The 208900-nt window shown below is 39.7% G+C and overlaps 5 protein-coding genes across 29 annotated transcripts; 3 read left to right on the plus strand and 2 right to left on the minus strand.

Moving 5' to 3' along the window:
- Nucleotides 1–27043: 27043 nt before the first annotated feature.
- On the plus strand, nucleotides 27044–45855 carry SH3BP2 (SH3 domain binding protein 2). 3 transcript variants are annotated; one of them, XM_061376029.1, is made up of 14 exons: nucleotides 27165–27303; nucleotides 29064–29257; nucleotides 32711–32850; nucleotides 33872–33974; nucleotides 36353–36470; nucleotides 37063–37133; nucleotides 37542–37630; nucleotides 39091–39156; nucleotides 39685–40267; nucleotides 41835–41943; nucleotides 42295–42350; nucleotides 42754–42835; nucleotides 43088–43147; nucleotides 43622–45855. In XM_061376029.1, the coding sequence occupies exons 3-14, from the start codon at nucleotides 32715–32717 to the stop codon at nucleotides 43757–43759; spliced, it is 1611 nt and encodes a 536-aa protein (XP_061232013.1). In that variant the 5' UTR covers nucleotides 27165–27303; nucleotides 29064–29257; nucleotides 32711–32714; the 3' UTR covers nucleotides 43760–45855. The 3 variants fall into 3 exon arrangements, with proteins under 3 accessions (XP_061232012.1, XP_061232013.1, XP_061232015.1); XM_061376028.1 differs by lacking the exon at nucleotides 29064–29257 and having other exon boundaries at nucleotides 27044–27303; XM_061376031.1 differs by lacking the exons at nucleotides 27165–27303; nucleotides 29064–29257; nucleotides 32711–32850 and adding an exon at nucleotides 33378–33692.
- Nucleotides 45856–52762: 6907 nt separating this feature from the next.
- Nucleotides 52763–113542, plus strand: ADD1 (adducin 1). Of its 18 annotated transcripts, XM_061376045.1 has the most exons (19): nucleotides 52763–52866; nucleotides 82314–82526; nucleotides 83040–83202; nucleotides 84314–84465; nucleotides 87022–87102; nucleotides 88663–88812; nucleotides 89718–89861; nucleotides 89980–90078; nucleotides 90458–90634; nucleotides 92815–93159; nucleotides 96105–96206; nucleotides 97974–98063; nucleotides 98165–98182; nucleotides 98906–98998; nucleotides 104571–104727; nucleotides 105747–105914; nucleotides 106617–106712; nucleotides 107458–107491; nucleotides 111328–111468. In XM_061376045.1, coding segments are annotated over exons 2-19 (2265 nt in total). In that variant the 5' UTR covers nucleotides 52763–52866; nucleotides 82314–82331; the 3' UTR covers nucleotides 111329–111468. The 18 variants fall into 18 exon arrangements, with proteins under 18 accessions (XP_061232029.1, XP_061232017.1, XP_061232021.1 ...); XM_061376033.1 differs by lacking the exon at nucleotides 107458–107491 and having other exon boundaries at nucleotides 111328–113542; XM_061376037.1 differs by lacking the exon at nucleotides 107458–107491 and having other exon boundaries at nucleotides 92815–93066; nucleotides 111328–113542.
- Nucleotides 113543–113915: 373 nt separating this feature from the next.
- On the minus strand, nucleotides 113916–138160 carry MFSD10 (major facilitator superfamily domain containing 10). Of its 4 annotated transcripts, XM_061376054.1 has the most exons (14): nucleotides 138052–138157; nucleotides 137708–137750; nucleotides 135514–135703; nucleotides 134140–134236; nucleotides 132113–132216; nucleotides 131009–131167; nucleotides 129032–129220; nucleotides 123031–123139; nucleotides 121910–122021; nucleotides 120478–120586; nucleotides 118457–118547; nucleotides 116648–116695; nucleotides 115154–115243; nucleotides 113916–114634 (listed from the first exon to the last, which is right to left on the minus strand). In XM_061376054.1, exons 3-14 carry the CDS (start codon nucleotides 135682–135684, stop codon nucleotides 114528–114530), a joined length of 1386 nt encoding a protein of 461 aa, XP_061232038.1. In that variant the 5' UTR covers nucleotides 135685–135703; nucleotides 137708–137750; nucleotides 138052–138157; the 3' UTR covers nucleotides 113916–114527. The 4 variants fall into 4 exon arrangements, 3 of the variants coding, with proteins under 3 accessions (XP_061232038.1, XP_061232037.1, XP_061232039.1); XM_061376053.1 differs by lacking the exon at nucleotides 137708–137750 and having other exon boundaries at nucleotides 138052–138160; XM_061376055.1 differs by lacking the exons at nucleotides 137708–137750; nucleotides 138052–138157 and adding an exon at nucleotides 137381–137549.
- A 2611-nt stretch (nucleotides 138161–140771) lies between these two features.
- Nucleotides 140772–168088, minus strand: NOP14 (NOP14 nucleolar protein). The gene is made up of 18 exons (XM_061376032.1): nucleotides 167577–168088; nucleotides 165402–165536; nucleotides 164543–164684; nucleotides 163821–163966; nucleotides 163277–163414; nucleotides 161630–161752; nucleotides 160332–160463; nucleotides 158995–159286; nucleotides 157622–157752; nucleotides 157297–157382; nucleotides 155507–155642; nucleotides 153059–153160; nucleotides 151616–151769; nucleotides 148431–148590; nucleotides 147453–147600; nucleotides 143608–143726; nucleotides 142865–143020; nucleotides 140772–142529 (listed from the first exon to the last, which is right to left on the minus strand). Exons 1-18 carry the CDS (start codon nucleotides 167772–167774, stop codon nucleotides 142430–142432), a joined length of 2598 nt encoding a protein of 865 aa, XP_061232016.1. The 5' UTR covers nucleotides 167775–168088; the 3' UTR covers nucleotides 140772–142429.
- Nucleotides 168089–168334: 246 nt separating this feature from the next.
- GRK4 (G protein-coupled receptor kinase 4) lies at nucleotides 168335–205362 on the plus strand. 3 transcript variants are annotated; one of them, XM_061376019.1, is made up of 17 exons: nucleotides 168336–168634; nucleotides 178881–178967; nucleotides 179621–179733; nucleotides 182688–182765; nucleotides 183872–183972; nucleotides 185341–185433; nucleotides 186703–186766; nucleotides 187533–187673; nucleotides 190058–190248; nucleotides 194869–194906; nucleotides 197371–197460; nucleotides 198013–198221; nucleotides 198877–198942; nucleotides 199084–199221; nucleotides 200022–200159; nucleotides 201409–201531; nucleotides 203058–205362. In XM_061376019.1, the coding sequence occupies exons 1-17, from the start codon at nucleotides 168583–168585 to the stop codon at nucleotides 203109–203111; spliced, it is 1776 nt and encodes a 591-aa protein (XP_061232003.1). In that variant the 5' UTR covers nucleotides 168336–168582; the 3' UTR covers nucleotides 203112–205362. The 3 variants fall into 3 exon arrangements, 2 of the variants coding, with proteins under 2 accessions (XP_061232003.1, XP_061232004.1); XR_009728867.1 differs by lacking the exon at nucleotides 203058–205362 and having other exon boundaries at nucleotides 168335–168634; nucleotides 199084–199229; XM_061376020.1 differs by lacking the exon at nucleotides 198877–198942 and having other exon boundaries at nucleotides 168337–168634.
- The last annotated feature ends 3538 nt before the right edge of the window (nucleotides 205363–208900 follow it).

Genomic DNA, 208900 nt, shown 5'->3' on the forward strand with positions numbered 1-208900 from the left:
GCCATCATAAAAAAGCATTAGTTATGTGACTAGTAATTTCCTGCTGGAAACTTCACAACCATTAAGCTTTATCACTTTGACAAGATGAAAATAATCTTACTCACTAGCATCAGACTGGAATTGTTCTGATGATTTCCGTTACCATGCAGTTTGCTGTAAGACATTGGAAAGAGTAGGAGGAGATCACAGCATGGTGCACTCAAATCACGAATCATAGCAGCATGTTATTTGGGATCCTGTACCCCTGCAGCTATGGCTAGATTTCATTTACTCAGTTTGAGAAATGAAAAAAAAGAGGACTTTATCTGGAGATAAGTTTAACTGTTGGTATAAATTTGGTGTTTACTGTCATTCTTATTTATGTGCTCATTGTGAAACTGGTTACTGCATTTTGGACTGTAAAGAAATTTGCCTTTGGAAATATGATAGAAGCTGATGCTTCTCCTCTGTCTTATCAGAACACATGTTAGCAGATGAGGCCATGTGGGAAAAGTTTATGTTTTCTGCCCATATGAGCAGGAGAGTTAAGGAAAATGCATTCTTTTAGTCTCAGTAAGGCCTTCACTTAATAAGTACAATCATGCAGGCTGAAAATCCCAGCTATTCAGAGTGTGGTGATTCCCTCTGAAGACCAGGTAGGTCGCAGATTACTTTCTTGGAATTTTTATGAATCCCTATTTTTTAAGTACTTTTCATGTTCTTTCTAGACGTTTCATACAACTGCAAAACATGTTAGTCAAATGGACATCCCTGCGTCTCCCATGACAGAAATCAGTAATGTAGACGCCAAACAAATTATAGCTTCTTCAACACAGAGACACTAAAAACCAGACAGAAGATATTGTTGTTTTCTGTAGAGAGGAATGATACTATTTGATTGCAAATGCAGTGCAACAAAACAGAAAGGGAATGATCTGTGTTGCCAGCAGCAGTAATGACTCTAGACAGATCACTTTCCTCTCATCCTGTGCATCAGCAAGTCTGTAATACTGAAGACAAGGAGGGATGTACTAGCTGTCAGCCAAACATGCTGCAGAAGTATTAGTGAGTGTATTTCCTTAAAGCTTCAGCTGGAAGGCATGACAGGAATAGGCAAAATGCCTTTGTGAAGCCTTGCTTTTTCTGGCATGCTTCCTCCATCCATAATGAATTGTTCTGTCTCTGCAGGGATACAGTTGAGCCCTGGAATAGGTTATATAACAAATTAATTTCAGTATTTGTCAGCATTAAGAAACAACAATGAAAAAAAGCCAAAAGAGAGGGTTTATTTTTACCAAAAGCTTGGTAAGAGTCTTATAAACACAACAGAGAATGTCACTAATGAAAATGTTTGCTCTTTTTTGGATTTCTTTCTCTTTTAAAATATTTTTTCATGTTTCTCTAGCACTTCTAACTAACAAAGAAAAGTATCCTCTATGCACCTAAGCATATTGTCACTTTAATATGTGCCTTTTGGGAGAACAATTGGAATTCTTGTAACTCTTGGAGCAAATGTTATTATTTATGAGTACTGCACTGTTACTGCCAGGCCTCCACTAGGGCCCCTTGTGATAGCGTCTCTGGAGCCGGACTCATGTTTTCAGTCTGCATTCCCAAGTTGGGATAACAACTGAAAGAAACAGCAGCAAGCAAAATCAATACTGGCCATGATTCTGGGGTAGAAAAATAGACTGGGAAATACCTGAGCATATTTAAAGCATTAGGTGTGCTGCATATTTAAATAAGTAACCCAGTCCTGAATCTCATAGTCGGAAATCTTGCAAGTATAGAATCAAAGAATGGTTGGGGTTGGAAAGGACCTGAAGTGTCACAGTACCAGCTTTTAACCTGGCACTTCTATATTTCTGTAGTTATACAGTTCTCTGATGCTTTTCAAGCAGAATACAAGTACCTGAAATTCGACACAAATGCTTTCTCTTTTCATGTTTTAGCACATGTTTATAGGGTAATTGATAGAATTGCAAATAAGCAAAACAAAAACCCAAGCAACCTTCCCACCTCGTTGCTACCCCCACTCTGGGTTTGCATTTTGGATGGTGCTCAGTTTGGTGCAGGCAGCTTACACTGGGCTCTTTACAACTTCTGTGCCACATGACTGCATTAAAGGCAAGGAATGAAACTTCTGCACAGCAGCTGGCACTCAGAGTGTGTAGCAAGCCACCACAAATGGGAAACCAGGTATAACCAGAAATTCTGCAAGAAACACTGATCAGCAAAGGTAAATCATATCTCGAGGACAGGAAATGAGACTTGACGAAAGTCAAGCAAAGTCAGATGTGTGAAGATAATTACACAAAATAGACCAAGGGTTTGCAGGCATTCAAAAGGAGAAAGATAACAAGAAAAGAAGCAGGGCCACAGTGCAGCAAGGGCCAGTGTCTTTCTCAGAATTCAGGGTGAGCTGGCTAATGAAATCACAGATACATATTTTCGTACCTCTGTCAGGCTGGGAATCTAGTCCAGCTAAAAATCACACACTGTTTTTTATAATGAGGCTTATGCAAATTCTGGATGTAAGAAGAATGGAGATGAAAGCAGCATCACAGCTATAGTCCCTTCGATCTAATGTTACATGCAAATCTGAAGAAAAAAAAAATTAAGGATGTAGAGGTAAATGCCTCAAAACGGAGGGGGTTTTCCCAAAGTAGACCATGCCAGACTAGTCTGACCATTCTCTTTGATAAGAGCATGGATTTTTTTTTATGTGGGGGTATTGTTATATTTGCTGTTAAAATGAAGTTGGGATGTTTCCTCACTACAGAAGATGGTTGCAATTCAGAGTAACTGGATGGTCTCAATAACTAGAATAATACAAGTTCAATAGCAGATAATACAGTTGTGAGGTCGAAAAAGCTTTAGATACAAGTAACAAGTACACCAGTCTGAGACAACAGAGAAAGAGCAAGCTCATAAATAACTACGATTTTCTGACATTACACAAGTGTGATCCTAAAAGACAGTGGGCACAGCTGGAACACTGCGCAATTTAAGTCACACAGAAAGCTTAGCTCATACAACAAAGGCAACAAAGCTGGTGAAGGGTCTGGAGAATAAATCTTATGAGGAACAGCTGAGGGAACTGGGGCTGTTTAGTCTGGAGAAGAGAAGGTTCGGGGGGACCTTATCACTCTCTACAACTGCTTGAAAGGATGTTGTAGTGATGTTGCGTAGGTCTCTTCTCCCAAGTAACAAGCAATAGGACAAGAGGAAATGGCCTCAAGCTGTGCCAGGGGAGGTTTAGATTGGATATTAGGAAAAATGTCTTCATATGTCTTTTCCATGAAAAGGAAAACTCAGCTCAGGAGAGTGTGGAGAATGGCCTGTTACCCTGTGACATGTTTTGTATACAGGCTTCTCAGTTTAGCCTTCAGTCTGGGTGGGGGGAGCATTTTCCTTCCTAAGGACCACATATGCCTTTCCAACACGCTGGGCAGACCACACGCTAACATGCTCTGCTATCCAGTAATAACACACATGCTCATTTTAATCATGGGCTGTACCCTGCAAAATGAAGTCACAGGGCATATTCAGCCAACAAACTGAAGGTTCCCCCACCTGCTTCAGCTTTGTGCTGTCAATGCACTAATCTGTCTTCTCTGGAGACTGAAAGTTCTGGGTTTAGTCAGGCAGGAAAATAAATGCTGTAATTTCCAGCAGCAAAGTCAGGATGTTCTGACCCAGAACTCACACTGAAGTCAGTGGAAGAGCTACATACAAACAGCTTTCCTGCCTGCAGTCTTCATATGAGACTTAAATGTGCTACACTGCTTTCCCTGGCAGTCTTTGGGCAACAGAAAGTTAAGGCCAGGGCAAAGGCTGCTGCTGGCTGCAACTGAGAGACATGCCGTGGGAAAGTTTAAGAAACTCCATTTTCCTTAGGCTCTGCCAGCACAATTATTCCCTTGCACTCAGAAACGATCCTTTTCTTTACCTAAAGTCTCCTCCAAATCCAATAGGAGGAATTAACAGTGCTGTATTTATGTTGTAAATCAATCCAAGATCACTAAATTCCATTCCAAACTAGCTTTTGCTAGTCTATTGTACTTAAAACACAGAGCTTCATTTCACAGACCAGCCACTCTCACCACTGTATTCAGAAAAGGGATTGTCTTTACTGTTTCATACCATGAGTTTCTGTGCATGAAAAAGAAAAATACTCATAAATGACACTCAAAGGAAATATCACACCCCCTTGTTTTCTGACCACAGAAATGACTCTGATACCATTGTAAAGGTTAAAGGCTTTAAAAGTAAAATTTTATTCAAATAAATCTACAAAATTAAGCAAAGATCAATGATTTAGGAATATTGCTTTATTAAGTGGTCTGTTTTTCAGTTACATTTTTGCTTCAAAGGTAAATGGAGTTAAAACTGACCACTTTGTATCTCTCATAGCAGTGCTCTCACAGTAGTAATACCACTTGGTGTATCATTTTTACAAGACAAAAAAATGCATTCTGAGTTGCTGAGAATTTTTAAATGGGTTTTGAATTGATTTTTTTTCATATTTTGCTTCTGAATATTTTTTAATTAATTTCAATTTTTAAATTTTCTGTTCATCTTATTAAAAAAAGGAAAAAACACAAACTTTTTTACTTAGAAAAATGTGGCAATAAGCAGCAAATGGAGAAACAAACAAATGTGAGAATGAAGAGAGCTTCATGTCATAAAATTAAAAGTCACCTTTTACACCACTTTAAAATACCTTTCCAACCACATAACATCTCTTGGTGGTACAGGTAAGCTTCAGAGTAACAAGTCTAACTACCATATGGGGAAAAACCTGGTTAAAATGAGAGGTGAGTGTAGAGACAACCCAGTGTCTCTGGTGCAGCCAGCCTGGCTGGTGGGGCCCTGGGCTAACTCCGCAGTGGTAACAGCAGCAGGGTGTTGATTGAGGCACCCTGGCTACTCCATGGAGAACCAGCCTGTGTCCACATGAGGTGGCTGTAACTTACTGCTGTGCCTGCCCCACAGCACTGCCACACAGTCCAGCCAGACCTTTAGCAGTGCCTGCACCTACTTCCCAATGGACATAGGACACTCACAAATGATCTTCACTGTTTGCAGGTAGCATAGAAGATCAGGTTGGAAAGGGACTTCAAGCATCATCTGGTCTAACCTTTCTTGACAAAGCATGACCTAGACTAGATGTCCCAGCACCCTGTCCCAGTGTCTCCCAGGCTGGGACCTGTGACAGACAGATAACACCCGAACCTACCAAGTCATGGGGGATATTCAGGCTGGATGTCAGGAAAAACTTCTTTACACTGAGAGTGGTAAAACACTGGCACAGGTGGCCCAGAGGGGTAGTGGATGCCCCATCCCTGGAGACTTTCTAGGCCAGGCTGGATGTGGTTCTGGGCAACCTGATCTGGTTGAAGATGTCCCTGCTCACTGCAGAGGATTTGGACTAAATGACCTTTAACGGTTCCTTCCAACCCAAACTATTCTATGATTCTGTGTCCTCCAGGGCTGCAACTTTCACCCCTTCATTGACAGACCAGAGACAGCAGCTGCCTCCAACAGGGCTCAAAAGGACCTGGGGATGCTGACTGATGGCTGCTGAACATGAGCAGCTTGTGCCCAGGTAGCCAAGAAGGCCAACAGCATCCTGGCCTGTATCAGCAATGATGTGGCCAGCAGGGCAAGGCAGTGATCATCCCCCTGTACTGGGCACTGGTGGGGCTGCAGCTTGAATCCTGTGTTGAGTTCTGGGCCCCTCACTACAAGAGAGACATTGAGGTGCTGGAGTGGATCTAGAGGAGGGCAATGGAGCTGGTGAAGGATCTGTAGCACAAATGTGATGAGGAACGGCTGAAGGACCTGGGCAGGTTTAGTCTGGAGAAGGCTCAGAGGGGACCTTACAGCTTTCTACAACTGCCTGACAGGAGGTTGTAGTGAGGTGGGGTCAGTCTCTTCTCCCAGATAAGGACTGATAGGACAAGAGGTAACAGCCTCAAGCTGCTCCAGGGAAGGTTTAGATTGGATATTAAGCAAAATGTCTTCACTGAGAGGAGGCTCAAGCAGTGGAACAGGCTGCTCAAGGCAGTGGTGGAATCTCCGTCCCTGCAAGTGTTCACAAACCGTGTAGATGAGGCCCTCAGTGACATGGGTTAGTGGTGGTCTCGGCAGTCCTGGGGTAATTGTTGGACTTGATCTGAAAGTATTTTCCAGCCTAGTTGAGTCTATGATTCATGGGCCTGCCCAGAGTGCTGCACAGGCAGCACTGTGCCGAGCGGTGGTACAGCTTCCAAGCCTTACCCGGCCGGGCCCGGCCGCCCTTTGGGCTCCAGCAGCCGCTGCTCCGGCAGCCGCTGATCCGGCACGGCCTCGTACGGCCCAGCCCACTCCGCTCTCCCCGGCGGCCTCCTCCCCACGGTACCCCGAGCGCAACAGCGCTGCCTCGACGGCCGCCGGCTCCCACCGCCGTCGGCAGGCAGGGCGGGTGAGGGAGGAGGGCCCGACCCGTCCCGGCAGGTGAAGGAAGGGGCGGGCACTGGGCGCGGTGACCGCTGCGGGGCCGGGCTGAGGAGCGGGGATGGGCGGTCGGCGTGGTGGCTGCCGCCCTCGGAGCTGAGCCGAGCCGCTCCGCGACTGAGGTAAGCGTCTCCTCATGGTGTTCCCGCTCCCCCCCGCAGCCATCGCTCTTCCTCACACCGCCCCTCGCACCGGTCGTGCGGTGCCGGGAAGGGCCTCTCTCACGTCCGCACCCCTCTCTTCGTTTCCCCCTCCCGCCGCCTCAGCGCGGTGCCGCCGGGAAGCTCCTGGGGTGAGGCCCCGGGGAGCCTGGAGAAGCGCCGTGAATTGTCCCCGGCAGCATGGGGACAGGGACGGGATAGGGGCCGTCCGGCTCCCCTCGGCAGCACTCCTTCCCCGGCGTCGGTCAGCGTCCATCGGCTGCCGCGTGTCTCTGGGAGCACAGGTAGCCCTTGCTGCGGCTTCGTACCCGCTGCTGTGAGGAAAACGGCGGGAAGACACCTCGCGTTTCTCCGTCCCATGTGTTGACAGCTTCATCTCGGTGCCGCAGGTGGGACGCAGTCAGTTTGGCAGTGTGAGCCCGGCCGTGGGAGAAGGAAAGGCTCTTCAGGGGGAAAAGAAGTGTAGGTGCTTTTCTTCAAAGGGGACAAGATGAAAGGGCTGTGCTGTTTGCACATTTATGCGTGGTTGCTGCTTTGGTGTTGAGTTGTGAGCGTCACGAGTAATTTCCTAGCACGTTTCCAGTGGTAAGTATATGTTGAAGGGTGAGGCAAGACTTTTTAATGGTGAAGTGCAGAGTACAGATGCGTTTTTGACAGCATTTTCTTTAGTGTTACCATCTTGTTCAAGCTCCTTCAGTTCTGGGAGGCTGCTCATATTTACTTGGGCACACTGTCATTTCTGTGTAGGTTTGAAGTTCCTGTTCATCTGCAGGTGTAGCCTCTGTGCAAGCTATGTACTCTGCTTCTTGTGTCAGCAGAGAGCAAGGACACCACATATGCTTATGGGTCTTGTCAGCTTTTAGCCCGTAAGTAACCAGTGCAAATTGGTAGAAACTGAACTAGATCTTTAAGATCCCTTCCAACTCAAACCATTCAATGATTCTATGATACTGCTATCCAAAATGAATTGAGAAGGTGGATAAATGTTTCCCCTCCCACCATTCTGTCTGGTAAGACCTCTTTCCTTGGGTCTTGATGAATGGTAGCAAAGAACAGGTCAGTAGTGGGACTGAACCAGCCTTGTACCTTGTTTATCTTCATTGTTACAGTGAAGTAATGCTGCTGAGTGGATGTCAAAGAGCCTCTCCTGCTGGTGTATGCACTCTCTCTGGCCAGTGCACAGACAGAACTTCAGTTTCCTGTATGAACTTAGTTACACTAAACTGGTGTATTTCCTACTGTGAAAAGCAGATTTCCACTTTCACTCTGCTTTTGGTCTTAGGGGTTATGTAACAAATTCAGATCTAAATGATTATACACCACTCCTGTTTATTTTTAGTTGTATTTATATAGGAAACATAGAGCTGGAGTCTGCAGTTTATTTCACTTATGTACATCTTTCATGCTACAGCCAGAAGTAGAATTAACTTGCTGTTTTTCTTTTAGGCTTAACAAGTTTCTTTCCCTTCCTGTTACTGTGTTTTGGAGCCATCTTGCTGTTGCAGTAGAACTGATGAATAGATACCCCTTGCCAATATTCCATTGTTGAGAAGTCAGTTCTGGGTCAGCTTAGTGGTGGGTTAAATTCTGTTTCCTGTTTGTAATTGTTTTGGTTTTAAGTCTCCCAGCTCTCCATGAACTTCTCCGCAAAGCATGACAAACTTCATGCTACAACATCCAGGAAACAAAGAGCTTTTTTTAAAGTTATAAATGATGGAGATGAAGAGATGCCAGTTCTGGCAAAGGTTACAGTTTTCAAACCAGTAAGAATGAATGCAGCAAGATAAATTCCTGCAGGCATCTCAGGCAGAGATGTCTAAGTGAGAATTCCTGTGTTTGAGGCCAGTGTGACCATTTGACTATGAATCTGTAAGCTCCACAGAAAGATGAACCCCTTGTACTTCTGAGACCAGACTTCCAATCTAAATTTATTGTTAGAAATCTCATCTTACAGCCCCCCCCCAAAAAAAAAAAACAAACAAACACAACAACAGGAGGTGTATGTGAAAAGTCTTCTTCTTCAGTTTCTTACTTAGGTGGACATGGAGCAGTCTCCTTTCTATAAAACTGACCAAGGCAGCCACTTTGATAATGAATACTGAGTAGAAGTGGAAATGCTTTAGGAACTGTTAACTTACTCTTTACAACACTGAAACACAAATATGGATGACCAAAAGGCATGTACATAATGTCATTTTACCTGCAGGAAAAGTACTTTTGACACTCAAACCCCAGCGGCTACATTATTTGCTCTTTGTTAGTACATTTATTGCTCTGCTTTACAATACCATAATGTTGCAGTAATAGAAGGATACGTGTTTTAACTTGACATTGACTTGGAGTTGGTGCATCTTCCAGTCTGGTTGGCAGGAGATGTTAGACAATGGGTAACTTATGCTTTCATCAGATTATCCAGCAGTTTCATAAGTTGTTTGGAATGTGCAGCCTTGCAGTATTGTGTCAATTAATAGTTGCTGGCTTAAGCCCCAATTTTGAAAGTACTTGCAGATGTAAGTAACCCTATTATTTGTAAAACTGTTAGTTTGTATTACTGGAGGATTAGGATCTTGGCTTACTGCTTCTATCAAACCTTGCAGGAAAGTTCATACAAGCTAAGACTCTCAGCAGAATTGATGGATAGCGCTGTAAACAATGGTGAGGACTCATAACAGTTACTAGGGGACCTCCAGAGCAAAACTGATTTTGTTTAGATTAGAAAGTATTGGTTGATACAATGATTCTTTCACAATGCATTTTTGTTTTCTGATGGGGATTTCTGAGGGAGGAGAGAAAATAGCCTCCTATATAGGTACTTCTTTATTGTGTAGCTAAGCATTCTTCTGGCCTTCTTTTAAGAATTTATTCTATGAAGGCAATTCCTGACATTATCACACGCTTTTGAAGCTGTACTATAGTGGAACTAACAGTGTCTGTAAAGGAACTGGGAATCTGGAAATCAGGGGACTTAAGGCAGCCTCAAAGGTAATCTGAGAGTCACAGTGTGTGTCTGTAAAGATAGTACTAAATGGAATGTACTTTTTTTATACTGATATCACATGTATATATGTCGCTGTCTATTCCTCTAATATTTATGAACCATTGCTAACTCCCTTGTCTATTCATCTTATGCTAGAATGTCTAGGCAAGTTACGCTCTTTGCAGTGTGTTGAGGAAATAACTGAAAGTACTGAAGTTTTGATCAATTTAATTATGCTAGGTATTGTTTTAAACTATAAGGATTTATTTATCATGCTATATCTTACAAGCATATGTATCATCAGATTACTTGCTTAACATAGATGACCGGACTAGAGCATATAACCAGAATTCTCAGTACACTGTGCTTTTTAAGACCAATATGCTGTATTCACAGTACTTCTCCAAGACTTGTTTGAAGTTTTTTTTCAATCTCACCTGTTCTCCATAAACTCCTATGTTGAATTTCTTATGTCTTTGTTAAAAACAAAGGCGGTTGAAGAGTCCACATTTCATTTAACACATGCAGGAATCTGAAAACTATTTTTCCTGAGGTAAGGGATGAATTTTAAACAGGGCAATAGTGAGGGGAGAATGCAGAGACACGACTTTCTGTGGAAGCAAACCTAGATTATGTTCTCTGCCTATCCCAGCATACCAGCATAACTGAAATTATTTTTTTGCTTCATGCCAGTTCATTTCCAGTAATGACCAATTTCTTATCTCTTCCAAGGTACTGTTATTGCAGTAGTTACACATATCTGAATATCTTTGGCAGGAAGATACTTAGAGGTGATGTACAGTGCAGAGAAGGAATTAGTCATCTAGAAATCAGACCTTGGCAATACTTACATTTTCAGCTCCTGCAAACTTTGGGTTTAGGAGCAGAGAAGAGAATAGCTGGCATGCCTGTTGTAAGGATTCCTGTCCTGCTGCAGCCACAGGCTGATTTAACCAGACTAATTCAGGGACACCTAATTTGTAGTTCTCTCTATAGTTCTAGCAAATCTTAGTTTCATGGGGAGTGAACATATCATAGAATCACAGAATAGTTTGGATTGGAAGGGGCCTTCAAGGGTCATGTAGTCCAACTACCGTGCAATGAGCAGGAACGTCTTCAACTAGATCAGGTTGCCCAGAACCACATCCATGCTGGCCTTCAATGTCTTCAGGGATGGGGCATCCACCACCTCTCTGGGCCACCTGTGCCAATGTTTTACCACCCTCATTGTAAAGATTTTTTTCCCTGCATACCAGATCAATCTTCTAAAACAGATGTAAACAGCTGAGCTAAATAGCTGGTGTGAAAGAAGCAAATCTTTGGCTAAGTTTGGGAGTAACTGTGTGCTGCTGAATTTTGTTGCCAAATTAATCTTCGTATCTGTGGATGCCCTGACTTAGGGAAATCAGATCTTTGCTTCCTTACAGCCTTACCTTTCTGGAAAGGCCACAGGTAAAACTCCAAGAAGGCTAGGGAGCTCCTATTTTCATCCTCTTCGTGTTTGAGAATTCTCACTGGCAATGGTTAAAGCTTTCTGGAGTCTTATTTACATTAAGTTATAATGTTGACTGACAAACTAGACATCATTAATCATGTATTATCAGGATCACTTCCATCCTAATGCAACAGTAAGTACATTTGAATCATTAGATCTGTTCTGTCTTCCAGGAAATGAATGTGTTTAATTCCCCCCCTTCCCACCTCACTCTTCTAATCTTACTTTGTCAAAGGAACTTCCTAATTAAAACTAACTTTGTATCCTTACACTTTTAAAAGTTAAACTCTTTTCCCATAGTTAAATGCAACTATTGCAACTCATAAAAAGGTGAGATTTTTTTATCATTGTAGACCATTTCCTTGAATGTGTTAGAGTGGGAAGACGAGCTTTAGGTTCTGTTCTTTGTACTATGACTGACTCTTAATTTATGTAAGTGGTGATGCTGTATATTGTAGTTTGCAAGCACTTAGAATCATAGAATAGTTAGGTTTGAAAAGGACCTTAAGATCATCTGGTTCCAACCGCCCTGCCATGGGCAGGGACACCTCACACTAAACCATGCCACCCAAGGCTTCGTCCAGCCTGGCCTTGAACATTACCAGGGATGGAGCATTCACAACCTCCCTGGGCAACCCATTCCAGTGCCTCACCACCCTTACAGTAAAGAATTTCTTCCTTAGGGATGACTCTGATAATTCCTGATAATTCCTAATGGATTTAGGTGCCTGCAGAGGCTTTTACAGCTTGGAGATGGTTTTTACTCTCTCACAGAACATTCAGAAAACTCCATACATGCACATAGATTTGAGATCATGCTACAAAAACTTCAGAGAGAGATTATGGTTGTTGTTGCTTAATGTAGTAGACACTGTAAAAAAACTTCTTTTACATGTACAGTATTATCTCCTCTTGACACGTGTATGCACAAAGGACTTTCAGATTCTGCTGTAAAACATGGTTATGAGAGCGGTAACAGTCTGAGGCCTTCAGGCATAGAGGCGGGTTTTGTTTTTTCTTCTTTCTTTGTCAAAATTGGTATGACAGAAAGAGTGGAAGTGGATCAACTCTTCATCTTACCAATTATTTCAAGCTGTGTTGTGCAGCAATACCACAATATGCGTTTTGCATATATAGAGTAGTACCGCACTGGTGCTCTAATTCAGGCACTGTATTGGTTTCAGTAGAGTTTCAGTGAGTGTAAAAAAAGAAACCCTATGCTGACTAACTAGTGCTTCTAGGCAGTGGCTGCTGATAACTAGAGCAGAGGACAAACAATATGTAGACCAGATATTTACTAAAGGACCCACTTCTTAGCATTGGCTATTAATATTTTATGTTACACTTCATCTCCTGTTTTACAGATTTTTTTTAATTTCCCGTCTTAACACTCACTACGAAGTTCCAGTTAAGTCCCAACTTGCTGTAGAGAAACAATCTGCATTTTGAAGTTTGACTGATATTCCTCATTCTTGCTTCTGGCAGAAAGAAAAGGCTGGGAGTGTCCAGTGGCAGCAGTGTGCATGTCTGGAGCTGTTGCTACCTCGGAGGTCTTTGTCAAGTGTTGGCTAGAGGGAGACACGGAGATGATGGGAAGTGTGCTGCAAGACTTGTCATGAAAGGTGATTTGTGCATAAGACGTGACTAAAAGCAAAAGATTTTTCAGGAGTTTGAAGCATATCCAAATAAACAAGAGGAGAGAGAATAGTAGAATGAAGTAGGAAGATTTAGAATTCTGAGGTGTAGTACTTGTATGGTCAAAACCAACCAAGCAAAGACACTAGGTGATGGAAAAGTAGTCTGCATGGTTGGAGTTTGTCTCTGTTTGGACAAGAATGTGAATTTAGGCTCTGCTTCAGTGACCTGAACTCCATTGTTACTGAGTGTAAATGTACTTTTTCATTGTTCAGGATAGCCAGTGTGGAACTGACAGCTGAACTGCATCTTTTGGTGTTATTCTGCTTTAACAGATAGAAATAAGGTCAGGTCTAGTTTAGTTGGCAGTCTTCCTATTTAAAGAACCATGAACCCATGCTGTGCAATTTAATAATTAATCCTTAAAGAGAAGCAAGACTTAATTCTAAATATTCTCAAATTGGGATTACTTTAACTCCAGCTTAATCTTGTATTAGCTTTGAGTTTTTCATTTAAAGATATGCAAAATAAAACCCAGGAGCCCTTGGAGGAGGGAAATCTTACTGAAAATGTCAGTTTCCACTTTCATGTTCAGTTCTTTTCCAGACAAATAAGCTTCCTGCTCTCCAGGAGAGCTTTACTCTGCAAAGTCAGTCACTTAGATGTCTTTATTTATACAGCACTTCAGGACAACATTTCAGATCCTAAAACAAGTTCTAGTAAGTGTAAAAGTATGTGTCACTCATTTTAATTTTTCAGGTAGTAACTGCTAAGTGACAAAAAAGGAAGAACGGCAGTGGCAGTAGATAGTGTTGTGAATACATTACAGTTGTCTTGTCTGGTGAAATATGGCTTGTAAGACCAGAAAGAAAAGGTGATTTGGTAGGAAGCTTTGTTTCCCTGTTCTATTTTTAACTTCAGCTACTGTAGTGATAGACATTAATCATCATTCTGGAAACAGTAATTTTTATAACTATTTGCATGTTTTCCTATTTAATAAATAGTCTGTTGAGGTGGGGAAAAAACTCATTTTGAGGTTAGAAGTCTCATGAACTCATGAATTTGGGGGGGTTACCCATGTTGAGCCTATAGATGGAGAAACTAGATTTGACCTGTGATTTCTTTTCAGGGTCTGCATGTAAATCTTATTCCAAGTTAAAGTCCCTTTGAGATGGTCCTTCATCTCATGTTTTACTAGCTCTATTACATTATTCTATAAGACTTTCTAAGATTCTGACATGAGTGAGGGACAATCTCTTTATTGGTGTACTTTCAAGACATGTTAAAACTCTTCTATAAAGTAAAAAGTTTTGGCTTACATGCCACATCCTTAAATATTTCACCTCAGTCTACTTAGTTCCCCTTAACTTCAGCAGAAGTTGCTTTTGTGCATCTAAGTGCTGAGGTTGGCATTCAGACCAGAACGTAGTTAACCCTGAGAGCTACTCCCTGCAACCAAGCAGCAGAGGTTTAAATTATTAGTCTCTAATCTTGTGAAACCCCACTGAAAAGGGTAGTTCATTACCTTGATGTTGCTTAACAGTAATTCTATTACAACATGTCACATAATTGTTTGTTTCTCCTAGACCAAGGTAGAACTCTGAAGAGTTCAGTGTATTACAATGGCAAGACAGTTATTTCATCAAGTAGGAGCATCTCTTCACTCAGAACACTGCGATCTTACTGCAGAGAAGCCATAGGTTGCTCCTGAATATTGTTCCTTCATTACAAACTCTTCCAAACCATATACACAAATCTAGTCTACTTTGATCAAGGCTATGGATTAAAGTCAGCTTCTGGTATTTCCTTATCCTAATAAAACTATACAGTTCAGATACATAGGTTTGTGTAAGAAAGGTCACTTTTCTTTTTCATTGTTTCATGTATTTTCCTATATTGCAGGAAGAAATAGCATTTTTTCTACTTTGTCTTGATAATGATGTAGAGAGAAATTTAGTACAAAGAAACCCTACAGGTCCTATTGACAGATGAAAGGCTTATAGTTAGCTAATTCAAAACTGATCTGTAAACCTGACTAATCAAAATGAGGCATTTCAAGCTGTATTTGACCAAAAGAGTAATCTGACTTGCACAACTGCTGAGCATCTGCAGTTGTTAATTGTCTGTAATTTGTCAGGCTTTAGCATTCAAGCTTTCTGCTGTATTTTTTCAGGGTTGGAGTCAGTTACTGAAGTCAGTTAATCGGACTCCACTATCATGCCAGGTGGGAGTACTCCCAAAGTACTATGTAGTCTTGAAGGAGTGGAGTGGCATTTGTGTATGCAGACTTTTGCACGTGTTGTGTGGAGAAATATGCTTTCTGCTGTCAAAGTGGGCATACCGCCTGTAGGAGCATGGGATAATCAATGGGACAATGGGTCCCTGTTGTTTGATGTCTAGGAGAGGGTACTTACCTTTGATATCTAAAGGGAGACTTGCATTAGGACTGAAATAAGTGAATATACTCAACACTAATCAGAAAGGGTTTTCTGAGAAGACAAAATACTCCTTTGAAGAACACTGATGGGGTATATATGAAAGAACTGTGATCCTGGGTTTAAGTGAACCCAAACAAATAATAAGATGATGCATGGTCTGCCCTAAATATATTCCAGTCCCACCATCAGTAAGCTTGTGTGGGTACTCTTACTCATGAGTAAATTAAGCATGGCAGATTGCTGGGATTATGCTACATAAGTGCTTGATGTGTGATTGTGCAGTGGGGGAGGGAGGGAAATTTGGAAGGGAAAGGGGAATATTTTAAATGTCCTTTTCATGTTTAAACTCGGAGAACAGAGTTAGATAGCTGAACTATTCTCCATCCACTTAGAGAAAATTACTGTATTTGTGGGAAGCGGTTATGGGAAGAACTCGTAGTGAAATCCTTTTTTCCCTCCAAGCTCAAAGTGAGTCACTTCCCTCCCCTCCAAAAAAGTGCCCTTATTTCTGTCCCTGGGCAAATAGCATAGCGGTTATAAAGAAGGTTGTAGTTCAGAAAGCCACAGATCTGAGTGCCTGACAAGGCAAATTGAAGCGTTATCAGGAGAATGTGTGAATTTGCTGAGTTTCGCCTCTTTTGCTTTGAGGTGTAGATAACCTTTCTAATAATGATGGAAACAGTGCTGATAAGATGGAATGCCATATTTCCCCATGTACACATTACTAGATGATATCCAAGTGATTAAGTCCAGAAACTATCTGTCACATTGGCACTATGCCTGCTTTGCCTCTGCTGCCAGACTGTTTCTCCACAGTCATGTCATCCTTGCTCCCGCAGTGGGGAGCAGTTGTGTTTCTCCTCCTCCTTGCTGGCTGGCAGCTCTTCTGCTTACAGAGCTGGCTGGTGGTGTGTCTCCTTTATCCTAGAGGAATGAGAGGACTGGTGGGGTAGAAGGATATCTTAGCAGAAGAAGGGTGTCCCAGTGCAGTTCCCCAGCAAAATTGGTTTGGCCGGTGGTGAGGGATTAGTGACAAATCTGTTAATTACTGAAGAGGTACTAACCTCTGATCTAATGGGCTGCAACAATATCATGCTACGTAATAATTAGTTGTTAGTAGGAAGCTCACTGCTGAGCTGTTGAACTCAGAGCTGTCTCTTCTTCCAGAGTTGGTGGTCTCACTCCAAGGAGCGTGGCACTTGATCGGTGGGTTTTGTGTATTGAGAGAAAGCCAAGGGATTTGCAGAAGTATCTATGCTAGGAAATGTGGCAAATGGAAGTCTGTGTTTTACACTCTTCATTTGGCAACTTCATACAATTCCCTTCCTTCCCAGAGTGTTCTCTTCCATTTTAAATAGCAAATTAATTAGATGAGTGCTTCTTGCCTCTGTGCCTGTGCCATTTCTACCTGTCTAGTCAACGTTACTGAGTAACTTGGCAGCCTACACTTTACTCTTTCCCTATAATTTTTGTAGCCCTGAGCAGATGCTCAAACATGCATGGTGTTTTGGTCTGGTAGGATTTTGCTCTAAATGCTCTTGCTGGCCTGTGTCAGTTCAGAAGGTAGGTGGAAGAAAAGCACCAGACACATGAACTGGGAGTTGTGAAGTGTCATTGTTACCTTCTTGTGGAAACAGAAGTTGTGAGAAAGCTCTGTCTCCCACATAGTCTTTACCAGTTGTAGTAGTGGATATTGGCCAATCTTCCTTTCTTTTTTTAGTTTCTTACTGTTGGAGTTTTAGCTTTTTGAGCAGTTCGCAGGTGAAGACCAAGTATAAACTTGGGCCGATACTCAGGCATGAGTCCACATAATAAGCAAATATAAACCTGATGTGTTCCTAATCATCCTGTGCTAGGAAGAAGATAAACTGTATCACTGTTCATTATTTAACCCTAGTGTCCTATTATCTGATGGTTTTATGTTGCGTATTTCAACATCACCTAGAAGAAGAGGGAGCTTGTACTAGAACGAAAAGGATTGAGGACAGTGCTCTGTAGAACAGCCAAAATACCAAAAAAGGATGGTGAGTCTTGGAAAATAAGACCCCCTTGATTATTTTTTTTTTTTAACTGAACAGTTGCAACTCCTACAAAGTGGAATGAAAAAATGATATTAAAAAAAATAATCAAGCTTAAGATTTGAAGGTGTACAGTACATAGCAAGAACTTTCAAGGTCAATCATAATACTTTGTAGTATTCACTCTGCCCTTCCTGACTTAAGGCTTACTTTCTTCATATGCAGTTAAACTGTAACTACTGCAGCCCTTGCACTTGTTATTTCTGGTTGTGCCATGCCAGCTGCTGGTTCTTTGGTAGACTGCACAGGAGAGGAAGTGGCACTGGAGCAACTGACACAACAAAATGATTTTGTTGCTACTTCCCTGTTGCCCATTTAAAAAGAAAAATGAGAAAAGTTTTTACTAACTGTTACTGCACTAACACAATTGTTATTACAATTATAAATGACTTAAAAGGTAGATATGTCATGTCTTATTAGCAATTTGATCTGTTCTTTTTTAATATAGGTCAACTGAAGGTTATTGAATCTGTAAGTTAATGCTTTTGCTACTTCTCTTTTTTTCTTGTGGAGAGAATCCACATGAGATCCTTGAAATGAGGAACAATTACTGCTCTGAGATCTTACTATTTATTCTTGCTTAAATGCAAACAAAAATGGATGTTCTTGTTTGTACAGTTAAAAAAAATTGGCACCATGTTATAGCTGAAGCAATGTAACTGCCATCTGTTCTTCCAAGAAAAACAAAATAGCTGTAAATGCATCAAAATGCTTTTGTTTCTCTGGTATGAGAGGACCTTTGTTGAGGTTCCTTCCAACCTGGTATTCTGTGAATAATCAAACTGCTTCTTGTCATTTTTCTTTATTTAAGTGATTCTTTGGAGCAAAAATCCTGCTTCTCTGTGGTGTATCTCCATTAGTTTATCATATAAGCTGTATGTGCTTTTGTGTTTATAGCAAAATCTTTGTTAACCTGTGATGATGCTAAATTTTTTCAAGTGCGTAATGGGATGGTTTTAGTTTGAAGCACTGGGACTTAAGTTCTGTATCTGCTGGAGATGTACCTGACAGAAATTGAAAATGAACTCCACTATAATGTGGGAAATGTCTTTCATTAAAATAGTGGCTTACTAGTTAATAAACAACTAGAATGCATGAAAGATTGTCTGATATTTTGTGGAAGAGAAGGCTTTTTGAACAGTGTAATGCACTTCTCTTTCTAGTACACTTCTAAAGCTGAGAGTTCTTAAGTGTAAATTTTCAGATGATGCTAAGTGTATCAAGCTGTGTGATTTCAAATGCTATATAAAATGTCACAAATACCATTAAATATTGAAAAGGTGTGCAGAAACAGCACTTACTTGAAGCTCAGCTTCTCTAGACCTTCTGTTTTGTGGTGCCAGTAACACGCAACTGAATCAATGTGCCTGTGGTATGTATGAACTGTCATTTGGCTTGGGTCTGGGCGAACTGTTCTTGTATTTACTATGCAAAGATGTCAGGTTTGATTACTAAGGTTGAAATGAGAGTAATCCCACTGACCCAAATTCCTGAATTTTCTTTGTGCAAGTGAAATCCAGTTTCAGCTATTCATTGTGTACAAGTGACTTGTGTTTAGAATGCCCTAAGGATATCTAGGTATTGTATAGCAGCAAGATAATTAAATATTGCAAAAGCTTCTGCTGGAGTTATATGCTTGTATGAATTCTGTGGAGAACCAAACCTTGGAAATGAAAGAATGCTATACAGACTAATTGGACATAATGCCTGTTATGTGCACAAAACATGAAATCCTGGAAGTCACAAAGAGGAGTGCCCTTCTGTCCAAACCAGTTCATCTCTGTAAAAAGCCTGGCTGCACAGTTTTGAAAGAGCTTTCCAAAGAAACCTAATGAGAAAGGTGCACAAAGGCAATGTATTTTTTGTAGCTCATCTTGCTAAGATGATTAGAAGAGTTGCTGGAGTTTATAACATACACTATTTCTTTAAGAACTGTGTATGTACATATTTTTATATATGTATATGTGTGTGTTTATACTGTGTGTAATAAATAAAAGTAAGTTTTGGAGCTGAAAAGTCAGTGAAGCCAGGACTCAGCCAGATGTTCTGTGGACCAGCTTTCATGTGACCACAAGAATGGAAAGAATAGATAATGCAATCAGATATTTGAGAAGGGATTTGGGAAGAAGCACGTTCTCTAGGGTAGGTTAATAGAATCCCAAGAAGCATTTTCAAATTAAAAGGGGGAGAAGAGGGGAAAATAATCTAACTGGAATGTAGAGTGTATGCAAAAACTTCCAGGCTTCTGCTAGATTCAGGCATTGGCAGGGATAAGTCCTTCTATCTTAATTAAAAAGTTGGTGGAGAGGAAATGGACACATCTTTTAAAGTGAATGTTCCACTTACGAGTCAATTATGAGACAATAGCAATAGCTGTATGGAGCCAGAGCTGAGGATATAGAATCTTCTTCCAGCCTAAGAATTTGCAGCTCGGGGGCTTACTGGTGTAGTTTTGAAGTGCTGGAGACTGAGATTTTGGAATGTGAGATGGCTTTCTGAATTCCCGGTTTCTCAATCAGTGTGTGCTAAGCTAGATGTGTTATAGCACTTTCTTTTGGCTAGTTGGTTTGTTTTTTTCCCCTCCTCTGAAATACTAATGATCGCCACTCTAGAAAGGGTTTGATTTACGTGTGCAGGACCACTAAATCCATTCTCATTATCTTTAGTTTTCTGAGGTCTTTTTCCCAGTGTGAATGAGTTAACCCCTAGAAAGGACTTTCAGGACAGGTCAGAAATGAAGCTGATTTGAGAAGAAGCCTTAAGTGACCTCAAGATCAGATTGAAAATAAGAATCTAGACCTTGTATTTTAGCTCTTTGCATTTAACCTATCGTATTGTCAGGAGGTTGCTACTTTTGTAATAGGACGTGCATTTTTTTGTAGCTATTGTGAAACCTTTCTGTAGACTTAGTTAGCACTATGCCTGTGATATGTTTGATTATGCAAACTGTCATCTGTGTTGTAAAGTGTCATGGTTTAAGCCCAGCTGGATAACTCAGAACCATGCAGCTGCTTGCTCACTCTCTCCCTTCTTCCTCCCCCTGCTCCCGAATGAATGTTGTTGTTCATGTCATATGAAGTACTGCATATGATTGTCTTCTGTACTTGAAAATAGACCTGCATAAACTTACTTTTGAATGCAGCTCAACAGTTTTGGAGGTGTAGGTCAATGTCAGGCTAGTCCTTGCTTTTGGAGTTCATTTAAACAAGATTTAAGGGGGAGTAAATATTTCTTCTTTTGGTTGTATTTGTGAAGCAAGTAGTTAGTTCCATAAATGATAACATAAATTGGCATTGTCCAAACTGGCGTGTAGAAGCAGCTCACTGCATGTGATTATATATTTTTAGGGTTAAGTGATACGAAATTAAGGATACCAGAGAGGGACTCTTCATCAGGGATAGTAGTGATAGGTGACGGGTTTAAACTTCAACAGGGGAAGTTCAGGTTAGATATAAGGGAGAAGTTATTTATTGTGAGGGTATTGAGACACTGGAACAGGTTGCCCAGAGAAGTGGTAAATGCTCCATCCCTGGCAATGTTCAAGGCCAGGTTGGGCAGAGCCTTGGGTGGAATGGTTTGGTGTGAGGTGTCCCTGCCCATGGCAGTGGGGTTGGAACTAGATGATCAGGGATTGAGGTCTTTTCCAACCCAAGCCATTCTATGATTCTATAAATTACTGTTCCCTCTCAAGTCCTCCAAATAAAAATCGATTGCTAACTGATTGTCTTTCTGATATAGCCTTACTGTGTACATTTGTTCTAATTTAAAAATGACCTAAAATCCCAGTTCCATGTGATCTGGTGGTTACAATTAAATTCAGCTTTTGTAGAAAGTAAGCAGGAGCTTGCAGAGATTTTTTTTTCCTAGTGTATGTTTACAAAAAGAAAAAAAGTAGTATTTACCTAAATGATGAAACATATGGTAGTCTTAAATCCTGCTTATTGTAATCCATGCTCCTACCTGTTTCAGTCTTTTGATTTAGTGTTTTGTGTGATTAGAACGGGGAGTGGCAAAATACTTATGCCTTACAACATCCTTTAGAGAAGCTCATACCGTGATTTAAAAGGGAACAGTCACTGGAATCAGAATAAAGAAACCTTGTTTCTGGTACACCTACTTGCTTGCATGAGGTTTTAGAATCATAGCACGGTTAGGGTTGGAAAGGACCTTAAGATCAGCTAGTTCAACCCCCCTGCCATGGGCAGGGACACCTCACACTGACCCATGTCACCCAAGGCTCTGTTCAGCCTGGCCTTGAACACTGCCAGGGATGGAGCATTCACAGCTTCCTTGGGCAACCCATTCCAGTGCCTCACCACCCTCACAGGAAAGAATTTCTTCCTTACATCAAATCTAAACTTCCCCTGTTGAAGTTTGAACCCATTACCCCTTGTCCTATCACTACTACTGTTTTGAGCACAAGGAGCTTCAAAGCTGTTGGAGGTGGGGACTGTTCATTAGCAACACAGCCCAGCTGAGCTTTCTAATTATGGAAGTTGTGCTTGCATGCTCATTAACATAGTTTGAAATTCTGGTTCCTGGTCAGACTTTCTAAGTATGAGAAGAGCAAACTCTGAGATGCTTCACTGCTTCATTACTTAAAAACCAGTACAGTCTACTGTGTTGTACAGCACTAAAGGATAAAGTGAGTCTTTGCGGTTACACTTTGTCTTTAAGCTGTATCATGCAGTCTCATTATAAGCAAAATGAAAATAGAAAAATGTATGTATCGTTTTGTTTTCCAAGGGTCTACCAGAAGCTGAGCTTCCTCTTTGGTGCTGCTGGCTGCAGCTGTTTGCCTCCAGAGGTACATTTCCTTAACTATAGGGTTGCTATATACTGCAGTACACCAGAAGAGGGACACGCAAGCTTGGAGGGCTTACAGATGGCAAGGCCAAATGCTTCCTCTAAACCAGGGCTTGCTGGACTTCTTCACTATGCCATTATAGCTTGTTATTGGGGTCAGCCATAGAGTTTATACATTTGCCCGTTGCATTTTTTTGCTGATAGACATTCAGAAGGACTTTATAAACTTCTTGTGGTTTTGTTGTAATTTAAAATCCTGCTGCAGTGTTGTTTCAAAATGGGTGATTTTCAGTACTCTGTTGGCTTGAATATACACTCACATGAAATACTGTCTTTAACTGGCAATTGTAGTCTTGGTCTTCAATTTTGTTAGTTTTGTACAAGCACAGTGTGCAATGAACCAGTGATGATGTATGTCTTGCCAAAATGCTTTAGTACCAGAAATGGTAGCAAATGGTGAACATAAATGTAGGCCTTGAAGGTGTGGTTTTTATTTGTCTTTTTTTTTTTCCCTTGGACTCTTGATGTTTTTTAAATTAATTTAAGTAAAATTCTAACAAAACAGAACAAAATATTTCTTAACAACAGATTTTAACTTCATATGGTTAGATGTCTGCTGGTTAACTGGACCTTTCAGATATGTTTATGGTCACTAATGGATATTTGACTCCCTTTTGCAAATTTCTAAAAGCCTTTCAGCTTAAATGCTTTAAGGTGTTCTGACATCTAAGCAGAAATTATTTTGTAGTCCAACAGTGCTTCCTAAATTCAGTGATTATTGATGGAATTGTATGCAGTTCATCACAAACTAGCCTAGCAGCAAAATTGTTTCAACAGTAATATCTTGGGATCGAAACTGCTGCCAAGGAAATAAATCACATGTGGAAACTCCCGCTTGAAGTGTCTATGTGTGTTTGGGGAAACTCCCCTTGCAGCTGCCTGCAGCACAAGTGTCAGCAGGAATAGGACTTTTGCAATCCCGTTTGTACTTCTGCTTTAAATAAGTTATGTGATTTATTTAAACTAGGGTCTAGTTTAAATTGTTCTACGAGTACTGATTAAAGATATGTGTTAACAGCTGCATTTACAGTCTTTTATACAGGGACCTTGTATATAGTTATCGGTTCTATGTACTGTCCATCTGGTTTGAATTGTAAATAAGAACAGAAGTCTTGCCTTGGTAACACGCCTTTTGAGTTTATTTGAAAGAAACATGATAATCAGCAAAAACATTTAAGAACTTGCCTTCCATTTTTAGTGTTACTTATGCCAAGTGCTACTGGTACAGTTTGACTGGCATAGACTTGACACCTAGTTATCCTGCTGGGTGAATGCTCCTGTACAGTTTTGAGGGGCCCTTTGATTCCCTTAAACTTAACTTGAGAAGCTGCTCATAATAAAATTTGCAACATATAAAATTGACAACATAGAAAATGATGCTAGATAGCTGTGCTGATTTTAATTCAATCCTTATTTGCATCAGGATAAAGCCTTAGGCTAGCTGATGTAAGAGAATCTGTTAAATTATAATGGTCGTCTATTAAGAGCTTGCAGAAGGTTCTTCTCTTCCAGCTGTACACTCTAATTTGAGGGATTTTTACAAGCTATGCATATACTGCAAATATTTTGTACTTTGGCTTACAGACATTTGAGCAATATATGACATTAACCAGATCCCAAAATCAAAGTCGGTATGTCATCTTCTAGGACTTGTGCCAAGCTGTTGAAGCAATCAAGAGAAGTTACAACTTTGTTTTAAGTTGATAGGCTCTTTCTCTGAAATAAGGCTTACTTATTGCAGGCCAGTGCTGGCTGCCATTTTTGAAGTTCCAAGCCAACAATATGTCCACATAGATGTTCAGAGTTTAAAAGCAGTGGGGTATAAATAGAAACTCAAAAGCTTTTTAACCTGAGTATCTCTCAGTTTTAGATTGCATATGTATTATCAAAGCTTCAGCTACCTTTTAAAATACATATTAGTAAGTAAGTAAAAATATTAAGTCGTAATCAGCTCTTCCTAAGCAAGCTGAATAAGGCCATGATAGTTGAAGTTTAAAGAACAGGAATTTTGGCATTTAGAAAGAGATTTTCAGAACTTCTGGCCTGATTTCTCCCCTTTGTTGCTGATTTTATTTTATTTCTATTTTAATTGTAATTCTGCAGGTCACCCAGCAGAAGTAATTCTGATTTGTGCTTACTTATGTTTTCCCAGGACTGCCTTACCTAGCAGAGGAAGAATTCAGGCAAGTAATGTACTCTTGCTTGTGCAATTGGCAGTTGTGGAGTATACACTTGACAAATATGTCTCAATACAGTGAATTTTTTTCTGCTGTGATCTAGCAATTTAGGACTAAACTAGTTTGGTAGAACTAACAAAGGAGTAAAACTCATCATAACCTGCTCCTGATTCAAGCTTATTAAAGTCAGTAAAACTTGAACAGAATGTGGCCTTTAATGCTTTACTATACTGTAGACTCTTATAGAAGTATATAATGTATGAACTGTCAGGTTATTCTGAGCAGAACTTGACTACTGAGCTGACTGCTTGCTGCAGCTGAAGTGGTTTTCATGCTACCTCATTTTTTTTCTATTGCTCTCTTAGTCTTTCTGCCTCGCCTGTTGCCACAATCTTTTTGTGCTGCTTTTATTTACAGTCCATTCTTGCAGTTTCCTGTAAATTGGTCTGTAAGAGGAAGCTCTCTTGCTGCAGAGACAACTCAACCTTCAGCTAGGCTAGTGAATTTATATTGGCAAGGACAGCATAGTGCTAGAGGTACATTTTATTGCTCTTGCTTTTCCTTTAATTAAGGATAAGTAGGATTGCTTTGGACTGGGAGCAAGAGCTGTTCCTAACAGTGGTAGAGATGGTTGGCTGACTTCCTAGGACAGTGGCCCTGCTGGAATGAAATCCAAATGGTGGTTGCTGATGCTTTGGTTCTTCCTTTTAAGGCTGCGTGAAACCTCATAATGTTAAAGAAATGAAGTAGCTCCTTTTGAGTGAAATTCTCCCATGGCTAGCATGGTGCAAAGCTGCTTCTCCCCACTGATTCTGTGGGGACAAGTGAAGGTTAGTGGTCTGAAAGCCATACACCAGAGTTCCTTGCATGACAGAATTCTGCATTGTGAAGATGGATATATTTAATACTCTTCCACTTCTGGGACAGGCATATCCATAAAGATTTCATCTCTCTTCAGTCTATTCATTTGCAGTTTTGACACACAACCCTTCTGATGAATGTTTGCTCTAGAAAGTTAAGGTGAATTTTCATTCTTCCAAATCTGGGAAACATCTAAAAAATTGTCTTTTTTTTTTTTTTTAAATTCCTTACTGAAACACCACCTTGTGTGTGTGTGTCCATGTGTGAAATAGCTACTGCTTTAGCTCTGTGACTTACCTTGGTAGTGTTGGAAATCACCTGAAAAGCCAAAAGGGGATCCTGGAACTTGAAATGAAAAATCCTGGTTTTCTGAATGCTTAACTGAAGAAAGGGAGAGGTCAGCATCAGGAAGGTTAGAGCGGAAAAGCAGTACTTCAGGAATATGTGATGGATAAATGAGGCAAAAATCAGACTATTGAGGCCAAATAGCGTAGTACTTTAAAATTGTGGAGCTTGGAGGGGAAAACCAAGAGGTGTGTCAGACCAGAAAAGGTCTTCTTCCCAATGTTACATAGACTCAGATACTGTCATTTTGACCATAGCTTTTTTTTTCCTGAGGTACAGATGGCGATGCAATCTTAAAGTATGCTGAGATAGAGTTCTGGGATGGAAGGATTGCTTTAAATCATTGCGGGTTAATGCTTAAAGACTAAATTGGTACCTGATTTTGTAGCAGATAAAGCAAGTGAATTTAATTCACAGACTGCTGAGGTGTAGTCCTCTTTACATCTTTTCTATGTGAAAAATCTGTGAATTAAGCCACTGAGACAACTGGGCATTGATTCTTAGTAAAGAGCATTGGGATTTTGTGTGGATATGATGATCTTTTTAGCTAACAACAGGTGTGTGATATTTAGTTTGTTGCTTCTTCCTATATAGCCTGGCTATGGAAGGAGTGCAAATAGGTGACCTGTGGTGAGGACTGAGATTTGCTTTTCTAGCTGATGCAGCCATGGCTGGTATCTGAAATCACAGTATCACAGTATGTTAGGGATTGGAAGGGTAGTTTACCAAAAAAAGATGTTTTACAGAAACTTCTTCCTTCTATCTTGGAGTACAGATTAGTGTCTGTTTCCTCAAAAATGTCTGTTTCCTCAAAAATATGTGAAGTAAGCTTTACTTGACATAATTATGTATATAGTTTTTGGCCATGATTCTGAAACTTGCTAATTGGTTTTGTCTTACTTGAACTTTCTAGACTGGGGTGCTGTTTAATTCCAGTCAGTGAAACACTTGAATCCTTTTAAGGGCTCCAGATGAAGTGTAAAACAATGGTGTTTATTCACTATTAGTTGGTCCTGTAGAATTGTTATATTGTGAACCGCTTAGGCTCAGGTTTTACTGTCGTTTCTGGTTTGTGTAGCGTCAAATGTACAGGCAAGACTTGCTCTAAAGCACATACATGCTTTCAGAATGCTTATTTTTAACTTCTTGGGTTGCAGAGGAAAGGACAAGGTCCAGCTATGCGGGGGTGAAAACAGAGGTGAAATACTTGTCATAGTTCTGCGGTGCAGTGCAAGTACCTGAAGCACGGGCAGCATTTCTGAGCTGTGCCTCTGGCGGTATGAGGGAGCTGAGCACCCTGTAAGCAAAAGGACTTTCTTTTTCTCCCGTGGGAAAGTAGTGGATTGAAAGATGAGTAGGAAACAAGCGAGCACTGGAAAATCCCCTCTGCTTTCTGGCTCCATGACTGACAGAGGTGGAGGTATGCACAGTTTGATTTACAACCTCTCTGGGAAGCTGGGAAATCTGACAAAGATAGGGCTGCCCACTAACATTAGGGGAAACAGGAAGTTACAAAGGAAACAAGTCATTGCCTAGGCGTCACTTTTGGCCACGGTGCGGTGCAGATGCACAAGCAGTTGGGGCAGGGTTTCTTTTGTGTGTTGAGTGTACAGCAGCTACCACAGTCACTTTCAACCTTACAGTACATGGAAAGGGGAGAAGTGCAGAAATGTTTCTGTCATGCCTGAGAGGGGTCAGAAGTCGTTAATGGCTTTGTCATCACAAAGGAAACAATCGTTCGGTGAAACTGTCAGCAGGAAAAGTATGTGTCGATCAGGCATGGTCACCAGGTTAGTGCATGTTTGTGGCTTGTGTTTCTATCATTTCTCTTTAAGGTAAAGAGTAGACTAAAACTAGGAATAGAATATGGTATCTGGGGGAAAATACTTCTAACTCATGCAGAAAATTCAAGGGTAAAGAATTGAAGGGGGAAGAGATGAAGTGAGTGTTGGTTGAAAATTATTGCCAGGAAAGAAAAGCAAGTTGGTGCAAGTTAGACTGAGTGAACTTACAACAGTGTGTATCAGTCAGGCTTAGGTTTCTGTTCCCTTTGTTCTGTAAGATTTATTTGGCTTTACAGTGTGATTGATTCTTCTGAGAAACTGTTGTGAAAGGGGCTGTTAGAGGCATTAAGAAATGGAATGTTTAACCACAAACGTAGGAGATATGTGAAAGAGCATTTCAGAAATACTGGAGAATGGTTAATAAATGGAAGAGAGACCTGAACATTTAGCAGAAAGCAGTTTTAAGAACAGATGGTAAATATCTAGATAGTTGTATCAGACTACTCCTTTTCGTTCAGAATTGCTGATAGCACATCGGGGAAGCTTTTATTTTACAGTTTTGCTGCATGTAATCTGCCTCATTTTGGCAGATTTCAGGTTTCAGCCTTCTGTGGAGACTGAAACTTAAGTCTGCATTATACAAGGAATACATTCATTTCCTATGTTGCAACTTACTTCTAACATTACATACATGTACTCAGAAGGAAACTAGCATCTTGATTTATGTTTGACTTTCAAATAGAATCTAAGGACTAGAGGCCATGAGATTCATGGAGTTTAAAAAGTTCTCAGACCTAAGTGTCACTTGTTACAAATTCAGATCAGGTCTGATTTCTGTACTGCAGCATTGGAGTCTGTTTTTTAGTTTTTATATCTAGCATGACCAGACTGGGCTCCAAGACAGACTGTAAGTATTGTTATAGCAAGTGAGAACTTCTAATACAACTTTTGGCAGCTGTAGTTTCAGAGATGAGGTTAATGTATTTTTACGCCTGTATACTGCAAGATGTGGAGATGATCACATCTGCCATGTGTTCTGCTGAAGTTAAGCAAGAACTGAGGACTCGTGGCTCTTCCAGCATGTAATCTGAGGTTGAATCGGCTTGTACTTGCTTTAATTGGGCTGAACGCCACTGGCTCTTAAGGCCAAAACCAGTAAGTGTTCTTCTATAATGTAATCCAGATTTCTAATGTGGCAGAGTATTATTTTTACCTGCAGAGGGATATTTAGCCTGTAAAGTTGTGCTCTAGCCTCCAATACAGCTATTCTGTATGTGCTGACTGAGGGGATAGGTTAAATTTACTTTGCATTTGCGTACTACACAGTAACATAAGGCTGCTCTCCATTTAAAGTTTCAGCTTGGTAAGGGTTTTATGATGCAGAAGAAACATCTGCATCTGACTGGCATTATCTAGGTTGCAAAAAGGGTGTAGTTTCTCATTTTTGCATGCTGTTGTGACTTTTATGGTACTCCAAATAAAAACCAGCTCATTGTGATAGTGTTTGAGAAAAGTATACTCGTGATATACTTGGACTGTCTTTCTTGATACATATACTGCAACTGGGTTTGGTTTTTAGTCTGGCAGACCAGTTTATGTATATGAAGTAATTCCAGTAGTAATTGTATAAGCTCTGTATCACTCAAGACAGCTAATTGCACTCTTCTGCCTTTCCAAAAGCACTGTTGAAAGATGAAGAAAATCCTACAAACTGCTGTTCCACCATTTCTCCTACTATGCTCGAAGGCCTATTTTCTCCCTCACAGGCATAGAATTGTCATGGGGATCATCTGAGAAACAGTGATGTGAGGCCTTTCGCTGTCTGCTGCCACCTCTTCTGGTTCAGATGGTTCTGTTCAGTGCTGTTTCAGTGGGGGAGAAAGTTGATTCAAGAGCCACTTATAATGGGTTTTGGGGCTTGATGGAAAACATACTTTAAAAATGCACATCTAGTCCCTTGGTGAGTGGAAAGAAGAATAAAGTGTGTGCTACTACTAGAAGCTTGCCCAAAATAATGCATGGGTAATACCACTTTCTGTTTGTAACAGAGGACCAGTGTCAGAAAGGGCATGGCTTGGCTCTGTCTGCACTTAATGGGTCCTTTCTGTTAACCTCGTTGTTAGCTCCATGGAAGGGGCTCTGCTTATGCACCTGGGGTGAAAACCAGTAGTGAGGTCTTTGGCTTGTGGTGCAAAAATGTAACTGCGTTAGAAACAACTTGGAAATATCTTTCTGTTCTTAATGATCACAGAACCAACAGCCTACAATGACTTCAGTGCTTGCTGTTGTATATACCTAGTAATGCAACATCGATCTGCTCTTCATGTAATGCATTAAAAAAAATATAAAATGAATATTAAGAGTGGAAGGAAGAATTTCAGCAAGCTAAAGGCAACATATAGGCGCTAAGACCAGAAAAATCTTTAAAAGCATCCATTTTTCTTCCTCCAACTCCTACTATAAAGATTCTGGGGTTACACTGTTTTGACAGCTTTCTCTCAGCAGCTTGATGCAAAGTAGTGTCCTTCTGGAGTTGTACTGTCAAGAAAAGAATAAAAATCTGCTTAGGACTAGATTCAAAGTAGCACTTAAATGGATTTTAGAAGCCTACCTCAAACATTTCAGTTCAAAATACTGAAGTCCTCCCTAGCTGTCTGCGATGTGTCTGCAAATGAAAGTGCTTCAGGAACTTAGAGATATGATGGGGAATGCCATAAGCCACAATGAGTTCCAGAAAATAGGCAAAAGAGGCTGTTAATCTGTTGAAAAGCCTCATGTATTAGGTGGGCTTTTTAGCTCATATAATGTGTATTTTGTTGTGTGGAGTTCAGCCATGTGTCCTTCTATTCACTTAGTGGGGATGGGGAAGTTCTCCATTGGTGTCTATTCTCAGGATTGTTTTATAGTGAGTAGTCAAAAATAAGAAATGATTATGAATAGAGGAAGCAGAACCTCATACTCTGCTGTCATTTCCCCTTGGTAGTCATCACACTGTAGAACTGGATTTATTTCCCACCTCTGTCTACTCCTCTGTTTCCATGATTTGAGGGTTTTTATATGTCTGCCTGATATTCTGGCTTTTCAGGAGGAGGAGAAAATGCACCATCCAGGCATGCTTTAGTGAGTAGCCTAACTAGTCTACCCCTGTACAGAAGGCCAACACGACCTAGTCAGATATTTCTGTTCTGTGTATTTACCTAGGGTGGGATACCCTTGTCCCCAGTGTTTGTCACTGGCCTCCCTGAAATCTCAGGTTACTGCTTGTTTTGGATAACCTCACTGAGACATTTAACTCTGCCTCTGCTGGTCTGTATTCAAGCTAAGTATGGAGCACCAAAAGCTAGGTGCTTTCCTTCTTGTTCTTTGTAGTAAACACACAAAGGATTTGAAGACCCATGATGAACTTGAAACTGTTGGATAGCATTGAGACTAATGTTAAAGTTAGTTTAAGAAAACTGACATCAGAGTCTATTTGTCTGAATAAAAAGGTTCCATTTTTTTTACTTAATCTTTTTTCTGAATGTAACTAGAAATGAACTGAAATAACTTAATCATAAATTAATTCCTAATGTTTCAGTGTTGCTAAGCCTGTTCTTAAAAGAAAAAAGTGAGCCCAGGACTTCTCTTTACATTCCTCATTTCAAGGAAGTGACTCTTAGCAGTATTGCAGTGTGGTTTGGTGTCAGCAGCCAGCGGGTTAATACTATTTCCCTCACTTGGATTTTTCTGTGAGGTGTGGGGAAATGATATGAAGGAATTGTATTAACTTTTGTTACTTTTTTTAGTTCTTAAAAGCTTTAAATATCTGTGTGTAGCCCCTTCTTGGACCTGTTAACACAGTGCTGTTGCTAGATATTTCATTGTGAAGGAGAAAGAGGAAGGAACAGCTCAGCTTGGAAAGATCCCAATCATATAATAAGAACAGGGAGGAAATAGCAGAAGGAAGGATGTTGCTGATACAACAAAAGTAACAGCTTTTTGTGAGCAGGAGAGTCCTGGAGGAAAATTGAGAAACCATGCTGCCTTGCAATGTCTGCTGTGAGAACATTTCTAGGGCCTTGGATCTGATCTTCTCTCCTTGTGCTTGTTTTATAACAGAGGGGACTAAAGCCTAATTTTTGTCATTAGGTTTTCTAGGCTGCCCAGAGGATTTAATTGAGTTTAACTTAATTGCTAGGTAATTTCCACCCCTCCCCACTAATGCATTGTGAGCAAAGGGCAAGCCATTAGATCTACATCCTGAGCTGATCCACTGAAAGATCAATTGAATTGCATTTCTGTTTTTCCTAACACCTGTCCAATGGATACATACTCTGCTATTGAAATTAACCCTTCAACAAAACTGCATCCCTTGCTTATTCTTTTCAGTCTGAGTACTTCGAGTTGCCGTATTATGCTGGAGAGAGTAGTGCTCAGATAGGTGTGTTGTACTGCGGGCTCTTGGATTCCTGTACTGAGCTACATTATTAACTTCCAGTACTGTCCCTTTGGGGGAAAGGAAAAGCAAACAAGATCCATTAGACTTCAGTCCTCCACTGAAAGCTCTCCAGTTCTAAACCATCATTCCTTTCTCAGAAAGTAATTAACTGGAACTTCATTAATTTGCCTCTTAACAGCAAAGGTCTCTAACCCTACATGTGAGGATAATGACCCTTTTATGTGTAGGGCAAACTTCCCCTTCAGTTCACACATTATTTCTTTTCTGTATTACACAGTAGGATTTTTAGCCTAGTTCTGTTACTGGTTGAAAAAAGAAAGGGCTCATAGTGATGTATCAGCCAGGAAAAACTGCTACTTAAGAAACAATTTTTTTTTGCATTAATAATTAATGTATAAATTAAATAGAAGCCTGCAGAAATGTGAGATGAAATTCATTTGCACAGGATGCTGTCACACATGACATCCAGTATGAGATGATATGCTAATGCTTTCATTTGGAATAAAACGTGTATATAAGCAGTAAGTACTGTTGGTTACTGCAGTTACTAAAATATGACTACTGATTCCCCTAATCATATAGAATATTATATTTCATACACATGTGGCATAGAACTTTGGAGAATAAACTGATCTTCTTGCTAGTCACCTGTCTGATTAAGTCTCGTGGTGTTATCTGGAGCATTTTAAAACATAAATACTTAAATAGCATTTACCAAGCACTCCTGCATTGTTTCGACAACTGCCAATCACTTTTGAGAGCTGTATAAAAATAAATCGGGACTTTCTGCACCATGGTTTTTTATACATTACAAACTTCCTGGAATCTCTGAGCACCCGTCTGTGCTACATACTTGACTGCTGAACCATGTTAGTGTTTGGAAAACTTGTTTAAGGAAACAAGCTTTGTTCCTCAGTACTCATTTCTTAAAGTAAAATCTAAGTTTAAACTGGTTTTAATTATTCCAAATTGCAGAACGATGGCCTCACAGGAGCAGGTCTGGCCAGTCCCAATGAAGGCAATTGGAGCACAAAACCTTTTGACAATGCCTGGAGGAGTGACCAAATCAGGGTATCTTCATAAAAAAGGAGGCACCCAGCTGCAGATCTTGAAGTGTAAGTTGACTAAACTAAATGTTTTAAATGCTTCCCTTCGTGGCCTTTAGCACATTTCGTGTTAACAGACTATTTAATGAAGCTGATCTTCCACTTCACCTGTACTGGCTTACAGTTTTACTGGAATATATAAATGAAAGACCCATATTGAAAGAATTTCCTTTAATTGTTTTGCAACTGTAAATCTTAGATGATAAATGTTGTGGTTGGTTTACTTGGTTGAATCTGTTTTCAAGTCTTTCCCAAGTAAGATTTTAAAGACACAAACACATTCCTGGGGTATGTATCAATTGCAAATATTCTTTTCTAAAAGAAATTAGTACTCAGCTTTTTTCCAGTTGGTTATTCTGTATTGGAAAAATATCCCCATCTCCTACTGCTGTTGTGAAATAGAAATTTTCTCACTGCCAACATTAGGTTGTGCTTAGAAACAGTAATTGCTTCTGGAATCAGAATCTATTTACATGGAGAAAACTTAAGATTATGAGTTTGTTTATTTATATGCTGTTCATTTGCTATCTCTGTTTATACTTTTATAGTGAAGGACAGAGATTACTGCCTTTGATAAAGGAGAGGAGTGTTACCCATTTAAAAAAAGGGAAAATAAATCATCAGGGAGATACCATCATGAGTTCAGGATGTTCATAAATATGTATTTGTACCCTGTGGCTACCTCCTTCCTTCCACTTTGTTTTAGGTTGCATTGTTGCATTATCTTATTTGTCTAGTAAAGGAGCATAATTGGAGGTCAGACCTTCAGTCTCTTAGGCTTCTTTTGAAGTTATCAGATCAACTGCCTCTGAAATGAGGGAAGCAGATGCTCCTTTTAGTCCTGAAACACTGAGCAGACAGCTTTACCATGCGGCTGATGGTCAACCAGCTGTCACTTAACTAAGTTGTACTGGTTTATGATTAATAAGATGACTAAAATCTTAAATAGTTCTGCCCAAGTTAAGAGGTTCTAGTTAATGTACTGCCTTTGGATTTATATTTTGCTCACTTTCTTTCTTTATCTTTTCAGGGCCATTGAGATTTGTGATTATCCACGAGGGATGTATTTACTATTTTAAGAGCAGCACATCTGCATCTCCACAGGGTGCGTTTTCTTTGAACGGTTACAACAGGTGAGTGCCAAAGAACTTATCTAACACCCAAGCTCCTCTACTTAATGCAGTGGGGACTGTGGTTTTCATTTCCAGTGAAGTTAAACAGAACTACATCTGTTGTTCAGGTTACGCTCTGATCTCGGACTCCAAGAGTTGTATTCCTTTCAAACTATATATGATATGTCCTATGCTTTGCAATTATATAGCCTTCATCTTTTGTAACCTAACCAGTAAGGCCATTTAAAATTGCAACAGTCTTACTCTTGTTACTGACTTAGTGCAGACTTTGTACATGCAGGTAGATGTGGATTCTTTTGGATAAATTACCTTTGTTCTCTAGTGAATTAAGTGATTGTCATATAATAGAAAGGAATCAGAAAAGAATATTTATGCAGCTACTGGTTCAGTAACACCAGTGTCAAAACTGATTTCAACTACAGTAGTGATAAATGAGAGAATGCATGTGCAAAATGTCTGACTCAATTTGTTACATGTTATAAATCTTAATATTTGCTTTTTAAGTTGAAGACAAAAATACATGGCTTTCATGTTATTAGGAGTACCAGAATCTGACTGAGTGCAGCATAGGTACAAGGCCTACTATTAGAAGCCTAACCTAACTTTTTAGGAAATTGCTGTTGTAGCTGATGCTCAGAAAGGACTACTGAGAGTATGTAGAGAATTATCACACTATTGGTCCTAACCACAGCAATTTTTTTGGTATTTTTAAACATGTAAGTGATTCTTTAACTGTATAATGTTCTCAGACTTTTGGAATAAGGAAGTATCTTTATTAGCCTTCTAAGTGGCTGCAACAATGACACATTTTATGGGAATACAGTTGGAAACATTGTAACTAATTAACAATTTAATATTGATTTGTATAAAAAACTTGTGATGTAACTTTGTCATGATTCTAGCTTCTGTAATCACGTTAACATGAAAAATATCATGGAATCTGTAGATGCTAGGAACTGTGTCACTGCTTTTCATATATCTGTATTCTAGCAGTCTTGTAGAGACTTTGTCTGTAATCAGGACCAGATCTTGGTTAGTATTATGCAGAGTCATAAGCATTATTGAGAAATCATTTGAAGTGAAAGAGTTTGTTAGACTGGGTAGTTGCATAAGGCTGTGTGAAAACAAGTTGCTCTAAGGCTTCCGTGGACTTCTATTTTGCAGTTTTCATTTAATAGACTTTATGTGTGAAGAGTGGACATGAGATGAGAATGTGCTGAGTGCACTAATGACTTAAAATGTATAGTGATGCCTATTGCTAGTATCTCTCCCAGCTGTACCAGGGGTGTTTCCCACATTAACATCCTTATGAGCCTTACCTTAGTCAAAAAGCTTAAAGAGTTCCTTTTGTGCCTTTGTTTTTGACTGGGCAGATGCAGAAAATTACATCCTCCAGTTTAAAAGTAGGATTGGGGTTCTAAAAAAGAGGTAATCTCTTAATTTTGCAGCTTCAGGATGCTAATTAGATTTATTCTTTTTTTCCCCCTAAACATTATCTTGAGTAAGTCCCTAACCAAATGTCAAATATCTCTGAGAATCTTATTTTCTATGTTCACAAACCATGTTCCCCAATATTAAGGACTTACGGGAATCCTATATTGCATGAAGAAGTTAAGTTAGAAAAGTTTAGGAACAACAAAGGAAGTCCCAATAATGATTTATAAAAGCTTTAGTTGGGTTCGTCTTTGATTTATGTGCAACAAATCTTAGAAATGTTACTTTCAGACTATATACAGTCTTTGGATTTTGTCTCCTTTATTTGTTCCAAGGCCTTACAGAGAGCATCTACAACTAAATTCATGCATACATAAGGAATTTCCTCATTTGAGACCCCTCTGGGGGAAAAATAATAAGAAACAAACATATCTGATGCAGTTTGTGAAAGAGGTTGAGTTGTGCTTGGTTTAAAACAATAAAAAAGGTCAAGAAAGTGTTTGTAAGGGAAAAGTGGAAAAGTAAATTAACTTTTAGTATTAGTTCTTTATTTTCATGGAAAATGTGTATTTTGATTTTTTTGTCTGTGCCTTTCTGAAATATGGATCACAGGCACCTTAAATACTTCTTATTGTGGTGTGAAGCTTGTGAATTAATACAGTTCATTAAAACTATTGAACAGGTTGAAACATCCGTTTGCAAGTATGGTTGGTAGTTTAATGGGTGCTCTTTGTCCTACCATCGTTCTTGCGTTGTTCTTTCTACCCACTTCAGTGGATCAGTGCTACAAATGCACCTATGGGGAGTTTTAAGGCTTTCTTCTGGGCTTGGGGGTTATTTTTCCTAAGTCAGAACTGGCCTGTAAAACTGCTGTCATAGCTTTATGACTTGCATGGCAGAAATATAGATGAAGGGTTTCATGTATTGGTGGTTCTGTTTCTCAGGGTTATGCGGGCAGTTGAGGAGACGACATCAAGCAATGTGTTTCCTTTCAAGTTAGTTCACATTAGCAAGAAGCACAGGACGTGGTTTTTTTCAGCTTCTTCTGAAGATGAAAGAAAGGTAACTTCTTCTTCAATTTTCCTTGAAGCAGAAAGCAAATCCTGGACTTCTATAAAATCTAAATGAACTGGATACTCAGCTGTCACACAGATTTTTATAGCTGGTTCTTTTGGCTCCTCTGAAAATTTCTGAAGTTTTAACTATTAAGTTAGTGTTAGTTCAGATTGTAATTTAGGGACTGGTTGTGAGTGACATATAGATGGCATGGTTTTCTCCTTATTCGTCATTTTATTTTTAGCCAAGGAACAAATTTTTGTATGTTAAACATTTGATAAAGTGTGAAACCTTTTCAGTGAGATCTCTCACCTGTAGACATACAATGAACAAGCACTTGGCTTTAGAAAGAACAGCTTGAAATTTGCAGACAAAAAGTTTAATATATGTAATATGTTTAATACACATTCTTATAGCACTTTAGATAGAACATTTCACTGGTAAGTCCTCTCAATATAAAGGATTCATAGATGAATCCTATTTCAGTGTAGGTTCTTTACAGAGTTACTCTGTTTTTACAGAGGATGGATACTATAAATCTTTAACAATTTAAAGATGCTTGTATTGAATGTTGGGTTTGGTTTTTATTCTTATTTAGAATTGGATGCTATCCTTGAGGAGAGAAATTGATCACTACCATGAGAAGAAAGACACAGTAACAGAATTCAGGTATAAATCCTTAATCTCTATTTGCTTTTTATCCCTTTTGCTTAGTTCTTGACGGTGGTGCTTTAGGCTTTTTGCACCTACAAGCAATTTACTGTTATACCAAAACAGGTGCAGTAAGGCCCAAGAATGAAAGGCCTTCCTAATACATAGTTTAAGTAGTACCAAGTAGACCAAGTAGAACCAAATCTTTTTACTATGAGAACTTTAAATGTCAGATTTGTGTAAAACACATAAAAACTTTAAAAAGACAGCAGCAACATATCTGGCTGTTAATTGGGAATGAGCAATAGATTGCTTCTGCTTTTCCAGCATTCCTTTGCAGTGTTGCTGTCCTCCTAACAGGCCTGTTTACTGTCCCAGTACCCATAGCACAGTGATGCAGAAGGTACTCTGTCTTTTCTTTTGCAGTGACTCTGGTTCCGATGCAGACAGTTTCTATGGCTCAGTAGAACGTCCCATTGATATCAAGTATTCTCATCATTCAGCAGATAATGAAGGTGATAAATTAAGACACAATAAATAAGATTTACTTGCTTGCTTATTTCGTCTGGATTCTGCAGTAATCCCACAGCTTGAGCAAACTGATCTAATTTGCAACTATAAATTTTTCTTTTTGTAAAATATGTAGTTGTTGTAACTTTAAATCAGAAGCAGTTGTTCTGTGCCATAAACTTAGTAAAAATAAATGGTAACTACAGAAATTCAATCTTTCAAGGAGGTGTCTGACACCCTTTGGCAGTATGGTCTAGTGTAAGGCATCCCTGCCCATGGCAGGGGAGTTGGAACTGGATGACCTTAAAGTCCTTTCCAACCCAAACCATTCTGTGAGTCTATGATTCTTTATTGGGATGATCTTGTTGTCTGTTTAATATGAAACAGAATTCATCCCTGTGGTTTTACAAAGATCTTGCATTAGGCATGGGATGTGCTTCTGTGAAATGCACAGGGAAATGTTCTTTGATGACTTTTAAACTGAGTAACTTTTCAAAGTAGGGCTCTGAATGTCTGATTCTTAGCATAGCCTGTTTTTAATCAAAGTTTGTTACTTGTTCAGTGCTGTAGTCGTTTCATAGTAAGCAGTTTGGGCTGGGTGTGTTTATTTTTTCATCACAAGTGAGGACATTACAGCAAGCCTGTCAGATAAATGTTCACAGCATATTGCAGCTACTGACTTCCTAGTCAAGAAATGTGCTACTACAACCCAGCATAAGAGGCCTCGCCTCCAGGTTCAACATAGTTCCTTTACTAGGCCATATCCCACCTGCCCCTTCAGGTTTCTAAGGGCAGGGTTGACTGGAGCAAGTACTCTCATCTCCTGACAGGAAATTCCTGACTGTTCTTCCTGACTAGGACATAAAGGCAGGAGTGAATCTTTTCAGGAAATCCGGCTCAATTGCTGCAAAGCCGAGGAGAACAGACTCGGCAGCATTTCGTATAGGATTGTGGTTTAGTACTTTGGTGTTTCTGGGAGGGAAAGGTTGTATGCAACGCAGTAGAGTGTTAAGTTAGGCTCCTGTGTTGCAAAATCTAAAAAGTTTCTGGTTTAGGGTTAGGTTTTGGGGATTACTTTTTTTTTCAACTGGATTTGCCAGTGCATCCATGTAGTTGTATCTCTGCAACTAAGTAGAACTGTTCTACTTAGGGAGGGCTATTAACACTAGAAGGTGTCACCAGAAAGTAAATTTTAAGGTGACAGATGAGGAAAATGTAAAATGAAGTCTAGCTCATCACCCACTGTTGTAAGTGATGGCTTTGTCTGAACTGACAAGAACACTTAAGGAAACATCTTTTCTAAGTAGCAAAGAGATGGACCAAAATTCTTCATTATTTTTTTTCCCTCTTAAAAAAAAAAAAAAAAAGAATTGAAAACTATTTGATTATGAAAAAGCAAAAAGTACTCAGTACTCTTTCATGGTTCCAGGGGTACTTAGTCTGATACACTGATTTTTATTTGCAGATTATGACCAGGAGGAAGAGGATGAGTCTTACTTGCAGCCAGATACTTCTGATATAGTAAAAGATGGTATGTGATTCCGTTCATTCCCTTCACAAAAGGCCCCCAGTGAAGGCACTATTCACGTAGAATGCCAGATTATTAATTTGGCTTGGTCTTATATAAAGCATTGCAGGTGGTAAAATAACTGAGGCAATGCACAGGTAATCTTGAGAGGTATTTAGGGTCAAAAGTTCCTAGTAACAGCACAATTACAGGGAGTGTTACATGCCTTAGGGCATGCTTTCTTGCAGGCCTTCTGCCCTGGAAGGTGGTGTGTCTGGCCATCAGTCTGGAGAAGGAGTAATGCTTTTAATATGGTCTGTCTGGTCAAAGTCATCATGACCCATCCCTGAATAGAAATTGCAGGAGTTTACTACATAAAACATTCAGAATTGTGCTGGAAGTTAAATGCTTGTCCAACATTTGGGTACTGTCAGACCAGATGCCAGTGAAATACCTTAAATCACATTGAAAATGAATCTGAAAAGTCTCATTTCTTGACATACTGTATTTCCCCTCAGTGTGTAATGTATTTTGGATGTTTTCTTTATGTAGATATGGTCCTGCCCCCAGCCTACCCGCCTCCACCAGTTCCTCATGTCAGAAAAGCTCCCTACTCAGAGTCAAGGGCAAATTCCTTTCCTCTCAAATCTCCTGTGCCAGTACCACCACCACCTCCAAAAAGAAGCTTACCTGATATCAAACTAGAGGATATCTTAAGCGTGAGAGAATCTCAGTGCCGAGCTGAACCTAATCTAAAGATCCAACCCTCAACTCGAAGGCTCAATGAACAGCTGCCCCCTGTACCTCCTCTACCTCTACTCAAAAAGCCTGTGGCTATCAAAGAACTTTGCTCGTCGCCTCCAGAGCCTGTGCCTTTAGCTCAAGTTCTTGCTACTCCAGAAGGGTGTGAGAAGCTAAAAACCTTAAACCTTTCACCACGAACTCCTCCTCCACTACCAAGCAATAAGCCCAAGCTGTCACAGCTTACTGAAAAACCAGTAGAGCCCAGAGTGTCAAGAGAACACGGTAAACCTGGACTGTTCGTGCCACCAGTGCTCCCAAAGCCACCTGTACCAACCCACCAGCCACCTGCAGTCAAGCCTAGACCTGAGAAGTTTTCATGTCCCCAGTTACAGTAAGTATGAAAACACAATGCACTATTTTTTCCATTGTGCGTTGGGTAACTAGCTGACAGGCTGATTTCTCATGTTCACATTGACATCTGTTTCTCTCCCCTGCTCCATCCGTCTCTTCTTCAGTGTTGTGCTTTTTTGCCCCTATTGCAATGGGCTGAGCTTCTGAATCAGCTCAGAAAGAAACAGGAAACAAACCAAACTTAAAAAAATACACCAAAATGTTGTAGTTCATTTCTTTTCAGGTGTGTCTCTAAAGATTTAATAGCCTTTGATCACAGCTCTTTATGTCAGAGCCTCAATGAACTGCAAAAACAATTTTAGGCTTCTGTGGAGATAGGAAATGTGTTTCATTTCATATTAACATCAGGGAGGTGGAACTAGTTATGGTGGTGAGTCAGATAAAAATATTTTTGTCCACAGGATCATTTAGAAGCTCTGAAGAACAAATAATACATTCTCTAAGAGTACAGGGAAGACACTGATATACTGGAGTGAATCTAGTGGAAGGCCAGACAGATGTTTGGGCTATAGCATAAGATTCATGAGAAGAGGTTGAGAGAACTGGACTGGATGCAACCTTTAGGAAGGCTAGTGGGAGACCACTGCTGTCTAAGACTACTTAATGGGTGGGGATGGAGAAGGCGGAGCAAGACCTCAGAGGTCTGCAAGTGATAGGGTAAGAGGCAACAGGCAGAAGTCACAACCTGAGAAATTACAGTTAGATGTTAGGGAAAGGTTTTCACCATGTGGCTTGTGAAACACCAGAACAGGTTGCTGGTGGGAAGTTGTGACATTTCCATCCTTGGAGATATTCAGAACTTGACTGGACACAGCTTTCTGATCTACCTGATCTAGTTGTACCTGCTTTGTGCAGGAGCTGGAACTAAATGACCTCTAGAGGTCCCTTCCAATTTAATTTGCCTAAATTAATCTGTGAGTAGTGTGTCCAGCTCTGGGCCTCCAAACATAAGAAGGATGTGGACCTGTTAGAGCAAGTCCAGAGGAAGTCATAAAGATGATCAGAGATGGCACACCTTTCCTATGAAGACAGGCTGAGAGAGCTGCGCTTGTTCAGCCTGGAGAAGAGAAGGCTCTGGGGAGACCTTAGAGCAGCTTCCCAGTACCTTTAAGGGTCCTGCAAGAAATCTGGAGAGGGACTTTATACAAGGGTACGTAGGGACAGGACAAGGGGGAATGGCTTTAACCTGACAAAGGGAAGACAGAGATTACATATAAGGAAGAAATCCCCTGTGAGGGTGGTGAGGCACTGGCACAAAGTGCCCAGAGAAGCTATGGCTGGCTTGTCCCTGGCAGTGTTCAAGTCCAGGCTGGATGGGTCCCTGAGCAATCTGCTCTAGTGGAAGGTGTCCCTGCCCATGGCAGGGGGTTGGAAATGGATGAGCTTTAAGGTCCCTTACGAACCAAAACATTCTGTGATTCGGGGGCTAAAATGAAACTTTTTCTTCAGTTCTAATTTTATTATCCCTTCAGTGGTGGGGTTTTTTTTATCTATTTGTTCTGTTTTCCTGAGGAAATGTCCTTCAGTTTTTGTTCTCTTTCTGCCAGGAGATCACCACCAGATGGACAGAGTTTTAGAAGCTTCTCATTTGAAAAACCAGCAGTATCCCCCAAGCCAAAGCAACCTGATGATGATTCTGATGATGACTATGAAAAAGTAAGAGCAAGCAGATGATCTGTTCTCAAAGAGTTTTGGGGTCTTTTTCTTGCTTATGTGCACTTTTGGTAAACTTTTAAATGCATTTTTGGGGGGGAGGAACCCCCAACTTTCTGAAAGCACAGTGCTGTGAGGGGTTTCTTGGGGGGGAGGTTGAGCTTTCAAGAATGCCTTGATAAATTCTTGATTTTAATATAGGATATAAAGGAGGAAGAGGAAGTATAAAGTAAAGATTAAATCACTGTTAACAATTTCAAATGCTGATGGCTATAGCTTGCTTATTTGCATAACGTTAGAATTTTGATTTGTCATTGACTCACATGGGGTTGATTTTCTTCATATTTCTTACAGGTTGGGCTGCCTGCTTCAATATTTCTTAATACCTCTGAATCCTTCGAAGTTGAAAGGTAAAATACGACTTTAAAGTAGTTGCTTAAAAGTTGTGCAATGTACAGATCAGTAGCCCAAAGAGCATGTTGATAGGTACAATTTGTGTTTAAAAACGTAATAAATTCCTTTAATGTAGGAATCAGTGTCATGCGTCATGTGTCAACTGAAAATGCACACAACTTGCAAAGTGATTTTTACTCCATCTGGAGAAGGTTGTTCTGCTGGGGTGCTTGATGGGACAGAAAGCCAGATCTGTACTGCATTGCTGGTTCGGATGCTGGAACAGTGAAATTCTTCCAGCTATGATGTACTATGGGTTACTGCAAGTGAAACAGAGATTTCTTCAGTAAGAATTCTAAGAATCTAAGCATTTTACCTGTCTGATTCAGAACATACTAATATATATAAGTGCTGTTTTAGGACATTTAAAGCTAGTAGCCCACGGGGACAACCACAGAATGGATTGTACTGTATTAGGAACTCATCTACCAAGCCTGGAAAGGTAATTTGCAATTGATAAATCTGTCCCTCAAAACCCTTTTTGATTTATAGATACTGTATATTATATATGATAAAGTACTTAAAAATTCATCTGTGCTCTTTCCTTAAAGCAAGAAACTCTGAGACAATCACTGTCATAACGTCAGTGATTTTAGTTCTTTTAACCTGGATTGTAATTAATTCCTTAATAATACATTAACTTAGAAGAGTTTATTAGCACAGACTGAATATGATGTATTTTTTCTCCTTCAAGGTACTGGTTGTGTGGGATGAATCTGCAGAAAAATTGAGGAACTACAGAATCTTTGAAAAGGTTAGTAGCTTCACTGTGTGGGCATGTGTAATACCTGTGTATACAGGTATGAATTCCATGTATATGTGCATATAAAGTATACATGTGTATAGGTATATATCAGAACTAACAAGTTAAAGTCTAAGCTTCTTCCCATTCCCGAAAGTAAAAATAAGCTGATTTAGAAACACTTGGTCAAAGATGAGAGTTTGAGGACTTGGATCTGGCTTTCTAGTTGCTCTATCAGGCAAAAGACAAACCAGCTGTCAATTTTCACATAGAACTTCAGCTCCAGTCAAATCCTAAAGGAATATTAAAGTCCTGAATTAAATTTGGACTTCTTTGTGTAAGTGACTGGTTTGCAAAGCACTAGCTTGTCTGAAAGAACTTCTTAGTTCCGATGAGGATGTTATGGGCTTTATTAAAACACTGAGTTGGAAAAATGATTGTCAATCATTATGTACATGTGGGTTTTTTTTGTTTGTTTTACACCAGGATTGCAAGTTTTACCTGGATTCAGACATCATGTTTTTGAACATGGGGAGTCTGGTTGAATACTACAGCACTCATGTCTTACCTAGTCATGACAGCCTGATTCTTCGGTGTCCTTATGGTTACTCTAAGCCAAGGTGACATGACTGGCATAATTCACTGACGTTTAGGACAAATACATTCTCTACTGCCCTGGAATGAGATGCGGACTCCTGCCATTGCTGGACATCCCATTGTTTGCACACAGAAACTGAGTCTGTTTCAACCACTTATTCTAAACTGAATTGTACATAACCTCCATTTAATGAACGCTTGGTAAAACCTTACAATCCAGATCAGTGGATTTCATGGTATTTTCTTTTAAAAAGAGCTGAAGCGATTACGCTGTGAAAACTGCCCGTGATACCTACACCTTTTATGAAACTGCTGCTATTAGTAATCTCCTTGGAATGTGGAAGATGGACGTGAACAAAGAAGTGGTCTGAATACAACCCATACAGAAAAGGGAAACTTCTGAAAGTGTATCAGAATTTGCTTGTGACAGGGAATACTAATACTCTGACTTGAAGGTATTACTCCTGAAGTCAGCACTGGTGCTCAACTGAGAAGTTTTGTATTACTTGTATAGTTGACATGTAAATAATGAAGACTTCTGTGCAAATAATTTGATTTACTATAGGTAAAGATGATCAGGAAATGTGGCTATGTTTTTTAAGCCACATCATACATAACCACATAAACCTTCAGATGATAATGTCTGCAGTACTTAGTATCAGTAGGGTACTAGCCAGCTGATAGAGCTGTGGCTTCCCACAAGTTGCTTTGTGACATGCACTTCAGGTGGACTAATACTGATTTGGCTTTCCTGGGAGCCCCACTGCTTAGTTCTCAATTGGAAGAGTAGGTGCCACTTGTTTTAATGGGTATGAGGAAAGAGAAAGGGCTACTTAATCTTAAAGGGGAAGGTAAGGAGTCTTTTGAATACCCCAAATTGTGGTCAGTCTCTTGGGCTCAGGTTGTGAGCCCACTGAATTCTGTGTTGTTCTAGGGCAAACACACTGCCTAGTCTGCTGCTTGTAGATCACCAAGAATTTTTCCATTATTAAAATTGCTCTTTGTAGTTGCATGCAAATAAAATCTGTTTTTAACATACTATCAAGCAATCAGTGATAGGCATTATCAGGGTGCTTGTGATACTCATTCCGTAATATTTCAGGGAGAGGTATCCTAAAACCAAGGGCTTGATATTTATGCCAAAATTACCTTATTTCAAAATTTTAATAAGAAGAATAAATTTATTTTAATGGCCTGTTAAGTAACTTTGATTCAAAGTTGTTATGGCCTCATACTCTAATAATGTTTACAAGACTTGTAATTCTGTCACTCCTAAAGCAGAAGGAATCTTGTTTCCATCAATCTGAATCTGTACCCATAAACTTCACTTTTTCTGTTACCTTTTCACATGTCAGTTTTAGTCTTGTTGCAGTTAGATGGCCACAGCTTTGAAAACATCAACAAAACCATTACAGAATAAGAATTTTCTGTTTATGAAAATAGTAAACCAGGAGTTAATCCTTAAGGGATTTTCCTTAATGAACAGACGCAACATTAGGACCAAACATAGGAATCAAGACAAGAAACTCTGCTTCTGCCTTTTTCAAGTGACACAGACATACACAATATCAGCTTTCTGATCTGTGTCCCTGCTGTAATAGGTTTTATGTGCATAAAGAATATGCAGTACTTAAATGTCAGATTCTGGTGGTAATATTGGATATTTTGTTTCTAATTACTTCTATTTTAAAGAAGAATCCCTGTGGTTCATACCCTCATATGAATCCACTCTGTAAAGAAGGCTCAGCCAGCAAAGCAGTTTAAAACTGGCTTCAGCATATCAATATATGGATATCAAAGCAAGTTCTAGTTTCTTGCAGTATTTACACCTACTGCCTACAGAGTAGATTTTTCTCTGGTAATAACTGACTTCATCACAGTGTTGTGACAGTTACACTATGTCTGGGGCCCTGCTCAGATATTTACTTCTTTTTGGCAATCATATACTTTTAAGATTTTTAAACTGTAAAAATACTTATGTAATCCAATACCTATAAAACATAACACTGAATACCTGTGTAATACGAGATTTGCAAATATGTACATTTTTGTATTAATATCCTATTTTTATATAAATGTATATATTTCTGAAGTGGATAAACTTTCAATGCCAGTTCACCTAATTCTGTGCAGTTGTCTTTAACTTCATGTGGGTGGAGAGGGAGGGCTTATCCTTTTGTAGTTGTGTTGACTACTGCTGGGTTCTTCTGGCTGTGAAGTTACATGAATTAGTCTCCAGCCCCCTCAAGAAGCAAATCTTCGTGTAAGCGACACTATCAGAAATTGAGCATTCTGGTCATTAGACTGTGTGGCTGGGGGTGGAAATGACCTTTTTCCATTTACATCAAGGTTTCTTGAATGCAGGCTTGGGGACTGTAGCAGCCACCTTATCTACGTGCACACAATGCAAGTATAGCCGTAATAAAAGGAGCATCTTGGAGGGACAGAGAAATCTAAGTCTCCAAAGGTGTACTTCAAGAGCTTGCTTGAGGAAAGAGAATCTTCCTGCTCCCCAGCAGCAAATAGGTCTCTTGCTCAGAAAGAACTGTGTAACCTGGTGGGTTTACATTTGCAGGTTAGTACAAGTACAGTAGCCTGACAGCCTGGTAGGTTTACACCTCAGACATCTCCAGAGTTTAAGGTAGGGAGGTATAGATAAGGACATGCTGGGTAATTCCCTCATTCCTCCAGAAACAGGTAGAAGGATTCCAGACAAATCTGCAATTGCTTATGCTCTCTCTTCCAAGTCATCTTGCTCCTGCACACTAGGTCTGTTCTGTGCAGAATTAGATGCAGTTAAATATCTGTTGTTTGTAGAGAGGATGGGCACAGCTTGATCATGTGGCTCATAGTCTGTCTCCTACATCTCTTGCTAATCTGGCTCTCCTCTTTCCTTCCCCACAAATAAGCGTCCTGCATCTACAACCTACTGCAAGGTCTGTAGCTTTAAAACAGTGTGGAGAAGTGTAAAAGCAGTATTTGGTGTGCCAGGAAAATGCAGTTTGTGAGTTTTAACAATACCCAACTTGGTCATCGATCCTAGTTTGGAAAGGCCTCTTAGATCTAAACTCCCAAGAAAGACTGTTACAGGTGATGCTGGGGGTGGTGGTGCTCTCTCAGGAGAAAAATATTAGACTGCTTCTGAAAAGAAAGGTTTTAACAAGGGGCTGTCAATAGGCAGTGTATTGTAACAAGTAAACCCAATCTTTCTACAATAAGGGCACTTTGTGCGAGCAGTGAAGTATTCCCTAACTCAGAACTTCGGGTTTTACAAGAAGGTAAATAAGCAGCTAAAGTATTGGTGGCCTCTGGTGTGCTGGGCTGTGGCACCTTCAAAAGGATGCCAAAGATTTCTGAAGCTGTTATCAGTTATTTTGAATCTGGGGACATCTGCTGGTCAGGTCAGGCTGTTCCACGCAGAGATCCCAGCAACGGGAATACAGGGTGTACCAGTCATCTGGGTAGAAATCAACCTTGCATGACTTTGAATAGAAGCTGGAGATGAAAGCTGAACTTCAGCTGGCAACTTGATGGGCCAGTTCTTTGAAAGGTAAGATGCCTTCTGGCTTGTCTTTCTTATACACATAACAATGTTGTTTAGCAAAATTATTCATTTGAATGTCTTTTAATCTAGATGATAAACAAAATATTTTTATACGACTGCATTTAAATTACTCTTAAAATATACTTTGAGGTAGAATTTACATAGTGGACATTTGAGCACTGCCTAAATTATCCACATGGTGCAGTATTAAAGTTAGTCTGAATATTAAACAGTTAAGTTGGACTCAACATGAAATACTTCTCCTAGCAGCAAATCTCATGATGTTGCAATAGTTTCTGTTACTAAACAGCCAACTCCTGGATGTCAAGAAAGTTATTATCTAGCAATGGGAGTGCCTGTGATAACTGTGATTACAACCCCTTAAAGACAAGAGCTCATAGTACTTTTACTATAAACACTCAGAAAACTAAAGTCCCAAATAACAAATGCTACTAAAACTTTTACATCAGGTAGCATTTGAGCTCATGTTAAAATCAGATGAAGTGTGGGCTTAGGGTATGTAGTAAGCCTCATAGCGTAGCCAACCCCAAAATCTATTCCTTCAGGACTTCAATTCCTGCATGTTAATCACAGGATGGTCTCTGCTACCCCTCACCTGCACCGTCTTCCTTACAGTATTGCCTTACCAGGGAAGTGGGTGACCCAAACTCTTGGGTTCACGACATAGTCTTAATGGGTGCGTAATCATAGAGATCTCAAAAGATTAATTTTTAACATTCTTTTACTCACACCTATCTCTACTGGAGCTGGTTTGCACAGAAACGACAGTAATAATTGCTTGCGGGGTTAGATCTCTATATAATAAAACCAGGGAAAAGCACCAAACTTAATTTTGAGTCACCACTTCTGCCTTTTAACAATCACTCTGCGCCAACTCCCCCTCTGTACAATCCTGGCACAGCTTGTTCTTGCCCTGGGAGGCTGGCGGGCACTTCAGTTCTGACCTTGAAAGCTTTTTGCATGGACTGAGCCTTGTGCTAGTACAGAAGCTGGTGATTTAAAAGATGATCTGGAAGGTCTGCAACAGCCCACAGGAAACAGAAGGGCCTGTTTCACATGAACTTATTAAAGGGTTTGATTCCAGGCTGAAGAAGAAAGATGTGAGGTGTGGCCTCACAAGCTATCTGCTTCAGGCTCCAGTGGTTATTAATTTGCACTGCACTAACATTCATTCTTTGTTTACTTTCTCAGTGAAGTTCCAGCCACAGCCCAACCACGGGAGTACTCCTGAAATGTGCCTTTAAAAATTAAACACAATTTAAAGGAATTCAAAACATGATATTCTAAGATTACAAAGCTTCTCCCAAGATTACTGTTCTCCTGTATATAACAATAATTAAAATATTAAATACTTTAGAATATTTTTCTTACTTTTCTCAGCACTCCTCCTTACTTTGAACTTGCCCAGATATCATTTTTTCTTTTTCCATTCTTTGTTTCTTTCTCCTGGGGCTGTTTTCGGTTCTAAAGTTAGTTCAAAAGTTCTAACTTCCATTAAAAGTACTTTTTCTTCTCCTCTGAAGGATGAGGGTGTCATTAGGGAGCAGCTAAAAATGATTTCAGCAGCTGTCCTGACACTGGAATTGCTACAGAAGCAACTCCCAGAAAACATACATCTTAAAGGTATGTGATGCTCAGGAAGTCATCCATACAGCCATTAAAAGAATCAGCTTTACTTGGAAAAGGATTTTACAAAAGCCAACTGAGACCTCCATAGAGTGTTGTAATGTTAAAACAGAGTTGGCTGCTTGAGTTCCTTTTGGCTGAAGCAATTGTTGCACCTTTGGTTGTGTTTAATTGAACCTGTTATTAACAAGCATGAACCATGAAACTGGATTTACGTTTAATCTCAATTGTGCAGAATAATTTCTCTACGTCCCCCTGAGCATAAAGTCAATATTTGTCAGTCTTAAAGCCAAACAGGCCTCTCAGCTGAACAGTGCATGAAATTTGGCAACATTTAGTGTCAGCCTGTTCCAGCTGTTCTGCCCTTTCCCACCTGCTGCTTCAGTTCTCTTCATTTTTATGTTTTTCACCTCAAATAATCCTCAGATGTGTTTTTGTTTGGTTGTGGAGGGAGATGAAAGCAGATCAGAATACGTTTATTTTTTATCTTCCATGTGGTTGTTCCATCAAATATTTCTTGTGTGTATATATATATACACATATATGTACATTAAAGATTGTTTCCACATACTACTTTCAAATCACACAGTGGCATTGCTTTGTTTAAAGAAACCAGAACTTTGTCCAGGGAGTGCAGTAAAAAGTCTCTGTGAGATGAAAACAGATGATAACAGCTGGGAAGCAAGTCCTGCCTGGTCAACAGACTGTCCATGGCTCTGGCAGGCCAAGAGGGAAAGATCTGTTTTGATCAGGGACTGTAGTGATAGGACAAGGGGTAATGGGTTCAAACTTCAACAGTGGAAGTTCATGTTCAGCTATAAGGAAGAAATTCTTTCCTGTTAAAGTGGTGAGGCACTGGAATGGGTTGCCCAGGAAGGCTGTGAATGCTCCATCCCTGGCAGTGTTCAAGGCCAGGTTGGACAGAGCCTTGGGCGATATGGTCTAGTGTGAGGTGTCCCTGCCCATGGCAGGGGGGTTGGAACTGAATGATCTTAAGGTTCTTCCCAACCCAAACCATTCTGTGATTCTGTGATTCTGTCATTCCTAGTCTGTAGGTAACAAAACTGAGCTGGAGCTGCTTGTGTGGAATGAGTGCACCACATACAAAGGCAAAGATAAATGTCATGCTGCAAGATATGTGACACTGGCCTACTTCTGTGCTTCTCACAGGTAGCTGTAAACAGTTTGGTCACCAAGGAACGCTAAAGCCAGGTAAAGAGGTCACTTGTGTAAAAATAATTGTACAGTCTTATTTTTCTGATACCTAGTAAAACCAAACTAAAACAATGTATAAATAAATACACTGGTATTGACCCTCTTACTTGAGATTGTATGATGTGAGTTGAGCCGAGAGCCTGCTGAGGAAAACAACTTCCCATGGAGCAGTCAGCAAGCTGAACACCTATACTGACCAAACAGCACCACGCTGGTAAGAGCTAACAGACAACTTCTTCATGTCTTAAATAACACACAAGTGCTTTTTCAGATTGTCCTTGATGCCTTGTTTCTGCACACAGTGAACTGCTTTAGTACCTGTCAGGGTGTACATGTCCTCCCCTCTGTTTCTACCCATGTAATCCTGCCTTGGCCTTCACACCAGCCTTACTGTCCCCGTAGCTGGGTAGAGGAAGTCCAGGAACCTGCTCAGGTCAAAAACTGAACAGGCAACATTAACACCATCATGCATCTGCTTCAGTAGTCTTGGGCTGCAGAGTGAGTTGGTAGAGTTGGCTGATCCAGCAGAAAGCCGGCCTCAACCCTTCCTCACCCCTCTGCTTTTCCACCAGGTTAGCCAGGTGAAACAACATCTCTGGCCTCATGGTTGTGGGGTATGATGCCAGATGCAAGGGGAAGGCTGGAGGAACTGTGAGCAGGTCACAGAGTGAGACAGCAGAAACAGCACTTGTCTGCAGCACTCCACTAGAGCGGACAGGTGGGATGATAAAGTGCATCATTTGATCGGCCTAAGCTGCTTGTGACACTGCACCCGGTAGTTACATGAACACTCTAATCCAGCACTGCTAGTGCAAGAAATGACCCTGCAGTCCCCCGGTCCTGGGGCACTGCTGCTGTCCTTAATATCCCCCTCCTTACTGGCACTGCTCATCTTGCAGCCATGCACTGAACTGTAGAAGAGACCCATTCATTTTACAACAAAGCAGCATTTTTTTTATTAATTAGTTTTAACATGGATCCGTTCTCCCATTTACTTTATCAGACAAGAAGAAAGAGATTCATGCTTTGAATCCTATGGCTAGGAAAGAAAGGTAAGTGAGGTGACAAGATGAAGGAGAGTTTTGGCAGGTAGTCACCACCGTGCCAAGGGGAATGCAAGGTGTGAGGCTGGTGGCTGGACCCTGCAGTAGACCCTGTACCTTCTTGAGCAGACTTTGAACAAAGGCAAAAGAATGCTCTCTGGTACATAAACATACCTACTGGGCTTAACAACATTCAACACCAGACAGATGAAGTGACTTTAATGTTTCAGGTCTACTGCAACAGTTCTTACAAAAAAACACCTCAGACATGATCTGCTAATTATTAGTAATTGCACTAACATGTGTCCTGTTGTGGCATGTTTTGCATTAGGCAGATCTATGTCCAGCATTGTTTTTTTTTGTCAGACATGCTATAATGATTGTGTCAGCACTTCACCACCAAAACACCGTTTTTGGTGGTTGAATTTACACACATCTCTATGGCCTATTTTTCCATTCTGAACAGTGAAGAAATGAAGATTAATTGCCAGAGAGTGTGAACTAGGTAAGCAGAGCATGTTTCCTCAGTGGAGGTGGTTGGAGCAGGCTAGATTCCTCCCATATTACAAGGGAGAGATGTTCATGGCTCCTGAAGGTACCCATCACATTTTGCTTGCAGGAGTCTGTTTTTCTACTGAGTGTATGGGTAATTTGGGTGCTAGAGGTAAATATAAAAGAGAAGTTTAGTGATTCTGAAAGCACCAACTCTTCATGTGACCTGAGGCAGACACTATTCAAGTTTCCAAAAAAAAGTGTAAAACAGCAGTATTAAAATGATATAGAAATGATAGTAAAAACATACAGAAGGGGAAAGGTAGCTAATAGGAGAAGTGAACTTTACAGTTGTTGCTTTATTTGCAGTGCCTAACACACTGTGGGGTTATACTACCCACAGAGCTCCTCAAGGGCTTCAGAAGATCTAAGGGAATGATTTATAAAGATCTAATCAGGCCTCCTATATGCATTGTATACAATATATCCGCACACTTCCTGAATCAGGTATACAACTCCTCATTAGACTGGAACTTAATATCCCGAAGATATTCGACTGACTTGGATACCTTCAGTTCTGACAGGTGTCTCTGACCCTCACCAACGCAGTTCGCAACGCTTGACTATCGCTGGGTATCTGCACGTCTGGATCGATCTCGACCGGCTCTGAGCTTCCAACGATTAGATACCGCCACCTCTCTGTGTTAAAGAACGCTTCCTTGGCAACTACTTGATTTCTGCTCCTATCTCTCAGTCTGCTGTAAGATAAACTTCCCGGACGGCTCGCTGCTTCTTTCTGGAGGGATCCGGCTCCACAAGAAGCCCGTATGTCGGGAAGTGTCAGTCGTGCGGGACTATCATGACCCATGAAGCACAGCACCGACCTCCGTGGCCCGCTCCTTCGCCCGCCGCCACCACCGTCCCCCTCACACTCCTCCCACCCACCTGCCTCCACCAATAGCAGAGCCCCTTAGTCGCTGAGCGTACGCCTTCCAATGGCCAGCGCGGTTGTTGGCCTGCAGGCTTGGGAAGCCGCACCCTGTGTGTGGGGGGGGGCCGCTCGGTGGCGACGGTGGGGGAGGAGGAAGAGGAGGGAGCGCGGCGGGGCGGAGCGCAGACAGCGACAGCCTCGGCAGGGGCACCGGGTGCGGCGGCCCCTTTTCCTGCTGCTGCCCTTTCTCTTCTGCCCTCTGGTGAGTGCTCCTGGCGGAGGCGGGAGGCGCAGGAGGGGCGCAGCCGGTAGCGGTCGAGGGGAAGCAGAGGGGCACAGCCATTAACGATCTGCGGGAGGCGGGTGGGTGCAGCCGTGGGTGGCGGGCAGGCTGTGAGGAGAGGCGGGCTCTGCGGAGGGGAGGCGGGGGTGCCGAGGCTGGAACCAGCTTGTTTAGCCCGGGGCGGGGAGGGGAGCGGCGGGGGGTGTCTCTGCCTGGAAAACAACCAGCGCTCGGGTGTGTGTGGGGGGTGTGTGTGGAAAACCCAGCAGCCTGCCGCTCGCACGGTGCCTGCAGTGAGCGGCTGGTAAGGGCGATGTCGGCACTGTGGGGTGGTGGGGGGCACAACGAGGGAGTCCCCAGCTACTGAGCTGGACGGGGCGGCGGGGTCGGAGGGGCAGGTTCCTGTCAGCATTCCCTCAGGGGCTACGGGCCCTGCCGCGGTGAGCGCGGTGCGATGCTCCCACTGCTCCCGCCGCCGCAGGAAGCGGCCGCTCGGCGTTTAAATCTTCATTGCACCCAAGCGGTGCGTCTGCGGGCCTTTGCCCACCGCCCTGCTGCTTCACCTGCCCCTTCCTCTAGGCTGCGAGGTGACGACCTGATTACGGTTAGCGAAATGCGGGCATTAGAGCGTCCAAATAATCGCCCGCAGAGGACGCAGGAATGAAGGAGGCGATGCGGTGCGTTTGTGCGGTGTTACTGATTGGCAGAGTACCAGCAGCAGCGAACGGGCAGCTGTTTTGTTTCTTCTGCTGGAAGGAGTATCTCTGTTTTAGTATTTCCAGTGCCTGCTTTTGGTTCAGAATGTTACCTGTCCTTCCGCACGTAATCCATGCTGCTTTTAAGGTTGATTCTTAATCTACATTGTCTTTAGTTAAAACTAGCAATTAGGAAGGGGGAAAATCCAGTCAAGCTGGAAAAATATACTGAGATAGGGGGCTAGGAATAGCACTGGGTTTGAATCTTTTATGAGATACTGATGTAGCTCAGTGGCATGAGCTTGTTGCTGGTTTTGTTTTATTATCTGCTTTTTGGAAAGTTGCTGTAGGTCATAACGTTATCGTATGCCAAAAGCATTCTGTTTTCTTGCTTAATGATTTATGTCTTATATGGAGCTTTACAAACCGTGTCTCTCTTCAGTTTATGACTTTTCAAACTGCAGCTACTGCTAGATAATTTCTGTATGCTTTGCTGAAAGCTACAGGTATCTTCATGCACACTGGCTGTTTACAGCTCTGGGTTTGTAACGTGACTGGATGTGTTAACAGAATACTTGGGAGTTCTTAACTGCCACAAATCTGTTGTTTTTTTTTTTTTATAGAACAAAAGAATTTGGTTTAAAAATACAAATTATTTCTAAAGTAGGCTTCCATTTTTTCTTATATTTATTTATGTAACAACTCTGTATCTCAGTAAGGAAGTACTCTTTTTAGAGCTGTTGTATAGTAAGTGAGAAAAAAAAAGCAACTATGGACTGGACTTCTGGAGCAGGTGGTAGTGGTAATTTTTTATATTCAGTAAGCAGATTTGATGTGATCATACAAAAGTATTCTTAAGTGAACATAATGATCTGTGTAGTTTGCTTCAATTACAGAGCTTAAACTTGGTGATATTCTTAGGACAGTTTTGAGGCAGCATGTTTTGCCAGTGAGTTCATTAGAGTATAGTTTGCTAATGCTGCAGAATGAAGAAGGTCATTACTGAATCAGTATTTTTCTGTAACAGATCTATTCTAGATGTCTCCAGCAGAAAATGACTCAACTTTTCTTGTTCTTTGAGATTCACTATCAATATTAAAAGTTATTTTTCTTGTATGGAAGTGGATCATTTGATGAGATTATGTGGGCAAACCCATTTGGGCACTGAGACACTTTCACAGGAGTGAGGCTCAAGCTATTTCTGCCCTATTCAAGTCCCAGGTTTTGAAGGGTAGCCTTGCAGTATGAAGTGCTTTTAGTGAAACTCCACAGTCAACGTTCTGGAGGAAAAAGCTGAACTTTGAAGTAGCCAATTTTGTTAATAAATAGAGTGAAATATTACAACCGGAGGTTTCAGACTAGGAGAAGGGTGCTTAGCATGTTGATTGCTACTAAGCATAACAACATATATGTGACAAGTGCTTTCTGACTCCTAGGAGGCCGGACAGTAAAACTTGTACCCACAGCTTTTCTGAGTTGTAGAAATAGTTTGTTTTTTAATTATTTCCAAACTGGAGCAGTGGTGGATAGTGAGTAGTTTGTAAATCCCAAACTGTTGCTATGCCAATGAGCCAGTCCTGCTTTGAGGGAAAATTTCATAGTAACAAAACTTGACCTGTACTTGTATGAAGGAAAGCGTCTCAGAGAAGTGTTGCTTCTGTTGTGGGTGGAGGACACCTGAAGCATGAGAACCTGGAGTAAAAAATAACATTGAATTTCTGATTTTGATGACTTTTAAAGTAGAATTTACTCTTGGACTCTCCTGCATGATAGAGAGCAGTCTGAAATAATTTGTATCAGTAATTCATGCTGTAACTTAATATTAGACACTTTTAGAATGATAGGTGCTTTATATTTAAAAACTGATTGTGAGCAGTGTTTAATTCAACAAATACAATTTTAAACTGATGATTCTTTTGTGCAGGTCATTTGACATCTGCTTAGGAACCTGTCTAAAACTTTTGTGTTAAATTATACATTTCCTATGTTAACACATTCAAAAGTAGGTATTTTTTTAAATAGTAGAAGTTCCTAGATTACCTAAGTTTTGCAATTTTCATTCATATAATTTAATCAGCCTTCTCAGGGGAGTAGGAAAACATTACCTACTCGTGCCACTTATCCAGCATTTCTCTTCAAAAATACTCCTTTTTGGTAGGGCAGAGAACAGTAGCTGTACAAACCTGTTGGTAAAGAAAGATGTAAAGTGTGAATCATGTAAACAAGTGAATTTCCTGAGGAAAGCTTCTTTTCATCAGAGGCAGAAGAGGACATACAGATATTTTGATCTATGATAATTTTCACTTTAATATTACCCTCCTCTCTGGTTACTTTTCTTACTGCTTTAAAGTATTGCATGTACAATGACAGGGTTCTAGAGCAGTATTTTTGAATGTTCAACATAACTTTATGATAACTTGTTACCATCTCATTAACCATCTGTTGTTTATTGAGAATAATCTTTAGTCAAACTGAAACAAATAATTGGTTTCTGCCCTACTTAGTCAGAAGACATTGTTTGCTGTGGTCCTGTCAGGTCAGAAATTTTAGTGGTTAGTCTTTGCAGAAGTTGTAAGGGCAGAGACTCTGGGAAACGCCCTTGTTGGAACTACTCCTTTTCAAATCAGGTGTAGGCTGAGGTGATGTCATTTGTCATGAAGGCTCTGGTTTAACATTCTAACCAGCAGTCATGTGAAGTATTGCTGCTGCTTTGGGGAATTTTGAGCCTAACTGTTCTTCATTTCAAGGGAAATTAAGTTTTAGTATAGGGATGTATGTGAATAATTGGTGCCAGTCAGTCAAGCTGCTGACCAGCATGTATGCTTGCTGCATTTGCTGGGTTGACTCTTTACCTGTTAAGGAGAAACTGAAAATGTTGTCCTTGAAGGTGTAGCCAAACAGGAGTAACAACTTCTGCACCTTCCTAACTTCCTTCTTTTGACCTTGCTGGGTAGATTTCATTTTGATAAATGATCCCTGCCTGCTCTTTTGGATGCAGTTATTATTCAGTGAAAGATAAACCTTGTAACCTCAGATCAGTTGTGTTACTGAGCGGGAAACCAGAAGAGTTTTATGCTATTGCTTATTTGAGTGGCTTTTCTGTAGATGAATTAAAAATCAGCGTGAAAGTACAACTGAATTCAGTTTTAAAACTAGGATATTAAGAGCTACTGTTTGAAACTGAGATCTGGAGTTTGTGTTCTTCACACTAATCAATTATTCCTTTGCATTTTCAGTTGACTAATGTATTGGGCTTTGTATTTTTAAATTATTGAGGTGGTTTGTGTTTTTTTTTAAACCATGTGCTATATATGGTTTTCAGATTTTGACTCATGAAACTGAAAAAATAGGAGTAAAATATTTCAGAGTTCTGAGATTTTCTTGTTCTTCTGTATACCTAATTGAATTGCTGAAAAGGGGTCATGGAAACAACAAGCAGTAAATACAGTTAATCAGTAACTTTTTATGGTATCTGATACTTTCACATCAAATGAGTAGTTAAATGTTGTGGTACTTTTATGCACTGAAGATTGTGAGGGGGAATCAAACTGCTACACTCACATATTTTAGGTTTTTGGTTGAAATCAGTAAACTTGTAAAAGCAACTTTGTCTTAAAACCTGTAATTTTACTTGCAGCCATTGAAAGTTTAGTTTAGGTTTGATTTCATTTTGCATGTGCAAACTTCAAAATCTTGTTGTGGTGCTTTTAATGCTTTTTATCCCTATCTTGTTTTAGATTTAGAATCTTGGGAGGTCTGATAATGCTGTTTCAGCTTTATTATACCTAATATGAGATTAAACCAGGAATTGTTTGGGATAACCTCAACCCATGAAGATTGTCTTCTGTGTTGTTTTGGTGGGAGTTTGTTAGGGGTGTTTTTTGTTTGATTTGTTGTTTCTTGGGGGTTGTGTTGTTGTTATACACTGCTGAGTGTAAAGGTACTGTTTCTGCATTGTAACTGGGGAGGTGAAGGATAAGGTATACTTTTGAGTTTAATCTTTTAACAGATGAAATAATTTCTTTAGGTATCGTCACTACTAAGTATTGCTGAAAATTTATAAAGTATGTATGCATGTGAAACATCCCTTCTTTCTAATCAGCAAATGAAGACATTGCTGCTTATGTGCATTAATAGAGAGATGCAGTATACTTGTGGGGTTTTTTTATCAAAACCAGTATCTTGTCTAACCAAGCCTTGCATAGTAATCTTGCATCAACACAGCTTAAAGTACTCTGAAGTTAAAGGGGCTTCTTTTATTTTTCTCTTCAACTTCTGAACCTGTTAGCTGCATTCAGCTAAATACACCAGGAAAAAGGTGACTTCAAACACATAAAGTTTGTGCCAGTAAAGGGATAATCTGATGGCTAGACTTGTGTCCCCACCAAGAGAAGGGCATGGCACCTGGTTTGTTTTGAGGAGCAGGAGCATCTGTCTGTGTAGCTGTTAGACAGCTACACTGCCAGTCAGTGTATGGGTAGCTCTGGACCAGTTGTCATGTATTTTGCCACTTGCGTGGCCCACCCTGAGTGAACTAGTGCTTAGGTAAAGGTGGGAGCAAGGGTGGGCTCTACAAGATGTAGGGGGAGAAACATGAGGACTTGAGATAAGAAGGGATAAATAGGGAAGCATAGGAGACTTGAGTTGATGGGGAATCATCTTTCATTAGTTCTGACATATTTCTCTAGGTGCTTTCAGTTCCTGAAAAAGTTTTCATGATTTTTAGGTAAACTTCTATACAACTAAAGTGTTGCTTTATTTTTGAATATCACTTCGAGTTTCCATATGACTTGAATAACAGATTCAGTGTAAAGCACAAGATTCTATTTTGATTCCAAAGTCAATTTTCTTTCCTTACTGTGGATATCATTTTTAGGCCAGCTAGTACATATGGTGAGGTGTATCATGTTCCATGACCCTTCCCTCCCTTAAATTTTAAAGTAAAATTCACTATCTGGTGAGTTTTCAAAGGTACTCTGATAATTTTGATAACTTGGAAGCATTTCAAAAGAACTGTATATCTTTTGTGAGTGAATTAAGGATGAAGATATTCAAGGCCAGTTAGGATAGTGTCTTGAGTGACATGGTTTAGTGTGGGGTGTCCCTGTCTGTGGCAGGGGGGGTTGGAAGTAGGTGATCTCAAGGTCCTTTCCAACCCTAACTCTTCTATGATTCTGTCAGGAAAATGGTGTTCATTTTTGTAGATTATTTTTTTTATAAAGTGTCAGTGGCCAGAAGTATAGCAGTAAATATTTTTTGGTTATGTAGAACATTTGCAGTACAGTGTTAAATTGTTTTGGTTTCTCTTAATAGGCAGGAAAAATAGATTAAAAATGATCTTAGATGTTTGCTTAGATCTCAACTGTACAAATGAAATTTAGGGATTTTGGTAAAAAGTTAGTAAATTCTGTAGAGCTTTCTCAAAGTAAGTGGATTGTACATAGTTTGGATGGAGAGGGAGATAAAATACATATGATTAATCTAAGGGAAAGCTATTATGTCTGAAGATGTCTTATTTCTGTGCCTTGGAGTTACAGACGGCCATCCTGTTCTTTTTGATTGCTGCTACTTGCAGCTGACTGTCTACCTATGTGGTTTTCCCACTTTACTTTCAATGTGCTTTAGAACCTGCACTTACCTGGTTACTGCTGAGTTATGTGGATCATTTTAGACTGAGCTTCTTGCCTTTAGCCTGGAAGGAGAGGGTGCTTGTGATTGCAGCATAAGGTAAGAATTTCGACACATGGGACATCCACTTCTGGATCTGGTTAGCCTTTGTTGTTGATCCTAAGGCATTTCCTTTCTTTATTGATTTAAGGACAAGGAAACCCCAGTTAAGATGCCTGTACCCTTGTTCCATAGTTGTGGAGTGATAGTCCTTCCAGTATCCTCCAGTTTTCCATCACTGTAGCAATTTGGGGAGGAGCCAAGAGCAGAGAACACAGGGAACAGTTTGCTGCACAAATTGGAAGAAGGTAGTCTCTTAAACTGTCCTCTGGCCTGCTCAGCCACCAGAAAATAAAGAGTTTTTTGGCAGCTGGTCAGTGAAAGCCAGAAGTGGTGAACAGAAGGCTGGGAAGCATGGTTAAAACCTGAATGTCAGCCAGAAAAGCAGGACTTAGGCAGTCTTGCAAATTATGAGGGCAGCCTTATTAATTGAATGTTCTGGCTGGTGGAAAAGTTGCTGGAGGCTTAGAGTCTTTATGGGTCAATACTTAGCATTGAAGTGGGGAGACACCCCTCCATGCCTCAAGCAAAGCTCACAATGTCAAAATAAACCTTTGTAGCTGCATTTGCCACTTCAGCTGCTTGTTTAATGGGTTTGGGGTACTATCTAATGTGAGAGGGCTAAAGTATTGAAATAGCTGCTCTCCCAGTAGGCTAATATTTTTCTTGCTCTTTTATTCAGTCATTAACATAAGTATAGTATTTCTTGCTTGATACTGGAATAGTGGCCGTTATGCTAATTATTTTTAAGCTTATATTAAAAAAACCCTAGTCTTGTAAGATTACATACGATCTTGGTTACTTAGGGTATCCTGGGTTTATTTTTTCACAGTGTCACGTATTTAAAGAGCTTAAGCGTATTTCTGCATTCTCAGGTTTTCAGGTCATTAAGTCACTACTGTGTTCACGTATGTTGTTGGAATATTTTAGTTTTGTAGTAAGTTAACTATATTTTCAGTAATTCCTTATACCTCCAAGTCAAATGGGGGCAAATTACTGCATATTTTCAGTAGTGTACTTCATGGAGTCACTTAAGAATGAGGCAAATGCCTCTCTTTAGTTGCAGACCTTCAGTCAGGATTAGACACCTTCATAAATAATGCTCTTTGTTATCAGTGAGCAGTTTAAAGACCTGTTGTCATACCAAATACTTAATGGTAGCAGGAAAAGGTGAGGTCATTCAGTCTGAAATTTGGTATTTGCAACTTGTACTACAATTTTGGATTATGCAATTTAATCCTTGATTTGATATGTTAATTGTGGATGAATAGGATAAATTCAGTTCATTTGCCTGAAACTGAAAGCTAAATTTATTCTTTCAAGGATTTAATGATTTGAGAGAGTAATCTGGTAATTTTTCCCTCCCTCGTCGCTGTTGCTATAGTAATCCTAAATCTGAACCTTGTTTCTGTAGACTTTTTTTCCTTTAAGCAAATTCTATAATAGCTGTGCAGTGTGTTCTCAAACCAGAATATTGATAATACAGTTTGTGTGGTTGCCTTTTTTCTTTTTCATTTGGATGTAACATCTGAGGTACAGATGCTGAAATGGAGCAGCCTTAACTTGTCTTCCCTTTCTAGCTCTGGGGAGACCTTGTGGCATTAATCTTTTTAATAGTTTTTTAGGCACGCATCATTTATAGGGAGAAAAAAAAAAAACCAACCAAAAAAAGGCCCAACTCTACAACAAAATAAGACCCAAACCTCTCCCTGAATATCACGAAAAGCTGCTTATAATTGTAACTGAAGAAGTGCACATTCAAATTGCAAAGGCCATATCTCAGTTTAGTATCCAAATTGTCTTGCAATTCCAGTTTTACAGCAATGTTCAGGGCTTATTTGATTAGGTGCTTTCAGCCACTTTTGACATGGCTGAACTTTTGATATGGCAATAGATACAGGTAGTTCTGGCAAGTGTATAAAGTATTTGTTCTTGTACCAAACTTTGATTTTATTTCATGTGCAAGAAAGTAGAGATGAAATATCCAACAACATTAATAGCAAACTGAAGAGGAGCATCAGGAGTAAGTAATCATAAAACCTGAAAAAGACTTGTCTTGCCAGGAAGCATGGAGACAGTGAAGTAAGACTAAAAATAATGTGGATGCAGATGAAAGACTACATGAAAAGTTTGTCTTGATTTTGAGTGAAGACAGTTTTGAGCTGTTATTATCTGCACTGGCAGATAGAGCTTACTGCAGTGAGGTTGTAAAAATGATTTCCATAAGGATAAATTTGAACTTACAGGGTGCATATCAGTGGGACTATGCAGTATTTACTCTAGAATTTTGAAATAGGTAGTTTGTGTAACTAGAGACTTAGATGCAAGAATTGCTATCAAATAGAAAAGCAGAAGGGTATTGGGTAGATGGCAAGCACCAGTGTAGTCACTATAGAAAAGGTATTTGGGGCTAGTTATTGCATCATTAACATGACCTTCATATTCAGGGTTTTGTTTAAATTTAAAAAGAGAAGCTGTTCTATATGGAGGTAAGATGAAAATGGGGTATGAACAACAGAGGAAGACTTCGCTGGAGAAATTTAACATCTTGTTCTGTAAGACACCTGATTTCTTGGAAAGGGTGCATGGTTAGAGCTGACCTCTTTTAACTTAGGAATCATATAATGTGTTATATGATTCCATGTAAAAACTAAAGTGATGTTTCTGTGAAAATTGATTTAGAATGGTCACAGGGTATGTTGAGTATGGATAGAACTGGATGACTAGAAAATGATGTATTGGAAATATGTTAGTAGTGGAATGTGTCAAGGATCAGTTTCAAGAATTAGTATATTCATTAAAAACACTGATGGTTTCCTACTTCTTATGCCAGTCTCAATTTTTCTCATCAGATGTCAAGTATCATCAATACTGAAGTAGTTTTGCAGAGAATGAAGTTGAGACCTTAGGACGTGACCAGTAGAAAAAGGAGTCATATTTAATAGCATTAAAAAAATTAAAATGTTCTTACAACACTTGAGGATGACTAACCTGTCAAAAGTTAGCAACTATGAAAAGTATTGGGGTAACAAAGATACTGTTGTTGCACTACTAGTATTTTCCTTTAAAGAAGTAAAGTGGTATTAACATGTTTCTGGTACTGGTGAAAGCTTATCTGGAATAATGTGTCTAATACCTATCACCTGGCATCAAGTAAGAAAGAGTGTTTGGACTGGAAGAGGGGCAGGGACTGATTCCTGGCATGACAAAGGGAACTGAGAGTTTGTTCTCTAAAGTGAACTCAGAATGTCTTGTTTGATCTGGGAAAACAAAGCATGAAAGAGGTTGTTCTTCATGAGAATGAGTGAAACAACACAGGTGGATAAAAAGAGCTTCTTAAGCTTGAGGTATAAGAACAAATGGGCATAAACTATCCAAGAATAAACCTAGTCTGGAAATTAGAAAAGATGGTTCCTAAGCAACAGAGGCATAGAAGTCTGCAACTGCCTTCCCTTAGGAGTAGTGGAATAAGGCTGTCTTCAAGATAGAGACAGTTAGCTTATATAAGGGGAGGGGGAGGGAATATAATGTAGTTTTCCACAGTACTTTGGGATTTGAACCCCTTAACCCAGAATGGCTGTTTGTTCCCATGATTCCTGTCTTGTTAGTCAAAGATGATGCAGTTACTTTGACCAGATAGTGTCCAGATATCAGTGGGTGCATAGATAGTCTGTTTCTTGGACAAACAGACTAGTTGCATTCTAGGGTATATAAATGGATGTAATAAATGTTAGAGAAGGATGTTAAATACCATTTCATTGTATCTTGTGTAGTGGTGTCCTGGGTTTAGCAGTAGCAGTAATTTTTTCTCTTTCTTGGTAGCTGGTGCAGTGCTGTGTTTTGACTTCTGGGCTGGGAGCAGAGCTGATAATAATGATATTTGGGTTTGGCCAAGGACTTTGCAAAACTCATGCTCTGCCAGGGAGGAGGGGAAGCTGGGAGGAAGCAGAGACAGGACACCTGACCCAAACTGACCAAAGATGTATTCCATACCACAGCATGTCATGCCCAGGAGGTAACGGAGAGTTACGCGGAAGGGCTAAGGGGACTGCAGGGTTGGAGGAGGTATCGGTCCGTGCTTGGTTGGGCTGGGGGGGCGAGTTATCGGTCGCCTGGTGATGAGATCTTGTATTCTCTTCCCTTGTTATTTCCTTTATGATTACTATTATTGGTGGTAGCAGTAGTGATCTGTGTTATACCTTAGTTACTAAACTGTTCTTATCTCAACCTGTGGGAGTTGCATTTCTTTTTGATTCTCCTCTCTGTCCCCCCAGGAGTAGGGGGAGGGCAGGAAGGGGGGGAGTGAGTGAAAAGCTGTCTGGCTGGGTTTAAACCACGACAAGTGGATATGTGTTTTATGTTAAGAAACCCTAAACCATCACAGAATAATTCAGCAGAATTGATAATAAGCCCTTTATTGTTTTCTTCTCATGCTGTCCTGTGTGTTGGAAGGAAGCTGCCCACAACACGTGCACAGCTACTTCATTGTCTTCATATTTCTCTGCAAACTCTCCTTTGAGCTATTTATAAAAAATTACAAGTTGGTGCAAGCTGAAGGGGTGATGTGGTGAAAACGCTGTGTATCAAGTTGCTGCGTATTGCCCTGCTGTTCCTGTATATTGCCGTAAGACTCTTCCATCTAATAAGCTTGGAATGTAATTTTTTGAGGAAGTATTGTGCTTGTGTTTGCAATAATATGTAATAGAAGATTGGTGGTTGACAAAGTAAAGGGTTCTACTGCCTTCTTCGTGACAGAAGGATGCTAACTGGCAAATCAGGGGATTCATGTTGCCCGAGGTTGCATTGTTTTTCTAATTTATTCAATTGTTAGGGCATGTTAAGTCATGATTTAATTCCTGCTGAGGTATTTCAGACACAGGAGGAAAGTTGTAAATGCTCATTTGTGCAATTGTTTCATCTATATCAGTAGCGCATATTACTGGATATGTTTTTTACATGAACAGAAATGGAGGCAGAAATACAGTATCTGCCTTATATTTTCCTGTTCTCTAACTCTGTCTTATTTGTCTGAATGTTCATGGTGAAAGCTTCATTTCTGGAAGGAAGTTCAAGCATGGAAAGTAGTTTGCTTGGGACAGGATAGAAATTTAATGATGTTTGAAAGGTTCCTTCCTGACTGTGCTTAATGTGTGTTATTAACTTCCCTTCAGCTGTTAGCTGAATTTCCTGTTGATTTTAGGTATAAATAATTGCCAAAGCAGTGTCTAGCCCTATGTGTGTGCTTGAACTGGATTTGTTTCCTTTATTCACAAGGTTTTTTTTCCTTTATTCACAATGTTTTCAGAACTAATGTAGAAGACTGAGAGCTAGATCTTACTCTCTTAAATTGCTGTATTCACACGTAATTATTAATATGAATGGTAAGTAATTGCATAGGCAAAACATCAATGACTTAAATGGCACTTTGCTCATGTTTGTTAATGTTAGCTAAGTTACATCCCAAAATGGAATCTTTTGGGGAAAGTGCGTGACAGTTATAATTTTAAAAGCTGATAAATAATAGTTAATACTTTAAAGCTTGAGGAAGTGTTCACTGTTATATGAATATTGACTTAATTGTATTTCATCTGCTTTATTATTTAGACATTCTGTCATGTCACTTACTGTTAAACAGGTGTGAACTAGAGATAGTATCATATAATAAACAAAAAAAAAAATCCAAAGTCTGAAACTGTTTGGCAGTGGTCTCCAGAGAGTGGATGACTGAACAGATGTCATCTGGAAGCTCTTGCCAATGAGCAGAATTATCTTTAGGACTACTAGTTTTTTGGAAGAATGTATTAATGTGCAGCAAGAAAACTACAAGTTGATTAGCTTGACTTTTTGTTCTTAAAGTGTGTTTTTTCAACTGGATTGTATAGGATTTGTCATGGTGACTGAAAAGGTGTCACATTCAAGTAAATAAAGGTGTTGCATTGGATTGAGAGAAATAATAGAAGTAACTACTGAAAAGCTAAGCAGTTTATTTTCTAATTTGCTTGATGAATATGACACTGGAAGCTTAGCAGTTTCCCGCTTCTCGTGGACTAAGTAATTTGCTTAACTGAAAATACAATTCAACACTGGAGAGAAGAAAAATATTTGTGGCTTTATATGTGTGTCTTAGTTTGGGGGGGGGTATTAAATTAATTTATCTGTCAGAGTTTAATCTGAGTATTGCGCAGTTGTCTTAAACTGAAATCATCTTTCATTGTGTGGTCTAGAATAGCATCCCCTGTATGCGTGGCCTGTGCCTAGTTCTTCTGAAGGGGGTGCAGTCAATATTGGAATAATTTATATTTTCAGCAGCATATTCAGATCTGGCATTTTGATTATCTCATATGAGAATAATGTAAACCTTTTGTAATATTTTGTCATGTTAGCTGGTGACACTCTTTTTTCTAAAGTAAATGTTCTTAGGAGTTTGGGGTCGTTTCTTTTTGTGCTGCACTGTGCCTCATAAGCACATCAAATATAAACCGTCTTATGAAGTAAAGATGCATGTTGCCATGCAGTTTGACCATTGGAGGATGAATCAGAAAGATCTTACTTCCCCTACTCCCCCAGAGAACAGCAAGTGTGTATCCTTTCCAAAATGTGTTGGATTAGATTCATTTCCCTGTGAAAAATGCTAAGGAATAGTTGGTAGAGATGGTAGCAGCTGCACAGAACAAGTTTGCAACAACGTAATAAAATCCAGTGACCAGATGATGGGCTGTCCAGGTTTTGTTTCCATTCATTTCTTCCTATTATGAAAGACCTAGAAAATTGGAACAAATTAAATTTTAGATAAATCTTGTATGGGTTACTTAGAGGAGAGTAAGGAAGCTGAGGAAGACACAGAGAAAGGTCAGGGATAAGGTTGGTAAGACTCATAAATAAGAATCATTTGGATGTGGCAGTGAAATACGTTGCTGTTGAGTGTCATTGAGTATTTTCATACACCCGTCTGATTTTTAGTGATGCTCACAGAGGTTCATGAGATGATGGGCAGGGAGGGGGAATTCAAAATATTTCCTGTTTGTTGTTAGCTGATACATCTCTGAAATTCTTTAGTAAGGTCTGGTAGTAATAGGAGGGAAAATCATGGCCAAGTATGAGACAGGAGAGAAAGTTAAGTTTAGAGAATATAGATGAGAAAAAGAAATTGAAGTAGAACATTAAAATGAATTGATCCTGTAAGACCAGAAACAGTTTTAAAAATCTGGGTTACATCACACAGAGGATTTCTGTAGGATTTTTTAAGAATGGGTTTTAAGCATATTATGTGTAAAAAGTCACATTCTCTATTAGGCCATGGGACTTACTGCTTTGAGGTATTGTTACGGTTAAGAATTTAGCTGGGTGCAAGGTAAGGTTACATGTTTTATGGTTGTAATACAAGGAATGTTTAAATGTATGTACATGGTGTAAAGTGTAAATCAATAAATCACTGCAAATGAGTGTGTGTGTGTGTGTTAGACAGCACATTAGCCAAGGTTAACCAGGGTATTTGGAGACTTAAGCCACGGGTTTGATTGAGTTTAGCAGTTTTTGCTCTTGTAGACAAAGTTTTGATGTTTCAAAAAAGATGTTAAATCCAAAGCTACTGATTTCTGGCTCCAAGGTAGCTGAAGTTGAATGGCCTATATTTAATGTTAAAAATGGGGTCATAAATGGCATTTATCATGTGGCCCTACAAACTACAGTTTCGTAGGGTTTCTGTTAGATTCCATGAGCTTTGCATTGGGCACTTTGTTACTGAACAACAAAGTGGGAATTGCTTATGGCCTAATGTGCATTTAAGTGTGTGGACATACTAGATCCTATTAGAATCCCTTCAAGGACAGGAACTTCTGTTGAGCAGATCTGGTTCCAGGTATGTATGGGGGGACTTGTTTACAGGTTACTTCCCTGGTCTGTTATCCACCTCCCAGCATGACCACACAAACAGTTGTGTAAGCTCAGCAATGTGGCCGATACAATGTGGGAATAGCTGTTAAGGAAGAATTTGAAAACAATACTATGCTCTTGAGAAAACATTATATACTACAAAATATGGAAACAGTCTTAAAGAGAAGATGTTTCTGCATATAAAATAATACTGTATTAAAAACAAATACCACAGTACGGCTGTAATGCAAGTGATTATTATTTTCATTTCACACAGCTATTCTGCCTATCTCCTCAGAGAGCTGCTTACCAACTTCTGAGGCTTTGTTGGGATCAGCGGGACTTTGCATGGGTAGAAACTTTGCTGGCATGTATCCGACTGCATGCTGTTTGGGAAGTCACTGGGAAAGCTATGTTTAGAGTTCTGGCTTTCAGTACTGCACACATACCCCTGTGTTTTTCAATTTCTGATGCCAGTAGCCTTTCAGTTAAATTGAAAGAACTGTACTTGCATATTTCAGCAATATAACAGTGGCAGTAGGGTTTGTATTTTATAGTTTGAATTAGGAATGGAAGTACTTTGACAGTGTGGTGTGGGTTATTCAGGATCCTTGTCTGACTTCAGTTGATTTGACACAAATATGTATCCTTGATGTTCACTATTTTTACTTACATTTCTGTTTCTGAACACAGTGGGGAAGGTCTCTGGTTACTCCTAGGCAAACATAAACAGTTGTGCTGAGTTTTTAGAAGTTTTCTGTCTATTGGTAGCGTTGAAAGAGTACCTCTACGGATAGGAGTCCAAGTAAAAATAATAAAGAAAATATGATAGTCAGGGCAGTTGTATTTAAACAAGCAATAGTAAGACAGATATGTAGAAACATTGTGGGTTTTTTACTATTAATCTTCCAATGTATGTTAACTAAATAATCCTTGCCTAAAGATGTTAGTCTTTATGGATGCATAGTGTTCAGTTTAATCTGGAAACATGCGTATGTGCAGAACAGAAGCCTATATGTTTTATACTGGCACTTGAATTCTAAGTGCAGAATGCTCAAAAGCATGATTTCAGTTTTGTTCTTTTGGTTTTAATTATGATTTTGGTATACTTCTGTGAAACACTATAGCTATGCCACCTTTGGATATTTTGGTGTGCACCTCTGTCTTGAATGTTTGGGGCTGAACCTTAAGAGAGGAATTGTGTGCCTGGGACTAGTTCTCTCAAAGCTGTATGTGCCCTAGAATCTTGGGCTGGATGGCTGGAACCAGACTGAGAATGCAAATGCATCCAGCTTGGCCTCTTCAGTGCAAGCAGCCTTTATGAATAAACCCACTTTGTAACAGCAGAGCAGGAGTTGTTCTGTCAATTAACTACATTGTGGCATGTAAGGCCCTACAGCCATTCTAGTACTTGAGCAAGTACCAGGCTTGGGTTAGTCCCTGTCTTCCTGTAACACAGAACCTTTTTGCCATGATTTGTGCACTTCCTGTTGTGTTTTGTGCATTTGCCTTTATTCTGATGGATCTTCAGTTGAATAATGTATCTGTCTGGTGACTAGAATGATCCAAGTTAAGCAATTAAGAAATAGGCCTAGCTGAAACTGAAAGAGTGGCCATGATTCCTGGAATGTTGAAGTCTGGGCTGCTATAGACAATTGTGTTTGAGAGTCTGAAAATAACTCACTAAAATGGCCATCAAACACTGTCTTTGCATGATTTACAGTGACTGGAAAAACAGGACTACTGCATTTATTCCCAGATGTAATTCTGAAACCCTGTAGGGCAAAGTAAACAACATCTTTTTGCCCCTGTCAGGTGGAAACAGTGAGAATCTTCAGCTGGAAGATAAGTCCTGGTTTGCATAATGTTAATTTATACAGCCATATTCAGTTGTGCAGTACTTGCCTGACAAGGGAGACAGCATGATAAGGAAGATGGTTTTCTCCTGGTGTTTCATCTATTACCGTGTGGGTGTGCATGACCCTTGAGGTTTACCCAGAAGTAGGAAACAGAACAGCATAATTTTGGGGTTGGGAGCACATTCACACTCCCCTGGGAAAAAGAAAAACAGAAATGAGCTGCTCTTAAAATAGAGTTCATGGGGGTTTCTTGACATGCTATTTCCTAATATGGAACAAACAACAATCTGATACAGGAAATTAATTCCAGTAACACTTTTATCCATAGATTGTGTCTTTCATGTGTAGATTAAAGTTGTCAAGAGCATTCTGAGAGACAGAAAAGAGAATGCTCTTGGGTTTGTTAACTGTGAAATGGGATGGACTTTTATCTTCATGTTGCTTCTAAGACTGATATGAAACAGTGTTAATATCCTTTGTACAGGGTATGCATTTTAAACACTGTCCAGGAATCTTCAGTGTAGGGTGGATAAAAGAGGTTGTAAACCACTTTGTCTTCCTAAATTTTTCATCTGCCTGAAGGATTTACAAGTGCCTGATTAACCACCATGGAAAGGAGTTTCTGAATTTGAATAAGCCTGTTAGCTGTCTAATTTGGAAATGGAATGATACATATGTGAGGCTCATGTTTCAAAGCTGGTTTTATGTGCAAGTGCAGCATAAAATCTTACATAGAAGGTTTATGTCAAAATTAATACTGAGGCTTGCATCCTCCAAAGACACTTGTTTCCACCTGCATACAGGATTTTGAAATCCCGTCCAATTCTATTGTGTCAAGAGACTAAATTGTTCTCATGATTTATTCAGATTTCCATCCTTCCCTCCTTCCCCCATCGGAAGTGGGAAGTCCTATAGAAGAACTGGGGGTGCCACCTGGAAAAGCCTCGGCTAAATGTGAAAGAGAAATTAATGAAAAATTCAACATCTCTGCTGCATTCATTTGCCTGATTCGAGTCTAATTGAAACCTCCAGTCCTGCACCTCATTTGTGTACTTTGATTCACTCTCTTGGAGCTCAGACTGGTAACACACCCATCAACATTGTTTGTACTGCTTACATATCAAACTTGCTGGTTCCAGCATAATGCCTGCACACTCTCTAATCACTGTAGCAATTTCTGAGTTATTTGGAAATAATCCATTCATCTAGTCATGAATATTCAGGTTAGTTCCATCTCAACAATCTCAACCAACAAGTCTCATAAGAATAGGATATTTTTTTCTTGTGGGACATTTGCTGTAGGATCTCCAAAGTTACAGGTATATTAATCATGAATTTGTCAAGAAACATTAAGTTCACCTTGTGGCTCTGTTGCCAAGTGGTGACGTGCTCTATTACCCAGCCTCTTTGTCCTTCTTTTTGTGATTTTGTAGTCTTACTGTAGTATATAAGGCACATACTGATGCTTTATTCCAGTGTGGAAAGCAAAACTGATATGCTGTTCACTTCTGGTTTGCCTGTGCTTCAGTAAGAATGTCTTGTCTCCAAATCACCACATCAGGATGTGTAAGAGCTTAGGTATGAGCGGTTATTAAGGTTTAATCAGTTCTGGTGAATGAAGAAGTTGTAGTAGAAGATTTTTGTTTTGCGACCCTTTTTGCAGAACTCTTTTATAAATCCCTAAGATCTGTTTACACAGAGGAAAATGTAAAAGTGTAATCTGATAATTCATGAGCTTGATTTTTAGCATTTCAGTTTCTTAGGCCATTTCCTTGATTTAAAAAAAGTCCAAGACTTCTGTGCTTACTTGTTTAACTCCAATAAGTCTAATATCCACATTTAGATATCTTGTGGTTAAAAACTCTATAGAATCTTTTCCTACTCCCTTCTTTAAACATTCCACTTTCAGCCTCTTGATAAACAGTAATTAAAGTTTCTTCTTCAGGTATGGTCTTTTCCATACTGCAGGTGAGATTGAGAAGTGGTACCTTGGTGTTTGTTCATCCATGTTCATAGGCAATTTGGAGGGATTGTGGGCATCCCACCTCTGCGGTTACTGGTCTGTGGGATTCATAGGCTGTGAAGTGTGGAGTTGTCCTTGACAGACTGTCATAATTTCTATGAGTGACTTGAACCCTTGGAATACAGTGCATTTAAACTTGCTCTGACACTGTCAGTGCAATTATATTTGAAACTAAAATGGTTTGATCTCTGAGTTTTGGGTTTTGGTGTATTTTTTAATCTAATCAGTTTCAGGGTTTATCTCAGGAAATCTTTCATTCCAGGGGTAGTACCCAAATGAGAAGGTCAACAGATTTTTCATTCTAGGTTCAAGGGTCTTTTCAGCATTTAACCTAAATTAACTTCAAAAAAGCCCAAACCAAACCCATAAAATGGCTCTCTTTATGCTTGCATAAAGTGAAATTGTAGCTTTAAGAAGTCTAGGGCAGTGTTTCTACTATTTGTGTGTAACTGAAGGGTGAAAGAAAAGGTTCTGTAACTACTTTCACCTCCCTTCTAAATAACTGAATACACAAAACATCTAACATTTTGTGGAAGAGGCTATTTTTGCAGAGTAGTGCAAAGGGTTAAATGACATTGTTCTGTTCATTGCCAGCGCCTTTCAGAAATCTCATGTCTCGCTATTGAAAATAACTGGATCCTGGCCAGAATGGGGCCACTTTGCCTCAGCACTGCTGTGTTTCAGTTGATCCTTTATGCATCATGATATTAATATTTTAGATGGGAATACTTTAAAATTACAGAAATTTCTTGCATTTTTTAAGTATGAGGGAAGTATCTATCCCTGTTCAAAATGGATTTTTAATTCCTCATGTCATTTATAGGAGCATTTGTTATTCAGAGCGTTTTTTGAAAGCATTAGACCTGAGCGGCTTCAACAGTAGTTAACATTATAGATATTTTTAATTTGAAACATAAGATTTTTGGTTTCTTATATCTGTGATAAGTATTGGGTATGTGAGTGGGGCCTCTGGCTTTTTTGGCTATTTCCCCAGGCACTGATTCTGGTAGAAAACCCTCACAAACCTTTTGATAAAGGTGGATTTTTGTGTCTAATTTTAGAATGTACCCTCCCCTTTATTTAAAAGAAGGGTAGCACTGGAGGACTAGAGCCATCAGGAAATATTAGTTATAAAGCCTTATAGGAAAAGTGAAACAATGCTACTATGGTCATATTGCATAGAGAACGGGCTTTGTTCATTCTGCATATTTTGCTGAACCTTGAGATCAAAAGGAAATCTTGAGGAAAGAAGAAAGCTTCTCTTTCTTTGCACCTTTCCTATAGACAACTTGCAAGTCATACTGTGTCCTGCATTCAAATGAGTTCTGGAGTTTTCTGCCTTCCTGTAAAGCGACTTATAAACTCCACAGTTCTCATGCAGCACCACAGGCTTCCCACAGAGCCTGTCTGTGTGCAGTTCCTCTTGACCTGCTCTGTCAGAAGCATCCCCAAGTTTACAGTGGACGGTGGTAAATCGTTGTCCTTGATTGTAGGTCCTGACCTAGTTCTCATTTCTGTCTGAACCCACTGGCGCAACCAGTGCGTGTCTGCCTGAGCTTGCTGTTCTGTGAAGCAGCAGCAGACTCCTCTTGGGTAAGTGCTACCTCTCTATCAGCAAATGGCTTTCCTTCCCGGGGACTGTGTAGAATGTATTGTTTCCTAGGAAAGCCTGACTTCAGATGCATGTATGTGAAAATCCTGGAAATTTCCTCACCTGATTTTATTACACTGGCTAATTAAACATGTAATTCTACTCTAGGTCAGTTTTGGCTCATTCCTTAAGAAATCGATGTGTGCATTTGTGTTTTCCCACAAATCCAGTGTTGGAATTAAGTCTAGCAGCTTTTATAACTTCAGTTCGAGGCCAGTGTTCATTTTTTGGTCAAACATGCTGATCAGTTTGTCTCAAGCTTTCTAAATACTTGTTGGATAAAGCTGGGGCCCTGCCCTTGGGAAGCTGGTGATCTGATTTAACCTGTGCTGTGAGGTCAGAAATCTGTGGATGCTGGCTTATTGGAGTGTTTGCTGGGAGGCTTTGAAAGTGCATGTGGGTTCACAGAAACCTAAAAATAAGCAGAGTTTGGGTTAACCCTCTTTATTTGTATCATACTCATGACCCTGATGGCAAAGTGTACGTTAATTTTCAGTACCGCTGCCACCCTCTGTGAATATTAATAATGGAGAAATATTTGTATTTTATATTGTCTTGGCCTCAGATATGTTCTGCACAATTAGAAGGTGAAAATGAATATTAGTGACTTGACTCATTCTTGTGTAGGGCTAAATGGTGTGTGTGTAGCTGAGTCTGTGATGGAATTTAATGTACCAGTAAAGCAAGCTGGAAAAAAATACTTGTCACCAGTTTTTTCTGTTGACCAGATCTTAGAGCTTTGTCAATAAGGCAAAGAGACACCATCTCTAGTGCAGCCTTTCTTATTTTATGGGCTGTTAATAACTTAGCTTTTGAAAACATCAACCTAAGCAATTCGGTAAGGTACATCCTACCTGGTCTTATGGAAAGTTTGTCCTAATTGCAATTGGGTCTGATCGATGTGACCTGAGCACAGGTTAAGGAGGAAATTTGGTATTGTCTCTGAGTACTGAGGCTGAAGAGTTGGGGTTGGTTGTTTAGCCTGGAGAAGAGAAGGTTCCCAGGGCGCCTTACAGAAGTAGGGCAGAGGGAATGGCTTTAAACTGAAAGAGAGTAGATTTAGATTATGTGTTACTAAGTTCTTCCCTGTGCTGAGGTGCTAGCAGAGGGTGCCTGGAGATGCTCTGGCTGCCTCATCCCTGGCAGTGTTCAAGGCCAGGTTGGACAGGACTTGGAGCAGCCTGATCTGGAGGAAGGTGTCCCTTGGAACTGGATGATCTTTAAGGTCCCTCCCAACCTAAACCATTATGTGATTCTATGGTATGATTCCATTTGTGCCTTCTGTCTGACATTCAGTCTCCAGCTGTCACCAACCTACAGCACAGGAAGGTGCTATTTAAAAAAAAAGTGCTAGAATACTAGAAGTGCTTTGGAAGCTGCAAATAACACGAGCATATTGTCATACTGTGCATATGGAACTTGTTTTTCCCAAAGCATGATGGGCAGGTTCATAGATCGCAGAAGTGGATAGGACTCTGATCTCAGTACAGGCAGTCAAAGGTGTTTTGGAAGTTGGGTTAAAACCCGTGTTTTATAAAGATTTTCAAAGCCAGGTTATTGGCTCAGTATTGTATATATGTAGTTAGGAAACTTCCATCTCCATTCAAGGGCAAATGTGTCGGATATTCACTTCCAGGTGCTAAACTGTCTATACTTCTGTTAGCAGGAGTGAAGGGTCCTGTCACTTCTGTGACCGGTTAACCTTTCTGGTTAACCAAACAGGTTAAACTACTGATCCCTACAAGTTAGTCTCCTGTTCTCTGGATCATTTTTGTAGTCTTTCTTTGAACTCTGATATTTCATATGTGGGGTTTTTTTGTTGGGTTTTTTTTTTTTTTTTAAATACATGTACATGAGAACCAGAAAAAATATTTTACTAGAGTCAAAGTTAGGGAAGGTAACTTTGCTACTTGATAGTCTTTGTTTTATTTTACTGTTAACACTAGATCACTTTGGCACAGCATAGTCTTTTCAATTCCTACAGAGTGATCTATGCCAGCTCTTTAATTCGGTTCCGATCTTGTCTCTTCAGCACTGGGTAATTCTGGCTTCATTTTGTCTCTGGTTATAATCCTTTGCCTTAACTGTGTTAACTTGAGTTTTGTGATATCACACTATTAATTATGCAGTTGTGGTTTTTATTTGAGAAGCTTATTTGAATTGAAACTCAGATTTCAGAAATAAAATTGCAGGCAAATCTTCTGTGGTATTTGGCAGATCTTCATTTGGCATGGTAATCACAAGGACGCATTTTGGGGGCTCCTTTAAGTCTGGGTTCAACATGCAGGTTTCAGTCTCAGTGTTGGACCAACTTCATAAAATAAATTTATCTGAAAGCCATGATACTGCTCTGAACTGTATGCCAAAGCTCATGTTTTTCAGTGAACTGTAGAGTTATTCTAGGAGCTAATAAACACTAAACTAGTGGAAAGGAAAAGTGTCTCCATTGCCATTTCCATCTATGACTGTTGGTACTCCTTTGGTAAGAGGCAGTGAAGAATACATGATGGTTTGCACAGTTCGTACTTCTGCATAGCACATGGGGAAATGGAAAAGACAGTGGTGAAATTCCTGACTTATCATTTGCATGCAACATTGGTGAAGCTCATGGGATTTCAGCAGAAAAGTTTCAGGTGTCTGTGGCTTAAGATACAGATTCCTTGATTTTTCTTTTCCTCCTGGTTTACTGTAGATTATTCTTCCTGTTGTAGATACAGGATCCTTAATTTTCTGTACAGTCAGAGGATGCCAGTTAAGGAAAGACTTATAAATCTGAGAATATGGCCTTAATGAAACAATTTTTTTCTTGGTGAACATTAGTGCTTTAAACAAAGAAAATTGCTGCTTTTCTCTTTGGCAGTTGGAAAGCAGCTTGATATTTTATAAAGTAAAAGGCCTGTAGCAACTGCTGTTTTGACAGTTCTGTTACGTAGATTCTTGCCCTTTATAAATACTTGGAACCTTAGGTCTAATTTAAAGCAGATTTCTAGCTTTATTCTTTGTTCTTAACTGTTTTCAGAGATATTTTTTTTAGATATAAGTATTGGATGTAATAAGAGAACAAATGTTGACGAGCTTCAATACACAAGTAATATTGTGTCCTGAAACCTGATACTAATGTTTGCTCTTGTATAGTTTGAGGTCTCAAGTTTACCCAAATAAATTCTTGCTGGTTCTTCATGTAACCTTGCGATCACTCAGCCCACTGTGAGAGGCCTCTGATTCCAGTGTTTGGAGAAGGTGAAATACGAAATAATTGCTTACGGAGATTGTGCATTTCAAGTAAGGTTTAGGGACTTGGTCTGTTTCCCCCCCTCACCCTCCTTTTTCTTGTTCTCCAGCACAAGTTTGTTTCTTGAAGTACTCTCATAGATCCTAATGCATGATGTTACACAGATAAACTTATTGTTGGATTTCTCTACATCTTTAAGAGTCCAGTATTTAGCTTGCAGCATCTCTGTGAATAAAGATGATGGTGCCTGCAGTCAGTACAAGATAAATAACTGTTCTTGTTCGTGAAATAGTCTCTTCCTCCTCAAAAACAAAGGGCAGAGGAAATTCTGAAGATGCGTGAGCTAGGAACATTTGCTAAAAAAGAATGTAATTGTTCGTGATGTCAAGTACGTTGTCTGGTAAGTAGTACAGTCATGATTTACTTTCTTTGCTCAAAGGCTTCCTAAGATCGTGCCAGCTTTTCCTTTTAAAAGTTCAGTAGGAAACATTTGAAATGGCAGGAACAAATCCCGTGTCAGTGGTGCCAAAATGTCCTCACTGGAAATGATGGAAATTGCAGTGCAAATTATAAATTATTCCTCTATTACAAAGGTATAATATTATTTTTCATGGAGCAAGTTTGTTGATCTAACTGTAAAGTAAAGGAAAATGAGAAGAAATACAGAAAGTACCAGAATATTGAGTGAAGTAGTAACAGTGCAAATTTATAAACAGGTTTGTTTGCCAGATACCGAGTGATAATGAAACCTTATTTTCTACAGACAGATGTTCTCCTTCCTTACCACCTCAGTTTCCATGTGAGCTGTCTTTTCACAGTGGCTGTTACTTCTTGTGTTTCGTGCTGCACCACTCCAGTGCTGCCCAGCCTTTTCCTTCCCTCTTCCTCCCTGCAAGTTATTACAAAACAAACCCAACCTTTAAATGATAGCAGAAATTAATTTATTCCAAGAAACATAGTTATTCACTGTCTTACTTGTTAAACTATCTGTGTGTCAGCTGACTCTCCAGATTGTGTACTGAGGAATGTTAAGCTGTTTAAAAATTGAGATATTTCTGCTTTCTGGATGTGAATGTGAAGTTTTGTGGTATTCATGTTCTAGAATGTTCTTCTTTTGTTTAAACTAACTCTGTAGCACTACTTCCTCTGAGGTGAATCCTGTGATGAAACTCTTGTGTTAGAAGAGGGTGGGGAGGAAGGGGATTTTGAAAGGTTAAAGTAACCTGAAATATTAATACTAATTTCAGAATGTTTTTATAAACAATGCACAGTATCTGTAAATACATTATAAATTTTATAAAGCTAATTTCCTGACACAAAATATATCTCATTAACACCCTGCGTATAGTATATACGTATAGTTGAATACACATACGCCTGTCCCGTGATAAATACGATGTGCTGCGAGTTCGCTTGGTGGCTCTCGTTTGATGTGGTGCTTGATTTAAATTTCTAGTGTTTATATATGCGTACATATTGAAAGGATGGATCTCCAGCTACTATAAGGTGTGATTTGGATTTTATGTAAGATTTACTTGATTTCTGCTCCCCCCCTTCCCCTCTGTCCCCAGTAACAGATGCTGTTCCCTCTGACTGTCTCTGTATTTGAAACCAGCAGATTGTCAGAGAAGGGCTTCTTATGCTCTTGTATTTTCCCGCCACAGCTTTTTCAGTTAAGGGTGTGTCTTTTCCTGACACAGTTGTGTTAGAACAGGCTCTCATGTAAAACTGCTTATCGTGGCAAAAAGTCCTTTGACACCACAGCTTATCTCACTTGGGGGCTGTAGTACACTGCATCGCAAAGGAACTGCCTTTGCTGAGGAGTTGTGGGTGTGAAGACAGTCTTTATTTTTCCCTTTTTTATTGCCTGGGCAGCCTGTTGTGATTTTCAGTGTGACTTTCCAGTTTATAGAACCCTTGGCCATTGTGTGCCTTCAGCTTAAGTGTTTAGATTGCTTTTTTATTTATTGGTATCCGTATTACTGAAGCTCTTTGAGAGTTCCTCATGCCTTACTGCCAAAGGGTTGTCTGGGGAAACTCAGAAATACATTTCAATGGCTTGTGCAAAATGTTGTCAAATATACAAGTTTCTAATTAAAAAATCGATACTTTTTTTTTTTTATGACAGCCATAAAAATAAACAATTACAGTTATGTTAGAACAGTTAATTACTAGACCTTGGGGAGGGATGCCATTAAGTTGTGTATCTGTGAAAGTGAGCTATGAAACGGATATTCAGCCTTAGATATAAAATGATCACTCGATGTTAAACATTGAATTTTCTCCTAAGTCATTGCCACTACATAGCAATGAATCAGTAATAGCTTCCCAGCAGCTGCTTGAATGCCATCTTACACGTGGGTAAAGGAGTAATACAACTTTGGCAAGACACTGTGATCCCATTTTAATGTTGTCTGTGCAGACTGTTAGGGCCCAGCTTCTTTCTAGTGTAAGAAACAGTGAAGAGAAGTAATTATGTATGTGATTCATTCTGAAATAGCTTTTGGTATTCTGAAAGTTAGATGGAATTAGTGCAAATATTTAAATGCAAAATGATGACTGCAGATGTACATATATTCTTATGTAAATGAGACTGCACATACATGTGCTCAAGATGCAACATTACACTTAAATATATCCTAGAAATGGAATGCTTCGGCAGGCAGGAGCAGGCCGTTGTTCTCTGCTGGGGGTGCTAATCTCCAACCTGATGGTTTTCCCATGCTTTACTTTTAAGTAAATACACATGTAAGGCTATGCTCAACAGAATGCAGTGTAAATTCTGAGCTGCTTGAGCTGTTTGGTTTGTGGGTCTGTTTGTCTTTGCTTGAGGACTTGCCTTTGTACTGTTTCTAAGCTCCCTGATTCCTTGTGATAAGCAGAGAATGGTGAAGTTCAGACTTAGATTGGTCTGAGCGTGCTATTATTGTAAGAAGGTAAGCCGTACGTTTGGATCTGCGGACTGTCATCTTTCTTTTTAATAATATTAAGCTTAATATAGCTTAGTGGAGTTCAGGAGAGGGGTTGTGGGAAGTGGTAGTGGGCTCTCAAAGTTGAGATAATGAAATGGCAGATGGTGCAGGCTGGAGAATATGAGAAGGAGGAGAGCATAGAGGGGGTGTTAGGGATCTGAAGGTGCCAAAGGAGGAGTGGCTCGTTTCCTATATATTCACTTGCTTAAATCTATATAGGTCTAATACCTTAAAAGGTTTTCCATGTGGATAAAAGCATTATTTCTTCTCACTATACCCTATATTTATTCCTGGGCAGCAGAGAGCTGGTAATTAAAATAAATTATAGTAATAAAAATGTGTGTATGTGCTTACTTTAAAAGAAAAAAGAGGGGGAAAAAAAATCCAACCATGTCTTTTAAAGCCTAAACTGATTGGTTTAAAATTAAATCCTTTAAGCAGTGCAGAGGTGTCTGTGTGTTTATTTAGCAACTCAGTGGGTGGAAATCACTGAGCATCTAAAACTTGAGTGTCTCAAGTGCTTACATAGGTTTTGGTAGTAGTATCCTCTTCTGCTCTTCTGCTGATTGTGTTGAACTGTCTCAGTTCAGTGATTTGTTCATTCTGAAATAAGAAACCAGTTGAGTTTGAAACGTGTTTTCTAATGTAAGGTTAAAGAGGATGAGATTTGCTATTTCTGCGATCTTGAAGTAGGTATTTTTCTTCACTGCGATGAATTTGTTTAACATAATCTGCATTTCAAAATCCCTCATGTAAACTTGCCTTTTCTGTGTGCGTCTGCATCTGAGGTAGTTTTATCTAATAAATATGTGAGTAAATTCCCAATTAAATTAAAAGGAACAAGCAAGTACAGTTTAAGATGAGTTGCAAAGAAAAATCTAAAATTGTAAGAGTTGAGACAAATACTGGTATTTACTAGTTATAGCATGTAGAAGACTGATCTTAAATGAGCATGTATACAGTCTTTCCTACTGCATAGCAAAGAGTTGTAATGATAGTATCAGCAGACTTTAATGATGTTTACCTTTGCAAAACTGAAGATGGGTAATAAAATCAACTTTTAAATCGGGGCTCTCCTTACATTGTGGACCCCAAATCTAAATGAGCAGTATTGAAATTAGTCTCTTTCATCTTACTGAGACAAGGAGCTGTGTTCTTCCACTTGATTCTGTGTCTGTTCTTCCACCTCCAGAAAAAGACCCATTAGGTTTTCTTGGCTCGTTTTCGTAATAAAGTTGCTAAATGCTGTGAAGCAAGGGGTTTCAACCATGCATGTTTCATGTGTAATGTCAATACAGTTTGCTGAACTAGCAAGCCAGTCAATTAAATATTCCTAGTACAGTTCACTGAAGTACAGTTTGTGTTAGTGACATTTTGTTTAGTCATGTACAGCATGTAAAAGAATAAGAACTTTTCTGAAGAAGCTTTACTTTGATATGTCAGATGATCAGGAATCAGAGGTTTGAGTCTCGAGGTGTTGCAAGGGTGGCTTCATTGTACTGGTTGCTTGCCAGTGGAAGGCTTCAAAAAATCTAAAAAGGATTTTGGAGTGAAAGTTATAGTATTGTGCCCAGAAAACTAGGATAATGTTACACAAAAGGTTCTTGTGAGTGAAAGCACAATGTGTGTATGAGCAATACCAGCCAAACTTTCAGCCTTTCTAGTAGATACATGCAGTTGCTGATTAGAACAAACCGAAAGGAACCCTGGCCAGTGGGTTGCATTTGTGTGTGTCATTTCCAGATTCCAAGCCCCACATGCTAGTGTAGTGATGTGCATGTTGTTGAATGAACCTAAAATAAGTATCTTCGTGAGAACTCTGCCTTAGCTTGCAGAGTCAGTATTTATGAGTTAGTTTCCAGAAATATTTGCAATCTGAGCATGTTTTTGTGGGGCTGTTTCTTCTTACTAATAAACATATGCAATATCCTATTTTCTGTAATGATTTAAATTCTGATGTATACAATATTCTTTTAATTATGTCTGATTTAACTTTTTAAGGAAAAAAAGAAAAACACAAGAAAACAAACAAAATAGTCACTGCCAAAACCCCAAACCAAACCCAGTGAGTTTAAGCCTCATGTCTTGAACATCTCTGTCATTGCCCATATGAAGGTTTGAAGGGCTTCCATGCTTCTGAAAATAAAGCTGTGTAGGTAGCTTAAGGAATTGGAGGTAGTTTAAATGGGAACTCTTGTGTTTATTTATGTGGTAGCATGTATGCATTGATTTTTCCTGTATGTTAGCCTAGTTTTCTAATATTTTTGTTATGGTTTTCTTTTTTTTTTTTTTTTTCTCTTCTGAAGTATTGCTATACCTTTGCACAAACGTGGTTTCTGTGTTTGGGAAGCCAGGCTAATTTTAGATGGACGGGGCCTACAAGGATGCTGGAAAAGGGCTCTTAGTCAGGGACTGTAGCAATAGGACAAGGGGCAGTCAGTTTAAACTTAAACAGGGAAGGTTCAGGTTAGATAGAATAATTTTTTTACTGTGAGGGTGGCGAGACAGTGGAACAGGTTGTCCAAAGAAGGGGTAAATGCTCCATCCCTGGCAATGTTCAAGGCCAGGTTGGGCAGAGCCTTGGGTCAGAGCAATCCCAGCCAAAGCTACAGGTTGGGCAAAGAGATTCAGAGCAGCCCTGAGGAGAAGGACTTGGGGGTGCTGGTCAATGAGGAAATGAATGTGAGCCGGCAGTGTGCTCACAGCCCAGAAAGCCAACTGTATCCTGGGCTGCATCAAAAGGAGCGTGAGCAGCAGGTCTAAGGAGGTGATCCTGCCCCTCTACTCTGCTCTTGTGAGACCTCACTTGGAGTATTGTGTGCAGTTCTGGTGTCCTAAACATGAAAAGGGCATGGAACTGTTGGAACAAGTCCAGAGGAGGGCCATGAGGATGATCAGGGGACTGGAGCACCTCCCGCATGAAGATAGGCTTAGAAAGTTGGGGCTGTTCAGCCTGGAGAAGAGAAGGCTGCGTGGAGACCTCATAGCAGCCTTCCAGCATCTGAAGGGGACCTACAAGGATGCTGGGGAGGGACTCTTCATTAGGGACTGTAGTGATAGAGCAAGGGGAAAACTTAAACAAGGGGAAGTTTAGATTGGATATAAGGAATAAGTTCTTTACTGTACGGGTAGTGAGGCACTGGAATGGGTTGCCCAGGGAAGTTGTGAATGCTCCATCCCTGGTGGTGTTCAAGGCCAGGTTGGACAGAGCCTTGGATGACATGGTTTAGTGTGAGGTGTCCCTGCCCATGGCAGGAGGATTGGAAGTAGATGATCTAAAGGTCCTTTCCAACTGTCACTATTCTGTGAACTGTTATTCTGAAACAAGAAACACAAGTTCTTAATGATTTCCTTGCTTGATTTATTTATTCCTCCTCTCTACCCCCTCTTCATAGGTTCCTTGAAACTGTGCTATGAATGGTGATTCTGGAGTGGGGGTGGTGACTTCACCACCCCCAACAACAGCTCCTCATAAGGAGAGGTATTTTGATCGAGTTGATGAAAATAATCCAGAATATTTGAGAGAGAGGAATATGGCACCTGACCTTCGCCAGGATTTTAACATGATGGAACAGAAGAAGAGAGTCTCCATGATTCTTCAAAGCCCAGTAAGAAAACAATGCTCCGTCTTCAAAGTTACAAATTTATTAATTGTATTTGTAATGTCCCCATGGAATTGGAGAATTTTGTGGTATTTTAGGTCCATTTTTCTGCTTGGCCTTTCTTCTAGAGTATCCTAATTGTCGGCTAATTTTTCCTCACGTTATCTGGTTGAATTTTTTCTTTCTTTTCTGTTTCTACTTTTCCTTTCATGTTTTATGTTCAAGTCAATCGTACATCCTGCTCCTTCTTCCAGAAATCTGTATTAGTAGGTTCAATGAGTTTTGGTGTTACCTGAAGAGGAATTATGGAATTTCCATTCACAAACAAAATAGGTGACTCATGTCACTGGAGCTCCAGAAAGCAGCATTTCCAAGTAACAGTGTGTACCCAGTACTTCTGCCCTGAGCTGTTTTTCAGAAGAGATGTAGGATGTTTCTACCTAAGTGCTGAAGAGAAGCTGCGTATGAAAGGTTGAAGTTATTTGAATTGCTTTATAACATGTAGTGTACTCTTGCTAGGCTTTTTGTGAAGAGCTGGAATCTATGATCCAGGAGCAGTTTAAGAAGGGGAAGAACCCAACAGGTTTACTGGCTTTACAGCAGATTGCAGATTTCATGACAACGCATGTACCGAATGTCTACCCTGCAGCACCACAAGGCGGAATGGCTGCTTTAAACATGAGTGAGTGCACCTTAATTTGGAATAGTTCAATTCTTTTTTGTTTGAAAGGTTTAAAATGAAGACTGTGAATGAAAAGTGCTGTGAAGTTCAAACCCCATCCTGTTCTGCTTACAAGAACATTGCAAACGTGAAATGAGTTGATTAGTTTCTAAATGCCACAGTGTTGTGTAGTGTGATTCATGTGTATAATTTATATCAAAAGCTATTTCAAGTATGTTATCTTAATTGAAAAGTAAGCCTGGTAAGTCAGCACTAATAAAAAAACCTCAAGATTTAAATATATTGCTAATATTTACCACATAGATTGTCTGCAGGAAAATAAAATGCTTATTAGTAGTCTAGTAATAGTGAAAGTCTTTAGAAACTAATTATTTTTGCCATTGAAGTGCTGTTTGCAGCTTTCTCCTGTGAAGTGAGGCTGTAGACAAGAAACATCAGCAAGCAAAACAAAGAAAGAAAACAAAACCCAGAATGTGTGAATGCATGTACACACAGGTTTTGTGTTAAGATAATACAAACCCTTTCTGTGCTCCAAAATAAACCTGTTCAGACTGTAACATGGCCTGGTTCTGCTTTATCACAGTTACTTTTAACCACACTTCTGATTGCACTGTAACTAGAACTATGGTATTTTTAATTATTTACCATAATCCACCTCTCGCTATCTTGTACTTAATTGTGCCTAATTAAATGAATCTGTGTATATCTTTTTAGATGTATAATTCTCCTGTTCAGGAATACTAAATCATGTATCTCAAAGTGGAATATCTGGGGTTACATTTTTCTGTTAACAGTAAAGTTGGATTTAGCAGACAATAGTTAGCTTTAAAGAGAAAAGAAATACTTTGCTAAGGAATGTACTATTACCTTAGCGCTAATTAATACTAAGGAAGGAAACAAATGCCAAGTCTGCCAGAGATAAATGACCTTGTCATTATGTAATAGAAATTGACATTATAGTAGTTAAAGTTTGCTATCCATTTCTTAGCTTAATATGTTGATATAATCTAGTAAGAACAACCACTGTAATAGTGGTGCATGGTTTTAGGTTTTAACTGATGTTGAATGCAACCTCTCCTTGTGCTTCTTTTTTACCCCTTCTCCTTTTCAGGTCTTGGCATGGTGACACCAGTGAATGATCTGAGAGGATCAGATTCCATTGCCTATGAAAAAGGGGAGAAGTTGTTACGATGTAAATTGGCAGCTTTCTACAGATTAGCAGATCTCTTTGGCTGGTCTCAGCTTATTTACAATCATATAACAGTGAGTATTGAATCGACAAATAACTGAACCAATTGTTTTAACCTACAAGAGAATTACTTCCCTCCCCCAGCTGTCATTCTGTCTTTGTGTGGAAGAGAAGCAAAGTGGTATTGAAAGCAGTATAATAGTGTAGAGATTTGTCATTGCATCTTAGGAATAAGAACTGGAACATCTTGGATGTCAGTTACCATAGCCTGAATAGAGTCTTAAGAGAGTGTACATGAAAGTTCTTATGATGAAAGTCCTGAAAGACTCAGTCTTTTAGTATCTTAAATGCTTTGAATAATTTTATGTATAATTCTTCAAGGTCGTGTCTTAGTTTTCTTGCTAAGTACTAAAATACCTTCTTAGTCATTCGGTTGAATTTTATAATTCAAGGTACCAACCTTTTTGAAAAAGAAGCCATAGTATTTCTGAACATGAGTGAACTACTTAGCTTAATGCATTGTGCCAACAATTTTCCTTGTGACTGAGTAATTGCTGGCATCCATAAAAATAATGACAGGGAGGTCAAATCAAGGAGGTTTTATATGCCAGAAGAATGATCAACATGAGTCCCATGAGTAGAGTCCCGTGAGTAAAGTCCCAGCTGTGGTGTGCAAACCAGTCAATTGTTTTCCTAACAGAGCTGAATTGTATTTTTCTACATAGTGGAGATTGTTCTTTATGTATTTTCAGTTCTTCTAGTTGCAGTGTGACTGAAATATGCTAATTTTGTTATTACTGCTTTTTGAGATTTCAAGGTATATTATTTTTGAAGTGGTGAAGCTGATAAATGGTATGGATAGGCTTAGGGTCAAAGCAGATTGTTAGGTTTCTTCAGTAAGAGAACATATCCAGTATAATGGTTCTTGTGAACAACTCTGTGACACCCCCTGATTTTGCGTATGTGGCAGGAGAATTGATTTTGTAAAAGGGGTACTAATGCAGTATAAAGGTTATGGAGCAAGCGGGTGTGAAGATGGCTCTCAGTATGAAGTTCAGCCTTAGGGGTGTTTATGCATTTAGATAAAAAGGCAACTAATGAAAAGCAGCATGCCTGAGGAAGTGGTTACATAAGGGGCATGTGATTGGGATGGAATGCCTCAAGTTTGCTTTCTTTTGGTCTTTCTTCCATATACCCATACATTAATTAGTAATGTAGTAGTAAGGCACTCTTTTGGAATGTGGTGAATGCCTACCACTTCATGCAGAGCAGGAGTCTGACACAAGGTTTTCAGTTTTTTGTGAGTGGGTGCTCTTAATTGCCAGGTGGTTGCGTTCAAGTTAAAAGCTGCCAGTGCACTCTTTATGTTAGAGAAAAATTACAACAGCTTTCTGTAAGGGTCACAAGTCTCTGTGTTAGAGGAGAAAGGAATTGTAAGGATATGAGAGCTATGCCAGTCTGGGCATATCAGGAGAGTTGGACAGAGTAGCTTCTTTTCTGGATCTCTGTCAATCACAGCTGCTGTGTGTGGAATTGTTCAAACTGGTGCAGTCCTGATGCAGAAGCAGAATTGCAGAGCATCAAGAGCTTTCATGTCAAGCACAATAATGTGTAGAGTAAACTTGGGTGCCTCCAGGGTTAGGCAGAATTTGAGATTACAGTTTACATAAGGCACACATCATTCACCAAGTCTTGGTTTGCTTGAGGGCATGAGCTGTTTATTGGATCTAATCCTAAAGCAAGGTGGTTTGTGAGTCTTGCTGCTTGTTTATCTTGCATTTGAGCTTTCCTGTTAACATTTGGGGTATTTTGAGTAATACTTCTTTGTCTTGCATAACTAAGTAAAATATTTTCTGGATCATTTACACTTGCACAGTGGAGAACTACTTTGGTGATCCATGAAAATACGGGTTAACTTTAACTGACTGGTTCAGTTTAAGGCTCTTATGCTATATCATGTTACTAGCTGGTTGTAAAGGAAGCTAGATTTGTACTAGAAGCTTTTGGATGACTTCTTTTGATCAACTTCTTTAGAAATTTTCTTCCTGCAGCAGAAGTATATCAAAATGTGTATGTATTTTATGTTGCAAATAGTAGAAGACATGAGGGAGCATAAAGTAGCTGCATCGGGGGGGAATGAAAAACTCAAATATAATTATAAAAATACTAAAAAAAAAACAACAAACCCCAAACACAAACCCTAGGTAGATTCATAGCAAAATAGGGAGCTCTCTGACATGTGCCATAAAACATTTGAAGCCTTTCAATTCTCCACTGAGAGGCACCTAAACTGGCCTGTACTTTTCATTGTACAGATTGTACACAGATGCATCCTAAGATGTGAATGGTGTGAAGTCAGAATTCTTCTTGTAGTATAAACTCCTGATTGTGTGAATTAAAAGAGCAAAAACGTAAGTGAAGGTCAGGATACGTGATAGAGAGCCAACAAATGTGCTGTACTGCTCACAGTATTATCAGTTAATAGCATACATGAAAGTCACATTGCATATGTTATAGATGTACTTACCCATTCCATGCTCAGGAAGTGAAGGTAACTTGCATGGTTTTGGCCCTTCTTGTATGCTTTAATAAGATACTTTTAGCAACTTTTACTCTTGTTTTATCATTAGGCCAGAGTAAATTCTGAGCAGGAGCACTTCCTCATTGTACCTTTTGGACTCCTTTACAGTGAAGTTACTGCATCCAGTCTGGTAAGCAGTTGCTATTTTTCATAGCTTTGAAATATGAATGACTGAATCTGCTCTCTGTATCTGTCACTGTTGAAATGTTATCTTAGAGAATGTTTTACTCTGTGTTACGTGTTTAGAATAGTTTTATTGAACATGACTGATTCTGGTACAGCTGAGGTCGCTACTTGCACATGTTCACCACCAGGTGTTCTCCAGTTGATGTAGCTGTAAAGAGGAGCCAGGTCATTTGGACTGCTAATCAATCACATCATGCCCTTGAAAGCTGCTGGCTGTTAAAATCAGGCTTGTCAAGGGAAGCAGTGTATGTTTCAGACATAAATGCAAATCAGTTACAATTTCAAGATACTGTGTCAGATGCCTAATTTAGTTACCATCATTTAATGATGTAGCTGAGGGTGTAGGTAAATCATATTTTTTAAATCTAATGATGGCAGTTGAAGACACAGCTCCCTTAACTATTAGCTAGTGGGAGGCATTTTGTGAGTGTTTATCTTCAGTGTAGTCTCCAGTGCTGCTGAAGGCAACTTGAGTTAATGCAATTGACTCTCTTGCACTGAAATGAAACAGGAACTTTTGCACTGTTCTTTCTACCTGGCTACTTTCAGGAAAGTAACGTCTAGCAGAGGGGTCAGGTAAGTGCACGCAGAGTAGTAACATTTTGGACTTGACACCTTAAGGTTCCAGTACTCCCCCTCAGCTATCTGTAAAGTTGGCTCTTTCTTGCATAACTCCACCTTAAACATCTGTAAAATCTTAATTGAAAAAGCTGTAAGCAAAGGAACGGAGAAAACTGAGACCTGCCCTACTACAAAATTTCTAGAAGAGGGTCATGCTGTAGGAGTGTTCTGTGTGTTTTGTCTGGGGGTTTGTGTTTTGTTTTGGTGGGGTTTTTTAAAGGTGTTCTGCTTGCATCTCTCTATCAAGAAATGTAAGTACCTTGAGAATTAAGATTGTGTGAAGATAGTGAAATGCACACACACATACACTACTTACACAGTAGAGAGCATGTTCAACACAGACAACAGCAGCAGGATTTAATAAGAGTGATAAGGCATATGACTTAGCCAGTTGAGCATGCTAACCGGCAGCCTGCTTACATGGCTGTCCCTTTATCACCTCTTTCTCTTAATTTCTGTACTTGTTCTCCCCTTCTTCCCTTCTCCACTCTGAAACTCCATTTTCTCTGATCATGTTCAAAGTCCTGTTATTCCTCTTCAGGTGTCTGCAAAGTTTGCAAGTTTCTCATAAAACTTCACCATAACTCTCTGAAATGCAGCCATTTGTCACAGTGCTGTGTGTAAACTGTCCGCTTCTTGCACCATTGCCTGCTACAGGCAGTGATTCCTTGTGTCATATGCAGTAATTTCTCATGTCCTCTTCAGGCAGCTTGATCTCAAGCTGGGGCCCTGGTCACCTGCCTACAGCCTTATCGTGCACATTTTGACACTTGCTAAAATAAAATACTAAAGGAAAGAAAGGTTTAGAGCTTCAGTGGTAGATGCTGAATTAAATCACTTTGACAGTCATGATTCGTTGATGAAACTAACTTTTCATTCCCAGGTTAAAATCAACATTCAGGGAGATGTAGTTGATCGTGGAAGCACTAACTTGGGAGTAAACCAGGCTGGGTTTACTTTGCACTCTGCAATTTACGCAGCTCGACCCGATGTTAAATGCATCGTTCACATTCATACGCCAGCAGGGGCAGCGGTAAGCACACTTCTGACTTTGTCCTGTTTACCCCCCACCCCTTCCAGCTGGAAAACAGGTTGGTCCCCCTTAATCATAGATTTGTTTCCTTTTTGAAGGGCACAAAGCCTTTAAGTCTGCCTTCAAGGATGTGGTTCTGTTTGAATCAATGAGATCCTCCTTATTTGTTGTTAAATGAGTGGTCAGACAGTAAAGTGCTGTAATTGGAAAATATGTATTTCATATGTATGTGTCCTTTACCACAAAAGACCATATCCTTTGACAGTGAGTTGTAAGATCTTTAGCATGTTTTTTAAAGCACAATTTATCAAGGTTTTCTTAAATATTTGAAGCTTTTAAAATACCTCTCAGTAGAGGAACTAGCTACAAGTCAGTTTTACTTCTGGAATTTTTTGAGAGTCATCTGATGACACTGTTTCAAAGGTCACATTCTGGGGCAACCATTTTAAGGATAAATGATCAGATTATTAAAATTGTGAATAACAGTCTTAAAATGGTCCTTAACTTTACCCTCAATGCTGTGGAATTCCTTGTGTCAAAGTTCTTAACTGAATTTCTTCTTCTGGGAAGGGATGTCGCTGAGTGGAGTGAAAGGAATGGAGGATGAAGTTCATTTTGGTTGAGGTTTTTTTGTGGGTTGATTTAGGGTTTTTCCCTGAGTCTTTCCATCTAGGTGTCATCATGTAAAAGCAGCCATACTGAGTCTGACCCAGGGTCAATGTGACTTCCCTATCCAATCCAAAAGTTGTGAAAAATAGAGCCTTTAGGGGTGGAGTATAAGACCACTATGTATGTGGCTGTACAGACACCTATGTATAATATATAAAACCCTATTTTTAATAGAATTCTTATCATAATTTTTTTCTGTTGCAAGAGATTAAGTTAGTTGTTTTCATGTTTCTCAGGTATCTGCAATGAAGTGTGGTCTCTTGCCAATTTCACCTGAAGCACTTTCTCTAGGGGAAGTAGCTTATCATGACTACCATGGTATTTTAGTGGATGATGAAGAAAAGGTGGTGATTCAGAAAAATTTGGGGCCTAAAAGCAAGGTCAGTATTTACATCTGGAATTAAAGAGAAGTATGTTGGGAGGGGAGATTGTTCTTTCATCAAGAGCAAGGAAGTACTTGCCTTACTGCTCTTAACTTTCTTTGCAATGTCTCTCTAGGTCCTTATTCTCAGAAACCATGGCTTAGTATCAGTTGGAGAGACTGTTGAGGAGGCTTTCTACTATATTCATAATCTAGTGCTTGCCTGTGAGATTCAAGTAAGAATTTTAATATTTCTATAATAATACAGTCTGCTGTATTCACCTTCAGATAGACAAATAGTTGCACTCTTTACCTGGTTAAATTCTTGATCTAAACGAATATGGGGATTTGTAAAACCATTTTATTATGCAAGGACATCCAAAATACTGATTAAACCAGTAACTTTCAAATGCTGTATTGGAAGCATTGATTTGGTATATACTGCCTGTTAAAATGTTTTTGCCTTAAGACATTTTCAAGTTTTATACAAGTGTGTTAATTTATTTAGCTTAAAAATGAAATATATTTATTCTGGCTTTTCTGATGTCAGTTTGGGAGGGATTTTGGTTCTTTTCTCCCCTCAAGAAACCTAAAGCTGACTTTATTGTTTCTAAGGTACGTACCCTGGCCAGTGCAGGTGGACCTGACAATTTAGTGCTTCTAGATCCTGGAAAGTATAAAGCCAAGTCTCGTTCCCCTGAGTCTCCAGCAGGTGAGGGTACTATATCCCATCCAAAATGGCAGATTGGCGAACAGGAGTTTGAAGCGCTTATGCGAATGCTTGATAATCTGGTAAGGCATTTTGGTTTTTTTTCATATGATAATGTTTAAAATATTTTAAAAGCAACAGTAAGGGATATTGGTAAAAAATGGGCTGCCTATAGTTGAGACAGAATGGGCTGCAGGCTGTATAAACTTTCCCCAAAATTAAGAGCCCTCAGAGGAGGAGACAACATGAAAAGCATCACAGAATGCTTCAGATGTCCTTTGTGCAGATAGCAGATTTACTTTTGTATTCATAATCTGGTAGTTATCAATAAGATCAGATGGGATCCTTGTGTGACTTGGCACTTACAAATCAGAGTATTGTGGTGCTTGCTACTCCTTAGTCTGTTTTCTCCCCGCTGTTTCCATCTCCTCCGCAAAATGTGTAAAACAGTGTTAATGTTTCCTCAGGTGCAGGGTCCAGCATGATTTGACTTTGTAAGACTCTGCTAGAACCTAGAAGAGCTCAAAAGACAGACTTCAAATAATTAATGTGTTGGATAGTTAACTACATTAGCTGGTAGATAATTACTCAAGATGCACTTTGACAATTAAAAGATAGAGCAGCAACCAAGATAATGCCTCAAGAAGTGCTTTAATGCATGGAAACTCCGCAAAGAAAACAGTAGTCCACGTACTCAGGGATGAAGTTTCTTTACAACTAGCTTTATTTATAAAGAATTAGAGTGCTTTGGGAGGTAGGTTATTCACACTGTTTTTCTTTGGGCCATGTTGAAAATAGTTTTCTAGTGGAAAAATCTTAGAGAAACTGTTAAATGTTCTTTTTGTATCTTAAATGCTGAGCAAAATGTGGAAGAAGGCGGGGGAAAACATGGCTAGTTTATTAGGGAACGTATAATTCAAAGCAAAATAGAATTCAGAGGAAGTAAGAGAGAAAAACAACATATGTAGAGAAGATGAGGGAGGGGAGACAATATGGACATAAAAGTAGCATATTTGAAGCCTTTATATACAATCTGTCAAATTCTAGATATTTGAGCACAGATGAGATGTCTTTATCTGCCCTACATTTTGTATCATACAGGTGCTTTTTTGTGTTACTGATTTAGAATTGTGAGAAACAAGCAATACATTTGATTGCAGTAAAACCAAAAAAAGTGTAAATGAGTAGCTAGAACATGGTACAAAGAAAGTGGATTTAAATCCAGCTCTGGAGACTTGAATAATTACTTGAGAAGTCAATGAAAAATACCAGGAAACACCGGTGTGCTTCCCCCCCTCCCAAAACTAGCTTCTGAAGAAGTATATACATAGGCAATTACCACAAAGTACATGTACTCCAAATTCAAATTTGGCTTGCCTTCCTGCTGTCTAATCATATGCTATTGTCCATAGGAAGAACTGTCAAAAAGAGGGGCAGGACTGATCATTTAACCAATAAAATGAACACTTTCGTGGAGGTAGTTATGACAAGTGGTCTTCATTGTTTGGGTGTTAGAGTAAAATCTTCCCTGAAGTATAGCTTACAAAACTTTAGTTCAGAAATGTCCTGGGAAAAGAGTTCTGCAGTGCCTAAATTTATGATTATGCTTTCTGTGCTGATGAGATAGAGCACTAAATTAGATTCTCCAGTAACTTGCTGGGGATAGTGAATTGATTAAATGCAGGGTGGGAAGAATTACTTGTTAATTATATAACAGCTATTTGAATATGTACTTTCATCCTGAAGGGAACTGGAATTTTTATGCATCAGGCCCCCATTTTAAAACCCAGGCATTAAGGGGAAGGTAGTTTGATGAGCAGTTATAGGTATCGTATTGTTTCTCTCTTTTTAATCTGTCAAACAGATAATTACACAAGTGGTAATTCTTTTGCCTGAATATGAGAAGAGGCAGCCTCACAGCATTGCTCTTGATGAGATTCTCAAAGACCTCAGTGGCTTTTTCAGGACTACTGTAAATTCTTCATAAAAGTTTGATGCAAAGTTTTTGAAGTTGGGTTTACCAAATATGGTGACTCATTTAAATTAGTGGTTGAGAAGTTCATTAGATTGGAAAGGATGCTAATGCAGCCTCATCATCCACCTTCGATCTGGCTTTATCTGCTGTAACTGGTGAACAGGAGGTAAAGACAAGGCTTTTGTAGAATGGTTTTCACGATTAAGAATATCAATTGAATGAAAATTCAGTTGTCTTTTGAGAAACTTGGAGATGTAGAAAACTAATTCTGCTGGTCTATTTCTTCAGGGTTACAGAACTGGCTATCCATACCGATGCCCTGCTCTGAGAGAGAAGTCTAAAAAGTACAGCGATGTCGAGATACCAGCTAGTGTCACAGGTTACTCCTTTACTAGTGATGGCGAGTCAGGCATTTGCTCCCCCCTCAGACACAGTTTTCAGAAACAACAGCGAGAGAAGACAAGGTGGCTGAACTCTGGCCGAGGGGATGATGCTTCTGAAGAAGGGCAGAATGGCAGCAGTCCCAAGTCGAAGACTAAGGTGTGGACGAACATTACACACGATCACGTGAAACCCTTGCTGCAGTCTCTCTCGTCCGGTGTCTGCGTGCCAAGCTGTATTACCAACTGCTTGGTCTGTGCCTACCTTACTGTTCATAGTTAGATGATGTAGAGCAACTTGGGGTGGCTGGCACTCAGAGGCTTTGGGAAGAAAAAGATCACTCTCCTAATTCTTTTCTCCTTTCTATAAAAAACCTAAATGTGTTTTACTAACCACTTCATTTGGCTTTGATTAGATCTGAGCTGTAAAAATAGTCTCGCTTGTTAATGCTTAAAACTGCTTAAGACTTTGGAGCCTCTAGTTTTTCCTGCTAATGACCACATTGAATCATAGTTTTGACTGAATGGGTTCTGCATTTAAATAATATAACTAAGGACAACTGTTAGGGAACTACTAATTCTGTCTGCATGAAAGCTTTTCAGTTAAAACAAAAATGAAACTAACTATTCAACGTACTCCTGTACAAGTATATATAAAATAAATCAAATGTCTGCCTCTGTTGCATATACCAACTTAACTTGTGAGCCATTTGCAGCCCTCTATGTATGAGAGTAGAATTGGCGTCGAAGTATTTTAGTGTTGTTTTTCTGCTTAAGCAGTTTTTCTTCCCTAGTTTCTCAGCTCCTCTTCCTGTCCTGTTTACTATTCTTTTGTCTACCCTAAAGCCTCTGAGTGTTCACAACCAGCTGCCTTCTGCATGTAGTGTTGCATGTAAGTAGATGGCCATAAATGGAAAGTCTTTCCTAAAGTACCAGCTGGGTGCGGCATGACTAAAGTGCAGCTCAGGCCATCAGCAGGCACTAAGCGATAGATTCTGCAACCGGTGCTTTTCTTTTTGTTTATCAATGCTGCTTTACAGTTAAATTTTGCACTGAGGGATATGCTAATTGACAAGCAAAAGTATCAAATGTTTTCAAATGGACATCAATAGCTGTTGATGTGTAACTGTGGTTTTGATATTTTCTTGGACGTATACGGAGCATCTAAACGGTAGGCAGGTATGTGCACGCATACAAGCTTTTGTAGCAATTGACTTCAAGCTGAACTATAGTAGTTCAGCGTTGGTACTATGTATAGTAATAGTATGGTTACAGATGAGTCTTAAAAAAAGTAAAACTAGTACTCTTGAAAAGAAAAATATATTTTTCCCAGAACACCTCTTATTTACCCCTGCAAATCTCAGAATACACTCAGAGTTCTTTATATTTGGAATACTTCTACAGGATGATTACTCAGGCAATGTGTGTACTAAAATATATAGTGTTGACATGTAGAAAATCCTAAGAAAACAGAGGATCTCTGTCTCTGTGGTATTTTTATGGTGTTCTTTTTGGTTTGAGAAATTAATATATACATATATTGTTTGTACGGTTGACATTTTACTAAACTATAGTTTTGCCTTCAAGCTTAAAGCTATGCATATGTTTGGAGCAGTTTGTGCTTTTCAACCATGGCTCACTAAGTAGGTAGTATTTTATATCTGAAATTATCAGTCAAAGATTGAAGCAAAATTCCTGCTCAGAAACTAGTCTTGTTTAATGATATTCTGAAGCAATAGGAAATTTCATACAGTGTAACAGGTTTGTGTACTTAAACTTTTTAATGCTTGTTATTAACCTGAAGAAAAAGTAGCTTGTTGATGTTGAGGTTGTTTCTCTTATCTGTTTTGACTAAAAACTATCTTTAATAAAAAGCTGGAGTAGTTTTTATCTGAGAAGATAATCATCAGTGAGTATTTCACAGCTCCATGTTCATTCCATTTTTTACTTTACAGTTGCAAAACATTTTAAAATTCTGTTGCTTTTTGAAGTTTGACAGTTTCTGGCTATCTTATTGTTTCTTGAAGTTACTCAGGAAAAACTGCATAGCATTTGCTCTATAAACAGGTTTGCTTTACTGTTCGGTGCATTTTCTATGCAATAGTAATGGGAAATTAGGACACTGCATATAATGAACATATCCAGGTAAAGAGTTAGCTGTGCATTGAATTAAACAGAGTTCCGTACTAAATGCACTGATCAAATAAAGCAACCTTCTATGAAGAACCCATGAAGCGCTTGAAGTTTGTGTTTGGGATATTTTTGTAACCCTTTGAGCTATGAGTTATAAAATATTCGACATCACCAAACTGTTCCTTTAGGTTGCTGTGCTGATACAGCTATTTATCTGTGCAGAAACTAATGCTGGAAACAGAACATTTTGCTGAAGTAGCTTGTTTTAATGCAAAACTTTGGTGATGCCCACTCTTGCTTCACAGTACAGAATCATTCACTAAAACCTGGTTAGTGACATCACATTGCTTTTCATACTTCTGTCATCTTATGCTTTAAGTTCGCTTTGATGTTTGTTGAGTATCAGAGGATTGAATCAATGATCTCTCTGTCCCTCTTGTGCTATTTTGTAAAAACACCCAGTGCAGAAAATGAAAATGGCAGTAAAAGGTTTTTAGAAGTTGTGCCTTAGATGTTGCTGAATTTCTCTTTGGGTAAGGAGTAGTGTCCTTTTTCAAACAAATATGAACTCATTGTGAAATTCCTGATAAAAATGTCCTTAAAAATTATAAGTAATAATATTGGAGTTTTCCTGCTCCTATATTGATAAGTCTCTTTGTAAAGTGAGAAGTAGACAGTTTTCAGAAACAGAGAACACTGCAATTGTCAGTGTGGTAAAGTGCACAGAAAAACAGCTCAAAAACCTTTCAGTCTCCATAACCTCTGAATTGCACATAGCTGCAGTAATTGGATCATTTTGGGTGGAAGTTATTTGCAAGTTAACTGCCTCTCTAGTTCTTGTTACTGGCTTGACTTAGTAGAATAATTCTGATAATCAGAAATGTGTCTGAAGGTACAGTTTCTACCACTGAAGAAGTAGTTTTGGGAGTGAATAGAAGAATTCAATCATTGGTTCAGTTCTCTGCTATGTATAATGCATGATCAACTTGTTCTGTGAATTTGCTGCTCTGAGTGTCTGTAGCCATTACAGCAATTCTGACTGTTCAACTGTTCTTGATGTTACAGTGGACTAAAGAGGATGGACATAGAACTGCCACCTCTGCTGTCCCCAACCTGTTTGTTCCATTGAACACCAATCCAAAGGAGGTCCAAGAAATGAGGAACAAGGTTTGTAATAATGAAATAACTTTTTTTTTCTGTCATCACTAAAATCAAGCTGTGTACTTGTAATGAACTAACTCACTTTGCTTTAGTGAAATTTTGGGGCTCAGTAAAACAGCTCTGACGTTGTCCTGCCTCTTTATAAGGAAACAGTTCCTAAATGTTTTGAAATAATCTTGGAAAAAGATGATACTACTGTCCACTTTATGAAGACTTCCACTGTCTTATGTTTTGTTACTGCCAGACCAGTTGCTGGATACCTCTGAAGCAGCCTGTTCCCTGACATCATAGTTAACATTAGTGACCCTTTTTACTGTTCTCATTTCACCAGTTGAAATTGTGGCCTTGACAAAGAAGTCTATGGATATTTCTCCATATTATATTTTGTTACATTGTAATATTGCTGCAGAAAATTTGGGGCCTTTGGAACTGTGTGTTAATCTTCTTGAAATCAGCTAGCAGTTAATTTTCCAGTTTTTTAATTTCAGGTCTTCTTGTCACCAGCCTACCAACAGGAAAGCATTGAATCTATTGGGTGTTTTAAGCTTTATTTCTTTTTAAGTATAAAATATGCACTGGCATCTTGTTAATACTGAACTTGTTCTGGATCATTTTTCTGCTTCTAACTGATGGCCATATGGAACATGGGAGTTAGCATTATGTCACAGGAAATTCTGTACAAGGGTACCAACAGGAATACTGATTTATTCTAAAATATTTTCTATAAGGTTGACAGAGCTTTTGCTTTTCCTGTTTTGGCACTGTAAAATAATAATTGAAATGAGAAATCAAGTGAAATTGCCAAACAACAGCTTCTTGGTGTTGGAAACACAAACTGTTTTATTAAAACCTTGAATGAAGTGACTGAGAGAAGTAAAACTTTTTACTTCCCTGATGACAAAAGGAGTATTAAACTAGAAACACGTACAGATAATGCAGGATCTTCATACTTTCTGAAATACCAAGTATTAATAATACCTTGTGTTTTCATACTTGCGTGCATGTATTTCTGTATTAATTGAACGTCCTTTTTAGTTGTGAAGTAGAGGTCTTTCCAGTTGCATGCTTTTCTTCATTTATCTGGGAACCAGAATATTTTAGAAATCAACTTTGAGTCAGCTGTTATGAATTCTTTATCACTGTAGGATATCTAATTTCAACAGATAATACCTAGATTTAAAGATCTAGTTTCTGTTCCCATTTTCTGTATGGAAAGAACTGGGAGGTATCCAGGGTGCAACAAAAGCGATGTGTTTGATTACTCCAGAGTTTCAGTTTATGCATTGAAAAGTATTTATATGCCCTTTTATGACTATGGTCTTGACTAGATGCAAAAGTTGAATGTTGTGCAGTGTTTTACAATAAGTTTTACAGGAAGATGATATTCTGGTGCAGTATCAGTGACTAGTGGCTAGTGACAGAAACCTGTAAATGACTGGTCAGGTACAATAAACTTGTATAAATGTGGCCTCTGCACTTCTCAGTTTTCTTCATAAACTGTTACCTGATCTGTAGAGTTTTACTGTGAGACAGTGCTAAAAAGCAAAGGACAATACCTGCTGTGGTACTTAAAGACTAAATTCTGGTGAATGTGAGGAAGCAACTAGGAACTGAAGCACGTGCCTTCAAGTACTTACATACACAGCTTTATTTGCTGGATGGGGCTATAGCAGTCAACACTAGTTGCAGTGTCTTGCCAGGTCCACCCACCAGAGATGTGGTTAACTTTTCTCTGTTGTTCACGTGACTCTATTCTGCTGTTTTCCTTTACAGATCCGAGAGCAAAACTTACAAGATATCAAAACTGCAGGCCCTCAGTCCCAGGTTCTTTCTGGGGTAGTTGTGGACAGAAGTCTTGTACAGGTGAGAGTATAAAATGCCTAAAACTGTTAGCTTAAAGTTAATCCATGGTGTCCTCTGCTTTCACCTAATATATCACTATGAAATTATTCTTTAATTGGCAGAGAGTTTCTGTTTTTAAGGTAAGTCTTAGAGGTAACACCATTGTCTGCGAGAGTGCTCAGGGTGAGAAATTTAAAAGGCTTCAGCCATGTAGTCCAAGCATGCCTGTGGAGGATGCTTCTTGGGTTTTTTTTTGCTGAATGTAATGCATGAAATTCAGAAAGCTTATTTCTATGGATTAGATTCTTGTTCAAACTTGTTGGGCTCTGTGACAACTTTCTGTTTGTTTGTTTTCTGAGTTTATGTATCTCGAAGTACTAAGAATACTGGGCACAGCAGGATCACTATGGGGCAGTAGTGTTGTGTGTTAAGTATGTTTTATCATGCTTCATAATATTTTATTTGAAAAGCAGTTTGGAAAGAGCTATTATACATCAATAAAACTTAAAAACAATGTATCTGGATATACAATATACAAATTGTAGCTCAAAGTAAAGTAAGAATTAGAGCTATACAGTTATACCGTATGGCTGAACGACTTTAAAGCTCTATATATCTGAATGCTTTAACTGCTTCAGATAAGTATTTTCTGATACACTTTAAAAAGTTTGGCAAGTCTCATCATGGCCATAGCATTATTCATGTTGGGTGTCATATTGTGTGCATGTCAATCCATTGTCACTTGCAATTTCATCTGCCAGTTACTGTTTCTTTGCATGTTTTTAGCAAGCATCATAATGGTTTTGGTTGATGTTTTAAAGCCTGGGCTCGGTTTGCTCTGTTTACTCGATTTACTGTTGCAGGATGCTCCCCTCTCAGACTGTACGGAATCTATTGAAGGGCTCGATCTCACAGAGCAGGCCTTTAGCCCCGCTAAATCTCTGTCTGTTAGAAAGGTACTGCCCTGTCATACTGCTCTAAATACTGTTGTTCACCCTTCATTTTACCTCTTCCTTACCCTGACCTTTCCCCTATTAGTTAATGATTTGGCTAGAAAAGAAACAAAAATAGTAGATGGATCTCCAGATTCTGTATATGCAACTATACCAGCAGGTACTTTATCCTGTTAAAGTATCTTTTAAGGATTTTGATCTTTTTCTTTCTCTGTGGAAGCTGGTAAGGAAACAATGTTGAGGTGCTGATTAGGTTTTACATATAGTGGGTGTCATTGCTTGTGCTGTTAGTGTTGAATTACTCTAACCTGAGATCAATTTTGAGTTAATCTCAGCCTGATTACATCAGTGTCATTCCAAAGATACCACGTGTTCAGAGAGTGCCATGCTGACAAATGCTGTCAGCTTTTGATCCTGCATTGCTAGACATCTTGTTTCCTTAAAACTTCCTGCTGTTACCTACAGTATTGCTGAGGAATGCCCTGCACTTAAAGAATTGTTTGGCTTTCAGACATGTAATCATGCTTATGCTTATGTACTACACTTTAGATACAGAATGAATTCAAGAGAGGTGTATATGGTTGGAGTGGGCAGTCCTTTGATGCCAACTAAACAGGAACAGTTTGCACATTGGAAACAAAGTGTCCTTAGCTGTCTTTCTCTCCCAGGTTTTGAAGGAATTTCATAGAGGTGGTCTAACATGGAAACCCAGTGTGCAAATAATCATCACTGTCTCTTCTGCTCCAGTATTTTATCTCAAAGATTTTTAAATCTTGATTTAGGTCATGCCTAACATCTCGTTATCAGACTAATTCAGATATTAGAACCAACCAGCCAAACACACACACTCCCAAACCACAAACAAAAACAACGCAACAAACCAAACAACAAAAGAACCCACCAGAGAAATGTCTTAGAAAGACTATACCAAAGGTCAGTTGTGTATTGTGGAACAAAATAAGTATAAGTGATCTCAGGATACCAACATAAACCTCATGAGACTTTGAATGAAACTTTGAGGAGACCTCTACATCAAGGACTTAAGGGTTTTCATGTACCAGATAATGACAAGTTCTCAGCTGACAAATGCTTTGATGCTTAATTACAGTTAAAGTAAAAAGTTCCATCTGATTGCAGTAATGCTTAAAATACATTGTTTTCAGTTAACATAATGCACACTATTTGGGCTGAAAACAATTCTGTTTGTGTAAAGTATGCATGTAATGCTTTGAGTCTCCTGTGCCTATGGCTGCAGTAGTAAATATTCCATTTTGCCCTGTCACTTGCTTTGTCCATGTTCTGACAAGTTCTGGTCATGTTGCAACACAAGCTCCTTGTGCACCATGTGATTTTATTTGTGTTACAGACTGGGTTAACCAAGCTTCTGCTGCAGTCTTGGCTGAATGAGAGGGGATGTTGGTTATTGCTACTAATGACCATTCTGCAATCTGATTAAAACACACAAAATCACGTGGATTTTCAGGAATTTAAAGTAAAAGGGCACTCACTTGTTTCATGTCTCTTCCTTTGGAATGGAAGTTCTGGGGCTTTGTTCTTCATTAAGAGCCTCTCAGTTCTGCCCCAGAGATGGCACTGTGTTTTAATGGCAACTTCTACATGAATAGTACTTTAAGAACCTTTGGGGTTTTTGGACAAAGGCACTGGATTAATGCCAGATTGTGATAAGAGTGTTGTTGTCTTTAGACAGCTATTATGAACCTAAGGTCTTAAAGAAAACTTGGCATGTATAAGGTGCCAGTTTTGCTCATCTATACCTGAGAACAAGATAAAATGCTTGCATGTTAACTGATGGTCAGGTCATAGCAGTTGTGAAGTTTTCCTCTGAAAGCAAGGCTTGGTGGAGAAGTTGCAAAATGGTGTGATAATCTGAAGTTTCCTGTAGGTTATGTGAGGTCCAAGTTTAGTATGAAAGTCTATTATATATCATTAACTTAAGTGACTTTCTCAGGAGTGAAAATGCATTCTGTTTGTGAATGTTATCTATCCATTATTTTTCACAGTGGAGAAAATACTGTTGATATTCAGGTGCTTATACATGCAATCAAACTTCAGATAGTCAGCAAAATAGTACTAGAATCATCAAAAATAAAGCTGCTATTAGCATAATCTAGTTGAAATCACTAGAACATTAGTGTTTTGCGTGTCATCCTGTGTTGAAACAGAGTGCCAGTCTTTTGTATGGGAACTTATTCCCTCTCTGCAGGCTCTGTAATACTGGAAGCATCTCCAGACCAGTTTTCTTACTTGATTTTTCTGAAGGTTCATAGGAATCTGAGAGGCATGGACAGGTTGATAGCTCTGCAGAGTCCTGTCTATTTTAATGTCATATTGAACAATCTAAAATATGTCTTGTCTCTGTAGTCCTTTATACTCATTTCCTTCTGTCCATTCATTTTGTGTTATATATTTTTATTTGAATTCTTGGAAGGCTGCTCCAGTGCCTATTCTGTGAAGTAGTGCATGTCTACTTCTTTGATTTGTATATGTTTTAGAGTAATCATGTTGCAGATCTTAGTAATATACTACTGTACAATATATTGTCCCCATAGAACCAGTCCCTCTACCCCTAAAGTTTTTGAGAGTGGCCTTTGAACTGCTTCCATATTACTGATACTGAGCAAAATTGAATGTCTTAATCTGGAAAGAGCTTTTAGCAGATCAAAAGTTTGCCTTTCTGGTCTCTTGTGTAATTTTTCTGCCTTTAAGGTCCAAAAAACACAAGTGCTTTTGCTTTGTAATATGTAATCCACTTACTGTTGTTGCCTCTGATCTTTTTCAGTAGTATTTCCCTTGGGTCAAAGATACTCAGCTAGTACAAATACGGTTTGCATTGCCTGTGAGTGTGGTTTTTCTACATCTTTGGGTTTGCTTTGTTGGTTTTGTTTAATTTAGTAAATGCGATAAGCTTGATGTGCTGCTTTTATTCTGAGTATTTAACAAAGATAATTGTAAGGATGAGGACATGTGATGCCAGTGCACTGGTCATCTCTTTGCAAACTCTGTCTTGCTCTTTGTTGTTATTAAATCAATAGGTATTGGGTAAAATCTCATTTCAAGGGAGAATTGTTCTACCCAGTAGACAAGTTAGATTCCTACACATTCCAGGGGTACCAGTGCGCACTGTGTGTCTTGTTCCTCTTTTGGCCTTCATAACCCTAGAAAAGTTTAGAAACTCCACCTGAGTTCAGTGCTTTACAAGACCCTCCTACTTACTGCTGTGTTTCAGTTAAAACTACATGTGTAGTTTGAAGGGCAGGCAGAGATAAAGAGGGAAATAAGAGTTGCAGTGGGCATCAGTTGTCCGCTGTCATTAAAAGCTGGAACCTCTAGTTTTGGGGATGTTTACATTTTCTACAGAATAATTAGGATTTTTATGAAGGTTCTGGTGTCCTCAACATAAAAAAGGACATGGATCTGTTGGAACAAGTCCAGAAGAAGCCACGAAGGTGATCAGGGGACTGCAGCACCTCCCGTGTGAAAACAGGCTGAGAAAGCTGGGGCTGTTCAGCCTGGAGAAGAGAAGGCTGCGTGGAGACCTCATAGCAGCCTTCCAGTATCTGAAGGGGGCATATAGGGATGCTGGGGAGGGACTCTTCATTAGGGACTGTAGGGATAGGACAAGGGGTAATGGGTTAAAACTGAAACAGGAAGTTTAGATTGGCTATAAGGAGGAAGTTCTTTACTGTAAGGGTGGTGAGGCACTGGAATGGGCTGCCCAGGGAAGCTGTGAATGCTCCATCCCTGGTGGTGTTCAAGGCCGGGTTGGACAGAGCCTTGGGTGACATGGTTTAGTGTGAGGTGTCCCTGCCCTTGGCAGGGGGGTTGGAACTTGATGATCTTAAGGTCCTTTCCAACCCTAACTATTCTATGATTCTATTATGGTTTTGTGATTAGTTTTTTTAATACACTGTCCTGTCAGAAAAGCCATGACTATCAAATTGGTGCTTAATGGAAATAGGTAAGAAAAGGCTTTTCACTTTCTACTGACGTTCTCCATCCAAGATGAGCTCCTCTTATTTAATGGATAAATGGAGGTGATGTGTAATTATTTAGAGATATTTCCCTCCTGCAGTTCCTTTGAGGATCTTACAGTGGAGGCATGTTGTTGTGCTGTTTGTTCTTTAGTACTTCTGGCTGGTATTTGCTTCCCAGAGAGCAGCATAGATTCTAACCACAAGCAGTTGTTACCTGCCTGCATTGCTTTAGACCAGATTTCTGGAGGTCTCTCCTGAGGAGCTTTCACTGCTCTTGTCTGTGTTCCATCTGGACATTCGGGTCTGTCGCCTTGCTGATGCTGACAACTTGTCCATAGCAGCTCTTGGCATCCAAAACAGTGCTCTAATTTCACCCTCAGTTTTACAGTGATGATCTCATGCTTGTCCATTGAGTATGGTCATGGAATGGAATGTTTGTTTGTCTCTTTGTTCAGGTGTTGTTTTGAACTTTCTAATGCTTTCTTTTCAACATCAATACAAATAAAATTTGAGTAGGTAGGTGATGTGGGCTAATCAATTCCCCATACTTACTTGGTAGTGGAATTCAAATACCTCTTTTCAACAATAAAGGCAACTCAGGTGTCACAATGACGTGGGGCACAGTTCACACCAGTAATTTCCAAACTAGTGTCAGTAGAGTTATGTATATATCCAATGAAAAATCCAAATGCTTAAACATTTGAAAGTCACTTGAAAGATACAGCAGTAATCCAGGCAAAAATCTTTTGTATCTGAGACAAGGAAAAACCAATGGCTTAAGTCTTAGAGAAGAAAAACTAAAAACCTTAGTATTAGAAAATCTGATGCAGCTGCTTTGGTCCATTGCAACTTACTGTGCTTAGAATTCCTAATGTTTGTATAACTTTTTATCTGGCTTGTAAGACAAATGTTATAGATGTAAATATCTAACTTGTATAAGATGGCAGTTAATGTTTGTTGCTTAAAAATTGCTTGTAATAAACTGTTAATCCTGATGTATGCCGAACACATACAAGATGGCTTTTTACTGTAACATCTGTTAGATGTTACGCAGTAGCTACTAGAAATGGCTTTTCCCGTATTATAAAAACTTAACCAACAAAAAAGCTCTCCTGAAACAAACAAAAAACCCAAACCAACCACAAAAATACCTGTAAGCTGACTCCTGTGAATACACAGGTATTCTGTGCCCGGACTGCCAGGTACTTGGGCCTGGTGTCCCATTTCCTTTGTGTGGAAAAAAGTCATACTTCTGTGACTTGAGACATAATTCAGCTAGGCTGTTGGACTGCTGTTTGATTTACTGCTTAATGGTGGATATTCCCTGGTGGAAACACTGATGTGTCTGTAAGAGTAATTAACAAGACCTGTTTTCTCCTCTATATTAACCTGCTGTCAATTATTATATTTGTTATAAAATCTGTAGTAGTTTTGATTATTTTTATTTAAAAGAAAATAAATGTGGCATTTTTCAGTTCATCTTTTTGTTTTGGTTTTGGTTGCTTTGTAGCCTCTTGTACTTCTCAGAGTTCTGCAAGTTGCTGCTCAATTGCAGATGTATCTTAATTGTCTTTTGTCAGGGAGAACTGGTGACTGCATCAAAGGCAATAATTGAGAAGGAATATCAACCCAAAGTCATAGTGAGCACGACAGGACCAAATCCCTTCAATAAACTCACCGATCGGGAACTGGAAGAGTATCGCAAAGAAGTAGAAAGGAAGCAGAAGGGACCAGAAGGTTGGTTTCTCTGTGTGTGTTTTTTCTGCAATAGACTGAGTTTATTACTAATTGGATGGTGGGTTACCTGCAAAGACCATAGATTAAGTATTCAGCTTCGGAGTGTTTCAGTTTTCCCAGTGTGACTTAAAAATGTAGAGGCATATTGGAGATAGAATGTGCAATCTGAGTGTTAATGGAGTATTCTGTAAAGTGCATCATTCTTCTCTTAAAAATTATCCTAGCAGACAAACTGGGTGTTTAGGATGGCCAGGTAATGCAGTCAAAAAAGTTTTTTGCAGCATTGCAGACTGTTCACTTTGTTTCCCTTGGCACTAGATACAGTCTAGGGTGAGACAGTAGTGTTGCTTTTCAGCAGCAAAACTGGAGTTTTCTACCTCATTGAAAATTGTGGATTTGAGAAATCTGTTGAAAGGGGAAGGTACAGAACCATGTTTGGTGGCTACTTGGAAATGGCACATGTCCCCCAAAACAGACTTTCTAAATTACTGTAGACTTATGGAGATGGTTGTTGCATCTGAAGTGGTTCTCCTGCTTTACTCCTCTATAATGTTAAAGCATGATACTTAGATGCTCATCTGTTGTTAAGTTTTGAATTTGAGCAATGCAGGAACCAGAAGTGTCTTTTCTCTTGCAGTGTGTCCTCCTGGCTTCTGCCTTTTTTTTGATAAGATGATGTAGGAGCCATTGTAGATTGTATGTGTTCAGTTAATCCAGTATTGGACTGTGTTGGGTGGGATATTCTGCTGTTACGCCTGTGTAGCTGGCGTATTATTTATTCTCTCAGTAACGTTGGTACATCCTTCTTAGATAGGATACCAAAATATGGATAGGCTGTGTGCCTGAGACAAACCCCACCTGGGGAGTAGAGCACATTGCTTAGAAACCAAACCATCAGTGAGCAAAATAGATCAGATAAAAGAATCTCTGTGTTTGAAAGGCAGATCAGAAGCCTTTCAAGGAACCAGATACAAAGACTTTACCGGATTGTGACGTATCATCACTGTCTAAATCTTTAGATAACACTCAGTTTGCTGCTGCATGGGTTTCTTGTCAGACCACGCAGCAAGTCATCACACATCTTAACCGAGAAGAGCCAGATGGGCAGAAGTCCTCCCATAAGGAATTTCATACTGCAGTGATCAAAGCATTAAGGTCCAATCCTGTCCTTTTGGCTGAGGCCTCAGGTATTATTAATATGGTACAGTTGTGCTTGCAATCTAAGGAACAACCTCTTTAGCTACACCATTTGGAGATTCTGTCAGTTGACTCTCATCTGTGGGGCTGATTTCACTTTTAATTGTGTAGGTGAACTGTACAGAAAAATGTTGTAACACTTCCTGATACACGGTGTACTCTGTTAATGTTTAAACCTGGAAGTAAGGGGGACCTTCCTTGCTAATTACAAACACAAAACCACTGTGAAATCTGTTTTGAATCACTTAATTACTGCATGTTTCTCTGATTATCCATGCAATCTTCTCTTTGTGGGGGATGCAAATTTGTTTACTCAGAGTCTCAGCAATACAAAGTAAGCAAAAGAGCACTCTCTCGCATAGATCTGAAAGCATTTTCCCCTCCCAGCCCGTTTATCTCTTCCTTGTGGCTTTTCCTCACCAGTTTTCTTCAGAACAGCATGATAAACCAATTCATAAACTATTACATTGTTCATGCCCTTTTGGAAAAACAAAAACCACCACAGAGCACAGCTGTGACTTGAACAGTCCTGTTAATATCAAACTATCACTTATTTTCCTTTTGCTTGCTTTGGTATTATTTCATATCCTGGCAGAATTTTGATGCCGGAAAATGTATTCAGATCTTATGCACATGGAGCACAATGTTTTCTTGAATGCTGAAAGGTTTCCTCTGCCTTTGTACATCTGCAGAACCTTCAGAAGATGGCAGGCCACAGAAAGAGAGAAGTCCCCCTGATCCCACTTCAGCTCGCACTCCTCCCAGCACGCCGATTAAAATAGAGGAAGGTATGTTCTGATCATGTGGGGGCCAGGGAAACCCAGTAACTGCATCACTAGTGACTGACGCATGAAAATATATGAACTAGTAGCTAATAAAGGTAAATTCTGTCTTGTACTTTATACTACCTAAAATATACTCCACTAAACTGTGAGTGTACTGGGAGTTCTGTTTTACAATAATAAAGAAGTGTGCATTAATATAAAGACAAAATTTTCATCTCTTCAGAATTGCCTTGTCATCTCTTGGTGTTTCTCAACTGATTTACCCTTTTGTACATTTTCTGTGAGAAATGGTGGCTCTTAGAAAATGAATAGTGTCTGATGTGAACCAGACACAAATCTGGATGCTTTGGTAAATCACCTTCGCTGATTGCACATTTCTTAAACATTATTGTATTTGGATTACACCTCAGTAAATAATTTTCCAACTCAATTTGACTCTAAATATGATTTGCTCACCTTATGTAGTAGTTTTAACTTAAATGAGAGCAGGGCTGGTAAAGTCCACAGTTTCCTCAAATAAAGGATGAAGTAACAATCTTGAAGAGGTGTAATCTAATTTTTGTCTTGTTTCCTTTACCTTGTGCATTGGACATATCACTTGTCTGTTAGTCTTCCATTCAATACCTCATCTCATCCTGTTTTCGATAAGAATGGTTGCAACCATTCTTTTAACTTAACACAATGGCTGTGATGAATGCATAGATTCTCTACTTGTGCTTTTTTCTTCTTGTGGCTGCGTTACAAACAGGAGATGGATATGCTAAAGAGTACCTGTTACCATAGTAAGTATCATTCCATACTCTGACCTGCTTATGTGCTTTGCTTCACTCTGCATCTTTGTTTACTAAGGGGTTGTTGGTTTTGCTTTTTTTTTTTTCTTAAGCAGGCTCTTTCAGTTGAGACACTGATGTCTTCAGTTGTTGGCTTCATGAAATTCTAGGTAGTTACAGATCTTATGTGAAAATGCACTCCCCCTTCGAGAGACTGGAAGTGACATTATGTGTTTCCATATCTGTATGTCCAGTTCCTCAGCTTAAAAAAGAATAGTCTGAAGTTGTCTTTCAGGTACAGCTGAAACAGGTCTGGGAGTTTCTGCCCCAGCTGTTTGCTGCTGCCTATACAACCTGGTATGGACCTGGTAGTGACATGGAATGAAGTTCCTTATCTGTTCCAGTGCAAAAGTTACCACTGGCATTGACTGAAACTTACCCAGCAGACTTCTGCACTGGATATGGAGCTACTTCAATGTTATATGTGTCAGCTGTAGAGAAATCCCAGTTCCAACAAAGGAATAACAGCAAGAACACGGTGGCAGCAACTTCGACATCTGTTTCAGCTGGCTCTGCAGGGCTACCTCAGATTATACTTTGAAATAATAATTGTGTTTGGCCCCTTCCATTTGTATGTCCTGTTATATCCGAAAGTCAGCGTGTTTGTTGTCGTTACAAAAGTCCAACTACAGCATAGACACCTGTGGTGTTACAAGTAAAGCTGTAAATCCTGAAGAGTCTTTCAGTTTGAGAATCGTGCTCCACAAACTCTTGTAGTTGTGTAAGTTTTTCAGGACAAACATACAAAGCTCATTTTGGAGAGTAACTGGAAGTTCACGCCCATGATGACTTTGGTTGGCAGAAGTTCTGTTGAATGACGGTGGTCTCTGTATAGAGCTGCTTCTCAACCTTTTTACCTCATATTTTCCTCTATTTAAGCATAGCTGAAGTCAGCAAACTGTTCTGTGTTAACTCAGTTGTGGCCTAGTTTGTATGTTTGTCCACATGTTTGTGTTGGAAAAAAACATTAAACCTTTATTCTTCATAAATAATGTGAATTGTAAACACTCACCAGTATTGTTACTTTCCAAACTCTTATGTCACAGTATATAGAAAGCAGGAGCATGGATCTAGGCATGAGTGTTCTAAAAAGCTTCAGAAGTTTTGAGGTACTGCTGAGTTCTTAAACTGTAAACAGGTTCTGCAGCAAGATGCATTCTTAAACCTTCCTAGTTCCATTACTGGAATCCATCAAGTAGAACTAAGATGTCTGCATACTGCATGCTGTCTTTACCAAATGTGGAATTTGTGAATCCACCCAGTTCTGGTAAAATACTGCCCTTAGTGAGCTGGGTAAACAGATGTTTGTTTGATTCCAGCATAATGCTAATCTATTTGGGAAAGCTGATGGTAATTTGACAGACTGGGAAGGATAGCAGTCCTGGATTAAGGAGTTATAAACCCGCTTACATTTATCCAAGGCTTAGGCCAACTGGCAAATGCCTGTAGCTTCCTGTTCTTTCATTTTAAGAATTTATAATCTTTTTTTTTTTTTAACTTTGTTTAAAACTTTCTTTTAAAGTTATTTTAAAAAGCTACTGTGAAACTGTCAGGCAGTATAACATGGTGCCTGCTCTGTAACAATTGGGCCAGCTAATGAACAGAGAAGACTATTTCAGTTGGAAGGGACCAGTAACAGTGATCCAGCCCAACTGCCTGACCATGACAGGGCTGACCAAGAGTTACAGCACATTGTTAAGGGCATTGTCCTAATGGCTCCTAAACTGACAGGCTTGGGGCATCGATCACCTCTCTAGGGAGCCTCCTTCAGGGTTTCACCTGAGGCTGAGAAAGTTGGGGCTTAGGCTGAGAAATCTGGGGCTGTTCAGCCTGGAGAAGAGAAGGCTGCGTGGAGACCTCAGAGCAGCCTTCCAGTATCTGAAGGGGACCTACAAGGATGCTGGGGATGCACTCTTCATTAGGGACTACAGTGATAGGACAAGGAATTAAAACTTGAACAGGGGAAGTTTAGATTGGATATAAGGAGGAAATTCTTTCCTGTTAGGGTGGTGAGGCACTGGAATGGGTTGCCCAGGGAGGTTGTGAATGCTCCATCCCTGGCAGTGTTCAAGACCAGGCTGGACAAAGCCTTGGGTGATATGGTTTAGTGTGAGGTGTCCCTGCCCATGGCAGGGGGGTTGGAACTTGATGATCTTAGGGTCCTTTCCAGCCCTAACTATTCTATGATTCTATGACCACCCTCTCGATAAAGACATGTTCCCTCAAGTCCAGTCTAAATTCCCCTGGCACAGACATCTTGTCCCTGGATCGTAGGGAGAAGACATCAGCAAGGCTTTCAGTTAATTCCTGAAAAGTAAAATGAGATCCCAAAAGAACGAATTGTAGGTGGTGCTTCTTATGGGTCTGTGCATCACAGACTTAGGTTAAACCAGAGTTCAGGGGGCAGTCTGCATTGTACATAATGGCTTTTTCTCTTCTTCCTCTTAAGTCCTGCCTGCATTTTAACTTTTAAACTGCTAACTCGTGCATTCCGAGTGTTTGGCACTGAATACTAGTGTGTGCTGTTGATTTAACCTATTAGAAACTCATGCTGCTCTAGGCAAACTATGTTGGTTTTCTAGCAGGTATTCACAGAACAGAGCCCTCTGAAATATGTCAGAGGATTATCACTCCCATCTGGCAGAAAGAAAAAGAACACTTGTCATTTCCATAGGAAAAATGGGAAAGTATCAACTATTTTTCTGTAAATTCTTATGAAAGCCTTCAGCCTTTTCAAATTAAAATGAACAAGATTTTAAAAGGAGGAAAAAAATAGTTGCCTTTTGTGCCTTACAATGAGCATGGCCTGGATTTTGTTCTGAACTGCTCCTTACGTAACATCAGTGGGGGTATATTTGACACAGCTGACGAGATCCTTCTTGGTTCCAGCGCAGTGACGAGCTTTGCAGGGAACTCTAAAAACTGCAGGTTGTGTTAATGTACCAAGAGGAGCTGTAAACAGAACATCTCTAAAGTGTAGTGGTGAAGGAGGGAAGTGTTACTGTTGAGGGAGCGGTGGTGAAGTTCACCTTTGGACGTGAAGTTTGGACCAGGTTTTTGATGTTCCTTTTACAGGGGTGAGTTTTGCTGTTAGACATCACATACATTAAGAACAAAAGCTGTTATTGCATAACCTGCTGAGCTCATTTAATTTAATAAACCCCATGGATTTAACTTGCAGGTATCCATAATATATACTCATATCTTGCGCACCAAGTGAAGCCTTTGTGATAGGAGATCATATTCTGAAGCAGCAGTTGTTAGATCTCATGGGACAATGTTATAAAGATCCAAGCATTTTGATTACAAATTGGCAAGCCAGCCCCTTAGAAATCAGTGGATTTGATTTGTTTGTATCGATCACTGCAAACCGGTGATTAGTTCTGTTCCACCAAAACCAAAAAGAATTGAGATTTGGAATTTCATGTTGAATTTCCTCAGTGCCAGGAGAGCAGGTTCAGCTCCTGCTTACTGCCCTGAAACCTCCTGTACGTTACACGTAAAAAATGAGAGCTGAAACAGTCGCTTTCTTGCTGGTTTACATCCACAGGATGGAATTTGGCTCTATCTGTTCTGTGGTCAGAAGCGTAAAGACAAAGAGAACATTCAGTATCTTGTTTGTACCTCTGTGCGCAAAGCAAAATGAGCCCAGACCTATTACAAAGGCTTTTCTGCAAAGTAAATCTTAGGTTTTTTTATAGAGCGCGTTCACCATCAACTCACTTCGCTTCTGTGTTCCAGGGACACTCGGGTAAAACTAACTGTGTTGTTGTGTGTCCCTCCACCAGAGAGACAGCAGGACCAGACTTACAAAGATGACAGTGACGCTGCAACTTTCAAGCAAACCCTCCCAGATCTCACCCCTGACGAGCCTTCAGAAGCACTCAGCTTCCCTCCCTTAGGGAAGGAGGAAGGGAGGTGTGAGGAAGATGTGCCCAAAAGCCAAACGGAATCACCTGCAGTGGAAACCAAGGAACCCCAGCCTCAACCTGCTGAAGAGCCAGTGACACCAACCACGGAGGAGGGGCCGGCAGCCGATGCAGGTAGTGATGAATCTCCAGGGAAGTCCCCATCGAAAAAGAAAAAGAAGTTTCGCACTCCTTCCTTCCTGAAGAAGAGCAAAAAGAAGAGTGACTCCTAAAGGCCAAACACACTGCAGAAACACTGTCATTCCCACCTCCATTAACCACTAGAATGTACCAGATCGTACCGAGTGTTTTGTCGTACTTATGTAAATGAATGCAACAGGTAACCCAACCAGCCCCTCGAGTTATGGCTTGATTGTTTGAGGTTGTAACCAGAAACTAATGGCCAAAAAGGTGCTAATCCTGTGTTTTCAGCAGCTACCGCAGATCTGATCCTGAATTTGGAATCAAATGTGAATGACTTCCATGTGGAAGGCATCGAACCGCTATTCTTGATTTAAAGCCTGCGCTGCTTTACAAATGAATAAAGAGATGTTCACAATTACAAATAAACCACACATGGCTTACACCAAGGAGCGTTCTTCTCCCATGTTCTGTTCCAAGTCACAAGTAAGCTTCCTTTTAAGTGCTGACTTCTTGAGCGGATGCTGTTGCAGTGACGCTCTCGAGGGGAGGTGTTCTTGAACTGACATGTGAGTACATGCTCGCAAACCCTGTTTTAGTCAAGCTTTGAGGCTAGTCCATTCCTTCCTCTCTCTCCCCTCTCACCATTGTAACAAAACAAAGGTGTTTTTCACTTTATTTTCTAACTGGCTCGTGAAATCATCTTTGCTGTCCAGGACTGAAATAACCATGGTGTGTTCCGCTCACAGTTGTGCGTTAAGAGCCCAATCCTACTTCCTAGCAAATGCAGTTGAAGGGAAATGTGACTTCTGAGTCTTGCCTCCCTATGGATTGCTCACATGGTGATTAGGCTGTTAGAACAGATTAAAAGTAACTGTACTGGAAGTGTCTGGGAGGTTTCGCAGTGGTGATGTGAAGCCTGGGCTGCTGGTTTGGGCCTTAGCAGAGGGTTTGGGTGCAGGGCTGCTGCACGTAAACCCTGCTTGCAGCCTTCCGTGTGTGTTCTTCCCATGATAACAATGTAAATGCATTACACTGAATAGGTAACCTTGTTTTATATGAATTATTTTCACTTACAAAAACTGGTGTTTCTTTAATATTTTATTTTTGTTGCCAGCGGTGAAGTACAGAAACCCCAAGTAACCTTAAAAGGTGTATTTTCACAGTTTGCTATAAATGTTTGTTTAATATGTAGCATGGTAAAGAAAATCACTTTTTGCCACTGAACTCGCTATTTCCCAGTCACTGCCATGCTTCTGTCTGTCACCCGTCCTAACAGTAGTGCCAGGTGGGGTAGGGAGGGCTGGAACCCGTTGGGTTCCTCATGTCAGTGTTTCTGGTTCAGCAGCAGCAAATGCTGAGAGCCCTGCGAGGAGAGGGCAACGCGCTGACTCACGGCAAGCGGCTGTAGAAAACAGGATGTGGCTGGCACCTCTTAGAACAATAGTAAACGTTGCAGTGGGTAAAATAGCAGCAAACTAATGCCTTACGCTGCTGCGGCAGAGCAGGGGCACGGCTCAGGCTGGGAGATGGAAGGGGAAATGGAGCTTTGGGTGCGGAAAGAGACTTGGAAGAGGGGTCGGTGCCAAAGCAAGGCAGGCGACTGCCCAGGGCCGCAGCGGCTTCACGTGTGCTTGAACCTTGTGTCCCCTCTGCCCACTCTTAAGAGTGCAGTGCTCACCTTGCTGAATCATGTTCTAGCGCAGGGTCCTAATTCAGTGACTAATTGCTGTATGTTTCAGTTCTTTAATGGAGTCCCCCCATTTCTCTCGACCACGTATGCAATGACTCTTTAATTTCTAATTTTGTAGTTTGTTCTTTTAATTCTTTGTATTACAGTATGAAATGTAGTCATGTATGCTATGGTTACACACTTCGGGGTAGAATAAAGTCCTGTATTTTTTTCTCTTGTATCATTAAGTTCTACTCACAAATAAAAGTCTTAAAACCTTCATGTTCTGCTTTCAAACCTTTGTGCAGTTTTGTTGTACATCTGTAGCCTGTCAGGTTTCATTTGTCCCTTTTTCTATCAGTGGTTAATGTGTTGATTAATGATTGCTTTAATGTATTTCTACTGGGTGCAGGGCTCCTTCCCCACTCATCCTGGGGCAGCACCCGGGTGGCCCCAGGGGAGGGAGGGTACCCCAGGAGGTATTCAGCACTGCAGGGAGTTGTGGTCCCCCCAGGGCTTTGCCAGAGTGAGGTGGCTGTAAGGTCATCACTGTGATTCACTGAGCAGAGCAGTGTCTGATGGAAGAGTTTATTTGCAGTGCAAAAGGAACACTGCTGGGTCAGCAGAAACCATCACAGAGAATAAGAAATATAAAACATCTCTCAATTTAATTGTGTATTAAAAACAGTCTCTGTCCGGCTGGGGGAGCCTGCAGCTGCTGCTTGGGTTTGACTGTCATGTTTTAAGGCAGGCGGTCAAGCTGTTACCAGGCCCCCTACACCTTAGGGTGCCAACTGCTGCAGTACCTGGTGCAAGGCCCCTGGGGGACTGTTCTTTGGTAGCCAGGCACAGATCAGTCAGTCCATGGCAGTGGAGGCTGAGGACAGGGAGAGGAGCAGAGCCGAGGACAGTGGGCGCTGCAGCTTCACCCATGCTTGGCAGAGTTGTGGTAGCAGGGGCCGTGCTGCTGCTGTGACAGCCCTGCTTGGCCAATGGGCTCAGTGCTTTACTCCACCGGTCTGGGAGTGTTTGGTGGTGGTGGTTCTTCTATTTGTGAAACCAGCCAAGCTGGCTGGGAGGTCATGAGACACGGAGCTGGGGGGGGGCTGTAGGAGACCTGAAGTCTGTTGTTGCTGCAAGTGGTTATGGAGTAGCCCCTTTCAGAAGATCAAAGTCCTCCTCTTCCTCTTTGAACAGCAGAGTTGGGTGCTGAGAGTCAGGTTGAGGAGTGGTCCTGGGCAGCCAGTGATAGTTCTGTGGTTCCTTCCTACTCCTCCTTCAGCGGCTCTTTTATAGAACCAAGTAAAGCAAAGGGGACGAGGAAGAAAGCACCACAGAGGGTGAAACAAACCTCAGCCCCTGCCAGCCAGTAAACTGCAAAGGAAGCAGATTTACCTTGTTAGTCTCTGCACCTGTGTCAACTGGAGCTGCTGTTTTCCACAGCTTACACTTGGGAGCAAGTTTTCTGTAAAGCCCAGTCATGCTCTCCCTCTTGGAAAGCCGTCCTGCACAGGCACTGTGGGGCAGTGGTTTGGTGAGCCAGAGCGAGCTGGATGCTTGGCACATGGATGCAGCCAGGAAACAGATTCTGGCTTTGCTCACTTAATGTTAGGTCTGAGTTCCAGCTTTGATGTGCTGCACTGCTCCTTCCCCTTACTCTGTCCCTGTAACAGCATGAGGGGGGCCGACCCCCCTCAGGCACAGCCTCCTTTGGCCTTAGCCAGGGCCCCAAGGCACCGTGCATGCCCTGAGTGCTGGGGACTCCTTAATTCATAGGTTACAGATGCTTTAGCGCTGCTTCTGCAAAGACAACGTTATGGGGCTCCCCTTTCCCTTCCCACTCAGCAGTGCTGGGTGTTGGCAGAGGAGGAAGGAGCAGGAGGCCACACTCACCGGTAGCTGACAGGATCGGTCCCAGGGCTCTGGCCAGGGCGCCCAGGCTCCGCAGGATGCCCATCACTCGCCCCTTCTGGCTGGCAGAGCCTGTGCAAGCAGAGAGCGGTTGTTGGGAGGGGGTGCTGCTGGGGCAGGGCACTGCTCTAGTTCTGGAAGCCTTATTCCCTTGGAGTGTTTCCCACACATCTCCCCCTCCTTTCATTCCACACTCACTGCCCAATCTGCATTTACTTCCCCTCCACCAAGATAAACATGGCTGCTTCATGCAAAACCAGCAGGGCTTGTCAAGAGGGCCTGGTCAGGGACATGGAGTGCATTCTCCTTACCATACCCCCCAAAACCAACAAGAAACAATCTTTCCATTGTACCAGGTTTGCTGAGGAGGCACAGGTGTGATTGATATGCACAGAAGCATGGATGCAAGTCAAATTGGAGCAATGCACAAGTGACATCCATGGGCAAAGCCACCTCAGCAAGCACTGCAGTGTTGACAGAGCTAAAGAAAGGATGGTGTCATCTGCACAGCACCACAGCAAGAGCTGCTTTACCAGGTTACATCGCAACCAGCACTGCCAGCCCAGAACAACTCAGAAGGTTCCTGAGAAGGTCTTTTCTAAGGAATTGGGAAGAAATGGTTTTCCTGCAGGCAGGGATGGCTGGGGTTTCTTTGAGAGAACCCAGGCCATTCCCTCTCTCAGTCCTGGTTGTGGCCTTTGCCCATGATATTAATCCCTTGCCTATGCTTCCTCATCTTTTTACTCATAACCAGAAATAAGGTTGCTTCATGTTTCCCCATATCATTGGAATAAGCTGTGTTATGCAGTACAACACATTACAGTGTGGTGCTGACAGCCGCTGACCAGATGGCTGCTGTATGTCAGCTCTGAACCTGTCCACCACGGAGTGCTGCCAGCTGCAGACACAGGTACAGGGCACTTCAGGGTTTCCTATGCTCCCCTGTGGGATGTCCCCGAGTGTCCCAGGGTCAGACTATCCTCTTCCTATCCCTGGCACCCCCACTCATCTCCCCATCCCTGAAGAATGCTCACAGAAGAGGGGCTGAAGGCTGTAGCACCTCCAGTGAGACAAGGTTCTGCCTCCCTTCAACATGGCCCAGTGCCATCAGAGGATGGCCATGGTCATGGATCACTGCTGACGTGAAGTGGGGCAGAGCACAAGCTCTTCTCTAGGCTTCAGCCTCGCTCCTGCCAGGGTGGTTATCGCTTCAGGGTTACACACATACAATGTGGAACAGCAGCTCACTGTAATGCTCAGCATTGCTGCTGTCCTTGTGAATGCATCTGGGTGGAAAGAGGCCCCTTAAACAGCCCAAGCAGCAGCTCCAACACTTGGATCCAAGGTGGACCTAAGCCATTGAGTATTCTTGTTGATGCATCACTAACTTGAGGTCAGTTCTGTACCTCAGCCAAGCCTCCACAAAGGTCACTGAAGTGGCCAAGGGCTGCTGCTCAAAGCAGGAAAGACACTCACCGTAGCCTGACACCACTGCTGACAAACACGGGATAACAATGGCCGCAGCTGGAAAAATCCACAAAAGAGACAGTGAACAGCAGAGCTCAAAACCAGCCCAAGTGACAAACACACAGCCCTAACTCGTTACTACTGCACAGAAATATGCTGAGCTCTGGGGCACTGCACCAACAATGGATCATCGGGTTTAATCCAGTTCAATAACCAAAACACCCTCAAAGCCAACCTGGACAGAGAGCCCGGAGCCATGCGTGCTCGGAGCAGATGGTTCACATCAGTGCCTCTGGCTCTGTGAGCCCACAGGAACGGGGTGGATAGGTCAGATCAGAGCACTGGTAGTTTTCCAAATTACTGTGCTTTTGTCAGGTGGAGCAGGGAAAGGGAACTGCTCCTGTTTCAAATGACAGCGAAGGTGGCTGCTCACAGAATCACAGTCCCCAGTGCGTGTGGCTTTACTGTGCTCACAGGTGGACGAAGCTACGTTCTGTCTTGGAAATGACAGCTGAGTCCAAGAAGAAGAGGTTACAGAATCTTTGGACACAAAAGCCAAGAGCTGTTCATCAGTCACTGCCCTCTTACTGAAATAGGGGCCTTTTCTGCCAAGAAGGAAATGCTTTAAGCATACAAAGCAAAAATCTTTCCTAGGAGGGAAAGGACAGTAGGGGAGCAGGAACCATGGGCATGCTGCCTTAACTGCAAGCACCTTAACTTCTGGGGCAGAGAGAGGAAGAGAGGGAGACAAGAGGCTGCTCCAGAGGCACTTCCATCTGGCTTAAATGGGGAGATGGGGTCTTCTGCCCAGCTACAGAGCCCAGGAAGATGAGGCGCCTAACTTAGAAGCACAACTGGACAAAATGAACACCTCCTCTCATCCTCCTCACTGCTGGGCTTTCAAAACCAAGGTAATCTGTAGATAAGATGTAGATTTTGAAACCTGCCAAATACGCAACTGCCCCTAGATAAGCAAGCTGCTGACGAGATGCACTTTTGTGGTTTACAGTTTGCTCTTAAATCAAGCTGTATCTTGCAAAAGAGAAGCCTTCTACTTTTGCAATTAGTCACATTTGAAACTTCTAGCCTATCTGAAAAGATTTCAGCTATTCCCAATGCTGCTAACTATTATGTTACTATAATGTTAGCAGCACTGGGGATACCTGAAATCTCTTTTCTGATGGGCACTTCAGATGGGGAATCCAACTTCTACTTCCCTCAATAACAGCTGAGATATTGACAGAATATTACTGATGTAAACACTTAAACATCTCTGAAAACACTCCCTGCGTATCAGAAACAAGGTGGAGTTTTGCTCCCTCCCTGAGCCAGCAGCTTGCAGTGCAGGAGAGGGGAGCAGTGCCACGGTGGTCAGGGCAGTGCTGATTCACTCCCACTCTGACCTCCAGCTTCAGAGCACACAGGTCTCCTCAGCCTGCTGCCCACGGAATAACACAGCCACCATGAACACAAAGACACGCTGTCTCCCTTCTTTTCCTGAGCGGAGCTGTTCAGTGATTATTCTGCTTCTAGGTCTGATAAAAGGGGAAGACAACACCCTCAAGAGCTCTCCAGTGAGACAAGAGGACAACAGGAGCACTGGGGATGCATCCAAATATCACCATGGCAACTTCCTGTGATACAAACAGCATCAGGAAAAAAACCCAGACACAGCTTCTCTCCTCTTTTATAAACAGAAACATCAACTTTCTGTCACTCCAGATTTGAAATTCGAAATTCATCCTTTTTAATGGGGTGAATAAATAGAAGAAGAAAACTTGTTTGTGCTTGGCTTTCAGTGTGTTTTGAATAGCTCACCACAAGAGTACAGCAGCAGTCCAGCACCCAGCATGGCCACATTTGCAGCCCATCCAATTAGCAGGAAAGCTGGAATCAGCAATATAATAGCCTGCAAAAAGGAATGAGTCACACAGTCACGTTTAAGCCCTGCTTGTTGAAGCCTAACCCTAGGGCTCCTGCCAGTTCTCTTCCGCTGATGGGACTACACTGAAGTTAGACACAGAAAGCCCTTGCTTCTCAAGTAGGCATTTCAAATTCACCTGGATGGCCACACAAGAGGGTAATTTACTGTGCTGTTGCCTGTCACTGTCCCATGCTTGCAGACCATATGTTGGAGTGCAGTTATGCACCACCGACTTCCCACAACTGAGGGGAAGGTGATTTTTGCAGAGTTCCCTCTCTCATGGACAGAAATCCAGTTTTAACTCTTCAGTTCCTGAGTTAGCACAAGCGATCAAAAGGCTTGTGTGCAACAGGAACACAGCTCCTCTGCTTTTCCTCAGCAGAGCTGATTTTATCTTTAGCTTTCAGAGTCCATGCTGATGCAGGAAGAAAAAAAACTGGGGGCAGGGAATGGCATCTGGAATTCAAACCCTGAAAGAAACATTCTTCATCTCCTCCAAGAGCCTGGACTTCAGCCCCCCTGTGCTGTCTCCCTTACATACAGAGCTTCTGCAGCAAGTTAAGATCTGCTGCGTGTTCACTCCCACCAAACGTCTCGAGCTATGCTAAGGGAGGCCACATGTGATAGGAATTGCCAGAATAACTTCAGCAAAAGGGGGAACTCCCACAAAAGCATCTGAGATCCACAGGAGGAGCACTCCAGGGTCAGTGAATTCCTGCACAGTGCACATGGTGTTTGTAAGGAGCCATCAGACAGGACCAACTGAACTGAGTATGTGGAGGTAACTACACTTCCCAGTGCAGGCAAGAGGAAGGTTTATAAAAATGAGTGGGGCAACCCAGAGTTCGCATGAGCTGCAGTGCAGTGACACGCCGGCAGAGCACAGAGAGGAAGCTGATGCAGGGGATGAACCAGCGCTAACAGAGCAACAGGAGTTTTCATTCCCAGGGAAACACTTCCTCTGGGACACAGTGAGTGCCGTGCCGGCCACTTAAATCTGCCAGAGAACAGGGTGGAGATGGTTTCACCAGCAGAAATAACTTAAGAAAGGCTGAGTCAATTCCCTGGAATGCAGTGCAGTTTGGTGACCTGCTTCACCCTGCCGGTGTTAAAATCACACTGGCCTCAAAATACTGTATAATAAATTGATGGGGGCTTTAACAGTGAAAGCAAACCTATTACCAAGCGCCAACAAAGGTTCAGAGACCTGCTTTGTTGAGTTCCCCGCACAAATGTAAATGACAAGACATATCTACTTGTCCCACAGCTGTATAAGCTGCAGGAAACCGTTCCCTGTCATGCCAGTACAGCAGCAGCAGAATCTCTTTGAAGAAAAAGGCAAGCAAGCCAAGGAAACACACACCTCTGTCAGTGAAACTCTTGTCTGAATATTGGTACGTGCCACTGTAACATGCAATAATGATGATCACAAAGATCTGCCCACCAGTGAAACATACTCTAGGGAAAAAACCTGTCAAGCACAGAGATAGCCAGATTGAAGATGTCCCTGAAAATTATTTGGCAGAAATAGTTAGAGATCAGCTCTGAAGCAGCTTTAGTAGTTTCAATGTCTGCACTGCAAGAGAAATCACTGAAAAAAGCATCTTCACAGCATTTTACCTGCACAGACAGACACTCTGTTCCCATTCCTTACTGCAATTATGTATGAAGAACTCAAAGTTTCAATAGCACTGCAGCTGGTATGGTAAGAAAGGACTGTAATGTTCCAAAGCTTAGTTAAACTGAAGTGCCAAATAACCAGGGGTCTTGAGAAGTCATTTAGCTGGACTACTGAGACAGAAACTTCTTTTGATTTCACAAGTACAGTTACATCCTCCAACTACCCTTTAGACTGAAAAATTAACACATCAGATTTGTGGGGGAAAGAAAGATGCACATTATTAGGTTTTGTTACCCTTTTTACAGCTCTGATTTCATTTCCTGGCTTGATTCGGCGAGCATAGCCTCCCTGGATCACAGCCATTGTTATTCCAATAAAGAAAAACATCTTGCCCTGCTGCATGCTAGAAGGGAGGCAAAAACACAGAGCATGGAGTCACGCACAGAGCATTCCACCCTGGGATTCACAGGTCCAGTGCAGACCCTTTCCCGAACAAGAAAGAGAAAATGCTTTTTGGTGCTTGCATGAGCAGTGCAAAGTTAATATGCTGACATTAGTTTCCATGGCAAGCAGACACCAAGAAGATAAACCTCTGAGGCCTTACACAGGGATGGGACAGCTGCTGGCAAATGCTGCAATCATCTCTAGACTGTTGTGGTGTAGTTTAGTTGTTTCTAGGGTGGCCCACAAAGAGTCAGCACATTCATTACCCTGTGTGCCATGTGCCCAGGACCTGTTTGCTTCCCTAGTAAACATGTTTCTCACACCCATCATCACCACCCATGCAGAGTTGAATTAAGGTCATCGAGGCACCATATGGGCACTGACATGGTGGTGATCATGTATTGCACCAGGAAACTTGCAACATCATTCCTTCTACTCTTAAATATTTCTTCAGATTTCCCTTTCACCTCTCATCTACTAAACTCCAAGTTCTCAGCTCTGTAACAAGCTTGTTTGTCTCACAGCCTGCACTGTTAGCATCGAGTTGTGTATCTCACTACATGGCTATCCTGACCGGACGGTGCAGAAGCTTAATACACTAGAAAACCTTTCCTTGATGGGCACGCATTAGTTAAGCCACAAACTGTAATGAAAAACAGAAAGGGAAAAATGAGACAAACCCCTGAGAATTACTCAAATGGAAGGATATACGTAAGGAATCAAGCTGCAAGATCATGTTCCTGGCTGGAAATCTTCCGATGAGCTGGCAGGAAAAGTATTTCAAGCTGAGCTGCTGTTAGTGGATTCTGTTCTCTTTCTTCTCTAGTGTTTGACTAAAGGAAACCAAACTCTATGATGTAATGACTGTGCACTGTATACAATGCACAACTCTGATGAGCAAATATAATCGCACAGCTATCCCTCCCCGTCATTTGCCTTTTTTGAGCTTCAAGATTTGTCCTCATACTGAAGATCTCTTCTGGGCAAGAAAAGAACAGGTTTCATTATAATCAATGGAACTAACCCAGCTGTACCTATTTCAGAAGTTTCATGTATTGATTTTCTCTGGTCATTAGAAGTTGTGGATTATTTCCTTTCATGGTAAACAGTTTGTATCTTCATAAATTCTTCCCACAAAGCCCAAGTATGACTGAAGCAGTTGTTGCTTTCTGAGTGTTTTTCCTGACCTCAGAAATCCTTTCTTAAAAACAAGATACCTTAAATCCAGATTTTGGAAACTATCCTAGGCAGAACACACATTTATCTTCTAAGTATGCTGTACCTGCTGAACTGGAATCTCTGGTGAGTGAGGAAACTCAGTGTGTACTCCAAGCCGGAAAACAGGAAAAGGTACAGGAAATAAGCCAGACCCAAGATTTTGAGATTCTGAAGATCTAAACAAAGAAACAAACAAGGAAGGGAAAAACACCAAGGGAAAAAATAAAGAGAGATAGAGAAACACAGTGATACTTTTTCAGCCATAGCTTGAGAATATAACAACAACAATAGAGCAACATTTATCAGCTGTACAGGGAACAGTTCTCACCTCAGATGCTCATTTTAAATATCCAAGACAAGACATACCCCAAAATGACTTCTGCTAATTACCTCCCTTCTTCTGAGGGGAAAGAGCCAAAAAGACTAATCTCTCTCTGGTTCACCCTGGTCTCACTCACCCAACCCAGCCCCTCTGCCTCCCACTCCCACTGATACGGGGTATTTATTTGTTCATTATTTTAACCACTGCCTGTATTGCACCTAATACCTTGATGCTGCTCTCAGGATCACACTGGCTAAATCACAGTAGCCATTTTTCTAAGCTAGAAATGGGCTGTGCAAAATTATCTTCCTTATCTTTCTGCCAGTGCAGGGTTTAGCAGGCTTTCTCCAAAGTGGCAAATGTCACTCTATTCCTGATGCAGCAGCAAGGAGGAATGAATGATAAGCTGGTGTACCTGGCAAACACTGATTTATTTTCTTTGGCTTACAAAATTTCATATAGAGAAATGGCCAACTCAAATCCTACATCTCCAGGTCCTGATTTGAGAAATAAAACTCCAGTCTGAAGTTTCCTGGTTTGCAGCTTGAATAAACTCACATCTCCTTTACTCGTGCCTTGATCTTTTTAAACCACTTCACTTACTGCAGCCTACCCCATGCTGCAGCCAGTGCCTGAAGAAAAAGCAAGTTAGAAATCTTCAAAACACTGATCTTCTTTTGGGAATAACATGACCAGTATCCAAGGGAACTTGCAATTCCCTGTTTGTAAGTTAGGAAGGTGGGTTTTAAATGACTGAACAGAGTGCTGCTGCTGAAATGGTTTGAGTAAAGTTTTCACTTAGAAACCACTGCCACATACAAAAAGACATACAATAGAAATAGGCAAAGGCAGGTAACACTCACTCTCCTCTGAAGGGGATTCCTTTCCTCGGGTGACTGCAGAGAACCGAAATAAAGCCAAAGGACTGAGCAAGTCAACTGCTGCCTGAAATCCAGATGTCACAGAAGAGACCTGATTGGAGAAAGAAAGGGATTTATTTAAAAACCTGATGTAATAACTATTGCAAGGAACTGACAGTACCAGTTGAATGTGCTGCTACACCTACACAAATAATCTGAGATGAAACAAGACAAATGGCATTGGGGTTTGATATAATAACAGCCCAGACTTTCTGAACACAGAATTGGCTTCTGCACTGTAACTTGATGGTAGAAGACTGACAGCACCTTTCACTGAAGACACAAAAATTCTTCCCTGGGTTCTTGAAAAGCAGAAGCAGCTCATTCTCTACAGCACTGAAGGTGGCTTTATTTGGTTCACCTACTGCCTCATCCCTCATGTTCAATGAGCATTTACTTGGAAAACACTGGCACATCTGCCTGCAAGCTCATGGGAAGCTGGGGATTTGCTTGTGTGCTGCAACTCTGAGAACCGTATGTGTAGCACATCAAATACTCTGTTTTGGTACTGGCTGTTCTTTTAGACAGCCGGTGACACCTCCTGGGGAAGAAAAGGAAAATGTAATTTTTAAGAGAGAATCTTTAAAGGTATTTTAGAGAGATTTCTACAGAGATTCTACCCAGCTGCATTGTGTGGCTTTCTGAAGAGGGAAGTGTCTTTTGTACCACTTCTGGTCACTGTACTTTGTAAATCTCAACTTCATTCTGCACCTAGTGGCACTCTTCCCTGCTCCTTATCAACACATGCTCAGGAGATGCTTATTCTTTCATCTATAGGGAATTGAACTTTTATATTTTTTATTCTAAGGTATAGAAAATTAAAGAATACACTAAAGAAGAAATAATGCCTAAATTCTAAAGGAATCAAATCCTTTTAAAGCAGGAGAATTCAGACTGTCACTTTACATGACAGCCACAGGAAGAGATAAGACAGCCTCAAGAATAATGAAGAATCACACATAACTTCAAAGCACTTCACAGACTTTATCTGATGAGCTTCTTTCTCTTCCCAGATAAGGAGGGAGTGAGCTACTACCCCTCTGTGACAGAGATTAAAGGTCAAATTATCAGTGGGACTTAATCTCTGGATGACCTGAGGACTCATATGGTCTGGATTTAATTAAGCTGTAAACAAATGAACCTTCCATATAGTATTAACATGACCGCTGTCTTGTTTTGATAGTCAGAGCCTCTGACAGCAAAACTCTGGAGCCTATTTTTCTCACAACAGCAACCAGTTCAATATACTAGACTGGTTTTGTATAAAGCCATAAAGCTGCTCATGTACATAGAACAAACTGCAATATTTATTTCCCTTTCCACTGTATATACTGCAGAGAGTAAACAGACACTCCCAAGAAGAAGTTTCTTCAGGCTTTTAAAAGGTCTGTAAGAGGATTTCCTGAAGCTGGCTTGTAGCAATCCTCAGTTCCTGCATTTGTTGGCATGACGGTGTTTGCACTACAGCACAGGGAATATGAGAGCAAGCAACTCTCTTCAAGCATATTTGCCAGTAACAAAAAACCCTGCAGGTTGTACCTGGTTTAAATTATTACCCACGTCAGACAAGGTGTCAAGCTGCTTTGCACTACAAAGCTGATTTTAGTTTGGCCCAGAGGATCTACACTGCATCACAGATAATGTATATGCTTAAAATTGTGCTTTATAAAAGATATACAGATATATATACACATATTTATTAGATTCTTTAATATATGTGTGTGCATATAAATCTTTTAATTTCTCCTCTATTTGCCCCAGAAGCAGTGATCTGCAAGTGCCTTCATGCACTGATTAATAATGAAAACATTGTCCTAAACCTGACAAAAGCATTTCACCACCCCCAAATAGCAAAGTATACACTGCAGTTTCAGTCCATGTCACCAGCTGTGCTGCATGGAGTTTAGATTCTTTTCAGGTTCAAAATCTGCAACATCTGATTTGTGTTTAATTTCTATGCTTCTGATTTATTACTCAGAAATTGCTCAGTTTTACCTCATGATCACTCCAAATGTCACCTTGAAAGCCAGACATTTCTCAGTGTCTGTTTACTCTGTTTTCTTCTAATGCAGAGAGATTAAGTAATATGCCTTGAAGGCTCAGAGTCAGTCCAAATCAGGATGCAGCCTGCACTTTCCAAGCTGCAGCCTTACTCCTCAGACACTGTTTAGTATGCATAGAGCAAAAGCTTGTTTTTCCATAAGTCTGCTAGTGATGCTCCACAGCCCTACACATAGTTCTTATATCATCAGTTGTAAGACCCTCCCTCCAGCTAGGCAGCCTTGCCCATGACTAGTTTAGCTAAGCATCAACTCTAAAGGTCTTAAAGGGGACAGAATCTACTAGACACCTTTCTATGCCTCCCTTCTCCCAAGCAGGAACTGTTTTAGCCACCTCACATAAGACCAGTGGTTTTGACAGGTGAAAGATATATTCACTGGTTACTCTCAACCTGATAAACTTGTGGGTCAGTTCTAAACCCAAGGGGGAGAAGGATAATGAAAACTCTTCGCTTCATATGAAAACTCATCCTTTTTCCCCTTGTCCTCCTTTCACCTTCCCCTTTCTACAAGTTCACTCCAACATGACTGAATGTGAAATATTTCTTCTCTCCTGTGAAAAGGGGACTGATGATAGAGAAAAAAAGAGTATCATGAGAACACAGCATATTTCAAGGAAACAGATGTCTGATCCCACTGGCACATCCTCCTACCAGTTATTATAATTTCCCCTCTTTTTACAGCTTTGTCCTTCCAACACATCCACTCATATATCTCCTCCAGCTCAGCCATGCCAAGCTCCAGAAAGGCAGCCAACATACCTGCCTTTCCTCTGTCATCCACAGGCCAAGAAAACTGCTCCCCTCCCACTCAAGAGTGGGAGAAATTGCCCAAGAAAAGAGCAAAGTAGCCTAACAAGTAAGTGAAATGACAAATGCCCTACAACATGTAAATCACATGGGGCCACTGAAAGGGGGATGCACAAAAGCACTAACACCAGTAGCAATCACAAGAAGCTCCAGTGCCAGAAACCCCATTGTCTCATCAGCAATCAAACACCCTATGTGTATATTTGTCATGAGTAGGACCTGACCCTGAGAGGCACCTATATGCACTGTGAGAATGAAGACATTAGGCCCACTGTAGGAGAGGATCTGGTTCCAGACCATCTTAAGAACCTGAACATGCACAAGTCCATGGGACCTGATTAAATCCATCCGCTGGTCCTGAAGGAGCTGGCGAATGACGTTGCTAAGCCACTGGCCATCATATTTGAAAAATCATGGCAGTCAGGTAACGTTCCTGATGAGTGGAAAAAGGGAAATATAACCCCCACTTTCAAGAAGGGGAAAATGGATGACCTGGGGAATTACAGACCAGTCTCACCTCTGTGCCTGGCAAAATCTTGGAGCAGATTCTCCTGGAAGGCATGCTAAGGCACATGAAAAACAACCAGGTGCATGGTGACAGCCAGCATGGCTTCACTAAGGGGAAATCCTGCCTGACCAATTTGGTGGCCTTCTGTGATGGGGCTACAGAACTGATGGACATGGGTAGAGCAGTTGATGTCATCTACCTGGACTTGTGTAAAGCGTTCGACACTGTCCCACATGACATCCTTGTCTCTAAATTGGAGAGACATCGATTTGATGGGTGGACCACTCGGTGGATAAAGAAGTGGCTGGAAGGCCGCACACAAAGAGTTGTGGTCAATGGCTCAATGTCCAGCTGGAGACCAGTTACGAGTGGTGTCCCTCAGGGATCGGTGTTGGGACCGGTCTTGTTTAACATCTTCGTCACTGACATGGACAGTGGGATTGAGTGCGCCCTCAGCAAGTTTGCCGATGACACCAAGCTGTGTGGTTCGGTTGATACGCTGGAGGGAAGGAATGCCATCCAGAAGGACCTTGACACGCTTGTGAGGTGGGCTGATACCAGCCTCATGAAGTTTAACCATGCCAAGTGCAAGGTCCTACACCTGGGTCGGAGCAATCCCAGGCACAGCTACAGGTTGGCCAAAGAAGAGACTCAGAGCAGCCCTGTGGAGAAGGACTTGGGGGTGCTGGTCAATAAGAAAATGAACATGAGCCGGCTTCAGTGTGAGCTCGCAGCCCAGAAAGCAACCGTATCCTGGGCTGCATCAAAAGGAGTGTGACCAGCAGGTCGAAGGAGGTGATCCTGCCCCTCTGCTCTGCTCTCGTGAGACCTCACTTGGAGTATTGTGTGCAGTTCTGGTGTCCTCAACATGAAAAGGACATGGAACTGTTGGAACAAGTCCGGAGAAGGGAAATGAGGATGATCAGGGGACTGGAGCACCTCCCATATGAAGACAGGCTGAGAAAGTTGGGGCTGTTCAGCCTGGAGAAGAGAAGGCTGCGTGGAGACCTCATAGCAGCCTGCCAGTATCTGAAGGGGGCCTATAACGATGCTGGGGAGGGACTCTTCATTAGGGACTGTAGTGATAGGACAAGGGGTAGTGGGTTAAAACTTAAACAGGGGAAGTTTAGATTGGATATAAGGAAGAAGCTCTTTCCTGTTAGGGTGGTGAGGCACTGAAATGGGTTGCCCAGGGGGGTTGTGAATGCTCCATCCCTGGTGGTGTTTAAGGCCAGGCTGGATAGAGCCTCGGATGACATAGTTTAGTGTGAGGTATCCCTGCCCATGGCAGGGGCGTTGGAACTGGACGATCTTAAGGTCCTTTCCAACCCTAACTATTCTGTGATTCTATGCAATACCCACTGCTGCACAGAGACAGGGCCCCAAAAGCAGGGACAGAGCACTCATTTTCTTATCAAAACTCAGTCCTTTTGGCCAACACAGACTAGCTTAGCAGAAGAACTCTCAAGAAGATAATAAAAAGGGGAGGCAGTCATCATACAGCCATAAAAGGCTTTATCCTACAAGTGAAACTGTTCATAGAATACAGATTAGCTCTACAGCACTTGCTTACATCAATATGTTGCCACCACCCCAGTGTGCAGCTCCAGCTAAGAACAGGATTTGATCTCGAATGTTTAGAAACAGCCAAATAGGAAAAGGGAACAGATGACACATGGAAGAGCTGTTTAAGGAAAAAGAATAAAAGAGATGTAGTGCTTGGGAACATAATATGAAAAACTGATTTCATGGGACAAAACCTGCCAGGAAATGCTCAGGGAAGGTCTAATGTTTTGCCCTGGTAGAAGCATTGCAAACAGAAGTTTCCAGAACAAATTGCTGCTTAGAAATGAGGGATGACAGGAAAGCTGCAATCCAGCTGAGAACCTTAAATCAAGTGTTTCACCCAGATACTAAGGGCTGAATTCAGCCTCTCCCACACTACAAAGGAACTGTTCCAAACAGCTTTCAATCGGGTATCTTGGACAGTGTCTGATCACACAATATTAAATTACAGTTAATGTTTGGCCCCACAAATGCAAACTCACCGCATTTTAGCATGTGTAGGTATTTTGTATCTGCAGAAGGCAGCATAGCTCAGAGCTCAGTCATTTGCTACTTCAGTGTTCAAAATACTCAAGCAAAGACAGGAAAACGGTTAAGAGAATTTCTTCCATATAACCAGCTAAATGAAAGCAAACCCAGTCTCCAATGCATTTACTCTTAGTATAAGCAAAAATTCCTCCCCAGAGAGTCACTGTGATCATAGTTTAAAATTCCCCTCTCCCTCCCATGTTCCCATTAGGTTTTGATAAATTTAAACACACTAAAACTAGCAACTACACAGTCACATTAGCTCTAAAGAATTTCTCATGTATTACTAGGAGCTAGGAGATGGGGACCATCATGCAGCAACTGTGACACCATCCAGTATTTAATCCTGCTCCTGGGAATAAGCTAAATTCCTGAGTCACTGGCTAAGTCTCTTCACTGTTTCCAGTATTACAACAGTTCTCAAATGCTGTATTTGCCAGAAACACACATCTCCACACCGACAGTCCATTTACCCGGTTTTCTTTGGGAAGTGTCTCCGGAAGTAGGAAGAAGATGAAAATTAAATCAGCCACAGCAAACATGAGTGCTACCAATGCTGAACGGAGATAGAAGACTTCTCCCTTCTCTGTCTCCATCGCCAGGTAAGCTCCAATCATGGGACCCAGGGTAAAACCAAGGGAGAAAGCAACACCAATCATTGCCTGCAGTGACACAATGAACACAAGACATGTAAGCTTTAGACACCAGTTTGTTCAGGTAGCTCAGTTCTAAAACAGTTTGGATTTCCTGGCATTTGCCTTAAAGAAATGCAACCAGATACAAAACCTCCCTGAGGATGTAGAGAGTGCACAGCAAAGAGCATTAAGTGTGAAAAACCTGTTATTTCTAAAATAACCAATTCTCTTTTCTGTTTGCTTGGGAAAATGGCAGGAACAAACGCCAAACTGAAAGGAAGTTGGGAAGGGAGATAATGATTCTCACCTGAGGAACTGCTCAGCCATAGGATAAACTGTTGTGGTGTAAAACTGGAGGAGGGAAGACAGTGCCATGGTTGGAAACTATAATGATGTCTATAGTTCCTAAAATGCTTCAGCAATTTCTGTATTTAGGAATTTATGTCTCATAGAGCACACAGGCTGAGAGGCTTCCCAGAGCAACCTGAGTTTAGTGAAGGTACTAAGGAGGATTTAACTCACTGTGAAACCAGCACATAGGAAAAGAGGTAGAATCTGTACACAGTGAATGGGAGCTTGAAAGAGCACTGATTTGAGCCAGCAGGTCAGTGAAATTGCTTAAGAATAATAAAACAGTGCAGGATCTGGCCTACTGAGTCACTGTCTTTTAAAAGAATCAAAGATGTATACTTGCATACACAGGACCCAACGATGTGCCATCCCAGGACATAATCCTCCAGCTTTCCTGAGTCTATTTAACTGTATCTGTAGTACTAAGCTAAACAAGGCCAGGGCATGCTCCTGCGTCACCTCAGTCTCCAGTGTTGTCCCATCCTACCCAGCTAGCACTCTGTCAGGCAACTGCCCATCATAGTTTGGGAATAGCATCAATCAGATGCTAGTCTCTTCCCAGAAAGCAGAATGAACATACCTACTCTGCTTTGGAAAATAAGAGTATAAACCATGGATGTGAGCCATGCTGTAGTAAGTGATTTGCTCTCAGGCCCTAAAATTAGGCCCTGACCCATTTTATTTACTAATGCTCTTTGGCTAACCCTCTACACAAATAAAAGTGTATTTTGGCTCACCAGGACTATAATAAATTGTTTGGAAAATTCATTAGTTATCACTGTGAAGCTTTCCCCTCCTAAGAAGCAGCTATCCCACACTGTGGCTTATAACAAGCTGCTAAGAGAAGTTTGGGCCCCCAAGGTTTTTGTAAGATAAAAGATCTAACTGGTAATTCACAGACTAAGTACAGCCTGCAGGGTGTTTCCAGCTGGGCCACTGTCTTCTGGAAGAGGCCAAGGCAGCGGTTCATACTGCTTGCTGCTCAGTCAGCCAAATGCCACAGCCTTTACCTGCTGAGCTCAGATCCTGGAGCCAGTGCAGCATCTGGGGAAGTCAGAGGCATGCTGTGCAGTGCAGCACTGCTGTACTTCCACAGTTTGGTAAGGTGAGAAAAATGGGTTGTCCTGTAACTGAGTTGCAGCTACCAAAACTGGGCCATAAGATCTTTGAATTTCTAAGCTTTTATAATCAGGATTAAAGTTATCAGCAGGAGTACATTTATAATAGACAGATAATTTCTCCACCTCTAGGGCATCTGTGCTTCACTTGTAGATAAAGTTACTGACAGGTCAGGTCTGAGAGCTCACCAGCAGAACAATATGGTGCCTTTTCAGAAGCAAGGTAGCATCTGAAGTAATGTTTTCACTTGATCAATGCATTCATATCTGAGGAAGACATTCTGAGCACCGGAATCAATTAAAAGTGTCCTAATAAATCCAAACATGTACTTCATATGTAACTCACCATGCCCTTGCTTCGTGCTTTTGGAGAGTTCAAGTCAGCAACTATAGCTGTGGAGAGGCTGACATTCCCTTTGCTTATTCCACCTATGATCCTGGAGAGAAGAAAAACGCCAAAAGTCCTAGAGGCAGCCCATAGTGAGTATGATGTTATCAAACCTATCTGCAGAAGCAAGAAAAGGTTCTTTATAAAGCAGAGCAAAGTTGTATTATTTCTGCACATTTCCCAAACATTTTGTTTGTTTTCAACAGGTGCTCCAAAACCCACATAACAGAAATGTCTGAATATACTGATATTGCACTATGTCCTGGACAGTGATATACAAGAAGTAGAAACAAATTTTACATTGATGTTTGATTACTGACAAAATTAGAAGAGCTCAGAGAGAGCTAAATCAGTTCCAGGCACAAACCCACTTTTGTACATCCCACTCCATTTGTTTCCAACATCAAGAGAATTCTGAGTTCAAAGTAAGAAGAATTCACAATTCTAGCCCTTAAATTTCATAATCAATCATACGCCCACGTGCTTATTGAATTCACTCTCCAGGATACACAATAAGGGGAATTGTGTATCATTCACTGCCGAATTCCACCATGTACATATGCACTTGCTTGCAGTGCTTCTGTAATTAGAAATCCATACTCTGTCCAGTAACAGAGAAAATGTTTTGAAGAATGTTCCTAAGAAATAAATCTTACACTGCTATATAGCACTCCCTAACCAATAATCCCCAGGCTCTGTGAAACAGGTCATCAAGTGATCAACCCTCATTACTCACTCAGGGAACTAAAATATACAGGAATTAAGTCTAATATTTATAAACAGAGCATCTGAAATCATACTGCTGTACACAAGCAAAAGTGATTTTGGAAAATCCCAGAAACAGACAGGTATTTTGGTGCCCTCTACGTACAATTCTGGTTCTGGGAAACTCAGCTTAAGCACTTGGATCTGCAAATGTGGCCAAGTGACTTGGCAAAAAGCGGTCAACAACCAAGAGATCTGGAACATTCAGTTTCCCAATCCTTTGTGTTAACCCCAAGATCCTAATGCCTTCAATTGTGTATTGAGACGGCATGACTAAAATCAGCAAGTGACGCATACCACCGTCATCAAGATGACAGGTCTCCTGCCCAAGCAGTCTGACATGGCACCAGTGAGGGGAGAGGAGAAAAACTGTAGGATGGAAAAGACTGAGCCAATCAGACCTAAATCAAATAGAAATACATACATCATTAGATTTGCTGCCTTCATCTTGAATACAAACACAGCCAACCTGTTCTAGACCTATCACACCACTTTAACATCACATTGTTAAATGTAAAACAATGGCTACAAAGAAACTTTGTCTCTGAAATTAAGCTACCTTTAAAACACAGATCTGGTATTGTTATTAACTGAGGTGGCACATACAGACAGCAGATACACAGTCAGTGCAGAGAAACAGGTATGAAGTGGATGATCCACTGGTTACTTCACTGGGGAGAAAGGGTCTGAAACTCACTGGTTATAACGGAATGCTGATTCTTCAATTCTTTTCTGGATGACTATGTACATTTTCTGCTCTTAGAGCAGAAATAACACAGTTTTTAATAGTCACAGTGCTCTTAAGATTTTCTTTTTTGATTGTTTAAACCTGATTCTGTCACATTTAATTAGTTTTTCTTTCCTTCTTATCATGGAAAGGGCATAAGCATTGCTCTTAGTGAGGCACCCTAAGAAGTAGGAGTGATTCCAGACTCCAAGAATCTTTTGAAACCTGCCTCCAGCTTCTGTGATCTTTATTTCCTCTTTTCTCTTGCCATTTCTAGCTTCATACACTTATTAATCTGCACTATACTCTCAACAAGCAGGCATAATAAAAAGCCTTGCTGTCACTGTCTAAAGGAAAATCTGGGTTATATGTCTCAGCTCATTCAGCTATCAAAGCTTTAAAAGGCAGAGGAGAGAGAGACTAGAAGTTCTGCTCACACCCGTTTTGAGGGATGCAGAATATTGATACTGAACACAAGTTTTCTTCTTTGTATTTCTGGCACTGTAAAAACACCCAGATGTGCCCCTCCTTTTAGTGAGCTGAGGCCTCCCCCAAGATAAGAAAAAGGCTTTTAGACAAAAAAATAAAACCCAACCACAAAGCTTTATTAGAATATAAACATGAATGCATTGTTGCTGCTCAGTAGTCTCTTTGGGCATAACAGAAAATTTATAAACAATTAAAATTAACCCAGACATACTATGAAATCCTAGTTTCCTCACAACTGTCTACATAGCAAAGAGCCAAAGAGCCTCTGATGTGTAACACAATGTACATGCTGCTGGATTTCCTGCACTAGTCACACTGGAGCTCACTCACACCAGCATCCTAGTGACTTCAAATGCATCTGGACCCTGCAAGTCAGCAGCTCTGCTGCTTTTAATAGGACTAATGAGATTTAGAAGCAGTGCTGCACTACAGCTGCCCAAGGGGAAGGCGATACTTGAACTCACAAGCTTCTATTTCCAGTGTTACCCACTGACTGAACTCCAATCATGTGTAGATCAATTGTGAAGAGAGTAATTTCTGTGCCTGTGCAGGGACTAGCACAGCAGGCTCCTGACCCTCAGCTGCAGGCCTGTATTTCTGTAGCAGCTGTAGAACAAATTGGCAAGATCATAGGATAATTCAGGTTAAAAGGGACATCTGGAGGTCACCTTTTCCAACTGCTTGCTTGTAGGGTCAGTTGTGAGATCAGACCAGATTGTTCAGGGTTTCATCCAGTCAGAGTTTAACAACTTCTGAGGATGGAGACTTCAAAACCTTTCTGCCCAGTCTGTATCATTTCAAGGGACTACTCTTTCCCACAGGCAGGACTTCACATGTGTCCTCACCGAATTTCATAACATTCCTGTTGTCCCATTCTTCCTGCCTTTAAGTGTCTCCAAATGAAAGAGATGGGGCTGTCGAACTCTTTGTTGCTATCAGTGTGATGAAAACAAAAATCATTTATAGCCCACTGTAAGAGACAAAATCTGTATCTAGTTAACAGGCAAGTATGTTTTTTGTATTCCTAGGCATTTTCCTCATTCCTCGTAACACGTTATTTTTCCCTTTGGTTTTATTTTTGGTCTGTTAGCTTGTTTTATCTCCATACCTCCAAATAAGACACTGTTGTATTTCCGCTCTGGAGGTATCCCAGCCATCGCTGCAAACCAGTCCACACCACGTTGCAATGACAAGTAGAATCCATCCTGCAAAACAGATAACTGGGAAATAGAAGCAAGAAGACAGCTTCTGTGTTTTATTTTCAAAGAAAGCATCAGAGCTTAGTGAACTAAAGGAAGTGTTAGATGATTCCTTCCCTCTTCCTCCTCCCAGGGAAAATTTCTTCACTGATCAGTTGTCATACACTAAAAATAGCTTGAATTGTGAATGCTAAGAGGCAGCAGTTAATCTCGGTGGGGAAATGTCTGAATTTGAACTTTTTAAAGCATACTTGCTAAATCCTCAACTAAACAAAGTGGTATGTCCTGAATCTTTCAATCAAAAAGGCAACATGAGACATACCGTATCTCTCTGTATACATAGACTGTTTAGCCTGTGAAAACCAGGGGCATGTAGGTCCAGAAAGGTGTGAAAAAGAATGGTTCCTGAAAAGAGGAGGAGGACTTGAAAAGAAGGGGACCCTGAGAAGGTCTTTGCTATAGGAAGTGCACTGGAAGTGGAAGAAAATCCTGAAGATCAGAGCCCACGGTTAGGATTAGAGACAGGGTTGTAAAAAAGACAAAGCCTACAGCTGCATTTGGAGTGGGGTTAGAAAGCCGCTACAAGATGGAGGTGTGGGCTGCAAAAATAATTCTCCCATGACAACGTTTTGTCCAGTAACACCTGAGAATGGCAACTGAATGCATCTGCACAGCCAGTAACCAACACTACTCTCTGCCCCGTGTTCCCAGAGCAGCAGCCAGCTCCCTGCTAAGAATGGAAGTTGAAACATAGTGAACATGATGCTGAGGTGGAAGCAAGTGAGTGTGTGAAATACTCAAGTAGGGTTAAAGCTCTCACCTCTTTGGTTCTTAGATAAACCCCAGTATGAATCACAGAATAGTTAAGAGTTGGAAAGGACCTTAACATCATCTAGTTCCAAGCCCCCTGCCATGGGCAGGGACACCTCACACTAAACCATCCATTACAGATTGTCATTTACTCTGTCTCAGCAGTAACATTAGCGGAAGTCACAAATGTACTAGTAATGACAAGGACTAGCTCCTAAGAAATACCTGAATATTCCCCCAAATAGCTCCCTCATTTTAATGAAAGAAGGAAGAGTCTCATTCAGGGTCACAAATGCAGTCCATGAAACCATTTAAGAGTACTGGATATTATTATTCTGCCTACAGCTAAGGCAGAAAACTAATGCCTAAAGCTAACCACTTTGCTCCAAGGTAAGTGATTTTTCTCCCATCCTTCTCTAAATATCTCACAGCTAACATTTTCAGCAGTCTGACTTTCTTTCTCTGTTGCTTACCTCAGTCTGGCTGTAATAATCAAGGATGGAAGGAAACAGTGGCAAGATGAGAGCAAATCCCAACAAGTCAATGAAGAGTGCCAGGAACACAATTGCAATAACACGACTAGAGTTATGTTCTTGCTTGTCACTGATGGAACTGTTGCTGGTTCCTCTCTCTCGTGGGGCCATGTTCCCAGGTGCTCTGCTTCTAAAAAATTCCATTTACAACCAGTCAGTAGGAACCTTTTGCAGCCCTTTCTTAAGAGTATCTTGCTAATTCATTCTCACTTACTACAGAATTCACAAAAATAAATATAAGCGATGGCTATATTAAGCTACCTGCTTTTCAAGGGAACAGGAACCTCATCTCTCTAGTCTTGGTTATTAGCTCAGCACCAAATTTGCTCGCCTCAAGAACAGACTATGAGGGCAATAAGATAAACTCTGTTACAGGTGCACCCCAAGTAAAACACAGAATTAAGGATCATTTAGAGGTGGTTGACACGTGAGCAATGCTAGTACAACTTTCCTAAATGCTCTCAACTCAGCATTACACTAAAAGAAATAAGAAAGGGCACTCTTGTTTTCAGTATCTGCATTCCAGCAACTCATGGGGTTTTTTTATGCCTTCAGTGTATACTAGAAATGACTTAAGCAATAACAATTAAAAAAATTGGGGCATCAAATGATTAAAGCAACATTTTTAATTTGTCAGAAATATCAGAACCCCCAGCTTTTTTTTTTTAATACTCCAAAACTGTCTTAAAAGTCTTAAACAAGGATTTAGGCCATATCACATTCAGTATTTATCAAAGAAACCAGCCCATATCCTGAAAAAAAATCTCAGTTTCAACAAGTATCAAAATCAAGGAGTAATACACAAACTATGAAACTACAAAGTTCAGAACTCTAAAACATTACAGAGTCTCAGCCATAAAACAATCAAATTTGCAGTCCTTTTTACTGCAAAAAAAAAAACAAAACCCTGAACATCAGCGGCACTATAAGGGTAAAAAATGAGACAGAATTTCCTCTAACAAAGTCAGCCAATGACAAAATATCCATTGACTTTGATGACTCAGGATTGAAACCACTGAGCAATTCTTGACATAAATTATACACAGGGCACTTATGCATTTAACATCATATTACACTAATTGAAGATCACATTACTTTGTTATGCTCAGCAATAAATATTATTGTGATATTTCTTTACTGTCGATTCTGTTTACTAGCACTGAAGCCTTATTAAAGTTCAAACATCATGAGGTAAACATGGAAGGGGACACACCTGCAACCCATTTATTAAACTCCTGCCATAATGCTCTTAAATCTGCTAGTGAACAGAGCAGCTTGGTTATGTGCAGGATTCTTTTATATGAAATGGCAAGTCATCATGGCTATAAATATTCAGCATTATTTGTTTACTCAACAGATATAAGAGCATCTGGAGCCAAAACCAACCATTCTTTTCGTCAAATTCTCCTTAGGTCTAAGCGTTGAGGGATGGGTTCATCATTGCAGATTGTATCTCACTTTTCCTCACAAATTGTTTATTCATCCACTGAATTATATGACCAAACTGAACTTTATTCCAGGGCTATTTACGCAGGGTAACATCCTTTACACCTTACCCTCATGGCCATTTCAGCTAGTGTGCGGCCTGAACCTACTGATGCTAGACTGACCTTTCATTTAGCTCCACTTTTGGCTATGTGGTTGCAATTTCCCTTACGCAATATCCCAAGGTACTACATGTTTCTGCCTTTGTGCTCCATCAGTTTTGTTGTTCAAACCTCTCCATATTGTATGCTAGGCAGGAAACCACCAAACATTTTATAGGCCCTGGCACCCTGTCAGCAAAAACAAAACACTTCAGCTCTACCATGACATTTGATTTCTGTGAGACATGTTTGAAGAGGGGGGAGGATTTTCAGTTTAGGGACGCTGTTTGTCTGGACACTTGTGTCCCTGATTCTCACTTGGCTCTACCCTGGTTCTTCCCAGCCATCCCCTTCAGGATGTGTCTCATTGTTTCTGCCTTTGACCAGCTGGGTTTGATGCTGTATCTCTCGGGAAGGGCTCAGCAGCAAAGCTGGCCCTGCCCTAATTCACAGACACAGCTGTCATCTCCCAGCAAGAAGAGTTCCATTCTCCTGGTGCTTTCTTACCACCCTGTCCCCCACTGCCAGTTTCCTAGGCCTGGCTTTACCTGCTAAACCTTGAGAAGGCTCTGCCGGCTCCTTACCAAAGTCCTGATTCGGGTCAAGAGCACGAGTTTCAATTGGGAAGAAAAAAGCATAAAGACGATAAAATAAAAGGCAATTTCCCAGAGCAGCCAAAGCCCGAGGGCAGAGGGGCCGTCGAGAGGGAAAGAGTCGGACCTGGAGAGCAGCGGAGACCGCGACGAGGACCCGCCGTGCCCCACTCAAGGCACCCTTCGCCGCCGCCCGCCAGAGCCCTAGGGTCCCCGTAGCCCTGCCGAGAAGAGCGGTGCCCGGCCCAGCCCCGGGTCCCGGCCCGCTCGCCCCCCTCTCCCGGCCGCAGGCCACCTACCGCTCCTCCGGGGGCCGGGCCCGCAACAGTGGGCGGGCGGGTCCCCGCCGCCTGCCAAGAAGCTGTCCCTTGGGGATGCTGCGGCCGGGCGGGGGCGGCTCCTCCCCAGCGCACCGGGGGCCTTCCTCTTCCGGCTGGGATGGTGCCGGTCCCGCCGCTCCGCGCAGCCGAGGAGGGAGCTTCTGTGGCCGCCGCCGTCCCCTCATAGGACGGACTCCCCTCAGCAAGGCGGGAAGCCGCCGCTGCTCGGGGCTGAGGGGACATAAAAGCCAGACTGAGCGACCTGCCTTGTCACCAGGGCCCCGCTCCTCATAGCTCAGTAGTTTAACTGGGTATCCTGTACCTCAGACCAGCGTTCCTTCTAGCCGTAAAGGCTGTTTTAGTGAAAAATCTGGTTTAGTGAAAAATCCGTTCCCAGAGGAGAGGTATCTTCTTTTCTTAGCTGCTACATAGCCACGTTCCGGTGTAGGCTTGATAAATCGGTATTTCCTGGAACCTGACAGCGAAAGGTAGTTGCAAAAGATGCAATAAAACTGCTCCCTTAAAACAGCAATTATTTTAGCACAGAGAACATGGAAAGACTTGCTATTGATAGCACTGTCCAGCATGGTTCATTTGTCTGACCATGTTGTGTCCAAGCTGCCTCATTAAAACATGGTATATGGTTACAAGTAGGCTAAGCATGTGTATCTTCGTAGTCTTAAATGCACAAGGATCTGCCAACAGTGTTCAAAACAAAGTAATACGGGTGTTGAGAGCACTTCTGGTTCCTTTCTAAGTAATGCCATGCCATCGGTGCCATGGATTTATAGTTACTAGCTCTCAGATGAGGACTCACCACTCACCAGTGACATTTCTGTCAGACATTCCAAAGGAGCTTATCTAACGTAACATCAGGATTAACATGCCAGTCAGATCAAACAGTGAGCTGCTACTCTTACATTACCTGAGCATTTTATGTCCTCAGTTTGGTCTGAGAAAAGGCATTTGGTAGGTATGGCACATACTCTGAAAACCAAACCATTGCACAAGGATCGCTGCTGACTCAGAAGCAAACTTCTGCTTTGAGGGGCTGCATTTAATGTCTGGAACATACAGGTATATTCTTGTGGCTCTGAATTACTGTGTGTAACTGACCAGGCACCATCTGAATCCAGATACCTTTACAAAAAATAAAAAATAAATCATCAAATCCAGCTCTTCCTGTTGTTAAACCCACCACCCTAAGGCTTTTGCAGATCCCCGAGCTGAGCTGTTAGTACAGTCAAGCATAACAGTCCTGCGTGTAAACACACTGCACTGCTTCTAAAACTAGATAGATAGGTCACTGCCTACCCCATCCCTGTGGAAGACCAGTCCAAAACCTTGCAGGTTTTATGAACAGTATAGTAACAGAAATGTTTGGTTTAGACTACATTTATTAATACTGATTTTTTTATATGTCAGTCTTGTGTTTTTATTCAAGTAACCCACTATAAATAACCAGTCATTTTAACTATGCAAGATGGCATAACCAATACCTTTAGGACTGAGAATGTACCCATTTAGCTTAGGTGACAAACTCAGAGACCAAAAGCAGCACATTTCGGGGAAGGTTTGGCCCCTTCAATATGTAACAGCTCACAGTCCCAAAGTTATGATAAAGCTGCCAAATGTTTTATGTCTCAGTTTTTGTTTTTCTTTTCCAAATGCCCACAAGGCATGTTAGGAAGAAAGCAGCCCTGCCAGGTCCTATGGCTGAACAAGCTGCGTATCAGAAACACCAGCCTCTGCCCAGCAGAGCTCTGTTTCTGCTTCACACCAAACCCCACCTGCACCCCGAAGCAGCCTCAGGACCTCCGTGTAGCAGAAACTGATGGCAAAAAGAGATGGCTTACACAGAATATGGTTACACCACAGTAGGTGATTAACTTCTGCAAGGCATGACTGAGAATATCACACTTCACACCAGCTTTCAGCTGACAACCAGAAAACCAAACAACCAAGAGAGCTTTTCATGCTGTCATAAATAAAGTAATTTATGCAATTTTTAGGTGAACAGTTTTATTGTTACCCTATTCTTTACAGTATTTATATTCAGGATAGCTATTCTCTGGGACAGTTGAAGTTGACAGGTAATTACCTGAACTAAATGCAAAACAGTAATTTCCCTTTTCTTGTGTCTGATGGCTTGATTTAGTTACAGAATAGTTTCTTTTTCACTAAGTAACAACAGATTTATAATTGCTAACAGCTGTGTCAAAAGGCCTGTTACAACAATTTCTGGTTTAAGAGCAACAGAGACAAGAGAATAATAATGAATATGATTGTGTTTATGAAACTCTATGAGAAAGTGTTTGCTGACTCTAAGCTTGGCAAAACCCTTTGTAGTCCAAATGTTCAGACCTTCCTACCACAACATGAGAGCACCACCACTGCCTAGCTACTATGGTAGTTAGGCAATAGCAAAACTAGGTAGACCATAGTGATTATTAAGCTGAGGCAAAACTAGGTAGTCCTGCTTTCCCAGTCATGTTAAATACTCTATATTATGCATCGCCATTAGTACCAGGCTTATAATATTAGGTCCGATTTTAAGTATTGACAATACAATTTATAGAAGTGCATGCAGCAAATTTCATTCAATTTATACAAGGGCATGCAGCAACTTTCATTCCACATGATTTGAAACATGATTTTCAGTCTGGCATCCCTAAACAGGTATGTTAAGTTTCCCTGTCCTTTGTTCATCAGCATTGCAAAATATTCCTGTTCATCCTCTTGTCCCTCAAACACTATCATCCCATTTTACTTGTGTCTCTCCCTTATATTTTTCTTACCTCCCTTACTGAGGAGTAACAAGCAGCTGCAAGTGGTATAAAAAATCACTGCCCCAAGATCAAAGTGTAGCTGTCAGCCTCTCTGTGATTTTAATACCCTGCTGGGTAAATCCTCTGAAGCTACTTGCTATTGGAAAAATAAAGTCAGATAAATAAACAATACTTTTTTTTTTTGACAGTTTATTTGTGCAAAGGAGAAATATACTGGGGCTAAAACCCTGAACTGAAAGTGCTGATTTACAGCATGAAATAGGAAGTTGCTCCTTCCTCATTATTGCAGTCTTAAGTTCTTGGTTTGAATGTATAAAAAGTTTTGTTTGGGTTTGGGTTTGTTGGGTTTTTATTTTTTTTTTTTTTTAAGTAAAAAGTCCACACTGTGTCAAATGGAAATAAACCAGGAGGTATAACTAACCTTCTGAGATACCTTTCAAGTTTCAGATTTTGGAATTCCAGTTACTGATTTTGCAAAGGTTAACTTAAAATAGATTTCAGAAGTGTGAATGGTTTTACTTCAATCTTACTAACTTTTATGTGACATGAGTATTTCCCCCATGTGCACTTAGTATCCAGCCTATTTTACACTCAATACAACTGGTTTTGCAAGCAAAAAAAGGCTGATGATAGTCACACATTACTTTCACTGCTACTAGCACACTAGGATTCAATAAAACCCTTTCAAATAAAGTGCGTTTCTCTTAAGAACATACATACAAACCTTTAACAAGATTTAACTTTCAAAGACAGTTTTGTCATTAGTTTCAATGTAAAGCCTTAAATGTTTCAATTTATCCCCTCCTAGTTTCTGTCCTGCTTCCATTCCATTCAAGTCTCATTTGAAAACAAACAGAACAAAGACAACATCTTAAGCCAGTCTGAAACAACAGGCCTAACAGTTGAATTAGATTTACTGACAGGATTTCACTGTCCACTTCAGATGGCTATGAATACACCGAGGAATCGCAGTTAATCACCATATTATTAATAATTATAGATTATTAATTCTTAATTATATATTAAGAATTCCAGAGCTGTGCTCAATTCAGAACTTACTGAAGAGATGAATGGACCTACAGCTTTAACAAAGGACTTCTGCTTGAAAGCCAGTTCCATTACTCCACTGAATACATGAATTAGAATGTCCTAATGCCACAGACTAATTAAAACGTAACTGCTTAAACTGCAAATATACCACTGTGAGAGCTGCCTGTAGTTGTTCAGTATTAAAAAGGATAACAAAAGGTTTCTGCTGTACAAGTTTGTGTGTGTAATTCAAGTTAGACTAAAACCTGGTCTCACACACCTCAATTTTTATTATTCATCAAAATATTCCCTATTATTAAAATAAACAAAAGTATACGACATACAAAAGTGATATTTTATTTTTCTTATGAAAACCTGTAGATTTTTCCAACACGCAGGTTCACTTTTTTAAAACAGATCTGATGATGTTGTCTTCTCAAAAGGAATGCATCCAAAGAATGCAATTAAAATCTGTTCAAAAGCCACAGGATTGGGCTATTTCATATGGCAGTAAAACCAGTTTCCTGCTGTAGTCCCAATTAATTCTTCCCTTTTTTCCTTTTCAGTGCTTTCCATTCACCTTCCTGTGTAGAAAGGCTACCAAGAAGTTCTTTCACTTTTCTTTTTCTGGCTGCATCTCTGCAAAACAAACAATCAACATATAAAATATTTCAGAAAGACTGTATTAGGGAAAACAAATGTAATTATAAAAAGCCCCCCAACTTGTCAATTTCACTCTCACACACTTTTCAATAAAAACATTAAAAAAAATCTGTATATTCTTAAACTAGAGAAATGAAACTGCAAAGTTGAAAACTCTTTAAACCATAACTATTGAAAATGTTTATTTTCCCCAAATTGTCAGATTATATTTATTTCCGTATGGTTGATCGTTATTGTCTTGGCACACAGCAAAGAAATGAACACAGAGCAGACAAACATCCAAACCGGTGCTGGAACAAAGGCTTCATTACCTCTCCATGATTTCTGAGAGCTGCATTCTAGCCAGAAACTGGTTATCTTTCCGAATCTCACGGATGGCTCCTTTCAGTTCACGTTTATGCTTGTGAATCAACTGCTTTCTTTCTTGCTCCTGCTTACTGCCTCCCTGCTTTCTCCCAAACTCCAAACTGAAAAGAGAACATATGTGTGACCACAAAACACCTTAACAAACCCAGCTTTCTCATGTTTTAAAAGAGTTTCTCTATGAATACTAGCTCAGCATTTCAATTCCTGCATATGATAGTATTAACTTGCAAAAATAAGGAGCTGCCCAATGACCATATTGAAAAACACTCACCAGACCTTCTAACTGCATGTCACCATCATGCAAAGGTCAAGTACACAACATTTACACTTCAATCACCCTATGGATCTTGTATTTTGAAGAGACTAAAAAAGCTACAGCAGAAAAATGAAAGATGACTGGAGAAAACTGGAATCTCCCAATATATTTTAAGGTTTTTTCTGACCTCTTCAGATGAATTCCACAGAAAAAGTCTGATCAGTTACTCGGGGATAAATGTGTACTTCCTTTTTCTTTCCCACCCTACCACCCAAATAGCTGTTCCCTTGAGACCTGTGCACAAAAATTTAGTGGAAAAAAAACCAAACACAATTATCTGTTTCATGTCCTCTTTTCCAAATCCTTCGAGCTTGCCAAAAGCCTTAACATTTAAACAAACCTTCCCTTTGCACCAAGTGTTGCTTTACTTACACTTTCATAATTTTAGGTGTATACTGTTTCAATGGCACTGGCTTCCTTTTCTCACATATCAGTGGGGTGTAGTGTTTTACTTTGCTCTCCAGCTCTTCCAGAGCACTGTGGTACCATTCCTGAAAATGCAAATCAAATTCCAATTTTAAAAGCAAATCAAAGACACAAACTAGTGTAAATTGAATCAACAGCAATGTTCTCCCCATATGTTCTTTTTTAGGGTAAAGCCACTGCTACTCATTAGGACATTGCTAACACTAAAATGCCGTAAGCTTCCCGGGCTGGATAATTGTTAAACATTTTGGAAGTCTATTAAGATGGTATCACAGACAATAAGAAAGATTTGTAGGTAGTTTTACTTTACCAGAGAAGGAAGCAAGACTAAAGCCAGTCTAACTCCAGCTGCCTTTCAGGGTTATTTTAAGAGTTAGTAATTTTATTTATTTTGATAGCGAAAAATATATGCCATTTTGCATCATTTGCATTACATGTTCTCTAAAGATAACCCATGATGCCTCTTTGAGGAGGACAATTCTGATACATTCAGAAGAGACAGATTAATAACTGGAATCTCATTGCTAGAAGATACACAACTGTTCTGTTTCACAGTAGCTGACTAGGCATCTTCATGTTTTCTGATTACTTCATCAATTTAATGCACCACTTTGGCTGTACCAAGATCTTACAGATTCTTTACAAAAGTACAAGAGCAACTGCATGACCCGACTACTATTCTTATAAATTAAGTCACTCATGGAATGTTACTTTTATTACAAGCCAAGTGCTGTTCTCTCCAATTAGAGGAGCAAGACATGATACACAATGAAAAAATACCTTGACTGTAGCAATAGGACAAGGGATAATGGGTTAAAACTTAAACAGGGGAAGTTCAGATTAGATATAAAGAAGTTCTTCACTGTGAGGGTGGTGAGGCACTGGAACAGGTTGCCCCATGGCTTGACTTCGCGAACGAAGATTTGGGAAGGGCTTTACCCACACTTACTACAAGTGCGCTGATGACTAAGAAGGCCAATGTGGGATATGCAAATCCGGCTACAAAAAGCACAGCAGAAGGTCTCCTTGGGTGAAACAGGTGGGGCACGATTCTTTCTGCGTTGTCTTTTCTCCTCGAGACTAGTTCTTCGTGAGCTCTCAAAGGAGTCAACGGCATTATGTATGGTGTGCCTCCAAGTCTCCCAATTGGAGGCCAAGGTGGACCACTGATGGTAGTCAATATGGCCAAGGCTAAGGTATTGTTGCAGGGGGTCCTTATATCTCTTCTTTGCGGCACCTCTCTTGCAGCTACTGGTGGCAAGTTCACCGTAAAACACGATCTTGGGGAGGCGGTGATCCTACACCTTGGAGACGTGCCCTGCCCAGCGCAACTGCTATTTCAGCAATATGGCCTCGATGCTGGTGACCCCTGCCTGTTCGAGGACAGTGACATTAGACACATAGTCAGTCCAATGGATGTTCAGAATTGTACAGAGGCAGCGCTGATGAAAGTGTTCGAGGAGTTGCAGGTGATGATGGTAGATGACCCATGATTCAGACCCATATAAAAGAGTAGACAATACAATGGCTCTATAGACACTGATCTTTGTACTTTTCTTCACGTGTTTATTGCACCAGACTCTTTTATAGAGTTTTCTGAAGGCTCTATATGCCTTTGCTATTCTGTTGTCTATCTCTTTGTCGATCATGGCATCCGAGGAAATGATGCCTCCCAGATAGCTGAACTGCTGAACTGTCTTAAGCTCTGACTCGCCAAAGGTAATGTGGGGATGGTGATAATCTTCTTGTGGTGCAGGTTGGTAGAGGACTACCGTCTTCTTCAAGCTGACTTCCAGCCCAAAAACCTCATCCGCCTCCACAAAGCAAGTTGTTAAACGCTGCAGAGCTCCTTCCGTGTGGGCAACAAGGGCGGCATCATCAGCAAAAAGCAGTTCACAGACAAGATGATTTAGGATCTTAGTGTGGGCCTTCAGTCGCCTTAGACTGAATAGGCTACCATCCGTACGAGATCAAATATAAATGCCGTCTTGTTTGTCGAGGTCTGCCGTAGCCCTTTGGAGCATCATGCTGAAGAAGATTGTGAATAAAGTCAGTGCGAGAATGTAACCTTGTTTCACACCATTGGCTATTGGGAAAGGCTCAGCGAGTGCATCGCCATACCTGACTTGGCCTTGCTGATCCTTATGTAACAGAATAATCATTTTGAGGAACTTGGGGGAACAACCTAATTTTTCCAAGATCAGCCACAGGCCTTTTCTGCTCACAGTGTCAAAAGCTTTGGTGAGGTCATCGAAAGTTACATATAGCCCCTTGGTCAGCTTGCAGAGTTGGAGCATATATGCTGAAAAGAACAACATGTTGCTTATTGTGTAGTGGAAGACGTAAGGAGATAATACGATCAGAATGACCTATCGGCAAATTTTCAAGTTTAGAGATGATGGAGTTTTTAATCATGAAGCCGACTCCAGAAAGATGACTTTCAGTTTTGGGTTTGCCTGACCAGTAGAGTGTATAGCCAGCACCATGTTCTTTGAGGCTACCTTCCTCATGAAGGCGAACTTCACTGAGAGCAGCGATATCGATGTTAAGTTGTGACAATTCACGGGCAGTTAGAGCAGAACGGCGCTCAGGACGCCCACTGTTCGCTGTATCAAGCATGGTTCTGATGTTCCAACATGCGAGTGTCAATCTGGACACACCTTTGGAGGCAGATGTATGCCTTTGTCTCTTTGTCTTTAACTGACCGCAATAGAAGATGCCCGTTGGCCACGGCTAGCCAACCAGGTGGAGGGGGAGGTGAGCTTTGGTTAGGCCACCTTTTCTAGGCCTCTCTCCATATGGAGCAAGCAGTGCTGTCCTTGAGAAAGGCCGCTTGGTCATTCAGGATGCTGCCGAACAAGACTGTCATCTCCTGGGTCAGTCTCGAGCAACCAATGTCCTGAATCGCCTGCATACAGGGTTGGGGCTGCGACTTCCAGTGCACCTTATCACCTGCCGTTTCATCCCTCGCCTGTTGCTACAGGGCTTTGCAAGTGTGGGTAAACCCTTCGGGCCTGCGCAGTGGATATTTTTTTTTAGGTGAGGCACAGCGTGCGCAGAACTGGCCTCACCCTTTACACCTGAGGTTTATCTGCCAGGGCCTAGCGAGCTTGGACGGTGACAGCAAAGTCCTCAGGTCATAGGTTTGATTAGAGTATCCTTCTCTTAGATGGATGGCCTTACAGGGCTACACAAGCTCCATCTGCCCGGGTTTGAAGTTGGAGTTGTCCTTCTCCTGGGATGGTTGCCCGAAGGCTAGTGAGCCCATCCTGCCCATGGACACACACTTTGTCTGACCCTTCATTTGAGACCTGACTGGCATGGGAGACCCTACGGGAAGCATAAGCCACCACCAGCATAGCTCCCAACTTCACAACGGCACGCAAGCTCCTTCCCCACAACAAGGGGGTGTCCATGAAAGAGAACAGGTTGCCCAAAGAAGTGGTAAATGTTCCATCCCTGGCAGTATTCAAGGCCAGGTTGCCACAGCCGTGGGTGACATGGTCCAGCGTGAGGTGTCCCTGCCCATGGCAGGGGGTTGGAACTGGATGATCTTAAGGTCCTTTCCAACCCAAACCATTCTGTGATGCTATGATTCTCTGTTCTTCTGTTTTTTTCACAGAAACATCACTATGATTTTTTAAGAGCACAAAAGGCAGATGCCTGACCCTTGAAAAAAAAAATAAAATAAAATCTCACTGCTTATACTTGGTTTTTGTTTCTTCAAGCACAGATGGAAATCACTGAATTTATCAAACATATCAATTATTTAATTCTTGAGGAACACATACCTTCAATTTTTCAGGATATTCATTCACTGGCACATGCTGTGTAAGAAGAATTCTCACAGGATGCATAATTTCATGGAATGATGGTAAAGACTCATACAGAGCTGTGCATTTTTTAATGAGGTCAAAACACAGGGCTAGACATGACAACCTGTTAACGCACAGAAGAATTAACAACTTCACTTCCAAAAACTAGTGGATTTTCAAACAAAATTTGTAAGTTAACTGAATTTTGGGAATGTTAGCGGCATCTGTTAAGACTGGCTGATAGAACCAGTTACAAGGCTGTTCCTAACAGTTAATCCAGATTCAAAATTTCACTCTCCTAAGCAAATGCTAAAGAAATCCATCAGCAACAAAGCTTTATGTCAGTGCACAGAGTACAAGCTACTACTGTGTCTTTGCAACTGATGTGGAGTAACAAGTTTCTATACCAGTTCGAAAAGTATTCTGGTACTGGTTCTGAAGTTATAAAACATAATGGAAACAGAATTAGTCATTCTGGGTGTGGAGTTTCTTTCTGAACTTCTTAACAAAATGCTTATTCATCTCTGAAGTAAGTTACATTATAACACATGTGCAAGGTGGAAAATGAGGCTGAATACAGCCTTAAGGAACATGTTTAATTATGGTCTTTCCTAACTTCAGCACTTTGTTACTTAACTGACACTTTCTAACAGTGTTTATATATAAATACAGTCATTTCCTGCTGAAGAGCTTGACAGTTCAAAGTACTGAGCACCTCTTCTAACTCTACATCACCAGTTCACAGCTGTACAGAAGAGGAATGGAAGGTCTATGCACTCCAACAAGTGCTCTGCAAAACATTCTGGCGAAAGATTAGCAATTTCATATGCTACAGAATAGTACATTAAAAATAAAGCAGAACTACTCACTACTTCTGTTTTTACTAAGGAGCACTGTCACTAAGATTACCCAAAAGATGATCTGATATTTCTTCTGTTCACATTTCCTACGTACCTGATATGATTCATTTCTGTTCTGCTGGTTTCTTTTAATTTATTTACAATACTCAGTGGCAGCTTTTGCTTCTGCCAACCTTCCAGATCCTTCTTATCGCATACCAAAAGCAGTTCTGAATTTTTCCCCGCTGGTGTAAATGGATGCACGACAGTATAGCCTAAAAAATAAGAACAATAACCATTAAAGATGAATTCTAACCATTCTTTCTGAAGGAAGAAAATCAACAACTGTTTCTATGTTTTTAATCACACTGCCTTAAAGAATACTTTATCACTATTATGTTATTCTAATAATGAAAAACGCTAGAGCATGGGTATAATCACAGAGGATGATTGGGTGGCCAGAGCGCCTCCCATACAAGGACAGGCTGAGACCTGGAGTCACCCAGCCTGTAGAAGAGAAAGCTCCATGGAGACCTTAGAGCAGCTTCCAGTTTCTAAAGGGGGCCTTCAAGAAAGCTGGAGAGGGACTTCTGACAAGGGCATGTAGTGATAGAACACGGGGGAATGGCTGAAGCTGAAAGAGGGGAGGTTTACATGAGACATTAGGAAAAAATTCTTCTCTGTGAGGGTGGTGAGACTTTGGAACTGGTTGCCCAGTTGAGGATCCAGTGTATACCTGGAAGTGTTCACTGCCAGGCTGAATGCAGCTTTCAGGAACCTCGTCTAGCAGGGGCCCTCAGATACATGCTCCTCTCCCACTCCAGCGAAGTAGTTTTAAAACAAGAAGAGCAGGAAACACAGAATATATACTGGGGCAGAGCATACAGAAAATGCTTAAGGATCACAGTGCTTCTGATCATAAACTGCTCTGTGAAACACTACTTATAGAGTAACATGGAAGAAGCATCCGAGGAATTTCATGGCTAAGGGAGAAAACCATTTGCAGTCTCTGATGGACTTTTGTTTTAAACAACTTCTCTGTTTCCCTTATGTCCTGCAAGCTTGCAATGGAACCTATCTCAAATTCAAACTGAAAGTTAAGATATTTACATGCTCCAGAACCTGTACACAGCTCTTTACACACAGGCCAGAAGTCAGTAAGTCTGAATAGAGATTCATAAGGTTTGAGAACAAAAGTTGTGAGATTATGACACACATATACATATGCAAGGTAAGGAACCAAGATATGCAAGTTTTATTATCTGTGAGAGTGTAGCAAGCTCATTAAAAATTCCATTAACTGAGGGTATCAACAATGACAGTCCCTTCTCACACCTTCCACCTCCAGCTTTTCTTCTTTTTTAAGGTAATAATTTTTTTTTTTTTACTCTAAAGCAGACTGTATTGCAGCCTTTTATAAAGTTGTAGTCCACATAATTTTTCAAGTGAGAAATTTATGTATCAAGCTCAAAATTAAAACAGTAAGAGCTCTATTTCCTGATTCTACTTTAACTGTAAAAATTGAACCCCGAGAAATTTGTTGGTGTGACAGTATATTAACTTTCCATAGAACTGGATGTATGCTCATCTAAAATATTCTGTGTCGACAGCCTAATCACTTTATCAGCAATACTTCCACCGTGAATACTTAAAACCATGACTGAATACTTTGATAACTTCAAAACATCAATACTGACTGAAAAATTCTCGAAAGAGAACAGTGTGCCTTTGACATATCCTTTATCGAGCTTTCACTCACTACCAGAAACCAACATCATGCACATTTAACCAGTGCAAAATTATTAACAGAATTTCTAAGGAAATTAGAAAATAAAGTGGACCATTATCAATTACCACTCTGTATTTTAAAATAGTTTCTTATGTGATTTTGCAGAACCCTATATTTTGACTGTATCAAAATCCTTTTGTAGATCAAACATTCCTAAGAGAGTACACTGAGGAGAAAATACTTTAAGTACTATGTAACCCACCCACTCCATAACCTCTTCCCACCTCCATCTAAGAGTTCAGCTGTTGGTGTTCTGAGAATCCAGGGCTCAGCTCTGATACAGCCCAGCTGTGTAACCTTGGCTCATACTTCAGAGAAAACTGCGAAGTTCTAAGAAGCAGCTGGGAGAAAGTCTGTAGGGTACAGCCCATACAAGCTAATAAAGGGGAAACTGCAGTGCCAGGCTTGTTGAGAAAAGGGACTGTTAATAACTCAAGAATTCAAAAGAAAAAACACTCCAGCATGGAAAGGCATAAAAATCCTAAAATAGGTGAGGAAAGGGGACCTGCAAGACAACCACTCAGTAGTACTGAAGATGTACTGGAACACTGCAGCAACAGAAGCTGAACATTCCTCATCAGACTGATGACTGCCTAGAGAACAGAAGACTCTTCAGGTGTCTTATCAAGAGTGACAAGCATATTCATATAGAGCCTGTAGTTCATTATATCCCAGATGTCTTGTGAGTTTGCCAACAAATTGCTGAATTTTTCACTTGAGAATATACTGTTGGCAGAGTCTCTTGCCGCATGCTAAGTGACTCAGAGCGACCCAGAGATACTAACACATGAATTAGTTACTGTGCTCTGCCAAAGCTCCTATTAAGTGAATTACTGTCACTCAACTTGTCAACAAAAAAAGCCCCAGATCTAGAATAACTTTAAAGCTAGAAACAAATCTAAAAGAAAAGGTTGAAGAAAGAGGAAGACTCACAAATAAAAATCATTTGCTGGCATATAGATCAGATGAAAAGGTAAGTTTTATTACTTCTGTTGTCTATGCAAGTTACCAAGTTTACAGCTATGTTATAGCACAGACTAGTCCTGTTTGTGGGGATAGCTGCCCACTACAACAAATCCATGTCAAATAAAGGAAAAAAGAAAAATACCAACTTTGTTATATATTTTCCCTCATTTATCTCTGACACAGCTATTAGCTGAAGAGGGAGGGTACCTGCAGCATTAGCTGCTGCCTCACTGTAAAGATTCAGGGTACTCATTGGGAATCTACTGAAACCTGAATTTCAGAGCCCAGCCCAATCACACAGTCTATTCAGAACAGCAATATTATAAAAATACTGCACTGTGGCCAACATGACTTCATTTCCTTTACTAATTCCAGTTGTTTCCTTCCTGCCAACACCACCGGAGGATCTAGTTCATAATAAGATGCCCAAGATTGTGTACGACTAACATAGCAATTATTTTTGTCTTTTGTTCAAAACAATACATTCTGTATGAAATACTTTTACTGACTTAAGTTTATTACTCATTTACTCTGAACAAACTCACCCTGGGCCTGTTTTTTGGGTAGAGATATGTGAAGTACTCCAAGAAGAAAATTGATGAGCTCTGGTACAAATCTTCTGGAGAGAGATACATATTCCAGGAACAAACAGCATATAAATAGCCCTTTAATAACATCTTGTAATGTTGTGATGCGACACTAAAAGAGAAATAAAAAAAGGCATAAAATATTTGTCATTAGAAGTCTATCCATCACCAATATAGAATCTCCCAAAAAGTAAAAATATTAAATAAGCTGTACACGTTTAAAACATATAAAATTACACCCTTTGGACTTAAATGAAAATATTGGCTTTCCCTTGCCCTCACCAAAGAGTATATGCAGAACTGAGTAAGAAGTCTGTCAGAACTGGTTTAGCCACTAGAAGGTGCTAAACAACAAGCAATAAGTTCTTGAGAAATGAACCAAGAAAATGTAAGGCTCAGAGCAACTTGGATTTCTGACAGCAGTAAACAGGGTATTTGGACAGAAAAATAAGGACATATTTTAACTGCACTGCAATGCGCTTAGGTAAATTTTCAAAGAAAACAAACTGCTTATTTTTAAGTAAATATCTTTCTGAAGTAGGAACAAATGCAATATATGGAAGAAAAACCAGTAATGAATGATTTCAGACTGTATTCAGTCTGTTCTATTAGTTCTGCATAATTTGCCGTATAAGGGGTTCTGTGTGACAGCTTGAAAAAATGATTAGATATGGTTTTGTGAGTTGGACTTTACTCTGCAAGGGGTTTTCCCTCTTCCCTTTTTCTTTCAGTTACTGTCTGTGACTACACCAAAATCAAAGCTGCCTTTCCAGTACATATCTGTCGTGGTTTAACCCACAGCCAGACAGCTTGTTACCCACTCCCCCCCCTTCTTGCCCTCCCCCTACTCCTGGGGGATGGAGAGGAGAATCAAAAAGAAATGCAACTCCCACGGGTTGAGATAAGAACAGTTTAGTAACTAAGGTACAATACGAATCACCACTGCTACCACCAACGACAACAATGATAAGAGAAAACAGCAAAGGAAAGGAGTACAATACCACGCGCCGAACCACCAGTCCGACCCGGCCGACCCCCTCTCCTTCCGGGTCCTCCCCAGTTCCCCCCTCGGCATGACGTGCTGTGGTATGGAATACCTCTTTGGTCAGTTTGGGTCAGGTGTCCTGTCTCTGCTTCCTCCCGGCCTCCCCTCCTCCCTGGCAGAGCATGAGACTCACAAAGTCCTTGGCCAAACCAAAACATCACCTCTATCAGCTTTGTTCCCAGCCCGAAAGTCAAAACACAGCACTGCACCAGCTACCAAGAAGGAGAAAAAATGACTGCTGCTGCTAAACCCAGGACAATATCCAATACGTACATTAATGCTAACATTATATTTGGAGTTCTAGGAATAAACAAGGAAATGAAGTTATATACTGAGATGCAACATCATAGACATACCTTAGTAAGTAGCTGACTCATGTATGTAAAAGCAGGTGTTACAATTGGATGCCAGAAGTCAGAAGTTGGAAATAGCAGAGAGGTAATTTTCAAATAAATAAGCTGAAAACATACAAAGCAGAAAAAATACAGTTAAGCCATTATTCCCAGGACCTTGAATTTCCACATATGTAACTGATGAATGAGTAACTCCTACATTATAGTCTAAAAATACTACAGTATATGTAATTTTGAGAAATCTGATACAATACATGACTTACTGAGACGACTGTTTAAGTTACATGAGAAAACTAAATACTCAGTATAGGTCTAACATTGCATTAATTTAACAGGGTAGCTGAAAGAACGGCTGAGAGGGACGTATGCCTCCACCCCGTTCACTTGCTGAGAAAATCTGACTCTCTTCAGCCTACCACCATGACACTTTCACACCACAAACACATGAGCAAGTGGCCTCACAGGACCTGTGACACCTCTCAATGGCTCCTCAACACAGACCATTAAGTAACTAGGATCCTTACTGATGTAAGGATCATTACATACTAGCACACATCGAACAACAGCAGTTGTAGCCAAAAGAACAGTGATTAGACACTAATTCTGGAAATTATCTAAGTGGCTATTTACATAGTAAGCTAAACGCAACAAAAGTTTTATTGTTTCAGGTCCGTTTCTCTCCACAAAGTTTCTGTCATAAACACTCTTCTGAACTATTTTGGTTACTAAATAGCACAGTGCAAATTTCAGGTTAGATTAACAGCAGGCTGTCCTGGGTTCAGCAGTAGCAGTCATTTTTCTCCTTCTTAGTGGCTGGTGCAGCACTGTGTTTTTGACTTTTGGCCTGGGAACAGTGCTGATAACAATGATGTTTTAGTTGATGCTTAGTAATATTTAGTCTGACCAAGGACTTTCTGAGTCTCATGCTCTGCCAGGGAGGTGGGGAAGCCAAGAGGAAGCAGAGACAGGACACCTGACCCAAACTAGCCAAAGAGGTATTCCATACCACAGCACATCATGCTCAGGGTGTAAAACTAGGGGTAGTTACCCGGAAGGGCTAGATCACTGCCGGCATGGGCTGGGTATCGGCTGGCTGGTGCTGAGGTGTTGTATTCTCTTCCCTTGTTATTTCCCTTATCATTATTATCATTGGCGGTAGCAGTAGTGATCTGTGTTATACCTTAGTTACTAAACTGTTCTTATCTCAACCCGTGGGAGTTACATTCTTTCGATTTTCATCCCCATCCCTCCGGGAGCAAGGCTGGGGGGGGAGGAAGGGAGGGAGTGAGCAAGCAGGCTGCAGGGCAGTTGGGCTTAAACCACAACACAGGCACACACACCTACTGACACAGCTGGTCTAAGCAGCATTCATTCAAACAAGTTCATTGAGAATAGGAGAGTGATAAAATTCTACTCCAAAAGATGATAGCTTGAAACCTGGGAAACTTCACTGAAGGGAATGGAAGTCAGAGGTGTGACTGGTGGCATAAGGGTGGCAGTGGCAAAATAAAAATAGAAGTTAAAAGCTCACTACAACACATTTCCTGCAAAATCCAAAAACATCCTGAATAAAGACTCTTCAAAAGAACTCAATATAAACATTTTCCAAGCTGCAAGAACCAAGTCTTCTAAGTAAATCCTTCAGTCTTATTTTCCTTCATTAGTTTAATTCCACCATTAGGCAGCACTGCTTCATCAAGCTGGGACACGGAACACAAGTAGCTCCCTTTGGAATACTGACTTACAGTTCGTCTTCAAAAGTTTTTAGAACAATAAACAAACAACTCATTTTCCATATGCTCCATTCTATAATTCCCTAACAGCCATATACCCAGATACTGAAAAAGGAGTCTGTTCACATTTAGCATGGCCACTGACTTTTGGAATGTTACTAATAAAAAAAAAAAATAAATGGTTAAATCTCTCCAATTTATTGGTTTAGTAATTATCATATAAAAAGTGACAAGAAATCTTATTTTTATACTCATAACGTATTTTGTTATTTTTATTAATCTAGGAGAAAAAGCACTTATCTACAGCACTTATTTGCACTTAACACAATTAAAGAAAATAGGACGTAACTGACAACGTCACTTTTTCCTGTAACTACCCAATTGAGTTTCATCAGGAAAACAAAGAATGCTCTGCTATGAATACTGGAGTGGCAATTTTAAGCTATTTTCCCCTTATTAATATTGGAGCCACACTTCTATTCTGAAGAATGTGTGTGTGGTGGTTTGTTTCTTAGGGTTTTTCTGTTGTTGCTGTTGTGGGCGTTTTTGTTACAACTCATCTCCAGCAAGGCCATTCAAAATACTGAGAAACTAAAAAAATCACAGATGCTAATGACTCATTATATACTTTGAGATACAAAACTCAATTTTATGTCTTCTCACTTTACTGTACTAATGGAAAGAACAAGAGCCTTTTCTAGTGGTATGCATTTGTTACCGTGTCCAAGCCTGGAAATGTTGCACGGCCTTTGACTTCAATTACTTCTTCCATATCATGCGCAGCATCTCGAAGGATAAACTTAATACTGTCACTGGCTGCCTCAGGAAACATCTGGCAAAGATTGTACAATGGCCTAGTAACAAGAAATGTAAGTCATAATCATGTTACACCACTGATGTTAATTAGAACCTCATTTTTAGGCACCTATAGGAAGATTTCTTGTGTTCCATCTACATTACAAAAACAACAAATTCCCTGAAATTATTCTTTTTTAGAAAGGTCCCTTCCAACACAAACCATTCTACGATTCTTATTGTAATGCTTCTAGTTTACATACACGTGTATTTTTCATTGGGCTTTGAGATGATCTTTATTTTGCTGTTTTCTAAATCTTAAATTAAAAAAAAGAATTAAGAACATTAAAATACGTTCCCAAATCATCTGTTATGGTTAAAATATATCCTCCTGCATCTCCTAACTCTACATTTTGCTGCACTTATGCATGCTGGCACATATTAGGCAGCCCATTACTCTAAATACTCTCAGACAATGTCAAACAACATGTGAAGCAGCAATGTGTTAGCAAAACTGTTACTTAAAAGAAGCAAAATATCCCCACAAAGTTAGGTCAGCTCCTGGCCTATGGTTAGTGCCTACAGGGAGATGCAGTCAGGAGGCTGCATCTGTTTGTTAGTTTTTCCAGTATTTTCAGTTAAAAATGTCTGCAGTGATATTAATAAATCCCAGTTCTATAAAACAATCAAAATGTGTTTACAGTTTTTCATAAGGCTGCAGCATGTGTGACAGTATCAACGGGTCAGTGCTCCTGCTGATGAATGCAACAGAGCAATGAATGTGGAAGCTACACACAACACGTTTTTAAGAACTTGTTTACTTCAGCATGAAATAAAAAACATATGCTGAAAACTACATACAAATAACTCACTGAAAGAAAGCCGATTAGCCTGCAAAGGCAAGATAGCAGTCACAGACTAATTTTGGTTGGAAGGGATCTCTGGAGATCATTCTACACAACTCCCTGCTCAAACCAAGGCTAACGTCAAAGCTGGATCAGGTTGCTCATGGCTTTGTTGACTTTTGTGTATCTTCAAGGGTGGAGATTTTACAGCCTCTCTGGGAAACTTGTTTTAATATTTAGCACCTTTGCTATGGAGTTTTTTTTTCCTTATATCTAATTGGAATCTCCCTTGTTGCAGCCTGTGTCCACTGACTCTTGTCCTTTGTTACAACTCGAGACAAATTTGGCTCCCTTGTCACTCTAACTGCCTGGAAGGTATCTGAAGACAACAATGCCAAATTGAAAGCCTCCTGCAAAGTGTTTACTTGGAACTTTTATATTAGCTTACTGCAATACTCTTTAATTCCATTTTAATCTAGTTCCCCAAATGAATTGACAGAACGGAAACCAATGGAAAAACCAAAGATTGCAAAGGGAACTGCACACTACCACTGCAAAGCCCAAAACCCTTATTCAGCAGTCCAGACTTCATGCACAGAAGCTTGTATGCATACATGGTTATTATTTATCCCCTACCCATGAAAAGCTTTTTGCAGATCAAAAATTATATTGAGGTTTTGAAAATGCCTTGGTACAATCAATAACTCAAGCAATATGTGAAACAAAGTTAAAATACAATAGAACTGGAGAGTTACCAGTCGCCTGCAATCCCTACAGGACTACTCAAACAACGTGCTAAATGCTTTCCCTGTGTAGCTTTTCTGTTTAAATCATAAAGGAGCAAAAGTCCAATGGATTTATTACTTACAGGACCAGTTTGTCAATGGTTCTGAGATCTGGTAAATCCAGAGTTGCTAACTCCCCAATATACTCCAAAAGGAAGCCAAACAATTTCTGCAAGAAGCATAATATGTTAAATTAGGTTTTTTTTTTCTTCATTGTACATATTCTTAAAGAGCACAAAAGAACAGTGAGAAAGAAGTTAAAACATGAAGAGTAGTATGCCGATTCTGCTGCTATTCACAACACAGAAACATGTATGTTTTATTCCGCTCCCTGAATATTTACTGAACTTACTCTGGAATTCAAAGTTAATTTTTATGCTTAAAACAAAACATAACAAACCCCCATACTTCCAGCTTTGCTTTGTTTCCCACTGCAAGGCTTGGATGATTGCATTTCTGAATTCTCTCCACTATTATAAGCTGTTGTTCTATTGTTCTTCCAGCCAATAAAGACTTAAATGTCTCATAGGACTCAGGAACTAGAAAATAAAAACAAAAATTGAGCAGGGAAAAATATCAAACTTAGCATATTGAATGCGACAACTAACAAATTTCCAATTCTAAAATGTCATTATTCAGAAAAAATACAATGCAGCTTTTAAATTAATTACCTTTTAAACACAAATAAGCTATCAGCATATATATAACATTATATATATAAGTCAATAAACAACGCAAATGTTTTTCAACAAGTAACATTCCATTCATCCTTGAAGTTTAAAGGAAAATTTATCGTAAGATCTATGCTTTAATCCATACCTAACTAGCTTTTGTAGGCAGGATATTAAAAGAAACTTGCCATTATTTAAGCAAACAAACCCAACCAAACAGCCCCTCCCTCCCCAAAAAAATCCCCCAACAAACCAAACCAACCAACCAAGTAAAAACCAACCTAACCCTGGCATATATTTAGTCTTTTGCAGAAGTCCACACGCTACAAAACATCCTAACTGGTTCAGTTTTTGAGTTAATGCAACTGCTCTCTGGTTAAAGCCAAACCTGAATGCAATTTAATAGGCTTTGTGTAACAAGTTATTTCTTTCTGATGGCAAGATGCAATTAAGGAAGTTGTTTGGAAGGTTATTTAATCTTGCAACAGATACTTTTGTTAGAGAAATCTATGCTAGGACAATAGTTACATGCATTATGTACTTAATATTAATAGATATTTTGTGTACTACTTCATACATGCCTTCTCCTTCCTCCTAGGCACAAACCCAAAAGGAGGCAGACTTTGAGTGTCTCTAACACCACCACTGTTAATACAGAGATTAAACCTGAAAATCCTGCTTTTTCTGCAGGATCCTGCAGAAAGATGCAGATCCTGCATCTTCTCTGACAAAAATATCAAACAGCAGAGAAAGTAACCTTTTCTCATTTAAGTATAGATAGTAGAATACTATTCTGGCTTCCCTTATACAACTTTGGTTTGGATGTATTCAGAAAGAAGTACATGTCTTTCAATTTTTCTCCCCAGTATTTATTTTTATAAGGCTGCCTGGAGGAGCAGGAACAGCACTGGATGAAAGAAATCTGGTTCCCACTGCTCAAAGCGTAACTAGGGCTGATCACTAAGAATAACAGCTTCTGGCTACACTTAGAATAATAGAAGACAACTGGTAAGCAAAACTTCATGGACAAACATGAATACGTTAAGATCCTACATGGCAGAGACTGGTTATAACCCCCCCTAAAGACAACAGGATCAGTCCTTTGCTTACCAGCAAATATATAGGGCAGCTCTGAATTGGCAGCTTTGATTTTTGGATCTAGTTCCTCCACATTCTGTGATTCATTTTCATTTGTTTTGTGTTTCTTCTGTTCTGTATTCCCTGCAGCTTCTTCTTCACTCTCAAGGTCAGATTCAAGATCAGAGTGGCTATCTGCAGCAACGTCCTCCTCATCTTCATTAGATTCTTCCTCACTTTCCTCTTCATTCTCATCGTCTTCCTTTCCATCTTCCTCCTCTTGTTTTTCCTCTTCCTCCTGATTTTCAATATTAATTTTTCCATCCTGTAAGCAGAAAGAGCCAATTAGAACACTGATGAAGTGATAGCACCTCACCAGAATCACCATCCAAAGCTATCATTATATTCACATGAACAGAACTTGAGCCTTGCTACCCCTGAACAAGCAGTGCCAGTCAAGACAGATTTTTAGGAGAGAACATGCACATAGATATAAGAATAGTAGGGTATTTCCAACGAGCTGTAAGAAACTAGAACAGGAGGTAGTATATGAGCACCAGAATAATCAACATGAAAGTAAAACCTAACACATGATATGAAAACCAAAAATCAACATCACTTACAGAAGCATTCTTGGTTCAAAAAGCATATTAACTTCTATGTGTTAAAATAATTTACCAGATAAATATTTGTTCCCATCCTTATTAATCATCAGTTTCAAATCACATTCACAAATTTATTCTCCCCTTCGAGCACAGCAGCAGTTCCCTTGCTACTTACATGTGAGAGTATCAGAGGATGAGTATATGCGCACATGGTACATTAGAGTCAGGGTGACTCACTACAACATCTTTAAGATTATATTGCTTTGCCACCTTAATCAAAGCTACTTCACAGGGGAAGGGTTTTTTCAGAAACCCAATTAGGCTGAAATTTGGTGGAAACTGTATCAAATACAGCAGTAATTAAACTTTTGGCCAGCAAGTACAATAAAGACATCTATAAAGTGCAGCAAGCTCAGCAGAAAGCCACCAAAATTGTTGGGGGGCTGGGGCACTGCCCTATGAGAGGCAGAGCTGGGCTTAGTCTGCCTGGACCAAATAATCACCTTTCAGTGCTTACAGGAGAGACCGCTGGGAAGGTAGAGCAACACTCTTCATCACAATTCACAGCAGAAGGAGAAGCAACAGGCCTAAGCTGAAGCAAGAGATTTTCCAAGAACATACTGCATAAAGCCCTGAGCAAACTGGTGATTTCACAGTTAACCCTGCTTTGAGCAGGAGGTTGGACTAAAGGTCTCCACAGAGGTCACTTCCAAAGTGATTTTCCTATCTTCTTGTCAGAACTCTAAATGAAATTTTAAACCTTACCTTGTAAGACAATAGATGTCTGTCATCTTTATCCAGAATAAAGCCATCAGCTAGATCATCAGCTGACACGTGGCTGGGTTTCTTTTTATTCTCTTGTTCATCTATTCCACACATTCGACGCAGTCGATCTGCCTATGTTTTAGAAGAAATACCACACACAGATGTGAGACATCAATCAGGTAACTACATCAGAATGGAAGATCCCTCAAATACTACAGCTACGAAAATCAAAGGAAAAATATTATCTGGAATTACCCAAGAAGTGGATGAACAGAAAAACCAGCAACTTGAGAACTTACGGGCAAAAGCTGATGATTCCTTATTTTTTTGTGGGGAGTGCAATCTGATAAGAGCACAGAGTTAACTGTACTATCTTCTGTGGAAGGCTTTAAAACTGGGTTTACCAGAAGCACCATGTTCTCTTGGTTTACAATTTATCTGTTTCGCTTATGAGACAACGCATCAATACTATAAAATGTAAGCTTCTAAGGTGTTTTATGATTCTTCAGTGTTTATCTGTATTTCCCATACGTGTAACAAATTTGTAGCAAACACAACCATATCCTAAGATTTTTAAGATACGCTAAATTTTTAAATAGACTCAATGAACAATATCTGAAGCAATAATTTACAAAAGGATTTCCACCTGGGCAATCAGACAGACTGTATCACACAAGATGACAAGAACAGAAAAGAAAACAAATCCTGCTTTCTGTTCTGCTACTATGTAATGAGCTATTCTGAGGTAACCTGAAGGTACTGGATCCCTGCAGTCCTCAATGTGTCCCAGCAAAAAGTAAAAATAGAAGAGCAACATTTACTAAATTATTCAACCTTTCCATAAGACCTGGAGCTCCATGTAAAAGAAGCATGTAACATTTCCCACCAGAAGCCTGTTCCTCTGCAAAGCAAAGCTATATACATGCTACTGCTGGAAGACACACCACTAGAAGAAAACAACAAATGACTTGCCAGTGCAGTAGTTCAACTGCTGTGCAACATGATACTCCCTTTACTGACTTAGAAGCACCTCTCAGCTCTGAATAATTTAAAAGGTTTAAAGGCAAACTGAAGAAAGATCAACTCACGCCATAAACCTCAACAGTCACGTACCAAGTCTATGTTTTTTTGTTGTAGTATCAGATTGCAACCAAAACATAAACAGAAGATTTCCTGAATTCACCCTCTCTGACGAACTGCACCTTAGTAGAGCCACTTTCAATCTGTCTTGCAATGAATATAAGTGGTCACTCCCAAAAGACAAGTCACAAAACAATCTAAAACCATAACTGGTGTACCTCCAGCTTCTGGAGTCGCGCCTGTTCTTCTTTTGCCAATTCTTCTTCTGTCTTCATTCTTTCTGAAGGTTTCGCTTTCATCTCGAATCCAAGTTCTCGAACAATCATATCATATTCATCAGGCTAAAGGAATATTTATATAATTGTTTATTATCTTAAGTTTTATTATTCTGCTTTGAAGCCACCCCTCTGCCATACTAACAGTTAAGAAATGACTGTTAAGATATAAGAAAAAGACCATTTCCAAAGAAAGCTGCAAGAATATTTAACTCTGTGGTAGACAAGGAATGGAATGAACATTTGAATGGAAATTCTCTGGAATTTTCCCCTTCCTATTTAAGTTACTCACAACAGAAAAACTTACAAATAGTACCCCTAAATAAAAACTGGTTTAGTTATTAATTGAAAAACTTTAAAATTTTGTTTAGTAATAAAATACTATTTCTCAAAAGGCAGCTGGAATTAATAAATGTGTAGCTTACGTTTCACTTTATACTGTTAGACATGAGCTAAGCCTTTACTATTTTAGTTACACAGATGTCTATCTTAAAGAAAACAGAAAGGGATGCTGATATTCAGGTTTTTTCCTAACTGGGAAGACAGTCACTAGCAGAGATTACCCTAGACCTGTGAACAGAGAATTCTCCATAGCTGCTTAAGTCACTAAACCATGCAGCTTCTCTGAAACTCAGTCCTAGGAATTGTTCTTACACACAACTAAGTAATTTTCTCCAATTCAACATTAATGTTATAAAGCACTACTAATTCACACTTTGCATCCTTGATAATTCCTAAACTGGATCCACACACAGGAAGTAAAGGAATCTTATCTTCCTTTTCAGCAAATTATGATGACAGTTTTTGCCCAGATAGCACATTACCAACATATTAAGAGTATTCAACATGTTATGAAACATCAAAACCAAAAATCAATATATCAGAATATCAGCTTTTGATCTAGTATCTTCTATCCCTTATCTGAGATTAGCTTTAACATAGGATCAGTTCATTAGTTTGATCTTTCAAAACCTGAATTCAGTTGTCAAGGAAGAAATGAAAATTCACAAATGTTCCGCAATACAATTCAAAATTTCTACAAGAAAAAAAATGAACTCTGCATGACAACACCTGTTCTTAGATTTAAAAGTTCATTTTCCTTAATACAAAATACCAACGATAGAAAAAGCTTTGAGAGCATAAGGTATATATTTAAAAGTGAATTTTTTTGTCCCCTTCTTGTAGATACAGCACCCAATTTACAACAAGGAAATGCTTGTTGCCAAAAATCGAGATGTTTTATCCAAGGAACACTGCAAAGGCTTTCAAACTAAGTCAACATTCTCAACAAGTTTTGTTCTTCAAGAAGATGTTTTGCTGTACAAAAAAGCTGTAGCCAACACTGTTGTTCAGCCTGCAACCCCTCTCTTAATAAAAGCAATAAGTAGTCAAAATCAGATGAAACAGATAAACCAACCCCCTACATTCCTCCAACTAACCAACCTGTCCTAAACTCTAGCATTCCTTCAACGTGAATAGCAGGCAACATTTTATTTTATAAAGTGATGAACTCAGCCTTATACTTCAGCCACTGTGAGGCAAAACCACAAGTTATTAGAACAAAAAACCCCAACCAAACCAAAACCTTACCTTAGGTTTTTCTACTTCTTTGTCTTTTCTCTCTGACTTTGGAGTTTTGTGGGCAATAAGGGTTTGTATTTCCTTCCAGTCTTTGTCAAGCTTTTCTGTGAGTTCTAATGCACTTTCTCTCCGAGTTTGCCTCTCTTGCTAGGGAAAAGAAAAAAAAAAAAAGCCAAACCAAATGCACCAGTTATGTACAGATTGACATGACATGGTATCTGCAGTGTAAAGCCAAAACGCCATCTTTAGCAAATGAAAATTTTAAAATATTTAACATTTATTTTAAAGGTGTACATATTCATTGCAAAAGATGAAGTACAGAGTTAGACTGTATGGCACAATGGTTGCCTACAGCAAAGAAGGGGAGATTTGGGGATACAAAAGAATGGCAGATATTCAGTGTACATCTTAATACACCTACAAAGTCAGAATGACTTATTCAAGGAGCTTGGACTCTTCTCCTAGACATCTGTATCTCCTTGTCTGCTATGCAAAACCAAACTGTGACAGTTTCTTAATCATGTTCATTTACACATCAGGGCTAAAAACTCACCTTTTCTTGTTTAGACTTGGCTATCATCTCTTCAATGAGTTCCTTCCTAGATTTAGGTTTCTCCTCCTCTTCATCTTGCTGCCCACTCGGTGCTTTTTTACGAAGGAGGCCGCCACCCCCTCCAAAGTGAGCAGCAGTTAATTCAGCTGAGAAAAAAAAAAAACCAACATGGGAGACTGTGAACCCTTTCCAAATCCGTACATGAGTGCTGGAGTGCTGCTGGGACAATATCTCCCTATTCCTTGAAAATGGGAGCAATTAAAACTATTGCATCAATGATGTACTACTTCCATCCCGATGGGAATGGCCATACCAAAAGAGTTTGATGGTAGACACATAATTTACAGTGACAAACATTTTGTTTGTCAGGCATATGATGGGGGTTTTCCCTCAATGTTTTTACTAGCATTTAGGTACAGAGGAACAAGATAGTAATCAGAGAACTCGCACTTCAGATTTTGGCTAAAGGCCTCGAAATACAAGTACTTATGTATGCTGAAAAGCCCACAGATGAAAGAACCTTGCCAGGTAAGGAGTTACAACTTACCACCTGTTAAAATCCAGAGAGCTGTTCTGTGTGTGATTAAGAAGAAATCAAATCTGTCTTATACATCCCAACCAATTATGTTAATATTCTTTCTCACTGAAAGATAGTGCTGAACAAATGATGTACAGGTACCAACAATAAAACCAACAGTTGGATATTAGCTGACATATCTTACCTGACAGTGTTCCTCTTTCTTCTGTGTCACTGTCACTATCAACAATATCATTTAGTTTTTCAATTTCTGCCAAAGACTGGCCATAATGAGTCAGTTCCTCATCTTCATTAAGATTATAGATACTCTTCTTTCCATAATTTTGCTAAGAATAGTAAAAAACAATAAATAACTAAAGATTTTTAGTTCCCAGACAACAAAAGAAGAAAGCCTGTATTTTTAATGCTAGTTGAAGAGATTCGGATTCCCGTATTTTGCTGGAACACTACCAGACCAATACTTTCATTTTAAATACATAAAGAGAAGGAGCATGATGTCTCACTCTACTTGTACATCAATATAAGAAACTTTAGCCTATATAAATTATCAGTAGAATAAGATATTGCACTGCTCAATTCAAGAGACTAAGTATGATAAGGCAGAAAGAACACTACTGCACATAAAATTCACATTAGAGAATGATACCAAGAGTCCTAGTCAGCAAATGAAACTGCTGCTGTTCAACAGCTGTACTAGAATCCCAATGTGTACCTGATGGTGGCTGTGTTTTCCTAATTCAATTCCCAAATCATAGTAATCAAAGCAGTCAAAGAAATTCAGGCAATCAATGAATCTGCTTAAAACTGGCTTTCTTGCCTATCAGTGCTCAGAAGTTTGTGCTTCAATAAGCTGTTTTGTAAAACCAAAAAGTTTTCATGAAAAATTTGATTCCCACAAAAACCTGCTTTTCATAAAAGTTCCAGACATATAAAATAATAAGAAAGGATCACCCCACAGCCCACCCTGTTAAGGGGCACCCAACCTAAGAAGTCAAGTGTTTACTGCGGCTTTGGTTTGTTATTCCTTTTAATTCATATTTTACCTGTCTTTCCAAAGTGAACCGTCTGATCATCTTTTCCTCTGGACTTATTTTGGTGTTATATTCACCAAAACGTTTATCTTTAAACACGTTTGTCTTTTCCCTTTCTTTATATTCTTTCAGTAATGTTTGGGTGCGCTAGAAGGAAAAAAAATAAAGAAGGAAGATTAAAAAAAATGGAGATCAAGTTAAAAGACAGAAAGAATACCTACTTTCAAAGCCAAGGCAAAAAAAAGGCTCCATGTTATCCTGGCAACAATCTAATTTATCAGAATGCAATGAAAGAGAAGAAAAAAATTAATGAGAAAAGAGATGGGAAGCTCATAAAATATATTCGGAGTCATTAAGTTGTCTTCTAAATTGACCATATGAAGATAAAATATGGTACACTATCTCACCTTTATTTTATCACATATATCACATCTGCATTGCCACTGAGGAATTCTAATTTGTCTGAAGCTTAGCGTCCAAGAATAACAGTAAAGAAAGCAAACAAGCCCCACTATCAGCTGAATCTCCTTCAGTCTTGTCAGCTAAGATGTATAAAACCCCAAGTAGGTACACAGCTGTCTGCTTTAGTGTTGAGCACCAGGAGGTTTCCCATGAAAGTGGTAAAAGGAAGTTTAGCAAACCTATATGAGGTATTATGCGCTGTACTTATGGTGCAGCTAAGGAAACAGGTTTACTTTGCAATGCCAGTGATCTAAGTCATGGCAAGCATCTGACTTATTTCTATTAAAGCCCCAAGACCTTAAAACATGATATTGAACATTCATGAAATTTTCTAAAATCTGAACGAACAGTAATGAAGACTGAAAGCTAACTTAGAACTTCATGCTGAAGATATTACATAGTTTCTAAAGGAAGAACATGCTGGCTGTGTTTAGCCTGAAAAAAACAACCCTCCATGTTTATTTAAAACACATTAACTGAATTTTACAGAAAGGTACTGTTGCTCTTCATATTACCACGAACTCACAAACTGCTGCACCAAAGGAAAAGGCTGAGTTTTCTACAATAGATCTCTGCAGCCTCACTGAGCATTCACAAGTTTCAGATGCTGCTGTGACACCAGGACTCAGGTTTCAGCTATCACTGTGTCAGTTCTACCTGGCACTTACTTCTTGCACAGAACATACCAATTATCATGCAGCTTAAACACTGTTCCTGAGCTTTAATATCTCTTAATACCTGGGATACAGAAAAGCATTTTTGTTTATAACTGATAAAATATTTAATGCATGCAAAAATGATAAACTATCAATTTCCTGTTGCTACACTACTTTGAAAAATGAGCTTCTCCTTTTAGTAGGTGCTTTAAATTCTGCTAACAGTTTGCATGTAACATGTCAGAGAGAATCTCAGGCACACACTTTCAAATCATGCTTTTTTCAGCCTTAATAGAATTGACAGAGGTTTTAACTTCTTTCTGGTTTGTCTCAAGGGACAGATCATAAAAAATTCCAGTGCTTCACTCAAGGACAAGGTAGGCTGCCGGAATCCCAGATACGTAGTATAACACAACGTGCTCCCTTATGTATTACAGATTGGCCCAGGTAGCTAATGATGTCAAGCAGATAAAGAGGCAATTGTAAAAGGGTATAGATGGAAGACAGATTTACTCCCTTAAGTTGTACGATCATTCTAATGAGAACCAGCACAGATCGTTATTTTGCATTGCAACATAGTTCTACAACACTATTTAACCAATGCACAAAAAGTCAACTGCATGCTTTCCAAATCAAGGCTAGTTTCTCTGTACCTACACATCTCTCACTGCGTTCAGACCTTAGTGCCCTTTCAAACTTTCACTATTATAGCAACACTATACCACTATAAGAATTTTAACATCCTGAAGTGACCAAAACTGACCAACATTATTAACACTGACAACCATCTGCACTCTGGTCCAGTATCTTCCTGCATATATGTGCCATTGTGCTCTGGGTAATTTGAAAACAAACATTCCCACACATGCCATAAGGGAGCCTTCCACTATTGAACCCTGTGAATCGCACTGGAGAGAGACATTTTCAACCGGCTTTCCAACACCATCTGCTCAATGTGCACAACAGAGGCAACCTCTCATGACCTGAGATGGCTCCAGGCTTGTAACCTCTCCATCACAGCTATACCCACAGATACCATCCTTCTTTAAAACTTCTGATGCCCTCTTACCTTCTTGATGGCCTTGGACCGTGAGACTCCAGGCAGCCCCACATCATTCTTGGTCTTCCTCCCCAAGATGTTAAACTTCTGCCTATTGACTTTCACCTCAAAGGGGTTACTCTTGACCATGGCCATAGCTGACTTCACAGGGCCCTTGGCTGTGGAAGGCGCTGAGACCTTTCGCTTCCGCTTAGATGCCTTCCCCATTTTGGGCCTGGCTGCCTGCGGATGCGTGTAGGGAAGAAGAGACTCGGTACTCAGTCAGCCTGCGGCGACAGGGCCGGAGGTACAAACAGGGCAACAAAATGGCGCCGGGGGGAAAGAGGGGCAAAACCCCACCAAATACCCCTCGGACCAGAGTACTTCCCTCCGACACGGTGCTGAGTCGTACAAGAGCTCCCCTAAAGCCCCGTCAGAGCCGGCGGAGGCGCGGAGAAGAGGGAACGAATAGCAGGCAGCGCTCCCCTTACCCCGGCGTGCCCCGGCAGCACCACACGCGTACCGGCAGCCTCACACCTCTCGCGAGACTGATTCACCCAACCATCGCGCAATTTGGTGCTCTTCTCCCCTCCCGCTTTGGGACGTGCCGGGCGGGGAAGCCTGGAAGGGTTTAATGCACTACATATCCCAGCAAGCAGAGCGCGGCGTGCGCCGGAGATAACGTTGTGGTGCTGCGCAAGGTCTGCTGGGAGTTGTAGTTCTAGAGGATTGGGATGGGGAAGTGGCCCAGCAGCGCGGAGGCGGAGCTGGCTGAGGCAGGCGGAGGAGGGCGGTAGAGCCATGGTTGGGGCGGGCGGTTGCTGCTTGCTCCTTGCCTCCGCCCTCGGGGAGGGGGTGGCCGGTGCCGGGGCGAGCAGCGGGTGATGGGGAAGAGGCGAGCGCAGCGCTGAGGTCCTGCGGGGTCGGATGAGCGGAGGCTTGGCGTCGCGGCGGTGGCGGGGCTGGAGGAGGGGGCGAAGGAGGCAGTAGGGGCGGCCTCCACTCTGGCTGCCCTGAGGAGAAGGAGCCCCCGACCATGGAAATCGAGAACATCGTGGCCAACACGGTGCTGCTGAAAGCCCGGGAGGGTGAGAGCCGGGGGGGTGGGGGGAGCGGCGAGGGGGGAGGAGAAGCGAGAGGTCGAGGCGGGGCGGGTTGGACACGTACCGGGCGGGGAGGAAAAGGGTCTGAGGTGAGGGGGAAAGGGACTGGCGAGGAAAGGGAGAGAGGAAGTGATGGAGGAAGAGAGGGTGGGGAGGGAAGAGAGCCTGCCGGGCAAGGGGCGTCCGGGCGGGGAGCGGAGCCCCTTTGGGGCAGTGGCGGGGTCCCTCCCAGTGGCACCGGGGCGGGCAGCGAGTCCCGGGCAGTGCCCTGAGGCACCTGCCCCGCTCCTCCCGCGGTGTGGATTTGGAGTTACTGCATTGTTTCTTGTGGAGGGAAAAAACCCAACAAAACCTTTCCTCCTTCGCCGTCGGGCTCCTGATTCACATGGTGTTTTTACCGGATGTTTTTAAGAAGATCGTTAATCTGGAGTTCTTAGTTTATTTGCAAATATATATGCGTACAGCTATAAGGGATGAAGTGACATAAATCTTCTTTGGAAGAACCTTGCACTCCATCTTGCTGAAGTTCCTGCCTGTGAAAAACGTAGCTGTTGAATGCTACCTGTGTTTTGTAATTGAATGTTTTATGTTAACCTGATACTAAACTGTGCTCATGAGGTTAATACTTCCAGTTTGATTCCCCAGAGCATCTTGACTTGAAGTTTCTCCCCCAACTAACAGACATTTTGGATAGATAATGAAGTTCAGAAAATCACTGTTTAAAAGCAATCCTGAAATGAGATTGTCCTGCTGCTTTTTCACGTATATAACTGTCCATTAAATGGCCACTTGAAAACCTCCCCAGATTACCACTGTACTCCTTGCAGAGTTGTTTTTCAACTATGAAATGGGCATATTCTTTTTGGATTGGATCTTACTTTTCTTAATTGTGTTGAGAAGTCCCATTAGTTTAGCTGGAGCTGTTTAAAGTGAGTAAGAACAACAGAATCTGCCCCTGTATGTTTTGCAAGTTCCTCCAACTCTAAATGGGTTTGGCACTTACGCCATATGTGTATCCAGTTAAATTTGCCTTAAGCAGCGAGAGAGGAAAATCAGCTTTTTTACTTTGAAGTGGGGTTTAAAAACCAGAACAGTGATTACAGTTTTGGGCCATTTCCCAACCTTAGCTGAAAAGACCACCTCAAACTAGAGGACATGTTTTGGCTGGTTTCGCTGCCGGTAACATGTCTGTGGTGGTGTTGCCTGTGTTTGGAGTTTGCATTAAAGTGATCTGAGAAATGAAGGGAAAGTGGAATCTGGCTCAGAGCTTTACTGTGCCCAAACCCTCACCACAAAGAGTGGAGTGGTAATCTGGAAAGGCTTTTAAGTGGCTGCTTAATGCCAGGTTGCCTCTTTAGTTAAGGTTTCACTATGTTTAAAATAAATTATAGTGGTAGAACTGACCAAACAAGATATTTTAATGAACTAAATGAAAGTCTGACAGCAGCTGCTGTGAAGATCAGTTGTATCTGATGTGAAACTTATAAAAGTAATGGTAATAAGCTGTTACTCTTTTGTTCCTGAAATTGGCCTGGGCTCTTTTGTGCAAGTGTGCACAAAGATTTGATTTATGGCTTTGAAACTCTAAAACTCCGTTGATAACTGGTAGAAAGTCTTTTACCTTTTCACATCTGAGTTTCTGTACATGGGATACTTTTTACATGGCATTTCTCAAAACTCTCCTTTAAAGTGTTTTCTGTCTGTTGCATGCTCTGGCTGGTCTGGGAATGTCTGGTTTATTCCATCTGTCAGGACCATTCCATAAAATCCCTCTCCCAGCTCTATTCTTATGTTCCCAGTAGACTCAAAGGGAATGGAATTTGGAAAGTTAGTATGTGAGGTAGATACTTTACTGAAATATATTCTTTCCTAAAGGGCCTCAACACTGAGACAGAAGAGCTGACTTTCAATTGACCTTTTCATTCCCACATTCCTGTTATCTCACTGTATAGTGTATGGAGAGGTGGGATAGCATGGAAGAGTTCATGATTACTGTTTCTCATGGAAGAGGGCAAAATCCTAAGGCACCATAAAGTAGCAGCTTCACTTATTTTCAAGTATAGGCTGGGTAGCATCAATAATCCTTTTTCCAGTTCCTTAGTGTATTAAAGTTTGGGTAAGAGAAGGTGTTGATCTGAAAAAATATTTCAGTTGTGAAAGCAAGATAATGTGCTCTTATTTTATAGTTTTCAGTGGCATATTGAAAGAAATCAATATAGGCTTAATAATGGCTTGCATAGGTCAGTCTCAGTGTAACTTGAGAGTCCTTCATGATGAAGGTGAGAGTAGAAAAAGTCTGTAGTCTTGAAAGCATTTTACAATGTCTTTTAACCCTAGAGAGATGACATCTTCATTTTGCAAATGTAGAAACTGAACTGAAGGTATTGTGTACTGGTCCTCATCTGCCATACCTAGCCTCTGGTATGGCAGAGGCTTAATGAAAACACAGAAATGTGTGGTAAATAATACCAAGTCTAAACAAATAGTACCTGAGCACATAAACTAGAACAGTCAAAATTCTGATGCCAGATTTGTACTCATAATTTGCCTCTCATTTTATGTACTCGTACTTTTAGATGTGAATATTGTTGGGGTCTGAACATCATTTGGGTTTTACATTTGTAGGTGTGCAGAGTTACCACACCTTGAACAGCAAGGTACATGTCTACTATTGAAATCTGATTTGATATGTAGAAAAATAAATGTGAAGTATGTAATTAGAAAGCCAGGAACTAACCAGCATGCTTAGACAAAATGCATCTGTTGTTGAAACTTTCTTCTTCTACAGAATAAAAACAAAGTGGTAGTGCTATTTCTAAGTATCTTCTTGCTTAATAGTCTTACTGTTAATTTGTTTCATTAGAGGTATGAATCTTCTAATTAAATTTGCATGGTGATAATACCAGCTTGTAAGAGTTCACCAGTCTGGTTTTCAGGCCAGATCAAACCCCAGGTTCATCTCAACCTCAAAACTTTAAGTTTAGTCTTATGCTATTCTCTAAGAGGATTATCCAAACCTTTTCATAAGATGGATTAGCTTAATAAAAGTCTCTTTCCAGTAAAAGCTTGTAATACCTCTGTGAAGAAGGAAAGCTGTGAGGATTCCTTATCTTTTTTTAATGCAACTTCATAAATAATCAAATGCCAGTTCTTTGTGCATGTAGGTGTTCGTGATTGTTCATAATATGACTCTTGTATGTATCCACTACTAGAAGATACTATGATGACACAAAGTACTTTATGGATGAGAGATTAAGGCGTCAGGAACTATATTGGGAGTTTTTTCTTTCCAGCTGACCTCCTCGTGCTGTACTAACTAGTCCATGGAGCCATTTGCCTCTGGGTGAAAATGGTAGTGCAAAGTGTTCTGGGATTCCTCATCCCGGTTTCCTTGTATAAGTGGCCTTCTGTGCTAATCCAGTTTTTTCCTCCTGTGCATATAGTACTTTTTGAGGGAAACCAGTATGTGAGAAAGGAAAACTTCCTCTTAAGGTGAACTCAATGGAACAAACACAAGTGACTCAGTAGAAAAACAAGACATTATAAAGTAAACTCAAAGTTGATCTTATGAGCACTGAAGTGCAGCAATTGAGATGGAAAAACAGGTAAGTGCTAAGTGATAGTGTTGAGATAGATGGTGTGAAAGCTTGTGATCTCTTTACTGAGATTTTTACTTACAGACATTTTTATGTGTAAAAGAACAGTGTACAGCAATGTTTCTCTAGTTTTGTATAAGAGCAGAGGAATTAACACATTTTCTCCCAGCAGAAATGTCATTGGAATGAGTATCTCTTGAAAGACATTGAAGAATTTATCATGTAAATGGTGACAAGTAATAAATACAAACTTGCTTATTTTGCAAAAAAAGAAAATCAAAGTTCACAACAATCTATTGTTATATTCACTTTTCTCTTTATTTATATTTGTCTCTTCTGTTTTTCATAGTTATTTTAATGATTCTCAAGAAATCCTGTAAGTATATGTAAGCCCCAAAGTAATTTCAGCATCCCACACATAGTCTGTGATGTTTTGAAGGAAAGGAATTAATCACTGTATGTTTTAAACTGGTTAGGAGCCTTTCTTTTTTTTTATTGCCTAAAGTAAGAATCTCCAAATATTATGTCCACAGGGTAGATCTAGTTCCTTTGAAGTCAATGGTAGTTTACTCCGATTGAGGATCCATGCCAAGAGTATGTTTTAAACATACCTGGTCTATTTGCATCCACTTTGAAGTTCATTTGTACTGCTCTGGCAGGAGCACTTTGAATGAGAATTTGGTCTGCTGTTAGGCTTATAATATCCTCTATGTCATGATTGATTTAGGCTAAATTAAGGTTATGCCTCAAGCAATCTTTCCCCCAAGCTCTTGATTGTATTGGTTCTAGCTTGTGGTTGCAGACAGTTTCTAGCTGAATCCATGAACCAATTCAGGGGTTGTGGGTTGTTGCGGTAGTTTTTTTCCTATGTCATTGGTTGCTTTGGGGTTGGGGTTTTCTTCCCAAAATTGGTTTTCAGATGATCAGCAAGCTCCTGCAGATTTGATAATTGTTAGGTGCAGCCCAAGGATGGAGTTAGCAGGAGCCTTTCAGTAACAGAAAATGATGACAGTTTGTTTGCCTTAAGCAAATGCTGGAAGATACTAGTTTCAGAACTGGAGTTATGCGAGTGTGGCACTCTTCACAAAAAAAATAAGCAGTCCATGCAAATTGTGTGTTTTATCTTTCTGGTTTAAAACCAGCCAGCATAATTCTTCAAGCAAAATACATCCTACTTTTGCTTGCAGTATCAGGTAATAATTTAGTATGGTATTAGTGACCATATATAAGAAGTTGTCCTGTAATGTATTTGTAATTAGGAAGAAAATTCAAAGAAGATTGCACAGCTCACTGCAGATTTGCTACCAAATGGAACTGAAATCTTGAATTATTTAAGGAGTGTGGACAAGTGGGAAACTAAGACGCACACATACCCGGAAAGTCCATTCACCAGTAGCAAATAGGAATTTTAGCATAAGTGTGCTGTGAATTTTCACAGTTGCTGTTATTTTTGTCTGTTCTTCCCTTATTTGCCTCCTATGTTCTGTTGTGCTCCCTCATTGCATTGTGCTGTAAACTCATTGTGGCAGGAAACATGTTTTCCTGTGTTTGTACAGAATTATGCACAGTGTCTGCCTTTTTGTCCTTTATTTAATGAACTGTAAGAAGAATGCATGTGGGCATGTTGGAATCTAAATAATTATGTTTACTAAATAAACACAACATGAGAGGTCTACTTATTGATACACACTGGTGCTTTGGTTATTTCAAACGTGGCAATTGGAAGTAGAGGTTTCACAATCTACTCCAAGGAATTTTACTTTTCTATCTGTTGCAGTCTTGATGTACCATCATGATAAAAAAAAATTCTTGTTAAGGAGTTGTCTGTAAAATTGGAGTTTTCTTACTGTTGAGGTTTTTTGTTTTGTTTTCTCTACTAAGCCCTGTTTATTAAGTTGTTACAGACGTAGCAACAGGAATGTATACGCAGATGTTACATTGTTTGACTTCAAGATTAGTTTAACAAATTGTGACTCAGATTAGTTACATTTACTTGAGTTTATACAAGGCTTTCAGACCTAATTTCTGGAGAAGAGCATAAGCTGTTTAGCATGTATGCACTGGCATTCCGAAATGTGCACATGATTACTGGAAATGTATATAGAACTGATGGGAAGAACCAGTTGTTCAAGTGGTTATAGCTGTGGGAACAATAAAGGATTGTGCATATAAACAAGCTACACAAATGTTCACAAGTACCTGGGGGTTTAATGCTTACAGGGTTACTATTCTGACAGTGAGCAAGAGGACTCAAATGTTACCTTGCTTAAGGCCAGCTCTAGCCACTTGAACCCAGGAATGTGAGGAATATTACCTTAAAAATACCATAACAATCTGTAAACTATAGTTATCTCATATGTATTTATTTATTGAGCTGCTTGGGTTTTTGCTTCTGTTTGTGTTCAGAAGTGCCTTGGGTTTTATAACACTGAAGAGTTTGGTGCCTACCTTGTGCTGAAACCTGAATTTTCAGCTTTCTGGCAAACTTGCTGAGAGCCCACCAGATTATTTGTATCATACTTGTGAGGAAAAAAAATCTTTCTCCATATAAAGTAGATGCCACTCTCTTAAATCTAGTTATTAAACTGTGACCTGGCTTGTTTTTCAAAGAATTGAGATGTCAAAAAATCCATCTGACCTGCACAATGAAAACATTACAGAGACCCTTCAAAGAAGTACAGTAAGGGGAAACCAGCAAAATCTGTTACTTAGTGAGCAGTGTTTACAAATGTCTTTGTAGCATAAGGCCATAGTTAAACAGGAATGTGTTGATTTTTCAGTGAAAGGTTTTAATCCTTATTGTGAGTGGTTTGAAGAAAAATGTCTCTAATAAGAAGAACACAGGAATTCAAGTAAATTTAAAATCTCTTAGGAAACTTGCCTGCAACTTTTTTGCTGTGGGAAAGATTTATTGTATGTACCCAGATTATTCTCATGCATCTCAGTGTATAGATGATGTGGAGCTTCTGCATCAATTTTTTTGCATTTTTCACTAAATCGATTGATTTATACAGTTACAGGCACATGGCAGGCCATTGTCTTGTTGCAGTTTTATGCTTTCAGAGCTTATCTGGGTGTGGTCTGGTGTGACTTTCTCAGTTGGTATCTGACAATCTGGTTTGTGGAATCAGTTTTGCAAGAATGATGTTGTAGCAATCATGCAGCCCTAGTGCTTCATAGCTGCATGCTTCTCAAGCACAGAGGTGTGTTCCTTGCCCTTTACAGGCAAGAAAGCTGGAGCGTGAAAGTCCCTAAACAACTTAATGGCATGATTTCAGTGTCAATGTAGTAGCCACTGAATCTCACCACATACAGACTGTGTAAATTTCTTAGCCAGAAAGTACAGTGCTTCTCACTATTGTCATTCTGTAGGACAGTCCAAGTTTTCTATCTCAAGGAAGACTGACTGCTAATGTTGTTCAGTGAACACTGTGCTCAGTGAAATGAGAGTCATGCTACAAATCCTGCCTGCAAAGATCACTGTGGCTGTGGAAGTCCATCTGGTGACTCAAAAAATATTTGTCTAAATCTGTTTCTACACCAGATTGCTTTGTTTTGACACAGCAGTTTCTTTTTGTGCAACTAGTGTTTTCACTCATGAATAAACCAATCACTTTGCCTTATGTAAGTTTTTCAAATGTTTGTCTGGAGTTTAAAAAGAAAAAAAAGTTGAAAAATGAAAACATCTAAATGTCTTGTCCAGACCATATTCCAATGCAATGACTAACTCAAATGAGTATGTCTCTTTTTAAGAAGCAAAAACATGTAAAGAGGTAAATGCTGAAATTCTAACTCCAAGAAGTAATTTGGGGAGGAGAAAAAGGTAAGGTTCTCATGTACCTGAGAATGTAATTGCAGTATTTCCTCACTGTAATGGTGTATTGCTACATCCACCCTTCCCTTTGTAAAAAGATGAGTTGCTTCAAGTTGGACATTGTTCTAGGCAGCAATTGCATCTGAAAGAGGCAAAAGTGGTATTTCATCTGAACCAGGTAGGTCAACCATAAAGCAGATTAATCTAATGGCTTTGTTGCTACTCTGTTGCAAAGTAAGCTGTTGGTCTTTCTGGAAGAATTTTATCTAAAGTATTTTAGAATGGGATCCAGAATAGAAGCTCTGAAATCAATATTAAGACACTTATAAACCACAACTATTATAATTCGATTTGATACTTCTTTTAAACTGCCTCAGAAATGGGAAGGGATTTTGCAATTAGGAAATAATATGACAAGCAAATTGGTCTCCTCCCACAGCTTTTACCAGAAATGGATGATTTATCTGTAAATGATGTAGGTCATGCATTCTCTTTATGTTACTAGGACATGCAGACCTACTCTGCATTTGCTGTAAATACAAGAACAGTCAGTTCAGAGAAAAGAGAAAGCATGTTGATTTAGTTGATACTCCTAAGCACTTGATTCTTGTGTATATTAATAAATTATGTGTAGTCTTGATTGACTTCTATAGGATGGTGAATTCAGTTACATTCTAGCATGTGTTCTCTTTGTAATGATCACATCCTAAATAACTGGCTAAATATATGGGGCAAAATACAGCATGTATTGGACTTGGTGTATAATGCACCAGTGAGCCTCTTTTTGGATTGTATTTTTTGTTAGGTTTGTTTACTGTCTGGTTTTGTTTTGTTCCCTTTGTGCTTCAGAAGATGATATACTTGCTGTATATCACAGTGTAGTTTTGCTTTTGCTGAACAGCATTGTGGTGTGAGTTTGGGTCAGTTTATCATTCTTGGTCAGTACTGATTGTACCGTGTCATGCAAAATGAGTCTTTCTGAGCAGTTTCTTAAAGGAAAAAAAACCCACACTTCTGTGGACCTTCCAGCTTAGTGTCTTTTTCAATTGCATGGTTAGAAATTATGGTGATGCTTCTGTCCATGGTTTTACATGATCACATAATCTATATCCAGTCCTTTTCTATTCCATGAATGTGTACACGCTTGCTGTGTTAGTATTACTTGATTTTTATTTCTGTCAGGTTCTCTTAGAAGTGCTCTTTGCTGTGTGTGGTTTGGTTTTCTGCAAGCATATGTTCAACTCCTTTGTAACATAAAAAATATTTTGTTAACAATAGTTGGAGTTTGTTTTAATGATGCTGGGTAGTTGCAGCTTCATGATTAGTGCTGCCACTGCGTGAAGTGTGTGTGTGTGAAGTAGATTTCAAATACTCGCATTCTGAACCATTTTGGAAGGTGAATGACTTAGGCTTCATTAAGAAATACAGTGCAGAAGAAGGTTTTTTTAGAAAGTAGGTATCGGTTCAAAAAAATCTCTGCAAGCCAACATTTTAAGGGTTTATATTCCTTATTTGTTTACTTTTCTAGTGATATTAGAGTTGAGAATGTTTTGTTGCAGCAGTACAGTGGTACAGCTCAATGGTCCTGTAATAGTGATCATGTAAATTTGGTCTGAGCTAGGGTACACTAAGCTGGAACTGCTCTGGCTGCAATGGTGGAACTTTTCAAAAACCTGTATGTTTGAGAGAAGAGGGTTTTGTAAAACATATTTTATTATTATGAAGGTGTTTAGTTCCTTTTCCCCTAACGATTTAAAACTGAAAGACTTGAATACTGTTTGCTGCTTAGTTTCTATTCGGGTTACATGGGGTAACTCCCTTCCTTTCTCTCCCATTGTGGTTAACGGTACGTACTGCTTTGGTGCTCTTAGAAAGTTTCTGTGAAGTTTTGCTACTGTTCTTTCATGTGGAAACACATCTGGGTGTATCATTCAGTAAAATCTTCTTCTACAGTATTTTGCAGCACAGAAATTACTTTTCTGATGAAATGTTTTGCAATTACACATATTGATATGCTATTGTATCTGTCACTTTGCCTTTTTTATAAGTACTCCTATCTTCTGTAAGTGGATTTGGCTGCTTCTGATCAAAGTAATGTGCTAAAATTCCAATTGAATAGCAAATGGAGCACACATACAGTTTCTGAGAAACAATGGGGGAAATACTGTAGTAGCTTTTTAAAATCAGTTTAATACTAGTGCTGTGAAACCTGAAGCATTGAAAATACTAGAGTTCTACAACAGCTCAGTTATCCGTGATGTCCTGTATCCACCTATGGTCTACAATAGATGTTGTCTATTTGAGCAGTGCCCACTCATTTATTAGTGGGGTCTACTCTTATTACTACTACTGCCCTTAAGAAAAAAGAAAGGGAATATTTATGTACCACCTGATTATCCAAAATTGTGTTTGTTCTATGTATTTTGTTACTCAACCTTAATGTCTTCTGTTCTTCACCATAGTTGAGAGAGAATTCTCAATATTTTTTTGTTTCTATCTATGATGTTTCTGTTTGTTTGTAATTTGCAGAACACCTACATAATTTGCCTTGTCTCAGAACACAGAAAAGGTGTTCTGCATGCTTAGCTAAAATGTGAAACATTTGTCTTGCAAAAGACTTTCTGCACTTTTTTAGTGTTTCATATATATATACTGTCTCAAGTTTGTTACTGGTGTGGGTATCCTTATAGCTGGATTTCTTTTAGTCATGAAACGCAGATCTGTGCAGAAGTGACCTGATTTTATGCTGTTAATTAATGTTATATTTAATTTTATTCTGACATAGCACTGTATTTTACATTACTCTATGTATTTTTTCTAGGCAAACGGAGTGGGCGCAGTAAAAAATGGAAAGAGATGCTGAAGTTGCCACCTGTTAGTCACTGTGAAGGTATTAGATGCTCAATTGGTAGGTGTCCTGCAGAATGATCTGTCTGATTTCCTTGAGAAGGAAGGATAAGAGTTGGGTGATGTTAACTGAAAGGATTCTGTCTGGCTTCTGAATGCTCATCAGCATTTACCACTTTTAATGTGATGGAGAATTTATGAGGAGATAAAAGCTGTTTCACAGCTCCTTGTTTGTTAAAGGAAACTGCTCCTAAAGGATAAATTTACAAAGCTATGAATTACAAAAAGGAATCGTGTTGTAATTTGAATGACATGGTCACATATTTCCCTTTACTTCTTAGTGTCTTGTAGTAATTGTTTAACGTTTTATATTACTATCTTGTATTCCTTCTTTCCAAACAATCTTGTTTGCTTTGGAATTGCTATTTCACAATATTGTTGTTTTCCACCCCCCAGCCTGGATTGAATTAAACTTAACCATGTCATTCAATGTGTTTTTAATAAATGTGATAGTCTGTAATGCACAAATATGGCTGGAAGTGTTTTACTATTCTTTGGGATCATTACATGCTTTAGATATCTTTGCTAAATATGTTAATGTAAACTTCAGGTTTTAGTGATATTTTTCTGACCTAGTTTCAAAGGGGAGTAAAGGACCATGCTATGACAAAGACAAAAAGAAATAAAGGTATTTACTTACTATTTCTTCCTCAGAAAGAGACTATAACCAGCTTTGTGACAAACAGCCAATAGGAAGACTTCTCTTCAGACAGTTCTGTGATTCCAGACCAGATCTGAAAAGATGCATTGAATTTCTGGATGCAGTGGTAAGCAGTGAGTAATTGGAGGTGGATATCAGTAGGCAATAGCTTATACATTTTCTTTTTGTAGAAAAAGTTTGGGGTTTGTGCTGTTTTTTGTACACTGAAGGTCATGTTGTGCTATGTTTTGGGTTTTGGACCAAAAGGGCATTGATAACAGGGATGGTTTAGTTATTGCCGAACAGAGATTACACAGCATCAAGGCCTTTTGAACTCATTACACCACCCCGCCAGCAAGTAGACTGGGGGTGCACAGGGAGTTGGGAGGGCACACAGCCAGGACAGCTGACCCCAGTGACCCAGGGGATGTGCCATACCGTATGGTGTCATGCTCAGCATATAAAGCTGGGGGAAGGAGAGAAAAAGGGAGGAGATTAGAGTTAAACTCTTGTCTTGCCAAGTAGCCATTATGCATGATGATGAAGCCCTGCTCCCCTGGAAATGGCTGAACATCTTCCAGCTGATGGGAAGAAGTTGCTTGGTATAGTCAGAGCTACAACATTGACTATGATGGAAATGAGAGAGAGAATTTGAGAGACATGCTGCTTGACTTCTTGAGCCTAAAAGGATGTGCATACAAAGAATATTACATGATACTCAGGCTTGAAAATGCTGTAAACATAGACTTGAAAATGTTGCAACATGCATGGAAGCCCTAGGCTAGACAGAGCGTGCTAATTAAAATAAAATACAATGGAGATGGAAATTTAGAGAACCATCTATGGAAGGACAGAAACCAGACTTTAGAGACCAAGGGGAAAGGAAGTGTTTTGTCTTGATACATTTGCATCTTGACATCTAGTGCTAAAAAATGAGGGGAGGAAGGAAATGTGCCCACAGCCATGTTTTGTAAAAAATCCTCACACAAAACCCTTATGGGTTTTCCCCCCCTCTCTCACGGGGAGGGGGAAAGTAATGAGAAAATCAGGCAAGCACACAGCAGTCCTTACGAGAAGAGAATAATAGCTCAGACTTTTTATTCTTTGTCCTTCATAGTTAATCCAAGCACAGTAAAATATAGTCTTAAAATGAGTTTGCTGCCAAAAAATAGTTTTTCTCATCCCCCCCATTTTCGTTCTTATATTCAGGGAACAAATGACCAAAGAAGGTAGAAGTAGGGTAGTGCAGCTGCCTACATGTGTCCCAAAATACAGTATCAGAATGCAAAATGGCTCTGAAAGGTGCAGGGTGTAAAGAAGTACATGGGATTCTTGCTGTGCCCCCCACTTCATACTTTCCTTCCCCTTACGGGACTATAAACTGAGGCACTTGATCAATTAAAAGGAACTTCTGTGTCAGATAAGTAGAACTGTCTTATAATTGTCAATGTACTATTAGGACTCTTAGGAGCTGTTCTAGCACCAAATTCAAGAGTCCGATTTGACAGTTGCAGACATAGAATAGATTGAATGGAAATCAAGAACAGTGGAGCTAAATATCCTGAATTGAATGTAAACCAGAGGCTTTAATAGCATTGCACAATGGAGAGACCACTGGCAACTGTGGATGTACCCTTAATGGATACAACTTCTGTACACACTTTAATCCTTAGAAGCTTAGACAGGGAGTAGCAGAATCTTTGGCAGCATGAAGAAGAAAAGAATCTTAGGTATGACTGTAAGGCTGGTATGTCTTTGCTTTACAGATGTCATTTTTTCAGGTGAAACTCTAAGACGTAACTGTGTTTGACATTAACTGAAGATTTTGAATTGTTTTGAAATATGCGACCTATGATGTTATGTGGATTGCAACGCTTCTGTGAATTAGAGACTGGCAGAGTTCAGCTAATCTGATGCAAGAGATGATTTCACAATTTACTACTTTCTTTTCTTTTTCTTTTTTTTTTCTTTAACTTCCATTTGAAAAGTCATGGTGAAGAAGTATGCTTGGGAATCAAGCCTCTTGAAGAAGAGCAAGAGCTCTTAAGAGCTAAAATAATCTCTAATCTGTGACTGCCATGATTGGAAAGGTAGCAGGCTGTCTTGATCAAGGAAGTGAGATAAAATACCTACTATCTCTTACAGGTGGTTCCTGATCCCTTTTTCTGGACTGGACTTCAGCAACCTTGTTCAAGCTCTTTTTTGTTTGTGAGGCAGTGATGTCAAGGGAAAGGCAAAGTTTGTTGTGTTAGCCCAGCTAGTAAAGATAATACCGGTTGCTGTTTGATAGTGCTCTTTTCTAATGTTTCCCCAGATTCTGTGTTACCTATAAATGCTGTAACCACTGATGTCTGTTTCTTTATTATTTCATGAAATTACTATTAGTAAGTAGTCCTTGGAGTTTTTTGAAACTAGTAGATGTCTGATGGTTTGTTGCTTTGGGGTCTTTTTCCATAAGGAGTTCTGGAGCTCTGTTAAGCTCTGCAAAACACATGGTATTCCACAAGGTGTCTTCTTTCTACTTAACAGTACCATATATTACTAAGTTAAAAACTTCACAAGTTTTGTATCTCCTAAGTTTTCTCAATGAATGAAGTAGGGTTTGCTTTAGATCTCACTTATTTGCAGTTAACATGATCTTGTAGGAAGGTAGTAGTTTTATCCCAGTTTTATGCAGGACTGTAGGGAAAAAAAAATGCAGTGAAGTTGATTATTGTACTTTTCTTTAATTATTTCCCATCTGGATCATTCTGCCCTGCAATACTACATAAATACTACTTCATTGTAGTGTATCCAATTTAACATATAGGATGCAGTTTCTGTAACTGCATTTAGACTAATTGTTAGTTTCTGTATGTTTTCCAAAAGTTAAATTCCATATGCTTTTTTTCTTGACTTTTCATCACACATATTTCACTATGTAGCCTAAAAATCTTTAAATAGATTTTGAATATTTTTAACCATGAGAGCCTCCAGTTTATTTTATATTAGGAGCATTGTGTTATGGTAAAGTTTATCTACCAAAGGCACTAATGGGAAATAGCTCTAAACAGAACTTGATTTTCTGTTCCATTCCCCTAGGCAGAATATGAGGTATCTTCAGATGAAAAACGTATAGACTGTGGCCTGAAAGTTTTAGAGACATACTTCACTAATGGGGTAAATATGTCTTAAGTGTTTTGTAAATGTCAGATAAATAAAGATCTAAGTGGTTGCATTGTAGTAAATTAACTTCAATAGTCCCATTTTTGCCTTTCTGAAAGGTATACTGCCTTCTGCTGTGAAACATTGCAACTTGAGCAGAAACCTTGACTCATCTGCTTATAAGACTACTACCATGACAATTTATTTTCCTATTAAAATGCTGGTCTCAAAGATCTATTTTGAACAAACTCATTTAGCATCTAAAGAAGACTTATTAACAAATTAATTTAGAGTTTTGTAGATTGAAGACATTGAAATCCTCATGCTTCTTTCAGACTCCTGTGTGGCCTGGCTTGATTTGCTGTAAATGGTCAGAATTGCTGCAGGTTTTCACAAAGTGAAATGCTGTTTTGTTTTGTTCTGGAGCATTCTGCATCTCTGTATTTTGCATGGAGATCATTAATAGCTGATCTTTTGCATTTATTATATTCCACTGATTGATTTTTAAGAGTCTCTTCTTTCATATCCAATAGAAGCTGTAGATACGTAATTAGACATTTGCCTTCTATAAATAGATGCTCTTTCTGCTTCTCTTTGGACATCCTGAGAAGATTCTATTCCAAATGAAGGTCTTGTAGATGCTTTAAAAGCAGATAGACTTCAAGTTTGCCACATCTCTTCTAATAATTCCTTTGGGACTACCATAAATCACGTGCATTTCTTGCAAAAATGAAAACCAAACCCCAAAACATTTACTGGGCTGGTTTGAAATAGTTTCCCAAGTTGTGTGTGTTTCTTCCCCTTTCCTTCCATCCTGCCAAGCCAAATAGATAACTTGTTTTTATTGTGGTAGATTTATGGAAAGGAGAAGAAATTTAACTTATTGCCAAGTTTGTTTCCCCAGATACAGAACTAGTAAATAATTATAGTAGCTTTCAATGAATTTTTCTATAATAGGGAACAAACACAAATTTTGCTTGAATATGGCTTGTTGGTTTTCTTTTTAGCCAAACCATTCCTTTCCTTTTCCTGTGTTAGAAGATTTCATTTCAATTTGAATACAGAACTTTGACTTGTTCTATTGATTGCTTTCATTGTTACCTGTTTCTAATTACTTTAAGTCTGCGGCACACTTGCCAGAAATACCTCAGGAAACAGTAAATGAATGTAAAGCAAGACTGGAAAAGAACCCTTCTAAGGACCTTTTTATGGACTGCACTAGGTAAGTTAAAAATGCACATTGCTAAGTTTAAGTACCAGAAGAGAAATTTGTGTGTTTGAGAGAAATGAAAGGTGAAATTATTACATCCAGGAGTATTTCATGTCTGAAATGAGTATAAATAAGGAATTTGAAACAGATTTATTATAGGACTAGGTTTCCTTCTGATGTGATTCAGATGTTTGGCTTTTGCAGAGCTTTTTCTTTAGTGCTCTTTTTTGCATAAAATCACACTATAATCTGCTACCAAGTATTCTGTAAATTAGAATAATATTTCTCTTTAGTATATGCTTACTTTTTGAGTGACTTCTCTTCCATGATGAAGATACTCAGAAAAACTGAAGTTACAGACTGAAGCTTGAAAGGTTTCTGAACAATGTTATACAATTTATGGTTCTTGAAAATGGGCTGAACTGAGGCCAACAGTTGTAGTCCATTAAAATGGCTGATTAGAGGATTGATTGTGAGAGTTAACACAAACAAATGCAACTTGCTTTTGTTCTGAAGTCATGAAGTGATATTTCACACAGCAGCAACAGGAAAGGCTCTTCTTGGAGGGACGGTACATGTTTACCAGTGTTGCAGGTCTTTCTAAATCCATTATGTTTCTAATATTACTGGTTCTTCAAGGCATGCTTGATCATGTCTGAAGCATTACAATATGTTTTGTCATTGCTTGGGTCATCTCCCTGGCAACAAAAAATAAGCATACTTTGTAACAACCTGAGATTATAAGATTGAAAGGGATGTGTGAGAACACCTAGTAAAACATGTCTCAGATGGAAGATGTGTTATGTAGGTCATCCCCTTTCCTCTGCCCAATAAATATCCAAATACTGTTTGAATGACTTGTTCCCCAACTCCTTTGGTGTGTTTAATTTAAGGGGAATAAGGCACCTGGGGTTCAGGTTTGAATATAGCGTAAACAGAATAAAATTTTACTTACCAGACTCCAAACAGTGTATGAATACTTGTAGATCCTTTCCTGTATATATCTTTCAGAGATCATACTTGTGGAGTCATACATGTATTGCATAGCTGCTGGGAAGGCTGGTGTTTACGTGGGCTTGAAGACAGTGGGAAAGCAGAGGTCAAACTTTCTAGTCACTATAAGTAACAGTAGTTGGGCATTCACCAGTGTTTTGACAGGAACAATTTTCTGTGATAGGAACAGTTTTCTGTGACAGGCACTCACTCTGCGAGACATCTAGGCTAAAACCATTGTAGAGCACAGTGACAATGTTTTTCTGGCTACAGCCTTGCTGATATGTTTAATAGATATTAAGAGATGCTAATATTTTAATAGATTGATAGCATCTCCTGCTTATTACTTTTTTTTCAGTATGATTGATTTTATTTTCCTGTTGCTAGAATTGTCCACGAATACCTAAGCAAAAGACCTTTTGAAGCTTACCAAGAAAGTGTGTATTTTTCCCGTTTTTTACAGTGGAAATGGCTGGAAAAGTAAGTTTATTTAGAATGTTTATGTTATGTTTCTTTGCTCTGTGGCCAGTTCTGCTTGTCATGCTAGAAATGCTGTTGAGCCCTAATGTATGACAGTGCATATCTAAGAATTATGATCTGAAAGATGTAAAGGATGATATTGATGGCACAGTCAGAGTGCCACTACTCCAACAACACTGTCCAGTAGTTTTCAAGTGTTAAATTTGTACTGGGTAAATGCAAATTTATTATCATGGATGTATGTTTGGCTGTCAAGTGTGCAATGGGATACTAGTCTTTCTTGGGAATGGTATCATCCTTTAGTTGCCAACTTGGTGTAATAAGTGGCTAAGAAGCAGATTAATCTAGTTTTATGACCCAGTGTTTTAAAACTGTAACTAATCATTTTTTTTTAGGGTGGTACAGGAATAGATATAGTAATTACAAGACAGCAGGATATATATCTATGAAAATCTAGCTTGGGCTTTTAAATCAATAGTAAAGGAGTTTCTAAACTTTTTCAGAAGTCTGAAATTGGTACAGATCCTTTCTAATTCAACACTGCTGTGTATTGTGGTCACATATTAAGTATTAACTTGATGGTAAATTCCGCTCTACCAAGTGAACCTCCATTTCTTGTCCTGAGAACAAAGCTTCATTCATGCTCTTTTAGAACAAAACCATCAACAAACCCCACCACCATGAAATAGCCCTGCCCTGATACTTGCTTAAGAGTGGTTTAGCATAGAATAGCAGACTCCTTTACTGCTTCCAGTTATCTTCTCCTCTTCCACTACATCAGTGGCTCTTGAGCTGCTGTTGCATACCACAAGTCTTCTGTTTTGAAGCAAAACAGCTAAGTAAAATCAGAAGTGGTTTACCCTTTAAATGCTGCATTGTAAGCATCATCTCACTGAAATGCAGCCTATGTGTCAACATACTTCAACTAAGAGAGACAACTGGAGGTGAAAAATTGACTGCTGAGGAGAGCAGATAAGGCTCTAACCCTAAACAACAGAGGGCCTAATTGATCAGCTTTTCTTCCTGCTATTGTGAATGTGTGATGACCACATGAGGGAGCCAATGTTTCTCATCAGAACACCCATTTAATTTGAAATTCAGTTTATTATAATACTTACTGTAATCCCGTCTTCATGAGGTTAAGGCAACTGTTGTTCAGTAAGATGTCACAGAACAGAAAATGGAGAATGAAGACAGGCCTGGGGATAGGGAGGAGTTCATTAACGCTTGTAATTCCTGTTGCAGTAATTGTTTCTTTCTGTTAATCAGGCAACCAGTAACCAAACACACGTTCAGGCATTACCGAGTATTAGGCAAAGGTGGATTTGGAGAGGTGAGTACAGAAGTATCTTTCTGCAAGGCAATCCTTAAGGAAAAAAACAAGTTTAATACAGGAGAGAGCAGTTTTTTAAGTCTTGATTCTACCAGCCTACATTTGACATATCATGGGGCAAACTGTCATCAACCCAAATTGTTTTCCTTTAATGTGTTAGTATTTTAAGTCATGCACAAAGTTGGAGAAAACTTCCATTGACAGACAACAGTTGCTTTGTTCAGAAATTTCATTTGGCAATGAGAATGTAGTTTCTACTTAACAGGAAAATTTATAGGTTTTATTAATGCTCTTTATAATTCATTGGGCTTTTTTTCCCCTCCATACCTTTTAACCAAAGGGTATATTGAAGGGGAAGGAGGGCTACTAAATTAACAATATCTTTCCCTCGCTTAATTTTGGAGTGGATATTTGTCCTCTGTTCTGTTAGCCCAGACACATACTATTACCACAATCAGGTGCTTCACCAATACAAAATCCACAGCTTTACTGAACTACTCAACCCCAACAAAAACGGGTTTCCTGCTGTATAATCACTTTTTCTACTCCTGTTACAGCTTTTGTGATACTTCAAAGTTGTTTCCTGGGGGAAAGCCCTGTAGTGACACTTCCACACCTTCATTTCTCAGAGCATTCAGGAGTTTTAAAACAGGAAATAAAATTTTATCTTCTTTAAAAAAAAAACCCAAGCAAAACAAAACAAATCTAAACACACATCCCCCAAATCCCACTCCCCCATCTCTGACACACTTTCCTTCTTTTTCAGGTGTGTGCCTGTCAAGTACGGGCAACAGGAAAAATGTATGCTTGTAAAAAACTAGAAAAAAAGAGAATAAAGAAGAGGAAAGGAGAATCAATGGCTCTAAATGAAAAAAGAATTCTAGAAAAAGTGAATAGTAGGTTTGTAGTAAGTATCTGCTTCTGATCTTACTCTCAGAAGTTTGTCTTGCTTTGTTTGCTTCATTTCAGTCTCTTCCAGGAGCTTGTGGCCACAGGGCATTTTCTGATCGATTTAGAGAGTGCATACTGCTGAGAGAAATTATTGATATGATGAGAAGTACGTTTTTTGTAAGATGGAATAGTTCTGTGCAGAGGATTTGTCCAATACTGAATTGGTTTTAGTCTGCCTCCTTTAGTTCTCACAATAAAAACATCAGGTTTTGGTGTTTCAGCATGCTGATGACACTGAATCTTTGTCATCTGTTTAAAGGTGAATAAATTATTCTGTAGTACTCATATTTGAACAACCGCTTAAATTCCTTCTGCTGCAGCCTATGACTTAGTATTTTTATCTTTAGTAAAGAAGATATTCTATATCCTGTTTTTAACTTCTGTTACTCTCTCTTCCAATTCATTGCTCTCTGTTTTGTTCTTTTACTTCTTTCTTCCCTCACATACACCTATTTTCTTATAATTAATGGTAATTTCATTTTTGGAGGTCATTTCTAGATGCACTTACAAAGGGGTGACTTCATGAGAGTCTACCTTTTCATTGCCATTAGAAGTTGCATATCCTTCATGTCTATGACTTCAAATATTAGAGTTTTTATACCCTTAAGTATTTTCATAACTTTTGTTACTCTACTGCTTAGTCATTTGAAGGTAAACATGAAATTCGACTGCTGTATCAATTCAGGTTAGTTATGTTGCTTTGCTGTGTACTAAGGCTTAAAGAGAAATCTTGGGTGTGAAATAATTAATGTAATTTTTAAATAGAAATTCCAGAGAATAAAAGTCTTAGTCTTAATACTTTAACCTGATTCTATCACATAAATTATGGTCTGTTAGGAGCTCTAATTACTAAGCAGTGAAATAACTTGGAATGGTCAAAGATACACCAAGTAAACTTTTCCCTCAGGTAATTCTTATCTTTTCATTGAATTTATTTTCTCTAAATATTAATTTTAAATGAATGTTGCTTTGGTTTTAAATCCATTTACTGATAATTTTTGCATTGCTGTTCAGAGAGGAGTTTAAAATACCTGTGTTAGAAGACAGTGGAAGTTATTTATAAAAATATGTATTTGTATGTATAAAATATGTATGTATGTATTTTCTGCTGAGCCTTATGTATTACAATAACCCCTGTAGAATACATCCAGCTAAAAGAGAAACTAGAATTTGCTGGCCAGGCACATTAATATTTTAAATGATTGTAAATAATGTTTTTGTATATATATGCTAATGTTGTTTTCACACAAGGCTCATGGGCTTGACTTCATTGAAATTGAATCCAGAAATTACTAGTTGTAGAGATAAGAGTGAAACTTCTATTTATGAGTCATATTTTTCAACATATATAAATACTATAAATGAATAATTGATCCAAGTTGAATTTGAAATCACTTTATGGGATTGAGCAGAAGTTATTTTCCTTTTGCTAGACAATGTTTTTCTTTAATGCAACAGAGGAAGTCTAGATGTAGGATCTGCAGTAATACTGGGTTGGAATTGGATAGATAATTTGTCATTAAGAGCTGGAGTTGTCATTTGAAAACCTCTAAATAGGAACCTCTGCCATGAGAAGCTGATTTGTATATTAATTTCAATTTATTATTTAGTATTTGATTTATGCTTCTGCAGTAAGAGTACGGTTTAGTTCATCTTTGAGGGTAAAGATGTATTTTGAAGGTTCTGCTAGATGGTCATCAGTGTAGTGTAGTTTTTTCTATTGAAACTGAGTTTTAAAATTAAATAACATTATTCAATTTTGCAGTATATTACATTGTCTTAAATTTATTTAGACTATAAAGAGCTTTATAGATGTCTCGACTGTTGGCAAGTTCTGAGCCAGGGAAATACGCAGTTATTTGCGGGGAGTAGAGGAATAGAGACTACACATTTGATCTTAAGTAACTTTTTTAGTTTCCCTAGTGTGGGGCAACTTCAAATCTTACAGAAGTTTAGGAAAATGGTTTGATAATGCCAAATTCCTGAGGTATTAATAAAATAAGGTCTATGTGTATGATATCTTCGCAAAGAAGTAATATAGGTAATGTGCAGCTGAGGGGCATCCTCAATAAAATGTATTGTCTGGATGGAGCTCTGTGGTATCTAGACAGGTCACTGAATTCTTGTATGGTGATGTAGAGTTTGTATATGCATGCACATTAGTCTGAATTCCTTTGTGTCTTCAAGTATGTGCAGGAATGATTCTGTACTTGGCTGTTTTGTCCTTTTTTGTTTTAAAAAAGGATTCATATGTTGCTTATATTGGAAAAAAAGAGCTGTGAATTGTATTGGGGTTTATGAATGAATAATGGTCATCTTCTCCCCCTACCCCATTTTTAGGTTAGTTTATCCTATACATATGAGACGAAAGATGCCCTGTGTTTAGTATTAACCATAATGAATGGAGGGGATTTGAAGTTTCACATATATAACATGGGAAATCCTGGCTTTGATGAAGAAAGGGCTATTTTCTATGCTGCAGAACTGTGCTGTGGTCTGGAGGATTTGCAGAAGGAGAGAATTGTTTACAGGTCAGTGTCATCTATAGTCACTTGTACCTTGAATTTTCTGTGTCTGTTCAGCATTGAATGTGTTGTTTTCTACTGAAACAAGCTTATGCTTTATAGTAAAAGAAGCAGAAAAAATTAGTTGTCCTTTTCACAGCATGTCCATCACAATTACTTATTTGTCCCTTTACTGTTAACTTAGGTCTAGATAGTTGCTATATTCTAAAGCATTATGAAGTAGATTCAAGGTGGGATTGTAAAATTGAAGTAAGTTATGATTTATAAAGCAAATTCATTAGTAACTCTTAAGTTTTAGGAACATAAGATTAGATTGCATTCCCGCCCACTCTAAAAGTAGAAGGTCATAGAAGGCTATAGAAGTCCCTTGCTGCATTGCTTGTTGTGCACAAGAGGTTAAACAGTCGATTATAATCTGTATTGCCCTCTTCTCTATTTATTTTAGATTCTTCCAATAAACACTTTATTCCTTTTTAATTAATGAAACTCTCAGAAGCCTTATTAATTGTAATTGAGATTTTATGGTCTTACTGCTCTCTTTTGTCTCTCTACATACCTCATTTAACCCCTGGCATTAATATTACAGAAGCAAAATTAACTTAGTGGTGGGCCAAGAATGCTTTCTTTATGTTTCTGGCATTAACACCAAGTGCCGCTTGTTTTCAAAGAAGTTTTAAAGTATAATCCTGCATTACTTTAATATAATGAGTCTGAGTCTTTTCCCTCCCTGGTATAGAAGGCTAACATACAGCACAAGGTGGCAGAACCACAGAATAGATCAGGCTTATGCTGGATGTTGCATGTGGCTCCCTAAAGAATTTGGTCCATCTTGCAATGTTATGCAGTGTGTTTTGGCACACATGGTAGAAGAGAAGCAGAGATGAATGGTTCAATCTCCATGATGAGCTTGAAATGAACAAGTAGTTCATTTCACATTGCCCAAGAGAAAACAAAACTGTTTAAAGCACAATAAAACAACAACAAAAAAACAAAAAAAAACAAAAAAACAAAAACAAAACCACACCACCCCCAGCCCTTGTGTTTAAGCCCAAATTGTTAGCAATTTGCCCACAAGAAGGCCTTCAAACACATATGTAAAATCCTAGTGTTCTCTGTGTCTGATTCCAGATCTTGGAGTGGTTGTGATTTCTTCTGGAGTGGTCTAAACGAGGTGGTTATGGAAGTCTTCAGTATGTCACCAGTTACAGTGATATGTTACATCATCAAAAGTCTGTATCAGGCATCTTAATGGAAATGCATTTAAGCAGCAGTTCAGTGATTATATATGATCAGTGAAACAAGGCTGGGGAAAAATTGCCGTAATTATTTTATTCTTATCAACAAAGTTATGCTGGCAACCTCCAGTCTTACTGTTGTTGGAGGGGAGAACATCATGAAGCACATTTTCATGAATCAGTGATTTATTTATTCCAAATTATGGTAACTAGTATTTCTTGTTTGCCAGGGCAAGAAAACACAGAAGGAATGTTCTTATTTTGATGTCATTTTGAAAGCATTTAATATTCGTATTTCTGAAATTGGAGCTAGTTCTTTCTCTTGTTGCCATCTGTCAAGATCTATTATTGCATTTGTTCTCCAGCTTTAAAGGAGGAGTTTTAAAGGCTTTTTAGACCAATAGCGTAAACTGTTAAAAGCAGACTGTAGTTTTGTGCCATACTGTTATATTTTCTTGAGAACATGTTTTTGTAGATTTACAGTGAAGTGTCCTGTAGAGGCAGTGGAAGAAGGGAAATTTGGGACTTCTGAAAATAGAAATCCTTGGTGCAGATGGGTGTCAGCAGATAGCAGTAAAATCAGTTCATTTTGTCAGTTTGTTCAGATCTAGAATGGCAGTTTTAATGTAGGCCAGTCATATTATAATGTATTCTAAGCTTACTGTCACCATCAGTAGCAAAATTTCTCATAAGCGGAAAAACTAGTCCTGACTTCCCATTAACACCAGTTTTTATTGTGTGTTTCATGTGTCTTTATGCCAGTCACTACTGACTGTCAAGCAGTGGTGTTAGTGCTGTCAGTAGGACCCTGGAGTCAGTTGTGCCATTTTGTTAGTGGGGTTCCCACTGGGTTACAAGAGCAGGTGCAGAACTGGAAGGAGGGCACCATGCTGCCCTGTGAGAGCAATTGAGCCAGTTTGCTTCTTCAATGGGAGCTTGTGAAACTCTCTAACTTGCCATATGTTGCTGACATCAGAAAAATAAGCAAACAGACAGGAACCGTCAGTAGAGGAGCTAATCATCCATCTGCTGCATAAAAGGTCTCATCATACGGACAGCAAAGTCAGGATTTGCATAAAACAGAGTGGGGAACCAGTCCCTGCTTTCCAAAAGGGACTTGATTGGTGGAGTTCTCTTGCAGGAGTTAACGTGACTCCTCAAGGAGTAGTGGTTTTACCAAATACCTACGTTTTCCTTACAAACTTATGTAGGTGCTCGTAATGCCACTGAATGTACCTGGAAAATCAAAGATCAGGCTCAAAGACCTGTTGAAGCTGTAGTTGATAAACCCAAGAGTTGACATCTTGGCAGTAAAATCCCCTGAAGGATTTTTATCCAGGAATTTTATCGGTAGGAAGGCTGTTGCAAGCTGTAGCACAAATGCAGTAGTCACTGTTTAGTCCAATTTAAATATATGTATTTTTAGCCAAGTGTTTGTAATGTACTTTTTAGTTTTTTGAGTTTTGCAGCCCTCCCTTGCAGTCCTTCCCTTTTCATAAGGGAAAACTGTCACAAAAGATTTGACTTTGACATCTGTCATGGTGGAGGAAGGAAAGAGAGAGAAAGCTGATACCCCAAAGCAAGCATCCTGGAGCTAGAATTTATAGCTGAATGCTTCCAGAAGCTGACTTCTTTGAGAACTGCTAGGCCTAGAAACAAATAGCATTAAAGAGATGGAATTTTGGCTGGAAACGAGTTTGACTATTGACCAACCAAAATCATGTCAGAACAGAATTAGCTTCTGTTGAGCAGCAGATGTTGCTAGTTAAGCCTTGGGGTTTAGGTTAGGTTTTAATCCACCACCTTGGAGATGGAACTCTTAAACTTGTTTGCTTGAGATAACTTGAGCATATATTATATGCTTTGAAGTAGGTGTGTTTCTGTGTGAAGTCTGAGCTGAATTTAATGTCTTAATTTGGGGGGGGGTGTTGGTGGTGTTATTTCTTTTTCTTTACTCTTATCTCTCCTGTTCTCTCTGGCATTATAATCTCACATTTAACGTCAACTGATTAACATTATGGAGATTGCCCAGACTTCAACGTATTAGAAGAAAAGCATCTTGTGACTTCTTTGTGCAGTTAATGTTATGAAATAATGAAACTTTAAATGAATACACATACTTCAGAGCATGAAGTTACGAATATTTGGGGAAAAAGCGTATATATTTCTTGGTTAACATATGTGGGTGTGTATATTTATCTCTTAATTTTGAATATAAATTCTAGAGTTGGTCTTCCTAAAATTGTTTCTTTTACGTTATTCTGCTTGTATATGAACAACTGGTTTTGTTTTTTTTCCACAACTGTACGTATACCCATATACATACATATGTTTTTTAGCAATCTATTCCAATAATAACTGAATCTTTAGCTAAGTACTGATTTTTTGCTCGTCTGTTTCTGGCTTCATGATATTTGGTGGCGGAATAAATCTAGGAGACTGTATTACAGTCTGCATATTTTCTGATGCAAATCATGATTTTATATATATCTCAATATAAATTTATATTATTTATATTATATATTTCATGCATATGTATGTGTACAAAACCATGTATGTTCTCAGTAGAATCTGCTAGACTATAGATCCTGAAGTAATCTCTGAACAGTTTCTGATTCAGCTTCAGTGATTCTCCAGATTTTCCTTGGGTAGGGAGAAAATCCAAATATCCTATTGAGTTTTTTTTGTTCTTAAAGTAAAAACGTACAAGTTTACTCACTGATCTGATTTTTGTTTTAGTATTTCCTGATTCTTGCAAGTGTTTAATAGCTAAAAATATTTTATGTGAAACTTTGATGTTAAGAGTAGTATAGACTCTTAGAGTTGAAAATGCAAAGAATCCTAACTAAACGGAAGTGTCCAGTAAGCTTTAGAAGCTGCATGTCCAAAATAAATGAATGGAATCTGAATGGATGATACCAAGCCAATACTTAGTCTTGGGAATATTACTCTCTGTTGATATTCTGGAACCCTGGGGTTGGAACATAGCAAGGAGTGAGCATCAAACTGCAGCAAGCACTGCAAGCAAGTTTTACCACTGTGGAGTTGTATGGCTGATACTCTTAGGAAAATACCTTTCACTCATAAGCACAAATTTCTGTGTAAGATGGTGGTACTTTATATTAGGATTTTAGTGTTTCGGAAAGTTTTTCATCTGTCAAATATGAATTGCAGTTGTTAATATAAATGGAGTAGAGAGCTGGGAAAAAATGGATTTTGAGTTCTATGGTTCTATTTGTATTATAGGCCCTCGGCTTCCCAACTTTCTTTGTACATAGATGGAAACGGGAAAAATTACTTTAATCAGAACCAAGAAGTCTGATGTTGCACTTGATGATGACTAATATTTTGCCTTTGTATAATTCACATTTCTATTTTTTTTACTTTGTAGAGACTTGAAGCCTGAAAATATACTCCTGGATGACTGTGGTAAGTAAAAATTAAAATTAATTTTTAAATTGGGAATTGCAAATCTAATTAAAACTGTGCCAGAAATCAAAGGATTTCTTCATGATAAATGGGATCTGATTGACACATGTTAATTATAATTAGTAAAGAAAAAACTGCCCTTTTGTTTTAGAAAGTAGGGGAAAATACTGGGTCTTCAGGGACATCAGTGTTGATGGTTGAGTCAGTTTCCCACCTTTAAATGGCTACTTTTCTCCTTCTGTTCCTCTTCCCCCCTGCCCTTGATTTAAGATGCTTAAAACTTTTATATAGATTTGTTCTCTGTCTTTTCTTCACCTATGGAAACGTGTTTTGTTAGATGCAGTGCTGGAATATTACTTAGTAAACAGTAATGTTTAAGAAATAAAGAAACTTGAAACATCATCTTGCAATGATTTAACAGTTCAACTAAAACAGGTCTGATGGTCACTGATGCATTTGTGGCTGGAATGAATCACGGAAGTACAAACAGCATGGAGAAATGTTTGTAGGTTTTGTTTGTCAAAAGCCAAATTAATCTTCTTTAGTGACTTTGTATGAAATTTGTCAGAATCTTTTGAATTCACTATAGAGTATGTGCAGCGATACTTCTGAGATGGGAATTAATAATACCAGCTTGTTTTTGCAGTTGCTGAATATTTTAGTGAATAAAACATTTTTAAGATCATTAGCACAATATATTTTTAAAAGTCAGCATGTTCTGACTGATAAAATTTCTAAAGAGGTGATGCTTGGGAGAAGTCACTTTCCAAGACCTAAAGCTTTGCTTAAACATCAAATGCATTCTTTAATTTTTCTCTCCAGCAATATCTTGCGAAAGCTGAATGCTTCTTTGAGGAAAAAATGTAGCCTTGCAGGACTGCACTAGAATGCTTTCTCTCTGCCAGGGATATTCTGATCTTGTTCCAGAGAGCAGAGGGGCCTAATTAGAAAATCGCTTCAGGAGCTTGGATCCTGCACTTGAAAAAGGGCTCATCAGATGTCAGGGGATGGAAGAGCATCTGAATGTATTTAAAATAGCATTTGCTGCTCAAGAGCATTTAGTTATTTCCAACAAGTATAGAGAGTGGCACTTGACTTTCTCCACTCTCCCTCCCCCTTGATTCTATATTACATGTAAAGAAGAAATTAATATGCTGTTAGCTGACACTGATCCTGCAGAGCTTTTGAACGACAGAGAATATATGCACAAAGGACACTCAGGCAGTTGAACAGGCTACCCAGAGAGGTGATGCAGTGTCCACTCTTGGAGGTTTTCTAGACAAGAATTTAAAAATCCTTGAACACTTGCTTGCTCAGGAGTTTGTACATGAAACCTTCTGAAATCCCTTTGAGCCTGAGTTATTCGGTGAATCTGTGCTGGTTTTGTAAATGATACTGTCCCTGCCTCTATATCCAGTATTAGAAATAAATGGCTGTTGTTTTTTCTCTCCCTGAACCTTTCTACTAGAGATGATTGTGGCAATTTTCTGTTGTAAAATTGAGTGGAGCTGTAATTGCCCTTCCTTCTGTCTAGTCTTTTATATTTTAAAGAAAATACCTTATGTATTCTTAAGTTAGAATCATGTCAGTACAATTCTTTTCTTGAACTATCTTGAATCATTTGCTCTTGAGTCTGTCCAGCAAAGAACTGTATCTGTCCATGGGAATTTAAGGGAGGGTGGATGAACTTACTCCCTTCTTGGACTGTTTCCCCATCATAATAAATCATAGTCTCACACCAGACTGCTAGATTAGAGGTAGTAGTGTAAATGTGTAGGAGGAAAGGCAGTCAACTTGGGAAGTTTGGCTAATAAAGTGAAATAGAAGCTGTTATCTACATTGGACTGATTCTTGAGAAGGAGAATCCCTAATATTGAATGGACATGTTACAATACAACTCGTTCTAAGTAGGTTATGGCTAAGCTACTTTTCTTTTGGGGTGGGAATGCAGATAGTGATTCCAGTTTCTTGTGCTTAGCATTATTATTGCTTTGTTAGAGGAAAATCTAACAAAGTTTAATTGGTTGTCTCAGTACAAGTTACAGTTTGCTCATATTTGGAATAAATGGAGTAAATTCTGATGTGATGGACAGGCATATAGAATGGAAAAATACAAGCGTCTGATGTATAGATACAGAAATTGAAATGAACAGTCATCATTTCTAGTTGTCCTAGAGTAGCAGCCTCTGCCAAAGCTAGGAATTAAGAGTATTTAACAGCAACTTTTTTGTATGACCTTCAGAAAATCAATTAAATCTGTTCCTCTCTCCCTTTATGTATTTAAGGAAGAGTTGAATAATGATAAATCACTCCTTTCTAGTTAAGTTAAATAAACTTAAGTTTGTGAGTATGTGAATGTCTTGGGGTGGGTTTTTTTTTATGTATGCTACATAATTTTTTTGTATTAAAAGTGATAATACTGTATTATTTGCTGACTATGTATACTTTATTTTAATGTAAATAGGACATATCAGAATTTCAGATCTTGGATTAGCTGTGCAGATTCCAGAAGGAGAAACGGTCCGAGGACGGGTTGGGACTGTTGGTTACATGGGTATGTAAAGTGTCCTTTGCTAATTATATTTTTGCAGAAAATGTGCTTCTGTGAATATATGAATGACTTATCCAATGAAATATTCTGGGCCTGGAGTAGTTACCAGGCATGGGAAGAAATGTTACAATATGCGGTGGTAGATGTTAGTAGTCAATTACTGATAGCTAATGCTAAACTTGAAAACTTAACTCCGGAAATTCTAGTTTTGGGTAGAGCTTTAAGAAAGTATCTCATTTGTTTCTGAGGCTCTGAGAGATTTAGGGTCACAGGTAAGCAGATGAATTACTGTGGCAACAGGGTTTATTTTCATGCTTTGAAAGAACTTCATTCTCATTTTGTAAATAATACTGATCTTAAGTGTTAAAGAACTCAGATGCTTCTCTTGGATATAAACTGAGTCTTGACTGTAGAAATGAATGTTTCTTCAAAGTACAAAGGAGTGATGCAGAGGTCTCTGCACAGAGCCAAAAGAGTACCGAAGAGTTTTTCCAGTATTCAATTAGTCAGTTTAAAGGGAATTGTCATTGGGGTTTCTTTGTTTGTGTTTTGTAGCTCCAGAAGTGCTGAAAAATGAGAAGTACACATTCAGCCCGGATTGGTGGGGTCTCGGGTGCTTGATTTATGAAATGATTGAAGGCCAGTCTCCATTCAGGAAACATAAGGAAAGGGTCAAACGGGATGAAATTGACCGGAGAGTAAAGGAAGACCAGGAAACATATTCTGACAAGTTCTCAGAGGAGGCAAAATCAATCTGCAGGATGGTGGGTGAAGAGACATAGAGGTTTGAAAATTAAATTTCTAATCCTTTTTAAGAGATGAATTACTTTAACATTTTCCATTGAGAATTTTTCAAAGCTCTGGAGTTCTAAAATCTTCCTCTGGTTCAGATAGAAGTTTGTGAATGTCCATGAGTTGTTCAGTTATCAAACTCTGAGGATTCAGAATTGTTTTCGAAAGGAAGACAGGCTGCATAAATTGTTTTTTCATTATCTGAATGAAAAGTTCCAGTACTCCTTGGACCACATGTAATTATAGAAGGAGTACACTAGCATGCTCATCTTTGATACTGCATGGGCAGAAATGGCATAGTACACTAGTTCCCTTGCATAGAAGACTCTGTATGAGATGAGCTGTTTTGATCTTGCGTGTTCTTAAATTTAATAAGAGGCATGGCTGTACAGAAAGCTTCTAAGTTTTCTTGAGTAGTTTATGCAAAATATGTGCATTGCTTAAGCCCCTTAGAAAAAAAAAAAGTAAATCTGTTTCCTGAAAGTGAAGTCTACAGCAAAGTCTGTACTGTAAAAATCTATTCAGTATGGCATCAATTAAAATATGTTTTATATAAGTTTGGGTATAATCTTCAGAGGGGCTGCTTTCAAGGATTCTTTTGCCTACTAAAAGTCTTTTTGCTTCCAGAATGTTGTAGTTTGGATTTCCAGTTCATTTTTATACCATGATAAATTTCACCTAATAAAAAGCCAGGTAAAAAAATAAACATTTTTAAAGACATTGTATATATTTTCTTTCCTTCTTTCTTTCTTGCTGTATTTTTTATTATGGGATTGTATCACTGGATCAGTCTTTTTTCTTTTGTTTTTTTTTTTTTTTTCCATATCTTTGCAGTTACTTGCTAAAAATCCAGGGGAACGACTGGGTTGCACAGAAGATGGAGCTACTATTGTAAAGCAACATCCTATTTTCAAGAATATTAACTTCAAGAGGCTGGAAGCTAACATGTTAGAACCTCCATTCTTGCCAGATGTAAGTAGGTGAGACAGATTTGATTAGTATCTAAAAAGGCAAGAACTGTCATAATTCCATGTCAGCAATCATGTGGTCAAGAGAAGCCCTTGAAGTTAGTTAAATTGGCAGGAGAATGCCGCTGTTTTCATCATAGGATACTGGAAAGAACCAACCCCCTGGCATGGGCAGGGATGCCTCACTCTAGACTATGTTGCCCAAGGCTCTGTCCAACCTGGCCTTGGACACTGGCAGGGATGGAGCATTTACCACTTCCTTGGGCAAGCTGTTCCAGTGCCTCAGAACTCTCACAGTAAAGAGCTTCTTTCTTATATCCAAATTTCATCTGAGATCACAAAATGATTTACAATAAATCAGTAAATAACTGATTTCTTAGTCCTTAAAAGCCTACTTCCATAGCTCAGACGCTGAACAAATGAAGACTAGGTTTGAACAAATTACTCTGGAGTTGAAAGGAGGGTGACAGATGATAAGTGAAATATGACAACCACGAAGAAACCCAGAGAAGTTGCGTGCTGTTTCTGGTTTTGATATTTCTTTTCTGTTACTTGCAGGATGGATGGAATTGCTGAGGTGCCTTATGAAGGGAGTCTTTCAAGTTTTTTGCATTTCTGTAGTATTTTTTGTCATTTTGTAGTATTGTGTCATTTGGTGATCAGCAACATGAGATACACACATATATATATATATATATGCAGGCATTTTGCTCCCTTTTTGCTCATCTAGGGAAACAAACAAACCCATCCACAAAAACCCCCAAGCCCAAAACCTTAATGAAGCAATCTTGTCTTGTACTGCAGCCACGTGCCGTATATTGTAAAGATGTCCTGGACATCGAGCAGTTCTCAACAGTAAAAGGAGTGAACCTGGATACTACAGATGATGACTTCTATTCCAAATTTGTTACGGGTTGTGTCTCAATCCCTTGGCAAAATGAGGTATTGTATATTTCATTAAAAATTATTTCCTTTAGCACAGCAATATAGAAGATTTATAAGGGATATAATTACAGGATTAATTTTCTGTGTAAGATGTAAATAGACATCTGCTTTAGACTTCTTTGCTGAGTGACTTCCAAGACAAGTTTTTCCCCAAACATAAACAACCTGCTACAAATTTAGACCTATGGTAAATCTGCACAAACAGAATGTCATTTGTCATCATAGATGCAAAATATGGAATGGTATTTAGCAACAGTATGACCACATTTTCCTTGTTCTATCACATGTTATTCAATGCTGCTGTTCATAGGAGGGAGCAAATGCTATTCAAAACATTCAAAAGCAAATACGTTATCCTGCCTGTGCATCAATAGAGTATCTGAGTGAAGGGTTATACAGAACTGCAGATTCACCTTTTCTAAGGTTTCAAAACAAACAGTTCAATACAGCTTGAGGCAGACTTTCTGTTAAAGCTTTTTCATCTGCCTGCTGAGTGAGTATTCTAGTTTTCTGCATAGCATACTAGAATTTTGCTACCTCTGTGTGCAGTTCAGTCTGTATTTAGGAAACTCAAATCTTCTGTTATTTCACAAAGAGCACTCCGTAACAATTATTTAAAATTGTAGTTTTTGCTATGAGTGTCTTCCCCATATTATATTTATAACTTTCTGAAATCAGTATTGTCTTGAATTCTACCCAGAACACCAGAATGATGTTTAAATTACCGTGGTCAGGCATCAGCTACTTTTCCCCCCCAGAAGTGCAATTGAACCCCTTGGTAACAAGTATCCCCTCAGTACTATACAGGTAGTGGCATTCTGTACAAAATCATTGTTTTTCCTAGTCAATATCATGTTTATTAATTAAGTTCAGGCCACGGCATAGGGATCCTATATTTGTTAGGCTGACTGCTCTGAAATTAGTAGAATAGATGAAAGGAAAATCAATTTCTTGTTCTAAAAACTTCTCATTATGGCTTCGTAGGCAGAAGAAGGGCCTCACCAGAGCAAAGGGCATCAGAACTCTTACTTGCATGGCAGTGCCTTTATTGCTGTTCTGTATTTTGCTGGATGCACAAAAAGAGTTAATGCAGACTTTGTGTCTTCCTTCACAGAGCTCTGCAAGTGGTGTAGTTTGGCTGATGAATTTGTAAGTTGTTAGGAGCCAGGCTGAACAGATAATGCATGGAACTTGTCTGAGAGGATATCTGTGTGGATATTTCATTTGTATTTCATGTGTTTCAAAGATGATTGAAACGGGATGCTTTGAAGATATCAATGCGTATGAAACGGATGGTACTGTGTCACCAGACAGAGAGAGGTCTCCTAAACCAAAGAGAGGCTTTTTTCACAGACTTTTTAGTGGAGAGGTAAGGGTATTTTCTTTCATAAGAAAATTGGCAGTAAGACTTTAAAATCCATTCAGTCTTTTATATTATTTTGTGATAGGCAAAATTAGTTGTTTGCTGAATACTGAAACTAATGAAATCTGGTTTATTATGGCTTTGCCCCTGCACTGCATTTCAGAAACAGTAGAAATCCATGGAACTTTAGGAGTTTTTCCTCCCTCAGCATTCTGTCTTCCTCTAGTGTCTGCTAGCTGTTAACTGGAGAGAAGGTAGTGTGTGCTGTTAACAGCTGTGGCATAGATTGCTCTTTCTTAAATATATTACTTTGGGTGTTGCTTCTAATTTATTTTGCCAGTTTCCTATAAAAAGTTCTGGGGAGATTACTTCAGAGATAACTGAGGCCATCTTTGCAAAAACTTAAATAACATTAACTAATGAACTCAGGAGTATGATGGAGCAATGCAACTCCTGGGACTCACACCTTCAGAAAGCTGGGCTCCCAGTGAAGCATTTTAGTGTATTTAATAAGTAAAAATATCCCCTAAATGAACGAGTGTGAAATGTCATGAAACAAACACTAAAACATCTTAGGTAGTTTAATGCCTTTACCAAAACAACATAATCCATGTTTACACAACTGATAATGCACAGCCTTCTGTTACACACATAACTTCTACTCTTTAGTAAACATTTAGAGGTGTATGACTTGAATATTTACCACCTAAAAGACATGTGGCATATTGTGCTTGATTTTAGGTCAGGAGAAGTAGGCTATTTGTAAAGGTTTTCAGTTGAAGATGTTGAACAAAATTCTGCTTGCTCAGTATGCCTGCACTTAGAGCGGAATTATCTTGAGAAGCATGAGTGTATTCTAGTAGAGAGCACTTCTGGAGAAAATGACTCTTGCTTTCAAGCAGAAATGGAATTTTAAAATTGCTAGGAGCATACAACAGGGTCGTGTATTAAAATTGCATGATGGTACTTTTTGTCATCAGCTGGTAATTCACCTCTCTAAAATGGTACAGTGCTAATGGAATGTGTAATAGTACTCTCATTTTTAGTCCACCTTTTCAAATTCACTTTTCCCCCACTTACAGTAATGGAACAGAAGGCATAGTTAAGTGTACTGATAATGTCACATAGCTGAAGTTAAAGCCTGTGTCTTATTGTAGTCTTTTTCTAACTGAATCAGCAGGTTTCAGACTGTCCCAAGATACAGTTCTATGTATTGAGAAAGAGTCCTAAAAAAAATAATATGGCTTGAGGGCCTTTAGTTGCTTTTGAAGTTGTAAGACTGCAGTTAATTGTCTTGTGAAGTTAAAAGAAGGAAGGAACTTAAGGTTAAATGAAACTTTAATGAGTTGAGATTTGGGGTTGGGTTGTGGTTTCCTTTGATATTCCCAAAGTATTTAGTTAGTATGGAATAAAATGTGCTGGAAAAAGCCATCCGCCGCCCCACCCCCAGCCTTTCTGTGGGCCATAAAACACACAAACCAATGATAGTGTCAGTTCTGCAGCCAAATTCTCTCTTTTGTCTTCTCTTGCAGGTCTGCTTTAAATCTGATTGCAGTGATGATGAGCAGGAGTCCTCCCGACTTTAAATCATTTTACTCTCATCAGAAAGGATGAGCAAACTTTAAATGTTTTATATCTCTGTAGCAAAGTGTATTATATATATTTTTTATCTGAGTTCAAGGATTTTTGTACATTTGTACTTCATTTGTTTTAAGATGTATATTTTCACTAAAGCTTAATTGTACAAAACGCAATGAGTGCCATTTGAGTGAGTGTGTTTCTGTATGTATTTGATTTACCTTGATTTATTTTTTTTTTGCCCAGTGGAATGAATCTAGAAATACTAAAAGGATTTTAAAGCACAGAGATATCTATGGCATCAGTGTAACTTGACTTTGTATGCTATTGGTAAAAATCTTCTGTTCAGGGTCTTTATTAGCAGTTTTTCTTAACAGTAAAATTGCTGTACTGGTAAAATCCAGAATTCTGGTATTATCCAGCAGCATAGCAGTGCTCTTACCTAATGTATCACTCAAGCAACTGCTAAGGAAAAAAGGAATTCGGTGCACTATAGCCAGCTATTATGGAACTACCCTTTACACTCTCACTCTGTAGAATGTCTTTCTGTATTTCTATATATATGGAGAATTCTGAATATTTCGCTGAATCCTGTAACAAACTGTATTTACTCCATTTTTCTGTTCTACCCATCTTGCATATCTTCTCTGTACAGTTTCTTGGCATGGACTTTGCAAGTAGACCCATGCCAAAATTCTGGAGCTATATTTTGAGTACTTTGTTGTCTTTACTAAAAGGGTTTATTTTTACCTGTGGGGGCACTTTTTAGTTTTTCCTGTAAATGAAATTGTTTACAACTCCCTGTAGGATGTTACAGTTTTATAATGGGTTACAAAACAAAGCATGGGCTCTTGTTACTACTTCATCTCTGCTTATTATGTTGGAATGCGCAATATTATGGGGTTGACAGCAATCACTGCCACTGAGGGAAGAACAAAGTAGTATTAAGTGTCAAATTTAATTATGTAAATAATCTTTCCTTAGAACCTTTAAAAACTTAAAACATTAAAACCTGCCTTTAATAATTGCTTGACGCAGATGTGGAGCTGGTATTGAAGTTTTAGTTATGATTACCTGATGTTCATAAGCAAAACTGTTTCCAGCTGCTTGAAAGCTTGTCAAACTTCCCTTCTTCTGGACTCAAAGTATGCCAGGCTTTCTTTTCATTTTGTAAAGTTTCTGGTAAAACTGTTAATGTGTGTATGAGAATGAATTTAGGACACACATTAAGAGTCTCTTCTGGCTTCAAAATTGGAGTTAGGGATTTCAAATATAACAGAACACTCTTGGAGTTGGAGACAAGACTTTTGTTACATAGCTTGTTGTGTGCTCTGAAGATTTGTCTCCACTGAGTGCAAATGCTTTTTTTCCTCTCAAATCTCTAGGGCACCAACTAGACCACACATGTATTATACACACAGAGCTCCTGATTGTCCCTCTACCTCAAAAAGGTTTGTGCTTGTGATCCGCAGACCCACTGCAAAAAACATAAGCTGCTTCTGAGAAACTTGCAAGATATGTTTGATGCTCAAGCCTATCGTCAGGTTTAAATTCACAGTATTCTGTCGCTAGTGACAAATACATTAATGGGTTGGACTTTGAATAAAGTTGGAAAACCTGTGTGTTATGGAACCCTACTGGGGATGAGGTGGTGTCTATCTGAAATTGTTCCTCTTGGCTACTGTGCCACCAAAATAAGGAATGAGTCTCTCTCTTCTTGTGTTTTCAGTGCAGTTTTCCTGATGTCTAAAACAGCAGAGGACAGCAAAATGCTGTAAAAAGTGCAAAGGGAGAAATTGGCAGAGGGAGAAAGAGTTTGAATGAATTACTGGAAGACAGTCTGATGCAATAGTGGGAGGCTTGACAAAAAGAGAAATATCTGAAATAAGGGTGTTGGCTGGAGCCATTATATGTGAGACAATGAGCTGGCAGAGTCTGACCTGACCCTCTTTATTATGTACCACAGTAACAGAACAACTCTAAAGATGGGAATGAAGAACTGGAGAAATCATCATGTTTCTCTGATTAAGGGGTTTAATTTTTTAAGATCTTGGCATCTTCTGAGGCAAAGGTGACTATTTAAACAGAGGGAATATGGGGTGACAGTATGGATTTTAGTATCTGCTTAGAGCAATAATATCTGCTTGAAATTTGGGCAAGAATACCATGGACACAAGCTGAGTAATTTTTATGGAGAAATTACAGGAATTACAGGAATTGGCTTTAACAAATAAAGAAAACCTGAAAGTCTGCTTACCACATACTGCACATTTTCTTTCTATATTGGAGGGGGAGGGATCAAAACTTTAAAAAATCAAATAAAATCAGCTCTCTATTCTGGAGTGCTGAGGCATAACACTCATTATTCTGCAGGGATCTGTGAAGAAAAAAGGCCAGATGAAAGGAAAGTTCTTCCTAAGAAATGGTTACTTACACATCTGCTCCTTCGGACAAGGAACTCGAGCCATCCAAAAAAGTAGAGGATTTGTTAATTTTTATAAAGCTTTATTTAGTTTAATTTCACTTTTTTTCCTGATGGTCTGAATAATGCTACTGGGTTTGAGTAACTACATGTTTGCAAGACTAGAACATATATTCTGTTGCTTGGGGGTGTTTGTGGGGTGTTGGTGGGTTGGTTTTTACCGCAATAGGCTCAAGATGGCATTTTTCTACATTTGTCCCCTTTGGCTAGAAAGAAAACCATATAATACTGACTAAATGTCATCTAATGTGAATCCCCTAATGAACTGGAAAGGACGAGAAACTGGAAGGATCAGCAAAACTCCTTATATGGTACATGGAGATTAAGATATTACGGTGTTTGAGGTGACTAACATTGCTTAAATCTCTTTACCAGAGTATTAGTAGCTTGGAGATGTATTTTGAAAGCAGGGAAAGGGTAAGGAGAGGGAAGAACACCTGGAAGTAAAATATTGTGGTGTGATAAATTTAATACACATTTGCTCTTGGTTTCTGCAGGACAGCTGAGACAAAGAAGTGAAAAGGCAGCAGGTTGTATCTACCTATTAAGTAGCTTTTTATTTCCATGGAGTCATTCAGTGTGACTTCATTATAACTCTGTGAATTCAGATTCGAGATTCATGTGTTAAGGGCTTTAATAGCAGTGAGACAATCCAACAGCCCAACTGCTTTGTTCTACTGGTGCAAGATTTGGAAAGACCTGTGGAATTCCGTGGAGTTACTTGCATGGGATGAACCCTCCTTTCCTGTGGCTTCTGTTTCCGAACATTCTATATGTAAGTCTTAATGTCTGCTTGTGCATACCTCATGAATCTGTAATTCAGAAACTGTGAAACATGTACCTTTACCTTACTGGTTTACTTATGCTTTTGAACGTTGTGACCAACAGAATAGAATCTTCATGCCTCAGGGTTGTTCTCTTCCTATATTAAAAAAATCAGCTTTTGTTTTCTTCCCAGAGGTGTAGTGTTCATAATAGGGATGATTTTATGTGTCTGGGTTGTAACAACAAAACAAAGTCTCAGTTGAAAAAATGGGCACTTAAAGCTAATTACTGTATAATAATAAATAAATATGAAAAAAACTGTGGTGTTCCTATAACAGAGAGTGCTATCGACAAATCTGAGCCTTTAACAGAACATGTTGTATGGGTTTTCTTTTCCAAATAATTTTTAAAACAATAGATCCCAAGGTTTTTTGTTTATGAAAGAGAATTATCTCCATCTCAAAATAAAATTGCCTAATTTGACAAATCAGTGATTGAATCTATTAAAACCAACTGAAAATTCATTTTTAGAATGCACTTAAATTATTTTTCAAACAATACTGGTGTGAGAAACTTCTCATTGCTATTTGTCCAAACAGAGAATACTTGTTTACAAGTTACTGAAGTCAGTAGAAGTAATATGATTTTGCTTTGGTTCACAATTTAATATTGCACTAATTTAACACTGGAATTATCCTTTCACATTAGTGTAGATTTTTTAGAAAATACTCCTCTTTAGGAAGTAATAAAATTGGGTTAAAATTTAAGAATTAATGGGAAGCATCTTAAAGCTAAATTTTCTGTTTCCTGGCTCATTTGGGTGATGCTGATGTCTCTTCTGCTGAATTTACAATCCTCCTAGTTCAGATTTGTTCTTATGGTGTCATTTAAGTTTTGCACATGAGATGCAGGTAACTTTTCTCATGTTCTGCATGTGTCCAGAACACCAGAATGCTGTTCAAGTATAGTGAGGCTGATTGTTAAATGTGACGTGTTAGTGTCGGTATCTCCAAACCATTGAACTGTTTGTGTATGAGCTGTTTTCCTGGATGTTCTAGTATTGTTATTCCTGAAATAAAAGCAAAACACTGCCGCCTATCTCAACCATATGTACTATTGTCTAATGTGATTTCTTTACCATGGCTATCATGGTATCCAGGATAAATACAAGAAAAATTGTAATTTAAACAAAAACCCCTGCAACCTGTTAAAGGAGAAAATGTGTATTATATGCCGTAAGACCTTTACCGGTGCCTGACTGTCAGATCCAGGAAAAAGTGCCCTTGCTCTGTTGTATTTGCTTAGTTGATACCTTTATCTCATGGTCTGATTTCTACATAAGTTCCCGTGTGAAAAGACAGGTGTCAAGATGGGCTTGTTTTCATCAACACGTTTACTGTAGTAACACTGTGAATGTGAATGAAGAGCAGTCAGTAGGAGCTGCAGCTTGTCATCAGCAGCCTTATGCATATTCAGTTTTATACTATTGCCAAAGGTAACTACCCAGATTTCCCTCTCCTTGAGAGAATCTGTACCTTGACATTAGTTGGATTTGTGGGTTTTGGAGGTTTTTTAATATAAAATACTTTTCAACAGTAAGCTGCTTATATTTCCAATGTTTTGTCCTCTTTATGGAAAGGCTTTCACTGTTGTTTGATGACATGAGTTGAAGGGCTAAGCACCCAATGACTGTACAAAACAGCTTCAAATTATAAGTGACTTTAACAATGATATAACCATGCTGTGACATTATTGCAGGTCAAACTACGTGGGCCAGCAGTCTCATAAAGTCTCTTGGATTACTGAATAGTACCAATTACCTGCTGAATTGTTTGTGGGCATGTGGAAATGTTTCTTAAGTGTGAGTGTAGGATGGGGCAAAAAATAGTCTGTCTTTGTCCAATGTGTTATTAAAAACATTAGAGCAGGAGATAACCTATGCATAGGTAGTCTGTGGTCATGTTCATGATGTTCAAATCTGTCTTGCAGACAAGGTAAAAGCCTGTTCTTTTTTTCTTTCTCCTGGAGGTTGAGATGAATTAATCGTCATCCACTAAATTCTATGTAACCTTTAGGTATTCACTGTTATTCCACTGAGGTTGTGATTTTATTTTTCTTTGTGGTAACGATGGCTTTACAAAAATGCCAGTTCTGTAGCCCTGCCTGCTTTTTCTTGCTCCTTGCCAGTTTTACATCACTTTATTTTTGCCAGTGCAGCTGTTTGTGGGACTGCTGTTTGAACAGGATCAGTGACACGATACTCGCAGAACCATGGATCAGTAAATCTGAACTGGGAGAATATGCCGATAAGGTACTTGCTAAAGAAAAACCTGATGGCCCTGAGTTCTTTTCCAGGCACCCCAACTCATAGTTAATGCTGCCAGTACAATTCTGAAAGAAGAGGAGAAAGAAGAGGATTGTGCCCTGGCATTTCTGTGGTGAGTCAGCAACCCTTGGGGGACTGGTACGCGTTCTCATCTAAAGCTCCGAGACAGGTTTGCAAAGACTGATTTGTTTGGTGGCTTGTTTAATCTTTGATACGAGCTTATG

This window comes from Neopsephotus bourkii, unplaced genomic scaffold (assembly GCF_033783945.1).
Source record: "Neopsephotus bourkii isolate Nb327-2 ecotype Australia unplaced genomic scaffold, CSIRO-AGI_Nbou_v1 NB_1686, whole genome shotgun sequence".
Lineage (NCBI taxonomy): Eukaryota > Metazoa > Chordata > Aves > Psittaciformes > Psittacidae > Neopsephotus > Neopsephotus bourkii.

What these genes read in the sequence shown, in the direction of transcription:
- GRK4 (XM_061376019.1), top strand. Translation starts at nt 168,583, where the DNA reads ATGGAAATCGAGAACATCGTGGCCAACACGGTGCTGCTGAAAGCCCGG. An exon ending in GCTGCTGAAAGCCCGGGAGG is followed by an intron (nt 168,635 to 178,880) that starts GTGAGAGCCGGG and finishes TATTTTTTCTAG; the next exon opens with GCAAACGGAGTGGGCGCAGT. An exon ending in AACCTCCATTCTTGCCAGAT is followed by an intron (nt 199,222 to 200,021) that starts GTAAGTAGGTGA and finishes CTTGTACTGCAG; the next exon opens with CCACGTGCCGTATATTGTAA.
- NOP14 (XM_061376032.1), bottom strand. Translation starts at nt 167,774, where the DNA reads ATGGGGAAGGCATCTAAGCGGAAGCGAAAGGTCTCAGCGCCTTCCACA. An exon ending in AGAAAGAGGAACACTGTCAG is followed by an intron (nt 163,967 to 164,542) that starts GTAAGATATGTC and finishes TTTTTTTCTCAG; the next exon opens with CTGAATTAACTGCTGCTCAC. An exon ending in AATATCCTGAAAAATTGAAG is followed by an intron (nt 143,727 to 147,452) that starts GTATGTGTTCCT and finishes TTGCATTTTCAG; the next exon opens with GAATGGTACCACAGTGCTCT.
- MFSD10 (XM_061376053.1), bottom strand. Translation starts at nt 135,684, where the DNA reads ATGGCCCCACGAGAGAGAGGAACCAGCAACAGTTCCATCAGTGACAAG. An exon ending in ACTGCTGCTGTACTCTTGTG is followed by an intron (nt 116,696 to 118,456) that starts GTGAGCTATTCA and finishes GGATTTTTCCAG; the next exon opens with CTGCGGCCATTGTTATCCCG. An exon ending in AGCAGTGGTGTCAGGCTACG is followed by an intron (nt 115,244 to 116,647) that starts GTGAGTGTCTTT and finishes CTGCTTGCACAG; the next exon opens with GCTCTGCCAGCCAGAAGGGG.
- SH3BP2 (XM_061376028.1), top strand. Translation starts at nt 27,194, where the DNA reads ATGCCTGAGAGGGGTCAGAAGTCGTTAATGGCTTTGTCATCACAAAGG. An exon ending in CCAGCTGCAGATCTTGAAGT is followed by an intron (nt 32,851 to 33,871) that starts GTAAGTTGACTA and finishes TTATCTTTTCAG; the next exon opens with GGCCATTGAGATTTGTGATT. An exon ending in ACTACAGAATCTTTGAAAAG is followed by an intron (nt 43,148 to 43,621) that starts GTTAGTAGCTTC and finishes GTTTTACACCAG; the next exon opens with GATTGCAAGTTTTACCTGGA.
- ADD1 (XM_061376033.1), top strand. Translation starts at nt 82,332, where the DNA reads ATGAATGGTGATTCTGGAGTGGGGGTGGTGACTTCACCACCCCCAACA. An exon ending in TGCGAATGCTTGATAATCTG is followed by an intron (nt 90,635 to 92,814) that starts GTAAGGCATTTT and finishes CTATTTCTTCAG; the next exon opens with GGTTACAGAACTGGCTATCC. An exon ending in CCTTTTGGCTGAGGCCTCAG is followed by an intron (nt 105,915 to 106,616) that starts GTATTATTAATA and finishes GTACATCTGCAG; the next exon opens with AACCTTCAGAAGATGGCAGG.